This window comes from Melozone crissalis, unplaced genomic scaffold (assembly GCF_028551555.1).
Source record: "Melozone crissalis strain CALT ecotype California unplaced genomic scaffold, PUWL_Pcris_2 ptg000014l_1, whole genome shotgun sequence".
In the NCBI taxonomy this organism is placed as follows: domain Eukaryota; kingdom Metazoa; phylum Chordata; class Aves; order Passeriformes; family Passerellidae; genus Melozone; species Melozone crissalis.
The window spans coordinates 16,890,834-17,163,471 of record NW_026535792.1 but is presented as its reverse complement, the minus strand read 5'-3'; the positions used below and the strand labels follow the sequence as shown (position 1 = coordinate 17,163,471).

At 54.1% G+C, this 272,638-nt stretch overlaps 20 protein-coding genes and 1 long non-coding RNA gene across 31 annotated transcripts in view; 9 read left to right on the top strand and 12 right to left on the bottom strand.

Moving 5' to 3' along the window:
* The window catches only part of CCDC33 (coiled-coil domain containing 33), a 10,822-nt gene extending 10,378 nt beyond the window's left edge, over positions 1-444 (top strand). Inside the window, exon 9 of the mRNA XM_054272484.1 lies at positions 340-444. Within this exon, the coding sequence (XP_054128459.1) occupies positions 340-444 (105 nt within the window). The remainder of the gene's footprint in view (positions 1-339) is intronic.
* Positions 445-1,713: 1,269 nt separating this feature from the next.
* Positions 1,714-13,540, bottom strand: LOC128934994 (cholesterol side-chain cleavage enzyme, mitochondrial). The gene is made up of 10 exons (XM_054272962.1): positions 13,448-13,540; positions 13,248-13,399; positions 10,995-11,150; positions 9,712-9,905; positions 7,171-7,374; positions 6,327-6,487; positions 4,682-4,848; positions 4,506-4,584; positions 3,255-3,446; positions 1,714-1,836 (listed from the first exon to the last, which is right to left on the bottom strand). The coding sequence occupies exons 1-10, from the start codon at positions 13,538-13,540 to the stop codon at positions 1,714-1,716; spliced, it is 1,521 nt and encodes a 506-aa protein (XP_054128937.1).
* Positions 13,541-17,595: 4,055 nt separating this feature from the next.
* On the bottom strand, positions 17,596-45,895 carry SEMA7A (semaphorin 7A (John Milton Hagen blood group)). Its single transcript, XM_054272399.1, has 14 exons — positions 45,470-45,895; positions 29,515-29,648; positions 28,371-28,421; positions 27,444-27,539; positions 27,282-27,366; positions 26,208-26,318; positions 24,236-24,375; positions 23,781-23,959; positions 23,570-23,678; positions 22,223-22,421; positions 20,880-20,995; positions 20,129-20,280; positions 19,266-19,333; positions 17,596-18,428 (listed from the first exon to the last, which is right to left on the bottom strand). The coding sequence occupies exons 1-14, from the start codon at positions 45,582-45,584 to the stop codon at positions 18,082-18,084; spliced, it is 1,902 nt and encodes a 633-aa protein (XP_054128374.1). The 5' UTR covers positions 45,585-45,895; the 3' UTR covers positions 17,596-18,081.
* A 9,311-nt stretch (positions 45,896-55,206) lies between these two features.
* On the bottom strand, positions 55,207-65,403 carry UBL7 (ubiquitin like 7). 5 transcript variants are annotated; one of them, XM_054272407.1, is made up of 12 exons: positions 65,330-65,400; positions 64,460-64,648; positions 63,903-64,022; positions 63,292-63,374; positions 63,103-63,187; positions 61,819-61,876; positions 60,553-60,686; positions 60,408-60,457; positions 59,650-59,817; positions 58,811-58,933; positions 55,904-56,057; positions 55,207-55,816 (listed from the first exon to the last, which is right to left on the bottom strand). In XM_054272407.1, the coding sequence occupies exons 2-11, from the start codon at positions 64,641-64,643 to the stop codon at positions 55,920-55,922; spliced, it is 1,143 nt and encodes a 380-aa protein (XP_054128382.1). In that variant the 5' UTR covers positions 64,644-64,648; positions 65,330-65,400; the 3' UTR covers positions 55,207-55,816; positions 55,904-55,919. The 5 variants fall into 5 exon arrangements, with proteins under 5 accessions (XP_054128382.1, XP_054128385.1, XP_054128381.1 ...); XM_054272410.1 differs by having other exon boundaries at positions 55,207-56,057; positions 65,395-65,403; XM_054272406.1 differs by having other exon boundaries at positions 55,207-56,057.
* Positions 65,404-66,304: 901 nt separating this feature from the next.
* LOC128934667 (actin, cytoplasmic type 5) lies at positions 66,305-70,709 on the bottom strand. Its single transcript, XM_054272411.1, has 3 exons — positions 70,626-70,709; positions 68,539-69,535; positions 66,305-66,554 (listed from the first exon to the last, which is right to left on the bottom strand). Exons 2-3 carry the CDS (start codon positions 69,523-69,525, stop codon positions 66,411-66,413), a joined length of 1,131 nt encoding a protein of 376 aa, XP_054128386.1. The 5' UTR covers positions 69,526-69,535; positions 70,626-70,709; the 3' UTR covers positions 66,305-66,410.
* A 3,601-nt stretch (positions 70,710-74,310) lies between these two features.
* ARID3B (AT-rich interaction domain 3B) lies at positions 74,311-102,443 on the top strand. Its single transcript, XM_054272400.1, has 8 exons — positions 74,311-74,841; positions 83,094-83,165; positions 85,163-85,235; positions 95,418-95,601; positions 97,771-98,024; positions 98,808-99,065; positions 100,791-100,886; positions 102,049-102,443. Exons 1-8 carry the CDS (start codon positions 74,311-74,313, stop codon positions 102,225-102,227), a joined length of 1,647 nt encoding a protein of 548 aa, XP_054128375.1. The 3' UTR covers positions 102,228-102,443.
* Positions 102,444-112,345: 9,902 nt separating this feature from the next.
* Positions 112,346-124,993, top strand: CLK3 (CDC like kinase 3). Its single transcript, XM_054272403.1, has 13 exons — positions 112,346-112,385; positions 112,541-112,689; positions 115,915-116,146; positions 117,935-118,028; positions 118,286-118,352; positions 119,501-119,617; positions 119,955-120,121; positions 120,830-120,924; positions 121,739-121,868; positions 122,475-122,557; positions 122,895-122,974; positions 123,058-123,148; positions 124,389-124,993. The coding sequence occupies exons 2-13, from the start codon at positions 112,541-112,543 to the stop codon at positions 124,572-124,574; spliced, it is 1,491 nt and encodes a 496-aa protein (XP_054128378.1). The 5' UTR covers positions 112,346-112,385; the 3' UTR covers positions 124,575-124,993.
* A 2,524-nt stretch (positions 124,994-127,517) lies between these two features.
* EDC3 (enhancer of mRNA decapping 3) lies at positions 127,518-150,778 on the bottom strand. 2 transcript variants are annotated; one of them, XM_054272401.1, is made up of 7 exons: positions 150,743-150,778; positions 146,746-146,924; positions 143,111-143,424; positions 137,714-138,049; positions 131,295-131,448; positions 129,653-129,870; positions 127,518-128,087 (listed from the first exon to the last, which is right to left on the bottom strand). In XM_054272401.1, exons 2-7 carry the CDS (start codon positions 146,907-146,909, stop codon positions 127,753-127,755), a joined length of 1,521 nt encoding a protein of 506 aa, XP_054128376.1. In that variant the 5' UTR covers positions 146,910-146,924; positions 150,743-150,778; the 3' UTR covers positions 127,518-127,752. The 2 variants fall into 2 exon arrangements, with proteins under 2 accessions (XP_054128376.1, XP_054128377.1); XM_054272402.1 differs by having other exon boundaries at positions 146,746-146,927; positions 150,743-150,755.
* A 2,272-nt stretch (positions 150,779-153,050) lies between these two features.
* Positions 153,051-159,458, bottom strand: LOC128934688 (cytochrome P450 1A4-like). The gene is made up of 8 exons (XM_054272483.1): positions 159,375-159,458; positions 159,093-159,103; positions 156,759-157,635; positions 155,907-156,033; positions 155,594-155,683; positions 155,393-155,516; positions 154,905-154,991; positions 153,051-153,357 (listed from the first exon to the last, which is right to left on the bottom strand). Exons 1-8 carry the CDS (start codon positions 159,456-159,458, stop codon positions 153,051-153,053), a joined length of 1,707 nt encoding a protein of 568 aa, XP_054128458.1.
* A 592-nt stretch (positions 159,459-160,050) lies between these two features.
* On the top strand, positions 160,051-169,101 carry LOC128934687 (cytochrome P450 1A5-like). Its single transcript, XM_054272482.1, has 9 exons — positions 160,051-160,144; positions 160,186-160,280; positions 161,208-161,407; positions 164,161-165,037; positions 165,682-165,808; positions 166,904-166,993; positions 167,071-167,194; positions 167,808-167,894; positions 168,795-169,101. The coding sequence occupies exons 1-9, from the start codon at positions 160,051-160,053 to the stop codon at positions 169,099-169,101; spliced, it is 2,001 nt and encodes a 666-aa protein (XP_054128457.1).
* Positions 169,102-176,590: 7,489 nt separating this feature from the next.
* On the top strand, positions 176,591-186,276 carry CSK (C-terminal Src kinase). Its single transcript, XM_054272405.1, has 13 exons — positions 176,591-176,679; positions 181,047-181,123; positions 181,347-181,460; positions 181,877-181,989; positions 182,641-182,860; positions 183,103-183,196; positions 183,275-183,340; positions 183,457-183,556; positions 183,685-183,775; positions 184,258-184,331; positions 184,429-184,624; positions 185,446-185,532; positions 185,626-186,276. The coding sequence occupies exons 2-13, from the start codon at positions 181,109-181,111 to the stop codon at positions 185,806-185,808; spliced, it is 1,353 nt and encodes a 450-aa protein (XP_054128380.1). The 5' UTR covers positions 176,591-176,679; positions 181,047-181,108; the 3' UTR covers positions 185,809-186,276.
* Positions 186,277-194,951: 8,675 nt separating this feature from the next.
* Positions 194,952-198,465, top strand: CPLX3 (complexin 3). The gene is made up of 4 exons (XM_054272412.1): positions 194,952-195,145; positions 196,002-196,206; positions 196,579-196,666; positions 197,889-198,465. Exons 2-4 carry the CDS (start codon positions 196,046-196,048, stop codon positions 198,111-198,113), a joined length of 474 nt encoding a protein of 157 aa, XP_054128387.1. The 5' UTR covers positions 194,952-195,145; positions 196,002-196,045; the 3' UTR covers positions 198,114-198,465.
* LOC128934669 (uncharacterized) lies at positions 198,363-199,117 on the bottom strand. 2 transcript variants are annotated; one of them, XR_008482877.1, is made up of 3 exons: positions 198,794-199,117; positions 198,483-198,759; positions 198,363-198,448 (listed from the first exon to the last, which is right to left on the bottom strand). It is a non-coding gene; the product is annotated as an uncharacterized LOC128934669 (long non-coding RNA). The 2 variants fall into 2 exon arrangements; XR_008482876.1 differs by having other exon boundaries at positions 198,483-198,946; positions 198,981-199,117.
* A 5,247-nt stretch (positions 199,118-204,364) lies between these two features.
* ULK3 (unc-51 like kinase 3) lies at positions 204,365-208,493 on the bottom strand. Of its 2 annotated transcripts, none has more exons than XM_054272758.1 (16): positions 208,352-208,493; positions 207,802-207,942; positions 207,500-207,620; positions 207,293-207,397; positions 207,063-207,206; positions 206,890-206,972; positions 206,644-206,799; positions 206,465-206,570; positions 206,310-206,350; positions 206,118-206,220; positions 205,949-206,013; positions 205,753-205,831; positions 205,629-205,669; positions 205,500-205,547; positions 205,371-205,425; positions 204,365-205,204 (listed from the first exon to the last, which is right to left on the bottom strand). In XM_054272758.1, the coding sequence occupies exons 1-16, from the start codon at positions 208,451-208,453 to the stop codon at positions 204,636-204,638; spliced, it is 1,959 nt and encodes a 652-aa protein (XP_054128733.1). In that variant the 5' UTR covers positions 208,454-208,493; the 3' UTR covers positions 204,365-204,635. The 2 variants fall into 2 exon arrangements, with proteins under 2 accessions (XP_054128733.1, XP_054128734.1); XM_054272759.1 differs by having other exon boundaries at positions 205,112-205,218.
* A 201-nt stretch (positions 208,494-208,694) lies between these two features.
* Positions 208,695-223,460, bottom strand: SCAMP2 (secretory carrier membrane protein 2). Its single transcript, XM_054273004.1, has 9 exons — positions 223,336-223,460; positions 217,984-218,064; positions 216,995-217,075; positions 215,810-215,927; positions 215,055-215,183; positions 214,481-214,640; positions 213,913-214,014; positions 211,095-211,212; positions 208,695-210,072 (listed from the first exon to the last, which is right to left on the bottom strand). Exons 1-9 carry the CDS (start codon positions 223,390-223,392, stop codon positions 209,926-209,928), a joined length of 993 nt encoding a protein of 330 aa, XP_054128979.1. The 5' UTR covers positions 223,393-223,460; the 3' UTR covers positions 208,695-209,925.
* Positions 223,461-223,582: 122 nt separating this feature from the next.
* Positions 223,583-227,222, top strand: MPI (mannose phosphate isomerase). Its single transcript, XM_054273003.1, has 8 exons — positions 223,583-223,620; positions 223,934-224,061; positions 224,332-224,532; positions 224,612-224,753; positions 225,497-225,679; positions 225,771-225,944; positions 226,170-226,378; positions 226,697-227,222. The coding sequence occupies exons 1-8, from the start codon at positions 223,605-223,607 to the stop codon at positions 226,913-226,915; spliced, it is 1,272 nt and encodes a 423-aa protein (XP_054128978.1). The 5' UTR covers positions 223,583-223,604; the 3' UTR covers positions 226,916-227,222.
* A 76-nt stretch (positions 227,223-227,298) lies between these two features.
* Positions 227,299-229,529, bottom strand: FAM219B (family with sequence similarity 219 member B). Of its 2 annotated transcripts, none has more exons than XM_054273010.1 (5): positions 229,332-229,529; positions 229,035-229,119; positions 228,636-228,713; positions 228,321-228,408; positions 227,299-228,169 (listed from the first exon to the last, which is right to left on the bottom strand). In XM_054273010.1, the coding sequence occupies exons 1-5, from the start codon at positions 229,363-229,365 to the stop codon at positions 228,011-228,013; spliced, it is 444 nt and encodes a 147-aa protein (XP_054128985.1). In that variant the 5' UTR covers positions 229,366-229,529; the 3' UTR covers positions 227,299-228,010. The 2 variants fall into 2 exon arrangements, with proteins under 2 accessions (XP_054128985.1, XP_054128986.1); XM_054273011.1 differs by having other exon boundaries at positions 228,321-228,369.
* Positions 229,530-232,596: 3,067 nt separating this feature from the next.
* On the bottom strand, positions 232,597-237,990 carry LOC128935035 (cytochrome c oxidase subunit 5A, mitochondrial). Its single transcript, XM_054273013.1, has 5 exons — positions 237,733-237,990; positions 234,933-235,052; positions 233,677-233,798; positions 233,220-233,342; positions 232,597-232,752 (listed from the first exon to the last, which is right to left on the bottom strand). The coding sequence occupies exons 1-4, from the start codon at positions 237,815-237,817 to the stop codon at positions 233,229-233,231; spliced, it is 441 nt and encodes a 146-aa protein (XP_054128988.1). The 5' UTR covers positions 237,818-237,990; the 3' UTR covers positions 232,597-232,752; positions 233,220-233,228.
* A 1,758-nt stretch (positions 237,991-239,748) lies between these two features.
* Positions 239,749-241,300, bottom strand: RPP25 (ribonuclease P and MRP subunit p25). The gene has a single exon (XM_054273009.1). It carries the CDS (start codon positions 240,956-240,958, stop codon positions 240,335-240,337), a length of 624 nt encoding a protein of 207 aa, XP_054128984.1. The 5' UTR covers positions 240,959-241,300; the 3' UTR covers positions 239,749-240,334.
* Positions 241,301-246,714: 5,414 nt separating this feature from the next.
* Positions 246,715-253,250, top strand: SCAMP5 (secretory carrier membrane protein 5). Its single transcript, XM_054273005.1, has 7 exons — positions 246,715-246,805; positions 248,338-248,415; positions 248,660-248,788; positions 250,450-250,606; positions 251,279-251,380; positions 251,541-251,658; positions 251,768-253,250. Exons 2-7 carry the CDS (start codon positions 248,409-248,411, stop codon positions 251,960-251,962), a joined length of 708 nt encoding a protein of 235 aa, XP_054128980.1. The 5' UTR covers positions 246,715-246,805; positions 248,338-248,408; the 3' UTR covers positions 251,963-253,250.
* Positions 253,251-255,277: 2,027 nt separating this feature from the next.
* PPCDC (phosphopantothenoylcysteine decarboxylase) lies at positions 255,278-269,016 on the top strand. Of its 3 annotated transcripts, none has more exons than XM_054273006.1 (6): positions 255,278-255,458; positions 257,082-257,246; positions 261,071-261,166; positions 263,389-263,517; positions 265,235-265,403; positions 268,440-269,016. In XM_054273006.1, the coding sequence occupies exons 2-6, from the start codon at positions 257,094-257,096 to the stop codon at positions 268,523-268,525; spliced, it is 633 nt and encodes a 210-aa protein (XP_054128981.1). In that variant the 5' UTR covers positions 255,278-255,458; positions 257,082-257,093; the 3' UTR covers positions 268,526-269,016. The 3 variants fall into 3 exon arrangements, with proteins under 3 accessions (XP_054128981.1, XP_054128982.1, XP_054128983.1); XM_054273007.1 differs by having other exon boundaries at positions 255,278-255,468; XM_054273008.1 differs by lacking the exon at positions 265,235-265,403.
* The last annotated feature ends 3,622 nt before the right edge of the window (positions 269,017-272,638 follow it).

Below are 272,638 nucleotides of genomic sequence, written 5' to 3'. Positions count from 1 at the left end.
GCATTTTAGGTCACCTAGAGCATTTTGGGGTCACTCAGCATGCTTTGGGGTCACCTAGAGTGGTTTGGGGTTACCCAGATTGAATTGGGGTCACGTAGCCTGTTTTGGAGTCACCTATCGTGTTTTGAAGTCACATAGCCCATTTTGGGGTCCCCCATGGTGGTTTGGGGTCCCCTGACCCAGTTTGGGATCCCCCAGCCCATGTGGGGTCTGTCCCAGCCCGTCTGGGGTCTGTACCAGCCCGGTTTGGGTCTGTCCCAGCCCATTTTGGGGTCCCCAGCCCATTTTGGGTCTGTCCCAGCCCATTTGGGTCAGTCCCAGCCGGTTGGGTCTGTCCAGCTGCAGGAGGCCGCCCAGAGCTGGGCCCGGGGCCAGCAGGATTTGGAGACGCGCCTGCGAGAGCACGGCCTGGGCCTGGTGAGCGGGGACAGGGGACACCGGTGACCCTACAGTGACACCAGTGACCCTACAGTGACCTACAGTGACACCGGTGACCTACAGTGACCAACAATGTCCCCAGTGTCCCAGTGTTCCCAATGTCCCCAGTGTGCCTCTGCCCACCCCAGAACCCTCCCCTAGGAGTGACCCCCAGTGTCCCCAATGACCCCAACGACCCCAATGACCCTCAGCGTCCCCAATGTCCCCAGTGTCCCCAGAGCCTCCCAATGTCCCCAGTATACCCAGTGACCCCAATATCTCCAATGTCCCCAGTGTCCCCAGTGTCCCACAGCCCACTGCAGAGCCCTCCCCTGGGAATGACTCCCAGGGTCCCCAGTGTCCCCCAGTGTCCCCAGTATTGCCATTGTCCCCAATGTCCTACAGTGTCCCCAGTGACCCTAGTGTGCCCCTGCCCACCCCAGAGCCCTCCCCTGGGAGTGACCCCCCAATGTCCCCAGTGTCTCCGATGTTCCCAGTGTCCCCAGTGTCCCCAATGCCCCCAATGACCCCCAATGTCCCCACTGACCCCCAGTGTCCCCAATGCCCTCAATGTCCCCAGTGTCACCAATGTTCCCAGTGTTCCCAATGGCCCCAATGTCCCTGGTGTCCCTCAGTGTCCCCAGTGTCCCGATCGTCCCCATTGTCCCCAATGCCCCTAGTGTCCCCAATGTCCCCAGTATCCCCAGTGTCCCCAGCATCCCCCAGTGTTCCCAGTGTCCCCACTGACCCCAATGTCCCTGGTGTCCCCAGTGTCCCCGGTGTCCCCAATGCCCTCAATGTCCCCAGTGTCCCCAATGTTCCCAGTGTTCCCAATGGCCCCAATGTCCCCAATGTCCCTGGTGTCCCTCAGTGTTCCCAGTGTCCCCGGTGTCCCCAGTGTCCCGATTATCCCCAGTGTCCCCAATGTCCCTGGTGTCCCCAGTGTCCCCTGCCCTCCCCAGAGGGGGCTGGTTGCCCCCATGGGTGCCCCCTGTGCCCCCAGACCCTTCAGGCCCTTTCTGATCCCCCCTGGGTGCTGCCCCCCTGTCCTTTCCCATGGAGCGGAGGCCAGGCTGAACATTCCAGAACATTCCAGAGGCTCCAGGACATTCCAGAGGCTCGGGGCACCCCCAGCAGCCAGAGGGGACCCCCAAACCCCCCCAAATTCCCCTCCCTGTGGGGCGGCCCTGCTTTGTCTGCCCCATACAGCGCAGTCTTGAGCCGCGGCCATGGCCCCGGGAGCGTCCCCACTGTCCCCAAATGGGGGACATGGGGGTGTCCCCTGGTGTCCCCTCCTCAGGGCTGGCCCTCGAGGGGCCGCAGGGTCAGCTGGATGGGCCGGTCCGGGATCAGGATCAGGTCGAACTTGGTGCCGATCTCCACGGCCCGCATGGTCTCGATCTTGAAGTTCTCCAGGATCTGGGGTGAAGGGGACATGGCCATGGGGCCGGGGGCTTTGGGGACACCAGTGCAAGGCCCAGGGTGACCTTTGAGGCCACTCTGAGCCGAGACAAACCAGGATTCTATAGGGTGGATACTGTGCCACCGCGCTGTCCCGTCCCATCAGGGACCCCACAGGACAGATCCTGCAGCCACCGCGCTGTCCCCTCATAGCAGGGACCCCGTGTTATGGACCGTGTGGCCACCGAATTGTTGCCTGTGTCAGGGACTCTACAGGATGGACCCCACTGCCACCATGCTGTCCCCTCATGTTGGGGACCCCGTGGGACAGACCCTGCAGCCACCACACTGTCCCCTTGCTTCAGGGACCCCGTGTGATGGACCCCGTGGCCACTGCGCTGTCCTCTGGCATTGGGGACCCTGCAGGATGCACCCCATGGCCACTATGCTGTCCCCTGGCATTGGGGACCCCGTGGGACAAACCCCACAGCCACAACGCTGTCCCCTCATGTCAGGGACTCCACAAGGATGGACTTGGCTTTGGGGACCCCATGGGACGAATCCCAGGACCACTACGCTCTCCCCTCATGTTGGGGACCCTGTGTGATGGACCCCATAGCCACTGCACTATCCCCTCACCCACAGGGACAGAGCCCATGGCCACCTCATTGTCCCCTCCTGTTGGGGACTCTGCAGGATGGACCCCGCAGCCACCACACTGTCCCCTCATGTCAGGGACCCTGTGGGGACAGACCCTGTGGCCACTGCATTGCCCTGTCACATCAGGGACCCTGTGAGACAGACCCCGCTGTCACCACACTATCCTCTGGCATTGGGGACCCCGTGGGACAAACTCCATGGCTACCACGCTGTCCCCTCATATTGGGGATCCCACAGCACAGACCCCAAGCCCCCCCTGCTGTCCCCTTGCCCACGGGGATGGAGCCCATGGCCACCACATTGTCCCCTCGTGTCAGAGACTCCACAGGGATGGACCTGGCATTGGGGACCCCATGGGACAAACCCTGTGGCCACCGTGCTGTGTCCTCACATCGGGGACCCTGTGTCCTCACATCGGGGACCCTGTGTCATGGACCCCACAGCCACTGCACTGTCCCCTTGCCCATGGGGATGGAGCCCACAACCACCACACTGTCCCTTCACATCGGGGACCCTGTGGGACAGACCCTGTGGCCACGGCACTGTCCCCTCATATTGGAGACCCTGTGTGACAGACCCCGTGGCCATGGCACTGTCCCCTCATGTTGGGAACCCCACAGCACAGACCCTGCAGCCACTCTGCTGTCCCCTCGTGTTGGGGACCCCGCAGGATGGACCCCACTGCCACCACACTGTCCCCTCACATCAGGGACCCTGTGTGACAGACCCTGCGGCCACCACGCTGTCCCCCAGCGCTGGGGACAGGGGCCACTCACGTGCATGAGGAAGAGCTGCATCTCGAGCTCGGCGATGCGCCGTCCCAGGCACTGGCGGGGCCCGAAGCCGAAGCCGAGCCCCAGGAAGGGTTTGGGGCCGGCCTGCAGCCAGCGCTGCGGGAGGAAGCGCTCGGGCCGCGGGAACACGGCAGGGTCACGGCCCATGGCGTACAGACCCACCTGCACCAGCGTCTGCGGGGCGACGGGGACAGGGACAGCGTGTCACCATGTCACCGTGTCACTGTATCCTGGTGTCCTCATGTCTCTGTGTCTCCACATTGCTGTTTCCCCATGTCCTCATGTCCCCACGTCCCCACATCCCATGTTCCCATGTTCTGATGTCCCCATGTTCCCATGTCCTCATGTCCTTATATCATTATGTCCTTATGTCCTTATGTCCTCATGTCCTCATGTCCTCATTTCCCCATGTCCTCATGTCCCTGTGTCCCCATGTCCTTGTTTCCCCATGTCCTCATGTCCCCATGTTCCCATGTCCCCATGTCCTCATGTCCTTGTATCACTACATCCTCATGTCCTCGTGTCCTCATGTCCCTGCTTCCCTGCGTCTCTGTGTCCCTCATGTCCCCATGTCCCACAGGGGGCAGGGGCATTGTGTCACCGTGTCACTGTGTCACCACATCCCCATGTCCTCATGCCTCTGTGTCCTCATGTCCTCGTGTCCTTATACCCCTGTGTCCTTGTGTCCTCATGTACACATGTCCCCGTGTCCCCGTGTCCTCGTGTCCTTGTATCATCACGTCCTCCTGTCCTCATGCCCTCATGTTCCCGCATCCCTGTCTCCCCATGTCCTCATTTCCCCATGTCCCCCTGTCCCCTGTCCCCATGGCCCCACGTTCCCCAGTCCCCACATCCCCATGACCCCATGTCCACCTGTCCCCTTTGCCCCCATGTCACCACCATCCCCATTTCCCCATCTCCCCATGTCCTCATCTCCCCGTGTCCTCTGTCCCCATGTTACCACCATCCCTGTGTCCCCACATCCCCTCTGTCCCCATGTTCCCATCTCCCCATCTCCCAGTGTCCCCGTGTCCCCCTGTCCCCATGTCCCTATGTTCCCATGTCCCCACATCCCCGTGTCCCCATGTCACTCCTGTCCCCGTTTCCCCGTGTCCACCTCTCTCTGTGTCCCACTCTTCTCATATCCCCATGTCCCACTCTCCTTCTGTCCCCCTATCCCCATTTCCCTGTGTCCCCCCATCCCCGTGTCCCCATGTCCCGGTGTCCCCTCACCCCGGGCGGGATGCAGTAGTCCTGCAGGATGACCTCGTGCGTGGTGTACCTCTGCAGGGTCACGGCCACCGGGTGCAGCCTGCGCGACAGTGACAGTGACACCGCGGCCTTGGGGACACTCCGGGGAGAGTGGGCGTGTCCTCCTCACCTGAGCCCCTCCTCCTCCTCCTCCTCACCTGAGTGTCTCCTTGATGGCGGCCTTGAGCAGCCGTGTGGATTTCAGCATCTTCTCGCGGTCTCCGCCCGCCTCGCGTTTGGCTGCCAGGACCTCGGCCCGCAGCTGCTCCTGCACGCCCGGGGCCCGCGCCAGCTCCAGCATGGCCCACTGCAGGGTCATGGACGTCTGGGGGACACACACAGGGGACACAGCTGCCAGGACCTGCTACTGCTGGCCCGCAGCTGCCAGGACCTGCTCAGTGCTGCCAGGATGTGCTCAGCCCTGCCAGGACCTGCTCAGAGCTGCCAGGACCTGCTCCTGCTGGCCCAGAGCTGCCAGGACCTGTTCAGTGCTGCCAGGACCTGCTCAGCACTGCCAGGACCTGCTCAGCGCTGCCAGGACCTGTTCAGTGCTGCCAGAACCTTCTCCCTGCCTGGCTTGGTGCTGCCTCACCCATCACCAATCAGGACCTTCTCCAAGCCCAATCCAGGACCTTCTCCCTGCCTCACCCATCACCAACCAGGACCTTCTTCCTGCCCCATGTAACACCAAGCAGGACCTTCCACTTGACCCAACCAGCACCAGGCATGACCTTCTCCCTGCCTGTCCCATCCAGGACCTTCTCCCTGTCCCACCCATCACCAACCAGGACCTTCTCCCTGTCTGTACTAACACCAACCAGGACCTTCTCCCTTCCCCATCCAGGACCTTCTCCCTCTCTGCCCCTCCATCACCACCCAGGACCTTTTCCCTGTCCCAACCAGCACCAGCCAGGACCTTCCCCCTTCTTGTTCCAAGACCAACCAGGACCTTCTCCCTGCCCAATCCAGAATCTTCTCCCTCCCTGCCCCACCCAGGACCTTCTCCCTGCCTGTCCCATCACCAACACCAACCCCAACCAGGACCTTCTCCCTGCTCCATCCAGGACCTTCTCCCCGCCTGTCCCAACACCAACACCAACCCCAACCAGGACCTTTTCCCTGACCATCCAACACCACCCATGACCTTCTCCCTCCCCCACCCAGGACCTTCTCCCTGCCTGCCCAACCGAACACCAACCAGGACCTTCTCCCTGTCCCACCCATCACCAACCAGGACCTTCTCCCTGTCCAGTCCAGGACCTTCTCCCTGACCCATCCAACACCACCCACGGCCTTCTCCCTGCCCAATCCAGAACCTTCTCCCTCCCTGCCCCACCCAGGACCTTCTCCCTGACCACTCATCACCAGCCAGGACCTTTCCCCTGTTTGTCCCAACACCAACCAGGACCTTCTCCCTGCCCCAAACCAAGACCTTCTCCCTGTCCAACCCAGGACATTCTCCCTGCCTGTCCCAGAACCACCCAGGACCTTCTCCCTGTCCCACCCAGCATCAACCAGGACCTTCTCCCTGCCCCAAACCAAGACCTTCTCCCTGTCCAACCCAGGACATTCTCCCTGCCTGTCCCAGAACCACCCAGGACCTTCTCCCTGTCCCACCCAGCATCAACCAGGACCTTCTCCCTGTCCCAACCAGGACCTTCTCCCTGTCCCATCACCACCCAGGACCTTCTCCATGCCTGTCCCATCACCATCCAGAACCTTCTCCCTGTCTCTCCATCACCACCCAGGACCTTCTCCCCACCCCATCCAGGCCCTTGTCCCTGTCCCATCCCCAGGCCGCACCGTGTCCACCCCCCCTGCCATCATCTCAGTGACACTGGCGCGGATGTCATCCAGGGGCAGCTTGTCGCGCAGGATGAGGTTGCCCAGGATGCCCACGTGCTCCTGGCGGCTCTTGCGCGACAGCCGCAGGTCCCGGTACACATTCTGGATGCACTTGTCCGCTGGGGGGACACGGGGACACCGAGGAGGGGACATCAGTGTCACCCCCCGGAGGTGTCAGCGTGGGGGAAATGGATTTGTAGGAGAGTTTAATATTTATGTGTAAATTTTGAGGTAAGAAATGTTGATTTAGGAACGTTGTGGAAGAGGATGATAAAGTTGAGAGAGAAGTTGGGCTGGAAATGAGTTTTGGAGGATGGGTTTGTAGGAAAGGTTGGGTGTTTTGGAAGGTTTGTAAGAAACGTTGATTTAGGAATGTTCTGGAAGAGGATGGATGATGTTGAGAGATAAGCTGGGTGGGGAATGAGTTTTGGAGGGTGGGTTTGTGAGAAAGGTCGGGAATTTTGGAGAAGTGGAATGATGGAAGATGGGCTGCAGCGGGATTTGTCGGGGGTGGTTTCAGATGGTTTGAGGTGTCTGTGGGGTGGGGTGGGGAAAATGGGTGAAAAAATGGTTACGGGGTGACCACAGGGGTGGCAGGGCAAGGTGTCCCCAGAGGTGGCAGGACAAGGTGTTGGGGCAAAGTAGCAAGGCAAGGTGACAGGGTGAGGTGTCCCCAGAGGTATCCCCAGAAGTGGCAGGGCAAGAGGACAGGGTGAGGTGAAAGAGCGAGGTGGCAGGGTGAGGTGTCAGGGCGAGGTGTCCCCAGAGGTGGCAGGGGTGGTGACGGGGTGGTGGCACTGACCCTGGTAGAAGATGGCGTCCCAGGCCTGCACGTGCTGGCGCCAGGTGTGGCTGCGCAGGCGCTGCAGCAGCGCGGGCGGCAGGTACAGCATGGGCGCCGTGGTGTGGAACATGCGCGACACGGCCTCGATGAAGCGCTGGGCCTCGGGCTGCACGAAATCCTGCAGCAGCCCCAGGCGCTCCCCGTACAGCACGTGGCACACCGCTGGGGACAGGGACAGGGACACGGCATTGGCATTGGCATTGTTATTTTCATTGTCATTTTCATTGTCACTGTCCCCAGGGCCACAGGGACCAGCCACAGGCGCTCCCCGTACAGCACGTGGCACACCACTGGGGATGGGACATGTCATTGGCATTGTCCTTGTCCCCATGGCCACATGCGCTTCCCGTACAGCACATGGCACACCGCTGGGGACAGGGATGGGGATATGTCACTGTCATTGGCATTGTCCCCATGGCCACAGGGCACAGACCCACGTACCCCCTGTACAGCACATGGCACACGGCTGGGGATGGGACAGGTCATTGTCGTTGTCCCCATCACCATGGCCACAGGGACCAGCCCCAGGTGCTCCCTGTACAGCACGTGGCACACCACTGGGGACAGCGACACATCATTGTCATTGTCCCCATGGCCATAGGGACCAGCCCTAGGCGCTCCCTATACAGCAGGTGGCACACCACTGGGGACAGGGACATGTCATAGTCATTGTCTCCATGGTCACAGGGACCGTACAGCACATGGCACATGGCTGGGGATGGGACAGGGACAGTGAGGGGCATGTCATTGTCGTTGTCTCCATCCCCATGGCCACAGGGACCTCCATGTACAGCACGTGGCACACCGTTGGGGACAGGGTAGGGACAGGGACAGTCAGGGATGTGTCCCCATGGTCACAGGGACCTCCCCGTACAGCACATGGCACATGGCTGGGAACAGGGACAGAGACAGGGACAGGGACAGGGACAGGGACCATGAGGGACATGTCCCCATGGCCACAAGGACCTCCCCTTACAGCACATGGCACACTGCAGGGAACAGGGACAGTCAGGGACATGTCATTGTCCCTGTCCCAGTCCCCATCCCTGTCCTTGTCCCCATGGTCACAGAGACCTCCCCATGCAGCACATGGCACATGGCTGGGGACAGGGACCATGGGGGACCCATCCTTGTCCCTGTCCCCATCCCCATGGCCACAGGGACCAGGCGCTCCCCGTATAGCATGTGGCACACAGCTGGGGATAGGGACAGTCAGGGACATGTCCTTGTCCCTATCCCCATGGCCACAGGGACCAGCCTCAGGTTCTCCCCATTCAGCATGTGGCACACAGCTGGGGGACAGTGACTGTCAGGGACATGTCCCTGTCCCCAAGGCCATGGAGACCTGGCCCAGGAGCACCCAGTGACCGTCAGGGACACGTCCCTGTCCCCAAGGCCACCTCCAGCCTTGCTGTGGCCATGGAGGCCTGGCCTGGCTCCTGTTTGTCCCTGAGGGGCTGGGATTGTCACCAGCTGGTGGCCAGGGAAGGACAAATGGCTGCTGTGCCACCAGTGTGGGGGCTCTGGGGACATCCCACCAGGAGAGGGGACACCCTTCTTCACTCTCCCTTGGCCAATTGCTGAGGCCAGAGTTGGTGGGTTTGGGGAGTTTGGGGGTTTTGAGGATTTTTGTTTGGTTTTTTTTTCCTTTGGGGGGCTTTTTTGAGTTTTTTGGGGGGCTTTGGGGGTTTTTTATGTGTTCTTCTGGGGTTTTTGAGGTTTTGTGTGTTTTGGGGTTTTTTTGGGGAGATTGGAGGTTTGTTTGGGGTTTTTGGGGGGTTGATTGTTGGGGTTTTTTAGTTTTTGGGTTTTTTTTGGTGGGGAATGTTGGGAGTTTTTTGGTTTTTGGGTTTTTTGGGGTTTCTTTGGGAGGGCTGGGGTTTTTGGGGGGGTTTGGGGGAGGTTTGGGTGGTTTTGGGATTTTTTTAGAGTTTTTTTGAGAGGGTTAAGGTTTTCTGGGGGTTTTTGGGTTTTTTTGGGGGGGGCGTTGGTATGTTCTGGATTTTTTTTGGGGGGAGTTTGGGGCTTTTTTGGGGTTTGGGGTTTTTTAGGGGGCATTGGAATTTGGGTGGTTTTTTTGTTGTTGTTTGGGTTTTTTTAGGTTTTGGGGGTTTTTTGGGGTTTTAGGGTTTTTTGGGGGGGACTGTTGGTTTTCTGGGGTTTTTGGAGATTTGGGGGGTTTTTTGTGTTTTGGGGGGTTTCTAGAGTTTTTTTGAGGGGATCGGGTTTTTTGGGGGGGTTGGGGTTTTTTGGGGGAGGGCGTTGGGATTTCTTTGGGATTTTTTTTTGTTTGGGGTTTTTTTTGGGGTTTTGGGTTGTTGGTGGTTTTTTTTTTGTTTTGGGGCTTTTTTGGGTTTTGGGTTTTTTGGGGGGTTTTTTTTGGTTTTTTGGGGGGCTCTTTTGGGATTCTTTGGAGGTTTTTTGGGGTTTTTTTTGTGGTTTTTGGGCTTCTTTTGGGCTCCTTTTGTGGTATTTTTTGGGGTGCCCCGTGTCACTCACACTCGAGGGCGAAGCGGAAGAGCTCCTGGCTGAAGTCGCCGCTCCAGCAGCCGCTGAGCCGCGCCTGGGCCCGCGCGCGCCGCACGAAATCCTCGCCCACGGCGCTGAGCAGGGGCACGAAGCCGGGCACGGCCGCGGGCGCCAGCGCCTCCTTGTTGAGCAGCAGCCGCTCCGAGCGCCACGCCTCGCCCGTCCTGCGGGGCACGCGGCCACTGTCACCCCCAGAGCGCCAACAATGTCCCCAAGGCCCTCCGGCCACGCCATGCGCCCTGCGCTGGGACTGTCACGGCTGGGTCTGGATTTGGGGTCCCCCAATCGCTTGAGGAGCCCAGATTTGGGGTCTCCACTGGATTTGGGGTCCCTCAATCAGTTGAGGAGCCCACATTTGGGGTCTCCACTGGATTTGGGGTCCCTCAATCACTTGAGGAGCCCACATTTGGGGTCCCCACTGGATTTGGGGTCCCCCAATCACTTGAAGGGATTTGGGGTCCACACACACTTGAAGAGCATCAGGAGCCCAGAATTGGGGTCCCCCAATCACTCGAGGAGTCCAGATTTGGGGCCCCAATCACTTGAGGAGGGACAGGAGCCCAGAATTGGGATCCAGCTCTCAGGAGGGGATTTGGGGTCCCCACTCACTTGAGGAATCCAGATTTGGGGTCCCCACTCATTGCAGGGGATTTGGGGTCCACACTCACTTGAGGAGCAACAGGAGCTGGGATTTGGGGTCCCCACTCACTTGAGGAATCCAGATTTGGGATCCCCACTCACTGGAAGGGATTTGGGGTCCCCCAATCACTTGAGGAGCCCAGATTTGGGTCCCCACTTATTTGAGGGGCCTGGATTTGGGAGCCCCACTGGCTTGACGTGATTTGGGGTCCCCACTCACTTGAGGAGCATCAGGAGCCCAGAACTGGGGTCCACCAATCACCAGAGGGGATTTGGGGTCCCCAGTCCCTTGAGGGGATTTGGGGTCCCCCAATCACTTGAGGAGTGACAGGAGCTGGGATTTGGGATCCCCACTCACTTAAGGAGCATCAGGAGCCCAGGTTTGGGGTCCCCACTCCCTTGAGGGGCTCGGATTTAGGGTTCCACTTGTGTGGATTTGGGATCCCTATTCACTTGAGGAGGCTGGATTTGGGGTCTCCACTCCTGGGGATTTGGGGTCCCCATTCTCTTTTTGGGGTCCCCACCTGGTTTTTGGGATCCTCACTCACTTGAGCAGCATGCCATAGGGTTTGGGGTCCCTGCTCTGTTTTTGGGGTTTTTGGGGTGTCACTCACTTGAGCAGCACGCCGTAGGGTTTGTTGCGGAAGTCCCTGTAGGCCACCCAGGGGGGGACACGGAAGCGCTCGGGCAGGGCCCCCTCGGCCTGGAACAGCGTGGCCGCGTCCCCGGGGGTGACGATGTTCACGCTCTCGTAGGTGCCCAGCTTCTCCCTGGGGACACAGCGTCAGCACCCCGACCTGGGGGGCCTTGAACCAGGGGAATGTCCTGTCCCATCCCCATGGCAGTGTCCTGTCCCTATGGCAATGTCCTGTCCTGTCCCCATGGCAGTGTCCTGTCCTGTCCCTATAGCAATGTCGTGTCCTGTCCTATGGCAATGCCCCGTCCTGTCCCATGGCAATGTCCTGTCTTGCCCCCATAGCAGGGTCCTGTCCCCATGGCAATGTCCTGTCCTGTCCTGTACCCATGGCAGTGTCCTGTTCCTATTTGCAATGTCCTCTCCTGTCCCCATGGGAATGTCCTGCCCTGTCCCCATGGCAATGTCCTTCCCTGTCCCCATGGCAGTGTCCTGTCCTGTCCTGTACTGTCCCCCATGGCAATGTCCTGTCCTGTCACCCATGGCCATGTTCTGTCCCCATAGCAATGTCCTGTCCCCCATGGCAATGGCTTGTCCTGTCCCCATAGTAATGTCCTCTCCTGTCTCTCCTGTCCCCATGGCAGTGTCCTGTCCCCATGGCAATGTCCTGTCCTGTCCCCATGGAAATGTCCTGTTCCCATTATCCCCAAATTCCGCATCCACAGGGTCCTGACCCACAGTCCCTGTCCCCTCTTGACCCTCACGGTCCCTGTCCCCTCCCACCCCACAGGCCCTGTCCCCTCCCAGGGCACAGGACCTGTTCCCTCCTGTCCCTCAGTCCCTGTCCCCTCCCAGGGCACAGCATCTGTCCCACCTTGTCACACAGTCCCTGTCCCCTCCCAAGGCACAGGACCTGCCCCTTCTTGTCCCTCTGTCCCTGTCCCCTCCTCTCTTGTCCCTCACGGTGTCCCCAAGATGGGCCAGGCTCCTCCAGCAGCTCAGCCCCGCACTGGGAACGCGGCCAGGCTGGGGATAGGGCAGGAGACACGGGAGGGGACATGGGGAGGGGACATGGGCAATGGACATGGGCAGGGGACATGGGGATGGGACACAGACAGGGGACATGGGCAGGGGATGGGGGAAGGGAACACGAGCTGGGGACACGGGGAGGGGACATGGGTGGGGGCAGAGGCAGGGGACTGGGCAGGGGCCACAGGGAGGGGACAGGTGTAGGGACACAGGCAATGGACATGAGCAGGGGACACAGGAGGGGACAGGGGCAGGAGAGCGGGCAGGGGACAGGGGGTGGGAAAACGAGCAGGGGACATGGGCAGGGGACATGGGAGGGGACACGGGAGGGGACCTAGCAAGGGATACGGGAGGGGACAAGAGGAGACTACACGGGCAGAAGATTGGGAAGGGGACACAGGGAGGGGACATGGGCATGGGACAGGGGCAGAGGACCGGGCAGGGGACACAGAGGGGTGACAGGGGCAGGGTACACAGGGAGAATACACGGGGAGGGGACCTGGGGAGGGGACACGAGCTGGGGACACAGGAGGGGTGACAGGGATAGGGTACACAGGGAGGAGACATGGGGAGAGACAATAGGAGAGCACACGGAGAGGGGAGAGGGCAGGGGACACGGGAGGGGACAGAGACAGGGGACCGAGCAAGGGATAGGAGAGGGAACAGGAGCAGGGGACACGGGGAGAGAAGACAGGGTGAGGATCGGACAAGGGAAAGGAGCAGAGAACACGGGAGGTGACATGGGCAGGAGACATGGGAACGGGACACAGGGAAGGGATGCAGGGAGGGGACATGGGGAGGGGACACGGGCAGAGGACCGGGCAGGGGACACTGGTAGGGTGACAGGGGCAGGGCACACAGGGAGGGGACACAGGGAGGGGACACGGGGAGGGGACACAGGGAGAGGACCAGGGAGGGGACAGGGGCAGGGCACATAGGGAGGGTACACAGGGAGGGGACACGAGGAAAGTACGCGGGGAGAGGACCGGGCAGGGGACACGGAGAGGGGACACAGGGAGGGTGACAGGGGCAGGGCACAGAGGGAGGGTACACAGGAGGGAACACGGGGAGGGGACACAGGGAGGGGAAACGAGGAGGCAACACGGGGAGAGGACCAGGGAGGGGACATGAGGAGGGGACACAGGGAGAGGACCGAGCAGGGGACACGAGGAGGGGACACGGGGAGGGCACAGGGCCAGCTGACCTGTAGATGGGCCCGAAGCGGCGGAACTTGCCGGCCATGCTGAGGTGCAGGTTGCTGAGGCCGCCCTCCCTCCAGAAGCGGTACAGGTTGAGCCAGCCCGCCCTCCAATCGCCCGGCACCTGGTTAAAGGGCCGGGGGGCCGAGGGGACAGCCTTGGGGACAGCCTTGGGGACAGCCGGGGGCACAGCCGGGGGGACAGCGCCCACAGCCCCGCCGAGCCGGCGACACCCCGCGGCTGCGGCTCGGGGACATCCCCGCAGCGCTCCGGCCGCGGTGACAGCCCGGGCGAGCATGGGGACGGTGGCCCGAGGGACGCGGTGGCCTCGCTCTTATGCCGAGCTCCCGGAGCTGCTCCCGCCCGCGACACCGCCGGGGGTGGCGCAGCCCGCCCCGAAGCGGCCCCGGACAGGTGACACCCGGGGCGGCCTTGGCAGAGGGGCGGGGGTGCCCCGAAAGTGATAACGAGGCGCGGGGCAGGGCACCCCGGCCGGGACAGCCTTGGGGGCCGCCAGCCAGGGTCACCCGGCGGGGGTGGCCTTGGGGACGCGCTGCCACTGCTGGGGGCGCCTCACGTGCCGCGAGACGGGGCGGGACCGGCATTCCTGGGATCCAAATCCCAAACCTCAAATTCCAAACCCCAAACCCCAAATCCCAAATCCCAAATCCCAAACCCCTGACTTCAAACCCTAGACCTCGAACTCCAAACTCCAAACCCCTAATCCCAAACTCCAAATCCCAAACCTCAAATCCCAAACGCCAAATCCCAAATCCCAAACCCCAGATCCCAAACTCCAAACCCCAAACCCCATACCCAAAACCCCAAACCCCAAACCCCAAATGCCAAATCCCAAACTTCAAACCCCAGATCCCAAACTCCAAACCCCAAACCTCAAATCCCAGATCTCAAACTCCAAACCCCAAACCCCAGATCCTAAATCCCAAACCTCAAATCCCAAACCCCAAATCCCAAACCCTAAATCCCCAAATCCCAAACTCCCCTGCGAGCTTTTGGAAATGGCTTTGAGGTGTCCCCAGCCGGGGACGAAGCTTGTCCCTTGTCCCTTGTCCCCAGGCGCTGGCGTGGGGGACAATGGGGAGTGGGACACGGGGGTCCCCTCTTTGGGGTGTCCCCGGGACAGGGATGAGCAGCGGGGACGCCGAGCGGGGCTGGCGGCGGATGCGACATCGGCGACAAACACCGGGGGGCGCGCGGGGCCCGTCAGTGCCACCGCGCGGGGACGGCGCCGGTCCCCTCCCTCCGCGGAGCGCGGAGCTGTCCCCTGCGGGCCACAGGGGCTGTCCCCTCCTGTCCCATTGTCCTTGTCCCCTCCTGTCCCCTGCCAGGCCCAGGCTCTGTCCCCTGCTGTCCCTGTCCCCTCCTGTCCCTGTCCCCATGGCTGTCCCAGCCCCAAACCCCACCGGCTGCAGCCCCACGCCTTGGGGACATGGTGACACAGTGCCAGCCCCTCCTGTCCCTCTGTGCTGGACCCAGGGAACACGGAGGGACACTCAGGGACACCAGGGGACATGGAGGGGCACCAGGGGACATGGAGGGGCACAGAGGGACATGGAGGGACACTGGGGGACACTGAGGAGCATGGAGGGACACCAGGGAACATGGAGGGACACCGAGAGATGCAGAGGGACACCGGGGGCACACTGAGGGACGCAGACGGACACACAGGGACACTGAGGGACACTGAGAGACACTGGGGGACACCAGGGGACATAGAGGGGCACCAGGGGACACTTAGGGAAATGGAAAAACATGGAGGGAAACGGAGGGACACCGGGGGACACTGAGGGACACTGGGGGACATGGAGGGACACAGAAGGATGCCGAGAGACATGGAGGGACACAAAGGGATACTGGAGGACATGGAGGGACATGGAGGGACACTTGGGGACACTGAGGGACACTGGGGGACACAAAGGAACGCTGGGGGACATGGAGGGACACTGGGGGACACCGAGGGACATGGACAGACACCGAGAGACACAGAAGGAGGCCGAGGGACATGGAGGGAAACAGAGGGATACTTAGAGACACTGAGGGACACTGAGGGACATGGGCAGACACCAAGGGACACAGAGGGACACAGAGGGACATGGAGGGTTGCTGGGGGAGACAAAGGGACACTGGGGGACACAGGGAAACATGGAGGGACACCAGGGGACATGGAGGGACACAGAGGGATGCCGAGGGACGTGGAGGGACACTGGGGGACACAAAGGGACACTGGGGGACATGGAGGGACATTGAGGGACACACTGCATAGTGAAAGAAACTCTGGGAAAGCCCCCAAATGCTCCCGATGTGTTTGTTGTTGTTTGGGGTTTTCTGTGGGGCAGGGGGCTCCCTCTGCAGGTCCCTATAGGGTATCCATGGGGCAGGGAGGTTTCGGCTTTGCCTGTGCTGGGAAAAGCCTGGAAAAGCTGCTGGAATATCTGAGCCCGTGTGCTGGAGCTTCCCGGGCGAGCTCAGATCCCAGAATAACCCCGGGGACAGCGCGGGGACAGCGCGGGGACATCGCGGCTCCCTCGGGCCACAACAAATCCCGGTTTTGACTCGCTGGGTTTCAGGAATCAGCGGGCGGGACTGGGAGCGTGTCCCGGGATAAAAACACCCGCAGGGCTCGGCCCGAGCTGCTTTCCTCGGGGAATTGGGCAAAAAAAGCTCCGCGGTTTGTCCTGGCTGCCCCCAGGGACTGGGAGGTGACAGCGAGGGGACACCTGCCTGTGTCACTGTCACCCGGGGACTCCGCTGGTCCCCGGGGTGCTCGGCCCCAGCTCTCAGCCGGGTTTTGGGGGCAAGGAAAGGGATTTTGGGCAGCCAAACTGGCTGTCTGCACCCGCTCCCACGCATTCCAGGGTGGAAATTCTTGAGCGTCACCTTCCTGAGCCGCTCCCAAAATCTTTCCTGGGATTTTTGAGCTTTGGGGTCCCACCGGTGGAGCTGGGAATGAGAACAGCTCGGAGTCCGTGCGCTGCACCCAAAAATTCTCTCTGGGATCTGCGATCCTCGTTCCCACCCCTCGGGGCTGCCAAAATTCCCGTTCCCGGCTCGGGAATGGCCCGCTCCCGGTTCTTGCCTCCTTCCTGCCCGCAGGCTGCCGGCGACAGCGGGAATTCTGTGCCATAGAGGGATGGAGGCAGGGAAAGGTTTCTCTTTTCTGCTTCCAAGTCTCCCCCCGGTGAGGAGCGGGAACCCCTCAGTGCCACCCCCGTGTCCCCAGCGCCACCCGGCTGTGTGTCACTGCAGTCCTGAGCTGCAGCTCGTTCGCCCGTCCCGAAATATTTCCCTGTGGGCAAGAGCACCGGGAATAGCCGGGAATGGACCGGGACGAGTCCCGAGCCAGCTCTGCCTTTGTGCCGGGGCTGATTTGATGGCGGCTTCGGTCACTCCTGCCTTTTTTAGCACCCTCCAAAATCCCGAATTCCCATTCCTCGCCTCCCTCCAGCCCTTTTCCCTTCCAGCACCGACCAGCAGCTCGCTTTTCCCGAAAATCGGGAGCATCCCAGGCAGGAGGAGGGGGGATGGCTCCACACCACAAACCCCACCGCTATTCCCATCCCTCCCTTCCCAGGGCTGCTGCTCACTCCATCCTTTGGGATTTCCAGCGGGAATTTGCTGCTGGATCAAAAGAGGAGCCCCAAAACAGGGGCTGGAGAGAGCAGGACATGGAAAAAGGCCAGGGGAGATTCCCCCCTCATCATTCCCAGTGAGAACCACAGCGCTCTCCTGCTTTTATCCTCTCTTTATTCCAACCATCTGCTTTGGTTACAGGTCTGAAAGGGTTTGGGGGGATTTTTTTGGTAGCTGTTGTGGTGGATTTTTCTTAAATTTTCCTCTCCTGTGATCCGCCCCCGCCTGCTGTAATATTATAAAATCCTACAAGACAGAAACGAGCAGTCGGTATAATAAATATCTGTTAGTCCACAAAGTTAAAGTGCTTTGAGAAGGGCTGTGAGAAGCTCTGTCCTGGGCTGGGGATGGGGAACATCTCGGGCATGTAGTGCAGTAGGAAGCTCTGGCTCCGGACGTGGCCCCTCCTGAGTGAGCAGGAGCCGGGACAGGCATTGGAAGCACGGCCAGGGTGTCCCCTGGGTGTCCCCGCCCAGGGCAGGGCCGCTCCGGGCTGGGCGAGGTTGGGACAAGGAGCGGGACCCCCCTTTGCACAGGGGGAAAATCCCGATTTTCACAGTTTAATCTCGCTCCGAGACCTCCGAGAGCGCGGGGACAGGGACAGGGGCGGGGACAGCTCCCCCGGTGCCCTGAGATCCGCGGCCGCTTTCCCTGAGGACGCCCAGGGCAGGGTGGGAGCTGGCACGGCCCCGTGCGCTCGGCTCAGCTCAGCTGCCTGCAGAGCATTTGTGCGTCTCCAGCATCCTCCCAGCGCCTCCCGCTCCGCTCCGGGCTCTGCTCCCACCTCCCCTCCCCGTCCCCACACCCCAACTCCAGTCACCTTCCGAGGCTTTTCCATGCAAATTCCCAACGCGTGGTGCGCCGATTCCCGACCTCCCTCCCACACCAAACAAAAAAACAACGACCCGAGCCCCCCTCAAGCAGGAGGGGACTCGCCGGGGGCGTCCCAGCCCCATCCTCGGGAGGCAGCGGGCATCCCACAGTCCGGAGGAGGCCGAGGGCCGGCTCCTCCTCCTCCTCCTCCTCATCTTCATCACATGCAAGGAGCGGCCGCGCCCTGAGCATCAGCGCATGCATGGCTGGCCGGCGGGGCCGCCACCGCGTGTCGCGCCCTCCTCCCGCGGCTCCGCCAGCGGGGCCGGCGGCGAGGGGCGCTCAAAGTCCACGGGCAGGGCGAGCGGGACGGCGTCAGTGGAAGAGCTCGGCCAGGGCCACCACGAGCAGCAGCTGGAGCCACGAGGCCAGCACGGCTGGGGCATGGCCGCGCTGCCAGAGGAAGCGCTGGTGGTTCATCAGGTGCTCCTTGACCAGCGCCTGGCGGAAGCCGTCCTCCTCGGACACGCAGACGTAGCGGCCGTAGTGCTCGCGGCTCACGCTGGGGATGAAGTGGAAGCAGTCGTGCTGGGGGTGGGAGGTGTTGCAGCTCTTGATGAGCACGTCCTCGTGGTACCAGTTGTAGGTGGCGTAGTGGGACTCGATGGAGCAGTTGAGGTAGTAGCGGGACTGCAGCATCACCGAGACGTTGTGGAAGTCGTCTGCGGGGACACGGGGTGAGGGTGGGTTAGCTGGGAGCAGTCTGGGTTTTAGTGGGGTGGAGGAGCACTCAGAGATGGCTTCTGAGAGGGAACACCTCGAAAACTTCTGCTCTGCCCTGTTATTGCTGCTCCCATGTCTCTGCCTTAGAACCCCGAATTTCGAAATTATAATAATTCAGAGGGAGGGGGTTTGTATTTTCTATTTCAGGGGAGGCTCCTGCCTTCCTTAGCAGACACCTGTCTGTTCAAACTGAGACAGATGACCTGTCCAAACCCATCCAAACTCTTCCAAACCCATCCAAACCTGCCCAAATTCATCCGAAGCCATCCAAACCCACTCAAACCTGCCCAAAACCATCCAAACTCATTCAAACCCATCCAAACTCATTCAAACCCATCCAAACCCATCCAAATTTACCCAAACCCATCCAAACCCATCCAAACTCATCCAAACCCATCCAGACCCACTCAAACCCATCCAAACCCTTTCAAATCCATCCAAACCCATCCAAACTCATCCAAGTCCATCCAAACCAACCCAAATCCATCCAAACCCATCCAAACTCATCCAATCCATCCAAACCCACCCAAACCCATCCAAACCCATTCAAATTCGTCCAAATGTTTCCAAACCCACCCAAACTCATCCAAACCCACCTAAACCCATCCAAATTCCTCCAAACAAACCCAAACCTGCCCAAACACAGCCAAACCCGCCCAAACCAATCTAAACCAACCCAAACCCGTCCAAACCCAAACCAATCTAAACCAACCCAAACCCATCCAAAGCCTGGAGAATCCAACAATTCCTTCCCTAGCCACAACATCTCCACCTACCTTCCTTGACGTCACCCTTCTGGCAGCTTCCTTGCCATGAGTCTAAGTTCAGGTTCTGGAGCCCGTCCCTGGGGAATGGGAATGGAAATAAGCACCAACAGAACTTCGGGAAGTGGTGGTTCAGAGGTGGGAATCTCCCCCATCCATCCCAATTTCAGAAGGTGGGAGATGATCAACGTGAGACCCAGCGGCAAGGAGAGGAGTTGGGTGGCCAAAACCCTTCAAGGGAGGGAGGGATCCATGCACAGCACCCCAAACTCTTGGGGAGAGGGGTTGGGTGCCCAAAACCCTTCAAGGGAGGGATAGATGCATGCACAAAGCACCCCAAACTTTCAAGGAGAGAGGCTGGGTGCCCAAAACCATTTAAGGGATTGATGGATCCATGCAGAGCTCTTCAAACTCTTGGGGACAGGGGTTGGGTGTCCAAAACCCTTCAGGGGAGGGAGGGATCCATGCAGGGCACCCCAAACTCTTGGGGAGAGGGGTTGGGTGCCCAAAACTCTTTAGGGGAGTGATGGATCCATACAGAGAACCCCAAACTCCTGAGGAGAGGGGTTGGGTGCCCAAAACCCTTCAAGGGAGGGATGGATCCACACAGAGCACCCCAAACCTTTGGGGAGAGGGGTTGGATGCCCAAAACACTTCAAGGGAGGGATGGATCCACACAGAGCACTCCAAAGTTTTGGGAAAAGGCGTCTGGGTGCCCAAAACCCTTCAAGAGAGTGATGGATCCACACAGAGCACCCAAACCTGTGGGCACAACGCATCCACCCCAAACCCACGCACGCGCTCAGCCCAGGAGGGGAATGCTGGGGGTGTGGGTGTTTGCCTGGTGGGATTGGGGTGGGAATGGCCCCACACACCTGCTGAGGGCCAGCGAGAGGCAGGAGCCGTTGGCCCAGCCACAGTAGGGGTCCCTGGCCAGCACGCAGCTGTGGCAGTTGTTGCGGTAGGCCCCGCACATGTCCATGGGCAGCTCCAGGACGCGGCTGCTGGAGCCCACGTAGAGCACGGCCTGCGGGAGGAGAGCACAGCAATGGTCATTCCGTGTCCCCAGGGGAGGTCAGGAGGGAGCTGGAGCTGCTGGAAGGAGGCCAAGGAGATGCTCCGAGGGTGGAGCTCCTCTAGAGCCAGGCTGGGAGAGCTGGGAGTGTTCACCTGGAGAGGAGAAGGCCCCAGGGAGAGCTCAGAGACCCTTGCAAGGCCTGAAGGGGCTCCAGGAGAGCTGGAGAGGGAATTTGGAGTGACAGGACACTGGGAATGGCTTCCATTCCCAGAAGGCAAGGATGGATGGGATATTGAGAAGGAATTGTTCCCTGGGAGGGTGGGGATGGGCTGGGATAGAATTCCCAGAGCAGCTGTGGCTGCCCCTGGATCCCTATAAGTGCCCAAGGCCAGGGTGGGCATTGGGACTTGAAGCACCCTGGGATAGTGGAAGGTGGGACTGGATGATCAATAAAGGTCATAGGGTGATCATTAAGGTGATCATTAAAGGTTGTCATAGGGTGATCACTAAAGGTCCCTTCCAACCCAAATAGTTCCATGATTTCACTCCCAGGCCCCTGGGCTGACCCTGACCCACCCCGTCCTCCCGCCCCCAGAGCAGGGACCCACCCTGGCGTGGTCCAGGATCATGGACTGGATGGGATCCTTGTTGGGGAACACCTGGATCTCCACGATGTTCTGCACCCCGTCTGGCAGCTCCACCACCTTGTGGATGGACCCCTTGTCTGGGGAGAGAGAGGGCACAGCCCTGGTGAGGGGGTGACAGTGACAGGAGGTGTCTCCTGGACCTGACACCCAGCGAGGGCAGCAGCAGCACCCCGAGGGAACAGGGCTGGGAATCCTCGGGGTTCCCCCTTCCCAATGGGATCCCTTCTCCCCTCAGCCAGGGGGAGGGGAAGCCCAGCTCGGGCAGGACCCCCAGGTGACTCTGTGCCCATCCCACAGCCCTTCCTGTTGGATCAAGCTGCCCAGGGGGACCCTGCAGGGCACTGGCTGTGTTTAGACCCAGGATTCTGCAAATTCTCATTGCTCTGTCCCTCTGTTTCTCTCTATTTCAACTCTATTTCTCTGTTTCTCTCTTTCTCTGTTTCACTCTAACTCTGTTTCTCTGTTTCTGTATTTATTTCTGTTTCTCTCTAACTTTATAGCTCCATTTCTCTATTTCTCTCAATTTCTCAGTTTCTCTCTAACTCTGTTTCTCTGTTCCTGTATTTCTGTTTCTCAATTTTTTTCTCTGTTTATTGCTCTATTTTTCTATTTTGCTTTCTCTGTTTCTCTTTAACTCTTTCTCTGTCTCTCTCTCTGTTGCTCTATTTTTCTATTTCTCTTTCTCCGTTTCTCTGTCTCTAACTCCATTGCTCTGCTTTTCTATTTGTCTCTTTTTCTGTTTGTCTCCATTTCTTTGTTTCTACCTCTCTTATTCTGCTTCTCTATTTCTCTCAATTTCTGTTTCTTTCTCTGTTTCTCTCTAACTGTCTCTATTTGTCTGTTTCTACCTCTCTTATTCTGTCTCCCTATTTCGCTCTATTTCTCTGTTTCTCCCTAGCTGTAAAATCCCAAATCCATCACTCGTGGGCCCCAATCCAACGCCAGCCACCCACCGAGAGCCGGCTGCACTGTCTCCATCACAACATCAGCAATTTAAACCCCTGCAGGTCCCTCCACGAGCGCCAGGGAACACATCCCACAGATGGGAGGCACCAGGACAGCTCGGGCAGCACCAAAAACCAACAGAGCTGGTTTTGGGGAACGATTTCTGCCCCCCAGCACGAAGCGTGCCCACCTCCCCCGTGCCTGGGACGCTGCCCGCAGCCCGCCTGTGCCCACACAGCCAGCCTGGCAGCGTTCTGCTGTTCCCGAAATTTGGCAGCTCGCCGCTGCCTGACGAACATATGCCAGGCTGGGCACGCAGCCCTGCCCGCGGGGAATGTCCCTGCGCGGTGTCCCCGCACCTGTGGCCAGGTAGAGGACGTTGTAGCGGCGCCCGTCGGCCGCGGCCACCTCGTGCACGCCGATTTTCTGGTAGCGGTGCTTGTTGTGGAACAGGGGGCTGCGCGACGGGGACAGCGGCTCCACCCGCTCCTCCACCTCCGGGTGGCTGTCCGCGATCTTGAACGTCTCGCTCGGCGTGTGCTGCCCCGAGGGAACGCACTGCGGGACAGGGGACAAAGGGGACACTCAGAGGGTGCTGCCCCGAGGGGACGCACTGAGGGACAGGGGACAGAAAGGGACAGAAGGGACCGGAGTCAGAGGGCGCTGCCCCGAGGGGATAGAAGGGGACAAAAGGGACCATCAGAGGGTGCTGCCCAGCAGGGACACACTGCGGCACAGGGGACAGAAGGGGACAAAAGGGACCATCAGAGGGTGCTGCCTCGAGGGGACTTACTACAGGAGAGGGGACAGAACGAGACAAAAGGGACCAGAGTCATACGGTGCTGCCCCGAGGGGACAAAAGGGGACAAAAGGGACCATCAGAAGGTGAAGCTCCGAGGGGACCCACTGCAGGACAGGGGACAAAAGGGACCGGAGTAAGTGGGTGCTGCCCCGAGGGGACAAAAGGGACCATCAGAGGGTGCTGCCTGGAGGGGACAAAAGTGACCAGAGTCAGAGGGTGCTGCCCCGAGGGGATCCAATGCAGACACAAGGGACAGAAGGGGACAGAAGGGACCATCAGAGGGTGCTGCCCATAGGGGATGCACTGCGGGACAGGAGGGACCAGAGTTCAGAGTGTGCTGTCCCGAGGGGACAAAAAGGGACAAAAGGGACCAGAGTCAGAGTGTGCTGCTCCGAGGGGATGCACTGCAGGCACAGGGGAGAGAAGGGACCAGAGTCAGAGGGTGCTGTTTGGAGGGGACACACAGCGGGCAGAAGGGGCAAAAGGGGACAAAAGGGACCGTTCCGTCAGAGGGCGCTGCCCCGAGGGGATGCACTACTAGCAGAAGGGATAGAAGGGGACAAAAGGGACCATCAGAGGGTGCTGCCCGGGGGGACAGAAGGAGACAAAAGGCACCAGACTCAGAGGTGCTGCCCCGAGGGGACGCGCTGCCGGCAGAGGGGACAAAAGGCAGAGTCAGAGGCAGGCGGGGCGCTGAGGATACCAGTGGAAGGGACAGCTCTGCCCCACGGGTGTTGTCACAGTGCCCGTGCCAGGTGCCCTCTGAGATCCTCTCTCCCCGTGCTTCCCATGAAGGGATCGGACCTTTTCCAGCCTCCCTCCATTCCCAGCTCGTCCCTCCCTCCGTGTCCCCTTCCCGGGGTCCCCCGGGCCTCCCTCGGGGCGGCTCCTGCCCCTCCCTCACCTGGCCGGGTTTCACCTCGGGGGTGGGGCCGTTGTAGCCCTTGAGCCGCGATGTCCTGAACACGGTGTCGATGTCCCCGAAGGAGTAAACGCAGACGGCAGAGCTCCCCCTGAGGGGACAACGACAGGGTCAGGGGGGACATCGGGCTGTGCCCGCCTCCGTGCCCACTCCAGCTGCTTTCCAGCCCCGGATTTGGGCCAGGGCCCCTCACCAGGTGTTGGTGAAGAGCCCGTAGACCTTGGAGTGCCGCCAGTCACTGGCAGGGACGAAGAAGACGTCCTGCAGCCAGTTGAAGTTGCCCTTGGTGACGGGGTCCACGCAGATCAGGGTGGCCTTGAGGAACGTGGTCCACTTGGAGGCTGAGAGGGAGCTGGTTCCTCCCCTGTCCTCCTGGGGGACAGGGACAGCAGGGAGGGAGTCAGGATTTGGGGGGCGAACACCCCAAAATGCCCATCCTGATGGGGAACTGCGGGATGCTGCCACAATCCCATTCCTGCCATCCCGGTGAGATGGAGCAGGGAATTTTCTCCCTTACCAGGCCAAAGGACAAGGCTGTGCCCCTCTCAGAGGGGCCAAACCAAGCCTGGGTCAGCCCAGGGGAGCTGGCACATGCCCTGTCCCCCCCAGGGCTGTCCTGGCTGCCACCCCAGCCTGTCCCCAAGGTACCTTACACAGCTGGGCCACCCGCGAGATGTTGCGGGGCGCCTCGGGGCTCTTGTCCGGGTTGTCCTCGCGGAAGAAGTAATAAATCTTGTCCTGGTGAGGCTCCTCATGCCTCAGCGTGGTGGCCTTGACAAACTGAGGGTCTGGGGGGGCAAGGGACAGAGCTTGGACCTGATTTCATCTGGGGAGCCAGCGGTGGGGACAGGGCAGGGAGTGGGACATGGCTGTGGCCCAGGGAATGACAGCTCTGAGCCCAGGCTGGCCCTGCTGATCCTTAGGAAGGCTGAGCTAGAACTGACACAAGATAGAATTAAATAATAAAAGAGGGATTTATTAAAAGGATCTCCACAATGGATCCACCTAGGGCAGCACAAGAGCCAACCAAGATGAGGCAAAATGGTCACAAAAATGGACACAAAGTTCTCTGACTTTTGTAAGTTCTGCTTCATTTGCATATTGGAATTAATTGTCCAGTTGCAGCGTTAGGTTATGAAATCCCATCTTTCTTGTTTTTCTCTCTTCAGCCTACATTGTTTGTGCCCTTGGGCCTGAGATTTGGATCATTTGGCCTTGGTCCCCAGCTAGAGCAGGAATTGCTTTGCTCTGTGCAGAGAGCTCACCATCCCCTAACTCAGCTCACCAGACCCACACACTAAAGCAGAATCTGAAAATACAAAAGCTAAACCTGAGGCATCAGTGCCTCCTTCCCAGTGCCTCCTGCCTGACTGCACAGACTCATTCCCTGGAGCCTGGGGAAGCCCTGTCAGCCACGGAAACCTGAGTCCCTTCCGCTCTGGGAGCTGTTGTGGGAAGGAAGGAAGGACGGATCCCACAGGAGGAGCAATCCGTGCTGTGCGTTGGGAAAACCCCATAACACCATTCCTATTAATGCACTCCTGGTCCCTCTGAGCATCCTGAGCTGCTGTTTCCATAGCAGGCAACCTCCAGGGATCAGAGCCCTGCAGTTCCCACAGCAGGGATCAGTCTGGCAGCCCTGGGGCTCTCAGGCCTGGCTTGGTTTCCCCCTCCCTGTTTTATCCCGCTGTCATTTTAATTCCATTTCTTATCCCATTAATCCCCCATTCCCCCCATGGGAAGCCACCACAGCAGCCACCACAAGCCCAGGGAAGTGGAGCAGGGTCCTTTCCCTGTGTCCCCTCCCTGTCCCTGCCCTGGGTTTGGCCTGGCTGGGGTTTGCCCAGGGCCCCTGCCTGCAATGGAAGTTACCCAATGCTGTGGGGCAGCTGCCACATTTTGCATTTTACACAACCCAATTTCCTTCCACCCCGCAGGAGGGACTTGCCAGCCTCATTTCCCCATGCCCAAGGACAGGGAAGTCACTTTTGTGCTGGTTTGGAACAGGGCTCAGGGGAAGCAGACAGCTGGCTCCCTCCTGGCTGGCACCGAGGGCACCTGATCTGTCAGATTGAACTTAGGGGGCACTGGGGCAGTACAGCTGCACCACAAACTGGAGCTTCTCTACTGGGAGCTGTGGATCTCCCTCAGCACAAAATTCCACTGCCAAAGAACCAGGAATTTCCAGTTCTTGATGTTCAGAAGGTACTTTAAGAAGATCAGGGACCCAATCAATGATGTTAACTGGTAATGGGATTTATCTCATTGATAGCTTTACACCAATAATTGTCACTTTTGGGTATTGGCCACTCTTTGGCTGGCACTGGCACTCCAAACAGGTCACAAAGGTTTGTTTGGGCTTGAACAGGTCAAACATTTGGTGTCTGAGCCTGCTGACTTGGCTAAAACAACCCAAACATTTGTTTTTGGTGGCTCTACAGCCATACCTGCACTGCAAAAGCCAGCAAAGCAAAACTAACGAGTTTTGCTTAATCTGACACCAATCAGCCCCAGCAAGAGGCTCTGGAGCTTCTCCTGCCCCCTGCCAGCTGTGGGGGGCAGAGTCCAGTGGGGATCCCCCCAGAGGGAATGTCCCCCCAGTGGGAATGTCCCCACTCACTCTGCATCACGGTGTCACTGGTGTAGAGCTCTCCCCCGCCCCTCACGCGGCGGAACCGAGGGATCTTCCCGTTCTGCTGGCTCTTCTTGATGGTGGAGTAGATGTCCTGGCCTGTGGGGAGAGGATGAGGAGGAGTGAAAGCAGCCAGGAGTTCCTGGGCATGGCAGGGGTGGTGGGTGTGGAACAGGAATCCCAGTCCTGACACCCAGTCCTTGAAGGGTGGCAGGGACACATTCTTGGAAGGATCCTCACCTGTCCCCACACCAGGCCTGGAGCAGTGGGATCACTGCAGGCCCTCCTTCCCAGGTCCCTCCCGACCCAAAACGTTCCTGATTCAGGTCCCTCCTCCCAAGGTCCCTCTTGACCCAAAACATTCCTGATTCAGGTCCTTCCTCCCAATTTCCCTCTTGACCCAAAGCATTCTCAATTCAGGTCCCTCCTTCCAAGGTCCCTCCTGATCCAAAACATTCCTAATGCAGGTCCCTCCTTCCCAAGGTCCCGCTTGACCCAAAACATTCCTGATTCAAGTCCTTCCAAGGTCCCTCTTGACCCAGAACATTCCTGATTCAGGTCCCTCCTTCTGAGGTCCCTTTTGACTCAAAACATTCCTGATTCAGGTCCCTCCTTTTCAGGTCCCTCTTGACCCAAAGCATTCCTGACCCAAAGCATTCCTGATTCAAGTCCCTCCTTCCAAAGTCCCTCCTGACCCAAAGCATTCCCAATTCAGGTCCCTCCCAACCCAAAACACTCCCAAAACATTCCTGATTCAGGTCCCTCCTTCTGAGGTCCCTCCCCACCCAAAACATTCCTGATTCAGGTCCTTCCCAGGTCCCTCCTGACCCAAAGCACTCCTGATTCCCAACGTTCCTCCCACACAGAGCCCCCCTCCCACGCCCCAGTGGGAATCTCCAACCTCTGTCCCAACAGGATGTGCATTTCCATGGGGACAAAATGAAGAGACCCAAGGAGACAAAGCCCTCAGAGCAGCCTCAGGGGCTTGCTGTTTGTCCCAGGGAGGCTTTGGGCACAACAAAACCACAGGAAAATGGGAAAATGGGAAAATATCCCTCTTACCATCGACCACGACGAGGGTGTTGGAGTCAGGGGTGAAGGGAGCGATCCCTCTCCCATCCCAGGGCTGGCTCTCCTTCCTCTGCGTCTGGGGAAGGACAGAAGGGGTTCCTGAGTGGGGTCAGGCCGGGTTTTCCCCACCCAGGAAGGGGGAAGGATCCGTACCACATTCCAGCAGGTGGGAGCGCAGGCGCCGGTGCCGCACACCAGGAGCCCGTCCCCGTACTGCTCCACCAGGGTCAGGTAATTCCGGCTGTCCTCCTGCAGGGGAGAGGAGTCTGGCCACGGCACAGAGCCCCCGGCACCTCACGGATTCCCAGACCCTCCCTGGGTTTTCCCAGATCCCCTCATCCAGAGGGAGCTCATGAGGAGCACACACAGGTCCTTCAACCAAATACTCCAGCCCTCCCCATCCCGCTGTTCCCTCTTCAACCCAAATCCTCCCCATCCCATTATTCCTTCAACCCAAATCCTCCCCATCCCGTTATTCCTTCAACCCAAATCCTCCCCATCCTGTTATTCCTTCAACCCAAATCCTCCCTGTCCCATTATTCCCTCTTCAACCCAAATTCTCCATATCCGGCTGTTCCCTCCTTCAACTCAAATCCTCCCCATCACATTATTCCTTCAATCCAAATCCTCCCCATTCCATTACTCCTTGAACCACTCAAATTCTCCCCATCCCGCTGTTCCCTCTTCAACCCAAATTCTCCCCATCACATTATTCCTTCAACCCAAATCCTCCCCATCCCGTTATTCCTTGAACCACCCAAATCCTCCCCATCCCGTTATTCTTTCTTTAACCCAAATCCTCCCCATCCTGTTATTCCTTCAACCCAAATCCTCCCCATCCCGTCATTCCCTCTTCAACCCAAATCCTCCCCATCCCATTATTCCTTCTTTAACCCAAATTCTCCCCATCCTGTTATTCCCTCCTTCAACCCAAATCGTCCCCATCCTGTTATTCCCTCCTTAAATGCAAATCCTTCCCATCGTGTTATTCTTTCTTCAACCCAAATCCTCTCCATCCTGCTGTTCCCTCCTCAACCCAAATCCTCCCCATCCCATTGCTCCCTCACAGATGGGACCTACCAAATTCCCAGAGGACGTGCACTGGCCTTCATTTCTCACCGGGAACTCTTCCTAGGATAAAGGAAAGGGAAACGTTTCCATTCCTGCTCTCCCAAGGCCACCAGGCATGGGCTCAGCGTCCCACAAGGTCACCAAAACCCACGAGGTGTCCTTGTCCCCCACCTCTGGTGCCTGAAATCCAGCATGAAGGCCATGCTGGATGCCAGTGACGAAATCTGAGCATTGCTGCTCCCAAGTCAGAAAGGATCCCTGGCTGGAAATATCCAGGATGGATCCAGAAAGGATCCCTGGCTGGAAAAATCCAGGATGGATCCAGAAAGGATTCCATGATGGAAACATTTGGGATGGATCCAGAAAGGATCCCTGGCTGGAAACATCCCCCCTGCACAGCACAGAGGACCTCAGAGGGATCCCACCAAAGGAAGAACCCACCCATGGCCAATGCAGGAGATTTAACTCTAATCCTAACCCTAACCCTAATCCTGGCTAGAAACATCCAGGATGGATCCAGAAAGGATTCCAGGATGGAAACATTTGGGATGGATCCAGAAAGAATCCCTGGATGGGAGCATCCAGGATGGATCCAGAAAGAATCCCCAGGAAATATCCAGGATGGATCCAGAAAGGATCTAAAGCTGGAAATCTCTATGATGGATCCAGAAAGGATCCCAGGCTAGAAACATCTGCCCTATTGGGCAGTGAGAACCTCAAAGGGATCCCACCCAAGGTAGAACCCGCCCATGGACAACACGGAAAATTTAACACTAATCCAAATCCTAACCCTAACTCTAATCCTAAACCTAACCCCAACCCAGAGGGATCCCACCCTGGGAAGAACCTGCCCATGGCCAGTAGGGGATATTTAAGCCTAAACCTATGCCTAAGCCTAACCTTAAATCTAATTCTAACCAGGGGGGATCCCACCCAAGGTAGAACCCACCCATGGCCAACAGGGGAGATTGAACCCTAACCCCAACCCCAACCTAACCCTAACCATTCTTTCCTGCTGGGATTTGGTTTCCTGGCAGGATGGAGCTGGCTGGGCAGAGACCAGGCCCATCCAGGCCTAGAATGTGGGTTGGGAGATGGATCCCAGACCCTTTTTATGGGGTTTTGCTCCAAGCCCCTTAGCGGCGCCCCTCACCGTGTAGTTCTCACGCGTTGCAAAGTCGTAGTAGTAGAGCCTGCCCTCGCCCCCGACGTAGATGGAGGAGGTGTTTTCCTGGTGGAAGAACACTGGGAACCTCTCCCTCCATGGGAACACATATTCCTTGGCACCTGGGAAGGGCACACACCTCAGGGAGCTGCTCTGGGGGCACCCGCTGAGCCCATCCCTTCCCGTGCCCTTGGAGGATGGACAGGGTTTGGATCTCAGGAGGATGGACAAGGTTTGGATCTCCAGGAGGGATGGACAGGGTTTGGATCTCCAGGAAGGATGGACAGGTTTTGGATCCCAAGAGGATGGACAGGGTATGGATCTCCAGGAGGGATGGACAGGGTTTGGATCCCAGGAAGGATGGACAGGGTATGGATCTCCAGGAGGGATGGACAGGGTTTGGATCCCAGGAAGGATGGACAGGTTTTGGATCTCAGGAGGATGGATCAACAGGGTTTGGATCCCAGGAAAGATGGACAGGGTTTGGATCCCAGGCCAGGAAGGATCAACAGGGTTTGGATCCTAGAAGGGATGGACAGGGTTTGGATCCCAGGCCAGGAAGGATCAACAGGATTTGGATCCTAGAAGGGATGGACAGGGTTTGGATCTCAGGAGGATGGACAGGGTTTGGATCCCAGGTCAGGAGAGACAGACAGGGTTTGGATGCCAGGAGGGATGGACAGGGTTTGGATCCCAGGCCAGAGCCCAGATCTGACAGATGAAAGTTTCACCACCCCCAGACTCCCTGTCGCAGACAGGAACAAAAAGTGCCAGCCAGCCTTCAGACGTCCCAGCTGGCAGCAGATCCGTCTGTCTGCCCCTCTGCCCTTCCTCTTTCACATCCCACTTTCTCCAGCCCCCTTCCCTTCAAACCCTTGCCATTCCCACTGCATAGGCTTGGTGAGGCTGGCCCTGCTCCCCCCTGGGATCCCAAAACCCGAGATGTGCGCGGGGATCGCTCCAGGGCTCAGGGCCACCCTCTGCCCGGCACTCCGAGCTCTCCATCCCCGCTTTTCCCTCTCCAAAACACAGCGGCCTCTGCCCTGGGCAGCGCTCCCAGAGCTCGGCCAAAGGCGGGGAACGCCGCTGGAGCTGGCAGCCGGCACTGTCGGGTAATTAATCAGCGGCGCGTGGCTCTTAATTGCCAGGGCTGGCACTTGGCACTGCCCCGCCCAGCAAGAGGCGCCTCGGAGGCCAGCGGGGAGCTGGATTCCCGCTGGGTTTGGGGGTTATCCCCATCTCCTGCGGGTCTCTCATCCCTTAAAACAAGCAGAGTTTTCCCAGCAGGGCTTGGGGAAGCTGCCAGAATCTCCAGGTTCGATTTGGGGACACAATGAGGGGACAGCTCTCTGTGCCCTGCCCACCCCTGTGCCCTGCCCAGCCTTCCCTGTGCCCAAAGGCTCTGAGAAACCCCTGAGCCCGAGCTGGAGAAGCTGGCACAGAACCTTCCAGGCTGATTCTGCAGCCAGGCTCAGTCCCAGCCTGCCCAGGACAGACACAATCCCCTTCCCAAAAACCCCATTAAAGTGCCGTGACCCCATCACCAACATGCCTCGAGGTGGTCCCTCATCCTTTAAAACAAGCAGAGTTTTCCCAGCAAGGCTTGGAGAAGCTGCCAGAATCTCCAGGTTCGATCTGGGGACACAATGAGGTGACATCTCCCTGTGCCCTGCCTGCCCCTGTGCCCTGCCTGCCCCTGTGCCCTGCCCAGCCTTCCCTGTGCCCAAAGGCTCTGAGAAACCCCTGAGCCCGAGCTGGAGAAGCTGGCACAGAACCTTCCAGGCTGATTCTGCAGCCAGGCTCAGTCCCAGCCCGCCCAGGACAGGCACAATCCCCTTCACACCCTGTCCATTCCCAAAAACCCCAATAAAGTGCCGTGACCCCATCACCAACACACCTCGAGGGGATCTGCCCAGACCTCACCAAACTTTGAAACCCCAGCCCCTAAATCTCTGCAAACCCAGGCAAATCTCCAAGTTTTGAGTTGCAGCTCCAAACTCAGCTCCTCCTCCTCCTCTCCCACACTTCTCTCCCGCTGCCCTGAGGCTCCTTTGGGGGGGCTCTTCATGAGTACCCCGAGCCCCGCCGAGCTGTCAGCCGCAAACAAAGCAGCCCTAAACAATCATTTGGCCGGCGCCGAGGTTGTTGTTTATCCTGCAGCTCCCCGGGGACTGAATCAGAGCCGAGAGTGGAAACAGCTCTGCCAGCCTCCAGCGAGCCTGGGCTGGGCTCGGAGCTGGCAACGGAGCCTCCGAGCGCTTCCAGGAGCGCCTGCTGGGTCCCTGTAGGGCTGGGGTAGCCCTCGAGGGCTGCTCCTAAACCCTGCAGAGCTGGTCCTACCTAAGCCCTGCAAAACTGGTTCCAAGTCTTGCAGAGCTGGTTCCAAGTCCTGCTCTGCCTGCAGCAGCTTGGGTTAGGGAAGGGGTTTGGATCCTGGTGGGATGAGGGAACATCCCTGAACCCCAGCCTGCGGGTCTGCGGTTTGATCATCCCTGCACCCCAAGCTATGAGTCTGGGGTTTGAACAGCATGAGGAGATGAGGATGAGGAGGCAGAGGGCATCATCTCAGTGCCAGAAAAGCATGGAATTGTTGGCAATGGAAGAGACTCTAAAGTTCGTCTCATCCCACTCTGTGCCAAGGGCAGGGACAACTTCTGCTGTGCCAGGGTGCTCCAAGCCCCATCCAGCCTGGCCTTGGACACTTCCAGGGATGGGGCCATGTCCCATTGTGTCCCCAAAGAATGGGACATCTCTCAAAAGCTGCTTTTGACACTGGACAGAAAGGCCCGTGCCCTTGGAGAGCCTGGCCCTGCCATCACCCCCTAAATCCATCCCAGAGCTCCAGGGGACACAGGGCTCATTCCCAGAGCCTGGCTGACCCCTCCGAGCCCCCGTGCCCTGCGTTTGCCACCAGCCCCGCGGCTCGGGTGACAATCAATGGCACCACTGTCCCTGGAAATGTCCCCGCTGCGGGGCCTGAATGGGAGAAAGGGCGGCTTTGTGCTCGGCTGAGCTCCCGCCAGACGGGAGGGAGCGGAGCCATCAAATCGGGGACAGGGACATCAAATCGGGGGCAGGGACATCCTGGAGAGTGCCTGGGGGGAAGGAGGGGAGCAGGTATTGGAACTAGGAGATGCTCCAGATGCGATGGAGATCCTATAAATAGACATTGTAATATTGGTTTTTTGCAAATATTAAAATGGATTTTAGATGTGTGGGTGTTAAAGTGACTTTGTTATAAAGATATGGATTTTATTTCTCTGGTTCATTAAACCTGATATCAGTGTGCTGTGTCCCAGTGCCTGCAGGGATGGGATAACACCCACTGAACACAGGGTGAGCACACCTGGACAGATGTGCCACACAGGGTGAGCACACCTGGACAGATGTGCCACACAGGGTGAGCACACCTGGACAGATGTGCCAGCCAGCAGCACTCACCCTCTTGAGTCAGTGTGGGCCAGGGATAAAAAGGAACTAAAACCACAATCCAGGAATGCACATGCTCTGAAAAGGCAGATCCAAAGCAGAGATGTCCTAAACAATTCTCAGAACATGTAAACCAGTTTGGGGAAAAGTTTACTGAGCACCAGGGTCTATGAATATGCAAAGGGCTGATGTAATTAAAGGTATTTAAGGGGTTAGGGTTAAATTTGCCCTAAACCAGGACAAACCCCAAAGATAACAGGGGGCTCTTGGCTGGTGCCACAATAACCTTTGCTCTGTGCTCCTTGTCTCCTACTGTCCTTTATTAAACTTTTTCAGTGTTCACAGGAGAATGAATGTGTTTCTCACAGAGAGAGGGGAACCTTTGGTGACAGAGCAAGCGGCTCCCTGTGGGACCAAGAGCCCCTTGAGAAGCACCAGGGCATCCCAGAGCATCCTGGAGCATCCCAAAACATCCTAAAGCATCTGGGAGTATCCCAGAGCATCCTGGAGCATCCCAGAACATCCCAAAATATCCCAAAGCATCTGGGAGCACGCTGGAACATCCTGGAGCACCCCAGAGCATCCTGGAGCATTCTGAAGCATCGCAGAGCATTCAGGAGCATCTCAGAGCATCCAGGAGCATCCCAAAGCATGCCAGAACATCCCAGAGCATTCCAGAACATCCCGAAGCATCCCAGAGCATTCTAGAGCATTCTGGAGCATCCCAGAGCATCCTGGAGCATCCCAAAACATCCCAAAGCACCCAGGAGCATCCTGAAGCATTCTGGAGCACCCCAGAGCATTCTGGAGCATCTCAGAGCACCCCAAAGCATCCTGGAGCATCCCAAAGCATCTTAGAGCATCCTGGAGCATTCTGGAGCATCCCAAAGCATCCCGGAGCCGGCTGTCCCCACCCCCGGAGCAGAGGGGCAGCGTGGGCTGCAGCCTCTGCCGGCAAACCCCATCTCCCGGCCCACCTGGGGCTGAGTCAGCGCTGCCTCTCCCTCTCCTCTCTCCTCTCTCCTCTCTCCAGCATTCCCGGCTGGCAGCGCCTCCCGCAGCCCAGACGCTCCTGAGTCACCGGCTCGCACCGCTCCCGGCTCCAGAAAAAAAAGAATTTCTGGGATTAAGCCCTTTTCTGACTTCTTCTGATTGCTATGGCGTGATTTATAAATCTGCGCTGTCTCACCCTTCACACGAGACTGAAAATGGAATAAAAGGTTTTAAAACTCCTCTCAGTTGCCCCATCTCCGGGTTAGGAAAGGGTTAAATCCGACAGGAATTCTGTGGAGATGCGGAGCTGGGGCGGAGCAGGGTGGAGGGGATGGAACTGACGGGATAAAATCAGGATTTAAAGTAAACCATATATCTGAAATATTTATCTGAAATAAATGGAAGTGGAAGTGGGATGGGAGCAGAACCTGCTGGGCTCTGGGAGCTGGGGCGGGCATGAGGCACTTCCTTCATTTCCAGCCCTTAAATCCCTTCCAAGTGGGAATAACCTTGGATTGTGAGGTGGGAGAGCAGGGAAGGGAGCCTGTCTGGCTCTGGAATTGTCCACTCCTGGAATTGCCCCCCCCGCCGGAATTGCTGTCTCCTGAAATTGCCCTCTCCTGGAATTGCCCCCTTCTGGAATTGTCCATTCCTGGTGCTGCACTTTCCCTGGAATTGCCCTTTTCCTGGAATTGCCCTTTTCCTGGAATTGTCCCCTCCTGAAATTGCCCTTTCCCTGGAATTGCCCTCACCTGGAATTGCCCCCTCCTGGAATTGCCCTCTCCTGGAATTCCTCCCACCTGGAGTTGCCCTCTTCTGGAATTGTCCACTCCTGGAATTCCCTGCCTCTGGAATTGTCCCCTCCTGCAATTGCCACTCCTGGAATTGTCCCATCCTGGAATTTCCCTCCCCTGGAATTGTCCCCTCCTGAAATTGCCCTTTCCCTGGAATTGCCACTCCTGGAATTGTCCCCTCCTGGAATTTCCCTCCCCTGGAATTGTCCGGTCCTGGAATTGCCCTTTCCCTGGAATTGCCCCCTCCTGGAATTTCCTTTTCCCTTGAATTCCCTGTCCCTGGAATTGCCCTTTCCCTGGAATTGCCTTCTCCCTGGAATTGCCCTTTCCCTGGAATTGTCCTTTTCTCTGTAATTCCCTCTCCCTTGTATTCCCTGCCCCTGGAATTGCCCTCCCCTGGCACTGCCCTTTCCCACCCGGCCCCTCGGCCGAGCTGTGCCACCCCGAGCTCTCCGGTCGCTGTCACAGGCCGGGGACACGCGGCAAACCGGGATTGGCACGGGGCAAACCGGGATTGGCACGGGGAGCCGGGATTGGCAGGGGGAGCCGGGATTGGCACGGGCGCGGTGCCGAGCGCTGGCAGCCGAGCCCCGCCGCCCAGGCGGCCCCGGGAAGTGTCGCTGTGACGGGCGGCAGCGCTGTCACTCGCGGTGGCCCCGATGGCACTGCCACCTGCTCCGCTGCCCGCGCAGCCGCCACGCGTTCCCCGGCTCGGATTCCTCTCCCCAGCGCCGTGACACGTTCCCACCTCGATGACAGCGCGTCCGGCTGGGATCGGCGCCGGAGGCAGCAGGAAACGCTGACTGGAGGGCTGGGAATGTGGGAGTGTCACTGGATGTCACCTGGGACGCTCTCATCCCGGCTCTGAGTCAGGGCGAGCAATCCCGGAGCTCCACTCGATCCCGCTGCTGGGATAGCACCGGGAGCTGCCTGGATGCGGTGACAGCGATTCCTGTCCCATTGCCAGTCTGGATGTGGTGACACCGATCCCACTCCGGGTCTGGATGCAGTGACACCAATCACTGTCCCAACTCCTTATGCAGTGACACCAATCCCTGTCCCATTGCCAGTCTGGATGTGGTGACACCAGTCCCTGTCCCTCTCCTGGTCTGGATGAAGTGACACTAATCTGTGTCCTGCCCCCACTCCCAATGCAGTGACACTGATCCCTGTCCCTCTCCCGATGCGGTGACACTGATCCCTGTTATGTTCCCGATGCAGTGACACTCATCCCTGCTCCACTCCCAATATGGTGACACCGATCCCTGTCCCACTGGCAGTCTGGATATGGTGACACCACTTCCTGTCCCATTGCCAGTCTGGATGTTGTGACACTGAGATCCCTGTCGCACTCCCTCTTCCCGCAGGATGTGTGACAGCAGCCCAGGTCCCCTTTTCCCGGGACTGTGATTCAGGGCCACTCCCTGAGTCACTCAGGACTCCATCCCAGCTCCCAAACTCTGCACTGCGGCTGGAGTTTCATCATTCCCTCACGCCAGGCCGGGCCAGGAGCACAATCCCTGCATTTCCCACCTTCCCAGGGGGACAGGGACACCCCAGGGTCCCCTCTGTCCCCAGAGCAGGGCTGGATTCACCACACTGCTGCCTCACTCCTCCCCAAGCTCCAGCAAGAAGCCAAGCTGCATTTTCTCTCTCTTTTCTTTTTTTTTTAGACATTCTATAAATTCCCAAATTGAGGCATTTCAGGAAGAGGAAATATGTCTCCAAGGAGCTGCTGTGCTAAGTTCTCCTTCCAGCGTGACTTTGCTCAAAGGGAACAGAGTGACACGAGGGAACAGTGTGACACTGGGGGGGGGGGGGGGGCACAGCGGGGACAGGAGTGTCCTGTTCCCATGAGATGGACGCCTCAGGCAGCCTGGTGGGACAGGAATGTCCCATTCCCATGGGATGGAGCCCTCAGGCAGCCTGGTGGGACAGGAATGTCCCATTCCCATGGGATGGAGCCCTCAGGCAGCCTGGTGGGACAGGAAGATCCCATTCCCATGGGATAGAGCCTCAGACAGCCTTGGCAGGCACTTGGGACAGAGCCTGCAGCAATGGGGTTTTTTATAGGAACAGCCTGACTGTAAATGAGGCATTTCAGGAGTTTTGGGCAGGTTTGCTCTGACCTGCCATGGAAAATTTGCAGGCATGTGACTGTGAGATCCCAGCACCGTCCCACACCTCATGTGAAGTGACACATTTCTCATTCTCTGGACGGGTTTCCGAGAAGGAGGCGAAAGGAGAAACGTAAGTGGCAAGAAACGTGTGGAGGCCACTTCCTCTGCTGTGCCCTCCTGTCCCCAGCCTCTGCCAGGGCTGCACCCCAGGAGCAGGGTCCTGTATCCCCAGAGTGCCCAGGGACACCCCTCTGGAGAAGGAGAGCCTGGAAGGAAAGGTGAGGGATCACCCCAGGCTGAGGGATCACCCCAGGGCAGCCCTGCGGTGTTTCGTGTCGTCCCGTGCCCCAACCTGAGTCATTTCTCAAGGCAAGCAGAAGCAGCAGAGCAGAAGTGACAGTGACACCTCCAGGTTTCTGTCCCATCCCCCAGGAGCTCCCTCCCGGTCCAAATCCAACCCTGGCCCCACTTTTGTTCCCTCCATGTTCCTATCCCAATCCCCAGGAGCTCGCTTGGGGTCCAAACCCCACCCTGGCCAGGCTCTCAGTCCCTCCATGTTCCTGTCCCTCCCTCTGGGGGCTCCCTCAGGGTCCAAATCCCACCTTGGCCTTACTTTTGTTCCCTCCACATTCCTGTCCCTCTCCCCAGGAGCTCCCTCAGGGTCCAAATCCCACCCTGCCCCCATTTTTTCTCCCTCCATGTTCCTATCCCAATACCCAGGAGCTCTCTTGGTGTCCAAATCTCACCCTGGCCCCACTTTTGCTCCCTCCACATTCCTGTTCCAATCCCCAGGAGCTCTCTTGGGGTCCAAACCCCACCCTGGCCAGGCTCTCAGTCCCTCCACGTTCCTGTCCCTCCCTCTGGGGGCTTCCTCAGGGTCCAAATCCCAACCTGGTCCCGCTTTTGCTCCCTCCACGGTCCTGTGCCAACTCCCAGAAGCTCCCTCTGGGTCTAAACCCCACCCTGGCCCTGCTCTCACTCCCTCCACGTTCCTGTCCCATCCCCCAGGAGCTCTCTTGGTGTCCAAATCCCACTCTGGCCCCACTTTTGCTCCTTCCACGTTCCTGTCCCATCCCCCAGGAGCTCCCTCGGGGTCCAAACCCCACCCTGGCCCCACTCTCCCTCCACGTTCCCCTCTCCTGCCCAGCTCAGAGCTGACAGGATCGTGGCCACCTGTCCCTGCTTTCCTGCTCTCCCCTGTCCCTGAAAGGAGCAGGGACCCCCAAAAACTCCTGGAGAAACCAGACAGACAGCTTCTGGCCGAAGTGAGCCATTCCCTGCTTCCCTCACACGCAGCTCCCGCTGTGTGTCCATCCCACCCCGAGGCTGGAACGTGGACCAGCGAGTCCTGGTGGAATTCCCGGGGTTCCAAAGGCAGCCCAGCCTCTCTCGTGCCCCTGGGGCAGGGAAGGGCAGGGGCCAGGCTCGCAGCGGTGCCTGGGCTGGGCCTTCCCGCAGCAGCATCCCAGGAAGGAGCTTTAAAAGGTTTTCCAAAGTGCTTTCCCATCAGCCCGGGCGGGGTAAAAGCCCTGACGGGAATTTTGCCGTTCCCTCCATCCTGCAGGAAAGGCTGCGGTTCCCAAAAGCAGGGATTGAGGCTGTGGGCTGATTTCCTTCCCATTCTCCAGCTGGGGGAAGAAGCTGCAGCTGCTCACTCAGAACCTGCACAGGCAGGGAGAGAAGGAGTGGGGGGGACACACAGCCCTAAAACGCACTGAGGGGCCCAGGAGCTGGCAGGAAACCCCAAAAGAAGAGGTGTGAAAGCAGCCTGAGCCTTCTCACACCTCTATCTCACCCCAAGATCCCGGCAAGGCACGGCCACGGGACTCAAACGGAGTTTCTCATTCCCCCCGAGATGCTTTGGAGATGAGCAGTGATGAAGGCGATTAATCACCGAGCTCTCTCGTTCTTATCTCACCTTATCTCATCTCAGCCTCCCCAGCCCTTCCGAGCTCCTCTCGGTGCGAAGGGCACGGCCTTGTGGGATCACCAATATCATCACCCAGCAGTTTTTCCCGCCCCAGCTGGGAATTCCTCTATCCCACTTTTCCCTGGCTCCTTTCCCCCCTGTCTCTGCTCTTCTGGGGTGCCCTGGGGAGCTCCCTGCCCTGCCCAGCTTTTCCCTGGCTCCTTTTCCCCTCTATCCCTGTGCTCCTGGAGTGCTCGCCGTGCCCTGGGGACCTCCGTGCCATGCCCAGGTTTTCTCCAGCTCCTTTCCCCCCTGTCCCTCCATTCCTGGGGTGCCCTGGAGAGCTCCCGGCCCAGCCCAGCTTTTCCCTTATCCCTTTTTCCCCCTCTATCCCCGCGCTCCCGGGGTGCTCATTGTGCCTCGGGCAGCTCGCTGCCCTTCCCAGCTTTTCCCGAGCCGGGCAGACAATAGAGCCCGCATTAGCAGGGATAATCCATCCTACAAAAGCCGGCGATCCCGGTGCCCGGCAGGGCCACGCTGCAGAGCACTCTCGGAGCACACAAATGCGCTTTTTCAGAGGCACTCTCCGAAAGGAAATATCCTGACACGTCGAGCGTTCCCCAGCTATTTCTGGGAGCGCCTTAGGGGGAAAAAGATCCCTTTTGGTTTGGGAACTGAGCTGCCGGGATTGGGATTGGGATTTGGGATCCCAAAAGCTCTTCTAGGAGCTGTGCTGCCGATATCCCTGCTCCAAGCTGGAGCTGGAATTGATCCCAAACACCCACTCAGCCAGCAACAAAAGAGACCCCCTAACCTGCATCCTGCGGGGAACAAGCCCTGGATTCAAAGCCGAGGCTCTGCTCGCCCCACGCTCCCAGGGAACGCTGGAATTCTCCTTATTAAACATCAAACCCCTGGCTGGCGGGCTCGGCAGCAATTCCATGAATACTAACACGACCCCACTCTCGCTCCCCCCATAATTATGCAGCACTGGAGCTGCAAGGCGAGGCCGGAGCCTTTGATTCCGTGGATTTGTGCCATCCGCCAGGTCCGGCCTTCCCGGCTGCGCCCCACGGCTGCAGGGGCTAAATTTAGAGCCAGGTTTTGCCACTTTCCAAAAGCTCCGCTCTGCAGCGCTGGTCCCAGGCTGTGAGGATGGAATTTTATCCAACAATGGCACAAGCACTGCTGGATGTTGTGTCAGTGCAACAAAGGATGGATTCGGCGGATCCGGGGAGCCCCTCCCAGCCCAGGAAAGTCAAACATTGATTTCCCAGGAAAGGCCTTCCAGGGGGAAAAGCTGCCCCGAGCAGCTCCAGCAGCAGAACAACCCTGCTCCATCCATTGCCCTATCCCAGCTCCCCACAGCTGGAAAACCCTTCCAGGGCAAGGGTGGGCACAGGGCACGGCCACCTTGGTGTCCCCAGGGAGGTTTTGAGTGGGGAGATCCAGAGGCTTTATCCTTGTGGAATGCAGGTGGGGTTCTACCCAGTGGGATCAGGGATGGCCCTGCTGTGCCCTTCCTGGCGGGATTGGGAACGGCCCCACAGTATTCTTCCCAGTGGGATAAGGAAGAATCCCAGTGGGATTTTGAATGGCCCTGCCATGCCCTTCCCATAAGCACTGGGAAGGATCCCAATGGGATTGGGAATGATCCTGCCATGCCTTTCCCAGTGGGATTGGGAATGACCTCACCATGCCCTTCCCAGTGGGATCAGGAAGGATCCCAATGGGATTGGGAATGGCCTTGCCATGCCCTTCCCAGAGGCATGGTGCCCTTCCCAGTGGAATTAGGAAGGATCCCAGTGGGATCAGGAATGACTCTGTGCTGCCCTTCCCAGTGGGATCAAGAAGGATCTCAATGGGATTGGGAGTGGCCCCACTGTGCCCTTCCCATTGGGATTGGGAAGGACTTCAACAGAATTGGGAATGCCCCTGCCATGCCCTTGCCAGTGGGGCAGGGAAAGATCTCAGTGGGGTCAGGAATGGTCCTGCTGTTCCCTTCCCAGTGGGATCAGGAAGGATCCCAGTGAGACTGGGAATGGCACCACCATGCCCTTGCCAGTGGGATCAGGAATGGCCCCACTGTGCACTTTCCATCGGGGTCAGGAAGGATTCCAATGGGATCAGGAATGGTCCCACTGTGCCCTTCCAGCCCCCTCCTGCTGCTGGAGGCTTCCCACAGGTGCCCTCACTCCAGGTGGGTGCCAGCTCCGGGCCATTCCAGGTTTGTGCCCTCTCAGCACCCTGTGTGTGCCCGCTGAGCCGGCACACGGATTTCCCATTCCCCTCACGGATTTCCCATTCCCCTCACGTCCGGCCCGGCTGCAGCTCTGCATTCCCCAGGCCCGGAAAGCCCCGGGGGCAGGAATGTGAAACCAGACTTGCCGAAGCTCTGAGATCCCAGCACAGCCCGGCCGGGGGCAGTGCGAGGGCAGGGCTCTGGCTGGGACCGGCCTCGAATTCCTCAAGGCAACTCCCGAAACTCGCCGTGCCCGTCCCTCCCACCTGCCAGACGGGAATATTTGCCCCCGGTGCATAACGAGACGGGGAATCATCGCAATCATCGCTGCCTGACCCAATGACCCAAGGCGGGGAGGGGACAGGTGACAGAGGCAGAGCTGTCATTAGGGCTGTATCACCCGAACCCTACACCTCAATTACACCTCCACATCCTGCTCCCCTGGCACTGCCACACGGGTGGGGCTGGCAGCAAAAGGGTGCCCAGCAGGAGGAACCAGGCCTATTTCTGGAGCAGCCTGGAATAGCCACGGAGCTGGCTGGAACCCATTTCCCCTCCTCGCTCACCTCCCAGCCCTTTTAGGATGCGAGATTTTCCCGAAAAAGCACCTTGGACTTAGATTTATTCGGTGCTCAAGCTTAGATTTAGTTTGTACTCAAGCACTCGTGTCTAAATTTAGTCTGTCCCATTTAAGGCACCGACTGCATCACCCACAGAACACCTTCCCAGGCCGCTTTTCAGCAGTTCTGTCCCCAAATTGGCTGGTGCAGAGCTGGGAGCTTGGTCAGGAATTGGCATCTGGCTCCTTTTTCCAGCCACAACTTCCATCAGTTGTGCCCTGCCTGTTGTTTTTGTGTCGTGCTCTTGCAACAGGAGGTGCCTGTGATTCACTCCATTTGTTTGGTTTGCTTTTCTTCTTTTTCAATCTGCGCAGAGGAAAACATATTTCTTTTTTCTTTTCCTTTTTTTTTTTTTTCCTTCCCCAACCAACATTTTCAGTTCCCAGCATCCCCCAACCCTGTGAAAAAGGAGAAAATAGCACTGCTGGGAAAGCGAGCAGCTTTCTCCTGGAAATGGTGATGCTCTGAGAGCTTGGTGGGAAAGTGTCCTACAAAGATGTTTCACACCATGGGACCACAAAAAAACCCCAGAGATGCTGTCACTGAGGAGAAAAGCTGCTGCTGGCACCAGAAATCCCTCGTTTGCCGCAACAGGAGATGAGGACCTCAAGGATCATCTCATCCCATGCCCTGCTATGGCCAGGAGCATACAGGGTGCTCCAAGCCTGGCTTTGGGCACTGCCAGGGATCCAGGGGCAGCCACAGCTTCTCTGGGAATTCCATCCCAACATCCCATCCATCCCTGCCCTCTGGCAGTGGGAGCATTCCCTTCGTCCTGCCCTCTATCCGTGATCCCAAGCCCCTCTGCAGCTCTTTCCAGAAGGTTCTGGGGGGCCCCAGCCGTGCCGTGCCAGGGCACGGAGAGCTCCTCACCGGCCCTGCTGACACAGCTCTCGCAGTCAGGGAGGCAGCCAAGCCTAGCAAAGCCCAGGAGCTGTTCCAGGCAGGCAGATTCCCAGAAATGCCAATCCAAGGGCCCGCTGTAGCCCGGGGCGGGCTGGAGCCAGCTCACCCCGCCGAGGGTCAAGCGTATAATCCTGCCCTTCCCTCGGGGACCTGCTTATCTTTGCTGCCTGCGGCTTGCAGCTCACCTGTTAATGAGCTGGGAATAATTAAACAGCCGGAGCCCAGCCCACCCCGCGGTGGGATGAGCTTTCCTCGGCGCTCTCTCTGCACGTGTGGCTGAGCAGGGACGAATTGCTGAGCGTGGCAGCAGCTCCGGCCCAGCCTGCGCTGCAAAGGCCGCGGGCTGCAGCAGCCCGAGCCCGCCCCAGGCTCCGTGCCACGCTCAGCGTTTTGTGATGCTCGGTGACTTTCCGGTCAGGAGACAGCCGGGATGGGCTGGGCTGTCCCCTCGCTGTCACCCTCCCTCGGTCCTGGGACACGCCGAGCAGCAATAGCTCCGTGTGGGATGCGGCTGCACCTTTGGCAAAGCGCATAGGAAAATCCAGGGAGGCAGGGGAGGATGAGGAGGGAAGGGATGATGGGAACACTCCGTGAGCTCTTCGCAGGACACAGGGAAGGGCAGCGGCCGGGGACACTCCCGGGCCAGCCTCCAAAGGGAACGGGGCAGAGGCCCTGCCAGCAGAACCGACTGGAGCAGTGAAGTGGAGCTGACCTTTGCTCTGTGACAGGAGGGAGCCCTGCAGAACCAGCAGTGCCCGGCAGTGACCACTTGCCCACGGCCACCTGTGCGGGCTGCAGGGGCCACAGAGCTGCAGAACACTGAGCTCCAAAGTGCTGGGAATTATCAATGCAGGAGCCCCGAGCAGCAGGACAGGCCCGTGGTGCTCCTTTGTCTGCAGGGGTGAGCCCAGGGTTGTGCCGGCTCAGCCTGGGGATGTTTTGTCCCACATCCCCTCAGTTATTTCTTATTGGGAACTGGAAGCCAGAGCAGCAGGAGCTGCAGGGAGGGCAGGGTTTGGTGGATCCTGGGAAGCTCCAGATGTCACCAAACCGGTGGAATTGAGCCTTCTGGTGTCACAGACTCACTGTGCATGGTGCTGGCGAGGGGAGCGAGGCCGAGGGATGGAGAAGCAGCTGCAGCTTTGCCCGATTTCCTGCGCTGCAGGCAGGCAGGGATCGCTCCTGCAGAGAGCCCGGCTCTGCCCAGCCCCACAAATCCGCACCCTGGCCCTGCTCGGGGCTGGGACACGTGGAGGTGCCTTTGCCGAGCCGCATCACCTGCTGCCTGTGCGGGGCCGTGGCGTGGAAGAAATTTAATTAGGGAAGAGCTGGCAGCTCCCGCAGAGCCCAGGGCCAGCCCTGCACCACTGCAAAGGCAGCAGCGGGCCGCTCCCCACCCCCAGGAACAGGGGGCCGAGCTGGAAATCAGCCCTGCGAGCTAAAAAGCAGCACTGCGAGCTGAAAGTCAGCGCTGCGAGCTGGAAATCAGCCCTGCGGCTCCATCCCCCCCGCTCGGCTGGCGAGGGCCGGGCTCGGAGCGGGCTGCAGCTGCGGCGGCCACGTGCTGAGCCCGGAACGCCGAACATGCTGAGCTTTCAGTGCGCCCGGGCCACCGGGAAGTTCAGCGGGGGTTCGTGGTCACAGCAGTCCCCAGCCCGCTTCCTCAGCCTCCTCCTCCTCGCTCACCCACTGCCCTACTTCGGGAGGGTAGAGGTGACACCAAGGAGATGTGAAATAGGGCACGGCTCGCTCCTATCGCTCCCTGACTGCAGTCCTACTCTAGCCCGGGGCCCTCCCGAGTTCTCAGAAATAATTACAGGCACAGATAAGCACAGAAAGGAGAGCAGGTGAAATGTCCTGATTGGTTTCGGTGACAGGTGCAAGCAGCCTTCAGTGCCACCCAGACACGGGTGACAGCATTGTGCAGGGACACAGGTGGGGATCGGCCACTCCGTCCCTCCCTGTCCCTCGATCTCCAGCCACACCGCTGCAGGAACAGGGGGAATGTCCCCGCTCCCGTCCCCTTCACCCGCAGCCAGCGCCGGTGACGCCATAGCGGAGCAGCCTCCCCTGCCCTGCGCGCCGGTGCCGCTCCCCTTTGTGTGACAAGGTGACAGCAGAGGCCACCCCCGAGCCGCGCACACGGCCAGCACCCCCCTCCCCGCTCTGCCAGCCCGGGGAAGGGCACGCAAATGCCAGCGGAGGAGAACAGATGGCACGGAACGAAGCGGGGGAAATGGGCGTTCTCGGAAGTTGCCAGGGAATGGGGAGCAACAGAGGAGCCCTTGTGCTGCAGAGCCCGCCCGGCAAAGCCAACGGGGTCTTTGTTCCAGCCAGCCCGGAGGGGATTCATCCCAAAACTCGGGATGAAACCAGCGCCGACACACCAGGCTCGGAGCTTTGAAAACATTTCTTTGTTTGGGTTCGCCCAGATCCGATCTGGTTACAAAGTCCTTACGTGCCGTTTGTAATTTTTTTCCCCTGAGAGCAGCGGTCCTCGGCAAATATTTACTCCCCGAACTCGTCTGCAGCGAGTAGGGCGAGTTCAAGCAGATAAATAAGTGCATTAGCTATGTAAATATATACTTCTGCTTTCTGGAGAGCTGCAAGTTAGGAAATCTGTCAGAGCTTTTTGACAGCCTTTAATATACCCAGCAGATACGGGGGGAAAAAAGCGCTTTTCGACAGCCTTTAATGTCCCCAGCTCGTAGGAAAATGCTTTTAAAACATAAAAAAGAAAAAAGAAAGAACGGTCTAAAAACCCAAATAAAAGCCAACAGCCTCAGCCCACAGGCATTTAACGAGAGCCAAAAGCCTCTCCGAGGACACAAAAGAAATAGAAATAACCCGAGTGCTCAAAGGACGAGCGGCAGGTAGGAAGGAGCGGGCGCGGGGAGCGGCCGCACGCCGAGGGCGCAGCCGGGACTCACCTTGGGGAGCCGCGATGATCCTGGGGTTCACCTTGGGGCGCCCCGCTGCCCACGCGCCCAGCTGGCAGAGCCACAGGGCCACCAGGAGGGCAACAGGCGACTTGCTGCTGCCCATTCCTAGTCCGGGAGCGAGCCGGGATCGGCAGCCGGGAGGGCTGACAGCTGCATCTCCCCGCGTACAAAAGGCTGCGAGCACCCCGGCGCAGCCAATGGTGAGGGGAGGGCGGGCCCTGCGCAGGGAAGATGGAGTAAAACCCTCAGCAGCTCGCTTAACGCACCTGAGCTCCGGCACAGCTTCCACCGGGGGTGTTTGGGGTCTTTTTTTGGGTTTTCATCCTTCTCCGCGGTGAGGGGAAGGTGCGGGGGTCGGTGGCTTTGTGCCCCGCGGAAAAGTCGCAGCTGGGCCGGGGTTTGCCAAGAACTTCCCGCGGGGGCTGCGGAGGGAAAATCGAGGTTGGGACGAGTGAGAGGGGAACGGAAATAGGGCCGAGAATAGGGGCAGAGAGCGGGTGGTGTGACACGGGGGTGTACTCTGAGCCAGGTGCGGTGGCATGAGGGGAACAGCTGGATGGGGAGCGGCACAGCTGGATCCAGGAGGAGCGGGATGCAGCAGGGCCAGCACCAAAGGGCCACTCCTAGGGACACCCGAGTGTCACCGCGCTGCCACACCCCCTCTCCCGAGCACACGTGGCGGGGAATGACATCCCCGAGTGGATGTCACCGGCAGGAAGGCGAGCCCTGCCCGAGCATCCCGAACCTCGGCGCCGCGGCTGCTCCCGCAAAGGACACCCCGCGGGTGGCACGGTCACCTTTTTGTCGCAAAGGTCCCTCCGGGGAGGCCCGGGAGCCTTTGTGGCTCTGGTTAATGAGAGGAGCGGGGCATTCCGAGCACAGAGAGCGAGCCGGGACGTGACCGGAATGGGAGAAGCCCACCGGGAAGGAGCCGCAGCTGCGCCCTTTAAAGCGGCGATTGAAGCTCGGCCGCGGCCCCGCTCCGCTCCTGGAGGGACGAGCAGGGCCAGGGCAAGGGGGGCACGCTGAAAGGAGCAAAAATAAATTAATGAGCCGGCTAATGGTGGATTTGAAGGAGCCACAGGGATTTCCCGGCGCTTCTTTTTGTGTGTGGGTTCACCTTTCTTTGGCCACGCAGCTGCCGGGGTAATTACGAGGGGTAATTACAGGAAGAAGACACACACTCACTTCTGGCCGTGGTGATTTCCAGCCCTGAAGCGTTCTGAGCTCAGCCCTGGGGGCAGCTGCAGGTCCCTGTTTGCTCCCCGAGCTGCCAGACCGCGTTATCACTTGGTTTCCAGCAGGAGAAAAGGAGTTTTCTTCCTGGAAAAGTAATTTTCTTCCCCAAAGACACCCCCGAAAAAGGAGTTTTTTCCCCCAAAAACACCCCCGAAAAAGGAATTTTTTTCCCCAAAACCACTCCTGAAAAATGAGTTTTCAGGACTCAAGCTCCCCCAGGATTTTAGGAGTGTTTGGGGTGGAAGGGACCTTGGTGCCCAACACCTCCCACTGTCCCAGGGTGCTGCTCCAAGCCTGTCTTGGAGCGCTTCCAGCTGCTCCAGAGAGCCTCAGAGGGAAGGGTGAGGGCAGCCAGGGGGGAGCCTGGCTCCCAGAACCATGAGATCATTGCCTGGGAAAGCAATTCCAGGAGAGGGGCAGGATGTGGAGAACACAGCCCCCAGGAAAACCCAACCCTCCAGAGCAGCACAGCTCTCCAGAGCCCCCATTTCCAGGCCGGCCCGGTGTGCAGGAGGTGCTGGAATGAAAACCACCCTTCCCAAAGCAGGCAAGGAGCTCCCAGATTGAGTTTGGTAGCTCAAGAGCAGGCAGCATCAGATTCTAGGCAGCAGCTCAGCCCTTTCCTGCAGAAATTTCCATCTGCTCCACTCTGGGATCAGAACTTCCCCAGCACAACTCGTGAGCAGCTCTCTCCCAGATCATGCGCCTCGCTTCCAGCACGGATCAGGAGGCAGCCTCCCCCAGGAATCTTGTCAGAAGCACAGATTTTTTTTCCCCAAGAGGAACAGTTTTATTCATCATGTTTGTGGCCCAGGCAACCCAAAGAGCTCAGATTGCACTTGGCACCCGAGCAGGCTCGTGGTGGTTTTATCCACAAAAACAGATCTGTTACCTTCCCTCGGCCAGGAATGTGACCCTTGGAAGCACCAACAGGGCGGATCTTGCACAGAAAAAAAGAATAACAAGAAAAATCTCAGCCCTGGCTAAGCCAGGCAGGACCTTTGCTGTGCACAAAGCAGGTGTGACACTGCCAGAGGGACCCTGCTGAGCTGAACACAGGATGAGGATGTTCCTCATCCTCCTTTTCCATCAGCACTTCCCAGATTAGACTGGGATCAACTGGACAAAGGATGAGAATGTTCCTCATACCTTTTTCCATTGGGATCAGCTGGACAAAGGATGAGGATGCTCCTCATTGCCCCTTTTCCATCAGCACTTCCCAGACAAATTGGGAGCAGCTGGACACAGGATCAGGATGTTCCTCATCCCCTTTTCCATTGGGATCAGCTGGACAAAGGATGGGGATGTTCCTCATCCCCTTTTCCATCAGCATTTCCCAGATTAGACTGGGATGAGCAGGACAAAGGATGAGGATGTTCCTCATTGCCCCTTTTCCATCAGCACTTCCCAGACAAATTGGGATCAGCTGGACAAAGGATGAGGATATTCCTCACCTCTTTTCCATTGGGATCAGCTGGACAAAGGATGAAGATGTTCCTCATTGCCCCTTTTCCATTCTCCCTTCCCAGACAAGATTGGGACGAGCTGGACAAAGGATGAGGATGTTCCTCTCCCCTTTTCCATCAGCATTTCCCAGACAAGGTTGGGATCAGCTGGACACAGGATGAGGATTTTCCTCCTTCCCTTTTCCATCCTCCCTTCCCAGACAAGGTTGGGATCAGCTGGACAAAGGATGAGAATGTTCCTTATCCCCCTTTTCCATTAGGATGAGCTGGACAAAGGATGAGGATGTTCCTCACCCCCTTTTCCATTAGGATGAGCTGCACAAAGGATGAGCATGTTCCTCACCCCCTTTCCATCACCCTTCCCAGAAAAGACTGGGATGCTGCACCTGGGAAATCCTGTGGGAGGGACAGTCAGCCCAGGAGGTTGGGACAGAACTTTGGAAGATCAGAGCTCCCAGTCCTCATTTTGGGAACAGGCTGGCTGAGAAGGCTTTGGAGCAGCAATCAGTGAAATCCCCTCACAGCTCCTCGTGGTGCTGACAGACCCTTCATTTCCCAGCTGACAGAGTGAGGAGGGAAGTGAGCAGAGCAGATCCTTCATCAGCTGCTGCAGTTTCTGCTCTCCACACCCAAATTCTCCCTCCCAGCTCATGTTCCTGGCAGGCAGCAACCAAAAAACCTCAACCATCCCTCCCCAAGACCACAGCCCTGCAGAGTTTGGGAACTTCCCAGCTCTCCAGGCTCACCTCCTCAAGCTGGATTGAGGCTGGGGGCTCTGAGCAGTTGGCACAAGTTCCCCCATGGCAAAGGACAGCACAAGTGCCACCAAAGGCGCCCAAATGAGCTCAGAGCCACCCCCAGGGCTTTACAAACCACTCAGGAAAGCCATGTGGCCCCAAGATGTGATTTCCCAGAAGATTTCGCCCCCTAGAAAAGATTTCTCAAGAGATTTGGCCAGAAGGGAACTTGTGACCGATCTGATTTGCACTCAGTGATTCTGAGAGCAGCATAAAACCCCAGCTGGGAGTCCCCTTCCTCCTGTGCCTCCAAAGGAAAGCCCAGGGGCTTGCCCAGGACCTTCCAGAGCAGTGTCACAATCTGATTTACTGGTCACAGCCACAGCCCACCCTTGTCATCAAACCCCTCTGGAGCATCACATCTGAAGGTGTCACATCCACAGAGGGCGTGGGAAATGAATTAGTGGAAAATTCTCCAAGTTTGATATTTGTTTACATACAAACAGTAAGTTTACAAAGTGTGTATGTTTACATACTATGTAAACAAAAATAATATGTTTACATAGTATGTATTTGTAAACAAATATCAAACTTGGAGAAATTGCTACAAATTCATTTCCCACAAGAGGGGACTCACTGGTGGGGCAGGAAATGAGGCAGGGGTGCCTAAAAGGCAGAGTTAACAAAATCCAGTGTGGAGTCTCAGCCAGTGAAACAAGGTTAGAACAACAAAAAGAACAGGAATGGGTGGCTCTGCTCACCACACTCCCACCATGAGAGCTCCATGTCCCTGTGAGGTTCCAGCAGGTGCTCTGCAGTTCCTGAGCCTTCCTGCCCTGTCACTGACATCTTTTGTGGAAAATCCTTTCTTAGGATTTTTCCCTCTTCTGAGAAGCTGTGGCTTCAGCAACAAAGTGTAAACAAAGGTTATCTGCTGCTGTGGAATGTAACAGGTGGATCTGTGATTGGTCTCAGGTAAATGTTTAGATTTACTGACTACTCACAGCAGAGCTGGGTCTCACTCTGTGCTGAGACACAATACTTTGTTATTCATTCTTTTTCTATTTTTAGCTTAGCTAGCTTCTGAGAACTTTTTTTCTATTCTTTTTAGTATAGTCGTAATATATATCATAAAATAATAAATCAAGCTTTCTGAACATGAGGTCAGCATTCTTGTCTCTCTTCACCTTGCAACCCTTGCAAGCTCTGTAACACTTCCCTGTGTGCTGCACTCCAGGGCAGCACTGCAATGGGGATGGCCACATCTCAGGCTCCCCAAAACGGGATTCCCACATCTGCCAGCAGCTCTGGAATGCCCAGGGAGGCTCCGGCACCACCATCCCCTAACCAAGATGATAACCCCCCTTATCAGCCCCAGCAGAGACACAAAATCCTCCTACACACAGCTGGTTAAGATGTGACCTCTCTGCAATCTGCCTGGAATTCCAGCCTGCATTTTTCTGCAGGGAGTCCAAACAAACTCACCTGGCTCTGGAGAGGCTGCTGGGCCAAGTGCCAGAGCCCTCTCAGGCCTCATAAAGCCAAGCTCAGGAAAAGCAAACTCCTTGGCTGTGACCTTGGAGCTCTTCCAGCAGCAGTGTCTGTCTCGACAGGAAGGGAGAGACAAGGAAAAAAGGGAAGGGAAAGGGCCCTGTCCTGCTTCTCCTCTCCAGTGTGACCCCTGAGAGCCACCCTGGGGCTGGTGACGCAGAGGGACGGTGGCTGTGGTGACACAGGGACCAGCACACACGTGGGGAGCTCTCCATCTCTTCCAGCAGCATGTCCCCAGACATCCTTTGGCTCGTTTGTGCACTGGGCTGGGCAGGGAGGGGCTTTCCTTTCTTCCCATGTCCCATCTGTCCCTCCTGGTGCTGCCTGTCACCTGCTGTGGGGCCAGCTCGGTCCCACAGGGCCCCTTTGGGACAGGGATCAGCTCAGGGAGGAAAATGGGCATGAGGAATGGGGTGGGGGAAGAACAAAGCTGATGCCTCAGGTTTAGCTTTTCTCTTTTTCAGATTTAGTGTGTGGGTCTGGGTTCATGTTAGGGGATGGTGAGCTCTGTGCACAGAGCAGGGAGAGAAAACAATTCCTGATCTAGCTGGGGACCAAGGACAAATGATCCAAATCTCAGCCCCAAGAGCACAAACACCGTGGGCTGGAGAGAGAAAAACAAGCAGGGTGGGGCTGCATGGGCTAAAGCTGGAATGGGACAATTAACCCCAATATGCAAACGGAGCAGAACTTATAAAAGTGAGAGACCCCATGACCAGCTGTCCATTTTTGTGACCATTTTGGGTTCATTTTGAGTGCAGCCCTGGCTGGGCTCTTGTGCTGCCCAAGGGGGATCCATGGAGGCCTTTTAATAAATCCCTGCTTTATTCTTGAGCTCTGTCTGGCCTCTGCTCTAGGTCAGCCTTCACAAGGCATTAAAACAGCTGGGATCTCATCTGAGCAGACAGCAGCTGGCAGGAGCTGAGGTGATTAAATGATGTGTAACTGAGAATCCTCCAGGCTCAGAGCTTCAGGGCAGCCAGAAAAACCCCACAAAGGGACCCTGAGGGGCCAGCACTGCTTCCCTCCCCAGGAACAGCACACACATCCACAGAACTCACAGAATCACTGAATGGCCAGGCTGGAAGGGACCTTCAAGGTCATGAAGCCCCAACACCTCAGCTAAACCCAGTGCCACATCCAGGCTTTGTTAAACACACCCAGGGATGGGGACTCCACCACCCCACTGGGCAGAACATTCCAGAACTTTAATCCAGCACCATGCAGGGAAATGCTGGGACCTGCTGGGGTGGCTCCTCCTGTGACATCAGGGGACAATGTCCTTGATGGCTGTCCTGTCCTGGTCACCTCCTCCTGCCCAAAGCACCCCAAAAAGAACCCTCAAAGCTTAGCTGGCACCCAGAACGTGCCCCAGCTCCTCCTGTCCTGCTGCTGCACAGCCTTGGCACCTGAGGCACCCCCAGGGGTGACACAGAGGCCACAGATTGGCCAAACCTCATGTGGGGTCTGTTCCCAACACGCAGCTCTGACAGTGCCCCAGCCTCTGACAGCCAGAAGCTGCAGAGGTGTTTCTGCAGAAATAGCAGAAAATCTCTTAGAAATGGGTTTTTCTCTGCTCACCCTGCTCCAAAGTTTTGCTCCAGTCTCTGTTCTTGGCCCCTGCAGGAAAAAAAAAAAAAGGAATTCTGGATCCCCTCTGATGCTTTTATGGCTCCTGGAGTGGAACCCCACAGCTCCAACTCAAGCCCTGAATTAATTCATCCCTGCTGAACCAGCAGACCCTGCTCTTAAATCAGCATTTATTTCAGAGATAGAGGGAGGGGGGAAAACCCTCTCCAAGGGATTTTGGGACACGTTTATGAATATTGGAACACTATAAATATAAAAGGGAACATAAGGAAATAGAAATATTCTCACAGGGTGACATTTTCAGCCCATTTCTGCTTTCACAAATTAAAATAGTTGCCTGGTTTTTATTGTGGATGACGTGGGGCCTCTCAACTCTGTAACCTTAAAAGGGAGCTTTGAGGGCTGAAATCAAAGCTCCCTTTTTGTCACTTTAACAGGAAAGTGGTGATTCATGGAGGGAAGGGAGCAAACCCCACAGGACACAGGTCACTGGGATGTGTCACCTGTCCTGTCTCCGTGCTGTCACCTCATCAGCTGTCCCAAATCAGAACTTTGCTCCTTTCTCCAGAGTTTCCCTGAGAAAGAGTAAGGCTAAAATGTCCTTATTGCCAAGGACACCTCTGTCCCCTCTTCTTTTCTCCCCTCAGTTCACTGAACCAGCACAGAGCTGGGAAAGGAAGAAAAACTCAAATTTTTGGTGTGTTTTGGCCTTTCCTACAAGGACAAAGCTGGGAGCAGCCAGGAAACCTCTGCAAAAAAAGGCAAGTTGATGGGCAAAGGCTGTGCCAGACAAATTCCTGCTGCTGCTCCTGCTGGATGTACCTGCCCAACAAATCCTGGAGAATCAGGGAAAGTCACCTTCACCGATTTTCTAGAATTTATGTGCTCAGGGCAAGGTGTGGAGCTCCAGGAAACTGGGAATACTCAGGCTGGGGGAGCAAGGAGCCAACATTATCCCATGGAAATCTGTCCAACACTGCTTGAGGCACTGCAAAAGCCACCTGGGAGATTCTGCTCTGCCTCCACTCCACCTTTTTGCTGGAAAATGAACCAGCAGAGACAAACCAGCCCAAAATGAGAGAGACAAGGAGGAGAAGGGCTCCAGAAAACACATGGTGCAGGGCCCAGCCAAACCTCCACCCCCTCCAGGTGTCCAGCAGTGGGATGCAAAACAGGATTATGGAAAACAGGGGAGGAAAAGCAGCTGCTGCCATCCACCCCTCCCTGCTGTCACAGGAGGGAAGCAGCCCCAGGGAGGCCAGCAGGGAAGCAGAGCAAGAGCAGCCCTTTGATGTCACAAACAGAAGGTCCCTGCTGACGTTGGGGAACTGAGGCCTGACCTCCTGCTCTGCCAGGGTCAGGCAACACCTACTTCCCAGTCTGCTCCCAGTAAAGCCCAGCCAGGGCTGCTGGGCTGGGGAAGGGAGTGGGAGAGGGGTGGGAGGGATGAACTGAGAGCCAAGCAGAGCAGATCCAACGTGGCAGGGGGAGCTGCCAGGCCACATCCAGGGATGGAGCACAAGGAACAGGCATCAGTTTGCTCTGTCTCTGTCGTGCTCAGCCACTCACAATCGGTGACAAGGATCCCAAAGCCACCCCATGGGCAGGGATCCAGGGGCAGCACAGGCTCTCTGGGCACCCTCAGAGGGAACAATTCCTCCCTGATCCAACCTAACCCAGTCCTTTCAAGCCTTTCCCTGCTGTTCTGCTGCTCCTGCCCTTGCAGAGCCCCTGAGCATCCCTCCCACGGGGCGGCTGCAGAACCACTCCCAGCCCCCTCCGAGCTCCCTGTGTGCTGCAGGAGCTGCTGCAGGAGCTGCTGCAGCAGAGCTCAGTCGCTGCCCAGCCGTGCAGGAGGCAGCAGAGCCTCTCCCCCTCCCCGCAGCTCCCCCTGTGCTCAGGCTCAGCTCTGCGGGGCGAGGGAAGCGATGTCGTGAGTGGCAGCGCTGCCAACTTCTCTGCTGCAGCCAGTGCATGTGCCTGAGCTGCTGCTCCCAGCCAAGCCCTGCCGTTTGGGGAAGGAAATCTGGGAAAAGGCACTTCCAGCCCAAAAAAAACCCAAAAAATCCAGGCAGTTCTCAGCTCGCTGGGGGCGGCGGGAAGCAGAAATAGCAGCGAAAACGGCTTCGTGCCAAACGTGGGTCAACAGAGGGATCAAAAAGCTCAGGACTGACACGAAAAACACAGCAGTGAGCCCTAAATTGAGAATTCGGGTGGTGCAGGAGGCAAACTGGATGTGCTGGTGGCCGGGAGAGCCTGCAATGCTCCCCAGCTTTGGGCAGGAGCATCTGTGATCCGGCTAATCCGTGGTTATCCCGGAGGATTGGGGCTGCCAGCAGGGGAAGGGAGGGTGCTGTGCATGTGCTCGGTGCTGTGCGTGTGCTCTGTGCTGCCCTGCAAAGGCAGCATCCAGGCACGGGAAGGGATTAATCAGTTTTCTTACACATAAAATCCGTGTGCGTGCCGAGGGCAGGGACCCAGGAGGGTGTCAGGAAAGCCATTTATGTCCATCACATCTTATCTGCTGCAGCCTGAGCACAAAACCCAGCCCCTCCTTGCCTCCCTCGGGCATTAATCCTCTCGACAGGATTAAAGCCTATCAGCGCAGGGCTCCCCGCAGAGAACAATCCCGGCTTGCAGGGTGACACCGCGATGCTATCGGCGAGGATCACAGCGCTGTGCGGGGATTAGAGGGCAGCACAGCAGCCCGGAGGTGAGGCAGGAGTGCGCTCCCTGCTCCCACAACCCGCTGCCGTTTTCGCGCCTCGTTAACCCCGGCGCGCAGTACCAGCGATGCCGGGCCCGGCTCCAGGCCGGGCTTTTTGCTGCCCCCACTGATCGCAATTAAAGGTGAACGCCGTTAATTGGCTTTGCACGTGGAGGAACCCACACCGGGCATTTCTCCAGCTCCCACTCAGCCCTTGTCATTTCTTTGTCACTGTCACCTCGTGGTGGCCGTGCCCTCTGCTGACAGCACCACATCCCAGCGAGGCAGAGTTTTTCTGGATTCCCACAATCTGAGGGTTTTGGGAAAGCTGCAAAAGGCAGGGCTCAGAGACAGCAGAACTGCAATTAGAGCTAAGTGAGAGCCATGAGATTTGTCAGCAGAAAAGTTATGTAAGATGTAGAAAATAAGGACAACTAGAACAATGGTCTGTGTATTAACACTTGGCTAGAATAACTCTCTAAACTACAGAAAAATTTATCTAGCAAGACATGAGGAAGTTCTAAGGTTAATAATGGAGCTCTGTGCATTGTGTTTTAAGGCTTACAAGCAGGTATTGCATTTGAGATAAGCAAGCATTGTTTTAACAGAAGGTACATGTGTTTATAGTGGTTGGATAGAACTAATGTCACTGTGCTTTTGCTTTGTGTGATTGGCCAAAAAACTTTTAAAGTGAGTTGTAACATTAAGTTCTTTATCTGCTGCTGGCATCTTCCCATTGTCATAACCATCTAATGTGAGTGATGCTGGAAAATAAACAGCTTGAGATGTGTTCCACAGCAGTCCTGCCCTGTTCGTGATCTGCCCATAACCCCTGGCCAGCAATGCTTCCCCTTCCTGCCCTGCTGGGAGCTGCACCACAGCCAGGACAGAGCACGACCCACACAGCAGGCAGGGAACTGAGCAGGCCCCTTTTAATGCAGGGAATGAAATAACAGGCAGAGAGTGGTGACAGATAAAACATTGCACAGCTGGAGGGGCCACGTCTCCAGCCCCGAGCCACCTCTTCCCTTCTCCATGCAGAGTCCTGAGGAGGTTGGAGAGAGGATTTGGAGCTGCCTTCAGTGCTCCCCACGCACAGGACCAGCCCAGCTGCTGCCTCAGCACAACTCACCAGTCCAGCAGAAGGTTTAGGGGGCCCCCCCAGCAAAGATGAGCTCCAGGGCAGCCTGGATGTCCCCTCCTGTGGCCTGCAGGGCCCGCAGGCTCAGCTCGTCGTCGTGGATGCCCATGTCCCGCAGCTGCTGCAGCTGGGGCTGCCACTGGCTCTGCTCACAGCAAGGAGAAGTTTGGGGTGAGAATCCCAGCAGATTTGGTGTGAGAATCCCAGCAGCAAAACCAGCAGCCCTTCCCACTGCCCAGTGTCCCACCTGTTATAGACGCACATTATAATATTGGCTTTTTGCAGATATTAAAATGGATTTTAGATGTGTGGTGTTAAAGTGACTTTGTTATAAAGATTTGGATTTTATTTCTGTTGTTCATTAAACCTGATATCAGTGTGCTGTGTCCCAGTGCCTGCAGGGATGGGATAACACCCACTGAACACAGGGTGAGCACACCTGGACAGATGTGCCAGCCAGCAGCACTCACCCTCTGAGGGCAGTGTGGGCCAGGGCCCAGAAATGGGGGGGATAAAAAGGGACTAAAACCACAATCCAGGAATGCACAGGCTCTAAAAGAGCAGATCCAAAGCAGAGATGTGCTAAACAATTCCTGGAACATGTAATCTAGTCTAAACAAGTTTCCTGAGCACAAGGGTCTGTGAATATGCAAAGGGCTGATGTAATTAAAGGTATTTAAGGGGTTAGGGTTAAATTTGCCCTAAACCAGGACATACCCCAAAGATAACAGGGGGCTCTTGGCTGATGCCACAATAACTTTTCCTCTATACTCCTTGTCTCCTACTGTCCTTTATTAAACTTTTTACACTTTAACAGGAGAGTGAACGTGTTTTTCACAGTAACAACCTTTGCTCTATGGTCCTCGTCTCCTACTGTCCTTTATTAAACTTTCAAATTGTGGTTTTTAAATGTTGACATTTTCATAGGAGAGTGAATGTGTTACCCATCCACCTCAGCAGCTCCTGTAAGCTCAGTGATGTTGCAAAGTCCCCAAAGCCACCACCCCCCTGTGAAAAAGCTGGTTTGGTTTTTTTGGCAAAATTTAAAAGTTTAATAAAAGACAAAAGGAGATAAAGATAGTAAAGATTATGGCTGGGTGCATCTTGCACATTTATTTTCAGAGATATTTTAAAAATACTTTTTCTATTACATTAACTTGTATATTCATAGACTTTTATGTATATTTATATTTTTCTATAAGCTAGTTTATCTGTTTTAGGTACTATTTTGTATGGCTCTTCTTTGGGTTTTTTTAGAGTATGCATGTTTCGTAGTTGTGGTTTTGGCTTTTTTTCTTTATTACTTTTAGTCTGGGCTTGGTCTATACTTCCTTCAGATGATAAATATTGATAGTATATTAATAGCAAGGCCTTCATTATATGTTTACTGGATGTTATCTTGATTAAACAGTTCATTTATAACTATATTAGCTACTACTATGTCTAAGTTTTTTGTTAAAAGCAGAAATAAAAGTTCTTTTAACATTATACATACAGTATTTATCTTAATATTTGCAAAAAGCCAACAATAAAATATGCATTTATAACACCTCCACCCCAGTTTCACCCAGTACTTCTGCAGTGGCTGTGATGATGCCTTGGGACTTTAGATTTTATATTTTTCATACCTTTCTAATCCTGTAATTCTTTGTATAATTCTAATTCTATATAAAGTGTGAGCTGCTGCTTTCCCATTTTGGGCAGACACAACAATTCCTCTCCAGGCCTGGCAATCAAGGACATCTCACTGCCTCAGGACCCAGAAATGTAAACAAAAGTGAACTGGAGGAGCAAAATGGGGGTAAATAACTTCATTACCCAAAGGTTTAATTAGAAGATTAACCCCCAATATGAAAATGGACCAAATTTATAGAAGCATGAAAACCTGTGAGCCATTGTTCATTTTCGGGGTCTAGCCCCAAACGTACCTGAAGGCCCTTCAACAAATATAACTGCTTTTTCTTCCCTTAATGTTGTCAGGTCTCTGTTTTTAGAGACTTGGGGTAAATGACTTCACTACCTGAAGGTGTAATCAGAAGATTAACCCCCAACATGCAAATGGATCAAATTTACAGAAGTCTGAAAACTGTGATCATTGGTCCATTTTGGGTGTAGCTTCATCTGCCCCAAATGGCCCTTCCAATAAATATAACTGCTTTTTATTCTTTTAATTTTGTCTGGCTTCTGTTTTCAGAAACTTGGGGTAAATTACTTCATTACCTGAAGGTTTAATTGGAAGATTAGCCCCCAGTATGAAAATGGACCAAATTTACAGAAGTATGAAAACCTGTGACCTGTGGTCCATTTTTGGGTGTAGCCCCTGGGGGGGGGGGGCTTCATCTCTCCAAATGACCCTTCAACAAAAATAACTGCTTTTTATTATTTTAATTTTGTCTGGCCTCTGCTTTTAGAAACTTCTTAACCCCCAATATTCAAATGGACCAAATTTACAGAGGTCTGAAAACCTGTGATCATTGGTCCATTTTTGGGTGTAGCCCCTGGTGGGGGGGCTTTATCTCCCCAAAATGTACCTGAAGGCCCTTCAATAAATATTAACTGCTTTTTATTCTTTTAATATTGTCTGGCCTCTGCTTTTAGAGACTTGGGGTAAATGACTTCATTACCTGAAGGTGTAATCAGATTACCCCCAATATGCAAATGGACCAAATTTACAGAAGTCTGAAAACCTGTGACCTGTGGTCCATTTTTGGGTGTAGCTTCATCTGCCCCAAATGGCCCTTCAATAAATAGGACAGCTTTTTATTCCCTTAATGCTGTCTGGCCTCTGTTTTCAGGTAGCCCAAAAAGGCACCAGTGATGCCCCTCCAGGCTGATGTCCCACCACAGGAGGCAGCTGGGAGATGCAGGGGGTGCAGGATTCCAGGGAATGCCACTGACCTGGAGGCTGGGCTGCCCTGAGGCCTGCAGGGCGTGCTGGAGGGCCTGGCTGAACAGGTCGTTGGTGATGGGGGTCCCTGACTGCACACTGGATGACATCGGGGACGTCCCAGAGGAGTGGCCCTAGGAGGAGGTGACAGGTCAGGAGAAGGAACCAGCACACAGCAACACCTGCAGCACCCCTCACCCTCCATCCCATGGGGAGGGGAGCTCCTCCAGGAGGGAAGGGAGGTATCCCAGAGCTGACCAGGCTGTGCTGGCTGTCCCTGGGTGGTGGGATTGTCTGGAAGATAGGGATCACATGAATTTGCATGAGGGAAGGCACAGCCAGGGTGTGCCAGGGTTAGGATCACACAGGGAACTCTTCCCTGAGGGAATGCAGAGCCAGATGTGCCAGTCTTGACCATGACCAGTGCTGGCTGCTCCCTGAGTGCCCAGGGTGGGATGAAAGGGAAGAGAACCCATCCATGAGGGAATGAAGAGCCAGGTGTGCCAGCCTTGATGCGGGCTGGTGCTTGCTGCTCCCTGGGTGCCCAGGGTGGGATCAAAGGGGAGAGAACCCATCCATGAGGGAAAGCAGAGGCAGCAGTGGCAGCCCCAGGGGTTACCTGTGTGCTCAAGGATGGAATCAAAGGGAAGAGAACCCACCCCTGAGGGAATGCAGAGGCAGCAGTGGCAGCCCCAGGGGTTACCAGGGTGGGATCAAAGGGAAGAGAACCCACCCCTGAGGGAATGCAGAGGCAGCAGTGGCAGCCCCAGGGGTTACCAGGGTGGGATCAAAGGGAAGAGAACCCACCCCTGAGGGAATGCAGAGGCAGGTGAGGCAGCCCCAGGGTTACCTGTGTGCCCGGGGTGGGTGTGTGGGAGCTGCTCTCGGGGGTGCTGGCCAGGGCCAGGGCTGTGGCCAGCTCGCTCTGGGTGATGGGTCGCGGCCCCGCCGCCCCCGCGTAGCCCAGCGAGGCCGGGCGCGAGCCGGACGTGCTGCTGGACGGGGTGGACCTGGTGCTCTGTGTGGAGACAGAGAGAGAGAAAAGCCCCAGCTTTGACCTCTGTCAGTGTCTGTGTCCCAGTCAAACCACATAGCCTGTCCTACCATACCCAAATGTCCCAAGGGTGACACTTCTGAAAGACAAACATGCCAGAGTAGGATGTCCCTTTTTTCCACAGAGTCAGCTGTGGAAACTGGCAAGGAAACCTTTCAATCTATCATCCACCAGCCCCAAACCACGGTGATGTTAGCTTGGAACAAAACAATCCCCTGCTACAGGCACATTTGGACCCATATATCCAGTTTTTCATACAGAACCCTTTGTCCTATGGAGAGGAAGAGTGCAGAAAGGCAGGGATCAACATTCCCACGCTCACAAATGCTGTGAGGGCATTTCCTCTGTTCCATTTTCCTGTTGTGTGTTCAGTGCTGAGGAAAACCCTCTTTTGAGCAGCATGGAAGCAGCCAGGATCAATATGTTTGTCTCCACATCCCCCTGGGGAGCCAGAGCAGCTCGTGCTGCTCACCAGACAGGAAAGGAAGAGCTTGGGAGTCTCAGGGCTACAAATTAAACCCAGAAAGAAGTGCTCACCCAACCTGGCTGCTTACCTGGTGGAAGTCATCTTCATCATCAGAGAGCCCCTCAAAGAGAAAGCCACCTGCAGCAGAAAGGGGAATGAAAGGACGTGGGAAACCAGCAGGAACTGGGAGCAGATCCCTGTGGAGTTTTTGGCTGAGCACCAAGGTGACGTACCCGGCATGTCGCGGTAGGAGCCCAGGGCCATGGCGCGCGAGGACGTGTCCGGGGCCGGCAGGGGGGTGCTGCCCGCCACCGAGTGCAGCACCAGCACGATGGCGTTCACCAGGGCAGGGTGAGCCGGGATCAGCCTGGGCACAGACGGGCACGGCTGAGCGAGGGCACGGGGCACGCCAGAAACCAGCCCTGAGGCACCCGGGGCACTGCCACCGCTGCCTCTGCTGCCGGCACAAACTCCTCCAGGCAGCCAGGGATCCTCCTGGATCCACGCTGGACCTGGCCTTGGAACTTTCTGGATCCATGGCGGACCTGGCCTTGGATCTTTCTGGATCCACATTGGACCTGGCCTTGGTTCACCAAGGATCATTCTGGATCCATGCTGGACGTGGCTCTGGATCCTTCTGGATCCATGTTGGACCTGGCCTTGGTTCACCAAGGATCCTTCTGGATCCATGCTGGATCTTGCCTTGGATCCTTCTGGATCTATGCTGGACCTGTCCTTGGTTCATCAAGGACCCTTCTGAATCCATGCTAGACCTGGCTTTGGATCCTTCTGGATCCACACTGGACATTGCCTCAGTTCACCAAGGACCCTTCTAGACCCAACCTTGCCTTGATTCACCAAGGATCATTCTGGACCCAATATTGGACCTTGGCTCACCGAGGATTCTTCTGGACCCGTGGTGGACCCAGCCTTGGATCCTCTTGGATCCATGTTGGACCTTTTCTTGGTTCACCAAGAGTCCTTCTGGATTCACATTAGAGACTTTCTTGGTTCTCCAGGATCCCTCTGAACCCATGTTGGACCTTTATTTGGCTCCCCAAGGATCCTTCTGGACCAATGCTGGACCTTTTCTCACTTCTCCAAGGATCCTTCTGGACCCCGTGTTGGACCTTGTCTCTGTTCACCAAGGAACCTTCTGGACCCAACCTTGCCTTGGTTCTCCAAGGATCCTTCTGGACCCATGCTGGACCTTTCCTTGGTTCTCCAAGGAGCCCTCTGGACCCATGCTGACTTTTCCAAGGTTTTCATGGGAGCAGCTCTCTGCTGTGAGCAGTTCACCTGGGTCTGAACCCTGATCTGGAGGTGATGATGGCCCTGCCTCCCACCAAACACCCTCTGGATTAACCCAAGTGGTGGATGTGTGTTTCCTGAGAGGAGTGACCCAGCCTGGGAGGCAGGAGCAGAGCTCTGTCCCACCCAGGTGACACACAGGGACACAAGGGCACTGCTGAACCACTGCCCCAGCTTGGGGAACTTACGTGTCCAGCATGTTGGGGTCTGCAAACACAGAGAACAGATCCTTGTCCTGCAGAACTCCTGCAAAGGACGAGGAAAAGCAGTGAGACAGGATACAGCAAACAGGAGCCAGTCACACAAAAGCCACAGGGAAAAATAAATAGGAATTGTTTTCCAGGAAATGACTCATGAGTAAACACCACAAACATTCCCCATTGTTCCGCTGAAGCCTTTGTGTTCCCAGAGAGGCTCTTGGTCACAGCCACACACCCAAGGAACAAAAGGGACAAAAGGGAAGGGGCTTTTTCCTGCAAATCCCATGGGTGCTCCACCTCAAGGGCAGGGTGGAGGCTGGGCCCCAGCTCCCTGCAGCCAGGCTGGGGCTGCATCCCAAATTCCACCTGCCTTGGGCTGCCACCATCCCACAACAGGCAAGACTGAGTGAACTGTAGCATCCCAAATTCCACCTGCCTTGGACTGACATCATCCCACAACAGGCAGGATTTAGTGAACTGTAGCATCCCAAATTCCACCTGCCTTGGACTGACATCATCCCACAACAGGCTGGATTTAGTGAACCATTCTATAACATCCCAAATTCCACCTGCCTTGGGCTGCCACCATCCCACAACAGGCAGGATTTAATCAACCACTTTGGAGCACTTCGCAGTGGGGAGAGAGCTCCATCCCTCCTTTCCCTGACCCTTCTGAAGCCAGGATCCATCCCCAAGGACAGAACTCCATTCCTCCTTCCCCTGATCCTTCTGAAGCCAAGGAGAGAGCTCCATCCCTCCTTTCCCTGACTCTTCTGAAGCCAGGATCCATCCCCAATGAGAGCTCCAACCCTCTTTTCCCTGACCCTTCTGAAGCCAAGGAGAGAGCTCCATCCCTGCTTTCCCTGACCCTTCTGAAGCCAGGATCCATTCCCAAGGAGGGAACTCCATTTCTCCCTTCCCTGATCCTTCTGAAGCCAGGATCCATCCCTTCTTTCCCTGATCCTTCTGAAGCCAGGGAGAGAGCTTCATCCCTCCTTTCCCTGATCCTACTAAAGCCAGGATCCACCCCCAATGAGAGCTCCAACCCTCCTTTCCCTGACCCTACTAAAGCCAGGATCCATCCTCAAACATCACCAATGGAGCACGACTGACACCTCAGCAGTCACCAACTCACACTCCAAAAGGACAAAAAGGGGTTTTTTTAAACTCTCTCTTCTCCCTGTCAGGAATTCAACCTAGATTTGTGTCTGTCCCTTCCCCCAACAGGAATCCAACCTCCCCTCAGATCCTCTGGATCACAGCCAGACTCACCCAGAGCCACGGGGTCGCTGCTGAGGCCGGGAGTAGCCACAATGATCTGATCCAGGGATTCCTTGTTTCCCAGCATCTTGAAGACCTGCCAGGGGAAGCAGAGCAGGTTGGCAATGTTACCCACTGTGGGGGTGTCCCCAGAGGGAGGGGACAGCTGAATTCCCCCCAGGAGCAGAGCAGAGCACTCACAGCATCTCTGTAGGCAGGGCTGCTGTGCAGGGCAGTGTGCAGCACACGGAATTCCCGGACAGCTGCCACCTTATCCACGGGCTCTGAGGGGAGAAAACACCACAACAAAACACAGCTGGGCCTCTGTCAGCCCTCAGAGTCATCCACAGCCCACTGGGACCCCCATGCTGCAACAGGGATCCTCCAACATCCTTGGGTTGGGTGCAGTCACTGCAGAGTAATGACTTGCTGCACTCTCAGATCATAAAAATAGTCAGGAATATCCTCCCACGTGTGCCATTAGAGGAATGCCAGCTCAAGCTCCTGTTTTTGTACAGTCAGGCACACAGCAGCCTGCTCATCCCTGGGGCTTTGCTCCAGATACCCTGGCAATGCCCTGGAATGGATCACAGGCAATTAAAGATGGGATGATCCCTCTCTCCATGGTGCACAGCTCATTCCTTAACTCTTGCATCAGCAGGAAAACCAACAGCCAGGTGCTGCTGGGAGTTCCCAAATACAGGGATTCATTCCCCTGGAAACCTCCACAGCAGTGAACCCCTAGAGAAGCTCAGTCCCTAATAAAACACATCCCAAGGAGAATCCAAGGGGCAATCCCCACAGCTCCTCACCTGGTTTCTGGTCAGGCTCAGGCCAGGACTTGCGCAGGACATGGACAGTGGAGCCAGACTGGATTCCATAAAAATCCAGGGTCTGGTCATCCCTCAGCTTCCGGCCACAGTAGATCAGGTCTGGGGGGAGAAACACCTGAAATAAATGCCTGTGGTGCTCTCAGAACCAGCTGGGGGTCTCTAGGTGTGCCTTGGAGCCCAAGGGGTTACTGAGCAGCTGGGTAGGGAAAAACACAGGGAAGCTGTGGAGCTGAGAACCAGGAGGGAAATCACAGAGCTAATCTAGAGGGGATGGCAGAGTCACCACCTGCGTAAGAGCTGACCTCCCTCTCAGCTCCCATGAGAGCTCTCACAAGGACACAGAGCTGGTGGAAAGCCCAAATATTCCCGAACAAGGGCACTGCCGTGGCTGGAGCGCCCTGATTCCAAGGAAACAGGGAACGAACACCGAGCCCTCCCACCACCAGCAGCGGGATGTTACATCCCGGCCGCGGCGAGGACGGGCCGAGGGTGTCCCCAAGCGGCGGGACAGCGCCAGGCTCCGGCGGGGCACGCACCGATGAGCTCGGGGTCCGGCATGGATTCCTGCAGCTTGCCCGTGATCAGCTGTTTGAGGTGCGAGATGCTGCAGCCGCCCAGCGGGCACTCGCCCAGCTCGGTCTCCGGCAGGCGCAGGATGGCTTTAGGGGCCAGCGGCTGCTCGGCCAGCTTCACGGCGATGTGCCACTCCGGCAGGGCCATGGCGCCTGGGGACACGGCCGAGTGACACCCCGCACACAGCGAGCCCTCCGTCATCCATCGGGCACTGCGCACACAGAGCCACGGGCACAGCCAGACACAGCCCCCGTGCTCAGGGGCGTCCCGGCCATGGCTCCTCCATCCCCAGAGTCCCCATCCCCCGTCAGCTCAGGGGTCCCGGCCATGGCTGCCCGTCCCCAGAACCCCAAGCCCCGTCTCAGCTCAGGGAGATCCTGGCTGTGCTCCCCCAGATCCTTCCCCTAAGCTCAGGGGGGTCCCGGCTGTTCTCTCCCAGACCGTCCCTCAGCTCAGGGGGGTCGGGACATGTTCCCCCCAGACCCTCAGCTCGGGGCGATCCCCCGGATGTCCCCACTCCAATCTTCTGCTCAGCTCAGGGGGATCCCGGCCGTTCTCCCCCCAGACCCTCCTATCCCCTCAGGGGGATCCCCCGGCCGTGCTCCCCCAATTCCTTCCCCTCAGCTCAGGGGGATATTGGCTGTTCTCCCCCCAGACTCTTCCTTTAGCTTAGGGGGATCCCAGTCGTGTCGCCCTCCCCTCCCCACCTCACGGGGATCCCGGCCGTGTCTCCCTCCCCTCCCCTCCCCTTCCCATCTCAGGGCGATCCCGGCCGTGTCGCCCTCCCCTCCCCACCTCAGGGGGGCCCGGCCGTGTCTCCCTCCCCTCCCCACCTCAGGGGGGCCCGGCCGTCGCCCCCCAGGCCTTCCCAGATCCGTGCTACCTCACCCCAAAGGACCGGAAGCGGAAGTGCTGTGCGTAACGCGGTGCGCGCTGGGAAATCGAGTCCGGCAGGGTAGGCGATAACGCCCTCCCGAGGCGAAGGCGCTGCTGATTGGCTGGCTCTGCCAGGACCAGCCAATGGGCGGGCGGCCGAGAGTTTAAAGGCCGGAGCGCGGGGAGGGGCGCGCAGTCCCGTGCCGTTCCCCCGCCACAATCACCTCTAATTAACGCTACCTCGGTAATTAAGCGGCTGCCATCCCTCCCCTGCGGGCGAGCAGCTCCCGTAGATACCCCACCAACGCCGGCGGGCCCAGCTGTGCGAAGCTGCCCGCTCTTCAGCCCTATTCGCTGCTCCATCTCCTCATCCTCTCCCAAAAAAGGAGAGGCCACTGCTCCGGTGACCAACTCCTGTGCCAAGGCACCGACTTTTTCTGACAAGAAGAGCTGTTTGTGTTCTAAAAAAAGCCAAGTTACCATGAAAGTCCAGTCAGGCTGCAAGAGCCACATTCCAGGCACGCTTTGCTCCCTAACAGCTCTTAAAATGGTCTGAGCAGCACAGGGGCCGTGATGGGATTTAAAGAGAATTCAGAAAACAAAATTCAAGCTAAGCTTTAACTTCAAACCAGCTCAGAATCCCAAATCCTTTCACCCCAATAAGGGGATAGAGAACCCACCCCTGAAAGAAAGCAAGCAAAATCAGCTTTTTTTTTAGTGTTTAAACTAGGGAAGTTTATTTCTTTTCCTACAAAGGAACCTAGAGGTGACAAGGTGACAAACCTAACTTTAGTGTCGTCCTACGGGTGTTACACAGGGAAAGTGAACAACCCTCCGCCTGAGGAAGAGGAGCCTAAGGAGCCATTAAAACACACACACACACACTAATTGCTAATTAGTACCTGGACACAGGGAATGGGAGCTAAGGAGCAGTGGAATAACAAGGTCTGGGGTGGCAGGGGGTGCTGCTGGCAGGGAGAGGAGGGTCAGGGGGTGCTGCCAGCAGGGTTCAGGGTCTGGGGGGTGCCAGCAGCCCCTCTAGAAGCATTTCCTGTGCACGATGGAGGGCCCGGACTCGTCGTACTCCTGCTTGCTGATCCACATCTGCTGGAAGGTAGAGAGCGAGGCCAGGATGGAGCCCCCGATCCACACCGAGTACTTGCGCTCAGGGGGGGCGATGATCTGCACCAGGAGAGACACAGAGAGAGGGAGGGGGGTCAGAGCTGTTCCAGCCCCTGTGCCCACCCTGCCCTCCCCACCTGTCACTGGGATATCTCCTGAAAAACCCCTTCTGAACCAGGATTTCTTATCCTGGGAAGCTGAGAAGCTTCAGCTTCTCCCCATTTTGCTGCTTTGGAATGTGATTTTGGAGATTGTTTACCCAGCATGTGAATTGTTTTCATTTAATGAGCAATCAAGGCTCTGAGGAGTCACGAGTTTTTATAATTGATTCTTGCTAAGCCTTCTGATGGATCCTTTTTCTTTTTCTTTAGTGTAGTGTGGTGGAGTTTGTGGGTCCCCAGCATGAGGGAAGAGATGAGAATCCTGACTCCATGTTTCAGAAGGCTGATTTATTATTTTATGATACATATTATTGTCATGGACATATTTCATGAAAAATCCTTTTGCTAGGATTTTTCTCCTGAGAAGCTGAGAGGCCTCAGAAATGAAATGTAAACAATGATTATCTGCTGCTGTGCAATGCAACAGGTGCATCTGTGATTGGTCTCATGTGGTTGTTTTTAATTTATGACCAATCACAGATCCAGCTGTTTCAGACTCTCTGGTCAGTCACAGGATTTTATTATCATTCCTTTCCTTGCCAGCCTTCTGCTGTCTCTTTTCTCTTTCTTTAGTATAGCTTTAATATATCCTTTTCTTTTAATATAATATATATCATAAAATAATAAATCATCCTTCTGAAACATGGAGTCAAGATTCCCATCTCTTCCCTCATCCTGGGACCCCTGTGAACACCACCACATATTACATTAAAAGAAAATGATCTATTAAAACTATACTGAAGAAAGAGAAAGGAGACAGCAGCAGGCTAGCAAGGAAAGGAATGATAATAAAATCTTGTGACTGCTCACAGCCAGGCTGTCATTGGTCATCAAGTGAAAACAATTCACATGAGACCAATCCAAGATGCACCTGTTGGTAAACAACCTCCAGAGCACATTCCACAGCCATCAGAGTTATTGTTTACATTTCCTTTCTGAGGCCTCTCAGCTTCTCAGGAGAAAAATCCTAGTGAAAAGATTTCCCAGAAAATATGTCTGTGACAGCAACAGCATAGCATTCTTTTAATATAATATCATTAAATAATAAATCAGCCTTCTGAGAACACAGAGGCAGATTCCTCATCTTTTCCTTTAGTACAGCATTATAATAATATATAAAATACATTACAATATATACTATATTATAATGTATTAGCTTTCTGAGAACATAGAGCCAGATTCCTCTTTTTCTTTAGTGTAGTTTTAGTATAGCATTCTTTTAATATAATAAATCAGCGTTCTGAGAACATAGAGCCAGATTACTCATCTTTTTCTTTAGTATAGCATTATTATAATATATCATTAAATGATATGATAGTATAATAATAGATCAGCCTTCTGAGAACATGGAGGCAGATTCCTCATCTTTTTCTTTAGTATAGTTTTAGTACAGCATTCTTTTAATATAATATCATAAAATGATATTATAATAATATATCAGCCTTCTGAGAACATGGAGGCAGATTCCTCATATTTTCCTTTAGTATAGTATTCTTATAATATTATAATATAATATTTTATGATATTATAATAGATCAGCCTTCTGAGAACATGGAATCAAATTCCTCATTTTTTTCCTTAGTGTAGTTTTAGTATAGCATTGTTTTAATATAATATAATAATAAACCAGCCTTCTGAGAATATAGAGCCAGATTGCTCATCTTTTTCTTTAGTATAGCATTCCTATAATATAATATATTATCACAAAATAATAAATCAGCCTTCTGAGAACATGGAACCAGATTCCTCATCCTTTTCTTTAGGGTAGTTTTAGTATAGTATTGTTTGAATATAATAATAAATCAGGATTCTCAGAAGATGGAGTCAGATTCTCATCTCTCAGCTCATCCTGGGGACCCTCACAACCAGCACCCACTGCCCACCTTGATCTTCATAGTGCTGGGAGCCAGGGCCGTGATCTCCTTCTGCATGCGGTCAGCGATGCCGGGGTACATGGTGGTGCCCCCAGACAGCACGGTGTTGGCGTACAGATCCTTCCTGATGTCCACGTCGCACTTCATGATGGAGTTGAAGGTGGTCTCGTGGATGCCGCAGGACTCCATGCCCAGGAAGGAGGGCTGGAAGATGGACTCGGGGCAGCGGAAGCGCTCGTTGCCGATGGTGATCACCTGCCCGTCAGGCAGCTCGTAGCTCTTCTCCAGCGAGGAGGAGGAGGCGGCCGTGGCCATCTCCTGCTCGAAGTCCAGCGCCACGTAGCACAGCTTCTCCTTGATGTCGCGCACGATCTCACGCTCGGCCGTGGTGGTGAAGCTGTAGCCCCTCTCGGTGAGGATCTTCATGAGGTAGTCGGTGAGGTCGCGGCCGGCCAGGTCCAGGCGCAGGATGGCGTGGGGCAGGGCGTAGCCCTCGTAGATGGGCACCGTGTGGGTGACGCCGTCGCCGGAGTCCATCACGATGCCCGTGGTGCGGCCAGAGGCGTAGAGGGACAGCACGGCCTGGATGGCCACGTACATGGCCGGCGTGTTGAAGGTCTCGAACATGATCTGCGTCATCTTCTCCCTGTTGGCTTTAGGGTTGAGGGGCGCCTCGGTGAGCAGCACAGGGTGCTCCTCGGGGGCCACTCTCAGCTCGTTGTAGAAGGTGTGGTGCCAGATCTTCTCCATGTCGTCCCAGTTGGTGACGATGCCGTGCTCGATGGGGTACTTGAGGGTGAGGATGCCCCTCTTGCTCTGCGCCTCGTCGCCCACGTAGCTGTCCTTCTGGCCCATGCCCACCATGACGCCCTGGTGCCGCGGCCGCCCCACGATGGAGGGGAACACGGCGCGGGGCGCGTCGTCCCCTGCGAACCCCGCCTTGCACATCCCCGAGCCGTTGTCCACCACCAGGGCAGCGATCTCCTCGTCCGCCATCCCGCCCGGCCTGAGGGCAGAGAGACAGCAGGGTGGCACTCCCTGCCCGTGGGGATGGGCAGGGATGCACCAGGGAGGGTGGGAGTTAAGCCCTGAGGGGTCTGCAGGGCAAGGCAGGGAGGTAAAATATTGCTTTATGCCCTCAGAACACACGTAGGAATAAATGCAGTCCCCCAGAGGACACAGCGCTGTGGAAGGTGTCCCTGTCTGTGCTAGGGGGTGGGAGTGAAAACATCCTTGAGGTTCTTCCAACCCAAAATGTTGTGAGATTCCTGTCCTGTCCCAGGGATCTGCAGGGATCCCCCTACACAGCCCCCCACCAGCACAGACCTGAGGAAATTAAGGTCCCCAGCACCCAGCACCATCCCTGCCAGAGCCCACACACCCCAAGGGCACAAACACACGGCTGCAGCAGGGGATCCCAACCTTCCCTGAGGGACCAGACAGACATGGAGAAATCCCAAATCCCACACTCAGAGCCTGAACAAACATTGGGGAACCCCCAACTCTGCCTAAGGCATGAGGGGGAGCCCTAACCCTGTCTTAAGAGGCCAAACAGACATTGGGGGAACCCTAACCCTGCCCTAAGAGGTCAAATATACATCGGGGACCCCCAACCCTCCTTAGAGCCCCAAAGAGACACTGGGGGACCCCTAACCCTGCCCTATGAGGCCGAATATACATCGGGGAACCCCTAACCCTGCCTTAAGAGGCCAAATATATATTGGGGAACCCCTAACCTGCCCAAATAGACACGGAGGGGACCCTAAGCCCCGTCTAAGGGCCTAAGATGACGTGAAGGGACCCTAACCCCTATCCCGAGAGACACAGCCCTAAAATCCCCCCCGAAAGCTCTAACACACACGGAGAAGCCTCTAAATCCCTCTGAGAGACCCTTAACCCCACGCTAAAGGCTCGAAGAGACACAGAGAACCCCTCTAAACCCACCCTCAGCGCTCGAACAGACATAATGAGCCCTTAACCCTCCCTCCGAGGGACCCCCTAAGCCACTCCTCAAAGCCCAAACAGCCACGGGGTGACCCCTAAAAGCCATCCCCGATGTCCCGCGCGGCTCCGGGCGCTCTCAGGGCCCCGCTCACCCTCACGCAGTGCCTCAGCCCCCGGCAGCGCCTCCTCCGCGACTGCCGGGCCCGCGCGCCGCGCGCGCTTTTTATAGCACCCGGAACTGGAATGGCGGCCGGCATCGCGCTCTCTGATTGGCTGCGGCTTTCCCTCTCCCTCCCCTCTCCCCGCGGGCCGTTCCCGGAAGTGGCGCGGGCGCTTCCGGTGCTTCCGGCCGGGCGAGGAAGGGGCGGGAGGGGGGAAGGAGGAAGGGAAAGGAACGGGAAGGGAAAGGAAGGGAAAGGAAAGGAAGGAGGGGAGGACGGACGGAAGGAAGGAGGAGCTGAGGCGGCCGCGCACGGACCGGCGGGACCCGCCACGGGAGGTAACGGGGGAAAGCGCGGTGCTAAAGGGCGGGCGGGGTGGGGGGGTCCCTCGGTATTTCCGCCGGAGGGGAGGGTCGGAGCCCTCGGTGAATCCAGCGGTAAAACCTAACATTAATTAGTTAATTAGTTAATTAATTAATTACCGGGCCTTGGTGCGGGTTTAACTCTCGCAGGCGGTTCCCGAGCGCTGTTTAAAATGGGGATTAAAGGGGCCGGGAGGGCTCGCACGGGGCATTGAAACCCCGGTGTGGGTGGGGGAAACTCGGTCCGCGCCCTCCGGAGTGCGGGAACAGGCTCGGAAACCGGGAGAACGGGAAGGTGAGGGGGGGGGACACGAAGAATGAGGAGGGGACACCAAAAGTGACTCTGAATGTGAGGCAGGGGCACAAAAAGCAGGGGAAAAATCCCAAAAATGACCCTAAAAGTGAAGGAGGGATATAAAAAATAGGGGAGAGATCCTGAAAGTGAGGGAGAGACATAAAAGGTGAGAGAGGGACACCAAAAGTGACCCTGAAAGTGAGGAAGAGAAGCCAAAAATTACCGGAGAGAGACCCTGAAAATGAGGCAGGGACACAAAAAGTGAACCTGAAAGCAAGGGAGGGACACAAAAAGCAGTGGAGAGACGCCAAAAATGACCCTAAAAGTGAAGGAAGGACATAAAAAACGGGGGAGAGACCCTGAAAGTGAGGGAAGGACACAAAAAGTGAGGGAGAGATGCCAAAAATTACAGGGGGAGACCCTGAAAGTGAAGCAGAGACACAAAAAGTGATCCTGAAAGTGAGGGAGAGACACAAAAAATGAGGAGGGGACACCAAAAGTGACTGAATGCGAGGGAGGGACACAAAAAGTGACAGAAGGGAGACCCTGAAAGTGAGGCAGGGACAGAAAAAGTGGGGGAGAGACACAAAAAGTGACCCTGAAAGCGAGGGAGGGGCACAAAAAGCAGGGGAGAGATCCCAAAAATGACCCTAAAAGCGAAGGAGGGACATAAAACATAGGGGAGAGATCCTGAAAGTGAGGAAGAGAGACAAAAGGTGCGAGAGGGACACCAAAAATGACCTTAAAAGTGAGGGAGGGATGCCAAAAGTGACCCTGAAAGTGAAGGAGGGACACAAAAGGTGAGAGAGGGACACCAAAAATGACCCTGAAAGCAAGGGAGGGACACAAAAAGCAGGGGAGAGACATCAAAAAATGACTCTAAAAGTGAAGGAGGGACATAAAAAACGGGGGAGAGACCCTGAAAGTGAGGGAAGGACACAAAAAGTGAGGGAGAGATGCCAAAAATTACAGGGGGAGATCCTGAAAAAAGTGACCCTGAAAGCGAGGGAGGGACACAATAAGTGACAGAAGGGAGATCCTGAAAGTGAGGCAGGGACAGAAAAAGTGGAGGAGAGGCACAAAAAGTGACCCTGAATGTGAGGGAGGGACACAAAAAGTGGAGGAGAGACACAAAAAGAGACCCTGAAAGTAAGGGAGGGGCAAAAAAAGTGATGGGGGAGATCCTGAAAGTAAGGGAAGGACACAAAAAGTGACCCTGAAAGTGAGGGAGGGATGCCAAAAATGACAGGGGGAGACCCTGAAAGTGAGGGAGAGGCACCACAAGTGACCCTAAAAGTGAAGGAGGGACACAAAAAGTGACAGTGAAAGTGAGGCAGGGACACCAAATTTGCTCAAAATTCTTTTAATTCCTTTGGGTTTTTTTTTCCTATGAAGTGGCAAGGATTTAGCCACAAAGTGAGAGCACAGAAGAATTTATGGATAGCCTCGCATGACAAATCCCTGCCTGGCATGGAGATATATATATAAATATATATATAAAAATAAATTTTATATATATATATATAAATTTTACATATATGTATATAAATATATATAAATATTAAATATATGTATATAAATATATATATATGTATATATATATGTGTGTGTGTATATATATATATATATAAAATTTAATTTTTATTATTTATTTCAGTTTTTTCCTATGAAGTGGTAGGGTTTTAACCACAGAGTGAGAGCACGGAAGAATTTAGGAACAGCCTGGCACGGATGTACGCACATATATATATATGGATATGGATATGTATATATATAAAAATTTATTTTTAAGTTTATTTTTTATTATTTATTTCAGTTTTTTCCTATGAAGTGGCAAGGATTTAACCACAGAGTGAGAGCATGGAAGAATTTAGGGATAGCTTGGCACGGGTGTGCATATATATATGCATATATATATATAAAATATACACACATATATGTGTGTATATATATTTATATCCATATATTTATTTATTTATTTATTTTTACTGATATAAATATATGTATAAATATAAAATTTATTTTTAAATTTATTTTTTATTATTTATTTCAGTTTTCTCCTATGAAGTGGCAGAGGTTTAGCCATGGAGTGGGAGCACAGAAGAATTTAGGGATAGCTTGGCATGGGTGTGCATATATATACATATATATATATATAAAATTATTTAAGGATAACCTGGCATGGGTGTATATATATATGGATATAAATATAAATATATGGAGATATATATATATATGTATATATATAATTTGAGCTTATTATTTATTATTTAATTTTATTTTTTCCTACAAAGTGGCAGGGATTTAGCCATGGAGTGAGAGCACAAAAGAATTTAGGGGTAGTCTGGCATAGGTGTCCATATATATACATATATATATATATATATAAAAATAGATTGTATATATATAAAAATATATATTTTATATATATAAAATATATATTTTATATATATATATAAGTATATATTTTTTATATATATATATATTTTTATATATATGTGTATATATATATAATTTATTTTTTATTATTTGTTTCAGTTTTCTCCTATGAAGTGGCAGGGGTTTAGCCATGGAGTGAGAGCCCAGAATTTAGGGATAGCCTGGCACAGGTTTAAATATATATATATATATATTTTTTTTTTTTTTTTTTTTTTTAATTTAAATGTGGTCAGGCTGTTCCAGGCTGTCTCCTTTTAGCGCTGCCCTCGCAGTGGCTCCTTTAGGGAGCCCGTCCCGCACAAACGCCTGGGGCACCTTTGGGGCAGAGCAGCGCCTCACACCCCAGCCCACCGTAACCCAGCCTGTGCCGCCCGGGGCTGTCAGAGCCTCGCTGATTGTTCACGGTGTGCGCACAGGAAAGCGCCCCTCTCTGCTCCGTCCATCCCCTCCCTTCCTGGGGAAGAGATGAACGCAGCAGCAGCCGCCGCCGCCGCTCGGGCCGCTGCGCCTCAGCCGCGCTTGTGTCCCCGGCAGATCCTGCGCGGCTCCCGCCGGGGCCGCCAGCCATGCGCACGGCGGGATGAAGCTGCAGGCGGTGCTGGAGCAGCTGCAGAAACAGCAACAGCAGCAGCAGCAGCAGCAACAACAGCCGGCGGTGTCCATGGAGTGCCGGGAGCGCCGCCGCGAGCCGCAGGTGCCCTTCCCCGCCCCGCCGCCCTTCCCCGGCCGCGCCCCGGCAGTGCCGCCCGCCGTCCCCGCCGCTGTCCCCGCCGCGGGCAGAGCCCCCGCGGCAGCCGGCCGGCACCACGAGCACAGCAGCGGCAACTCCGAGGAGGAGGATGAGGAGGAGGAGGAGGACGATGAAGAGGAGGATGAAGAAGACGGCGCTGAGCTGGAGGATGACCCCGCGGTGCCCGGCCAGGAGAGCCGCTCTGCGCTGCCGTGTTTCCGCGCTCCCAAAGGCGCCCACGGCAAGGGCAGGGCGGGCTGCGGTGCCAGCCCCGCGGCGGGCACCCAGCAGGGCAGGGAGGAGCCGGGCACGGAGCCCGCCCCGCGCTGCGCAGCGCCCTCGGGCCGCCCCGGCTGGCGCCTGGATGAGCCGCTCAAACAGGTCAGTGCTGCGGGAGCTCCCCTGCTTCCCACCAGTTTGTACCAGAATAATCACACTTTTACCCCAAAGTGCCAGGAGCTCGGTGCCAGGAGCTCGGGGCGTGTTTGGGGTTCGTTTTTGACTTGTTCCCCCGAGCTGGGTGTGTGGTGAAGCCCCAAATGGGAGTGGGATAACCCAAATTTGGTCACTTTGTGTCCCCCCAGATTGCCCTTCTTGGGGGAAAAAGTGCAAAATTTGTGCTCAGAATTCTGTTATTTTAGAGCAGAATCTCCCCTGTTTCCAACCATTTTGTACCAAAATAATCCCACTTTTTGCCCCCAAAGTGCCAGGAAGGAGGTGCCAGGAGATCAGGGCATGTTTGGGTTTTTTTGCTTTGTTCCCCCAAGCTGGGTGTGCTTTGAAATCCCCCAAACCCCAAATGGGAGTGGGATGACCCAACTTTGATCACTTTGTGTCCCCCCAGATTGTTCTTCTTGGGGGAAGAAGTGCAAATTTTGTGCTCAGAATTCTGTTATTTTAGAGCAGAATCTCTCCTGTTTCCAACCATTTTGTACCAAAATAATCCCTTTTTTTGCCCCAAAGTGCCAGGAAGGATGTGTTTGGCATTGGTTTTTGCTTTGTTCTCCCAAGCTATGTGTGCTTTGAAACCCCCTAAATGAGAGTGGGATGACCCAAATTTGGTCACTTTTCCCCCAAGAATTACAATCTGGGGGGACACAAAGTGCAAATTTTGTGTTTATTTCCAGGATCTATCCCCATTGCTGCTCTCACCTCCAGCCCCGGCTGAAAGTTGGATTTAGGGCCAGCCCAGCAAATCCTTCCTGCCCTAAATCAAAACTTCAAGGAAATAATATGAATTTCAGTCAGAATTCTTTTAGAGCAGAATCTCCCCAGTTTCCTACCATTTTGTACCAAAATAATCCAATATTTTGCCCCCAAAGTGCCAGGAGATCGGGGTGTGTTTGGGGTTGGTTTTTGCTTTGTTCCCCCAAGCTGGGTGTGTTTTGAAACCCCCTAAATCCCAAATTAGAGTGGGATGACCCAGATTTGGTCACTTTGTGTCCCCCCAGATTGTCCTTTTTGGGGTAAAAACTGCAAATCCTCTGTTTATTTCCAGGATTTATCCCCATTGCTGTTCCCACCTCCAGCCCCTGCTGGAAGTTGGATTTAGGGCCAGCCCAGCAAATCCTTCCTGTCCTAAATCAAAACTTCAAGGAAATAATATGAATTTCACTCAGAATTCTGTTATTTTAGAGCAGAATCTCCCCTGTTTCCAACCATTTTGTATCAAAATAATCCTATTTTTTGCCCCAGATTGCCAGGAGCTCAGGATGTGTTTGGGGTTGGTTTTTCCTTTGCTCCCCTGAGCTGGGTGTGTTTGAAACCCCCCAAACTGGGTGTGGGATGACCAAAACTTCCATTTCCCTTCCTCAGGAGTTCTGTAAGGAAATCCCACCAAAACTTGGCTTTAGGGGTTTCCCTGCTCTGTGAGAGCCTTTGTGGGGTGGGATTTTGGGAGAAATCTGATGGTTTGGTGATTTTAGGTGCAGGCAGCTCCCTGCTGATGCCTCACTGGAGTTAGTTCTTGTCAGAGCTTTGGGATCTTGGAATTGTGGATTTTTGGGTGTAGGGGGATGTGAACTGATCCTGGGAGCCAGAGCACTTTATACTTCATGTGGGGAAGGGGAAAGGAAAAGGGGAAAGGAAAAGAAAATGGAAATTCAGGGGCTTCCCCAAGGAAAGGAAAATGGAAATTCAGAGGATTTCCCAAAGAAATGGAAATGGAAATTCAGAGGATTCCGAAAGGAAATGAAAAGGAGAAGGAAAAGGAGAAGGAAATTTAGAGGTTTCCCCAAGAAAAGGGAAAAGAAAAGGAGAGGAAAATGGAGATTCAGAGGATTCCCAAAGGAAAGGAAAGGGAAAGGAAAAGAAGGGAAATTCAGAAGATTCTCCAAGAAAACGGAAAAGGAAAGGAGAGGAGAATGGAAATTTAGAGGATTCCCCAAGGAAAGGAAAGGGAAAACGAAATTCAGAGGATTTCCCAAGGAAGGGAAAGGAAAATGGAAATTCAGAGGATTCCCAAAGAAAGGAAAATGGAAATTCAGAGGATTCCCCAAGGGAAGGAAAAAGGAAATTCAGAGGATTCTCCAAGGAAAGGAAAGGAAAATGGAAATTCCCAGGATTTCCCAAAGGAAGGAAAGGAAAATGGAAATTCAGAGGATTCCCCAAGGAAAGGAAAGGGAAATGGAAATTCAGAGGATTTCCCAAGGAAGGGAAAGGAAAGGGAAGTTAGAGGATCCCCAAAGAAAGGGAAATGGAAATTCAGAGGATTCCCCAAGGAGAGGGAAATGGAAATTCAGAGGATTCCCCAAGGAGAGGGAAATGGAAATTCAGAGGCTCCCCAGCTCCTCCCCTGCAGCCCCAGAGGTGAGTGAGGATCCTGGGGCAGGGAGGGAGGCAGACCAATCACTGTAGGGTTAATTCAGTGCCACAGTGATTTGTAGGGTTGGTGGCAGCTCCCAGGGGTCCAGGCTGCACACAGGAGCTGGAATCTTGTGTTCCCCTTGTGATTTCCCCACTCTGGGGTGAATCAGTGACTCTGGGCTGGCGCTGAGGATCCCTTTTCCATCAATCCTGGTTCCTCTGAGTGTTTGGGAGCAGGAGGAATTCAGAGAGCCCAGCTTTTCCTCAAGGATGAGGCAGCAGGTTCCTGTTTGCTCACAGGAACACGTGAAAAGAACTTCATCAAAAAAAAAAAAAGCAATTAATGGTGAAACTCAGCCCTTCCCTTCCCCGTCCTCCCTGCCATTCCTGAAATCACTCAGATGCTTTCAGGGGCTGCCTTTGAAGCTGGGGCTGCTGAATTGAGCTCTGTTATTAGCAAGGTTGCATTGCAGAGCTGCTGTGGGCAGTAATTACCCCTTGGCTCTCCCTGCCTGAGAACTTGCAGCTCAGGGCAGCAGCCCTGATCTTATCAGCGTTTGTTCTACAACACTTTTCTTTCTCAGAGCATCTGTTTCACTTCCTAAGGCTTAACTCTGCCCACAAAAGGAATTTCTGTGGATTCCCTGATAATCCTGAAATTGCTGCCCCAGTTCCTTTTTCATTGACTCAACCCACAGGGCAGGGGAGGGCTTGTTCCCAGGTGGGTATTTCAGCAGATTCCTGGCCTAAAAAACCTAAAAACCCCTGCAAAACCTCTCCAAAACCTCTCTAAAACCTCTTTAAAATCTCTGCAAAACTTGTGTGCAAAGTGAGGAGTGCAGCTGAGCCCGGCTTTCCCAGCAGAAGTTTTTATGCCTCTGCTCTGGGAGGTTTTTGTCCTGCAGAGGATGGGAAATGTTGGTCACCTTGGCAGCTCAGGGGTTAACTCTGGGCTGGGCTGGGCACCAGGCAGGGCCTGTGGTGGCACTGGAAGGGCTGTGGTGGCCCCCAAGGTGTCAGTGGCACAGGGAGGGCTCTGGTGGCACAGGGACGGCTCCCTGAGGTGTCAGTGGCACAGGGATGGCTTTGGTGGCACAGAAGGGGGGCTGTGGTGGCACAGAGAGGGCTCTGGTGGCCCTCAAGGTGTTGGTGGCACAGGAAGAGCTCTGGTGGCTTATGAGGTGTCAATGGCACAGGGATGGCTTTGGTGACACAGAGGGGCTGTGGTGGCACATGGAGAGCTCTGGTGGCCCAGGGAAGGCTCCCTGAGGTGTCAGTGACACAGGGATGGCTTTGGTGGCATAGGGAAGGCTCTCATGGCCCATGAGGTGTTGGTGGCACAGGGAAGGCTCCCTGAGGTGTCAGTGGCCCAGGGAGGGGCTCTGGTGGCGCAGGGATGACTCTGGTTGCCCAAGGAAGGCTGTGGTGGCCCTCAGGGTGTCAGTGGCCATGGGAGGGCTCTGATGGCCCAGGGAAGGCTCCCTGAGGTATCAGTGGCACAGGGAGGGCTCTGGTGGCACAGGCAGGGCCGTGGTTGCCCATGAGGTGTTGGTGGCCCAGGGACGGCTTTGGTGTCACACGCCAGAGCTCTGGTGGCCCATGAGGTGTCAGTGACCCAGGGAGGGCTGTGGTGCTCCCTGAGGTGTCAGTGGCACAGGGAGGGCTGTGGTGGCACAGAAGGAGGGCTGTGGTGGCACAGAGAGGGCTCTGGTGGCCCAGGGAGGGCTCTGCTAGCCCCAGAGATGTCAGTGGCACAGGGAGGGACTTTGGTAGCACAGGCAGGGCTCTGGTGGCATAGGGAAGGCTCCCTGAGGTGTCAGTGGCACGGAGAGGGCTATGGTGACCCAGGAAGGGCTATGGTGGCCCCCAAGATGTCAGTGGCCCAGGGAAGGCTCTGGCGGCCCATGAGGTGTTGGTGGCACAGGAAGGGCTCTTGGTGGCCCAGGAAGGTCTCTGGTTGCCCCTGAGGTGTCAGTGGCACAGAGAGGGATATGGTGGCACAGGGAGGGGCTCTGGTGGCTTCCCAAGGAGCTCTTTCCTTGTCCCCTGGCAGTGGGAATTGTCCCCAGAGCAGCAGGAGGAGGTGCAGCAGCTGCCCCAGCTCAGGTGACAGCAGGTGACAGCAGGTGACAGCTTTGGTGGCCATATGGCCAAAGCCTGGTGCCCTCAGCTGCCCTAAGCTCCTTTTGCCTGGAGGTGCCCCCCAGATCCCAGCGTGGAGCTGTGGGAAATGGGATGGGTTTATTCTGCTCATCCTCTGCCATCCTGGTCTAATCACCTTTTATTTTTTATAAATTTCCTAGAAAACAACCCAAATATGTTCTGTTGAACTTTTCCACAGTCTTTAAAAGTTTTATTCCTGGGAATTATCCCAAGTTCAAACCCACTGGTGGGAGGGAATTGCCTCTTTTTATCCCTTTTCTTTCTCATCCCTGCCCTCAAATGGAGTGGAATAAGCTCTCAGCATGAGCAGAATTCCCTGTGGAAGCAGAATTTGCTGGATTTATATCCAGGGAAGGGTCAGAAAGCTGAACCTGCACAAATCCCTGAGCCTTGGAGAGTGTGCAAGGTCCAGGCTGGGAAAAAATCCCTGCCTCCTTTTCCTGCCCCTCTGTCTCATTCTGGCTGCTCCATGGGTTTGATCCCAGTGAACATTTTAGAAGCATATGGATGCTCCATAACTAGCCAAAAATCTGTGGGGTTAATCTCTGCTGAGGGAGAAAGGACAGTGGGATGGATCCTCCTGTGAGCAAAGCCAGCCTGCAGAGGGCTGGCAATTGATCCTGTGCCACAAACAGCTGACACAACAGAAGTGCCAATAATCCCCCATTAAACATCTCTCAGTTGATGGGGCTCACGGGCTAATTGACTTTCCAGCAGCAATTAGTGCCTCAAACCCAATCAGCTGGCATTAGGGAGCTGTGCACGAGCTCTTCATCTTCCTCGTTCAGTGGGAGCCTCACAGCCAGATGGTGCTGGGAGTTTGGGGTGCTGCAGCACCTCCAGAATTCCCAGGGGGTGCTTTTGGGGTGCTGGGACCTTTTCTCCCCATGGGTTTGTCTGTGTGGATTTGGCTCTTCCCTTTTCCAGCATGTGCTAGACCAGGATTTTATGGAGTTGTTGTTTTCAGGGTGCCTGGATTTATTTCAGGGTTATCCTGGCTTTCCATCCAGCTGGAGCTGCTGGTTTATTGCAGAATTTATTTCTCCAGAATTCCCAGGGGGTGCTTTTGGGGTGCTGAGACCTTTTCTCCCCATGTGTTGTCTGTGTGGATTTGGCCCTTCCCTTTTCCAGCACATGCTAGGTCAGGACTTTTTGGAGTTGCTCTTAGGATGCCTGGATTTATTTCAGGGTTATCCTGGCTTTCCATCCAGCTGGAGCTGTTTGTTTATTTGAGGTGCAGGAGCATCTCCAGAATTCCCAGGGGGTGCTTTTGGGGTGCTGAGACCTTTTTTCTCTGTTTGTCCCAGGTGGATTTGGCTCTTCCCTTTTCCACCATGTGCTAGATCAGAACTTTTTGGAGTTGTTCTTAGGATGCCTGGTTCTGTTTCAGGGTTATCCTGGCTTTCCATCCAGCTGGAGCTGCTGGGTTATTTCAGAATTTATTTCTCCAGAATTCCCAAAGGGTGCTTTTGGGGTGCTGAGACCTTTTCTCCCCATGGGTTTGTCTGTGTGGATTTGGCTCTTCCCTTTTCCAGCATGTGCTAGACCAGGATTTTATGGAGTTGTTGTTTTCAGGGTGCCTGGATTTATTTCAGGGTTATCCTGGCTTTCCATCCAGCTGGAGCTGCTGGTTTATTTCAGGTGCTGGAGCACCTCAGAGGCTGCTTTTGAGAGTTTTGCATCTTTTCTCCCCATGTGTTTGTCCCAAGTGGATTTGGCTCTTCCCTTTTCCAGCATGTCCTAGATCAGGACTTTTTGGAATTGGTGTTTTCAGGATGTCTGGATTTATTTCAGGGTTATCCTGGCCAGCTGGAGCTGCTGGTTTCCATCCTTGGGAGACCACTCCAGCACGGTGATTCCCAAGTGGAATAGGGCCTAACCAAATAAATCCTTTTAAGGAGCCTTAATCCAGCAAAGCTGAGCTTTCCATTTCTCTGGAGGAAAATCCACATCCTTCTGGAGTCAGGGCACCAGAGGGATTATTCCCCTCCTTCTGCTCCTGCTTTTCCAGGGAAATACAGGGAGGATGGCCTGGAGATCAGGAAGGAATGGTGACACTTTCACCAGGGGCTCTGTGGAAAACAGAGGGACATGAGGGCAGAAATGTCCTCTGTAGGTGCTGGGTGTCACCCCAGCAGAGGCACTGAGGAGGTGACATCCTGCTCCTCAGGAGGGGAGCTAAAATTCCACTTCCCAGGATGTGAAATTTTAACACAAAACCCCTAAAAAGTTTTGTGTTAAAAATTAAGGAACAAACAGAACTTTTAGGTTTTTTTCAGTCTTCAGGTTGTTTATTTTTACTCTTATCAGCACACCCTCTATATACCAAACTTAGTGTGCAAAAAAACCACCAAAAAAAATCACAAAACACACAAGTTTGAGATTGTTTTAAAATTATTTTGTTTAATTAACTCATAAACCTTTTTTACCAATAACTAATTATTTGTCTGTTTACCCAACATCCACATTCCAGCTCTTTCTAATCAATCAAACACTGCAGAAAGTGGAGTAGATGAAGAATAAAAAGATGAAACAGCACCCAAAATCTTCCATCTTGTCTCCTATCTACCTCCACACAAAAAAAATCAAAATTCTTTAAGTTTTTCACCCTGTTATAAACTGGGTGTATAATAAAATAATATCATTAAATACTTGTAATAATAAGTATTTAATTCTATATATAATTAGAGTTATATATAATTAAATACTTAAAATTATAATTTTATATATATAATTATATCTATTATATAATTATATAATAGTATAATGTATAATAATATAATAATTATATAATAATATAATATATATTATAATGTATATTATATATTCTATACATAATATAAAATATAATAAAGATATGCAACACATTATACTATATATAATATAGTATATATATTATATAAAATTTATATGATAGATATTTTATATGTATTATACTAGATATCATTATATTATATTGTATTCTATTATATTTTATTCCATTATATATATATACATTCTATTATATTCTATATATTCTATTATATTCTATATATAATATATTATGTTCTATATATAATTATATATTAGATATATAATTTATTATAAATGTATTCATTATTAAAGAATAAAATAATATAATTTATTATATTTATTAAACAATAAATATATAATTTATATATTGTAAATTATTTATATATTATTTATATAAATATTTATTTTTGTGTTAATTTTATTGAATAATAGAGCAGTTAAATATCTATTCATTTCACACACTCATAGGTTCCAATTCACCCCAAAGTTTTAGAAGTTTTTTTTTTAGTTTAGTTTAGTTTTTAATTTTAATTTTTTTATTTTAGTTTAGATTCTAATTTTAATTTTTTAAATTCTAGTTTAGCTTTTAGTTTTCAATCTTTTTTTACAAGTGTTTTAATCTCCATAAATGAAGATGAACAGCAGTGTTCTCCTAGGGATGAAACCAGACCAGACAGAGGAACATTCCCTGAACCCTGAATTCCACACCAGCAAACTGGGACAGAGCCACAAACCCCCTCCCCACCTTTCTCACCACCTCAGGCTGAACCAGCAGCTGCTTTTCTGTGTGTTTGTGCCTAAAAACCCCAAAAACCCTAAAAACCCCAAACCCCTGGGCCTGTCCTTCACCCTGTGCTGGTTTTGCTCCCCAGAACGGCGGCGGGAGCTGGAGCGACGAGGGCGACGGCGGCCGGGGAAGGGAGATCTCCCGAGACTTTGCCAAGGTCTGTCTGCGCAATTTGGGGAATTTGGGAAATTTTGGGGGCTTGGAGAATTTGGGGAATCCTCCCCTGATCCGTGGCAGAGCCCTCCCTGCAGGGAGCTTGTGGGGAAATTGCTTCGTTCTGCAGTTTGGGGCTGGTTTGTTGCCTTGTGTTGGGTTAAAATGTTTAATTGTTATTGAAATAAGAATTAACAACCAAACTTTGGGTGTTTAAAAGCTTTAATCCAGTTTTTCTCCAGCTGGGAGAGGAATATTTTCCCTCTGGAATGCTGTGCTCATGGATTTGAGTGTGCAGCAGCTGGAGGGGTTCAGTTTAAGCTAAGGCAGCTCTGCTGTCCCAGAGCTTCCCAGGAATCCAGCCCCAAAAAGCTCCTCTCTTTTGGGATGCACTGCCTAGAGAAATTCATTTTAATGATTTGGCTGTGTCAAGCCCTAATTATAAATAATAAATATTGATAAATAGCTCTATTTTATAAATATTTATATTTTATACAATATTTATATGATTATAATATATAATTTCTATGCTATAAATATATCTATTTTATAAAATATTTATATTTTATAAATATTGATTATAGAAATGTGATATAAAATTTATTTTATAAATATGTATTGCATAAAAATATTTATGAATAATAATATATAAATAGTAAATTAAAAAATTATTCCCACAGCAAATCAATCCTGGGCTGGTTTCTGGCATTTCTGAAGGCTTTTGGTTTATTCCAGTTCTGGGGATCCATTCCATCCTGGGGATCTTTTCCATTTGTGGGCATTTATCCCATTTCTGGCAATCCATTCCATCCCTGGGAATCCCATTCCATTTTTGTCAATCCATTCCAGCTCTGGGCATCTTTTTAATTTTCTTTTTATTTTTCCATCTCTGGGCATCCGTTCCATTTTGGGGGATCCATTCCATTTCTGGGAAACCATTTCCTTTCTGGGGATCTTTTCCATTTTCATTTTTCTTTTCCAGCTCTGGGAATCCATTTGATCTCTAGGAATCTTTTCAATTTCTGGGGGTCCTTTCCATTTCTGGAGATCCATTCCATTCCTGGGGATCTTTTTCATTTTCATTTTCCTTTTCTACCTCTGGGAATCCATTCCATTTTTGTTGATCCACTCCATCTCTGGAGATCCCATTTCTGGAATCCATTCCACCCCTGGGAATCCCTTTCCATTTTTATTGATACATTCCAGCTCTGGGAATCCATTCCAGCTCTGGGCATCTTTTTCATTTTCTTTTTATTTTTCCATCTCTTTTCCATTTCTGGGCATCCATTCCATTTTGGGGGATCTGTTGCATTTCTGGGAAACCATTTCCTTTCTGGGGATCTTTTCCATTTTCATTTTTCTTTTCCAGCTCTGGGAATCCATGCAGTTTCTGGGGATCTTTTTAATTTTCATTATTCTTTTCCAGCTCTGGGAATCCCATCCCATTTCTGGTGATCCATCCCATTCCTGGGAATCCATTCCATCCCTGGGAATCCCATTCCATTTTTGTTGATCCATTCCATCTCTGGGCATCTTTTTCATTTTCTTTTTGTTTTTCCATCTCTGGGAATCTTTTCAATTTCTGGGCACCCATTCCATTTTGGGGGATCCGTTGCATTTCTGGGAAACCATTTCCTTTCTGGGGATCTTTTCCATTTTCATTTTTCTTTTCCATCTCTGGGCACCCATTGTGTTTTGGGGGATCCATTCAGTACTGTTTCCTTTGTGGGCATCTATTTCATTTTCATTTTTCTTTTCCATCTCTGGGCATCCATTCCATTTTGAGGGATCCATTCAATTTCTGGGAAACCATTTCCTTTCTGGGGATCTATTTCATTTTCTTTTTATTTTTCCATCCCTGGGGATCCTTTCCAGCCATGACCACCGAGCCCCCAGGAGCCTCCCTGTGTCTCCTGTGCTGTCCTTTCCCCAGAAGCAGCCAGAATTCTGGAATGTTCTGTCTGGTGGGAGGTGTGCCCTCACTGTGCTTTGTCCCCCCAGCTGTACGAGCTGGACAGCGACCCTGAGAGGAAGGAGTTCCTGGATGATCTCTTCATCTTCATGCAGAAGAGGGGTGAGTGAGCTTTCCTGGCATTCCAGGGCTGACACGGGGCAGGAGAGGGAATTCTTCCCTCCTCAGGCTGGAAAAAACAAATCCTGGAGTTTGGGGCATTGCCCTTGGCATTGGAGGGCAGCAGCAGGGAAGATCTGCCCTGTTAATTGAATTAATTTAATTTGGTTAAATTAATTGTGCCCTGAGGTGTCAGTGGCACAGAGCAAAGTGTTTCTGACATCCCAATCCCAGACTCAAGAGCTGCCTGGTTCCCAAAAAAAAACCCCAATCCAGCTCTCCTGGGAGCAAAGTGTTCCTAAAATCCCAGTCCTAGGCTGAAGAGCTGCTTTGTTCCTAAAAAAACCCAAATCCTGCTCTTTTCCTGAGGGCATAGTGTTTCTAACATCCCAATCCTGGGTTGAAGAACTGGTTTGTTCCCAAAAAACGCCAAATCTGTCGCTGCTGAGTGCAAAGTGTTTTTAAAATCTTAATTACAGACTCAACAGTTGCCTGGTTCCCAAAAAACCCCAAATCTGCCACTCCTGAGGGCAAAGTGTTTTTAAAATCCCAATCCCAGACTCAAGAGCTGCTTTATTTCCCAAAAAAACCCCAAATCCAGCTCTCCTGAGGGCAAAGTGTTTCTAACATCTGAATCACAGACTCAAGAGCTGCCTTCTTCCCAAAAAAAACCCAAATCCAGCTTCTCTCCTGAGAACAAAGTGTTTTTAAAATCCCAGTCCCAGACTCAAGAGCTGCCTTGTTCCCAAAAAAATCCAAATCCAGCTCTCCTGAGAGCAGAGTGTTTTTAAAATCCCGGTCCCAGACTCAAGAGCTGCCTGGTTCCCCAAAACTCCAAATCCAGCTCTCCTGAGAGTAAAGTGTTTCTAAAATCCCAGTCCCATTCTGAAGAGCTGCCTGGTTCCCCAAAACCCTAAATCCAACTCTTCCTGAGAGCAAAGTGTTTCTAACATCCCAATCCCAGACTCAAGAGCTGCCTGGTTCCCAAAAAACCCCAAATCCAGCTCCTCCCCTGAGAACAAAGGGTTTTAAAATCCCAGTCTGGTTTAAAAAAAAAACCAAATCCAGCCCTTCCTCTTTGAGCAAAGTGTTTCTCACATCCTAATCCCAGTCTGAAGAGCTGCCTTGTTCCCAAAAAAAACCCCAAATCCAGCTCCTCTCCTTGGAGCAAAGTGTTTCTGACATCCCAATCCCAGGCTGAAGAGCTGCCTGGTTCCTAAAAAAACCCAAATTCAGCTCTCGTGAGAGCAGAGTGTTTCTGACATCCCAGTCCTGGGTTGAAGAGCTGCTTTGTTCCCAAAAAAACCCTAAATCCATCTGTCCTGAGAGCAAAGTGTTTCTGACATCCCAATCCCAGACTCATGAGCTGCCTGGTTCCTAAAAAGCCGCGAATCCAGCTCCTCTCCTTGGAACAAATTTTCTGACATCCCAATCTCAGTCTGAAGAGCTGCTTTGTTCCTAAAAAAACCCAAATCCAGCTCTCATGAGAGCAGAGTGTTTCTAATATCCCAGTCCAGACTCAAGAGCTGCCTGGTTCCCAAAAACCCCAAATCCAGCTCTCCTGAGAGCAGAGTGTTTCTAATATCCCAGTCCAGACTCAAGAGCTGCCTGGTTCCCAAAAACCCCAAATCCAGCTCCTCTCCTGCGAGCAAAGTGTTTCTAACAACCCAATCCCAGACTCAAGAACTGCCTGGTTCCCAAAAAAACCCCAAATCCAGTTCTTCCCCTTTGAGCAAAGTGTTTCTAAAATCCCAATCTCATTCTGAAGGGCTGCCTGGTTCCCAAAAACCCCAAATCCAGCTCCTCTCCTTGGAGCAGAGTGTGAAGAGCTGCTCAATTTGCCCCTGGTGTCTGTGGGGCCGGGAATCAGCTCTGCCAATAAAAATCCCCCTGTAAAAACCCTAAACCCAGGGATTTGCTGCTGGCCAGGAGGAGCTGAGGGAGCAGAGACTGCAGAGATTAATGGGATTTCACAGGAGCTGCAGGGATGAAAAGGTTGGGATGGTTTTGGGATGCCCCTGGGAAGGAGCAGCTCTAACACAGATCAGGTGTGTAGGGCTGTTCCCAAAAGCCATAAAATGGCCCTGGAGCTGCAGAAACCATGGAAGGGGGACATCAGAGGGAGGCTGGAACTGGCCTTTGTGGGGTTTTGTTCCTGGGAGGCTGGCAGTGGTTTTTGTGGGGTTTGGGTGTTTTCTTTCTGTGAGGAGACACCAGAAAGAAGCTGGAAATGGCTTTTGTGGGGTTTTCTTCCTAGAAAGGGACACCAGAGACAAGCTGGAACTGGCCTTTGTGGGGTTTTCTTTCTAGGAGGTTGGAACTGGCCTTTGTGGGGTTTTGTTCCTAGAAGGGGACACCAGAAAGAGGCTGGCACTGGTCTTTGTGGGGTTTTGATCCTGGGAATCTGGAACTGGCCTCTGTGGGGTTTTGTTCTTGGGAGGATGGCACTGGCCTTTGTGGGGTTTTCTTTCTAGGAGGCTAGAACTGGCCTTTGTGGGGTTTTCTTTCTGGAAGGGGACAGCAAAAGGAGGCTGGAACTGGTCTTTGTGGGGTTTTGTTCCTGCAAAGCTGGAACTGCCTTTTGTGGGGTTTTGTTCCTGGAAGGGGACACCAGAGACAAGCTGGATCTGCCTTTTGTGGGGTTTTCTTTCTAGGAGGTTGGAACTGGCCTCTGTGGGTTTTTGTTCCTGGAAGGGGACACCAGAAGGAGACTGGAACTGGCCTTTGTGGGGTTTTGTTCCTGGGAGGACGGAACTGCCTTTTGTGGGGTTTTGTTCCTAGAAGGGGACACCAGAGACAAACTGGCACTGGTCTTTTTGGGGTTTTGTTCTTGGGAGGCTGGAACTGGCCTCTATGGGGTTTTGTTCCTAGAAGGGGACACCAGAGACAAGCTGGAACTGGCCTCTGTGGGGTTTTGTTCCTGGGATGGGCAGGTGGGCACAGGGAGGGTGGGACAGCAGGGCTGGGGGGGATGCCTTGGGAAGGCTGAGCTAGAACAGGGACTGGACTGAGCTCAAGAATAAAGCAGGGATTTATTAAGAGGCCTCAATGGATCCGCCTTGGGCAGCACAAGAGCCCAGCCAGGGCTGCACCCAAAATGGTCACAAAAATGGACAGCTGGTCATGGGGTCTCTCCCTTTTGTAAGTTCCGGTCCATTTGCATATTGGGGTTAATTGTCAATTACAGCTCCAGCCTGTGAATCCCATCCTGCTGGTTTTCTGTCTTCAGTCAAAGGTTGCAGCTCTGTGGGGTCCTGGTCCAGGGCAGGGTCAGGGGTTGCAGCTCCCCATGGGATCAGGGATTGCATCTCTCCATGGGGTCCCTGTTCCTTTTTCTGCCAGCTCTGGAGGACCAAACCCCATCAATCTCAGGCTGAACCCCTGAACCAGCCAGGATTTCTCTCCTTGGAGAGGGATTTGAGCACACCAGGAGCTGAGACAGCTCAGGGATGTGGAGTTGATTTGCTGCTGTAAAATGAATTTTCCCTCTGTTCAGCTGGGAATTCCCACACCCCACGGAATTACTGTGCCTCCCTTCAAAGATGAAACATGAAATTCTGTTTTTCTTGAGATTTGGCTCAGTATTATTTTAAATCACTGTGGGCTTTCCCAATTTCCTGGGGGGAAAACCTGTTCCTTCTGGCTGCCTGCTACAGAATCTCCCCTGAACATATTTGGAGTGGGAAGAGCAGCTTTTTATTTACCTGCTGCAGGTTGTGCCTTAAAAATGTCTTTTCCCTGCCTGGTTTTCACTGCAGTGGGAGTGAAAAAATCTCATTTTAGTGAGATTTCAACATCTCTGTGCTGAACAAACCCTGGGGATTCTCACCTCCTTTGTTCCTTGCTGTAAAATGGACACTTGTGTGAGGAAATTGGATAAGGGTAGGTGGGAGGTGATTAAAAAGCAGAGCTGGGTGTGATTAAATGCTCTTTGTGCAGGACAAGTCGTGGCTTAGGCTGCTGGAAATCCCTGTGTGGAAGGGAATCTCTGGCATGGAGGCCAAGGAAAGCCATAAAATTTACCTCAAACCCATTTTTGGGGCAGTTCTTCTCAGTCTGCATCTCCAGCTTGAGGTCTGACAGGCCTGTTCGTGAGGCTCTCTGGAACAGAGGCGACTGTATTGACTTATTTGATTCATCAACAATTGTGCTTTTTTAATACTTTTGTTCAGCTCCTTTTTCTTCAAGATTAATTCCCCAGTTGCTGTTTAACCCCTCTGATGGTTGATTCTTTTTTAAAGAAGCTTTGGAGCAAGTGCCCATTGCATGGAGGTGATCTGGGCACCTGTGGCTGCACCCACACTTTGTCCCACGTTCCTCTCTTAAGCAGGTGCTAATCAATAAGGCCTAATTAACAAACTGTCATCACTTTCCAGATGGGATTTTTAGGATAATGCAAAACTATTTTGCTGAAGACATCCTGAATTTCTGCTGGTTGTAGGGGCCAAATCAGATACATCTACTGCAGTTCAAGGGGTTAGGAAGGGGGAAAAGCTTTTCAAGGGAAATACAGGTTGGATATCAGGAAAAAGTTTTTTACAGAAAGGGTGATGAAGTTCTGGAATGGCTGCCCGGGGAGGTGGTGCAGTCCCCATCCCTGGGTGTGTTTAACAAAGCCTGGATGTGGCACTGGGTGCCAGGGTTTAGTTGAGCTGTTGAGGCTGGGTTAGATTGATGGTCTTGAAGGTCTCTTCCAACCTGGTCATTCTGTGGGAGACATTCCCTGAAAGGCCACAGATGTTTATGGCTCTGGTCAGCCTTCCTCTGGGAAACGCTTTATCCCAGAAACCTGGGTTGTAGCTGCCTTTCTGCCCAGGAAACCAGGAGCCCTTGGGATAACTCTGCAGCTTCCCTTTCCCTGTGGGAACAGATTCCTTGTGCCCCTCCTTTGGCTGGGATGGGGCTGGGATGAACCAAGGGATGGAGCTGAGAGGAAACAAGTGATGGAGCTGGTGTGAGCCAAGTTATGCGGCTGGGATGAGCCAGGTGATGGGGATGGGATGAGCCAAATTATGAGGCTGGGGTGAGCCAGGTTATGGGGCTGAGATGGGCCCAGTGATGGAGCTGGGATGAGGCAAATTAGGGGGTTGAGATGAGCCAGGTTATGGGGCTGGGATGAGCCAAATAACAGAGCAGGCATGAGCCAGGGGATGGAGCTGGGATGAGCCAAGTGATGGGGCTGGGATGAACCAAGCTATGGAGCTGAGATGAGCCAAATTATGGAGCCTAATGTGAGCCAAGATACGGGGCTGGGATGGGCCAGGTTATGGAGTTGGAAGGCCAAATTACAGAGCTGGGACAAACCAAGTGATGGAGCTGGGAAGAGCCAAGTTATGGAGTTGGGAAGCCAAATTATGAAGCTGGGATGAGCCAAGGGATGGAGCTAGGGTGAGCCAAGTTATGGGGTTGGGAAGCCAAGTGATGGAGCTGGGATGAGCCAAGTGATGGAGCTGAGATGAGCCAGGCTATGGGGCTGGGGTGAGCCAAGGGATGGGGCTGGGATGAGCCAAACTATGGGGTTGGGATGGGCTAAGTGATGAAGCTGGGACGGGCCAAGCTGTGGAGCTGGGATGAACCAAATTATGGGGCTGGGATGAGCCAGGAGATGGGGCTGAGATGAACCAAGTGATGGGGCTGGGATGAGATTGGTTACAGAGCTGGGATGATCCAAGTGATGGAGCTGAGGTGAACCAGGTTATGGAGTTGGGAAGCCAAGTGATGGGGCTGGGATGAGCCAGGTTATGGAGTTGGGAAGCCAAGTTTTGGGGCTGGGATGAGCCAAGTTACGGGGCTGGGGTTCTGCTGAGAGGCAGGAGAAGTTATTTTCTGAGGAAACAGAGAGCAGGATCTTCCCCTGGCTCGGGGCAGGAGCCTTGCCAGTACAGTAAAATGAGTTTACCATCAAAAGGCAGCAAGGCTTGTGCCGTGGCCCCGGCTCTGACCTTTCCCTCTGGAATTCTGCCCCCTGGCCCCGGGCTCATTAATCCTGGCGCTGCCAGATGACAGTAATCCATCACAGCCCTGACAGCCCTGCCCAGCCAGGCTCTGCCCTTCAGCCTTTCCTGTGGCTGCGCTGGGGCTGTCCAATAAACCCTGCCTTGATCACCTTCCCCGGGGCACCAAATCCCTCTGGAAAACACCGGGAATTCACCGGGACTGCGGGACCTGCGGGGCACTGCTGGGGGAACACGTGGGAAATGGAGTTATTGCAGTGGAAAATGTGATTATTGCAGTGGAAAGTGGAATTATTGCAGTGGAAAGTGGAATTATTGCAGTGGAAAATGAAATTATTGCAGCTCCTCGGAGCAGTTCTGTCCGTGCTGCAAAGTTTCTCAGCTGCACAAAGAAATTTTATTTTGGGAGGGGAAACCAAACTCGAGGTCTTGTCTTGTGTAATAGAGTTTCTAAATGAGTGTTTCTGTATAAATCCCTGTGTAGCTGGGTTTATAAATGAAACTTTGGGGCACTTTGGTCCTGTTTAAAGCGCAGCTGAGGGAGGGAAGGTGTTCAGGGGGTGCTGAAATTATTCAAGCTCCTGGGAGCTCTTCTGTCCCTGCTGCAAAGTTTCTCAGCTGCACAAGGGAATTTTATTTTGGGGGAGGAAACGAAACTTGAGGTTTTTTCACAGTGAATTAATTTATATTCTGTGTGAACGCCTTTAACTGAGTGTTTATGTATCAGTACCTATTTAGCTGAGTTTATAAATGAGATTTTGGGGCATTTTGGTCCTGTTTAAAGCAAAGCTGTCCTGGGGATGCTGAGGTGATGGAATTATTGCAGCTCCTGGGACAGTTCTGTCCCTGCTGTAAAATTTCTCAGCTGCACAAAGAAATTTTATCATTTAACCAAACTCGAGGTTTTATCACAGTGGATAAATTTATATTCTGTGTGTAAACACACACAGCTGAGTGTTTCTGTATAAAGCCCTGTTTAGCTGAATTTATAAATGTGTGTTTCCATCTAAATCTCGATTTAGCTGGGTTTGTAAATGAAATTTCAGGGCACTTTGGTCCTGTTTATAGCATAGCTGAAGGAGAGAAGCTGTCCTAGGAGTGCTGAAATTATTGCAGCTCCTGGGAGCAGTTCTGTCTTTACAGCAGTTCTGCTGTAAAGTTTCTCAGCTGCACAAAGAAATTTTATTTTGGGGGGAAAACCAAACTTGAGGTTTTATCTCAGTGGATTAATTTGTATTGTGTGTAAACACATTTAACTGAGTGTTTCTGTATCAGTCCCTATTTAGCTGAGTTTATAAATGAGATTTTGGGGCACTTTGGTCCTGTTTAAAGCAGAGCTTTCAATTCAGCTAAACAGGGCTTTATACAGAAACACTCAGCTGCGTGTGTTTACACACAGAATATAAATTTATCCACTGTGATAAAACCTCGAGTTTGGTTAAATGATAAAATTTCTTTGTGCAGCTGAGAAACTTTGCAGCAGGAGCAGAACTGTCCCAGGAGCTGCAATAATTCCATCACCTCAGCACCCCCAGGACAGCTTTGCTTTAAACAGGACCAAAGTGCCCCAAAATTTCATTTATAAACCCAGGTAAATTGAGATTTAGATCAAAACACATATTTATAAATTCAGCTAAACAGGGCTTTATACAGAAACACTCAGCTACATGTGTTTACACAGAATATAAACTAATCCACTTGAGATAAAACCTCGAGTTTGGTTTCCTCCCCCAAAATAAATTTTCTTTGTGCAGCTGAGAAACTTTGCAGCAGGAGCAGAACTGTCCCAGGAGCTGCAATAATTCCATCAGCTCAGCACCCCCAGGACAGCTTTGCTTTAAACAGCAAAGTGCCCCAAAATCTCATTTATAAACTCAGCTAAATCAAGATTTAGATAAAAACACACATTTATAAACTCAGCTAAACAGGGACCCTCTCACTCTCCATCTGGATGAAAGTCCCTGCTGGACAAATTAATGCCATTCCTTTAATTGGATTGGGAAAACTGGGGTGAGAGGGGCTTCATCCTCCCCCAGCCCAGCAAAGGCTTTGCTGCTGTGGCTAATTAATGAAAAGAGGGGAATTTTGGGGTGTCCTGGGGGCTTTGGAAGGAAATATTCCCCTGTTTTCCCTGCGGGTGTGACTCAGGTGATGAGTGACAGCTGGAGGTAACTTGATCATGCCCTGACTCCCAGTGCTGCTGTCACCCCCAGACAAAATGGATGCTCAGGAAAAAACAGAGGAAATTGAGGATTTTTGGGAGGCAGGGATGGAGCCACAGAGAGTTTGGAGGGTTTGGGTTTCCTTCTGTGCTCCCTGAGGGGTCTGTGCCCCTGAAATGTGGGAAGGGGATGTGGGATCTGCTCCTTGGGCTGCTTGGACAAGGCTGGGATTGATATAAATTGAAACACTTTGAATCTGTGAGGTTTTTAGCCCTTTAGAGCTGCAAAACTGGGCTGTTTTATCCAGCATCTCGTTAACCTGTGGGAATTGGCACCACAAGCTACTAATGCCTAATGGGATTCCCAAAGAAAAGACAGGGGGGGGAAAAAAAATCATCCCCCTTGGATGTGTGACAAGGACATCTGCAGGGCTCCTTTCATGGCACGGAATAAACTCATTTATAGGGCCATAAATGGGGAGATCAGGGGCTGCCAGCAGTGGCACCAGCCTCCCCTGGGGACTGGGGATTCCACAATTGTCCCCTGCCCCCCTCCCAGCCTTCCTGCCAGGCTGGGGCTGCCCATTGTGGGGACAGGATGGGCTGGGCGGCCCTTTGATCCAGGACAGAGTTTCCCAGGCCAAATAAAAGCTCTGCCACTTCAGCTTTTTATTATTCCTTCTTCCTCTCCGTGCCTCAATCCCCCAAGTTTGGGCGTTGGCGCTTCCAGGAGCTGCCAAAAAGGGGGAGGTTAAAAATCAGATTTTCTTCCACATTAACCCAAAATACACAGAACCAAGCAGGAAGGATGGAGGAGGAGCTGGTTTGGGGATGCTCAGAGCTGCTGTGGCCTTGTCAGGGAATTGTTTTGGAGGGAAAAGGAGTGGGAGGCTGGAATCTCTGTGGAAGGAGCAGCTTTGGTTTACCTCTCCATGTGGGATTTGCAGGGTCCCCAGGATGAGGTGAAGAGATGAGTCTGACTCCATGTTCTCAGAAGGCTGATTTATTATTTTATTATATCATATTATGCTATACTAAAACTATATTAAAGAAAGAGAAAGGATACAGAGAGAAGGTTACAAAGAATGATGATAAAAACTCACAGAAGGTTACAAAGAATGATGACAAAAACTGGTGACTGACTCCTCAGAGTCTGATACAGCTGGCTGTGATTGGTCATTAAGTCAAAACAATTCACATGAAACCAAATCAAGCAACCACTTGTTGGATAAACAATCTCCAGACCACATTCCAAAGCAGCAAAACAGGGAGAAGCAATCAGATAATTATTGTTTTCATTCTTCTCTGAGGCTTCTCAGCTCCCCAGGAGAAGAAATCCTGGCAAAGGGATTTTTCAAAAATATGACAGTGACATCTCCAGGTTATTCCAAATGTTGAAAGTGTGAGGGAGGATGGAATTCTGTGGGGGAGAGATGTTCTCCAGTGCTGATTCCCTTGCTCCTGCTGTTCCCAGGCAAATAGCACATCCTGAGGGGTGAGGGAGCATTTTTATCCAAGGATTTTAACCCTGAGCTCATAAAACCCATTCAATAGTCCCAACTTCCCTTCTTTCTATTCCAGGAGCTGCAGGTTTTTATTGCTCTGCTAATTCCCTTTACCCACAGGAAAGGGTTTTCCATGGAAAGGCCTCGAGCCAGGCTGCAAATTCCCTGAATTTCCTGTTAGGGCAGAGAGAGCTGGATCTCCCTGAGGTGGTGCCCTCATCGTGTCCATGTTCCTTTTTTAGTAACTCCCATCATAGCCAAGCAGATCCTGGATCTGATCCTGTGAGGGCAGACAGGGCTGGATCCCCCTGAGCTGGTGCCCTCATCCTCTCCATGTTCCTTTTTTAGGAATTCCCATCATGGCCAAGCAGATCCTGGATCTGCTCCTGTTAGGGCAGAGAGAACTGGATCCCCCCAGGCTGCCCCTGGCCTCATCCTGTCCATGTTCCTTCTTTCCAGGAACTCCCATCACGGCCAAGCAGATCCTGGATCTGCTCCTCTTAGGGCAGACAGAGCTGGATCCCCCGAGGTGGTGCCCTCATTGTGTCCATGTTCCTTTTTCCAGGAACTCCCATCAACAGGATCCCCATCATGGCCAAGCAGATCCTGGATCTCTACATGCTCTACAAGCTGGTGACAGAGAAGGGTGGGCTGGTGGAGATCATCAACAAGAAGATCTGGAGGGAAATCACCAAAGGCCTTAACCTGCCCACCTCCATCACCAGCGCCGCCTTCACCCTGCGCACACAGTGAGTTTGGAAAGAGAAACAGAAAATATTAATATTTATATAAATATAAATATGTGTATATTTAAATATAAAATATTTGCTATTTATGAATGTAATATTTTTATAAAATATATAACCATTTTATAAATATAAAATTAAATATTTTATTATATAAATATATAATAATATATGCTATGTATTTATATAAATATGTGCATTTAAATATAAAAAATTATCTATAAATATACTTGTATATAATATAGACACATTTTATAAATATAAAATTAGATATTTACATTTATTATGTAAATATATAATGAATATATACTATTTCTATAAGTATGTCTATATTTAAATAGATAAATTATATTTTTTATAATTACATTTATATTTTATATAAGATATATAAACATTTTAATAAACATAAATTTAAATATTATATTTCTTAAATAAATATATAAGAAATACATAATATATTCATATTGATATAAATACATATATGTTTAAACTTATAAATGTTTATATATTTATGAATATAATTATATTTATTATATAAAATATATAAATCTTTTATAAATTCAAATGCTTATATTTATATAAATATATAATTAATGTATATTTTATATGTGTAATATATAAATCATATATTATTGATATATCAATGCATTTATAATTTTTTATATATAGTCACTATACTTTTTAATGTATATATTGATATATGATATCAATAATTGGCTATTATTGGAATAATCCAATTGGAATAATCCAATTATCCCAGTGGACATTAGAGGAATAATCCAATTAAGATTATTGGATATTTATCTGGTATTGGACATTTGCTGTTGGATATTTGCTATTATTGGGTATTTAGCTGTTGTTAGATGATTATTATTACGTGTTTGTGTTGATAGTTTTTTATTATTGTTAGATATATCTTTTACTAAATACCTATTATTAGTAATTCTTAATAGGAAATTATTAGTAGTAAATATTATTGTTACTAATAATATAATATATAACATCTTTTATATATTATATATCATATTCATTATAGTATAATGATTAGTAGTAGTATTATTAGTAAATATTTAGAATAGACTGGCCAATGTAAAGCCTGTAAAAGGCAGAAAGGGTGCCTCAGCCTAATGAGCTCCTGAAGGGAATTCTCACCTCACTTCCCTCCAGCACTGGCCTTTTTGCCTCTTTTTTTCAGTTGTGAGGGAATTCTGGATGATTTATATTCAATATTTCTGTCGTGAGGGAATTCTGGGTGATTTACAAATAACATTTCAATTGTGAGGCAATTCTGGATCATTTATAGGTGATATTTCAGTTGTGAGGCAATTCTGGGTGATTTATAAATATTTCAGTTGTGGGGGAATTCTGGATCATTTATAGAGGATATTTCAGTTGTGAGGGAATTCTGGGTGATTTATGAATAATAATTCAGTTGTGAGGGAATTCTGGATCATTTATAGATGATATTTCAGTTGTGAGGCAATTCTGGGTGATTTATGAATAATAATTCAGTTGTGAGGGAATTCTGGATGAACTGCAGAAGATATTTCAGTTGTGAGGGAATTCTGGATGATTTATATTCCATATTTTTGTTATGAGGGAATTCTGGGTGATTTATAAATAATAATTCAGTTGTGAGGGAATTCTGGATGGTTTATAGATGGTATTTCAGCTGTGAGGGAATCCTGGGTAATTTATAGAGGATATTTCAGTTGTGAGGGGATAATGGATGATTTATAGACAATATTGCAATTGTGAAGGAATTCTGGATGATTTATAGTTAATATTTCAGTTGTGAGGGAGTTCTGGGTGATTCTTTGAGGATAATTCATTTGTGAGGGAGTCCTGCGTGATTTATCGCTGATATTTCAATTGTGAGGGAGTTCTGGGTGATTATTTGAGAATAATTCATTTGTGAGGGAATTCTGCATGATTTATCGCTGATATTTCAATTGTGAGGAAATTCTGGATGATCCTTTGAGGATATTCCAGTTGTGAACAAATTCCCCCACCCTAATGGGATCAGGAATATCCCATGGCACATTTCCCTCCAAACACTGACCACATCCATACCAAGCCATGCTTCCAAATACCCCAAACCCTCTGAGCACCTCGGGATGCATCTCCTGTCCCCGTGCCACCTGAATTCCCCCTCTGTGTGTCCCTCTCCAGGTACATGAAGTACCTCTATGCCTACGAGTGTGAGAAGAAGTCCCTGAGCTCCCCGGCCGAGCTCCAGGCCGCCATCGACGGCAACCGGCGCGAGGGCCGGCGGCCCAGCTACAGCTCCTCACTGTTCAGCTACTCCCCATCCCCGCCGGGGCCTCCTTCCCTGCTGTCCCCCCCCAAAATCCGCTTCCCCATCATCGGCGTGGCGCCGGGCAGCGCCACCGGCAACCCCCGCGTCTCACCGGCCCTCAGGAAAGGTCAGCAGGGCCATGGCGGCGCTGGGAGTGTGGGACTGTGGGAATGTGGTGCGGGTAGTGTCCCCTGGCTGAGTGACACCTCCTGGCAGTGTCCCCTGGCTGAGTGACCCCTCCTGACCATGTGGCCTGGGAATGTGGGAGCAGGGTGTGGGCAGTGTCCCCTGGCTGAGTGACCCCTCCTGACCATGTCCATGCCAAACTGTGTGGCCTGGGAATGTGGGACTATGGTCCTGCCAATATCCCCTGGCTGAGTGACCCCTCCTGGCAGTGTCCCCTGGCTGAGTGACCCCCTCCTGACTGTGTGGCCTGGCAGTGTGGGAGCAGAGTGCTGGCAATGTCCCCTGACTGAGTGTCCCCTCCTGACCATGTGGCCTGGGAATGTGGGACTGTGGCACTGGCAGTGTCCCCTGATTGAGTTGACCTCTCCTGACCGTGTCCATGCCACATTGCATGGCCTGGGAATGTGGAACTGTGGTCCTGCCAATGTCCCCTGGCTGAGTGACCCCTCCTGACCGTGTGGCCTGGCAGTGTGGGACTGTGGCGCTGGCAGTGTCCCTTGGCTGAGTGACCCCTCCTGACAGTGTGGGAGCAGGGTGCTGTCAGTGTCCCCTGGTTGAGTGTCCCATCCTGACTTTGTGGCCTGGCAATGTGGGAGCAAGGTGCTGTCAGTGTCCCCTGGCTGAGTGACCCTTCCTGACTGTGTCCATGCCAAACTACATGGCCTGGGAATGTGGGCTGTGGTGCTGGCAGTGTCCCCTGGCTGAGTGTCCCCTCGTGGCCCAGGTGACGGCGTGCCGCTGACGGTGTCCATGCCGAGCCGCGTGGCCGTGCCGGTGACACTGGGTGGCCAGCAGGCCTCGGTGGCAGCCAGGACGGCCACGCTGGAGCAGCTGAGGGAAAGGCTGGAGGCGGGAGAGCCCCCGGAGAAGAAGGTGCCGCGCATGACGGAGGAGGAGCAGCGGCTGGTGCAGCAGGCCCTGCAGCGCAACCTGTTCAGCATGGCCCGGCAGCTCCCCATGAAGATCAAAATCAACGGAAAAGGTGAGGCTGAGCTCCTCGGGAAGCTGCAGGGAGGGAAAGCTCCCAGCCTGGAATGTCACACACACACGGCTGGGTCAGCTCTGAGTGACCTCTGGGTCACTTCCATTCCGGCATTGTTGGCATGGAGGTGTTCAGGTGCGAGGTTTTGTTGGGTTTTCCTGCTGGGTTTATTCTGCTCATCCAAATCCAGCCTGGATTCAGGAGAAAAGGAGGCTCAGGGCTGCCCTCATCACTCTCTAAACTCCCTGAAAGGTGCCTGTGCTTAAGTGGGGCTGGTCTCTCTCTCCAGGCAGCACTGACAGAACCAGAGCACACAGCCTCAGGCAGCACCAAGGGAAATTTAGGTTGGATATCAGGAAAAAGTTTTTTACAGAAAGGGTGATGAAGTTCTGGAATGGTTTCCCAGGGAGGTGGTGGAGTCACCATCCCTGAGTGTAACAAAGCCTGGATGTGGCACTGGGTGCCAGGGTTTAGGTGAGGTGTTGGGGCTGGGTTGGATTGATGACCTTGAAGGTCTCTTCCAACCTGGTGATTCTGTCAATTCTGTGACCTTCCCAGAACTCCAAGCTGGTCAAGTTTGGCCCAGCTTGGAAGCAAGGGAAGAGCTGTTCTTGCTCCAGCAGTGCTGGTTTGAGGTGCCTGGCCACAAATATGGGTGGGAAAGGTCAAAGCAGGTTCCTCCCAAGCAGCAGTCCTTTTTTTAGAACTTGTTTCTTTTTTCAGATTGTATTACTTTTTAAAAATGTTTTTGTTTCTGGGCTTCTTCCCCAGCCTGAATTTAAACAGTTCATCCTGAATCTTAGCAATGATTTCTGTGATGTCAGTGCTCCCAGTTCCTGGCCACCTTGCATCCAACTAAATCCCACATCAAAACCACAAGAGCCAGTGATAGGGAATGCAGATTTTATCCTGGAGTGTTCATTCCCTCATCTCACTTCTGCTGTCACCCTGAACTAAATCCAAACACTGGGAACCATTGCAGTCCCTACAAACAGGAACAGGCTGAGGATTCAGGGATGGAATTCCCACCTTTGTAGGGGCTCTCTTATCTTCCTTTCCCTCCTTTTCCCCACTGCACCATAAAAACCAGGTGGAGATGCTCTGAGAGCTGGGTTTGATAAGCTCAGCATGGCTTGGTAACATTTAGGTTCAATGTGGAGTTTTTAGAGGGTTTTTTTTTTTTTTGCCTTGCTGCTCTCTGTGGAGGGGCAGTCCCAAAATCCAAGCTCACCCTTGTGGAGCTGGAAGAGTTCCATGTTCAGCTGCCCATCCCTGCCCAGGCTGGGGAAAATCCTGATTTTCATGGAGTTTCCCTGGCTTTTCCCTCCCCCCAGTGGCCGCTGGAGCCGCTGCAGTCCGAGCACAGCAAAATCCAGCTGGGATTTAAATCCGGGTTTATCTCTGTGCTCCCAGCCATTCCTTGTGACAGGAATGGCCCTCCGGGAGACATTTCCCTATGCCAGCGGGCTCCCAGCCTCACCAAAGCCTTCCAGCACCTCTGCAGCCTTGTCCTGGAATGCTTTGAGTTAGAAGGGACCTCAAAGCCGAGGACAGGGACACTGCCACATCCCAGGGTGCTCCAGGCCCCACTCCCGGGAATGGGGGCATTCTGTGGGCCCAAAGAGGGGTCAAAGGGGGGCTGTGCCCACCTCGGGGGTGCAGAGAGTGGGATCGGTGCCCTCTAACTGTGCCCCCCTCCCTCCCTGCCTCCCTCCATGGGACAAGACAAGGCAGACTCGGCGGCGGCGGCGCTGAATCTGTCCCCGAACGGCATCGGCAGCATCAACATGTCCGTGGAGATCAACGGCACCACCTACGCTGGTGAGAGCCCTGCTGGGAAAGGGACAGCCCAGGGACAGCCCTCCTGAGGGGCTGGAATAGGTGGGATGAGGGTGGTCCCTGCCAAATGGCGGCGGGATGCGATTCTTGTTCCCTAGACTGGGCAGGAGCAGCTCCCTTCCCTTGGTGTTAGTGCTTGAAAATCTGAGGGAAGGGGTTTGAAATCCCCGTGGAAGCGTTCATAGGAAGGAGAATTGTCCCTGTTCTCCTGAGGAGGGGCTTTGCTCGGCTTTCCCAGCAGGAATTGTGCCCTGGAGCAGTTCCCTTCTGCAGGCCATGCCTCTGCATCCGTGGGCAAATCCCAGGTGGGAATCCTGGCTCTGCCTTACCCTAACCCAAATGGGAGCTGCTTATCCCCAAAGGCAGAACCCATTTGGGATCTGTTTCCTTTAGGGTCAGCATCCCTGTGCAGGCTCCAGCTGAGCACAGGAGCCAGACCAGCCACCCTGAGCTGGGATGGGATCCTGGGGCTGGGAAAGCCTCCCCTTTGCCAGCCTGACCCTCTCTGTGCTGGGATGGGATCCTGGGGCTGGGAAAGCCTCCCCTTTGCCAGCCTGACCCTCTCTGTGCTGGGATGGGATCCTGGGGCTGGGAAAGCCTCCCCTTTGCCAGCCTGACCCTCTCGGTGCTGGGATGGGATCCTGGGGCTGGGAAAGCCTCCCCTTTGCCAGCCTGACCCTCTCGGTGCTGGGATGGGATCCTGGGGCTGGGAAAGCCTCCCCTTTGCCAGCCTGACCCTCTCTGTGCTGGGATGGGATCCTGGGGCTGGGAAAGCCTCCCCTTTGCCAGCCTGACCCTCTCTGTGCTGGGATGGGATCTGATCAGGGGCTGGGAAAGCCTGACCTGGAATGGAATGGAATGGAATGGAATGGAATGGAATGGAATGGAATGGAATGGGATAGGATGGAATGGAATGGAATGGGATAGGATGGAATGGAATGGAATGGAATGGAATGGAATGGAATGGAATGGAATGGAATGGAATGGGATCCTGGCACTGGAAAAGCCTCCCCTTTGCCAGCCTAACCCCTGTCTTTGCTGGGATGGGATCCTGGGGCTGGGAAAGCCTGACCCTCTCTGGGATGGCATCCTGGGGCAGGGAAAGCCTCCCCTTTGCCCACTCTAACCCTGTGTGTGCCCACAGGGGTGCTGTTTGCCCAGAAGCCCGTGGTGCAGCTCCTGGCCGGCTCGGGCACGCAGAGCTCGTGCAGCAGCAGCTCCAGCAGCTCCAGCAGCAGCTCCAGCAGCTCCCACTGCTCCCCCAGCCCTACCTCATCGCGGGGCACGCCCGGCGCAGAGCCCTCCACCAGCTGGTCCCTGTGACGGGCACTGCCCAGGAGTGCACACATACCTCACCTCAAGGAACCTGCTCTCGTGGCTGCACAGCACCTGGAGGATGATGATGATGGTGGTGGTCGTGGTGAAACCTTTCCATGCCAGCGAGTTTTACTTCATCGTCTCTTTGTCCGGCCTTGTTTTGACTTTTTTCCCTCCTCCCCCCTTTCCTTCCTCCCTTTTGCTCTTTGGTTCCTCCTCCTCCTCCTCCTCCTCCTCCTCCTCCTCCTCGCAGGGTGTGTGGTGTTCCCAAGGAGGGGGGCACACCTGGCGTTTCTCAATCAGGGATGGCTCTGGGGCCACAGCTCCTGGCCAGGACATCACCAGGGCAGGGAAAGGGCCCGGGCTTGGGAGGGGAGCCCTGGTTCTGCTGGAACCCAGGTTCTGCTGGGAATCCTGGTTCTGGAGGCCTGGTTCTGCTGGGAACCCTGGTTCTGCTGGAACCCAGGTTCTGCTGGGAATCCTGGTTCTGGAGGCCTGGTTCTGCTGGGAATCCTGGTTCTCCTGGAACCCTGGTTCTGCTGGAACCCAGGTTCTGCTGGGAATCCTGGTTCTGGAGGCCTGGTTCTGCTGGGAATCCTGGTTCTCCTGGAACCCAGGTTCTGCTGGGAATCCTGGTTCTGGAACCCTGGTTCCGGAATCCTGGCTCTGCTGGGAATCCTGGTTCTGCTGGAGCCCTGGTTCTGGAGCCCTGATTCTCCTGGAGACCTGGTTTGGAGCCCTGGTCCTGCTGGTTCCTAGTTCTCCTGGAGCCCTGGTTCTCCTGGAGCCCTGGTTCTCCTGGAGCCCTGGTTCTGGAGCCCTGGTTCTGGAGTCCTGGTTCTCCTGGAATCCTGGTTCTGGTGGGAACCCTGGTCCTTCTGGAACCCTGGTCCTGCTGGAGCCCTGGTTCTGCTGGGAATCCTGGTTCTGCTTGGAGCCCTGGTTCTGCTTGGAGACCTGGTTCTGGAGCCCTGATTCTCCTGGAGCCCTGGTTCTGGAACCCTGGTTCTGCTGGAACCAGGGGCCACCAGGGTTCTTCCCACCCACAACTCCGTGTTTTGACAATCCTGAGAGCCAGGGGGTGCCTGGCCCTGTGCTCCCATGGCAATCTTCTCATGTCCCTTCCTGCTGTGTCCCCATGTCCTCAGGGGAGGCTCCTGCTCCTCTCCACGGTTCTGGCACCATCAGCTGCTCATTTCTGGCTGCTGCCACCTCACCCCTCAAGCCCTGAGTGTCCCTGAGGAGTGACACAGGGCCAGGGCGTGCTGGGGCTCCATGTCCCCCCTCTGTCCCCATAGCAGGGTCCCTCAGGTTGGTGCAGGCTCCCTGGAGCAGCTCTGGGAGCTCTGCAGGAGCACAGGCTGCAGGTGGGGTGGTTGATGTGGGGATCTGTGGCTCTGAACAAACCCCTGCCATGGTACAGGGAGGGGCAGGGCCCAGGGAATCCGGCCCTGCCTGGCCCTGGGAGCTGGAAGCAGAGCTCCCTGTGAATGAGCTGCTCAGGTGGCCTGGTGCTGTCCCCCTGTCCCCATGCCCTGGTGCCATCCCTGCCATCCCCCCTGCCCTGGTGACGTCCTCCCCGTGCTGCAGGCCCGAGTCAGGTTTTTTGAGCAGATGAAATACCTCAGCTATGTACTTTGTTGGGTTGCTTTTGTTTGTGTTGGGTTGGGTTGTTTTTAACCTCTTCAGGAAGTGTTGGCATATCCTATCGCTTTGGGGGGGTTTTCATAGGTGGGTTTGCTGAATTTGTGTTTGCTTTTATTTCTGTTGGCTTTTAATGGATCACCAAAGACAGGGAGTTCAGACGAGGCTGAGCAGAGCAGCAGTGGCTTCCCCAGCCTCCAGGAGCCCATCCCAGGACAGGGGACAGGACAGCAGGACAGGGTGACGCTGCCCCTTGGATCTGTGCTTGTCCCAGCCCCTCCTGCTGCTTCCTGCGCTGTGCCGGGGCTGTCCTGCCCCCAGGGCTCTCTGGGATCGGGAGGTGGGGATGCGATGCCCTGGAGGGATGGAAGGATGCTGCTCCAGGTGTCCCCAGCTGCTCTCAGAGGGAGCAGGGGAAGCCGGCCTGACCCGCAGGCTCCTTTCATCCTCACAGACTCCCAGAGGATTTTCCAGCCTCTGGGACTCAGATGATTTTTTTTTTCCCCCCCTTTTTTTGGGTTTTCTTTTGGTGGTTTTATTTTATTCTTGGGTGGGGTTGGGCTGTTTCCTCTGAGTGGGACTGGGGCACTTTCTGCTTTTCCCTCTGCTCTGCTCCCTGGCCCCAGGGGAGCAGAGGCTGCTCCGGGGTGGGGCTGCTTTGTCTCACTTGCTAACGTTGTGTTTTCTTGCACAGAAAGGCACTCGAATCACTGAACTTGCTTGGACACTACTAGAGTATTAATGTTTATAAGCTTTACTCAACCTAGACTGGAACTAGCCAGGGACTAACAGATTGTTTTGTATCCAATTCAGGGAAAGAATCAGGTCGGGAAGCGTAACAGATACCTCAGTTAAATAAGCTGCAACAATAAACGGGTCCTTTTCCCAGCCCGGGGGTGACAAGGACCATCCAGACTGTGAAGAGTTAACCCTTTCCCTCAGCCTGGCTTTGGCCCTGGCAGCCTGAGCTGCGGGTCTCCTGCTGAGTTGCCAGGCTTTGGGTGCAGGGAGTGCTGGAACCAGCAGCAGCGGAGCGGGGGGAGGCCGAGCGGGGGGCCCGTGTCGTACTCAGGGTTTGATGCTGCCGGCAGGACGTTCCCGATGGATGGGCGGTGCTCCATCCTCCCCCAGCTCCTCACACCAGCCCCGGGCAGCCCCCAGCTCGTCCCTCGGCGGGGCAGAGCCAGCCGAGCCCGCCCCGGGGCTGCGGGGAAGGCAGCAGGGTGGGCGGGCTGAGGGGAGGCTGCTGTGCCTGCTCCCTGCCACACGTTCTCTCCAAACAGCTGCAGCAGCCTTGCTATAACTAGTTTTCTTACCTATTTAAAAGAGAAGAAAAAAAAATAATAAAATAAGTAAATAAAAACAAAATGTGATAGCCTAGGCGGTGGATAAATACCTCAACGTCTCCTTCCAAAAAGTGTCTGTATATGTTGTTGTTGGGTTTTTTCTATCTTACAGGTTATCTGAATGTTTATATTCCAATAAACTTCTACCTCTTCACACCGTGACCCCCACGCCTGCTTTGTGCCCCTGGCTGCTCCCTGAGGGTAAAGAATTCACAAATATTCCCAAAGTCTGGGCTGTGTCCTGAGGGTAAAGAATTCCCAGTTATTCCCAGAGAACTGGGCTGTGTCCTGAGGGCCCTGAAGGTAAAAAATTCCCAAATATTACCAGAGAACTGGGTGTGTCCTTGTAGAGCCCCTGAGGGTAAAGAATTCCCAGCTATTCTCAGAAGTTGGGCTGTGTCCTGAGGGTAAAGAATTCCCAGTTATTCCCAGAGGCTTGGCTATGTCCTGAGGGCACTAAGGATAAAGAATTTCCAGCTATTCCCAGAGAACTGGGCTGTGTCCTGAGGGTAAAGAATTCCCAGTTATTCCAAGAGGCTGGGCTGTGTCCTGAGGGCTCTGAGGGTAAAGAATTCCCAGATATTCCCAGAGAACTGGGCTGTGTCCTAAGGGTAAAGAATTCCCAACTATTCCTAGAGAACTGGGCTGTGTCCTGAGGGCACTGAGGGTAAAGAATTCCCAGCTATTCCCAGAGAACTGGGCTGTGAGGGTAAAGAATTCCCAATTATTCCCAGAGAACTGTGTCCTTGCAGGGCCCCTGGGCTCCCGGTTTGGAACTGGCCCGGGCTGGAACGCCGGCGCTTCCAGGCTGGATTCTGACGGGAGCCGCACGGGATCTCCTGTCCCCGGTGTCGCCAGAGCTGTCCCCGCCCTGTCCTGTCACTCTTGGCCGAGAATGACACAGGAACGGGCGGGAGGCAGTGCTGTAGAAGGAGCAAAATAAGGTTTTATTCAAGAGAACCGCGTGGTTTTTATAGAGTGAAATGATAGATTCTGTTCGATTGGCTCGTTAACAAAAACACCTTCCTCACACGCCGTCCTTGAGAAGAACAGAAAGACGAAGCAGAAAACACCACCTGCAGATTGTTTGTACTTCACAAGTTCTCACATCCTTGAAAGGTCTCACAAGGCGCTGTGGGAAGCGTTTGCCGTTTCTCTGTCCCGTGGCATCCCCACCTGTCCCTTGCCCATCTCCCAAATCCCTTCTCTGTCACCGCCTGCTCCCCACGCAAAGCTCCTCAAACACCTCCCCGCTGTTTGCACACCACCGCCGCTGCTTTTCCGCTCATGGAGCCCTTCCAATCCCTCCCGTGCCAGCCTTGCCCGTGCCCCGTGCCTCATTTACCTTGGCCGGCTGCCGGGCAGGGCACGGAGCCCTCGACCTTCCTCATCCTCACCCGTGGAACCAGAACCGCTGCCCTTCCCTCATCCCCCAGCTGCAGGTGAGCTCCCCGGGCTGGGCTCCCAGCCCATCCCAGCCCCCGCCCCCCAATCCCCTCCCATCCCCTCCTGCCTCCGGCTCTCCCAGCCCCGGCTTCTCCCCTCGGCAGCGAGGCTCCAGGACTCCCCCGATGACCGGAGCAGGTAAGGCGGAATCCCCCGGGGTTTGGATCTCCCCTGGCGTGCTCAGCTTAGCTCAGCTAAGCCGGGCTCAGCCGAAAAGCGACCCCGTGGTGCTCACCCCAAGCCCCGCAGCCCCTGCCGGGGATCCTGGAGCCCCGCATGTGACCGTGTTCACAGGGGTCTCAGGATGAGGGAAGAGATGAGGATCTGACTCCATGTTTCAGAAGGCTTGATTTATTCTTTTATGATATATATTATATTAAAACTATACTAAAAGAATAGAAGAAAAGGTTTCATCAGAAGGCTTAGCTAAGAATAGAAAGGAATTAATGAAAACAAAGGTTTGTGGCTCGGGCTCTATGTCCGAGCCAGCCGTGCTGTGATTGGCCGTTAATTAAAAACAAGCAATCACAGATGCACCTGTTGCATTCCACAGCAGCAGATAACCATTGTTTACATTTTGTTCCTGAGGCCTCTCAACTTCTCAGGAGGAAAAATCCTAAGGAAAGGATTTTTCACGAAAAGATGTCTGCGACACCCGGCATCCCGAAGGTGCGGTGCACATCGGCACCAAGCCCTGCCGGTGTCCGTGTGTCCGTGCTGGACACGCTCCGGCCCTCCCAACCCTCTGTCCTGGGGCTGCACGGCCGCGGTCTCGGCAGGTGGTTTTTGGGATGGAATATAATCCCTGGAGGGAAATTCCAGGCAGCTCCTTCCCCTCCATCCCTCCCTAAATGCCGCCATTCAGCTCATCCCGGCCAGCGCCCGGCTCCGAACAAACAACAAAAGCTGCGGGGAGCCCAGCGCGGATTAACGCACCTGGGCAGGGCGGGGTGAGACAATGCCCGCTTTTCTCTTTCCAACATCCCCATCCCCTCATAGACCCGCTCAGGCTCTGGCACAGCTTCACCCCGGCCCTGTTCTCCTTAATCCCTCGCTCCAGTGCTGGAAGCGAAGCCAGCTCTGGGCACAGGGAGGTTTTCTGCCAGCACAGCCGCACAGATGCCACCTCCGAAACTCAGGAGCTAAATTCCAACGGAGTTTCAGCCCTCGTGTGCAGGAGTTGCTTCCCTGCTCCCTAAATGCCCACGTGTGCAGGGATGCCCTCCTTCCAGGGAGCCCAAAACCCCGCGAGCATCCCTGCCCGGAGGGACAAAATCCAGCTCATCACCTCTCAGGGGGGATGTTCCCCTCTTTGGGACCGAGCTTGGCTTGTCTCAGCCCTCAGGGGCTGCTGCCGCTTTGAATCCAGCCCTGACACCCCAAATCCCCCTGGCAGGTGCCCCCTGTGAGCCCCCAGCAGGGCCCGAGCTGGCTCAGCCTGGCACGGCGCTGATAGCCGCCCACTTCCAGGGCCCTTATCACGGCCGGGCTGGGGCCGCCTTTTTTCCACCCCGGCCCGTGTCAGGCTGCCCGAGCGCGGCTCCTGTCCCACCTGCTGCCTTTGGGATGTTCCTGGCTAACAGAGAGCGGGGAGGAAGGCCCGAGGAGGGGGCACCAGGCAGGGGGCACCGGGCTGGCCTCAGCTGCCACAGCGCCCGGGGAAAGCCGCGCTGGCTCGGCCCTGCTCACCGAGCCCATCTCTCTCTCACTCTCTCTCCAGCGCACCTGCAGCTCTCCCTCTGCTCGGGGCTGTCCCTCCTGTGCCTCGGCGCCCTCCTGGGCTGTGCCATGTGCTGGTGGCACCGCCGGCGCCCGGGCCGCGCCCTGGGCCGGCAACGAGTGGAGCTGGGGGCGGCTCTGCCCGCGGCCACGGTGCCGGTGCCCATCCAGCAGCGGGGCTCGGAGCGGGGCGCCCGGGCCATGAAGATTTCCCCGGCACCGCCGGCACCCCGAGGGGGCTCTCCCCACGGCACAGCGTCCCTGCCCAGCCTCCCGCTCCTCCCGCAGCTGGCGGGGCTGTGGCAGCGCCGCTGCACCGTGGCCGGCACCAAACCCCTCGGCGGCGAGCGGAGCCCGCTGGTCCCCGCCGCGCCACCGCGCCCCGGGCAGCGCCCCCGGCTCCACTGCGAGCTGCGCTACTCCGTGCCCGAGGCCACCCTCACCGTCACCGTCCTCGGCGTGTCGCAGCTGCCCCGGGGCCAGCGGGGCTCCCGCGTTCAGGTGTCCCTGGTGTCACCGTCCCGCCGCGGGTCCGAGCGCCGCAGGAGCCTCCGCCGGGAGCCGCGGCGGTGCCGCTTCGGCCCGTACGGCCCGCAGGAGCTGCGCGGCTGCACCCTGCGCTTTGCTGTCTACGCCAGGGCACGGAGCCTCCAGGAGTCCTTCGTGGGCGAGGTCCTGTTCCCCTGCGCCGAGGCCGCCTGGGACCCCCGCGCCCCCTCCAGCTACTCCTGGGAGCTGGAGAGCGCCAAAACCAAGCTCAGCAAGGTCAGCACGGCAGCGGTTTTGGTGCTAGGGATGAGTTTTATAAGTTTTGCCTGATCTCAGAGCCGTGGAACTGCAGGGGCAGAGGCAAAGCCTCCTCCAAGCAGCACCGGGAGCCTCGGGGAGTATCCATGGCAGTGCCAGCTCCGGGCAGTGCCTTCCTCACCGGGGGCTTTGTGCCTCATCCTCAGGGGTGCTGGGGTGGAGGGCCAAACAGAGCTGGCAGCATCCCTGCAGTGCTGGTGGGTACAAAACCCACCTGGCTGCCCCATTCCTGCTGGGGAGGAGAATCGCCGGGATGGAAGGGCTGGAACTGGAGGGGAATGGAGGTGGAAGGATTTAGACGTGAAAGGACACGACAAGGTCGGAGCTGGAAGGACTGGGTGAGGTTGGAACTGGAAGGATACAATGAGGTTGAAGCTGGAAGGACGGGATGAGGTCGGAGGTGAAAGGACATGATGAAGTAGGAACTGGAAGGGTATGGTGAGGTCGGAGCTGGAAGGGCTGGGTGAGGGCAGAGTTGGAAGGACATGACAAGGTCGGAGCTGGAAAGGCTGGATGGGGTTGGAGGTAGAAGGACATGATGAGGTCAGAGGTGGAAGGACTGTGTGAGGTCGGAGCTGGAGGGGCTGGATGAGGTTGGAGCTGGAAGGGCTGTGTGAGGTTGGAGGCTGAAGGGCTGGGTGAGTTCAGAGGAGGTCTCACAGCATCCCCTGCTCTCTGTTGCATTCCAGCACCGCCGTGCCCCTGCTCTGAGCCGCAGCGTGCTCTCCTCACCCCCCAGGCCCCTGGGGCAGCTCCTGCTGCTGCTGCAGCTGCAGCCCGCGGCCGGGCGCATCAAGGTGCTGCTGCGCAGGGCCCAGGCCCTGGGCCAGCTCTCCCGCCTGCCGGGCACCCCAGGTAGGGCACGGGCACAGGGGGACACCAGGAATGGCTTCCCCTCCTTTTGCTTGGCAGATTCTCTCATTTCCTTTCATATTTCTCTCTCCCAAGCACAGGGAGGGTTGGGATGAGATGATCTTTGGGGTTCCTTCCACCCCAAACCACTCTGGGATTCCATCACTGGCTGAAAATGAGAACAGGGAGTGTAATACAAATCTAGGTATCTCCAATATGGCCCCAAAGTGCTTGAAATATATTTATTTATGGTCCAAAATGAGCATGTGGCTTTCTGTGCTGTTGGCTGTTGTCACCTCTGGCTCTCCCTGCTCTCTGGGATGTGAGCTGAGGACTGTGGAGGTCCCTGCTCTCCAGAAGGGAGAGACAGGTGAAACCTCAGGAGCTCTGTGGTTTCCCCACAGCTCCACAGAGTTCCACAAGGGTCCTGCAGCCCCCAAGCATCACCTGGCAGCTGCCAGCCTCCCTCCCTGGCGTGTGCCCCTCTCTCCAGGGCTCTGTCCCCATTTCCAGGCCACTATGTCACCGTCCACCTGCGCCATGAGGGCCACATCATCGACACCAAGGAGACCAAGTCTGTCAGCAGCTACAGCCCCGTGTGGAACGCGCCCTTCCTCTTCACCCTCCCCGCCGGGGACATCCAGCAGCAGCAGCTGGCCCTGGAGTTTGTTGTCATGCAGGTGAGGTGACCGGGCTCAGGAGGTGACCAGGCTCAGGAGGTGACCTGGCTCACACCTGCAGGAGCCGATTCTGGGCTGGGACGGCTCCTGTGGGCAGAGGGGAAGGCCACCAGCCGTGTCCCCTGCCCTGTGCCACCCCAGGCTCGGCTCCACGGCCGTGGCTCCGTGCTGGGCCGTGTCCAGCTGGGCCCAGGGGTGCCACACTGGAGGGACATGTGCAGCTGGGCACCGCTGGAGTCAGAGCGCTGGCACCGCATCCAGCCCGGACCCTGAGCCTGGCCCGGGACCCACAGTGAGACAAGGGGTCCCTGAGCTGGGCACAGGGCAGGTGGCACCCTCATGCCATTGGAGGGACGTCCAGGTGCCATCTGCAGGGCTGGAGATCACTGGAGGTTGGCACAAGCCCGTCCCAAAGGGCTCTGGAGAGGACTGAGCCCATCTGACGTGGCCCCAGCCTCGGGGGAGAGGAGGAGCTTTGTCTGCTCCATCCACTGTCTGCACCTGGAACCTGGGCTGTGGAGGAGCCAGGAGGAACCAGCACCCATCTGGGACCCCTGTGGCCACCACGGTGGTGGCATCTCCTGTCCCTTCCACGCTGGCTCCATCCCATCTCCTGCCCTTTCCACCCCACCTGAGCAGAGCCACAAGGAAACACCAATGCCACCCAGTGATAAAGGTGTCCATTGGCATTTTTAATTGATTGCTGGCCCTAATTAGTGCTTGATAAATAAATTAATAAAGGGGTTGGGAATGATCATGTGTGTGGAGCTCTCTCTCCTGCCCATGGGCCACCACAGTGAAGACCATGGGGAAGGAAGGCTGTGGCCAGGGTTGTCACTGTGGGGGTCATCATGGTGAAGGTCATCATGGTGACAATGACCACAGTGAGGAAGGCCCTGTGGTGATGAAGGCCTGCACTGAGATAAGGTGTGATGAGGAAGACCACGGTGAGGCAGATGAAGAAGGGAAGAAGACCATGCCGAGGGAGAGGCTGGCCATGGTGAAGGGAGACTGTGGTGAGGAAAGTCATGGTGAGGTAGACTGTGAGGAGGGAGACCCTGGTGAGGAAGGCTATGGGGAGGAAGACCACGGCAAGGATGGCCCTGACCACCACAGTGGGTCAGAGCATGGAGGAGGAAGGCATGCTGATGGTGAGGATGGTCGTGGTGATGGATGGCCATGGTGAGGAGTCCCACCATGGGGAGGAAGCCGTGCTGAGGGTGAAGATGGCCATGGTGAGGAGGCAGTGCTGAGGTGAGGATGGCCATGGGGAAGATGACCATGGTTAGGATGACCACGGTGAGGAAGCAGTGCTGAGGGTGAAGATGGCCATGGTGAGGAAGCTGTGCTGAGGGTGAGGATGACCATGGTGAGGACGACCATCATGGTGAGCAGTCCCACCACAGGGAGGAAGCCATGCAGAGGGTGAGGATGGCGGCGGTGATGAAGCACAGGCTGAGGCGGACCCACACCGCTACCCCCTCTCCCAGCCCCGGTTCAGCCCGCGCCGCTCCCCTCAGCGCAGCGCCGCCCCCGCCGCAGCTCCGAGGCGGGCCGGGCCCGGCGGGGCGGGTTTAACCCGCCCGGGAAGCGGAAGCGGCGGCGCTGCGGGGCCGCCGGGGCCGGGCCGGGCCGGGCCGCACCCGCCGAGCGCGGCCGCAGCGGCGGCGGTGAGGCCGGGGACACACACCGGGACACACCGGGCACACACACGGAGGGCGGGGACGCGAGGGCGGCGGGCGCGGAGCGGGTAACAACGGCCCCACATCCGCCGGGCCGGGGCTCCGGGGCCAGCGGCCTGAGCCCGCCGTGTCCCGTCCCGCAGATGCATCACTGCAGGAGGCTGCGGTCCCCGGAGCAGGACGGCGAGCCGGGGCACCGCTGGAAGCGGCGGCGGTCGCGGAGCCGGGAGTGTGAGGGCAGGCTGCGCTACCCGCCCCGCAGGGAGCTCGCCCGCAGATCGCGCTCCAGGAGGTGAGAGCGCTGCCCCAAAAAAACCTGCTGCTGATTGAAACCCCTAAACTCCTAGGGTGGAAGGAAAGGGTTTACTTGTGTGTCTGTCCGTGTGTGTGTGTGGTTTCCCTGCTGTTCACCCTTGCCGAAGTTCTCCCGAAGCCGTGGCTGTGGTGTTGAGGAGCAGCCGCCTGCCCTGGAATCACGTTTCCATGCTGCGCAGGCATTAGAGGCTTTCCTGACAGCCCGTTTCTCTCTGACAGGATTAAACGCAGATTTAAAGCGGCCGCGCTCCTCCCTCGCCTCAGAAAGGATCCCAGCTGAAGGATCCGGCTGCTATAACCCATCCCTCCTGCTTTGCTTCGGGATTTTACCTTTGGTCCTCTCTTTGTCCGGCCTTTCCACAGGGACAGTTCGGGGCTGGGAGCGGGACGGATGAGGGGAGGGTTCTGGAAGAGCGGCCGGAGCCGCTGGGGCTGCTGTGGCTGCACTGGTTGGACTGGGCAGGTGCAGCCAGGCAGGAGCTGAGCTCATCCTTGAATTCCTGAAATGCTCTCCAGATTAATTTCTCTCCCCAGCCTGGCTTTTGTTTACTTGGAGGAGGTGGATTGTGAAATAGAGCTGGCGCGCTTTTTCCCTTTTTCGTTTCCATCCGATGGGTAATTTGGAGCAGATTTGCATGAAAGCTGGCTTTTGTTGGGTGAAAACAGCCTTGTCCCTTCAGTGTCAGACTCTTTGAGGTGACCTGAGTCCTTCAGGTTTATTATTATTATTTCTGCTTCCTGTGTGCCCCCAAAGCACACGAGGAGTGTCTGGGCAGGTGCTGGACAGAGCTGTGGGTTGTGTTTGGGTATTTCAGCAATAACCAAGAGCCACGGCTGCCCCAGCGCAGTCTGGAATTTGTCCCACTCTGGGATGCCCCCGCAGTGCCCCACGAAGCTGCCAACAGCAGCAGAGCTGGTTGTTGGCAGGGCAGGGAGGTGCAGAAATTCCCCTTTCCAAGCTGAAGGTCTTGGCTGAAGCTGTTGCTGGGTGACAGCACCGATCTGGGGTTATCCCCGGGGTTATTACCAGGGAGCCAAAGCTCTGCTTTCATTTCAAATTGCAACATCTTCCACCTAGAACACAGCTCCCTTCCCGGGGGGGTATGAAGCAAGCCTCCAGTGAGATCTGCTGGGGAAGGCACTCGTGTTTTGGGGGCAGAAGCAGGGATGTGTACCCAGTGATCCCAAAACCTCCTGTGGGTCAGTGCCTGCACAGCTGAGCTGGGTCTGAGCTCTCCTGGTGCAGAGTTTGCCCACTGTGTCCTGGGAGGTTGTTGCTCGAGGAGCAGGAGCTCGGGGACAGATTTTCCTTCTGGCTCCTGCTGATGATCCATGGAGCTGCTGTCTCTGTGTGTGCACACCGAGGGCTTGGAGCCCTGGGACCTGCTGTCCCCCTGGGGTGACAGCCAGAGCAGAGCCCTGCTGCTGCTGCTCCTCGCTGGGTTAAGAGCTAATGAGACACGTCCCCCAGGGAGGAGGAGCAGTGACAAACACCTGAGTGTGGTGGCACAGGTGACATGGAATTGTGGAGTGTTGGGGGGTTGGAAAGGACCTTAAAGCCCATCCAGTGCCACGGGCAGGGACACCTTCCACTGTCCCAGGGTGCTCCAAGCCCTGTCCAGCCTGGCCTTGGGATGGGGGTGCACAGCAAGGCAGCCCAGCTGGAGCTCTATCTCTCTCAGAGTGTGGTTTTCCCCCAGCTCCTTAAAATGTGGCCCTGCCTCAGTGTTTTCTCTCCAGAACTCCTCCCCAGTGGTCAGGAGGTGAGGTGCAGAAAGATGTGAAGCTCCTGGCACAGGGAATGGGAGCAGGAGGATTTCTCTGTCGTGACAGGACCCAGGGGACAGCAGGGAGCTGTGTCAGGGGTGGACGTTAGGAAAAGCTGATTTTCTCCAGAGAATGGACTGAACAGGCTGCCCAGGAGATGGGGTGGGATTCTTGGGGTGTCCCTTGGGGTTCCAGAGTCCTGACACTGCCATTCCATGACTCAACCTCAGTGGGGCTGTGGGAATAGGATTATCCCCGTGGCAGGGAGAAATGATGAGGAGGATTTTATTTTATCAGAAAGCTAATTAATTACCTTATGACACTATGTTACTTTACTTTATTATATTTTTATTTATTATTATTACTTTATACTATATTATTATAATATATTACACTATGTTACATTACATGTAAACTGAATCTGCTGGGTACTGAACTGCTCCTCACTTGCACAGCAGCTCGTGGCTGTTAGCTGACAGTCTCCACACACACACACACAGACACAGACTTGGCCCTGACAGGCCAAGGAAATTGTCCTTGTTTGGAAAGACAGGAGTCTGCTAAGGAAGGCAGGAGCCTCCCCTGAAATGGAGAATCTCCACCCCTCCAAATTGCTATAAATTTTAATTTAAGGGGCTCTCAAGCAAAAAATATGGGAGCTGGAAATAACAGCTTTTTAATAGGGACAGAAAAAAATAAAAGGATAAAATAAACAATGCAGTACACTAGAACAACACTGACAGAGTCAGAACCCAACCTGACACCCTGTGGGTCAGGCTGTTGGTGGCAGTCCCATTGGAATTGTGGCTCAGCCCTCCTGCAGTGTCAGGGGTGGTTCTGTTGGAGCAAGGGGGTCCTGTAGAGAAGGATGTGTTCTTCCTCTGAAGATCCAGTGGAAGGAGAGGCAGCTGCTGTTCCTCTGGGGAATCCAGTGGAGAAAGCCATGCTGGTGTCTCAGAACCTCTGGATTATATCTGGGTAGCAATGCTTGGTTCCTCCCTCTGGGCTCACATCTCCCAATGGGATGTTAGAGTTCTTATCAGCCATGCAGGGACATTCAATAGTCTGTTATCAGCAATGTCCCTTCCCAGGGAGGTGTGATTGTGGTCACTCAAAGAGAGAGATAAGGCAAACTGCCCCCTTGACAAAGGTAATCTGCCATACGGATGGGAATGCAAAACACCTTGCATTGCAACCTGGAACAGAAATAAAACACCATCACTTTGGGTAAACAACCTTTATATTGTATTCTGCTTTTTGCACAAACACAGGAGCAGCGAATGAGATACGAATTGTTTTTTCCTTTCTCTGAGGTTCAGAGAATATGAATCCCAGCATACCCTTGGGGAAGCTGTGCCTTGCTTTTCCCTGTGGCTGCCCGGGACTGTTCCAGCGTTCCCAGCCAGGCTTTAAGGGCGCTGTTTCTGTGCCACAGCCATGAGAGGATGCCGTACCAGCGGCGCTGCCGGCGGGACAGCGATGCGTGCCGGCTGGAGGAGCGCAGCCCGTCCGTGGGGCAGGATTTCTGCCCGGCCCGGCGGCCCTGGCGGCGCTCCCGGGGCCGGGGGCAGCACCAGCAGCGGCCCCGGCGCTACCCGCAGCAGCAGCAGCAGCAGCAGCATCACTGCCGCCGCCGCAGGAGCAGGTCTTGTAGCAGCGCCTCCTCGGTGAGTAGCACCCGCTGCGAGCTCGGCTCTAACTGTTCTTGCCTCCTTCCAGCCCCGTTCGAGCGCTCGGGTGAGTACCTCGATCCTCGTTGCTGTGTTTGTTGTGGAGTTCTTCACCCCCACTCCCCCATCTGTGTTGTGCTCGTGGCTGTGGGGTTTTGCCTTAAATTAATCCGTGAGGGAGCTAAGCCGTGTTCTGTAGGGCCGGGGAGGGGATCAGGGAGAGCTTCCAGTGGCACTCACGTGGTGCCTCGGCCCGGGGCCAGCCCTGCTCCCTGTGGCCAGGGATTCGCTTCTGCCTGCGGCTGCTGCTGCTTCTGGGGAGGTTTGGGACAGCATTCCTCGGTTTGGCTTCCTTCCTGGATGCCCTTGCAGGTGGGATTGGTCAGCCCGGCTCTCCAGAGCTGATTTTACGCCCTGTCAGTTCTCAGAGAGAGTCCCACCTTCTGAGGGTACACGTGTGTCTTCTTTCCCCATTCCCACTTGGATTTCAGCTTCCTGCACACTTCACCCTGAAACGCAGCATTCCTTCCTGGGATTAACTGGGAATGTCTGCAGCTGGGTGGGGGCTGGTCCCAGGCCTGCCCTGGAAGTGGTGAGAGGTGTCAGAGCCCTTCAGCTCTTCCCTCCTTCAGCTCTTCCCTCCCGTGAGGAGGAGCGCTCCCCTCCCACCTGAAATGTGACCACAGCTGAGGGATGGGCTCTGATCCCACAGCTGGATAATCTGGGAATTTCTGAGCTCCTCCTTTTGGTTCCTCTCCAGCTGACTGTGGGATTGGGGTGTTGGGGGAGCCAGGGCAGTGCTGGGGTGTGTGGTGGTGATGCTGTGCAGGTCTGGGCTGGCAGGAGCTCAGCCCTCCGACACCTCACAGCTGGCCCAGCTCTCCTCCCACCTTCTCTGATTCTTTGGGGAGTTTTGATCTTAGCTCATTATTTTGGACCTGCTGGGGTGTGGGGGCAAGGGGCACAGAAGAGAAGCCTGCTAGAAGCTCAGGCATGGAAATGCCGAGGTTTCCCTAATTCCTTTGGCTGCAGGGATTGTAACTATTTTGGAAGCAGACTAGAACAAGGTGAGGAATTAGGACAGCTCGCTTTGTGGACCTTGCAGGAACCTTGGGCTGGTTTTCCAGTAGAAGCTTGCCAGTAGCAGGGTGTGAACATCACCTCAGAGCGTGCCTGAAGTGTTCCCTGGGGATTGATTTCCCTGTCCTGTTCCTAAAGCTCTCCCAGTTCCAAAAAGGCCGATGTGCCCCAGCGGGTCTGCGAGCAGCCACGCGGATTTAGGCTCAGTGTGGCACAAAGTCAGAGGGGCAGGGCTGGTTCCCAGCCAGGACAGGACACAGCTCTGGGCACCTGGAGCTGCATTGCCCGAGGCACAAAGAGGGGAAAAAACCTGCTACTGTGGCTTCTGCTGGGCAGCCTGTCCAAACTGAGCGCTTGCCAGCCCAGAGGTGACGTTGTGCTGGCCAAGGCCTCCTCCTGCCGTGCATCCTCCGTGGGGAACAGAGGATTCCTCCTGCAGCTCCCCACCCTGGAAGAGGAGGCCATTTCCCTGCCCTAGAGGCCGAGCTAGCTAATGAGAGCCGAGTTTTCTTGCCGTACCTGTAGCTGTTGATGACTTTTCTGTTTTGAAGTCAGTTCTGTGTCTTGACGTGTCCCTTGCAATATCCCTATCGTTTATATACATGCCGTGTGCCTTATGAAATGCTGGCATCTGGAAAATCCACCCACCGGCGGCCCCGTCGTCCCTGCAACCTTTGACTGCCCGCCCCGGGGGGGTGAGTGCAGAGGAGCCAGCAGAGCAGTAAGCGCAGCAGGAGCGTGGAAGATGACAAGGAAGGTCACCTGGTGTGCAGGATCGGCGATTGGCTTCAAGAGCGATGTACAGCCACCTTTCGTAAAACTTTACCTCTACTTTTACCCCGGGTTAGCCCAGAGCTCTCTGGCCTCTACTGGAGGGGTCTCTAGTGGTTCGTTTACTGAGCATAACTTGCCCGAGGCAGAGGCTTGAGTTGTAAAGAGTGTAGCGGTGACAGACGGTTGTTTTGGTTGCTCTGAGGTTTTGTTGGTGTGAAGTTGCTGGAGCCCAGCTCTGCCCCGGCCCCCCGGGCTCACACCTGCTCCTGTTTTCTCTCCTAGATGAAATCGTGGGCAGCCTCGGTGAAGGCACTTTTGGGAAGGTGGTGGAGTGTGTGGACCACGCCAGGTGGGCTCCTTTCCCTGCAGCTGGCCCTGGAACATCACAGGATGTGGCAGTGCCACCTGGGCTCATGGGACTGAGTTTTGCACCTTTCATGTGTCACTGCCTTCCTCAGAGAGAGGGGAAAGGGTCTGGCTCAAACCTCAGCCCCCTCCAGAATTTACAGGCTGGTGTGTTAAGGGAAGCATTCTCTTCTCTTCTCTTCTCTTCTCTTCTCTTCTCTTCTCTTCTCTTCTCTTCTCTTCTACTCTATTCTACTCTATTCTACTCTATTCTATTCTATTCTATTCTATTCCATTCCATTCCATTCCATTCCATTCCATTCCATTCCATTCCCTTCCATTCCATTCCATTCCCTTCCATTCATAGAATAGCATACTAGAATATTACTCATATTCTAGAATATGAGAATATTCTAATATTCTAGAATAGAATATTCTAATATTCCAATATTCTAAGAATATTCTAATATTCTATTCTAAGAACAGAACAGAACAGAATAGAATAGAATAGAATAGAATAGAATAGAATAGAGGAATATCCTGAGCTGGAAGGGACCCACACCAATGATCCAAGTGCAGCTCCTGGCCCTGCATGACACCCCAGCAGTCCCACCCTGTGTACTCCTGAGGGCCTTGTCCTGGAGCCTCAGGGCTGTGCCCATTCCCTGGAGCACCTGCTCAGTGCCCAGCACCCTCTGGGGAAAAGCTTCTCCCTGATCTGACACCCAGCCTGACCCTCTGAGCCCCAGCCCCACCATGGAAAGCTGCTCTGCAGGCAGTTCCTGCTGAGGGGTGGCCCCTGTGACCTCCTAATCCGCCAGGGCACCTCTCCATTGTCCCCTTTCACCTCCCCCATGGTTACATCTGACCCCTGTGCCCTTCTGACCCCTGCTCTGGCCCCGAGCCCTGGGCTCAGTTTGCTGCAGGGCTCTGCTGCCTCTGGGTCACACAGAGCTGTGTCAGGAGTGTCCCTTGGGAGTGATGGCCAGCAGTGACCTTCCACTAATTGGCAGTGCCAATTAGCCACTGCCCAAGCTGTAAGGAGGGCTGGCAGAGCTTTGTTAGGACAAGTGATGCCTGGATGTGCCTCTCCCCGTGGGCTGAGCACACAGTTCTGTCTCTGACTCCATCCCTGTGTCTCCTCCCTTGCAGAGGCAAGTCCCAGGTGGCACTGAAGATCATAAAGAACGTTGGGAAGTACAGAGAGGCTGCCAGGCTGGAAATCAACGTCCTGAAGAAAATCAAAGAGAAGGACAAGGAGAACAAGTTGTGAGTTCCCAGTGCCACGTCCTGCCACACAGGGCAGCACGGGGCTGAGGATGGGCTGAGGGAAACTGGCCCCATTCCTCACTGCCCTGTCCCACAGGAGCTGGGGTGTCCTGGCACACAGAGCAGCATGGGGCTGAGGGTGGGGTGAGGGAAACTGGCCCCATTCCTCTGCTGCCCTGTCCCACAGGAGCTGGGGAGCTTGCAGCATCTCCCTGGGTTGCTGTGCTGCAGAGGCAGCTCTGCTCCCCAGCCACTCCTGAGGTGGCCAGAACACCAGAAGAGCTGTCCTGAGCATCCCCTAAAGGTGCTCAAGCCCTGCCTCTCTCTCCCTGCGCAGCCTGTGCGTCCTCATGTCGGACTGGTTCAACTTCCACGGCCACATGTGCATCGCCTTCGAGCTGCTGGGCAAGAACACCTTCGAGTTCCTGAAGGAGAACAACTTCCAGCCCTACCCCCTGCCACAGATCCGGCACATGGCCTACCAGCTGTGCCATGCCCTGAGATGTGAGTGGTGGTGCTGGGGCTCACAGGGGGGCCAGCATGAGGGAAGAGATGGCAATCTTGAGTCCGTGCTTCAGAAAGCTGATTTATTATTTTATGATATATAATATATTACATTACATTACATTACATTGCATTACGGTATAATATAATATAATATAATATAATATAATATAATATAATATAATATAATATAATATAATATAATATAATATAATATAATATAATATAATATAATATAATACATTATATATTATAGTATAGTATATTATATTAATAATATATATAAAAATATATATATATTATATGTTTTCATATAAATATTAAAAGAAAATTATATACTAAAACCATACTAAAAGAATAGAAGAAAGGATTTCATCAGAAGGCTAGAAATGAAAAGGAATGATAATAAAATCTTGTGACTGAGCAGAGGCCCAACACAGCTGGACCTGTGCTTGGTCATCAAGTAGAAACAACTCACATAGACCAATCAAAGGTGCACCTGTTGCATTCCACAGCAGCAGATAATTATTGGTTTTATTTTCCTCTGAGGCCTCTCAGCTTCTCAGGAGAAAAATCCCTTCAAAAGGATTTTTCATAAAATATGTCTGTGACAAGTGACCCCCACAGGCTGGGGGCACTGGCACTGGGCTGGGCAGAGCAGTGCCCTGCTGGTGCTTAGAGAGGTGTTTTCCTCCTCCCTCTGTGCAGTTCTACACGACAACCAGCTGACTCACACTGACCTCAAGCCAGAAAACATCCTGTTTGTCAACTCGGATTTTGACACTCTGTACAACGAGAACAAGGTGGGTTCTGTCCCAGGGAGCACTGGCTGCACAGGAACAGGCTGCCTTTATCCCTCCCTGCAGAAATTGGATCTTCCCTGCTCTGTCCCAGCCCTCAGAGCCTGGGAAGTGGCAACAAGGTGGAAGGCAGAGCTCTTCTTCCTGCTGTGCCTTCCAAAAGCCTTAAGGCTGCCCAGTGTTCAGGGATTTTCCATAACACTGCTCTGGGGCTCCTCAGAGCTTGGAGCTCCACAGCTCCATCCCTGTGAGGAGGCACAGACCAGCACTTTGGGGCTCCTCAGACTTCCACAATCCATCCCTGTGAGGAGGCACGGACCACCACTCCTGGAGCTCCACAGCTCCATCCCTGTGAGGAGGTGCAGTCCAGAGCTCTTGGGGCTCCTCAGACCTCCACAATCCATCCCTGTGAGGAGGTGCAGAGCAGCACTCCTGGAGCTCCACAGTTCCATCCCTGTTAGGAGTTGCAGACAGAGCTCCTGGGGTTCCTCAGAGCTCCACAGCTCCATCCCTCTGAGGAGGTGCAGAGTAGCTCTTCTGGACTCCTCAGAGCTCCACAGTTCCACCCCCTTGAGGAGATGCAGAGCAGCGCTCCTGGGGCTCCTCAGAGCTCCATCCCTGTGAGGAGGGAGCTCTGGAGGAAATGCAGACCAGCATTTCGGGGCTTCCCAGAGCTCAGAGCTCCATCCCTGTGAGGAGATGCAGACCAGAACTCCTCGTGCTCCTCAGAGCTCCTCTCCCAGCTCTATCCCTGTGAGGAGGCACAGCCCAGCCCCTGGATCTCCCCTCCCAGCCCAGCCCTGTGCTTTTCCTGCAGAGCTGTGAGCAGAAGTCCATCCGGAACACGAGCATCCGCGTGGCCGACTTCGGCAGCGCCACCTTCGACCACGAGCACCACACCACCATCGTGGCCACGCGGCACTACCGGCCCCCAGAAGTGATCCTGGGTGAGAACTGCACCTTCTGGCCATGGGGAACCAGCTCCAGCTCTTGGGCAGATCATTTCTAGTGTGGAATTTCTAGTGGAATTTCTAGTGTCTAGCTCTTGTGGATAATTTGTGAGCGGAATCCCTGTGGTTTCACCAAGGAGGAACGTGGTGGGGGTTGCTGGGTGTGGAGGTGTTCACAGGGGTCCCAGGATGAGGGAAGAGATGGGAATCTTGACTCCATGTTTCAGAAGGCTTGATTTATTATTTTATGGTATATATTATATTAAAAGAAAATTATATATTAAAGCTATACTGGAAGAATAGAAGAAAGGATTTCATCAGAAGGCTTGAAAGTAATAGAAAAAGAATGGAATGATAATAAAATCTTGTTACTGACCAGAGAGTCTGAGACAGCCGGACTGTGAGTGGCCATTAATTACAAACAACCACATGAGACCAATCACAGATCCACCTGTTGCATTCCACAGCAGCAGATAATCAATGTTTACATTTTGTTCCTGAGGCCTCTCAGCTTCTCAGGAGGAAAAATCCTAACAAAAGGATTTTTCATAGGATATGTCCATGACAGCTGGGAGCAGAGAGTTAATTTGGTTTTCTTTGCAGAGCTGGGCTGGGCACAGCCCTGTGATGTCTGGAGCACTGGCTGCATTCTGTTTGAGTATTACCGTGGCTTCACGCTCTTCCAGGTAGGATTCTTGTTCCCTGAGAGCCCTTTGTGTCCAGAAGGGCTCAGAATTAGGTGAAGGGGAGGGAAACACAGATCAAGCACTGAAAATGAGAAGCTGAGTGGGAAAATGAGGCCTGGAAAGGTCTGGTTTGAGGAGTGCCTTGCTGGAAGGACAGAGTTGGGATCATTTCTGTGTTTAGGTTATGTCTGTTCTCTGAAGAAAGGGAAAAGCAAAACGTGAAAAGTTGGATAGGACCTGGTGGAATCCTTTCTCCCTGTCCCCGCAGAGGTGACAAACCTTTTGTCACCAGCTCCCCAAGCTCTGACTGACCCACCACTGCTGTGCTCCTTTGCAGACCCATGAGAACCGAGAGCACCTTGTGATGATGGAGAAGATCCTGGGGCCGCTCCCATCCCACATGGTCCACAAAACTCGGTAAGAGCCTGGTCCTGAGCTCAGCCAGGCACCACCACCTGCAGGGAGGGAGAGTTCCTGCCTGACCCCCCTTCCCCATGCAGGAAGCAGAAATACTTCCACAATGGCAGCCTGGTGTGGGATGAGAACACGTCCGACGGCAGATACGTCCAGGAGAACTGCAAACCCCTGCGGGTGGGTGCTGCTCCCCTCCCTCCCTGGGGCAGGGCTGGAGCTCAGGGCTGCAATTCCCTTTGGGACTGCTTGGTAGGGAGCCCCAGCTCCCATCTGCAGGGAGCCTGCTCTGGATAGGGCAGGATGGGGATTAGGGAAAGGGGAATGATGTGGTTGGGGTGGGAGGCTGCCCTGGCCCAGGGCTCCTGAGTCCCTGTGGGCATCAGGGCAGTGTTTGCTGTATTTGGGATGGGATGCTGTATTTGGGATGGGGATGCTGTATTTGGGATGGGAAGCTGCCTTGGGGGATGCTGTATTTGGGATGGGAAGCTGCCCTGGGGGATGCTGGATTTGGGGTGGGAGGCAGCCCTAGTCCAGGGTTCCTGAGTCCCTGTGGGTATCAGGGCAGTGGGGGATGCTGTATTTGGGATGGGAGGCAGTCCTGGGAAATGCTGTATTTGAGGTGGGAGGCAGCCCTGGGGGATGCTATATTTGGGATGGGATGCTGTATTTAGGATGGGATGCTGCCCTGGGGGAGGCTGTATTTGGGATGGGAGGCAGTCCTGGGGAATGCTGTATTTGGGATGGGGTGCTGTATTTAGGATGGGGTGCTGTATTTAGGGTGGGGTGCTGTATTTGGGATGGGGTGCTGTATTTGGGGTGGGAGGCTGTATTTGGGGTGGGAGGCTGTATTTGGGATGGGAGGCAGTCCTGGGGAATGCTGTATTTGGGATGGGGTGCTGTATTTGGGATGGGGTGCTATATTTGGGATGAGGTGCTATATTTGGGATGGGGTGCTGTATTTGGGATGGGGTGCTATATTTAGGATGAGGTGCTGTATTTAGGATGAGGTGCTGTATTTGGGATGGGGTGCTGTATTTGGGATGGGGTGCTATATTTAGAATGAGGTGCTATATTTGGGATGGGGTGCTGTATTTGGGATGGGGTGCTGTATTTGGGATGGGGTGCTATATTTAGGATGAGGTGCTATATTTGGGATGGGGTGCTGTATTTGGGATGGGGTGCTGTATTTGGGATGGGGTGCTATATTTAGAATGAGGTGCTATATTTGGGATGGGGTGCTGTATTTGGGATGGGGTGCTGTATTTGGGATGGGGTGCTATATTTAGGATGAGGTGCTATATTTGGGATGGGGTGCTGTATTTGGGATGGGGTGCTGTATTTGGGATGGGGTGCTATATTTGGGATGGGAAGTTGCCCTGCCCAGGCAGGGGCTGAGCTGTGTCCCTGTCCCTTTCAGACCTACATGCTGCACGACTCCCTGGAGCACGCTCAGCTCTTTGACCTGATGAGGAGGATGCTGGAATTCGACCCCTCGCAGAGGATCACGTTCTCCGAGGCCCTCCTGCACCCTTTCTTTGCCGGGCTCTCGGCAGAGGAGCGGATGCTGTGCGGGCGCGGCGCCAGCCGGGACCTGAGCAGATGACGGCCGGGATCCTTCAGGGTGGATCCCTTGGGGTGGATCCTACAAGATGGAGCCCATGGGATGGACCCCACAAGATGGAGCCCACCGGCCTCTGCAGTTCAGCCCCACTCCCCTCCCCGAGTCCGCAGGGGCTGGGGCACTGCCAGAAGGACGGACTCTGGGAGGAGAGGGGGAAGGAAAGCTCTGTTGGAAAGCACAGATTTGTCTATTTATATGTTGTAAAGTTAAAATAAAGTGTTTCTTATTGTTTGATACTTCCCTTGTAGGTGGGTGTGGGGTTGTGTTGCCTCTTGTGCAAAGGAAGAGGGAGATGATGAAAAAGCACCTGGGATCAGTGAGGGGGAGTGGCCTGGTGTCTGCCCTGGCAGCAGAAGGTTCTAGAAGGAGAGCAGACAAATAAACAGCTGCACACAATAGCACACATGAAGAGTTGCACTTTATTTCAGGGCATGATCCCCCGCAGTGGCAGGAATTGGTCGTTACAAACATCAGGTCACAAATGGGGTCACCAAGCAGTGCCACGGCGCAGTGATCGTCACCTGTCACCAGAGCGGGCCCAGAGCAGCACCAGGGGCAGCTGCTGGGGCTGGGAACCATCCCAAACACAGCTACAACACTGCTCCCTCTTGGAATTAACCCTGGCACCGTGGGGGATGGTGATGGGGACACCCAGAGCTGTGCTGGGACTCTGAGTGCTCCAGAAGAGCTGGTACCTCACATTCCAGATGTGTGAAGCCAAGAAACAGCTGCAGTGAGGGGAAGTACAGCCAAATACCCAAATCTGGCAGGCAGGGAGCACACCCCACATTCCCTACAGCAGGGGCTGAACCCCCCGGTTGTGCAACACTGTTCACTTCATTTTTATATTCAACAAGGGGAAGCATTTCAAGGCTGGCAAGAACCAGGGCCTTGGTGCTTCCCGGAGCTCCATCCCTGCAAAACCACCAGCACCTGCCCCAGTGCCTTCCAGCAGGGCAGCTGCACCCTGGACTAGCCCTGCCCTGCCCCTGCTCCGTGTGTACAAGCTACAGTTCAACAGCCAAACCCAGAAAGGGCAGGAAAAACCTGCAGAAAGCAGAAATTGAAACAGCAAGTCTCCTACTGAGTGTCTTGAGCAAAGAGAGTGAAAGGAAGGGGACTAAAGCTAACACTGACTACAGCAACAACCTTTATTTAACCTGCTGCTGCTCCTGGCTGAAGATCCAAGGAAACAGCCAGAAAAACCAAAAAAGGCAGAGGGAAACCTTGTGTCTGTGCTGTGAGTACCCAGCACACTGCTGTCCTGGCCCAGTCAGAAGCACAGCCTGGTGGGTGCTGAGGCGTGGGGCACCCCTGTGCCCAGGATGGAGGGCAGAGCCCCCCAGGCCAGCAGTGCCCCAGAGCAGCTGAGGGGAACCAGGGCTGCCCAGCCAGGGCACAGCCCCTGGTCCTGCTGAGGTAGATATGGCAACGTGCAGGGGCCAGACCTCGGGGGGAGCCAAGGCTCAGCAGCCTCCTGGGCCCTCCACACTCCCAGGCCAGACCCTGTAATCGCTTCTTTCCAAGCAGGGAAAGCTCTTCCCTCCTGCTCTGGCAGCCCTGGCTGGGTTCTAACAGAGGAAAGGACAGAGGAGTGCCTGACTAAAGCCCCAGCTTGGGGCTGGTCAGTGGGACTGGACCACACTGGGCTGGTCCCACTCTGGGCTGGTCCCACTCTGGGCTGGGCCCTGTGCTTCAGCCTCCCAAGGGATCCAGCTCCCCTGGACAGAGGCAGCACCCAGAGCTCTCCCTGGTGCCAGAGCAGGGCTGGGTGAGCTGGAGGAGCCCTGGGGATGGGTGAAGTGTGAGAGGAGCAGCAGAGCTCCAGCACTGCCCGCGTTCCCAGCTCCCTGGTTTGGCTCTGGGGGCACACAGCTGATTGCCAAAGCCAGTGAGCTGGTGACTCCTCAGTTCCTCCCTGCTCCCGGCACTGCACCCAGGACAATACAAGGAACAAGGAACACAGGAAAGGATAACTCAACGTTTCTGGCTAGGCATGGGACAGACAGCAGAGCAGATTTCTGATGGGAATCCCACCCAGGAGCACAGCAGCTCCCAGCACACCCTCTCCTGCCAGCAGACAGGAGCCAAACCCCTCCTCAGGCCAAGCCCACCCCACACACAGGCTTTGATTCCAAGGGGAATGAACAGATCCATGAGCTACCTCCCAAACCATCCCAAAGGTAGCAGGGATGCTGAAAGGACAGGGGAGCTTACCCTGAACCTCACCTGCAGCACCCAACAACCCCAGAACAGCCCTGCCCTGCCCTGCTCCACTCCCCCAGCCCTGGAGCAGCCACTTGCTGGGCCAGCAAGGAGAAAGAACCAAAGAAAACAACCCCAAACCCCACGAGGATGCTGGAAAAGTTCTTTTCCATACCAGGCCTCCACCCCACAGAGCTGGGCTTCGGCCATGAAGCAAACAAAGAGAAGCCAACAGTACAGAAGCAGTAAGGCCGAGCTGAGGAAGGACATCAGTGCTCCCACAGCATGTGGGAGCCTCTGGCTCTCCAAAGCTCTCCAAACAGGGAAAAGCCCTCTCTGTGAGGGGCTGGACAGGCTGGGAAGGAGAGGGAGCTACAACTGCCTTCCAGGACACCAAACAGTGATGGGGCAGTCAGAACCAACATGGGAACCAAACGAGATTTTCCCTCGACACAAGGGATTTGTACACAATCAAGGGGCGCTGTTCCCACCAGGATGTCCTTGCTGGCAATAGTCAACCAGAAGGACCTGAAACACATCTCCAAGCTCCAAACCAGCCTTATTTGTACCATGTGCCAGCCAGGGCTGGGCAGCAGCAGGGGACAGCCACCATGGTCCTGCACACTCCTTCATCCCACAGCAGGAAACAATGAAAACAGCTTTGCAGGAACAATTCACTTCCTTCTCCTCCTCCTTTTTTTTTTTTTTTTTTGTTTGTTGGGGTTTTTTTTTCATTTCATTTTATGATTATTCCATTTTCTTCTTTTTAAACACACAGCATTTCTTCCAGAAGGCAAACCCCTCCAGAACTTCACATCCTTTTTTTTTTTTTTTTTTTGTGTCTGTTTTCTTTAAGGCGTCACCAGAGTCGACCAGCCGGGATCCAGCTCAGCACAGCTTGGCTTTCACAGAGCTCCTCCTCTCTCCCTTCACAGCCAGGGGGGCTGCATGAGCTCTAAGTGGAGTGCAGGGGGATGACAAATTTGCAGCCAAAGGGGGAGTGGTAGTTGATGCCCACCTCCTGGAAGACCTTCTGGGGAATGCCAATGTCACAGAGGTAGACGCGGCCGGCGCGCTCGCCCAGCGGCAGCGGCAGCCCCAGCGCCAGCGACCACTTGGCATCGATGCCCAGCTCCATCTCGCTGATGGGGGGGTCTATGCTCAGCACGGGGGCACGGTTCTGGTTGGCCCAGTCCACCACTGCTTTGTACCAAGGCTGGTCTCTCAGAAAGGCATTCTCGTGACAATCCAGGCAGTTGATCACTAAGTCAACCGGGGTGTCTGGGAGGTCTGCAAGAAACACGGACACGGCTGAGAATCGGCGGCACCGGCTGCAGGTTTGGGGTTTGGCTTCCACTCTTGCTGCACAGCCTGGCCTCACCTGCTGGTACTGCCATCCTTCCCCCACAGACCCATCCTGAACAGCTCTCCAGCGCTCTGGGGACACCCCCAGCCTGGCAGGTACAATACCCAATGACCAGCTCGTGAGCAGCCTCAGTGTCACTGACCCACAGGGCAGGCAGCCCAGGGGAGCAGTGGGGCTCTCTGCCCATCAGGAAGGATCTTTTTCTATTCCACAAGGTGAAAATAAGGCTGATTTTTGGAACACACCAGCTGTGCTGCAGTGCTGCCTGTCCCACTGAGCTCTGTCACACTCCCTTGCTCCATTTCCCTCAGCTCCTGCATTCTCCACATCTGCTGCATTCCCTCACTTGTGCTGCACCACTCCTGCTGCATTCCCTTCATCTGCTTTGCATCCCCCTCCCCTGATGGATCACAAAGTCCTTCGTGCAAAACCATGGAATGGTTTGGGTTGGAATAAACCTCAGAGTTCATCTCACCCCACCCCCTGCCATGGGCAGGGACCTTCCACTATCCCAGGGTGCTTCAAGCCCCATCCAGCCTGGCTTTGGACACTTCCAGGGATCCAGGAGCAGCCACAGCTGCTCTGAAAAATCTGTTCCAATCTTTTACAATATTTTCACACAGGCAAGTAGCTCTGTCAGCACAGCACAGCCTAACTCCCAGCTTTGTTTCTCCCCAGAAGCTCAAATGAAGCAGCTTGGAAAAGGACTGGTGAAGTGCCAGGCAGCAGCCAGCAGTCTCCCAGGAGCTGTTTGTTCTAGGGAATACCCAGATGGGAATCCTGACAGCAGAGCTGGCTCCTGCTTTGCAGCAGCAGCTGGACACTCATTCCCTCCCAGCTCCAACATGCTGAACAAGGCAGCCCCTCATGCTGCCAGCACAGCTCCATCCAGCAGCTCTTCCTCATCTCTTCCCACCGGAAACATCTGTGGCAGCACAAGCGCTGCTCTGTCGAGGCTCTGAGTGCTGCTGTCCCTGCAGCCTCTGGGCAGCCACCCAGGCCTGGCAGTGCCACTAGGTGGTGCCAGGGCAGCGGGCAGGAGCCAGCTCTGCTCCCTGGAGAAGCTAGCCCTGCTCCCCCTGAAGGAGCTGGCCCCAGAGAAGCCGGCCCTGCTCCCTCAGAAGGCAGTCCTAGAGAAGCCTGCCCTGCTCCCTCTCTGGAGAAACCAGCCCTAGAGAAGCCAGCCTTGCTCTCCCCCTGCAGGAGCCAGCCCTGGGGATGCTGGCTCTGCTTCCCCACGAGGAGCCAGCCCTGGAGAAGCCGGCCCTGCTCTCCCTAGAGAAGGAAGCCCTGGAGAAGCCAGCCTTGCTCTCCCCCTGGAGAAGCCAGCCCTGCTCCCCCACGAGAAGCCAGCCCTGAAAAAGCTGGCCCTGCTCTCCCTGGAGAATCCAGCCCTGGAGAAGCCAGGTTTGCTCTCCCTGGAGAATCCAGCCCTGCAGAAGCCAGGTTTGCTCTCCCAGGAGAAGCCAGCCCTGGAGTGCCCACTGACCTTTGACACTGGAGACCTGCTGTCCCTGTGTCTTGCTGAAGAGGTTGAGCTCGTTGGTGATGGACTCGAGCATCTTGACGAAGTTGGGGAGGAAGAGGATGACGTGGACGTCGTGGTTGGAGAGGTGCCGCCCGCAGCTGATGCCCTGCGCGCCCTTCACGTGGGGGCCGCAGAGCAGCGCCACCGTGGGCCGCTGGTGCACGTTCTTGGGGTTCAGTCTGAAACACAGGCAAGAAAAAGGGACTGTCAGCAAACCCCAGGGCCTCTTACCTCCTTCCTGCATGAGAAAAAAAAATATTTAAAAAAAAACCACCCAGCAAGATGCAAATTGCCAGGTGTTCTGCAAATCCAGAACAGCCCACATCCTTTTGTGGTGCTGACGCTGCTCTGCCTGCAGGTTCAGAGAAGCTCACACTTGTTTGGGTGGGAGGGACCCTAAAGGTCATCCTTGAGGGCAGGGACACCTTCCACTAGCCCAGGCTGCTCCAAGTTCTGTCCAACCTGGCTTTGGACACTCCCAGGGATGGGGCAGCCACAGCTGTGCCAGGAGCTCAGCACCCTCACACGGAAGAATTTATTCCACATATTGAACCTAAATTTCCCCTCTTAAAGTTCCTGATAAACCCTCTTTGGCTTTCTTATACACCCCTTCAGATACTTCGAGATTGTTCCAGCCTTCTCCTCCCCTTCCTGCGCCCACACAAGGTCCCAAGGATTGTAGAAGAAAGCTAAAAATTTAAGGTGAATTTCCCCATCAGAGGAGTCACATTAAAACAGAAAAATGATCTCTACTCTCTAAGCTTCATTAATTGCACAATAAAGTTAATTTGGCCTGGAAGGCATCAGGGCTTGCAGCAGGAATTTCAGCTGCCTGTGTGCCATCACTCAGTGCTCTCCATCAAGTGAGCAGGTGCTGGTAAAGAGCTCCTGAGTAAGTGAGCAGGTGCTAATAAAGAGTTCCTGAAAAAGTGAGTAGGTGCTGCTAAAGCACTCCTGAATAAGTGAGCAGATCCTGCTAAAGAGTTTCTGAAAAAGTGAGCAGATCCTGCTAAAGCACTCCTGAATAAGTGATCAGGTGATAATAAAGAGCTCCTGAATAAGTGAGCAGGTCCTGCTAAAGCACTCCTGAATAAGCACATGGAGACTGAAGGGTTACTTTTCTTTTTGAGAGCAAATAATCTGGAGCAGCTATCAACAGCACAGAAACACAGGTGCAGTTCCTGCCCACAGCAACAGCCACGGAAGCAGAGCTCTTCAGGAGTCAGCAAAAGGCACTGAGTGCACTCCAAAGCTGCTGCAAAGGGCAGGATGTGCTCAGGTGAGCTGCAGATGCCTGAAAAGCTGAGCTAGCCTCACAAAAATCCACGCAGCGCTGTTTTCACGGGCTGCCTTCTGCTTTTATTGACACTGTGAAATTGCAGTGTGCCACATCAGCAAAGGGAAGGTTCCTTTCTGTGCAGAAAGGAGCTCCTCACACATTCTGCACGGCTCCATCCACCTCAGGCAGCACCTGTGCAAAGCTCAGCTCCCCAGACGACTCCCAGCGAGGGGGAAGGAAAACCTCAGCTGAGCTTTGTGTGTGATTTAAGAGCTGAGAGGGCCCTGCCAGCCCCTTCCCTCCCCCCAGAGGCCCCAGCTGTACCTGTTGGGCCCCCCCAGGAGGCTCAGGGCCATCTGGCTGGCACACACCCCTGTCATCTCCAGCCTCCTCTCCAGGGTCAGCCCGTGCTTCTCGGCCACCGCCAGCAGCTTCTTGTGCAGCTCGTAGGACACGCTGGGCACCACCAGCCCCGAGTCTGGGGGCCACAAACAGGGGAGGGAGGGACAAATGGGGACAGTCAGACACTCAAAATAGTGAAAAGGTTCATCCTTAACTGTTAACTGTTCACCCACGTTCCTTCCCAAGCCACCAAATTAATCCAAATTATTCTCAGTGAAGCAGAAACAGCTAAACATAAGTGCTGGCTTAAAATAACACTTCCACAAAAGTTCTGTGGGAAATTTTAGTAACACGAGGGCTGAGAAGGCCTCTGGGACTCACAGATGGAATATTAAGGCTTTTCTTCATGATGAGCTAAAACCCACCATAAAGTGCTCCTGAGCACTGTGAAAGTCAGAAGAGCAGCTGTGAAGTGCCAAAAAAAGCCTGGATGTTTTATGCTTCCTGACACTGGTCCCCAAAATCCCAAGATCCCAGCAAAACAACCATCCCACATTTGGTAGGTGTTCCCATGCCAGAAGGGTGCTCCAGACCCATCACAGCACACAGAGCCAGCAGGGAAATGCTCAAGGGATAAACTGTGCAGAAAAACACCTCCAGGTGTTCAGGGGAGCCTGGGCTAGCGAGCTGGGAAATGCTCCAGCATTTGGATCAAGAGAAAAGAAACAAGAGAGGTTTTGTGAAGTGCTGAGAACTGTCCAGCCTGGCCTTGGAGACTTCCAGGGGCAGTCACAGCTCCTCTGGACAACCTGTGCCATCTCCTCATGGGATGTTCACAGAGCAGCTCTCAGCTGCTCCTCCTCCCAGGAATGCCAGCTGAGTGCAGCTCCCACTGTGAGACAGGCACAGGAGCTGCACCATGGAGCAAAAAGGCTGAGGACTGAATCAGTGCCTGCTAGAGGAAACATGAGGTCAAAAAGTGTGAGCTGAGCCCCACCATCAGCATCTCTCCTCTCAGCTTTCCCAGGGTCACCCTCAGGCTCCCCCTGGCCCCTCTGCTCTGGGGGTGACAGTGGCCCCCTGGGTGCTCCTGGTAGCCCAGCAGGGCTGGGGCTGCCTGTGCTGCTGGGAGGAGCTGTGGGAATGTGACAGAGCTGCTGGAAACACCCTGAGGGGCACAGGGACCCTGCTGAGCCCTCCTGGAGCTCATCCCTGGCCTCAGCAGCCAGGCCTCGCACACAGAGAGGGCTCCACGTGTGCCAGCACTGCCCCAGAGGTCACCTGGCTGCCAGGCCAGGCCAGCAGGCTGTTATCAGCCATGCCTGAGTGCTGATAAGAGCCTGAGCCCTGCAGGAACAGCCCCAGGGCTGTGCCAGCAGCCACGACCTGCCCTGTGCCCGTAGCGGTCATGGTCACCCACTTGTCCTGTGCCACTCACCTGCCCCGTGGGTCACTCACCTGCCCTGTGCCCACAGTGGTCACCACCTGTCCCATGGGTCACCCACCTGCCCCATGCCCACAGAGGGGGGAGCTTTTAGGTATTTTTAGGTCACCCTAGGGCTTTTAGGTCACCCACCTGCCCCATGTGCACAGAGGTCACCCACTTGCCCTGCGCCATGCCCTGTCCTGTGCCCACAGCAGTCACCACCTGCCCCATGCCACATCCTGCCCCATGCTCACAGCAGTCATGGTCACCCACCTGTCCAGTGCCTGCAGCAATCACCACTTGCCCTGTGGCTCACCCATTTGCCCTGTGCCCACAGCGGTCACCACCTGTCCCGTGGGTCACCCACCTGCCCCATGCCACACAAGCCCTGCTCTGCCACGCTGCCAGTCACATCTCTGCCCCTCCTGCTGGTTTCCAAGCTCCAGGGATGGTTTGCAATGAGTGACCCGAGGTTGGGGTCTCTCCCAGCATCACTGCTGACCCCAAAAATGGGAGAATCCCAAACTCTGTTTTGAAGCACCCACGAATCCCCTGCTGAAATGCTGTACCAAGCCCCTGAAGCAGAAGGACAAAGCAGACAATGTCCACTCTGTGTGCACCCAACTCAGCACGGATCTTGTGTCCCCTGCACATCCTCCCCTCAGCCAGCAGCTTCAGGAAACTGCCTTCACCACGGGCTGGCTGCCAGCAGGGGTTAATGTGAGGCACTGCTGGAGTGGCATTTAGCACGCCAGCCTGTCCTAATTGCTGCCTCTCAGGAGCAGCTGAGACGCCAGGAGAACTTCCAGGAGAACTTCCCCTCTGTGCCCTCACGCAAGGTCCAACCAGTCAGACTGGCTCATCAAAAGCAGGCCCAGGGAGTTAAATAAACTCTGGCAGAGTAAACCCACTAACAATAACATCACTGCCACAAAACTGAAGCCCTGCCAACTTTAATTATGTTTGGGTTGGACAGGGCATCTTTATTGTTTGCTAATGAAGGCAATAAAATAAATTAGCCCAGGCCTTTTAATATTAAATAAATGTATTTTACAGCTGCCTGGGAAAAAAAAAAACAAAACCAAAACCAAACAACCCACAAGGCAGATATAGACTGAATGGTTTTGCAGAGTGACACTGGGTGGATAAAAACATCCCAAGGCAGCAGAAGAGGGAGTGAACTTTCCAGAAGTTAAAGAATTAGGAGTTTTTCCCCAAACAAGCCCTGTAATGCTGCTGGGATGCCCAAATGCTTCCCAAGCTTGCAGTGGCAGGGAAAAAGGAGAGGGTTGGATCCCACCTTTTCCCTCAGCCATTTCAGCAGCTCTCTAGTTCCAGTTCTCTGCTAAAATAAATCCAGGCACTGGCTCAGGCAGAATTGGACTCAGCACCTCCTTCAAGCTGTCCTGACATCATCAGCTCTTCCCTTTGGCAATGAATAATCCCAGGTCCCAGTTCCAGCTCCAGAGCCTCACAGTGTGACAGTCTGGAGCTCCTGTCCACACCAGGCACAGGAGACATTCCCTGCTGCCTTCTGCTGGTGGTAAAGCTGGAAGCACCTGCCTGCACGCTCAGCCAAACACATTTACTGCCCCTCAAACAACACAACCTTAAGGGCTGCTTCTGTTAATCACCATTGTTTTTAATTACAGCAAATCCCACCAGAGTTCTGGCTGACCTTCCAGTGTGAGCTCTCCCAGCATTAGTGCACAATTCCCTCCAGCTGAGAAAAAAAATAAAACTGCCAGAGGGACAAAGGGACTCTGCCCCAGGCCCACTGTTTGTTCCTGAAGCAAAATTGAGGAGAGCGAAAGTTTTCTCTCTGCTCAAAGCAGCCCAGAACACTTCACACATTCAATATTCACATCCAGCCATGGAGGAGCTAAAAGAGGAGAAAAATCAGTCAAGGACAGGGCAAGGAAAAGCCTTTCCAAAGGAAAAGCCACACTGTGGGCATCACCCTCAGGGCACAGCCAGCCTCTGATCCTGGCACAAAGCTCTGCCTGCTCCTGCACCTCCTCACTGTGAAGGAAAGCCTGTTTGAAGAACAGACCCTCCTGCACACTCCTCTGAGCCCCAGCACTCCTGCACAATGCTGGCTCTGCTCAAGGACCTGCTCCCAAAACACAGAGATGCTCAAACACAGGAGTTTGAGTGCCAACAGCAGAAACACAGACAGGCCTGAGCCAACCCACATTTAAATTCTCTGGAAGCAGAAAAAGGCAGCTCACACCTTAGGCAAGGATCAGCCTTTCCAGGGAGGCAGTGTTTGCTAAACAGTTGCATTTCCCAGTAAATAAAGAGACAGATCAACAGCAGCCAGCCCAAACCAGTGAAGACTGATAATGTTCAGGAGTGTGGAGTCCCAGGGATGGATTTAGCTCAGCCACAATCACCTGCTAAATTCTATTAGCTCCAACTTTTCACTTTTGCTTGGAACAGATTCCCACCTTCTTCCTTCCCTGCTCACTTCTAAAACCCAGAGTTGTTTTACAAGTGTTTTACTTGACACTTTTAGACGTGTTTTACTTGCCTAGCTCCACAAAACCTGCCCTCAGAAAAGCATCCCAGTGGACTGAAGTGTTTATCCCACACACACCAAGTTCTTTCAGTCAGCAATAAAACCCCAGGCTGGAAGTCCTGCAGGTGAATCTGTTGGGGAACTCAAAAGGCTGACTCCAAACTGACATCAGCAGTTTGGTTTTTTTGGTTTTATCATCCTCCATGGCATCAAAAAGCAGGCAGGGATCCACAGAACAGGGATCCCACAGTGCCAAGAGCTGGATATGAACTCCCTGCCAATCTCCAGCATCAGTTTTTGTGCTGTTGCAGCAGACAGAGAATCACTGTCTCAGTCAGAATCACTGTCTCTATTAACACAATCATCTCTCAGACTGGCCCAGGGTGAAAAAAAAGAAAAAAACCAAAAACAAAACAAGAGAAAGAAGTGCTTTGTCACAACTAGGAAGTGCTTTTTGCAAGGAGAGCTTCCCTTAGGAAACCAGAAAAACTCTGCAGGGAGAACCCTGCCACAGACACATCCAAAAGCAAAAAGGCTTTTGGAGCTCTTGGCATTGATTTAATCACACCAGCTGCTCTTTGAGGCACTGAGAGGCAGCTCAGCATCCCCCTTCCAGCTGCTGAACAAAGGGATTGGGAGTGCAGCAAACAGGATTGGGTTTCCATCCCTGAATTTACTCACTGCTGCTCAGTGCATGGTGCTTTTCCTCCCAGGAATTCTGCTGCTGGAATCCCCTATCAGCCATCCTGCTCAGATTGGCTGCCAACAGTGGCTTAGCTTTTGTTTCAGACTAGACATCCACAGAGGCCCTGTCCCCTCTCAAACAAGCCAGCTGGAAGATGGATTGACAAGTATGAAATTTGAAAAAATCCCACAAGATAGACAGGAAATCACACAGAAAATGAAGAGGTGCTTGCTCACACAGCACAGTGCGGTTTCTTCCACAGAGAGATGCTGAAAGCTTGGGGAGATTTAAAAAGCAAGAGGTTAAATTAAGCAGGGGAAAAAAGCCATTGACCCTGAACTCTCACTGCTGCCTCAGGAAGCCTTAAAATCATGAAAAATCAAAGACAAAGCAGTGGGGGAAAGCCTCACTGCATGTTTGTTTCAATTTTCCTGGAGGATCCCTGCAAACACAACACTGAGCTGCTACAACCCACTGTGTTCTCCTCTCACCCCAGAGCAGAATGGGACACTAGGAAGAGGAATGACAGAAATGGAGAACTAGGACATTGTTACACACCAGAACCATCAAAAAAAGAGTCTTTTCAAAAGTGAAAAGCAGCAAATCATTACAAATCCATCAGCTTCCTCCCCTGAAGCGTTTCACACCCCAGATGGAATTTCCAGGCTGAGGAAGAATGACAGCCCAAGGAGCTGCGCACACTTCTGCTCAGGCTACCAGAATATCAGTTGGTTTGAGTCCCTGCAAGAAGAGCTGACATCTGATTTCATTCTGATGTGGGAAAGAAACACTCCTGAAATCCCAAATTTCCTTCACTCCCACATTTTACTTAAAATCAAAGGCAAGATATCCCAAGGAGACTAAAGTTACCTGAAATTTGGACTAAATGTTCCATAAATCCTTTTTACATGAACTATATTTAAACCCACATAGAAATGCAGAACTACAACCCAAAGAGTGCCAGAAGCAGAGGAAATCTCCTGAAACCATGAAATTACAAACCCTGAGCCCATCCCTCTGCCTCTCTCAGAGTCCATGTGGGTTCCCCAGGCCCCTGAAATCAAAGCAAGGATTCAAACACCTCTTATTCAGTTCCTAACCACCAGCTTTGCTCCCTGCTGGAGCAACACTTACTTTGCTGCCTGTCACAGGCATCTTTTATGAAAAATCCTTTCCTTAGGATTTTTCCTCTTGAGAAGCTGAGAAGTTTCAAGAACAAAACGTAAACAATGATTATCTGCTGCTGTGGAATGCAACAGGTGCATCTGTGATTGGTCTCATGTGCTTGTTTCTAATTAATGGCCAATCACAGTGAGCTGGCTTGGACAGAAAGAATGATAACAAAGGCTTGTGGCTCAGACTTCCTTTTTCTATTCTTAGCTTATTTCTGGTGAAATCCTTTCTTCTATTCTTTTAGTATAGTTTTAATATAATATATATTAAAACTGCACAATGTTGGCTCTGCTGAAGGACCTGCTCCTAGAACACAGAGATGTTCATACACATAAAATAACAAATCAATAAAAATCAGAAATCATAAAATCAGAAATCAAGCCTGCTGAAACATGGAGTCAGATCCTCATCTCTTCCCTGTGAACACAGTCACAGCTGCCCTCTCTGAGTATTTCTCTCAGAAGCACTGCAAAGAAAGGCTGTGTGTGAACACACAAACCCAACTCTGCTTGCACCACATCAAGCTGACTCCTTAGCAAAACTCCACCTGTGTGTGGCCCCAAAAGCAGCACTTTGGGTCCGTATCAGGCACATACCCGTGCAGAACTCCTTGTGGGGGTTCTGGGGCACCACAATCCTCCTGTAGACGATGGGCTCTGACTCCAGGATGTTCTCGTCGTGCCGGTAGCGGGCGGGTTTCTCGCTGGGGGTCCCTCGCGAGCGGGTGCCGCTCCTCCTCTCGTAGGTCTCGATCTCCTCAAACACAGCTGCCTTGTCAAAAAGGGCCAGGTTGCCCTCAAAATCGAAATCAGTGTCTGGGATTTCATCAATGTCATCCCCAAAGCATTCGTCGTCCTTGCTCTTCATCTGCCCGTTCTTCAGGCCGCTCTTCTTTGGGGTCACCTGGTTGGGGTGGCGGCTGCTGGATGACCCTAAGGCAAAAGAAAAGCAAGGTGGGAGTGGGTCCTGAAAGGGAAAAAGGCATTTTGGGGCACAGGGGAGCTCCTGCTCACAGTCCCCTCACTCAAGGGGTGCTCACCATGGAGCTCAGCCCTGGAGCTGGCATTACTCAGGCTCAGCTAAGGCAGCAGGAAATAGAACATCAAATAGGAAACAGAACACCAATAGAAAATAGAGCATCGGCAAAGAGACTTTTAGGGACTTCCCTTCAGCAGCCAGGTTAGAATAACAGCCTTGCCCACAGTTTCTCCAGGTTTTATTTAATCCCAGTGGTCAGGTAAATCAGCTAGGAGTTTTCCCATGTTCAGGCAGGTGTGTGACCCATGCCCTTCGCTGGAATTCTCCAAAATTTCAGAAACTACTGTAAAGTGTTTCCTTCCCTATTAGTGATCTTTAACGGAGAACTTCAAACCCTGAATAGAAAGGATCTCTTTTTGCTCAACCTTGATGTAATCAATTTCTGTGATATAACACACAGTCCATTGCCTCATTCCTGTTTCACTCTCCTCTTTACCCATTACCTTGTGTTTTGGAATACACTTCTTTCCAACCACAAGTCATTGGGAAAGCCCAAATTCTCTGGAGTGAGACTGATGAAAGTCATCAGTTCTTCATCTGATGCAAATATACAATTATGAGCTCAACATATCCTTTACTTGCTCATTTCTTCCTTTGTCCTCCAGGTCCAGACAATATTATTCTGTTTGTCCTTGGCAGTGTCACATTTGCAATTACTAAAAAATATTTCAGGCCAATTCCTGCAGTTCCAGGAGTCACCTACAGTGTCCAACAGATGGAGTAAGTCATCAAGCCAGAGCTCTTGCTCTACTAAACCATTTCCTGTTGTTTAAGATAATCCCATTAGTGAGGGATTTATACAAATGACTCGGAGAGAATCAATTTGATACCACAGAAACAAAGAATTCTGAGCCATCCAAGGAGATTTCCAAACATCCCAAAAGATTTGCAGGCACAAACTCCAGCAGCACAAGTCCAGTTTGAGCATGTCTAAGTCCAGTCATGCTGAAATGGGATTTGCTGAGGATGTGGACCTGGTTTATTTCCACTCAGAGATGCACTGCCTCAGCAAGGATTTATTTCAGATAGTGTGGGGCTTGGTTTTTCTCAAGAACTGGTTAATAACTAACCTGAAAGCTTTCCCAGTCACCACAGCAAGATCCTAAATCTGCCAGGCCTTGCAGAATAACCACTCCCCATTAAGGGAAAAAAACCAAACAACCTTCTCAAATGATAATGCACTTCTGTCTGGGAAGGACAGACAGCAGAATTCCAGCACTGTGGTGACAAAACAGGATTTAGGAGAGAGGAAAGGAGAATTGCAGTAAGCACACTGCAACCACTCATTTATGTGCATGGTTTTGAAAGTTTTTGGTACCAAACTCCACTCTGTCCCAGATAAAGAGCTCCCAAACCAAAGGTGACACAAAGCTGGACAGGATTTGGTGTGGAACTGAAGTTCCACTGCTGGAATGACAGCCACAGCTGCTGCTCTGAAGGAGGAAGATGAGGAATGCAAACACAACAGGCCCGAGCTCTCCCAACACTCAGGAACTGCAGTTCAAGCAGGAGCCAAGGGACTCTCAGGGTTCAGGGGGACAAGCTGGAGCCTGCACTGCCACAAAGGCAAAGCCAGCCTGTTCCTTGTGTCAGGGCAAGAGTTTGGCCAGCTCAGGCTGCTCCTGTCACACTCCACACTCCCCCCAGCTGCCCCAAAACTCAGAGGGGGACAGGAGCAGCTGATGTGAGCATGGAATGCTGATGGAATAAAGCTGCAAAGCTCCCTGCAGCCACAAAGAAAGGGAGCCAGGAGCCCACCTCATCAAAAGGTGGTGGGCAGCTCCCTGAGCCATCCTGAGCTCTGCCCTGGCTGCCCCACAGCCCCCTAACAAGGCACACAGGACGTGCCACAGGCCTGCAAGGAGCTGGGAGCGAAGTTAGGAGCTGTTCCTCTTCAGGTGTTGCTTTCTAGGCAGCAAAAAATGACAGCTGGTTCTGCTCAGGGAAAAGAACAGAGGCAAAAAAAGGGCAAGGGGGGAAAGGAAAGCCAGGCTCAACAAGGCAGATCTCCTGTTCCAGCTGCCTCTGGATCACAGCTCCCAGTGCTCTGCCCTGCATGAGGAGAGCTCCACTCCAAGCTGGCACACACAAAAGCACCTCCCTCACAAGATAAACAACCCTTCCCAGGCTTTTTTTTGTTTCTGAGGAATAACAACCCTTTCATGTACAGCACACAAGCAAACAAAGTCTGCAGCAAGCTGGCTGCCTTCCTGAGAGATCCCTGTGGGAGGCTTTGCTGCCAGCCCTGGCACCACGAGCCCGGTGCCAGCACGGCAGCAGAGCCATTGTTGGGAAACCTGAGCTGGGGTTTGGTGTTTATTGATTCCTGTCACACCAGGGCTCCAAAGGGCAATTGTGGCCCTCACTTGGCACGCTAGAGGCCAACAGGAGGGCAACTTTCAGCTGCAGGACACAAGTTCTGGATGACATCTCAGCCTATTCTTCCCTACAAAGCCAGGCTCAATTCCATTCTCCTCCCAAAACTCACATCACTCACCCTACTCTCCAAATGCACATTTTACAGGGTAAAATATCCCTTCTGTACCTCCTGTGCTCCAAAATGAACCAAAGGCAACACCTAGGACCTCACTCAACCTGCCTCAAAGTCTGTTGTGCTCATGTAAACCCAACATGAGTTGTTTGTGGGGTGAAGCTGACAACTCTTAACTCTGCTCACCCCAAATCTACCAGACATCCTGGAAGGGGTAAAAATATTCCAGTTGGTGCTGGAGGGAGAAATCCTCCAAAGGGCAATTGTGGCCCTCACTTGGCACACTAGAGGCCAACAAGAGGGCAACTTTCAGCTGTAGGACCCAAGCTCTGGATGACATCTCAGCCCATTCTTCCCTACAAAGCCAGGCCCAATTCCATCCCCCTCCCCAAACTCACATCACTCACCCTGCTGTCCAAATGCACATTTTACAGGGTAAAACATCCCTTATTCCTCCTTTGGAATCCCTTATACCTCCTTTGGAATCCCCCCTAAATTTCAAAATGAACCCAAGCCAACACCTAGGACCTGACTCAACCTGCCTCAAAGTCTCTAGAAGTCACCTGTTGTACATGAGTTGTTTGTGGGTTCAAGCTCTGCTCACCCCAAATCTACCAGACATCCTGGAAGGTGTAAAAATATCCCAGTTGGTGGTGAGGGAGAAAGACTTCCAGAGGTCTAGGAATTTCTCCCCAAAACCACAGCCTTACACCTGTTTCACTGGTCTGGCCCACCTTGGTTTGTTTATTTTGCAAGAAAATGAAATAATGGAATTACTCTGGATGCATAACAATTAAGTCATGGAAATATGCTGGATGTACACTGAAATTAGAAGAATTGGATTATGAGGATCTGGAAAGGAAGACAGCTCAGGAGGGTTTGAGGAAAAAAAATCAACAAAGCCAGTTTTGGCCCAATTTTGAAGATTTTATCAAGAGAAATAAAAATAAGGGATGTGTGGCTTTGGGATGCTCTGATTTTACATCACCCTCATTAATTTATATTTTAACAACACAGCCAAAACCCATTTGTAATTATGTATGGAGTGATGCTGTAATAGGTTATGGGTATAGAAGCCTTAAATAGAAAAGCTTGGGGAGATTTAAAAAAGCACGAGGTTAAATTAAGCAGAAAAAAAAAAGCCATTAATCCTGAACTCTCACTGCTGCCTCAGGAAGTCTTAAAATCATGAAAGACAAAACAGTGGGGGAAGTCTCACTGCATGAGTCTTTCACTTTTGCTGGAGGATCCCTGCAAACACAACACTGAGCTGCTACAACCCACTGTGTTTTCCTCCCACTCGAGGATCACACTGCAGTTTGTAGCAGCTCCTTTTAGTAGAGGAGAAGGCTGGAGGCTGGGAATCTTCCAACAGGAAAGATAGCAAACTGAGGAAATCCTTGGAACTGGCATTAGACATTTTCTACACAGACAGAATCACTGAGGTGGAAGAGACCTTTAAGATAATTGAGTCCAAGCCATGCCCTAACACCACTTCAACTGGATCACAGCACTGAATGCCACATCCAGGGATGGTGACTCCACCACCTCCCCAGGCAGACAAATCCAATACTTCATCCCTCTTTCTTTTCTTTTTAAAAAACCTTTTCCTTACATCCAACCTAAATTTAAGACTGTGTCCTCTCATTCTGTCAAGAACAAGAGACCAACCCTGTCCTGGACTGCCAAGCAAGATGTATTCTATTGGCCATCTGGATGGCAGTTGTCTTCTGTTAAATGGGCAGTTTTCCTTATCTCTTCCACACCCATTCCTCCCTCAGGATGGGACATCTGCTGATAACAGCTATTGAATGTCACTGCATGACTGATAAGAACTATAACATCCCACTGGGAGATGTGAGCCCAGAGGGAGGAGCCAAGCATTGCTATCCAGATATAATCTGGAGATTCTGGAGCACCAGCACAGCTTCTCCTCTGGATTTTCCCAGAGGAACAGCAGCTGCCTCTCCTTCCATGGGATCTTCAGAGGAAGAGACTGCACCTTCCTACAGGATCCCTGCTCCAACAGAACCAGCCCTGGCACTGCAGGAGGGCTGAGCCACAATTCCAATGGGACTGCTGCCAACACCCTGACCCACAGGGTGTCAGGCTGGGTTCTGACTCTGTCAGTGTTGGTTTAGTTTACTGCATTGTTCATTTTATCCTTTCATTTTCTTCCCTATTAAAGAACTGTTATTGCTGCTCCCATATATTTTGCCTGAGAGCCCCTCAATTTAAAATTTATACCAATTTGGAGGGAAGGGGTTTACATTTTCCATTTCAGGGGAGGCTCCTGCCTTCCTTAGCAGACTCCTGTTTTTCAAACCAAGACAACCCTCACCTGACTACACCTTTCAGATGGGGTCAGAAATATTTCAAACTAACCCACAGGTGGGCCAGGGGAAGTTGCCAGCAAAGCCTGGTGGCAAAGGGAAGATGCTGGCCAGGAGAGCCCCACACTCACAGGAGTTGTGTCTCCTCCTGAAGCCTTTGGACTGGCTCAGCGTTTCCATGTGCCGATCCATGTAGCTCTTGGAGCACTGCTGCTGTGGGGAGATGACAATGTCCTGGCTCTTCATGTCTGTCCTCCTGGGGATGTTCTGGGGGGCACTGCTGGACATGGGCTTCTTCAGCACCTTGCCAGTGCCATTCTGGCTGGGCCCCACCTGGCAGCCCACCCCTGGCATGGCTGTGTCCATGTGCTGCGAGTCCCCACATTGCCTGCTGTCCCCTGGTCCTGGGATCTCCAGGATCTTCAGCTCAGTGATGTCACCTGCCCTAAAAACAGCAGCAGAAAAGCAGGAATTTAGCACACGCCCTGGCAGGAAAAAAATCTCCTGAGGAAAAACATCCTTTTCCAATGGGATTGTTCTGATGTCATCATCAATGGAAACAAGAGAATAAAAGGATTTTAATGCTCAAACAGACAGATATCAAAATGTTCAACTGAAATGGCAAATCTTCAAAATAACCACTTCAGTATGCCTGCCCTGCACCTGGATTTTGTTTGAAAGGCTCTGCAGCTGAAACAGGAATCAGTCAAGCAAAAAAATGGAAGCAAGTGGCCCAGAGCTTTGCAGAAATCTGCATTAATTTAACAGTTCCCAGCTAATTAATTGCTCTCAGCCTTGAGGCTACTATTACTTTTAATCCATTTCTGCAGAATGCTACCCTCAGATCAGAGCAGTTCATGCTCAGACAAGGAGGATACTTCCCATTTCCAAAGAAAAAAAAGCTAAAGACAACTAATCTAGCACTGGGCAGAAGCCAAAATTAAACAAAGGAGTGATTATAAAGCCCTCCATTTGCACTGACTACAAGAAATAAGTCAGCAATGAGGCTCTTCCAGCTTTAACTCAGCATTTATCCAAGTGGGATGTGAAAGCAGGGTGACTCCACACATCTCCTGCTGCCTTCCCCCAGTGCCTCTCTGCAAAATCCAAGGGGAAAAAAATAAATTCAGAGTATTGACTTTGAGGAGTCAGTGTTATTCAATAAGGAGTGACTCAGAGCCTTAAGCACAACACTGCAGGGAACAGGAAAATGGGCACTGAGCAGTGACTCCTATTTATATTTTTAAGCACAGTGTTAGCAGGAACTGGTGGGAAAACTGCTGAGGGAAAAGCTTTGAAAAAGCATCTCAGACCCCCCTGCTACAACAGAATAGAATAGAAATAAAAATAATAAAAATACAAACATATAAAATATACATTAAAAATTAGATTAAAAATTCATATATATTTATATATAATAAAAATATATATTTATATGTTCTAGATTTAGATATATATAATTTAAAATTATATATATTATATATTGATAATTTTAAGTTATATTATATAGAATATAGAAATAAAATTATAAATAAAATTATATGTAAAATAGTATAAAAATATAGTAAAATATAGTATAAAACATATTACATTATAAATTTATAAATGTATTTATATATAATAAAAACACGATATTATAGTAAAATATATTATAAAAAACATATTATAGTAAAACTTAGAAAGAGTAATTTTAAATTATGAGCTTTAAAACATCTAGAACATAGCTGAACAAAAAATTAATAAACCAAAACCCACTTCTGGTGTTTTACAGCTGTAGAGGCTTTGGTTCAGTTTGAGATGTCACCAATTTGGGATGTCCCAGCTAATGCCCTAAGGAGTGTGCTGGGTTCAGGGCTGGCCAATCCCCAGTGCTGTTCTCACTCCCTGCTGGAAGACAGCACTAGGAGGAAGCTAAAGCAGCCTCAAAACTTTCCAAGGTATAAAGAAAAGGGTTAATTTTTTGTGCTGGTGAATGCTTGCATCTCTTTCCTAAATGTCTCTCATGCAAAACTATGACAATTAAGAAGTAGTTCAAATTCTAATTGTAACAGCATAAATCATAACATTTATATTGTCTCACTCTTCTCATAAAACTTAAAAGTTTTAAAACAGCTCTCAGTTACCCTATCTCTAAATCAAAATAAAAATTATAATCCAACAGCCAGGCTGTCTTAGGTTGGAAATGGGGGTGTGTATTCTATTTCTATCTGTGGTGCTGTTTTCTTCTGTTAATGAGCCATTAATTATTAATTATCTCCTGTTCATGGCCAGTGAGTGTCCCTGCATGGCTGATCCAATTCCACCATCCCATGGGGAGATGCTCTACCCAGGGGAGGAGCCAAGCATTCCTACCTGGATCCAATCTGAGCTTTGGGACACCCCAGCAGCCTTTGCCCCCTGCATTCCCAGAGGAGCAGTGGGAAATGTGCACCACAGGGACCCTCTTATGGCTAAACAGGCACCCAGCTCCATCACCATGTCTTAGTTTGGAAACGGGGCTGTGTACTCTGTTTGCCATCTGTTACAGGTGGGGCAGTTCTCCTCTGTTCATTGGGCAGTTTTCTTTATCTCTTCCACAGCCAACCCTCCCTCCAAGAGATCTCTTCTGTTAATTAATTCTGTTAATCTCTTCTGATGCTCTGCCCAGGGGAGGAGCCAAGCATTCCTGCCTGGATCCAATCTGAGGTTTGGGACACCCCAGCAGCCTTTGCCCCCTGCATTCCCAGAGGAGCAGCCTTCTGCTGCCCTGCATTGCCAGAGGGAGCCCAGGCCCATCTCCAGCAGCCCTGGAGCTGCAGAGGAAAACTCCCCCCTTGTGCAGGATCCCTGCTGCAGCAGAGCCACAGCTGGCACTGCAGGAGGGCTGAGCCCCCACGGGATGGGGCTGGGACACCGCCCTGACACACAGGGGGTGTCAGCTCCTGCTCTCACTCTGGCAGTTTGTTTCAGAACCCAGGACATTGCTCTGGCTGCCCTGGGTGATTCCAGACCCTGGCAGGGAGCTCAGAGACCTTGGCACAGAGTCAAAGACACACATGCCTTTGATTTTAGCCCATGGAAACAATGACCAACTTTGTGTGAAGATTTACAAGCCACAAGAGTTTGAGTAGAATGATAACGAATTTATCACCAGGTGAAAATGTAGAATATTGGGGTTTTACAAAGAGGGTCATAAAAGCAAGATGGAGGAATCTGGGCGTGTCCTTTTCCTTTTCTTGTTGTCCTTAATCTTCTGCTGTCATGGTGGCTCTTTTGGATTGGTTTAGGATAGAGACAGACTGTCTAACACAGGTGATAGGTATTGGAAAATTATTGTAAATAAAGTACAGGCAGTTCTTAGTATAAAAAGATAACACCGCCCTGAGGGCAGTCAGTGTGCTACAACCCAACCTGTTGGACAGATCTCAGCAGGTCAGACAGACCATGTATTGGATAAGAGCAAATAAATAACCTTGAGATGGAGAGCCAAGGAATTCTGTCGTCTTCTTCAGTCACAGAGCTGGGAAAAAGATTTTCTAACACCTCAGGGTCATCTCGATACCAGAGACCTTGTCAGGTTTGTATCACTGCATTTTTATTTTTTTTCTTCCCTAATAAAGAACTGTTATTCCTACCCCCATATCTTTGCCTGAGAGCACTTTAATTTCAAAATGGTAGCAATTCAGAGGGAGAGGGTTTACATTTCCCATTCCAGGGGAGGCTCCTGCCTTCCTTAGCAGAGTTTTCACACCAAGACCGTGGCACAGGGGGCAAGGCAGGCACTCACCTGAAGGTGACCTCTGGCACGAGGCATTTGACGCCGTTGTGGAAGGGCCGTGTGAGGGAGATGGTCTGGCTGACCTGATCCACAGCAGACACCCTGCCCTGGTACACCCCCAGGCTCTCCCCACAGTTAATGGACACGATGCTGCCCAGCCAGTCCGTGGCCATGGCTGTGGCACAGAGCTGCTGCAACGAGATGCACAAAGCCACAACCTGAGTCAGATCCACAGCCCCAGAGCCCTCCCAGCTCTGCTCCTCCTCCCTCCTTGGTGGGGAGAAAATGACAGCCCAACCATCCCAGGCAGAGTCTAAATCCCTGGATAATAAAAATAATTTACAATGAAATATAAACATATCTCTTGGGGCTTTGCCTTTCCCACTGTATGGCAGATCTTTGCTTGATCGGCTGAATTCAAGATCCAAAAGAAATATTCAGTGTTTTGTCCTGCCTGTGGATATTCTCCTCTTGCCTTTTTCCAAGCTAGAAATGAAACTCCAGATAATTTTAGTAAGGAGGTGATATAAGATAGATAACCACAAAAGCCCCTGAAAATCTGCTCTATAGAAAGTTGTCCACAAAAGCCCCTGAAGGCCTTCAAATAAAGATCCGCAGATCTTTGTTTAACCAGCTGAATTCAAGATCCAAAAGGAGTATTTAATGTTTTGTCCTGCCTGTGGATATTCTCCTGTTGCCTTTTTCCAAGCTAGAAATGAAACTCAAGATAATTTTAGTAAGGTGGTGATATAAGAAAGATGTTCACAAAAGTCCCTGAAGGCCTTCAAATAAAGATCCACAGATCTTTGAGTGAATTTAAAATCCAAAAGAAAGAATCAGTTTTGTCCTGCCCGTGGATATTCTCCTGTTGTCTCTTCCCCAGCCTGGAAATGAAATTTGAGATAATTTTAGTAAGGAGACGATATAAGATGTTCACAAAAGTCCCTGAAGGCCTTCAAAAAAGGATCTGCAGATCTTTGTCTGACCAGCTGAACTCAAGGCTGATGCTTCCAAAAGAAATATTCAGTGTTTTGTCCTGCCTGTGGATATTCTCCTCTTGCCTTTTTCCAAGCTAGAAATGAAACTCCAGATAATTTTAGTAAGGAGGTGATATAAGATGTTCACAAAAGCCCCTGAAGGCCTTCAAATAAAGATCTGCAGATCTTTGTTTAACCAGCTGAATTCAAGATTCAAAAGGAGTATTTAATGTTTTGTCCTGCCTGTGGATATTCTCCTGTTGTCTCTTCCCCATCCTGGAAATGAAACTCAAGATATTTCTTATATCCCCTCCTTACAAAAATTATATTCACAAAAGTCCCTGAAGGCCTTCAAATAAAGATCTGCAGATCTTTGTCTGACCAGCTGAACTCAAGGCTGATGCTTCCAAAATATTCAGTGTTCTGTCCTGTCTGTAGATATTCTCCTGTTGTCTCTTTCCCAGCCTGGAAATGAAATTTGAGATAATTTTAGTAAGGAGTGATATAAGATGTTCACAAAAGTCCCTGAAGGCCTTCAAATAAAGATCTGCAGATCTCTGACTGGCTGAATTCAAAATCCAAAAGAAAATTTAGTGTTTCATCCTGCCTGTGGATATTCTCTTTCCAAGCTGGAAATGAAACTCAAGATAATTTTAGTAAGAAGGTGATATAAGAAATATGTTCACAGAAGTCCCTGAAGGTCTACAAATAAAGATCTGCTCTTATATCACCTCCTAACTAAAATTATTTCAAGTTTCATTTCCAGGCTGGGAAAAGGCAACACTCCCTGTGATTTCAGACTGGGAATTTCTCTTCATTTCCCCCATTTCATTTCCAGGCTGGGAGAAAGGCAACACTCCCTGTGATTTCAAACTGGGAATTCTCTTCACTTCCCTGGTTTTGGCAGATGGACATTGGCCAGAACAGCTCCTGTGAATGTTCAGGATTGATCTCTGCATGTGCAAATGAAAGCCAAAATCTTTCAGGGAACTGAGATACAGAGCAGGAGGGGAACCCCAACCAACAGAGAAACACAAAAGGGGAGGAAAATCCCCAAAAACTGGAATGCAGGACAAAAGCAGCAAAGGCAGCCTCACATCACTGCCACAATTAGATAAAAGAATTAAAAAATGGTTGCTCTCCTTCCCAGCACTCGAGTTCTGTCAGAAGCAGGGAGGAAAAACTCCAATTTGTTTAGACAGATGTTTCCAACACTGCTGGAAGCAGCTAAAAAGCTCCTTTGATCCCAGATTTCCCAGTGACAGGCTCACAAGCATCATGGAGAACAAGAGACATGACAAGCTGCTAAATGTATAGATTTGCCTTTCATGCTGCAATCAAAGAGGGAGAATGTTTGATATTTACTGTGAGCAGCACAAAGAAACACGGGAGACAGCCCAGGGAGATCAATTTCCATGTAAAAATCACATTGCTGGAAGTGGCAGCTGCATGGAAAAAGATGCAAGGAAAAAAAAACCAAACTGGATGAGGGAAAAAAAAATAAAAATCTCACTTCCCCCAAGTTTCACAGGCTGAAAACTAAATTAAATTTGGTCATAAAGCCATAAATTCCTCAGGAGCAGGCTCCTCTCCTTCCTGTGGCTGTGTGTTGATATGAAGCCATGATGAGAATGTCTGCATTCCAAGGAGATGGCTGATAAAAAGCACCCTCAAAACAGAGATAACACATCCCTGGGTAAGCTAAAGCTTCATTTCCATTTCCTGTTTCGTTTTTAATCTCCCTTAGGAAATATGGGAAGGAGCTCAGCACACATCATCACCTCACAGGGATCCTTTGGAAAAACAAGAGGCTGCTTTTAGCAAAAAACACCCAATAATAAATCTGTGATTGAGTGCAAATATAAATTAAACTATTCTGGGGTTGGATTTGGGGGGTGGCTGTGTGCCTGTAGGAAAATAGAAGGGGCCCCATAGGTAAACACAGGGATCCCAAATATTGTAAATATTGTAAATAAATATTGTAAATAAATATTGTAAATATTGTAAACAAGTGGACCAAGCACAGGTAAATTCAACCAGACCCACAGGTAAATATAGGGGCCCCCTCAAGGTAAAAAGGGGAACCCCCAAGGTGAAAAGGGGGATCCCCCCATGGATAAACACAGGGAACACTCCATGGATAAATACAGGGAACCCCTAAAGATAAACACAGGGATATCCCATGGATAAACACAAGGACCCCCTAAAAATAAATACAGGGATATCCCAGGGATAAACACAGCAACCCTCATGGATAAACAAAGGGAACCCCCAAAAATAAATACAGGGATATCCAGGGATAAGGACAGAGAACCCCCCAAAATAAACACAGGGATATCCCAGGGATAAACACAGGGAACCCCCAAAAATAAACACAGACTCCGCCCATGGATAAACACAGGGACCCTCATGGACAAACAGGGAACCCCCCATGGATAAACACAGGGAACCCCCAAAATAAATACAGGGAATCCCTCATGGATAAACACAGACCCATCCCATGGATAAATACGAGGACACGAGGAACCCCCCCATAGATAAACATAGGGAACCCCCAAAAATAAACACAGGGATACCCCATGGATAAACACAGGGACACTCCCCCCAAAAAAGTAAACCCAGGGCCCCCCAAAACACAATACCCCCCCCCATAAGCAAACACAGCCCCCCACACAGATAAACACAGGGCCCCCATAGGTAAACACAGGGAGCCTCATACATAAACATGGTCCCCCCATAGGCAAACATGCCCCCCCCATAAGCAAACACAGCAACCCCCGGGCAAGCACGGGACTCAAACACAGTTTAACCCCTTGTTAACCACAGCCGCCCCTCAGGCCTCTGGCCCCGTGCCTCCCCCGGCCCCACCTCCCCACCACGGCCCGCTCAGGCCGGGCAGGGCCTGGCGCCGCCGCCGCGCCTCACGGCAGTCCCGCAGAGCCCCAGCCCGCCGGGAAGGCAGCACGGCAGCGCAGCCCGCTCGCTCCGATCGGCCAGGCCGTGCCCGCCGTGCCCCCGGTGCCCCTCACCCGCCGCCGCCGCCGCCGCTGCTCCCGCCTCACCGCGGCCCCTCCGCCTCACAGACGCTCGGCGTGACGCCACTTCCGGCCACGCCCCCCGCGCGGCGCTCCGGCCGCCGGCGGGGCCATAGAGACGGGCTGGGAGTCGCGCTGTGCGCATGCGCAGTGCTCGTGTCAGGAGCACTCCTGCAGCTGGCACACCTGTGTCACACACCTGTGTCACACACCTGTGTCACACACCTCTGTCACACACCTCTGTCGCACCAGTGTCACATACCTGTCACATCTGTCCCTCCGTCCCTGCATCCCCTCCGTCATCTCCATCACACTATCCCTTCCACCTCTCCATCACATCATCCCTCTCCATCACCTCCATCCCTTCCATCACCTCCATCATCTTCATCACACTATCCCTTCCATCATCTCCATCCCTTCCATCACCTCCATCATCTTCATCACACCATCCCTTCCATCATCTCCATCCCTCTGTCATCTCCACCCTTCTATTATCTCTATTCCATCATCTCCATCTCACCATCCCTTCCACCTCTCCATCACACCATCCCTTCCATTAATTCCATCATCTCCATCACAGCATCCCTCCATCACACCCTCCCTTCCACTTCTCTCACATCATCCCCCTCCATCACACCATCCCTTCCATCAACTCCATCATCTCCATCTGTTCATTATCTCCATCCCCTCCATCGCACCATGCTCTCCATCTCCATCCATCCCATCTCCATCACACCTCTGTCACTTTTTCATTCCTTCCATTCCCTCCACCCTCTTCATCCCCTCCATTCCCTACCAAGGCTGTTCTCCTTCCCACATCCCCACACCCAAATCACCAATAACTCCATGCTCTGGTGGGGCTGGGAACTCTGGAGGGCTGATCCCTGCCGGGACCGCCCTTGGAGAAAAACAGACCCCAACTTTCCATAGAGTCCCTTCGTATTTCCATTGGAAATTTGTGTTTATTGCCTTTCTTTGTTTGTTTTTTAAGGGAAAGTGTACAAAGCTATGGATTTAATGATGCTCTGAGATGGAGATGAAACATCTCCCCACAGATGCCTCCCTGAAAGGCTAGGTTTGACCCATTGATTCCAGTTTTTCAGGGATAGAAAACCACTCCTGATTTTTAGTAAAGCCCTGAACTGATCCAAAGCTTGGCACCACCTTTCTGCCTTTATACAGGAGAAAGAACAGGATCAGCTCCCTTTGGGATTAAAAACTTCCCCCAATGCCACTGGAGTCACAGCCCTCTTATTTCCCACAGGAAAAAGCCCAATCCAACACACCAACTCACATTTTTAGGGATGATAGAGGGACATAGGGAGCTTCCCCCCCCACTGCCAAAAAAAAAAATTCCCAGTGGAATAAGATCAGAAAGAGACTTAAAAGATGCTCATGTAATTATTTATTGGGTTAGAAATATGGTGTGGTTTCCATCACAAACAGGCAGGAATTGCTGCTCCATTTGCTTCACCTTCCCACTGGTAAAGCTGAATGCAGCAAAAGGCACCTCCTGCAAACCTGAAAACTCCTTAACCTGGATATAAAAATCTATTGCTTGATAAAGAAAAAGACCCTGATATTTAAAAAAGGCAGCAAATGCATAGTTAGTCTGAAAGCTGGCGTGTCCTGAAGTTCCCTGTCCATTCTCCCCAGTCCCTTGAGATTTTCATGGTAGGGATTGGTTTAAAATCTCAATTTGTGAGTGGCTCTGCTGGTGGATTTTTTTTTAATCAGTAGGAACACTCAAGAATTCACTCCATGAGTTTACATTCAAGGAATTTGGGTGTGTGGGTGCACCCAGGATAGGGTATATTTTTTTTTTTAATCTGGATGGTGGATTTTTTATTTTTAATCAATAGGAACACTCAGGAATTCACTCCATGAGTTTACATTCAAGGAATTTGGGTGTGTGGGTGCACCCAGGATAGGTCCCCTCGAGGTGGGTGCTGCTGAAGGCTCCAGAACCTTTCTGAAGCAGCAGGAAGGATCCATTCCCAGTGGGGCAACGAGCTGGAAAAGAGGATTTCACCCCATGGGATAAGGCTGGGCAGGATTCCCTGAGAAGAACCTGCAGGTTTAGATCTGTTTGGATGGAGGGAGCTGCCTAGGGCAGGTGAAGCACATCCCACCCTCTCCACCACAGGGTGCATCTCTCCATGACACCTCTGGGGATCATCCATGTGGGAAGGGCGGATGGAGCTGGGAAGAGCCCCACAAAGCCCAGCTGCCCTTCCAGGAGAGGAATCATCCTCCAGAGGATGCACAGCGAGGGGCAGAGCCTCCAACCCCCTGCAGCAGCTCACAGAGAGCTCTTCTCGGGGAACCGCTGCCGGATCTGGAAGGCTTCACACTTTTTGTACTTCATGGTCAGTCCATACTGTGGGGTGACGTCCACCGGCTCCCCGGGCCGCAGGCTGAAGTGCAGCTGCTGCAGCAGTGTGGTGAGGAAGAGGAAGATCTCCCAGCGGCCGATGGTCTCGCCGAGGCAGCGGCGCCGGCCCAGCCCGAAGGCCAGAACCTTCTCGCCCTCGGCGCGGTTCAGCTCCGTCCCTGATGCGCTCAGGAACCGCTCGGGCCTGAAGGCTGAGGGCTCCTTCCACAGCGCCCTGCGACACACAGGGAACACACCGTCACAGGGGTGGAATAATCATTACAGTATATTACGGTGGTATATTACAGTGGTATATTACGGTGGTATATTACGGTGGTATATTACATATAATATAATATATATAATATTATAATGTATAATAGAATATAATAGTATATATAAAATTATAATATATTATTTATTTTAAAATAAAATAAAAATAAAATTTAAAAATTAAAAATAAAACTTAAAAATAAAATTAAAGTACAATAAATTTTAAAAATAAAACAAAATGCTAAAAATATATAATATTGATTCCAGTTTTTCAGGGATAGAAAGCTAATCCTGATTTTTGGTAAAGCCCTGAACTGATCCAAAACTTGGCACCACCTTTCTGCCTTTACACAGGAGAAAGACCAGAAACAGCTCCCTTTGGGATTAAAAACTTAAAAAAGAAAAAATAATTTAAAAAATAAACTCAAATAAAATGTAATATAATATAATAAAATTTAACATAATGTAATAAAATATACTATATAGAATATGAGACATTATATATAATATATTTTCCCAGATTGCTAAGCAAGATGTATTCTATTTGCCATCTGTATGGCAGCTGTCTTCTGTTCAGTGGGCAGTTTTCTTATCTTTTCCACAATCACTCCTCCCTCAGAGGAGACATCTGCTGATAACAGCTATGGAATGCCCCTGCATGGCTGACAAGAACTACAGCATCCCATTGTGAGATGCTCCACCCAGAGGGAGGAGCCAAGCATTGCTACCCAGATATAATCCAGACACTTTTGAGACACCAGCACGGCTTTCTCCACTGGATTCCCCAGAGGAGCAGCAGCTGCCTCTCCTTCCACTGGATCTTCAGAGGAAGAATGCATCCTTCTCTACAGATCCCCCTTGCTCCAACAGAACCACCCCTGACACTGCAGGAGGGCTGAGCCACAATTCCAATGGGACTGCCACCAACACCCTGACCCACAGGGTGTCAGGTTGGGTCCTGACCCTGTCCGTGGCGTTTTAGTTTACTGCATTGTTGATTTTATTCTTTTTTTTTCTTCCCTATTAAAGAACTGTTATTTCCTGCTCCCATATTTTTTGCTTGAGAGCCCCTTAATTTGAAATTTATAACAATATAGAGGAATGCAACCACAACACGAGCCCGTGGACTTTAGCAGGGTCACATCACCACATTTTTCTCCCTTAAAAAGAGGAGTGAGCAATTCCCATTGAGCACATCCAGAGCTCGGATCACGGGATCTGCTTGGCAGCAGGATTTTCTGATTCCTGACTACCCAGCAGACTGAGCAGCACATCAGTTATGTAATCCCTGGTGCTGGGGAGCTGCTGAACTGGGGGCCAAGTCAAGCTGGACAGGCTCCATGCCCAGCAGAGCCAAGGATGGGCTCAGCATCAAACCCACACCATTTTTGGTCCAATCTGCCCTTTTGTACATAATCCAGTTCTTTTTTGGCATGAGGATAGGCATGATCTGAATGCCAAGAGCAGCCACAGCAGCCTGGAGGAGCAGGGAGGATTTGGGATACTCACTCATCGTGGTTCACTTGCCACTGGTTGATGAACACACAGGTGTCCTTGGGGATGTAGTAGCCATTCAATGCTGTTGCTTTTGTTGTGCTGAAGGGAAGAGAGGAGTTAGATGAGACCCATAGCTCCTGGCAAGCCAAAGCCCAGCGAGTCCTGAAGGGGTTTCATCTTCAAAGCCCTATTTGTGCCCTTTGGACTGGCTAGGAAATACCCCAGATTGTATTTGGGAGGTTTAAGAGTCTTGGCTTCACTTTCAACCACCAGAAAAATTCCAGTTTCACTTCACAGCTCATTCCAGATCAGTTGTGATGTGGTTCCTCCCAAGGCAGGAAAGAAAATACAAACCCAGGGGTGCCCTGCCAGCAAAGGTTTATGGGGTGAAACCACCCTCAAAACAAAGCATCCAACCCCAGAAGGGCAACAAGCTGGAATATTTCCCCCTCACAGCCATCAAAAACCCCAAAGAAGGTGTTGGCCGCCCCAGCCCGTACCTGTGAGGGATGGTGAAGGGCACAAAGGAGGAGTGCCTGAACATCTCCAGGATGAAGGCCTCCGTGTAGGGCAGCGTGCCCCGGTCCGAGAGGCGCGGCCGCCGCTCGCGCCCGATGGTGCGGTCTGGGGAGGGGGACAGGACAGGGTCAGCAGCAGGGCTGAGCACAGAGAGCCCAGAGGGATGTGGGGCAGGGACTCACCCAGCTCCTCATGGATCTTCTTCTGGACATCGGGGTACAAGGCAACGTACATGAGGCTCCAGGACAGGGCAGTTGTCACAGTGTCAAAGCCTGGGTGGGTGTGGAGTTGGCATTTAGAGACCACAAGAGGACAGGTGAGTGGGTGTTTCAGATTCCACTGCTCCAAATGTTTGCTCCTCCAAAAAGTGCTCAGGAGGGCACCCAGTAGCACCTCTACACACCCAAAGGTGCCCACGTGTCCACCCAGCAGCTCCATGTCCCCACCTAGCCTCATGTCCCAAAGACCCAGTGGTGGCCTCAGAAATGTTCCCACCTGCCCCAAAGAGGTCGTTGACGATGTGGATGATCTTCTCGTCGGAGAGCTGCACACGGGTGTCCTCCCCAGTGTTGTTCTCCTGGCAGTGCCCAATGAGCGAGTCCGTGATGTCCCGGATGTGCTCCTGGGGAAGAATCCACAGAATGTCCAGGTTGGAAGAGACCTTCGAGACCATCAATCCAACCAAGCCTCAACACCTCACCTAAATCCTGGCACCCAGTGCCACCTCCAGGCTTTGTTAAACACACCCAGGGATGGTGTGACTCCACCTCCTCCCTGGGCAGCCATTCCAGAACTTTATCACCCTTTCTGTAAAAAACTTTTTCCTGATATCCAACCTAAATTTCCCTTGGTGCAGCTTGAGACTGTGTGCTCTGGTTCTAAATGTGTAGTCGATTAGAAGTGTGTAATGTCACAGCGTGGAAAACTTAGAGTTTGGGGTTTTAGAATATAGCAATAAATATAGGGCAAGATGGACATTTTAGGATGGGGGCTGCTTGTTCTTCTTTACCTTCTTCTTCCTTCTTCTTCATGGGTTTGGGTGGTATTTTGTAATTGGTAACTTTGTAATTAGGTGTCATTTCTTAATTGGATAGTTTAGCCTTAAAAGACCTTGTAACAAGAGATAGTTAATAATTTTGTGCCTTGTTAATGAAAGACTGCAAAACTCACTGCTGTGAGACTGTAACACAGATAATAAATAATAAACATCTGAGCCTGAAGGTGAGCCATCATCTCAAGGGCCTTCAATCCCAACCTTGACAGAGGCAGAAAAAAGAAGCCAAAAACCAGCAGAAGGGGACACTTGCAGGCATCTGTACCCACATCCAAGAGCATGTGAGCCCTTACCTTGTCAAAGGTGCTGTAATGCTCCTGCACAATTTTCTGCACGAAGGTGTTGAAGCGCCGGTTGATGTCCTTGAAGGCCTCCAGGGTGCGGCTGGGCAGGTAGCGGAGCAGGGGGATGAAGTCGGCGGGGTGGCTGCCCCCAGCCACCTCCCCAAACTCATTGCCCAGGTTCACCACCCTGAGCAGCTCCTGGTCCTCGTGCTCGTAGCGCTTGCCGAAGCACATGGCGCAGATGACGTTGGCCACCGACACCACCAGGTACTGGTTGAGGTCAAAGCTCTTGTGCTCCTCCATGACCTGCAGGAACTTGGTGACCAGGTACTCGGCCTCCTGGGAGACGTGCTCCTCCAGCAGGCAGCTGCAGGACGAGGTGGGGCTGGACGCGATGGAGAAGCTCTTCAGGGCGCTCTGGGCCAGCCTCCTGCACGCTTTCCACACCTCCCCGGAGTCGGGGCTGAACGTCAGGCTCTGCCCGTTGGAGATGTAGTGAAAGCTAGGCAGGTCAGGTCTCCCCATGAAGTCCTCTCCTTGCTTGACCAGCGCTTGGCGGATGGTGTCCAGCCCGCTGAGCACCAGCACGGGCCGTGTCCCGATGCGCACCTCCATCACGTCCCCGTAGCGCCGGCTCAACCGCGTCAGCGCCAGGTGCGCGTCCGTGCGCAGCTCCAGCACGTTGCCCAGCACGGGAAAGCCCCGCGGGCCCGGCGGCCGCCGCAGCCCCGCGGGCACGGCCGCCCGCAGCCGCTGCACCAGCAGCAGCACCGCGCAAAACGCGGCGGCCGCCAGCAGCGCCTCGCTGGCCGACACCGCCACGGGGCTCCCCAGCGGCCACATGGCAGCAGAGCTCGGGGTCACCGCCGGCTCCGCACGGACAGCCCTAAGGGAGGGAGCGCAGTGAGGGAGAGCCGGAGCAGCGCGGGGCTGAGCGCTGGAGGGGGGGACAGGGACAGGGAGTGACAGCCCCATAGCACCCCAGGGGATGGAACTGCCCCTGCAGCACACGCTGGAGATCTGTGAATGGTCCAAACACACCCACCCCTCCCTTAACGGGGATCTCAACCCATCAGAGACTTTGCAGGACTCTTTTCCTGCACCAGACCCTTAGACTGGCACGCAGAACCCTCAGGAATAAACCAAAGGTGGGTGAGGAGCTGGGGCTGGTCTCTGGGCTGAGACACCTGCAGGTGTTCCTGACAGGGACAGGGAGCGACAGCCCCATAGCAGCTCAGGGGATGGAGCTGCTCCTGCAGCACTGCGGGTTTCCAGCAGCACACGCTGCAGATCTGTGAAGGCTCCAAACACACTCACCCATCCCTTAAGGAGGTCCTCAACCCATCAGAGACTTTGTGGCACCCCTTTCCTCACAGAAAACCCCAACCCCCACGGGCACAGCCATGGCTCCTGCCCAGGGAAGCCAGTCCTATAGAACAAGGCATGGAGAACTGCAGCTCAGCAAATCTCAGGGAAGCAGAGGAACAGCAGCTCCTCCGTGAATGTGGTTCCAGGACTACCAAACCCATCAGGAGTCACAGCCAGGAGGATGGACCTGCTGGTCACAGTATTGGGGACTTGGGGATGTTACAGAGCTGCTCTGCGAGAACACACAGCTCACTGGGTGAGCAGGGGCACCTAAATGTCACCTTCCTGGTCCTATATCCATGTTCGACCCTCCCAAAACACACAGCTGACCCCAACCCATCAGAGACTTTGTGACATCCCTTTCCCCGCAGCAGACCTTCAGGAAAGCAAAGATGGGTTAGGAGCTGGGGCTGGTCTCTGGGCTGAGACACTTGGAGCAGTGACAGCACAGGACAGGAGCAGAGCTGGGCTTCCCTTGTGATCCACAGTTGCCACACTTTAGGAAACTCCTCACAGTAAAAAGCAGGGGTTTTGCTAGCCAGGAGTGGGAGGAATAGGTCCCCCAACTTTTTATCTACGTGCCAGGGAAGCAAAGGTGCTCTCTTAACCACAGGATCTTTGTTCCATCCTCAAAGTTTTTTTCCAGAGCACTCGGCTAGAGGAGAGCTGATCCTGATCTGAGTCACCGAACCAGCACTCCCGAGCAGTGCCAGGGATCATCCCTGATCGATCCATGTGTGACAAATAACTCTGCCTGCAGCGGGGGCCAGCGGGGTGGGTGCATCCCGCTCCCGGCTCTGTCACAAACCATGGAATCACAGAGTCGCTGAAGTTCGAAGGGACTCCTAAGGATCACCGAGCCCAGCTCTCTGCTCCTCACGGGAAGAAATCCATCTGAAAGCCCGGAGCAGGGCTGGGAGGAGGTTGGCTGTTACATCCCCCCTTCCCTCGGGTTTGGCAGGGTTCCACAGGCACCCACGGGACACCTGCGGGGGGGAGCCCAGGGGGGCTCTGGGGACCGTGAACGGCAGCAGGTGCAGCCCAGCCGGGACCCCTTCCCAGCCCTCGGCAGCGCCACGACCCGCGAGGGGAGGTTACCCGCAGGACCCCCCAAAATCACCTTCCAGCAGGTGGGGGGAGGATGCTGCTGGGGTCGGAAAGGCAGGACGGCCCACGGCGGGGCTGTCCATCACTCAGGGGTGCTGGAAGAGCCCTCCCAGCCCCAGTCCATGGCGGTGCGGGCTCTCCGGTACTCACCTCGGTAGGAACGGTGCGGAGCGGAGGGAGGGACCCGGTCCCGCGGCAGGTGCCCGCTGCCCGCCGCTCCTGCTTTATATGCATCGCCCCGCGCGCTGATTGGCCAGGCCGCCTCCCGTCACGTGACCCCCAACTCCCCAAGAACTCCCCGGACCCCCCCATCCCCCCAATCCCCGGTTCCCCCCATCCCCCGGGGCTCCCCCCACGCGTGGGATGCAGGACCCCCGCTCCCTGCGCATCCCTTAGGGGGAGGCTGCGAGGCGGGCATGGGAGGGTCAGGGAAGGGAGGGGGGGTCCCGATAAGTCGTGGCGTGGGGTGCGGGGGTGCGGGGGTGTCGGTGCCGCCCGTGGGTTCCAGCCCGGGGCGGGCATCGCGTGCGAAGAGGGCGGGATGTTTGGGCAAACCCGCACCGCCCCGGTCACTCCAGTCACGCTACCGGCAGGATCTTAAAGGCGCCGGTCCCGCGCCCCACTGCTCCCCAGGAACCCCCCGGGGGCAGGCCCGGCTGCCCCGCTCGCCCCCAGACCCAGAGGGTTCCGTCCAGCCCCGGTGCCCGCAGCCGCGGCACATTCCCGGAGCCGCGGGCACAGCGGCGGCGTGGGAAACCCGCCCCGGGCGGCGCCGTGCGGGCCGGGAGGGGGGGACTGGCGGGTTCGGCTCCGCGAACACGCGGGGATGAGCGCGGACCGCTCGCTGCGGGGTTCAGCTATCGCGCACCCCCGTCCCGCCGCCGCTGTGCCCGGTGCAGCAGAGCGGGGCCACCGGCTCCGTGCGTGTCCCCGCACCTCGGGCTGCGGGACCGCCACACAGCTCCGCAGGGACCCCGCGGGGACGTGGGCGGCGGGGCAGCCCCGGGGGTCACGGCCCTGGCTGCCCCGGCCCGGTTAAAGATTGTCCAGGTTCGCGTGAGAAGCGGCCGTGCCCTGTGTCACCTCTGTCCCCTGGGACAGGGCCACCCGAGGGGCGAGGTGGGGCTGGCATGGGGCACAGGGTGCAGCCGGAGCGAGGCCGGCACGGATGGTGCAGCCGGGGTGGATGCTGGGGGTCCAAAGGGGGGCTAGGGCAGAGTTTGGAGCCCCCAGCCCCTCTCCCCGCGGGGTGACAGGCCAGGTCCTGCCCTGCAGCGAGGACAAGGGGCACCAGCCCGCTCCCAAAATCTGTCCCCTCCGCCCTCATCCTTGTTCCCAGCCCAGCCGCCACGAGGTGGGAGATAGGCCGGATAGGGGGGATAGGGGGTCCCGCACCGCCGGGGGGTCCCAGGGGTGGCATTAGGGACATCGCGTGCGAAGGGGCTCCGGCCAGACCCGGGAGGGCCGTCCTGGTCACTCGCAGTCACGCTACGGGTGGGTGGGGGGGGAAATGGTTTTTAAAGGACCAGGGCGGTGGCCTCCCGTCCAGGAGCCCGGCCCGGGGTCAGGGCGGCGCCGGAGCGGCTCAGCATCAGCTCCCCCCACGGCTGGCTGCGGGCTGGGGAGCTTGGGGAGAGTCCCCAACACTGGGGACAATCGTCGGTGTCAACAGCGGTGCCCTCTGCCGCAGGAGGCTGCATCACCTGCGAGGGGACGGCACTGCCCCTGTCACTTGTGTCCCCTCGAGAGGACATGGCCGTCCCAGCCCTTTCCAGCCACGAGGAGAAGGAGACAGGGGAGTGCCACCTGAAATGTCCCCTCTTAGAGACAGGCGACACGGAGTGGTGCGGGGCTGCTCGCCACAAATGTCACAAAGGTGCCCCACGGCGGGGGACACTCGCCAGGGCGTCCATAAAGCCCGGCCGGGGATGGCCCTGGCACCTCGTACGACACCGGGCACAACGCTCTGTGTGTCTGTCCCAGTGTCCCCGCGTCCCCTCCCGCCGTGTCCCCGCACGGAGCCGCATCCGTGTGCTGGACAGGCTCGGGGCTGCCAACCCCTCCGTGTCCCTCGGGCGTGGGCACGGGCTGGTGCCACGCACGCCGTGCCACGCGTGCCTGCGGGCACCGTCACCGTGCCGCTGCCGCCTGTCCCCGCACGCACAGCCCGGCGCCGCGGGGTGGTGACACACGGAGGGGACAGCGACACCCAGCAGGGACAGGGGGCTGGCAGCGTCCCCGGGGATCCGCGGGCTCAGCGAGGCGCGGCGGCCGCGGCTGAGGGTGTTTCTGGGGTGTTTTTGGGGTGTTTTCGGGGTGTGAGGCTGCCTGGCAGCAACTCTTATCGCTGCTCTCATCAGGCGGCACCCTGCCCTCGCACGGCTTGGCAGCCACGGGGAGGGCTGGGACAGGCTGGCAGAGGGTCCTGGGGAACCTCTCCGGGACTCTCCCCAGCTTTTCCAGAGCTTTGGGATGCGATGGGTGAGGAGTGAGCGGGTTCAGCATCAGCACAAGGTCTGAAATGCTGCTGGGGAGGGCAGGGGGTCACTCAGCCCCCCCAACCCCACCCCATGCAATGGGTCCGGGTGGATCCATAGGGATGGAGGATCCAGCCTGCGGGACGAGCCCTGCTCCTGCAGCCTCCCTCCCCAACAGCTCTCCCAAGAGCCCTGCCGGGGCCAGGAGGGCTACGGCATTCCCGGGAATTATCAGCAGGAATATTAGCAGCCGGGGTTTTGTAATTGTTCTTGCCAAACATTAATGAACGGCCTCATTGCTATTAACGAGCCTGATTAGACCAGATGTTGAAAGCCTTTATTAAATATTAGCTCAGCTTTTACCTGGGCCAAATTCCCCTTGGAATTTTCGAAGATTGAAGGAAACTTCGTGCCAAACTCCCGAGCTCTGGCTCATTCCTGCTCATCCCAGCTGCATTTCCCAAACTCCCCTGAATTTTGCCCCGCCTGGAGCAGCAGCCCCGCTGGCACGAGCATTTCCCTGCTGGGTGTCACCCAATGTTTATGGGATGAGCTGCCCCAGCCTTGCCCCGTTCTGCCCCTTCACCTCTCCTATCTGCCGGGCTCACCTCCTCCCCTCTGCCCCGCCACTCCTCCTCCTCCTCCTCCTCCTCGCTGCCTGTTTGCCCCGAGGAGCCGGGGGAAGCGAGCCAGCCGCCTTCTCACGCAAACCTGGCCAATCGTTAACCTGAGCCTGGCTCTGCCCCTGGCTCGGAGGATCCTGCTGCCACCACCGCTGCCGGGGCAGGGGACCTGCTGGATCGTTCCCCAGGGATGGATGGGGAATGTCACAAACGTGTCCCCTCACTCACAGCCTGCAGCTCCCAGAGTGGCCATGGAGGTGACAGCCCTCTCTGGCTGCTGGGGGCAGCCTGGCCAGCCCGGAAAAGCTTTTTTGGGGAAATGCTGGCACCCACATTCCACAGGCAAGCAATGCTGACAACATGTTCTACATCCTCCTCAAGGCAGGGCTTAGGGACCCCCTTGTGCCTCCCCACAGCAGGCTCCAGGGCCCAGCCCAGGAGGAGAAGTCACCCCTCACGCCCTAGAGCTTGCTGGAGGGGAGAAAGGCTTTTCCCTGGCTTCTTGGGCAGGCTCCAGGCAGGGTCAGGCCCGTTTGTTAATGGGTAGCTACTGCCAAGGGCTTTAGCCACGGGAGGAGGGAGATAAATACCCAGTGGTGCAGTGAGTGCAGAGATCAGACAGCTGTGGACTCCCTGGTGGCACGAGGAGAAGGACCAGGCAGAGGAGAACGAGGGGACAGGAGAAGAAGGTTGAGGAGACAGAGGAGGATTCTCCCCTGCTCCTGGTGCCAATCCCTGCTGGGAGCCTTGGGCAGTAAAACCAACCAGGTAGGAGACAGCTTCTGTGTTTTGGGAGGGGTTGAACGTGGATATAGGACCAGGAAGGTGACATTTAGGTGCCCCTGCTCACCCAGTGAGCTGTGTGTTCTCGCAGAGCAGCTCTGTAACATCCCCAAGTCCCCAATACTGTGGCCAGCAGGTCCATCCTCCTGACTGTGACTCCTGATGGGTTTGGTAGTCCTGGAACCACATTCACAGAGGAGCTGCTGTTCCTCTGCTCCTGCTTCCCTGAGATTTGCTGAGCTGCAGTTCTCCATGCCTTGTTCTACAGGACTGGCTTCCCTGGGCAGGAGCCATGGCTGTGCCCGTGGGGGTTGGGGTTTTCTGTGAGGAAAGGGGTGCCACAAAGTCTCTGATGGGTTGAGGACCTCCTTAAGGGATGGGTGAGTGTGTTTGGAGCCTTCACAGATCTGCAGCGTGTGCTGCTGGAAACCCGCAGTGCTGCAGGAGCAGCTCCATCCCCTGAGCTGCTATGGGGCTGTCGCTCCCTGTCCCTGTCAGGAACACCTGCAGGTGTCTCAGCCCAGAGACCAGCCCCAGCTCCTCACCCACCTTTGGTTTATTCCTGAGAGTTCTGCGTGCCAGTCTGCAGGGAAAGGGGTGCTGCAAAGTCTCTGACGGGTTGAGGAGCTGCTTAAGGGATGAGTGGGTGCCTTTCACAGGTCTCCAGTGTGTGCCGCTGGTGCTGCAGGGGCAGCTCCATCCCCTGAGCTGCTATGGGGCTGTAGCTCCCTGTCCCTGTCAGGAACACCTGCAGCGCTCAGCCCAGAGACCAGCCCCAGCTCCTAACCCACCTTTGGTTTATTCCTGAGGGTTCTGCGTGCCAGTCTAAGGGTCTGGTGCAGGAAAAGAGTCCTGCAAAGTCTCTGATGGGTTGAGGTCCCCGTTAAGGGATGGTTGGGGGCGTTTGGACCATTCACAGATCTCCAGCGTGTGCTGCAGGGGCAGTTCCATCCCCTGGGGTGCTATGGGGCTGTCACTCCCTGTCCCTGTCCCCCCCTCCAGCGCTCAGCCCCGCGCTGCTCCGGCTCTCCCTCACTGCGCTCCCTCCCTTAGGGCTGTCCGTGCGGAGCCGGCGGTGACCCCGAGCTCTGCTGCCATGTGGCCGCTGGGGAGCCCCGTGGCGGTGTCGGCCAGCGAGGCGCTGCTGGCGGCCGCCGCGTTTTGCGCGGTGCTGCTGCTGGTGCAGCGGCTGCGGGCGGCCGTGCCCGCGGGGCTGCGGCGGCCGCCGGGCCCGCGGGGCTTTCCCGTGCTGGGCAACGTGCTGGAGCTGCGCACGGACGCGCACCTGGCGCTGACGCGGCTGAGCCGGCGCTACGGGGACGTGATGGAGGTGCACATCGGGACACGGCCCGTGCTGGTGCTCAGCGGGCTGGACACCATCCGCCAAGCGCTGGTCAAGCAAGGAGAGGACTTCATGGGGAGACCTGACCTCTACAGTTTTCGCTTCGTGGCGGACGGGCAGAGCCTGACGTTCAGCCCCGACTCCGGGGAGGTGTGGAAAGCGCGCAGGAGGCTGGCCCAGAGCGCCCTGAAGAGCTTCTCCATCGCGCCCAGCCCCACCTCGTCCTGCAGCTGCCTGCTGGAGGAGCACGTCTCCCAGGAGGCCGAGTACCTGGTCACCAAGTTCCTGCAGGTCATGGAGGAGCACAAGAGGTTTGAACCCTACCGGTACCTGGCGGTGTCGGTGGCCAACGTCATCTGCGCCATGTGCTTCGGCAAGCGCTACGAGCACGAGGACCAGGAGCTGCTCAGGGTGGTGAATTCCACGGAGGAGTTCACTGCTGTCACTGCTGCTGGCAACCCCGCCGACTTCATCCCCCTGCTCCGCTACCTGCCCAGCCGCAGCATGAAGCTCTTCATCGACTTCAACAGGTACTTCCTCAGCTTCCTGCAGAAGAGGGTCAAGGAGCACTACGAGAGCTACAATGAGGTGAGAGCTGGCAGAACCTGCCCCTGTTCTCCTCCCCTCTCAATCAATGAGGTGTTTGTGTTTTGGCAGCCACTGTCTCTCCCCAGTCCTCCTCCTCCTCACAGAATCATAGAGAATTGTAGAATCATGGAATATCGTGAGTTGGCTCACACATGGATCATCCAATCCAGCTCCTGGCCCTGCACACACACCCCAACATCCCTGAGAGTGTTGTCCAAACTCTCCTGGAGCTCTGGCGGCCTTGGGGCTCTGCCCATTCCCTGGGGAGCCTGGTGGGTTGGTGGGATAAATAGAAACTGTTGGGACTTCTGTTTTATCCGCTTTATTTTGTAGCAATCATTGCCTGTTTTGCTTCCTGGTATCCTTGTACCTTTTCCTGATGTCCCACCCAAACCTTCCCAGACTCAGCTTCACGAACCTCTCAGTGTCTCCTCCATTCCCTGTGTGATGTGGCCAGTCTGGTGGTTAAACCTCGGGTTCCTCGGAGAACCCTCTCCTTGTTTCCACAGGGACCACAGGAGCTGAGGGATGGTGCTCCCCAGAGCTCGTGTGGCCCCAGGCTCCCCCAGCTCTCTGTGGGGCCGCCCAGGAGCACCCAGCCCTCTGCAGCCCTGCTCCATGACCTTGCCTCCTCTTCCTCTCAGAACAACATCCGGGACATCACGGACTCCCTCATTGAGCAGTGCCTGGACAAAAAACTGGGAACCAACACGGCCACGCAGATCCCCAAGGAGAAGATCGTCAACCTCGTGAACGACCTCTTTGGAGCAGGTATCCTCCCACCTTTCCTCAGCTCTAGCAGATGCTCTCAGGTCTTCTCCAGCTCCTCCTGCCTGACCATTCCTTGTCCAACAGCAGGCAGCTGGTCTGGGTCTAAGCACTCGCCCTTCTGCTCTGGAAAAGTGAAGTGCATGGGTTATATAGTTCGACTGAACCTCACCATCTAGAGTGGTTTTTCCTGGCTAAGGGACATGTCTGTGGGCTGATTCACCTTTCTGTGGAAATTCCCCCAGTTCTGGAGAAGCTGTACAAACCTGACACAACCCAGGAGCGGGACAGGCTGAGAGAACAGGATATTTTAGCAAAGGTTGTTATGGCAGAATAAAGCCCCAAGCCCTGCTGCGTGTCCAGGATGTCCCCTGCCTCCTCAGCCAGCCCAGACTGCCCTGTGTGGTGGTCAGCCCTCATGCCAGGGTGGGTGCTTCTTGGGTTATGTGTTGCTGGAATGGCTCCTGAAGTATTAAAAGTCTTTTTACCCAGCCCCAAGCTATCGGAGAAGTCAGGATTCCTCAGCTCTGCTTTTCAAGGTTGTTTATTTTCTCTTATCTAATACATTCTTTTTTGGACCTGCTGAGATCTGTCCAGCAGGTTGTGTTGTGGCATAGTGACAGCCCTTGGGGTGGTGTCACCTTTTTATACTAGGAACTACCTGTACTTTATTTACAATAATTTTCCAATACCTATCACCTATGTTAGACAGTTTGTCTCTGTCCTAAACCAATCCAAAAGTGTCACCATCATAGCAGAGGATGGAGGACAAGAAGAAGAAGAAGAAGAAGGACAGGACATGCCCATATTGCTCCATCTTGCTTCTTGACCCCCCATTCTAAAACCCCAAAATTCTACTTTTTGACCTGGTGACAAATTCACTATCATTCTACTCAAACTCTTGTGGCTTGCAAATCTTCCCACAAAGTTGGTGATTGTTTCCATGGGCTAAAATCCAAGGCACAGGTGGTTTTGACTCTGTGCCAAGGTCTCTGAGCCCCTGCCAGGGTCTCGAGCCATTCAGGGCAGCCAGAGGAATGTCCTGGGTTCTGACAGGAGCTGTGCTGAGCTCACCCACACCCCGTCTTCTCTGGCCAGGCTTCGACACCGTAACCACAGCCCTGTCCTGGAGCCTCATGTACCTTGTGACGAACCCCAACATCCAGAAGAAGATCCATGAGGAGCTGGGTGAGTCCCTGCCCCACATCCCTCTGGGCTCTCTGTGCTCAGCCCTGCTGCTGACCCTGTCCTGTCCCCCTCCCCAGACCGCACCATCGGGCGTGAGCGGCGGCCGCGCCTCTCGGACCGGGGCACGCTGCCCTACACGGAGGCCTTCATCCTGGAGATGTTCAGGCATTCCTCCTTCCTGCCCTTCACCATCCCTCACAGGTACGGGCTGGGGCGGCCAACACCTTCTTTGAGGTTTTTGATGGCTGTGAGGGGGAAATATTCCAGCTTGTTGCCCTTCTGGGGTTGGATGCTTTGTTTTGCGGGTGGTTTCACCCCATAAACCTTTGCTGGCAGGGCACCCCTGAGTTTGTATTTTCTTTCCTGCCTTGGGAGGAACCACATCACAACTGATCTGGAATGAGCTGTGAAGTAAAGCTGGAATTTTTCTGGTGGAGGAAAGTGAAGCCAAGACTCTTAAACCTCCCGAATACAATCTGGGGTGTTTCCTAGCCAGTCCAAAGGGCACAAATAGGGCTTTGAAGATGAAACCCCTTCAGGACTCGCTGGGCTTTGGCTTGTCAGGAGCTGTGGGTCTCCTCTAACTTCTCTTTCCCCTCACGTTCCCTTCAGCACAACAAAAGTGACGGTGCTGAATGGTGGTGGGCTGGCACAGCTGCTCCAGGGACAAGGTGGCCTTGAGGCACCATGTTACATCTCGTGGAGGACACAGCTGTCCTCACAAAACCACCCCTTTGGGTCACACCCTTCAGGAGCAGCCTGCCAGTCCCCTGAGGACGCAGAAGAACCTGCTCTCCATCTTTTCTCTCCCCAGCACCACCAAGGACACGGTGTTGAACGGCTACTTCATCCCGAAGGATCGCTGCGTGTTCGTCAACCAGTGGCAGGTGAACCACGACGAGTGAGTACCGTGAGGCACAAACCCTCCTGTGCTGGCAAACAGGTCCTTTCCTGTGCTGGAAAACAGATCCCCTCCTGCAGTGACAAACAGGACCCCTCCCGTGGTGGCAAACCATCAGGGATTTTCTTCCCAACAGTTCCCACCTCTCTTGGTTTGGAAAGACAGGAGTCGGCTAAGGAAGGCAGGAGCCTCCCCTGAAATGGAGAATGTAAACCCTCCCCACCCCTCCCAATTGCTATAAATTTTGAATTAAGGGGCTCTCAGGCAAAAATATGGGAGCTGGAAATAACAGTCCTTTAATAGGGAAAGAAAAACAAATAAAAGGATAAAATAAACAATCAGTGCACTAGAACAACACTGACAGAGTCAGAACCCAACCTGACACCCTGTGGGTCAGGCTGTTGGTGGCAGTCCCATTGGAATTGTGGCTCAGCCCTCCTGCAGTGTCAGGGGTGGTTCTGTTGGAGCAAGGGGGTCCTGTAGAGAAGGATGTATTCTTCCTCTGAAGATCCAGTGGAAGGAGAGGCAGCTGCTGTTCCTCTGGGGAATCCAGTGGAGAAAGCCATGCGGGTGTCTCAGAACCTCTGGATTATATCTGGGCAGCAATGCTTGGCTCCTCCCTCTGGGTGGAGCATCTCACAATGGGATGCTATAGTTCTTATCAGCCATGCAGTGACATTCAATAGTCTGTTATCAGTAGATATCCCCTCCCGAGGGGGATGTAATTGTGGTCACTCAAAGAGAAAGACACGGCAAACTGTCCACTTGACAAAGATAATCTGCCATGCAGATGGTAATGGAAAACACCTTGCATTGCAATCTGGAGCACCACCTTCCAGTGTCCCCTCAACACCCACGCCCAGGAGAAACCATCTCAATACCCGATATTCTCCCTTCCAGGAACCTTTGGAAGGATCCAGAAACCTTCAACCCCGAGCGTTTCCTCAGCGCTGACGGGACCAAGGTGAACAAAGAGGACGGGGAGAAGGTGCTGGTGTTTGGCCTGGGGAAGAGGAGGTGCATCGGGGAGAACATTGCCCGCTGGCAGGTGTTCCTCTTCCTGGCCACGCTGCTGCAGCAGCTGGAGTTCAGCGTCTGCGAGGGCGGCAGCGTGGACATGACCCCGCTCTACGGACTGTCCCTGAAGCACAAGAGGTGTGAGCACTTCCAGGTCAGGCAGCGCTTCCCCACCAAGGGCAGGAGCTGAGCAGCGGGAGCAGACATCTCCAGGGTGTCCTGTCAGCAGAGCTGAGTCTGGAACAACTTTGTGGGGTTATGGGATAAACTGAAACCATCAGGACTTCTGCTTTATCTGCTTTGTTTTGTAGCAATTGTTGCCTGTTTTATTTCCTGGTGTTTCTAGTGTTGGATATTCCATTAAATGTTGGCTATTCCACCAAACCCAGTCTTGGAACTTTTCCTCTGGCAGTCGCTCTCTGATGGATGCAGGACAGCCAGCCCATGCCATAACCCCACAGCCCCCATCAGAATTACAGAATTATGGAATTGTTTAGGTTGGAAAAGGCTTTATCACCATCAAGCCCAGCAGTGCCAAGGCCACCACTAACCCATGTCCCCACGTGCCACATGTTTTGACACCCCCAGGGATGGTGAGTCCACCACTGACCACCGTCATGGTCAAGAAATTTTCCCAATATCTAAACCTCCCCTGGGGCAACTTGAGCCTTCATCCACCTCCTCCACCATGGTCGGTTGTGGCCCTGGAGGACACAAGGAAGGGCACAAGGGAGGACACAAAGAAGGATACAAGGGAGGACGCAAGGATGGACACAAAGAAGGACACGAGGGAATAGACAAGGGAAGACACAGTGAAGGACATAAGAAAGGGCACAAGGAAGGACACAAGGTAGGACACAAAGAAGAACACAAGGGAGGACACAAGGAAGGGCACAAGGGAGGACACAAAGAAGGATACAAGGGAGGACACAAGGAAGGACACCTTCAGCCCTGGCTGCTGGGAAAGCCAAACTGCTGCCTTTCCAGGCTGGAACAAAGGTGTTTTCACGGCAGGAAAATAATGACACCCAGGAATTGCTCCAGCTCAAACCCAAGAGTTTACATTGGCTGCCAGTCAGCCCATGCCAGCAGAGCCAGATGCCTCCTTTTCCCCAGCTTTGCACGCAAAGCCGCCACAGCCAGCCCCGGCACCTGGCAGCGGGGATGACACGGGGACAGGCACCACCGCGGGGCAGCACGCTCTGTCCTGCACCCATGCCAGGGGAGGGTTCTGCCCCCACGGCCCCAGACCCCGAGCAGTGGGGCTGCAGCCAGAGCTCCTGCCATGTCCAAATGCCAATCACTCATCAGGCATTGCACAAAAGCTTCCCAGAAGAGGCAGAGATGAAAGCGCGGTGGGGAAGAGAATGGGGAAGCTGATTGCCCAAGACTTCGGGGAGATCCTGGCTTGTCCAGACCTGCCAAAGCAGCCTGGGGGAAAAGCAGTGACTCTGTGTGTCCAGGCCCTGCTTGGTCACCAGTTTGTGGTGGAACACTGAGGTGACACAGCCTCAGAGCCACCCGAATTCTTTGAGCCAGCACAAGCAGCTGTTGGCATCACACCAGCTTTGTCTTCCCCACTTGATGTCATGATCCCAATGTTGTAGGAAAAACACTGGAGAGGAAGGTCCAAACCTGCTGTGGGCTACCAAAGGAATTGGAAAAAACATGGAAGGACAACCCATGAGGTTCACCAGCCAAATAACAGCTCCACCAACTATGACAAGGACCAAACCCACTTCCCACAGGGGACATCCCACAGATCAATGCACCAGAGTCCCAAACCCACTTCCCACAGGGGACATCCCACAGGTCAATGCACCAAAATCCCAAACCCACTTCCCATGAGGAGCATCCCAAAGCCAACATTCCCCTGCTACAGGAGAAGGTGTTATCAGCCACTGGAGGTGCACCTCAGTGCCTAACCTGGTGACTCAGAAGAGCAGTGAGATTGCTGGGGACTCATCAGTGCCATGCTGTCCCCACGGGGTGGACTTGGCCCCGGGTGGACACGCAATGCTGGCCCTGCTGTGGGACCACAGGTCTTGTTTGCTGCAGCCCTTGCGTGACTCCTGTGCCCCAAAGGCTGGCTGGGTGTGCTGATAAGGCTGCAATAAGCAGGAGCAGATAGAAAGAACAGAGGGAGATTTTTTTCCCCCTTTGCAGATGAGAGTTTTATGGCCCCAGGGCAGATAAGCAGCTTAATATTAACAACAGTGGTGTGGAACAGCCTCTTGATGGTGGGAGGGCTCCCCAAGATCCATTCCTGGAGGGCTGATCTGTGTCAGGATGGAGCAGGGGGAGGGAAGAGGCTTGAGGGGAGAGGAATGGGCAGGCAAATTATCCTTCCCTTCCCTTCATGGGGCATGAGGCAAAGCAGCCACCTTATAACTCCCTACCTACATTTAGCACCTCTCCCTCTCTTGCTGCTGATGGAACCATCCCACAGAGCTGTGGAAGACCTTTCCAGGCATTGTGCAAAGGCAGGAGGGACCCCTGAGACCTTGGTCTGAACCCCGTGCATGTTCACCACTCCTTGGCCATCCCTTCCAACAGGCCAGACCCCAGCAGAGGCCACAGCTTTCCTGCTGGGCTCCATAAAATCGAAGCATGGAATCTCCTCAGCTGGAAGGGACCCCAAGGATCATCAGTCCAGACACCCCAACAATCCCACCCTGTGCCTCAGAGCACTGTCCAAACGCTCCTGGAGCTCCTGGGGCTGTGCCCATTCAGTGCCCCACCACCCCGTGGGTGAGGAGCCTTTCCTGGTATCCAGCCTGAACCTCCCCTTTTCACCATGGCTGCTGTGGAAGCCTCAGCAGCTCACAGGAGGTGAGAGGCTCCAGTTGCCCTATCTTTGCCTGCCCCTAATGACCTTCCTCAATTAAGCCTTCCAATTACTGCCCGGGCAGTCTGTGAGCGCCACGGTTTCGTTACTGGAATCGGGGTGGTGATAAGCCAGGGAAGCTTTGATCACTCCATGCAAAATTGCTTTTATGGTTGGTTTTTAAGTGAGTCATGAGTCCAGCCACAGCAGCAGGGCTCCAGCTCCACTTCCAAATGCTACCAGCACCCTCATTCCTGCAGGAAAAGCTCTGGGCAGACACAGGCTTCTCCCTCTGCCTGATGCCAGCACTCGGGCTGGTGGCACCTCCTCTCTGGGGAAATCAGTCCCCAGCCCCAAAATGGGCCAGAACAACCACTTGTGACTCTCCTGGGTGGAAGACAGGAGTTGCTCTAACACCCAACAGCCCTCCCAATTAAAAGTGAACCCTGCATCTCTAATTTCTTTCCTTTGGCTGTTTGAGATCTGTTATCAGGAGCCATGTCCCCATAGGGATTAGTAATTCTGTGTCTCGCTTTTGCTGTTTGTCCCCTGCACTAGTGACAGAGGAAAACCCCCCAACACCATGCACAGAACTTCACACTGGTTTCTGCCTTTTGGGAGGAATGAAAATCTCTGCTCAGCCTCCCTGAGCAGCTTCTGGGGTGCAGGAGCTGGTGGGTGAGGGAGCTGCTGGTTCTCCAATCCGTCCAGGCTGGACCTGTGGGTGCAGCAGAGCTGGATCCAAAGGAGCCGGGCACTTTAAACCCAGCACGTGGCTCTGCTGCAGCAGTGCTTCCAAATCAGCCTGAACCCTTTTCCCTGCTGCCCTCCCTCCTCCCGGGGGAAGGAGGCAGAGTTTGGGCTGATCGATTGCCCTGTGCCACTCTCAAGGGTGATTCACAAGGCACCTGTGAATCAGAGGGCAAGCATGGAGTTTGTCCCCAGGCTAGAAGGGAACAGCAGAGATGCAGAGATAGCTCCTCCCTGCACGCAAAGCCCTGCTCAGGAAAAGCTCTGGGATCCCAGGAATTCCCTCAAACCTCTACACCCCCCCCGGCAGGATTTTCCATGGGCTGAGAGATGGGAGCGCCAGGGGCCACCAGGTCCCACAAGCAGTGTGAGCCAAAAGCCGCTGGGATGGTGGATGCTCCCCAAACTCTGCAGAATGTGGAGAGCTGGGATGCACTCGGGGCTGGCTGTCCCCTGGGTGTCCCTAAAGCTGGCCCTGGTGGCAGCGTAGCAGTGGGAGGTGGGGTCACATAGAGGGACAGATGTCCCAGATAGCTTTTATGAAAAATGCTTTCCTTAGGATTTTTCCTCCTGAGAAGCTGAGAGGCCTCAGGAACAAAATGTAAACATTGATTATCTGCTGCTGTGGAGTGCAACAGGTGCATCTGTGATTGGTCTCACAGAGTTGTTTGTAATTAATGGTCAATCAGAGACAGCTGGCTTGGACAGAAAGTCCGAGACAGAAGCTTTTGTTATCATTCTTTCCTATTCTATTCTTAGCTAGCCTTCTGATGAAACCTTTTCTTCTATTCTTTTAGTACGGTTTTAATATAATATATATCATAATATAATAAATCAAGCCTTCTGAAACATGGAGTCAGATCCTCCTCTCTTCCCTCATCCAAGAACCCCTGTGAACACGGTCACAGGACAGGCCCTCATGTCCCCCCCAGAACGAGAGGTCCCAGTTGTCTGCCCCACTCTCACCCCTAAAATCATCTCCCGAACCCCAGCAGGGTGGGTAGAGCAGCGCTGGTGCTGTCAGGGTGGGGGACACAGGCAGAGGGGGACACACAGATGGTGGGATCCCCTGTTGAGAGCCAGCATCCCCACCTTGCTCTCCAATTTAAAACATCCCGGAACGAGAGGAACGAGGGAGAGCCCTGAAATGAGGCTGTCCCCCACACCCAGGGGGGTTGGGGGTTGGCATGGGGGAAGAGGCACCCCGAGAGGCAGGGCTGGGATGGAGAGAGCAGGATCCCAACTCACTGAAGCTGTCCCCGGACGCCCTCCGGTGGCGCCTGTGACACAGCTCCGCCAGCGGCACCGAGGAGCGCCGGGCTGTACCGCTCACGGGGCACTTTTTGCCTGGAGGAACATTTGGGGAGGGACATCTGTCGGAAATGGACCCTCCCTGCAGAGCATCCCGGAGCGCTGGGAGCCGCAGAACCGGCCAAACCAAACCCGGCTCCCTCCGGGGCTTTTGGGGCTGGAAGGTGAATTCTGCAGGCTGGAAGGTGAATTCTGCAGGCTGCAATGAGCCGGGAGCTGTCGCGCTGGCTTTACTCGGCTGCTCGCAGGCACCGCCTGCGCTGTCTCGTACATCCCGGCAGGATCGCTTCCCTTTCCCTGCCCGCCCTCACATCCCGCCCTCGGACGCTCCGAGCTCCGCAAGGAGCCCATCCAACCAGCCAGGGATGCGGAGCGGCGGGGCAGGCGATTTTCCATCCTTCACTCCGCCGGGATTTCACTCTCAGTTCCTCCTTTGCTGTATTTTTTCCCCCCCTTTCCTTTATTTTCTGTTTCCCTGCCGATCGCAGCCGGCTGAAGTGCCCCCTCTCCTGGAGATGGAGATGATGGAGATGATGGAGATAAATGGAGATGGAGATGAAGATAGATGGAGATGGAGATGATGGAGATGGAGATGTCCATCCCAACCTCACTGCCCGTGAATCAATCCTTCCCTTCCAGCCAGGGCATCACTCACTCTCAAACCAAGACCCCTCCAGGGAAAAATTCCAGCCAGGACTGGAATCCCAAAGGGCTCTAGAGGGGACTGAGCCCATCCGACGTGGCCCCAGCCTCGGGGGAGACGAGGAGCTTTGTCTGCTCCATCCACTGTCTGCACCTGGAACCTGGGCTGTGGAGGAGCCAGGAGGGACCAGCACCCAGCTGGGACCCCTGTGGCCACCACGGTGGTGGCATCTCCTGTGTGGAGGAGCCAGGAGGGACCAGCAGCACCCTCCGTGTCTCCCTGCACGGAGCAGCCTCAGCCCGATCCCCGCACCAGCCCTGGGGGTGCTGAGGCTCTTGGGGCTTGCGAGGCAAGATGAGGATGTTTTGTGGAATTCCCGTTCCCAGCCACCCCAAAGAGGCCGAGACCGTGCAAGCAGAGCTGGGTGCGTGCAGGGCAGGGCAGAACCGGGTGGGTGCGGGGCAGAACCGGGTGGGTGCGGGGCAGGCACCGGGTGGGTGCGGGGCAGAGCCGGGGCGGGGTGCGTGGCTCGGAGACCGCGGGTGCATTTCTGGTGCACTTTCAGCTGCTTTCAGTTCCTCCCAGAAGGAGCCTGGGAGAGGATGGAGCCCCTTCCACACCTCCCCGAGGCCAGAGGAACATTCCAGACGCCGGGGGGAACTCGGGGCTCACCCCAGTAATGCATCCCTGGATCTTTCCTGCGCGCTGTTGGAGCAAGGATGTGCTTCCCAAAGATGGGCTGGGCTTGGCACCCCGCTCCCGTGGCTGCTGCGACCTCCCTGGTGCTGCACCCCGACTTTCCCTGTCCCCTGCGGTCCCTTTGTCCCCGTGGAATCAGGGAATGTGTTGGGTTGGAAGGTGCCTTAAAGATCACCTATTCATTCTATTAATTTATTCTATATTATGATGTCATATCATGTCGTTATATGACATTACATTGTGCTATGCTCTCTGGTATGTTTATGTGATGTCATGCTATTTATTATTAGTTATTTAAGCAATTTTATTGCATTATTGTTAATATTAATGACAATAATTCTACATATAATATCTCCTAGGACTACAGAATCAGGGAATGGGCTAGGTTGGAAGGGACCTTAAAGATATTTTTATATATTATATTATATTATATTATATTATATTATATTATTTTCATTGTAATTTGGCCATTTTAACGTTCTTTATTATAGACTTTGTAACGCTTTTTATTCTTTTACTGCCATTTTAGCATCATTTCAGTACTATTTGCACCCATGTGAGCACACACCGGGCAGGAACCGCGGGGTCGGTCCCGGTCCCCGTGCTTCTCCTGGTGTGGGTCTCCAGTGCGGATCCCGGTGCCGGTGTCGTTCCGGTGCGGGTCCCTTTACCGGTCCCCATGCAGGCGCCGGTGGCAGTCCCGCTCCCGGTGCAGTTCCCGCTCCCATAGCCGGTGCGGCTCCCGTTGCCCCTGCCTGTTCCATTCCCGGTCGCGGTGCGGCTCCCGCTCCCGTTTTTGTTCCCGGTCCCGCTCCCGTTCCCATTGCCTGTGCAGGTCCCACTACCCTATGCCGGTCCCGGTGCCTGTGGGGATGCGTTACCGGTGCGTGTCCCGGTGCTGCTGCCGCTGCCTTTCCCAGTGCGTGTCCCGTTCCCGGTGCGTGTCCCATCCGCGGTGCGGGTCCCGCTGTCCCCGCTGTCCCCGCCGTTTCCGCCGTTCCCGCTCTCATTCTCGCTGTCGGTCCTGCTGTCCCGCTGTCGGTCCCTCTCCCCCCGCTATCCCCGCCGTTGCCACTGTCGGTCCCGTTGCCGGTCCTGCTGCCCCCGCCGTTCCCGCTGTCCGTCCCTCTGTCCCCGCTGTCCCCGCTTTGTGGCGCTACCGGCGGTGACCGCCAGGTGGCGCCGCGCTCCTCCCGCTGCCCCCGCCCCGCCGCCGGCGCGGTGCTCGCGGCGCATGCGCGCTGCGCTCGGGGCGCTCCGGTTCCGGGCGCCGCTCCCTCCGTCCCTCCTTCCTTCCCTCCCTCCCTCGGTCCGTCCCTCCGGCCCCGCCGCCCCGGGACCCCCCGCGCCCCGCCCGCCCCGCGCCCCCCGCGCGCCCGCCGCGCTGGGCCCCGCCGCGCTCCGCCGGCGGCGGCGGCTCCGGCTTCCCCCGCCCCTTCCGCCCCCCCGCGCCCCCCCGCCGGCCCAGCCGAGCCCGGAGGCCCCGGCGGCGCCGCATGGAGCAGCCGGCGGCGGGCTGAGCCCCTGCCCGCACGGAGGTGAGTGACCGACGGCCGCGGGAACCGGCGGGGCGCGGACAATGGGCCGGGGGGGGGCGCGGGTCCGGCCCCGCCTGACCCCCGGTGACCCCGCACGGCCGCTCCCGCCCCGCCGCAGTCCCCGGGGACCCCGCGCCCCGTTCCCGTCCCGCACGGGGACGGAGAGGCGCCCCCGGCACGGCGAGGGATGCTGCGGGGCTCCGAGCCCGCCGGGGGTACCACCTCCCCCTGCCGCTGCATCCCCATCCCGTACAAAGGCCCGCGGGCTCAGCCCGGCTGCTCGGAGCGCTTGGCAGCTCCTTGTTGGGTTGAACGTTTTAAAATTTGGGGCTTTTTTTTTATTGTTTTTTTTGTTGGGTTTTGGAGGGGTTTTTTTGTTGTTGTTGTCTTTTATTTTTTTTTAATTTTTTTCGGGCAATAAGGCGGCGGCGGGTTATTTATAGCCGCGGCTGTTGCTCTTGGTTTAGCGAGAGCGAAAGGGGTTGTGCCATCGGGCGGAAAAAAAAAAAAAAAGTCCCCCCCGAAAAATCAAAAAGTCCCAAAAAAAAAAAATTTATAAAAGAAAGGCGAATGGGAGGAGGAAGAGGATGATGGCAGCCTTCCTCCCGGGACAGGGGTTTGTTCCCGCAGGACCCAAGCAGGAGCACGGCCCCATCCTGGCGAGGAGAGGTCCCCGGAGGGATGCGGGAGGTTTTGGGAGCATCCCCATCCTCCCTCGTGGAGCCGTGGGGTTACCCCTGCCAAGGCAGGGAGTTTTGGGGCGTTTTGGGGAGTTTTGGGGTGCCTCTTTGCCCTTTGACAGCTGCCTGCCCCCAGCTTTTCGGTTTTGAGCAGGCATTTGCCAAAAAAACCCTTCTATGCCCCGCTCCATGTCCTGTCCCTGTCCCCAAGTGACAGCACCTGAGAAAGGGGACACTGGGGTGATTTCTGGTGGAAAGTCACCCTGGTGAGGTTTTTGCAGGGTAAAGGAGGACCAGGAAATCCTCTTTGCAATGTGGGGCTGGGAGCAGCTTCTCTGCAGGCCTCCGCCTGTCCCACGGGTACCTCCAGCTCTCTGGCCAGCAGCATCCTCTCTTTCTCTTCCAAAAGAATTTAAAAACCCATGAAAAAGAAGCTGCTTCCCCCCTTTTTTGCAGCAGGGCACCCGGCGGGGCTGGTTTGGGGGAGCAGCTCCGAAACGCTGCGAGCTGGCGGGCGAGATGAAGGAGGAACATTTTTCTTTCGATTAGAGTAATCGTAGGTGTTCGTTGTAATAACAGCAGATAACATCTCTCAGAGGCAGGGAGGATGTTGTCTGGTTTGGGGTGGCTTTGGGATTTTTTTTTTTTTTGCTTGTTTTTTGAAGTTTAAAGGACTTCATTGGGAGGTGGGTGCGCGGGAAGGGGTGGGTGTGGGTGATGCCCACACATCTGTTCCCGCTGAGAATGAGGCTTCTATGCCATCAAACTTCATTTCAACAGAGCCATCCTGGTGCTGGGCAGGTGCTGCCCCTTTCCCTGCTTGGGTTTGAAGCTGAGATGCAGCATCCTTCACCTGCCCACCCCGTGGTGATGGTGGAGCTCCCAAACTCCTCTCCCAACCTGCCCGTGGGTCTGGCACGACTGGGTTTTATTTTGATTAATGAGAGGAACGCTGTCTCCAGCTCGTTTCCCAGTGCCCTTTGGATTCTCAGAGGTGTTGGCTGTACCTGCCCTGCCCGGCTCCTGGCTGCCAGGCCGGCCTTCCCATTGGGAAATGAGGGATGGACCTGGGGCGTGAGATCCATCCCTGGGAGATGAAATCCATCCCTGGGGCTCCTGCACCCAGGATGCTCTGCTGGGCAAACAAGGGAGCTGGGTTTTGGTTCACCTGAGCACATCCTGAGCTTGCAAAGGAACAAACCCTGGCCTGGCAGGGCTGGGAAGAGCCAAACCCAGCACTGGGCTCTGCCCAATCGGCCCGGCTGCTCCCTGGCTAATTTTTTTTAATGATTATTAATTTCTTTCATGTGCTGCTGCACATCCTGCTGGAGCAGAGCGAGCAGGGGCGATGCCCATGGTTTCCCGGCAGGCACAGGATGCTGCTTTGAAGCTCTGCATCCCCTCGGGCAGCATCTCCAGGTCCTTCTCCCAGCCCAGCATCCCGAGGGATGCGCAGGGCGGGCTCGGGGCCGGGGCTGGCCCGGGTGACACCGCTGGCTGTCACACGGGGCCTTCGGGGGCTGCTTTGGCGGCTGCCCCGTGTGGTTTCCTCCTCCTCTTCCTCGGAAAGTCTCGGCTTCGAGGCAGAAATGAGGTGACGATTAAAAAGAGGCTCAGAGGAGGAAGGCCTGTGTCGGGCTGAGGGGCAGCCCCTGGTGTTGGAACCACCTCCCTCTTTAAAAGTGAAAGGCGGATTTATTGTGTGTGATTATAACAATGCCACAGTCCTGTGCCATGAATATCCACGATCTGGGAAGATAAAAAAGCCTGGGCTGGCTGCAGCGTGTTCTTGGTGGGGTTTGCTCAGGCAGTTTCCTCTTTAGCGGGGAAAAAAAAATTCTCTTTATGAAGGCAGGCTATGAATTTTGTATCCTTGCTGCATTTATCAAATATAAATGCTGGTGACATCCGTGAGCTGAAAGCCCAAACAAGCGGCCTTTGGGACTGGCAGGATTCAGCTCCTGCACGGAGTGGAAAACCTTTGTGGGGTGAACCTTTGGGCATCCCTTGCACTGGCTCCAGGGTTTTCCAGCTGGTGGAAAGCTCCATCCTGCTGCTTTTGGGCTGTTTGGAAGCAAGGCCTGGCCGGTGGGAAGCGCTGACTCAGGGCTTTGGGCTGGAGCTCTCCTTGAGCAACAGCCTGTGCTCGCTGTCCCACGGGAGCCTGCACGGGGAACAGGGCTGAGAGCCCCAGCCATGGGAAATCCCCTCCTCAAACCTCCCTCCAGGCTTCAGCTACATCCCTCCACAGCCTGGAGAGCGGGGTTTATTCCCTGCATTTCTGCTGCTGCCTTTCAGACCGGTGGGATCCAGACCCTTGGGTGAAATCTTTGTTCCGTGCCAGGTGTAAATCCAAAATTTAAGCAGAAATCAGCTTGGAGCAGCAGGGGGTTGGAGCTGGGAACGTTCTGGGTTTGCAGTTGTGGATCCCATCTGGTGATCCCCATCTGCCGTGCTCTGCCCTGCCCTGGATGCTGGCACTCCTGGCAGTGTCCCCAAGGTGCCACCAGGCTGGGTTTGGGTGCCATCTCCAGCTTTCCCCGGGCTGGCTGGCAGAGAAACCCCCCCCAGCACTGTGGTGATGGAAACCCCTCAGGTGCCCAGGCTCTGTTTTTGGGGTGAACACCCCAGCATTGATTTCTGCCAAAAGCAGAGAGCCGTTTGCCGTGTCCCCACGCTGGGGAAGGTGACAGAGGTGCAGGGGGGAGCGTGACGCCTTTTCCGGAAGGCTGCGGGCACGTGGTGGAAACAGGGCCACGTTCTCACCGAGCTCTTCCTCCCGCAGCTCTGCCCCTTATCTCCTTCCTCCTCCTTGCCCCTCGTTTCACTTCCTCCTTCCCAAAATACTCCCAGCCCTGGCTGACGCCACGGCAGCGCTGCCGGCGGTGACCCCAGGGGAGGGGATGGATTCCGCGATATTTGGGTGGGGTTTTGGGGTTGCTCTGTGTGTGTCCCCCCCTTGTGCCCCCCAGCCTGGCACGACCCCGGTGCCCCAGCCCAAGAAAGCCTGGTTTGATTGTGGGGCCGGTGACTTCATCCCGTGCCGGGGGCTGGAGCGGCGGGAATAAAGCCGGGTTTGTTCCCCTCCCTCCCACACAGCCGTCCCAGAGCACAGCACCCCCGGGCAGCACATCCCCCTGGGCTCCAGGAGCTGCACGTTCCACTGTCCCAGTGGTTTTCATGCTGCAGGGAGCAGTTTTTGGTTTATTTCTTTTGGATCCCAGGCCTGGGAAGCTCTCAGGGCTGGATGTTTCCATGTGTGGGTCACCAGGGAGAGCAGGGCTCTGGCTGTGTAGCCTGGGAGAGGAGTGGGACGGACCTCTGGAGGTCATCTCTGTTCCCTTCCCTTCTCTGGGCATCTCCACGCTACGCTGGACTTATCATTGGTGCAGATGCTGCTCTCAAAAACTCAGTTCTTAAGAAGCTGGATCCGTGCAAATGCCTCCTAATCCGGGTGAGCAGCTGCTCCCATCCCAACTGCAGGGACTGAGCAGGCCTGGAGCTCCCACTTCCACCTCAGTTTGGGGATATTTTGATGCAGGACCTGTTCTTGGAGGGAGCAGAGATGCTCACCTGGCCCGAGGGCATCCTTTGGGGGGTGCTGCATCCTCCTCTCACCTCATTCCTGCCGTGCTGTGCCTCGTTCCTGCCGTGCCCCGTTCTCAGCCATCCTTTCCCCCCGTGCAGGTCTCATGGTACCAAGTGAGGTGTCCCCCCTGTGAGAGTCGCTCCCCCAACCTCCTGAGAAGATGTCAGGGATGCAGGTAAGCTCTGGGTGAGGAGAGGGGGGCATGGAGCCATCCATGAGGCTGGCATGTCCATCCATGGAGCCATCCAGAGGTGGCCCCAGTGCTCGGGAGGGACGTGGGGACACTTGGTTTAGACAGACCCCCTTTGGGTTCCCATCTGTGAGGGGGGTCCCTGAGGGTGCCAGGGGTGGGTGGCACGCTCGGGCAGGGCTCTGATGGCACCCCCTGCTCCTGCCAGGCTGTGTGGCCATCTGGTACAGAATGTATCGCCAAGTACAACTTCCACGGTACTGCCGAGCAGGACCTGCCCTTCAGCAAAGGAGACGTCCTCACCATCGTGGCTGTCACCAAGGTGAGCTGTCCCCTGTCCCTGCACCCCCTGACACGTGCTAGTGGCAGCCCCTGGTCCTGCCAGTCCCGCTGGCTGGGTGTGAATCTGGCCAGGAGCTTGGTTAATTAATCCATGGCCTCGTTAGTTAAGGTTTCTCCAAAAGGCGAGTGCCTCCTGGGAGGTGGAGGAGGGATGGGAGAGGCAGCGGTGCTGGGCTCCTCTCCGGGGAAGGAAAAGAGGGGCTCTGGGTTTGGGGGGCTCTGGGATCACAGTGAGCCCTGTGGGGCCACCAGCACTGGGGCTTGGTGGTCCCAGCACCGACCCCAATGCCCTGCTCATCCCATCCTGCCTGCAGCCAGCAAGGGGAACCCCCAGAGGGCTCCTCGGGTGGGATGCAGGGACCACGGGCTCGTTGTGACACCCTGCTGTCCCCACAGGATCCCAACTGGTACAAGGCGAAGAACAAGGTGGGCAGGGAGGGCATCATCCCTGCCAACTACGTGCAGAAGCGGGAAGGGGTCAAAGCTGGCATCAAGCTCAGCCTCATGCCGTGAGTACCCAGCCAGGGCTCTGGGGCTGCAGCATCCCTGTGGCAGAAGGGACATTCCTCACGGGGCACAGCGTGGATTTGGGATTGGGATTTGCTGCTGGGGAGAGCTCTGGGTGTTTTGAGAGCTGCCTGCATGGCTGAGAAGGTGATTCAATGTTGAATTCTGTTTTAATTTTTTTTTTTCCCTCAAGGCTGGGGTTAGGGTTAGACTAACCCAGGGTTAGGTTTATCTAGGTTTACCTAACCTAGGGTTTGGTAAAGGCTGCTAGGAGGAAGAGGGAAGGTTGGAATGGGGTCTGTAGAGGAGGGATGGGAGGGAGACAGGCGGGTTTGATGTTCCTGCTGCATCCCAGAGCTGCCAGTGACTCCCAGGCTGGAGGAGGAACCTCCTGGGAGCGTGCAGAGGGACAGAGGGACAGAATCCCAGCTGGGGCCAGGAAGAGGAGAGAATCCCAGAATCCCAGCAGGATGAGGGGAGCAGGACACCATGGAGGGAGCTGTGTCACGGGGTGGGTGGGGACAGCCAGGAGCAGCACGGGTGACAGCGAGGAGCACCGTCCCCACGCAGGCAGGGCCAAAAGCTGCTGCACAGCCAAGCACAGCCCCACAGGGGTGCAGGCAGCCCTCAGCCCGCCCTGCGTGGCCCTGCAGGTGGTTCCACGGGAAGATCACGCGGGAGCAGGCGGAGAGGCTGCTGTACCCCCCCGAGACGGGGCTGTTCCTGGTGCGGGAGAGCACCAACTACCCCGGGGACTACACGCTGTGCGTCAGCTGCGAGGGCAAGGTGGAGCACTACCGCATCATCTACTCCTCCAGCAAGCTCAGCATCGACGAGGAGGTCTACTTTGAGAACCTCATGCAGCTGGTGGAGGTGAGGCCGCCGCTGGAATGCCCTGCGGGGACATCAGAGCTTGCAGGGTTGCAGGGCTGGAGGGCGGTGGGTGCTCTTCCTTTCTGCTGGGGACAGAGGGAGGAGGAGGAGGAGGAGGGACGAGGCTCTCGGCCGCCACCAGGCGTGTCCGCGGCCTCGTGCTGCCACCTGGTGGGACCTCGGAGCCCGGCACCACCAACCCCGTGCCGAGGTGTCACCCAGGCCCCGCTGTGTCCCCCCAGCATTACACCACGGACGCAGACGGGCTCTGCACCCGCCTCATCAAACCCAAGCTGATGGAGGGCACGGTGGCAGCACAGGACGAGTTCTCCCGCAGTGAGTGGCCGTGGTGCCCCCTCCCCTGCCCCTGGGCACCCCCCAGCACCCTCTCACTCCCCTTTTCCCCCCGTGCAGGCGGCTGGGCCCTCAACATGAAGGACCTCAAGTTGCTACAGATCATTGGCAAAGGGGAATTCGGAGGTGAGCCCGCTGTCCCCAGCCCGTGGTGGCCCTGAGTGGTGGGGGGGCTCCTGTGGGGCCCCAGGAGGCTGGGATGCTTCCCAGTGCCTCCTGTGCCCGTCTCTCCTGGCCTGCAGACGTGATGCTGGGGGATTACCGGGGGAACAAAGTCGCCGTGAAGTGCATTAAAAACGACGCCACAGCGCAGGCCTTCCTGGCAGAGGCGTCCGTCATGACGTGAGTGCCACCCTCACTGGGGGACAGCGTGAGGGAGGGGGCGCCTCTGGGCCTGCCAGCACGGTGGGTGGCCCCTGACACCCCTGTTGTCCCCAAACCCCCGCCCTGAGCCCTCCTGTGCCACGCAGGCAGCTCCGACACAGCAACCTGGTGCAGCTGCTGGGGGTGATTGTGGAGGAGAAGAGTGGCCTTTACATCGTCACCGAGTACATGGCCAAGGTGAGACCCCCCCACATGGCCACCTGCGCTCCCCCTCTGTCCCCTTGTGTCCCCCACATCCCTGGGGCTTCACCCTGGCACGGCTGGGTCATGCCAGGGGGCACAGTGGGGCCTGCAGGTGGTGTGTCCTTTGTCCCATGTTGGCTCCCAGCAGGGGTGGCATCCCGAGATCTGCCCCTTGAGGGAGGGACATCATCCTTGTGTCCTGCCCCTCGTTTAAAGGACATCTCCCCTGGGTTCTGTCCCATAAAGGAGGGACATCTGTCCTGATCCTGCTCCATGAGGGAGGGACATCTTCCCTGGTCCTGCCCTATCTTAAAGGGATGTCATCCCTGGGTCCTGTCCCATCCTAAAGGGACATCTCCCCTGGTCCTGTCCCACAAGGGAGGGGTGTCATCCCCTTGTCCTGCCCCCCAAGGGAGGGGACAGCAGGTGTGCTGCTGGCCCTGCTGACCCCTCTCTCTCTGTCCATCCTGCCTCAGGGCAGCCTAGTAGATTACCTGCGGTCGCGCGGGCGGTCGGTGCTCGGGGCAGACTGTCTGCTCAAGTTCTCCCTGTAAGTACCAGACAAAGCCTTGCCCACCCCCCTGACCCGCCCCACCCGCGCTTCGGGGCCGCCCTGCCAACCCCCTTGTGCCCCCCGCCCCTGGCAGAGATGTCTGTGAAGCCATGGAGTACCTGGAAGCCAACAACTTCGTGCACCGGGACCTGGCGGCCAGGAACGTGCTGGTCTCGGAGGACAACATCGCCAAGGTCAGCGACTTCGGGCTCACCAAGGAAGCCTCCTCCACACAGGACACAGGCAAGCTGCCTGTCAAGTGGACAGCACCAGAAGCACTTAGAGAAAAGGTGGGTGAGCAGAGCAGAGGGGTGGCTTGGGTGTGTGCTGGAAGGGGGAACGTTCCAGGCTGTCCCAGAGATGGTGCTTGGGTGCCACTTGGCGCTTTGTGACCCCCAAAGCAGCTGCCCTGAGGGTGGGGAAGGTCCCTTGCCACCCTTGGTCCTGTGATGTGTGCTGGGATAGCAGGCCAAAATCTGTCTCCACAAATGAAAAACATTCCAGCAGGTAATTGGAAGGAAATAGTAAATGCAGATTGAATTAAAGAAGTATAGTTGCACCATGAAGTCTGATTTTTAAAGGGAGTAACATCTTTAGCTAAAGATCCATCTTTTTTTGTATAATTAAATTTGACCCAATAGGTCAGGTACATAGAGCCAAGGATCTCTAATTCTTGAGGCTCAGAAGATGCCTTGGGAAGGTGAGGAGCCCACTCTTCCCACGCATCCAAAGATTATTTGGGGATGATCCCGTAAATGTGCCTGGTAGAGCTTTTTGAGTATCTTTTGGGATTTGCCAAACATCTACTGGCACACCAACCAAACAGGTGGAAGATGGTTTCTTGGGGGCCACCTTGGACAAATATGTGGTATCTAAACCTGAAGCATTAGCTAAAAAGTCACCCAAACATTTGTTTTAGGTTGGCAAATCTGCATGGCTAAAAGCAAGCAAAGCAGAAAAGCATAACTTTAGATTGAGCTCCATATTTTTATTAAACTATTGTCCAACACAAGAATTCTCCAGCACCACTGATTCCCACACCCAAAGTCCACAGTCTTCTGTGGAGCTGTAGATCCCACACCCCTGCCTGAGCCTGCTTCTCTCCCTGCAGAAATTCTCCACCAAGTCGGACGTGTGGAGCTTCGGGATCCTCCTCTGGGAAATCTACTCCTTCGGGCGAGTGCCTTATCCGAGAATTGTGAGTGATGAACACCCCCAGGGTGCTCGGGGGGGGGAGCTGAGCCCAGATTTTTGGGCAGAGCCCCTCCCTGACCCCCCGAATTCCCCACAGCCCCTGAAGGACGTGGTGCCCCGCGTGGAGAAGGGCTACAAGATGGATGCTCCGGACGGGTGTCCGGCCGTCGTCTACGAGGTGATGAAGAAGTGCTGGACGCTGGACCCCGGCCACCGGCCGTCCTTCCACCAGCTCCGTGAACAGCTAGTGCATATCAAAGAGAAGGAGCTCTACCTGTGAGGGGGGGCTCTGCCGCCCCACAGCCGCAGGGGACCCACGCTGGGGGGGCACCGGGGTGTGCTCAGCCCCGCTGCCCCACCACGGCACCAGGAGGGAGCCCCGGGGGTGCTCAGCCCCCCTCCAATTCCCCCCGGTTGCTTCCAAACTTCCAAATCTGTCAGTTTTTTATTTTTGTTTTCCAGGTTTGGGTTTTTTGTTTTCATTTTTGTCTCCCACGCTGTTTGTTTTTTATTTTAATTTTTGTGGGGTATTTTTTGTTATTTTCTCGGTTTTGGGGGGAGCGTTTATTGTTTTGGGTTTCTTTTGGTTTGTTTTTTTTTTTTTTTTTGTCGTTGTTTTTTTATTATTTCGAGCAAGGGCCCAGCTGAGCGTTGGGCGTTTTACTAAAGTACGAATCTTATTTTTTAATGTAATTAAAAGAAGAAAAAAAAAAAAAAGGAAAAAAAAAAAAAAAGAAAGAGAGAAGAAGGTTGTTCAAAGGAGAATAATAATAAATAAACCAATGAAACGGACACATGAAAAGGAAACCCCCAGCGACAGAAGTGATGGTTGAGGGGGAGACGCTGGACTCGCCGCCCAGTCGGGAGAGTGCGGCCGCGTCCCCGCCTGACGCTTTTTCTTTTTTTGGGTTGTTTTGCTTTAAACTCGTTGCAATGTTTGCATGCTGTCTCCAGAGGCCTTTTTTTCCAGTCCTGTCCAGTGCTTTATTCTCATGTAATGCTACCGACTGTGAGATTAAAAACTGTAATAAAAAAAACCATTCCATACGGACGCGGCACACCCTGCCTCGGCCCCCCTCTGTTGCCAGCGGCTCTGGGGGAAAAAATGGGGGTGGACCCCCCCATCTCCTCCCCAAATCAGTGAGGATGAGCAGGAATTGTCTGCATCCTGCCTGTGGGAGCTGGCTGTGACAGGGATGAAGTGATGCCAAAGCTCCCCTTTAGTCCACACTTTACTTTTTGCTTTCTGATGCTTTGGGGGAACAGTTTGGAGCTGATTGCTGAACCTCACTGTCTTCCCAGCGGCTCCGGGGGTCCCCTGGCAGGGGAAAAAATGGGAGTGGACCCCCCATCTCCTCCCTAAATCAGTGAGGATGAGCAGCACTTTGCTCCATCCTACCTGTGAGAGCTGGCTGTGATGGGGATGAAGTGATGCCAAAGCTCCCCTTTAGTCCACGCTTTACTTTCCACTTTACTTTTTACTTTCTGATGCTTTGGGGGAGCAGTTTGGAGCCGATTGCTGAACCTCGCTGCCTTCCCTGATTATCCCACCTGTGCAGGTGAGACCCCGATGTCCCCAGAGCTGGAATGCCCGCAGGGAGCCGGGTGGAGGTGGCGTCTGGCGGGTTTGGAATAGTTCCGCTCCTCCGCAGGGAATTATTCAGCGTTAAACGCCGGCTGCCGGCTTGGCAGGAGCTCTCCGCCTGCTCCGGGCCGGATCGAGACCGCGATTCCTCCTGGAGCGGGGTTAAAAGGGAAAAATGGGAGTGGTGGGACACGGGCACAGCTCAGGGATGTGGGATGGAGAGTGCAGAGGGGAGATTTGGTGCTCACCCCTTCCCTGGGACCTCGGGGTGTCAGGTGGGGATGAGGATGTGATGGATCTCCTCTGAGTGGGGTTTCCTCTCCCCTGGACTGACCCCCCTTCTCTTGTCCACATCACCCCCCCGTTCCTGCCAGTGCTCCAGCAGGGCCCAGCCCGATAAGCAGCTTTACTTTTTGGGCTTATGAAGATTAAAGTCATTTACAGGCAAAGCTTGCAAGAAACGGCTTTGGGAACAGAGAGAAGTACCCAGAAGCTTCACGTGATGGGAGACAGCAGGGAGGGTTCTGCTCCTGTCCCCTCCTGTCAAAAAAAGGGGAGGAAACTCAACCCAAAATTATGGAGATCTTCGATTATTGGGATTTTTGAATTTTCCTCCAAATGGCACCACACTTCCCATGTGGTCTCAGGAGTGGTGTTTGGTGCCTCAGCTCATCCTCTGGGATGTAGCTGAAGGATGCTGAGAGATCTGCTAGAAGAAATTGTGTTCTTCACTACAAATGAGGGAATTTCACCCTGATTTGCCAAAGTCCTGCCCCTCTTGTCACCACCGTGCCTCAGTTTCCCCACACAGAGTCTCTGGGTCTCTCTCACTCTGTGCCTGCAGCTGCTCATCCTGGATCCCCCCAGGGATTTATCCCAGGGGATTTTGGGGCTCCGTCCATCAGCAGCAGCGTGGGGACAGGCTGGGTGACACCCCGAGTGCTGGCTCACGTCACGTCCCCTTCCTCCCGCTCCTCCTCCTCCTCCCTCGGGCACCGAGTCGGGCACAGGGCCCGGCTGTGTCAGCTCCATCCTGCCTCAAATTCCCGTGTGAATCATCATCCTGCAGGGCGTTATTCCCATGGCACACGGGCACCTCTCCCTGCTGTGCCAGGAGGGAACGCGGCACAGGGAACAGGAACACGGGCTTTAAAAAAATCCCTGGAAAATCCAGCTGGAAAATCTCTCCACTCAGTGGGATCCCAGCTTAGGATCCCAGCTGGACAGGGCTGGGGAGAGCTGGGCTTTGTTTGAAAGGGTCACCTCCAAACTCACACATCCTTTGCTTTTCCATCCCTACCCATCACCTGCACCCCACATGGACCCCAGAGCCAAATCATCCTTTCCTGGCTCCCCCCTCTCCCTGCAGATCCTCTCTCTTCACCATTAGGGGATTTATAATTTTTATATATACATTAGGGCTCCTTCCACGAGCTTTGGCCCTAAACACCCAAAAATCCCCCCAAAGGACCCAATTCCAGCTGCAGAGAGCCTTCCTCACCCTAAACACCCCAAAATCCTTCAAATTCCAGCTGCAGAGAGCCTTCTTCAGCCTAAATACCCAAAATCCCCTCAAAGGACCCCAATTCCAGCTGCAGAGAGCCTTCCTTGCACTAAACACCCAAAATCCCTCCACAGGACCCCAATTCCAGCTGCAGAGAGCCTTCCTCACCCTAAACACCCCAAATCCCTTCAAAGGACCCCAATTCCAGCTGCAGAGAGCCTTCCTCACCCTAAACACCCAAAAATCCCCTCAAAGGACCCAAATTCCAGCTGCAGAGAGCCTTCCTTGAAATAAACACCCCAAATCCTTCCAAAGGACCCCAAGTGCAGCTGCAGAGAGCCTTCCTCACCCTAAACACCCAAAATCCCTCCACAGCACCCCAATTCCAGCTGGCTCCTCATTCCCTGGGTGGCAAATCCTCCATCCCGAGCAGAGGGGGTGCAGTGAGCCCCCCACAACCGCTCTCTCATTGCTGCTTGGGGCTAATTAGCAGCTCTAATTAGGGCCCTTCCTCGCCGTCCCCGGAGCACGGGCTTCCCAAGCCCTGGCATCCCTCCTCCCCCTCCACGATCGACTTTATCACCAGGACTATTTTTAGCGCCATGTACAAAGCCATTCCCATCACCGTTCCGTGCCGTTCACCTCTCCCCCTTTCTCTCTCTCTTTCTCGCTCTATTTTTTTGTGGTTTTTTATTATTATTATTTTTTTTCTTCTGGGCACTCCAGGAATGGAGGCAAGGCTGGAAGATCCCCCGCGGGAATGGTGCGTGTGCGTGTGCGAGCGCCTTTGCTCGGGGCTCGCTCTCCACCAGCGGCGCGGAGCAGCACATGCTCTCCCCATGTGCCTGTTTACGTGCTCTGTATGTCTGTCCGGCCGCATTTGTGTCACGGCTCGGCTGCAGACACCGCCCTGGGAGCCCCCCCAGCGCCTCCCTCCTCTTCCTCACCTCGCACAGCCCTCCTCCTCCTCCTCCTCCTCCCGGCGGGAATCGCAGCCGCTGCTCTGCTGCTGGGAGATGCTTCCTCTCCTCCTCTGGCAAAGCACTCGGGGCACCCCAAAACTCCTCTGTGCCCTTCTGTGTGCCCCGTGGGACAGTTCCCACCCCAAACCCCCATCCCTTGGGGTGTATGTTCTGGATGACGGGAACATTCCCATCCTAAATTCCCCATCCCTTGGGACCAGGGCTCTGTCCCGTGTGACCATTCCCACCCCAAATCCCCATCCCTTGGGATCAGGGCTCTTTGTCCTGTGTGACAATTCCCACCTCAAATCCTTGTCAGTCAGGATGAATGTTCTGGATGACAGGGCCATTCCCACCCCAAATCCCCCATCCCTGGGGACCAGGGCTCTTTGTCTACCATGAGCATTCCCACCCCAATCCCCATCTCTTGGGACCAGGGCTCTGTCCTGTGTGACCATTCCCACCTCCAAACCCCCATCCCTGGGGACAGGGGCTCTGTGTCCTGTGTGACCAATCCCCATCCCTTGGGACCAGAGCTCTTTGTCCTCTATGACCATTCCCCCCCCAAGTCCCCCTCCCTTGGGACCAGGGCTCTGTCCTGTGTGACCATTCCCATGCCAATACCCCAGCCCTGGGGATGGATGTTCAGGATGACAGGAGCATTCCCACCTCAATCCCCATCCCTTGGGACCAGGGTTTTTTGTCCTGTGTGACCATTTCCACCCCAATTCCAATCTTTCAGGAGCAATGTTCTGGACGACAGGACCAATCCCACCCCAATTCCAATCCTTCAGGATGGATGTCTTGGATGACAGGACCATTCCCACTCCACATCCCCATCCCTTTGGTACCAGGGCTCTTTGTCCTCTATGACAGTTCCCACCCCAAATCTCCATCCCTTGGGATCAGGGCTCTGTCCTGTGTGACCAATCCCACCCCAATTCCAATCCTTCAGGAGGGATGTTCTGGATGACAGGACACCATTCCCACCCCAAATCCCCATCCCTTAGAACCAAGGCTCTTTGTCCTGTGTGACCATTCCCACCCCCAAACACCCATCCCTTGGGACCAGGGCTCTTTGTCCTGTGTGACCATTCCCACCTCAAATCCCCATCCCTTGGGATGGATGTTCTGGATGACAAGAACATTTCCATCCCAATCCAAATCCTTCAGGATGGATGCCCTGGATGACAGAACCATTCCCACCCCAATCCCAATCCTTCACGAGGGATGTTCTGGATGACACCCCAAATCCCCATCCCTTGGGACCAGGGCTCTTTGTCTTGTGTGACCATTCCCACCCCAAATCCCCATCCCTGAGGACAGGGGCTGTGTGTCCTGTGTGACCAATCCCCATCCCTTGGGACCAGAGCTCTTTGTCCTCTATGGCCATTCTCACCCCAAAATCTCCATCCCTGGGGATGGATGTTCTGGATGACAGGACCATTCCTACCCATAATCCCCATTTCTTGGGATGGTGGCTCTTTGTCTATGACCATTCCCACCCCAAAACCCCCATCCTTCGGAGTGGATATTCTGGATGACAGGACCATTCCCACCCCAATCCCCATTGCTTGAGACCAGAGCTCTTTGTCCTCTATGGCCATTCCCACCCCACATCCCCGTCCCTCAGGATGGATGTTCTGGATGAGATGACAGGGCCATTCCCACCCCAAACCCCACGATGGTGACTCTGGGCAGCCCTGTGCTCTGTGACACGAAGATGAGAACAGGGAATTCTGAGGGAATTGGGGGGACACCCCAGCAGCATACCCACTCCTGGCTGCCCTTCCCAGCAGCACTCAGGGGCTCCCAGGGGCTCTCCCAGGGCACCTCAAGATGAGGAGGGGTGCACTAGGATTTTTTCATCCTGTGGAGATGATGTCAGGCTTTGGGAACTCAGAAGCTTGGTTCTTTAGCAGTGGGGAGGCCTTCCATGGGAATGCCTCCCTAGGACAGGGAAATCTTTGGTTTCACTTCCATGACAAGCTGAGCTGCAGTCCCTCTTTCTCAGCCAAGGCAAATTCCAGCTTTATGGAGTTGAGTAAATGCCAGAAATGATTCCATCTGGTGATTTACCACACTTTTATCCTAAAGTTTCTTTCTTCCCTCTGTCAGTGACATGGCAGCACTTCGATCCCCCTAAAGGATCTCCAGTGGGGATCCCACTGAAGGGATGTTGTTCTCAAGACCTTCAGGATATTTTCCCCCAAACTCCTGCGAGCTGGTGGTCCCTAACACCAGCAGGACTCTGGATTGATGTCCCTGGTTGTCCCTGTCCCAGGTGGCAAAGGTGACCCTGCCCTGCGCCCAGGGTCAGAGCCAAGCGCGGCGGCTCCTGAGGTGGCGGTGCCTGTCCCCATCAGCAGAAGTGACATTCAGCTGCCAAGTGCCGGCGTGACATCCCCGGCAGCAGCAGCAGAGCAGCAGCAGCAGCAGCAGCAGCAGCAGCATTGGGCTGCCTGCTTGCTTTGGAAACGCCTTCTCATCTCCCTCCCGTGGCCGCTCCGGCGCGCACACACGCGGCTTTCCAGGATTCCCTCACCTACTCCTGTGGGGTCTCCAAAGGTTAAAAACGCTCGTGTTTCCTGCATTTCAGGCCGACAAGGATCAGGCCTTCTGCTTCTTTATTGCCATGGCCCTGCAGGTCGAGGTCACCAAGTCTTCCCCTCTACAACCCACTGAACCAGCCACTCCTGGGCCATTTGGAGCATCCTCTGGAGCTCGGGTTGTGGTAACTGTGCCTTTGGAGCCAGTTACCTGGAAAGAAGAGCTGGAATGATCCCTCTCGGCATGGCAGAGGGAGCTGCTTGCTTCCAATTTAAATCAGGTGTCAACGCTGAGAGAGGATCCTCTTAACTTCCACCGTCTTGTCTGCGGCTGCGGCGAGGGGACGTCTCATCTCGCTGCCGTCTAATCCGCGGAGATGTGTGATATAGCATAAGCTAATATAATGGGTCATGCAAGGATTTACATCTCATTACGGCAGGTTAGAGTCCTGGCAGGAAGGATGACTCATCCTCACTTGAATATATTTCAGGGATGAGGAACGGTTCAGCCGCCCGAGGAAAGGCGAATGGGGAAATCAACCACCTCGGAGCATCATTTCCCAGCTCGCTGCACCCTCTGATTGTCCCCCCGGCTCTGCCTGCAGGTGGGCCACCGGCCTCTCCAGGAAAAGCTGAGGGGATGGGAGAGCTGCAGAACCTCTCTGGAGGTCTTTTCCTTTTGCTCCATCCCTGTAAAACCCTGGCTGAGCGAGCATCCCCGCCACGAGGGTTGGGATCCGAGGCGCTGCCCGGCTTGTTTTCACCTCCTCGCCTTGGCCCGGCGGTTCTGCTCGTCAGGAGCTGTTTGCTCTTAGCTCCTCAGACAGGGAGGCTCCGTGGGAGCTGACCCATCTAACCCAGCTGGAAAAAATCGGTCCTGACTTCCAGTCTCTTATTGTTAATGGATGCTCGCAGCGAAATCCGTCGTGAGCGGAGCTCGCAGGACCAGCCACAGCTGAAATCTGCTCTGAGCCCACACGAGGCTCGGGCCAGCACCCAGGGACACAACCAGGGGTGCTGGTCCTTCTCTTTCCAGCCAGACTGACGGCCAGAACGTGACCACGCTGCTGGCAATGGGACATCTGGGGGCTCCCAGCCTGTTTCTCACCAAGGCTATGCCAGCTCTTTGTGAGTTAAAATTAATTTTCCATGGGTTCTCCATGGGAAGGTGCTTAAGGAGAGCCTGCGGATCGGTGTGAAAAGCAAAAATCATCACTTCAAAAAGCTGTTGAGGCTCCTGAGGTGCCAGCTCGGAGTGAGCAGCAGGAGCAGGGGCACCTGCGTGCTGGGGGATGCTGAGGGTGACACTGGGGTTGTGCCAAACAGAGGGACCTCCCTCGTCCCAGCATCGGTTTGCACGTTTGGGTGGACTCCAGGGAACTGCTGGCATCAATCAGGGGGCTCTGCTCTGCCAGGAGAGCCCTCACCAGGACAAATCCCCCTTTGTCACCTCCACGAGCATGTCCCAGTCCCTAAGAGCAGCACACTGCCAAGCTGCCGGCCAGATTATTACCCTAGAAAAATGCATTATTTTTCAGTCTGTTTTCCTCTTAAGACATAATTTTACCTTGGGTGGGGGGATGGGAGGAGATGGGCCCATTCCCCCTCCCTCTGTCACTTTGTTCTGTCGCTTCCCAGCTGTTCCATCATTTTAATCTGCAGAGATTGTCTTTATATTTCGGGAATGAAATGATTTCCCACAAGCCGGGATTGGGGTTTGGATCCGCGCTCATTTTTCAGGAGCGGAGAAGAAAAAAGGGAGAAATGTCTGTTAAAGCCAGGCTGGCCATCTGGAAGGGAGGTGCGTGGCTGATGCCATTAATTGCTCACTCCCCAAGGCCTGGAATGAGGCTGCAGTCAAAGGGAAGAGCAGGAGTGGGAGTGGGGCTGGAGGGAGCCAGGGAATGATGCAACACAATCAATGCCTGCTCCGTCCTCCTCCTCGTTTAGGTGATCAATGAACGCCCTCGTGCCTGTGTTCTGGGGGCTGAGAGCAGCTTCAGTATTAATTAATATCATAAAATCACAGGATCACAGAATCCCAGAATGGCTGGAGCCAGAAGGGACCATAAAGCCCCTCCAAGCTCCAAGCTCTGCCATGGGCACGGACACCTTCCACTGCCCCAGGCTGCTCCAAGCCCTGTCCAGCCTGGCCTCAGACACTTCCAGAGATGGGAATATTTCCAGGGACATCATTAATAGGATAAAGAGGAGGGAACTTCTGGGCACCAGCCCTTGGATGGATGAGCAAACAGCAGTTGTGACTGGTGCTGGTCCATATGGCTTGTTCCCAGTGTCAAGCCCGGCTTTCCCTCCTGCCAGCCCCCACGGATGGGGAACAGAGCGGGAGAAAGGGCGCAGGGGTGGGTTTGCTCCTCGCTGGGATGGAGCAGCCGGCAGTCACGGAGGGAAGGGCGTTCTGGGGGCTCTCCGCAGCCCCCACCGTGCCTCCATCCACCGCGGTGTCCCCGGGGAGCTCCGGGGCTCTGTTCCCTCCCGCGGGGGTGGCGGCACTCGCGGCGCCCGGGGCGGCTCGGGACGGCGGCGGCTCCGCCCGGCGGAGGGCGGCGGGGCCGGGGGAGGCGGCGGGGCCGGGCGGGAGGCGGTGCCGCCGCCGCCGTGCGGGGACACGCACACCGGAGCTGTGCGAGCCCCGGTGCTGCAGCGCCCGCTCCGCTCCGCTCCCGGCCGGGACCGCTCCGCCATGGGCGGCCGGGCAGCGCGGCCCCGCTGACCCCGCACGCTCCGACATCCCGGTATCCTGGTATTCCCGGTACTCCCGGCATCCTGCCATCCCGCCATCCCGCCATCCCGCCATCCCGGCATCCCGGTACTCCCGGCATCCCTGCACTTCGGCACTCAGCATCTCGGCAACTCCGCTCTGCCGACCCCGGAGCTCCGGACTCCGCCGTCCCGGGAACTCTACTCCGTTGAGCCCGGTTCCTCCATCTCCCGGCACTCCGGCATCCCGGGAACTCCGCTGCGCTGACCGCTGGTCCCGGCTCCTCGGGAATCCGGTACTCTGTCATCTCGAGAATTCATCTCCGCTGACCCCATCTCCTCCATAACCCCGTGCCCCGGGAACCCATCTCCCCGTGCCTGGCTCCTCCGCCTCCCGGTACCCGCCACCCCGGGCACTCCCCTCTCCGCATCCCGGGAATCCATCCCCGCCGAGCCCCTCTCCCCCGTGACCCCGGGAATTCGGCTCTGCTGACCCCGGCTCCTCAGGAATTCGGTACTGTGTGAGCTTGGCTCGGCTGATCCCTCATCCTCCATAACCCCGCATCCCCGCTCCCCGCTCTCCGCTGACCACTGCTCCTCCCCGGGATCTCATCTCCCCTGTTCCCACCTCCTCCTAACCCGGTGCCCCGCTCCCCCGGAGCCCAGCTCCGCTCATCCCGGCCCTTCCACCGCCCGGTGTCCCAGCTCCCCGTGCTCCAGCTGCCCCGGAGCTCATCCCGGTGCTCCAGCTCCCCGGGCTCTCGGTGCTCCAGCTGCTCATCCCGGTGTCCTAGCTCCCCGGGCTTCAGCTCCAGCTGCCCTGGAGCTCATCCCGGTGTCCCCAGCTGCCCCCTAACCCGGCGCTCCTGCTCTCCGGGAGATCCCATCCACAGCACCCCGCTGAAATTCCCTATCCCGGCTCTCCCGGAGCTCCCACCCACAGCATCCCGCTGAAATTCCCTGTCCCGGCTCTCCCGGAGCTCCCATCCTCAGCATCCCGCTGAAATTCCCTATCCCGCCCCCCCGTCACCGACCATTTCTGGGCTCCCTGGCGCTCCAGCTCACCCTTAGCCCCGTTCCCCCCACATCCCCCCGCCCCCCCTGCCCGGAGCCCCCCGGTGACCGCGGCTGTCCCGGCTGTCCCGGCTGCAGATCCGCGCTGCCCCCCGGCCCCCGGGCCCCCCGGAGGAGCGGCCATGGCGTTCATGGTGAAGAGCATGGTGGGGGGACAGCTGAAGAACCTCACGGGCGGCCTGGGCGGCGAGGAGAAGAGCGAGGGCGAGAAGTCTCCGGCCGAGGCGCAGGGCATGACCCGCGAGGAGTATGAGGAGTACCAGCGGCAGCTGGTGGAGGAGAAGTGAGTGCGGGCGGCACCGGCACCGGCACCGGCACCGGCACCGGCACAGGCAGCGGCAGGGGCTGAGCCCCGGGGTCCCTGCGGGAACGGGATGCTCCCTCTGCGCTCCCACATCCCGTGCATGGGAGATGGGGGGAGCCGGCGCTGGGGACAGCAGGACCGTGAGGGGGTTTGATGAGCCCCCTAATCCCTTAATCCTCTTCCTCGCCCGGGAGATGGGATTGTTTTCTCCTTCCAGGCTGCGCTGGGGGGGAGGAAATTGTGGGAAAACGGGACTTTTCAGAGAAAATGGGGGGTGCTGAGGTTGGGGGGGAGCGCGAACCCCGGGATGGGGGGCATGGGCTGTTGGTGAGTGCCCCGTGTGCTCCGCAGGATGGAGAGAGATGCCCAGTTTGCCCAGCGAAAGGCGGAGAGAGCCACGGTCCGGTCCCACTTCCGAGACAAGTACAGGCTGCCCAAGGTACGGCTGTGCTGGAGCGGGGCCACGAGGGGAGCCCAGCTCCAGATGGAGCTCTGGAGGCAGGGGAAGGCACAAGGACTCCCTTGGCTGGCTGGGGTTTGAGCCTCAAAACCCAAACAGAAATAATTTCCCATCAAAACCATCCTTCTTCCCAAACTCTGGCCACTTCCCTTCCCCCTGAGCACCACAGCCCACCAGCCCGAGACATTGGGACTCCCAGCCTTGCTTGACCCCCCTCTCCCTGGCTTTTGAGCCCTAAATCCAGCTGGGTGAGGGAAAACCACCTTCACCCCGGACTCCATGGGGCCGGGAGTGCAGCCAGGGTTGCACCTTCCTGGCTGGATTAGCCAGCTCAACTCCTCTCCCCGGATTATTTGGCGAACGCCTCCCACCTAAACTCCGCTTTTGGAATTTCCGCACGATGACCCATTCACTGAAAACAATTTAATCAAGGGATAATTCAGCCTTTCTTGGAATTGTCACAAGCTTCTCTCCCTCCAAACCCACCCCGTATTCAGGAAGAGTCGCTCAGTGGTGAATATCCCAAATTGGAGCTGGGCTAATATTAGTTCCGGAGGGTCAGCTAAGCCAAGTGAGATTGCTCTGATTGTTTGGTGTTGTTCAGGCAGCCTGGATTCACCCCCCTGCTTCCCACCCCCTTTTACAGCCAGGAAATAAACAGCTGGAGAATTTCTTTTACCCCCTGCCAAAAGCCAGAAAAAGAAGAGATGGAGATTTATTTTATTCCCCAGGGGAAACTGGGATTTGTTTGAATCTGGCCCCACCATCCTTTCACTGCCTTCTCGTGCTTGAGATGTCCCTTCTCATCTCTTGACAAGTTTCTTCTGCTCATTACTGATCCCGCTTGGCAGCGGGGCTGCCTCATCCCGCGTCTCCCCGTGGCTCCGGGCTGGGAGCTGATCCCGACCGCCGCTGGGAGCAGGCGTTAAGCATAAGCCCAGCTTAATTAGGAGCCTAACTCCCTGCGGTGAGAGATAGAAACCAGTCTGCGCTGGTGCTGTGCGTGGGTTTCCATCTCGCCCCTCGCTGTGGGTGCCCAGGCTCTCCTCAGGCTCCATCAGCATCCCACCCTCACCCCCAGGGACCTCCCCACATGGTCCTGGAGGTGGGAACACAGCCCTAAAACCCTTCTGTGGTGCTTCCAGGAGCCCCCTTCCCGCTGTGCCATCCCCTCTCCTGACTCTCTCCCGGCCCCTTCCAGAATGAGACGGATGACAACCAGATCCAGCTGGTGGGAGGCGACGTGGAGCTGCCCAAGGAGCTGGCCAAGATGATCGAGCAGGACAACGAGGAGGAGGAGGAGAAGAACTCGGTGATTGGGCAGCTCAGTAACATCCAGAACCTGGACCTTGATTCCTTGAAGGACAAAGCCTCGGCCACGCTAGAGGACCTGAAGCAGTCGGCGGAGAAGTGCTCCGTGATGTGACGGGGCTGAGCAGGGAGGGGACGCAGCGCAGGCTCTGGCGGGGGCTGCTGCCTCAGCGGGGACCCCAGCCACGTTGTCACCCTTGCCGTGTGTCACCCGGCTGCCCCTGAGCCGCGTGGCCCCTCGAGCCCCCGCCCCAGATGTCCCTGATGTGTGGCTTTCGTTCCGTTCTCTGGCTGAGGTTAGAGCCAGGAGCCAGCATGTGTCCCCCCCGTACCCCACGGCCTCCCCCGTGCCCGGGCAGGGGTGTCTGCAGCCAGAGCCGGGGAGGTGGCAGCAAGGACAGTGACCTTGGGGTGTGAGTGACCTGGGAGTGTGATTGGGGAGTGACTGACCTTGGACAGTGACAGATCTTGGAGAGTGACTGACCTTGGAGAGTGACTGACCCTGCAGTGTGAATGACCTTGCAGTGTGACTGGCCTTGCAGTGTGACATTGGGACTCCCGGCCTTGCTTGATCCCCCTCTCCCTCGTTTTTTCCCCCTAAATCCAGCTGGGTGAAGGAAAACTACCTTCACCCCGGACTAACCCGAACCCACACTGACCTTGCAGTGTGACAGACCTTGGGATGTGACTGACCCTGGGGCGTGATTGACCTTGCAGTGTGATTGACCTTTCAGTGTGACAGACCTTGGGATGGGACTGACCTTGGGGCATGATTGACCTTGCAGTGTGATTGACCTTTCAGTGTGACAGACCTTGGGGTGTGATTGACCTTTCAGTGTGACAAACCTTGCAGTGTTACTGATCTTGCAGTGTGATTGACCTTTCAGTGTGACAGACCTTGGGGTGTGACTGACCCTGCAGTGTGACTGACCCTGCAGTGTGATTGACCTCGATCTGTGACTGACCCTGCAGTGTGACTGACCTTGGGGTGTGACAGACCTCGGGGTGTGACTGACCTTGCAGTGGTGGCCCCACTGAGCTGCGGCTCTGCCTCCACTCAGCCTCCCAGGAGCGAGCGGGAGGCTGGGATTTGCCTCGCAAGGACGAGGCAGGGTGTGGAGCCCCTGTCCCATCCCCATCCCCCAAGAAGCAGCCTCCCATCCCTGCCAGGAACACCAGCCCCGTGCCCTTGAGGGCCCCTCTGGAGGAGCCAGCCGGGAAGGAGCTGCCATCCGATCTCTGAGGGAAGGGGGGTGCTGAAGCTGAATTGACACCAGAGAGGAGCAAGAGCCCTCGCTGGTGCTGAGCTGAGCCCGCAGCAGCCCTTGCCCGGAGCAGCGCCGTCCCTCTCCTGGGGTGGGATCCTGTCCTTGTTCCTGCCAGGAGAAGAACAAAGCCATGAGGGAAAATGTCCCCGTCCTCCCGCTCGTCGTGCTGTAGTCGTGCCGTGCTCGGTTGAGTGTCCCTCCCCTCCTGTGCTGTCCCCGTGCCATGGTACTGTTATAACCGGTGGAATAAATACCAGGAGATGTCTATGCATTCACTTCTCTCCCCCAGCTCTGTTTTCCTGGGCAAAGTTTTCGATTTTCCTGGTTTTGGGGGAAAAAACGTTCCTATTTTCCTGGCAGCGGAATCCCAAAGAAAGCTCCTCTCCTGGCTGCGCTCACATTTGGGACCAAGGGGATGCTACAAGCAGCTCATTGGCAGCAGTCTGGTTTAAAGCAAACAAAATTCCTGTTTTTCTGCAGGTTTTTTTTTTTGCTATTTTAATACAAAACCCTCAGAACTCTGAGTCTCAGGGGCACTGCAGGATGCCCAGTGGAGGCACTGCTCCAAGCAAGGACACTCTGCAGGGATGAGCCCGAGCTCGTGCAGGTGTGACCCAGCTCTGGTGGCATCCCGGCAGGCAGGGGGCTCCTGTGGTGAGGCTTCCTGGAAGAACTTGGCATGGGCTGGGAATTCATCGCTCCAAATCCCGTGGGAGCTGATGAGCTGCAGTTTGGTTTTGTGAGGAAGGATGGGTCACCCAGGAAAACACAGGAGAGGGTGCTGAGAAACTGATTCTTCACCATCATAATTTATTTTATTATTCTATTTTATTTTATTTTATTTTATTTTATTTTATTTTATTTTATTTTATTATTTTATTTATTATTATTACTATTGGTGCTGGATCAAGCCATGCTGCACCAAGAGATTCCTTTCTGCCTCCAGACCCTTGATAACCCTGTGCCAGGGCCAGGTCGTTCTGGGAAACTCCTGATGTCCATTCCCAAGAGGACAGACAGACAGACAGACAGACAGACAGAGGCAGCTCAGGTGTGGACACACATCCTCCCAGCCCTCCAGCCCCCGGGAGCAGGAGACTCCAGCAGCTCCAGGGATGTGTGCTCCCATCAGATCCCCAACCCAGCGCTGGGAGCAGCCAGAGGGGAGATGGGCAGGAGCAGCTTCAGCCCTGCGAGGGGATCATACCTGATGAGGATCAGCCCGAGCTGCTCTAATTCCCGCCAGGAAAGGGAGAGCAGGGAGCGGGCACGGCCCCAGCCCAGCCCTCGCTGCTCAAATCCCAGCGCCGAGGCTCAGCCCGAGGGAGAGAGCGGGATCCGAACCAGGGCGGGGACCACGGGGCTGGGATGGAGCGGGAGAGGATGGGATGGAGTGAGAGGCTGGGATAGAAGCAGGAGATGTTGGGATGGAGGGAGGACAGGCTGGGATGGGGGCAGCAGGGGCAGGCTCCCCCTCCTGCCTTTTCCCTGCCCTCCAAGGATGCATCAATGCCCATCCCACGGCACAGCAGGATCCCAGCCGGAGCCGGGGATGCAGCCCCGCGGTTCATCCGCCCAGAACCAGCCCGGATGCTCTCCCGCACCTTTCCCTGCCCCCTCCCCTGCCCTGCCCCCCGTGCCCGACCCCTGGGCTGCGCTCGGCGCCCTCCCGGCCCACGTGAGCCGCGCAAAGGCCGCGTGAAGCTCAGCGCGTTTATTTTAGGAGGCTCCGTGACCCCCAGGCATGTGAACAGCCAGGCAGCCCCCGCTGCCCCCGCCCCGCTCCCGAGACGTGTTAAGCCGCAGCAGAGCGTTCCCGGCAGAGCCGAGCGGCGGCGGCGGCGGGGATGCTGCTGCCATCGCTGCCCCTTCTGTCCCTGCTGTCCCTGCTGCCATTGCTGCCCCTGCTGTGCCCGCTGTCCCTGCTGTCCTTGCTGCCATCGTTGTCCCTGCTGCCACGGCTGGGTCACTGCCTGCACTGGGGAGGAGAGGCTGGGATGGAGAGAGGAGAGGATGGGATGGAGAGATGAGAGGTTGGGATGGGGATGAGAGGCTGGGATGGAGGGATGAGTCTGGAATTGGGGGATGAGAGGCTGGGATGGAGGGATGAGAAGTCAGGATGGAGGGAAGAGAGGCTGGGAAGTAGGGATGAGGCTGGGATGGAGAGAGGAGAGGTCGGGATGGAGGGAGGAGAGGCTGGGATGGAGGGAGGAGAATTTGGGATGGGGATGAGAGGTTGGGACGGAGGGACAAGAGGTTGGGATGGAGGAGAGGTCGGGATGGAGGAATGGGGCTGGGATGGAGGGATGAGTCTGGGATTGGGGGATGAGAAGCTGGGATGGAGGGAGGAAAGGCTGGAATGGAGGGATTAGAGGTTGGGATGGGGGTGAGAGGTTGGGATGGAGGGATGAGGCTGGGATGGAGGGATTAGACGTTGGGATGGAGGGTGAAGTGGCTGGGATGGGGGGATGAGTCTAGGATGCAAGGAGGAAAGACTGGAATGGAGGAAAGAGAGGTTGGGATGAGGGTGAGAGGCTGGGACGGAGGGATGGGGTCAGAATGGGGCAGCAGGGGCAGGCAGCCCCTCCTGCCTTTTCCCTGCCCACCAAGGAATCCATCCCAGTTTCCAGCAGTTCATGCTGCTGTATCCCGAGCATCCCTGCAGCCTCCATGCCATACGACTGCTCCGGGCATCAACACACAGACTGAAAATCTTAAAGCAAAGAATAAGTGTGGATTAAAGCAGAAAATGTTGTTTTTCTCTCTCTCTTTTATAGGTTTTATATCATTCCCTCACCTATGGGGCTGGGATTGGGATAGGTTTGTCCAAGCAAGCCCTTGCTGGTTGCTGGAAGATGCTGGCAGTGACAAATTTTGTTAATAAAATAAAATAACCTTTATTGATCTAATAACATAAATTTTATTGACAAAACTGCCCTCCTGCACCAGCCCATTGCTCAGCTGGCTGCAGGATCTTCCTCCTTCCCAGTGGTGAGTGTGGGACGAGTGAGTGGTTTCCCCAACGGATAAAGCATTAAATGAGCAATTGTTAAAGTGCTGAAACAAATGAGCTGCCACGGAAGGCTGGGGAATCTCCCTTCTCCTTTCTGCAGGCAATTAAACTTCCCCGAGAGTGGCTGTGGGAAGGGATGGCCCATCCATGCACCCACTGCTGGTCCAACAGCCAGGATTAATCCAGATTACAGAGCCCTGGGGAAGCCCGAGGCTGGCTCCACACTGACCCAGTTGTCCCCAGCCCATCGTGTGCCTGACCTCGCGTCACCCCACGCGCTGGCACCGCCAGGGTGACAACACAGCTGCCACTCCCCACCTCTCTGGGTGACAATCCGGCCCCAAGAGCCACCCTGTGAGGGCTGGGTGGTGGCATGGATGGGACTGGAGGGGAGCAGCTCCTCCCTGAGCAGCAGAGTGACAAAGGCCATGCTGCCAGGCTGGACACTGCTCCCTTCGTGCCATCTTCCTGTGGGAAATCCAGGGCTCTTGGGCAACTAATCCATATATAATTACATATATATATATATTTATATGTAGAATCCATTTATTGTTTATATTATGTATTTATTTATACATTTTAACTCTACTGCACACCCTGATCACACATTTCTCATTGGTGTCTTTGCTTGTCCACATGCTCTGCATGCACTTCTCAGAATACGTGATTGGTTACAGTCCAGGTGGCTCACAGCTCTCTGTTACCTCTTTCTTGTGGTCTTGGAATTCGGTTTCTTTTCTTCCTGCTTATTTTAGCACAGTTTATGTCTTAGTAACATTGATGAATTCTAGAGAGCCCTGAGAAAATCCTGGTAAGAGCAGCTACAAGCGAAACAACCGGCGCACCCTGTTGTCGCAGACATCTTTTCATGAAAAACCCTTTCCTTTGGATTTTTTCTCCTGAGAAACTGAGAGGCCTCAGGAACAAAATGTAAACATTGATTATCTGCTGCTGTGAAATGCAACAGGTGCATCTGTGATTGGTTCATGTTAGTTTGTAATTAATGGCCAATCACAGCCCAGCTGGCTCGGACTCTCTGTCCGAGACAGAAGCTTTGTTATCATTCTTTCCTTGCTATTCTCAGCTAGCCTTCTGATGAAACCTTTTCTTCTATTCTTTGAGTATAGTTTTAATGTAATATATATCATAAAATAACAAATCAGCCTTCTGAAACACGGAGTCAGATCCTGATCTCTTCCCTCATCCGAGAACCCCCGTGAACACGGTCACACCCTGCTCAGACGCATCGCTCACCTTCCCTCGGTGACATCTGGGCAGCCAAAAACCTTGGTGCAGGCGACACTGACACCCACCCCAGCTCCCTCAGCCCCAGGGGAGCACCCAGAGGCTCACGCTGTCCCCAAGGGCTGGCGCTGGGCTGGGGCTGGGCCGCGCTGGCGGCCGAGCGTGAAGGCAGATGCGATTATCCGCGCCGGCTGCCGCAGCCGCCACGGGCCGGGGGAGGACACGGGCTGGGAAAGCACTTCAAAGCCTCAGGGTATAATCTCTGCTCTGAATAATGACGATAATAAGAGTAAAAAGAGATAAAAAAGAGTAAAAAAAGATACAGAAGCGCCTCGTCGCATCTGCCCGGGAAGCTCCGCGCTGGTTTGAGCACGGAGCAGCCGGCGCTGGGGTGGGATGTGGGGGGAGGCTGTCTTGGGAAGAGGTCACGGCTCAGAACAGCTGTGGGACACCCCAAAAATTCCCCTGTTGCTCGCCTCAGCCCTTCTGCTTTCCCTCATGGCCCTTCCTCACCCGCCACAAAAATCTATTGGAGAAAACAGGATTTTACGTAATGGGTCGTGTCGTTCTGCTCTGTGTTTTCCACACACACACAAAAAAAAAATAAAAAGATGGGAAGTGAAAACAAGGTCAAACCTTGCTTTGGCTGGCTCGTGTCCCTGGGGAGCACAGGAAGGGAGAGCACTGCTGGAGCAGAGGAGGGGACACGCCAGCTCTGCTCCTGGCGGAACAGGGACCAGGGTCCCCTGCCCACCCCGATGGCTCCAGGACCCCCGGGGGTCCTGGGGACCCCTCTTAGGCTTAAATCACAAACCTGAGCGCAGAGGAGGTGGAGAAATCAAAATTAAAATTTATTAAAGACAATAAATTACATTCCCTTGAGATACAGTAGATTTTTGAGACAAGTACCTTGCTTTGCAGGACAGGCAACATCAGCACCCCGTAACAACGACTCCTGGGAGCATGATTTGGATGCTGGGGGTGCCAGGGCCCTGAGGAGTGGAGCAGGGCAGACAGGATGCTGAGGGTGCCTCCCTGAAGGTGCCTGACTCAATGGGTGCCCGCTGAGCACTGCTCGCGGTCGTGACACTGATGGTGCAGCCAGCACCTGTCAGGCTCCAGGTTTAGGAAGGAAAAGCCTCATTCCCAGCGCTCCAGCAGTGAGAGGCAGGCAGGTATGGCCGGGCTGGGCCAGTGCAGTGGCTGCTGGATGGAGGCAGGACGAGCAGCAGCGGATGCAGAGGTAGATGCTGGGCGAGGAAGGCACAGCGGAGCATCCCTGCCCACCCTCAGCTCCCGGCCGGATTTGTGGGCTCCCCCAGGATTTGGGAGGTGGAAGAAACACCCAGCTGAAAAAGCAGGGGGGATGCCCTGCCAGAGCCCAGTGCCAGGATAAAAATACCCTTCCCGTGGAGCCAGCGGAGGGAATTAGAGTGGAATAACCCGCCCGCTGTGCCAGGGGAGGCTGCGGCAGCAGACGGCCGAGGCAGGGCTGGCAGGGGAATGAGCCAGCGCCTGCGAGAGGGGCAGATGGCCCTGCTGGCCCCCCTGGGGCTGGCAGCCCGAGGGTGACCCCCCAGGTGCCACCCCTGGGGGTGGGGGGGACGGATACCAAAGCCTTCCCTTGGTGTCTCCTGGCAGGGCAGCGAGCAGCGTCCGGCAGGGCAGCTCCGGGGGTCACTGCAAGGTACAGGCTGTGCCAGGGCACAGGGGGCACTCACCGGGCTGTCCCCACCGCTGCCACCCCTGGGAGGGCTCCCGGGGGCACAGGGCCCGTGCTGGGTGGGGTTGGGATCAGCCTCGGGCTGGGGAATATTCCCCAAACCCCGTGGCAAAGGGCACTCACCGCTCCGGACGGACTCTGCCAGCGCCTCCTTGCCCATGGATTGTGCCTCCCGCATCTGCCAAGGGAGAGGGGGCTTTTCCAGCCTCCATCCTCCCCCAGCACCCTCCAGAGCCCCCCCAGCCATCCTACCTTGATCTGATCCTTCAGGTACTCGGCTCGGGCCATCAGGGTCTGGATCTGGTGGGGAGAGAGAGGGGACACAGTCCCAGAGGGCCAGGCCAGCGGGGACAGCAGTGTCCCAGGGCTGGCACTACTCACCTCTGCATGGAGCAGCTCCCGCCGCCGCCCCGCCGGCTCCACTGCAGGGGAAACGTGCCAGGGCATGAGGGATGGGAGCAGGACCCATCCCTGCCCTACAAGCCCGGCCTCAGCCCCAACTCACCGGCCAGGAGCAGCAGCAGCTCCCCCAGGCTCTGCTGGTACAGCTCCAGGGCATCACTGTCATCCCTGCCCTCCTCCTCCTGCAAGAGGCACCACGGGCTGGCTGGGGTTGGTGGGGTCCAGCAGCCCCCTCCCCACCAGGTCTGCACCCTCCCCTTGCCTCGAGGGGTGAGGGGACCCCCAGGGCCACCCCTCACCTTGGCAATGGCAGCTGAGGCCACTTCCAGCGCCGCGCAGAGCCGAGGTTTGTCCTTGGCCATCTCTGCAAGGGGACACAGGGATTGCCCAAAACCTTCACCCTTCAGCCCAAAACCCCACCACGGCCCCTCTGCCAGCCCTGACACCCGGGCAAAAATCCCTCACTACCTTTAAGGAGCTCCCTGGCCGGGTTTCCTTTCTCCAGGAGGTTCTTGTTGCTGGAGGTGACCAACACCTTCAGCTCCTCTGCTCGGGAGATGTACTGCCTCACCTGCGCACATTTTGGGGGTGAGGAGACCCCCGATATGGGGTGCAGAGGATGGGGGTGATGCCCTCGCCCCCTCAGGGGTTTTGGCTCACCTTGGCCCGGATGGCTTCTTTGCGCCTCACGTCGCTCTCATCTAAGGGGGAGAACAACCAAACACAGGGGTGAGTGGGCTAAAAATTGGCATCCCTCGGGGTCTGCCCCCCCAGAAATACACCCAGACCCCACAAAACCCCCAGGGGGAACTCACAGTGCAGTGCTGGCACGAAATACTCCAGGGCTTTGCGGTAGAGGGAGAAGGCGGCAGCGGCGTCTCCCTCCTGATCCTTCCTCACCGCCTCCACCACCAGGTCAGTCTGGGGGACACAGGGGGGGTCTCAGGGCTTGGAACGCCCCCACTGGCAGGCAGCAGCCCCTAGCCCCGCTCACCGCCTTGCCCAGGCTCTCGGGGCCGGGCACGTGCTCCATGTCCACGAAGGGGTGGGCAAAGAAGTTCTCGAAGGAGATGCGCTTGCGAGGGTCCCTCTCCAGCAGCTGCCCCAAGAGATCCCGGCATTCCAGAGAGAGCTGGGGCCGGCTGGGAAGCTGGGGAGGGAAGGGGCTGAGCCCACTGAGGGCTGTGAGACCCCCCTTCCCCAGCCCCATCCCATCCCACCCCACCCCACCCCACGTTACCTCCACAGCCCGGTCACTGCGGATTTTCTCCTCCAGCTCAGCAAAGGAGCGGGAAGCAAAGGGTGGTTTCCCAAAAAGTGCTTCTGTGGGGGAGAAAGGAGAGGTGGGGGAAGATGGAGAGGGGATAACCAGCCCTGAGTAGAGCCCATTGGAGCAATAAAAGCCAAACCCACCATAAAGGATGACTCCCACGGACCAGAGGTCCACGCGGGCGTCGTAGTGCTGCCGGCACACCATCTCGGGGGCCATGTAGAGCGGGGAGCCGCGCAGCACGTGCTTCTCGTCCCACGGGGACATGTACTGGGCAAAGCCGAAATCTGCCGGGTACAGAGCTCATGAGGGCACAGGGGGAAGGAAAGAAGGGATTTTCCCCCTCCCAGTCCCTGCCAGGGGATGCCCTGACCTGCCAGCTTCAGCTGGGGGTTCTCCGGGGCGCTCAGCAGGATGTTCTGCGGCTTCAGGTCCAGGTGGGAGATGTTGTGGTCGTGGAGGAACTTCAGGGCGCAGGCTGGGTGGGTGGATGGCACGTGAGAGCACAGCCCCGCACCCCAAAACCCTGGGGGAGGGTCCCCAGCAGAGGCAGGGTGGGAGGCAGGCGGGGTGTCCTCACCGAGCTGCTGCAGGAAGACACGAGCCACCTTCTCGGGGAGCATCCGGCGCGTGCGGATGAAGCGGGACAGGTCCCCCCCGGCACAGAACTCCATGATCAGGTAGATGTGGTCACTGTCCCACTGCAAGGCAATGAGACCCTGCTGTGCCACCCCAGCTGTGCCACCCCACCCACACAGCTTCACCTGGACCAGTTTGCCCAGTTGCTGGCACCAAACCCCACGGACACACCCATGGAAAGTAGGGATGGATCCAAGACAGAGCAGCTCCAGCTCAGAGCCCCCCGGGAAGCCCCCAGCCCACCTGGAAGTCCTTGAGCTCCACAATGTTGGGATGGCGGATGGTCTTAAGGATCTCGATCTCTGTCAGGAGGTTCTCCACCGATGCCCGGTTCAGGCTCCTCTTGTTGACGCACTTGATGGCCACCACCTCACGCGTGTCCCTCTGTCAGGAGGGGACAACGCTGGACCCCCACCCAAACAGCGACTGTGGGGAGGGAAGGGAAGGTTCCGGGAAGGGAAGGGAAGGTTCCGGGAAGGGAAGGGAAGGGAAGGTTCCGGGAAGGGAAGGGAAGGGAAGGGAAGGGAAGGGAAGGGAAGGGAAGGGAAGGGACCCCTGCAAGGGGGCGGCAGGTGCCAGGCAAGGGCTATGGGGGTGGTACCCCATGTAAAGGGCTGGAAATCGGGGGTGGTACCCCATGTAAAGGGCTGGAAATCGGGGGTGGTACTCCATGTGGAAGTCTGGAAAATGGAGGTGGTACCCCATGTGGAGGGCTGGAAAATGGGGCTCCCACGCGAGTGGGGGGGCAGATTCCGGAGCAAAAAGGCGACCGCCGCGGCGGGCTCGGCCCTACCTTCCTGTAGGCCTTGTAGACGGTGGCGTAGGTGCCGGAGCCGAGGGGCTCGGTGAGAATGAACTCGTCGAGGCGCGGCGGGGCCCAGGCGGGCCCGGCCATGGCCCCTCCGGAGCCCCGGTCCCGGCACTCGGGGCCCGGGAGCCGCTTCCGCCTTCCCGGCGCGCCACGGCGCAGGCCACGCCCCCAGCGGCACAAACCACGCCCCCAGCAGCCATGACCACGCCCATACATTTACATCCCCGCGTGAAGCCACGCCCCTTGCTCCACCCCGTCCGTATTGGCCACGCCCCCGACCCGTCAATCACACCAAGCCACGCCCCGCCGCCGCACGGGCACCGTGTCTGGACCACATGAACAAATTTTTATTAATAATTTTTTAAACATTAAAAGATCAGACGCAGGGGAAAAAAAAATCCAGTAATACAGAAGGAAAGGGGTGTAAAAATACCGATTTCTGTATCCCAGCGCCCCCGCCGCCCCTCACCGGCACAGGATGGGGGTCTGATATAACCCCCGCCTGGTAAAGGGGCACCGCAAAGCCAAATCTGCATTAAATTCCCTCCCCACGACACCCAAACCAAGGGGCTGAGGGAGGGAGAGGTGGGAACCTGCCCCCATCCGCCCCTCTGCGTCCCAAGGGACAGCCCATCTTGGGATGCAGCTGAACACACATGGAAACAGTTCCTTCCCAGCTAAAAAAAAAATTAAACTCGTCAGGAGGAAGGCAGGGAGGAGCCTTCCCTGGAGAAAGACTCATTCAGGGTTAGCTGGAGAAGGGTGTCACAGGCACTGTGTGACCTGGCATCCTCAGCTGCCCCCAAACTGGAGCTGGCAGCCAAACCAAAATCCCTTTTCCCCTCCCTCTCCTGCTCTCAAGTCACTGAGAAGACTCAGCCTCCACTGATCCCTTCTCCCCCTCTCTGGCACCTGCAGGATCCTCCTGGAAGCAAGGGATGTGCCCTGGGGACATCACGGGAAATACATCCCCCCCAAACTCCCCCCCTGCTCCCAGATTTTCCTTCGTGGCTCTCAGGAAGCCCAGCAGTTATGAGGTCAAAATACAGCATTGTGTGAGTGTAATAAACCGAAATTACAGTTTCTGTTCTTAAAATTAACGACATCAACTACATGCACGTTACAAAACCCTCCCCAAAACAGCAGATAATCAAATTCTTCATAGCAAAGGCCAAGAGAAGAGAGAGTAAAATCAAAAACCTGCTTCCCCTCATCTTCCTGCTACAGACAGAGTGAGGGGGAGGAAGAGACAAACACCTGGAAGGTCCTGGAGAGAGGAATATTTGCCTCAGAGAATGTGTTCCCCCATCTCCCCACACCCTAAAACAAGACAGGGAAAAGGAATCATCATCCAAACCGTAGCTCAGCTGAAGCCCAAAAAAAAAAACCTCTTCTCATCAGGAGTGTCGGCATCACAGAGCTCACATGGTACCCCCCAAAAAAAGTGCATTTTCAGAAAAAAAAAAAAAAAAAAAAAATAGAAGGTTGGGGAGATGAGGGCAGAGGAAGCGAGAGGGAGGCAGCCCAGGAAGAAGGGCTGGATTTGCTGGGCAGGGTTAGTTTCCTCTGAAAGCACTCTGTGCAGCTGAGGAGGCTGCCCCAGCTGCTGCGTTCTGGAAGCTCCTGTTGGTGAGGATGCCTTGGGAAAACTCCTCCTGGGCCCTCTGGAAGCTGGCTCCTGTGCGCCGATACAGGGAATGCACCTGGGGAAGAGAGGAGAGGGAAAGAGGGATTGAAACCAGCCTGTGGGATTGCTGCACACACCCAGCCTGTCCCAGGCTAAACAGCTCCCTGGACAGCTGCAGAGCATGGGCTGCAGCCACTGGCTCCATGGCAGATTTCAGAAGAGCTTCATTTGCTGGAAAATGTGGAGCTCCCAGCAAAATTAGTGGTTTCAGACCCAAAACTCCCCACACTGTGGTGGTTCATGCTTAACCCAGTATTTACTGCAGGGCAGGACCTGAAGGTGCCAACAGCATCAGGTATTTCCTTCAAGATAAAGGCAGGAGAGCAGAAGGAAGTACCCACAGAAAGAGGATCAGTCCAGCCTGTCCTTGGCTTCCCCCAAGCTCCATTTCTGCTGTTCCTGCAGAAATCCAGCCCTGCTGTGGGCAGACAGGAGGAGAGAGGAGGGCTGGGTTTAGGATCAGTGGGAAGGCACTCACAGGGACCCCACCAGGCTCTGAAAAGCCCCACAAGGCTGTGGGAGCAGTGACTGACAATCCCTGGGTGCTGAACACAGCCACGGGCACCTCTGCTCTGCCAGCTCCAGGCAAGACAAGGGGAAATGGTTTTAAACTGCCAGAGGGCAGGGTTATATGGGATATCAGGAAAAAAATCCTTCTCTGTCAGGGTGGGTTGCCCAGAGAAGCTGTGGCTGCCCCTGGATCCCTGGAAATGTTCCAGGCCAGGTTGGACAGGGCTTGGAGCACCCTGGGATAGTGGAAATCATCCCAGCCCTTGGCAGGAGGTAAGATGAGCTCTAAGATCCCTTCCCAAATCATTTCATGATTCTACGACTCCAAAGGGAGGCTACTCCCCACTTCAAGACTGTCCAAAAAATCTGGCACCGCTGCAGGAAGCACAAGCAAAACCACTTTAATTAAAACCTCCTGAGCCACCAGTGCCCCCATCCCACCATCAATCCCAGGTGGGTGAAGGGAGGCATCAAAGCCAGGAGCCCTGGGGGGGCAGCCTGAGCTCTGCTGGCCCCCGAGGCACTCACCTGTTTGAGGAGGAAGAGGGAGAGCACGGCGCAGAGCGTGAAGAAGGCTGCCACCACCATCATGATCACTACCACGGCCACGTTGCCGTGCACCTCCGAGAGCGCCGCGATCCAGCCGCTGCCAGGGACAGGGGAGAGAGGGGCTGGGCATGGACAGCGTTCCAGCACAGCTGGAGCACAGCTGGCAGCACACCCCTGCTGCCGGGCAAGGTTACAGGGCAGCACAAAATGGAAACGGGGAGCCTGGAGCTCGTCCAGGCCTTTGTTTTGGGGATAGAGTTTCCATTAGCATTTTTAGAGGAGGATTGTGCTCATCCCACCCACATTCCAGCCCTGTGCCCTCCCCTCAGGCAGCAAAATCAATACCCTTGGCACCAACAGTGACTTCCATGGGCACCTTCTCAAAATTCAGCCCAGTGGGGTAAAGATAGGCTGGAAGAGCTGAACTGGGAGAGATCAGCTGGCAGGTCTGGAGCCTGGAGCTGAGTGTCACCCTGACAGGGATGTAAGGGTGAGGAGCAGGAGGGAGAGGCAGGATGGAGGGATGAAGGTGGTGAAACCCTGGCACAGGCTGCCCAGAGCAGCTGTGGCTGTGGAAGTGCCCCAGGCCAGGCTGGATGGGGATTGGAGCTACCTGGGATAGCGGAAGGTGTCCCTGCCCATGGTCCCTTCCAACCCAAAGCATGCTGTGATTCCACCATTCTAATTCACAGACACTGGGAGGTGTTGAAGGAAAAGGGGCAGAGAGAATTCACAGAGTTACCAGCACTTGGCTGTGGCTGAAAATACCAAGACACCTCACTCAGAACACCTTCCTGGGAGCTGGAGAAAGGAACCTTTCCAAGTGCTCCACCAGCACGCCGTGTGCCAGCAGCAGCAGGAGGAAGGATGGGTGCCATGCCATGTGTGGCACTGCTCCTGGCAGCACAGGGAAGCAGAAAAGCACACCATGCACTGCAGCCAAAAATACCCACGCTGGCTGGTTGGCAGCAGGGAACGGAGCAGAGAGCTGCAGGCAGCCTCTCCAGGGCAGACAAACCCCCTCCCCTTCCCCCGTGACTCAGGCAGGGGGGAGGCAGGGACAGCGCTGCCCACGGGCCCTTCTGCAGGCACAGGGCACAAACAGACAGCAGCTCCTGCCTGGAGCCTGCCCTGGGACAGGCACCACGGGCTGCTGACCTTCCCTGAGCTCAGAACAGGCTGCTGACCTCACCCTGAGCTCCAGAACAGGCTGCTGACCTCACCCTGAGCTCCAGAACAGGCTGCTGACCTCACCCTGAGCTCCAGAACAGGCTGCTGACCTTCCCTGAGCTCAGAACAGGCTGCTGACCTCACCCTGAGCTCCAGAACAGGCTGCTGACCTTCCCTGAGCTCCCTAACTCCAGAATGGGAGCTGCTAACCTCACCGTGACATCCAGAACAGGCTGCTAACCTCCCCCTGAGCTCTAGGATAGGCTGCTGATCTTCCCTGAGCTCCAGAAAAGGCTGCTAACCTTCCCCTGAGCTCCCTGACTCCACAAGGGACTGTTAACCTTCCCTGAGCTCCCTAACTCCAGAATGGGAGCTGCCAACATTCCCTGAGCTCCCTGACTCCAGGACAGGCTGCAGACCTCACCCTGAGCTCTGTGACTGCAGGACAGGCTGCTGACCTTCCCTGAGCTCCAGAACAGGCTGCCAACCTTCCTCTGAGCTCCAGAATGGACTGCTAACCTTCCCTGAGCTCCAGGACAGGCTGCTAACCTTCCCTGAGTTCCAGAACAGGCTGCCAACCTTCCTCTGAGCTCCTTAAATCCAGAACAGGCTGCTGACCTTCCCCTGAGCTCCCTGACTCCAGAATGGGAGCTGCTAACCTTCCCTAAGCTTCCTAAATCCAGAATGGGAGCTGCTAACTTTACCCTGAGCTCCAGAACAGGCTGCTGACCTTCCCCTGAGCTCTAGGATAGGCTGCTGACCTTCCCTAAGCTTCAGAACAGGCTCCTAACCTTTCCTGATCTCCAGAACAGGCTGCTGACCTTCCCTGAGCTCCCTGACTCCAGAACAGGAGCTGCAGCAGGGGCAGCAAGGTGAAAGGAAAGGCTGTGCTCTCCCTGCAGGGCACAGCTGCTGACATGAGGCTGCTGGAGCTGCTCCAAAAGCCCAGGCTCGCCCTTCTGGACAATGTCACTGAGAAAGGGAGAGGCTAAAAGCCTCTCTGCTTATCTCAGCCCACCAAGCACACGCTCCAGAGGGATTCAGGGAGAGTTTGGGGACAGAGTCAGGGCTGAGTAGCACCCAGATTTCAGGTGGGAGACCCCTCAGCCCCACACTGCTGTCAGGGAAGGCTCCAGTTTGAACAAGGCAGATCTGGTTCACACCAGAGGAGCAAATATGATCTGTGCTGAGTGAGGGAGAAGAGGCACAGAGGAGTTCTCACAGAATCACAGAACAGTTTGGGTCAGAAGGGGCCTCAAAACTCATCACACTCCACCCCTCTGCCATGGGCAGGGACAATTCCCACTGTCCCAGGGTGCTCCAAGTCCCATCCAACGTGGCCTTGGACACTGCCAGGGATGCAGGGGCAGCCACAGCTGCTCTGGGCACCCTGTGAGGGAAAAATTCCTGCCCAATATCCAGTAATTCACATACTCCCCTTCTCATACTGGGATTAGGATGGGAAGAGCAGAGCAGGGAGGCAGCTGGGACCTGCCATGAGCTGAGAGAGGAAAACCACAGCAGAAAGAACAGGCAGCTGTCAGAAGCAGGTCCCAAAGCTCCTGCCAGTCACAGCCCTGGTGAGAAAAGGGATGTGTGACATGGCAGGCAGCAAAGCCAAGCTTACCTGTCTCCCCAGCCAGGAATTCCAACAGCCTGGATGATGTAGATTGCTATTTGGCAGAAGAAGATGAAAAAGAAGACGAAGAAGCTGAAGGAGCTGTCAGACCTGCAGGAGAGAGGAGTGAAACCTGTGATCCCTGCACTGAGAGGAGAGGAACAGCTTCAGTGAACTTCTTTCTGAAGGGAAGAGCTGCTGAGGGGAGGAATTTGGGCACCTAAATGTGTCCATCTGCCCAGAGCAAGATGGGGTGAAGGCAGCTCCCTCAACAAACACAATGTGCTCCACATCAGTGTACCAAACAGTGTCTTAGAAATTATTAAAGTGAATAAAACATGAATTTAAACTGTCCTCTGTCTGCCTAGGCTTGGATTTCAGGATGAAAAAGGATCACCATAATTAAGTTCTATCAGACAGATCTAATATGTTTAGCAACACAGTGCTTTGGGTTTATCTAATGATGCAAAGAGCTGGAAAAATCCTGAGGGCAAAACACGATGGGAACAGATAAACCCAAAGCTCCTCCCACTAAGAGATACATCTCTGTTACAGATAAAACCAACCCAGCACTTGCCTGAAAGCCTTGTAAATTGGTCGGTACCAACAGAGAAAGGCACAAGGGGTGAATAAAATTAACCACAGGATGGAGAGCCCAAAGTCCACTCCTCTGCTGTTGTCCACTGTGAACCACGCCAGGCAAGCCAGCAGGTTTAGGAGCAGGGTGATGGAATGCACTGTTTGGGGTGGGAGAGGGAGAAAAACAACATCAGCAAGCTCTAGGAAACTCCAAAGCACCCCCAATGTCTCACTGAACACAGGGAGAGCTGCAGAAATTAAGGTGACTTTGGGCCATCTAATTTCCCTGCCTCCCTTGGAAGGGAAGCAGAGCTTGACCTAAGAAGCTCATCTGATCCTGCTGCTCACAGCCAAATCTTAAATAGGTGCTCAAGCCTCCATTAAACAATTAAAATTCTGTCATGAATGAGCTATTCCCAAAACATAAACTCGAGGTTCTTCACAAGAAAGGAGGGAAACCTGATTTGAGCCTCGCAGACAACACCAACGGCATTTACTGCGTGACAGAGCTCAGCTTTTCACACAGAACCTCTTCCAGAAGAATTCTGACTGCAGGTGAGGCCATTACTTACACATCCACAAGTAATAGAGCATCTTGCATATCCTCTGGTAGTCAGCTGGGATGTCTGCAGAGAAGTCCTGGTAGAAGCAGGGCTTGATGGGACACCTCTTGGGGAGAGGAGGCCAGTTGTTCTGCCTCGCTGTGGGAGGGAGGGAGGGAGGAAGGAGCAGCTCTTCACTTGCTCTTCTCTCATTCAAAGGCTAATTCCCACCCCAGAATTTCCAAGCTGCTGTTCAGCCATTGTTTAATTCATGCATTAAAACCTTGGCAGAGCCCAGGGGCTGGGCAGCACAGCAGGAACGGGATAAACTGCTGGCACAGCAGCTGTGTGCAGGGGTTTTTCCTGGAGGAAAGTAGAATTCCCTGCACTGGCCAAAGGGCCATCACAGCCACCATCACTCAGCCCTTCAAGCCCAGATTCAGCCACTTCAGACCAAAATTAGGGGGAAAATATTGGGTTCCTGTGGTTAAAAGAGTGCTGAGGCTGAGGAGAAGAGCTTTGCTGCCCTCAGTGAGAAGCCTCAGCGTGGCAGAGTCACTCACCAGCTCTGACACAGGCACAGATCAGTGCTTGGGTGCTTTTGGTGGTGAAATGCAGCTGCTTGAGGGCAGGGACCCACCAGAGCTGCCCTCCAGCATCCCACCTTCCCATCTTGGAAGCTGTGGGATGCCAGGCATGTGCCAGAAGGGCTGCCACGGGGAGTTTTCCTGAAATCCTGGCAAACCAAGGGAGCCAGGCTGCCCTGGGCAGGAGTCAGTACTCACGGTCGATGCTGGCTGCGTGGCTCTGCAGCTCCCTCTCCTTCTTCTCCAGCTCTGCTGCCTTCCTCTCTAGCTCTGCCTGCTGCTGGAGCAGCCCTGCCTGTGCTGCTGCAGCCACGGCCTGGGGAGGGCACAAACAGCACAGAGGTCAGCCCTGCCCTGCCCTGGGCTGTGGGGGCACCTGGGTGCCAGGCTGGGAAGGAAACAGGGCACAGGGTGACATGAAAGCTCAGCCTCTGACATCTTGGGCACAGGGTGACATGAAAGCTCAGCCCCTGACATCTTGGGCACAGGGTGACATGAAAGCTCAGCCCCTGACATCTTGGGCACAGGGTGACATGAAAGCTCAGCCCCTGACATCTTGGGCACAGGGTGACACAAACACTCAGCCTCTGACATCTTGGGCACAGGGTGACATGAAAGCTCAGCCCCTGACATCTTGGGCACAGGGTGACACAAACACTCAGCCTCTGACATCTTGGGCACAGGGTGACACAAACACTCAGCCTCTGACATCTTGGGCACAGGGTGACATGAAAGCTCAGCCCCTGACATCTTGGGCACAGGGTGACATGAAAGCTCAGCCTCTGATATCTTGATTCTGCCACTGGAGGACAAAACCAAGTTATCCTACAGGAAGATAGGGCTGGCAGGAGGAGCTTATCCACAGCTTCTTCTACCTCACACTTCATCCGACTGCTCTGAGTTCATCACTCCAGAGTGGTGAGCAGGGCTCCTGGGCTTACCAGGACAATTCCCTTCCCAGCTGCCTACCACACCTCTTAAGGATCTCTTCTACCTGTTTTGTATTCTGAGAAATGATTCTTTCTCCCAGTTATTTGGATGAGGTGGGGCTGGCAGCTGGGTACTTGCATTTATTCTCCTGGCACTGAGCGTGTCTGACCAGACACCAGAACTAAGCTAAAAGCATTAGCAGGATTCATTCCAGGATTTCCAGAGGGAAGCCAGAGCCAACAGGACACAAGGCAAAGCAAGCTCTGCCACCAGAGGGACAGGGAAGGAGATGTAAGAAGAACTCTACGTGTGTATTCCCTACAAAGATCTGCCTCGGAAATACTCGTTGAAAATCCCACCTGCAGCTTCCCAGTGCCCAGCCCAGGGAATGCTGTGCTCCCAGAGGCCCTGGGAGCTGGAGGAGGCTGGGAGGGCAGCAGGGAAGGGCTGTACCTGTGGTGTGGGCTCCACAGATGTCTGCAGCACAGCTGGCTGCGAGGGCTGCGCCGCCGGCGTCGTCCGCGCTGCATTTGTCTGGGAGAGATCAGGAAAAACAGGGCAGGAGAAACACAAAGGGCTCTTGGTGAATTGTTTAAAGAACAAAAAATCTAACTAATCTACCCTTTCTGCCCTCCTTCTCCCACCTGGCTCGTGGCAGCAGCCAGGGAATAAGGGTGAGGCTCCCCCAGCCATCCCTCAGTGGCCAGCACAGCTCAGCTCCCAGCCCAGGGAGCAAATAAATGCTGCAGCGCCCTGCCACAAACCATCTTCCCCTTCACACTTCATGGGGCTTCCCTGGGAGCCAGCAGGCAGCTGGAGAGGAGCTGTTCCATGCCAGTGAGCTGGGAGCTCATTACTGCTCCAGTGCAGGAGCAATTTCCCTCTCCTGCACACCATGAGCCACATCCACGGGGAAATCCAGAGTTGTGCTGTGATGGCCTCAACGAGGGGAGGGAATGATGCATCTGACTCCATTGATATTAGAAGGTTAATTAATTGCTTTATTATACTACATTATTCTATACATCTAAAACTGAATCTGCCCAGCACTCACTCTGCACACACTGCTCACCTTGCCCTGAATCTCATGACTATCACTCAACACACACACACACACACACACACTCTTGGCCCTGACAGGCCAAGGAAACAAAACACCTTCACTGTGGGTAAAAATTCTCTATGTTGTATTCTATTTTTGCACAAACACAGGCAGAGCAAATGGTAAGAATTGTGGTTTCTTTCTCTGAGGTTCAGAGAATGTGAACCCCAGAAATATTCTTGGGAAGAATTCTGCCTTGCTTTTCTCTGCGAAGAGAAATGCAGGGCTACAGAAATCAGCTGTGAATTCCTCTATTTTTTAAGCTGCACCTATCAAGGGACCTTCTACAGCACTAAAAGCACCACCAGGCACACAGAGCACAAGGACACGTGGCACTTACCCGCTGGGAGCTCTCAGAAAAGGGGTTGAACTCATCCAAGCCACTTTGGCTGGTGTTTGTGAGCTGTGTCACCGAGGGGTCCTGCAGGGAGAGAGCACAAGGAGAAATCAGCACTGGATATGGGCTATCACCACTGACAGCACTGAATTGCTCAGTTTGGAAAAGGCCTTTAAGAACAGCAAGTCCATCTTATCCATGCTGCCTGCTTTTCTTCTGCTTGTTAGCTGGGAATTTGAGGGGGTGAAACACATCCCTGCCACAGGGAGATGGCCCTGGCTGGCGTGGAATTTAAATATCCAAGGAGATGACTACCAGCAAGGCAAGAATTGTCAGCAGAAATAATCTCCTGTTCAGCCAAGAGGGATGTCTGAACAACCACAACACAGGAATACTTTGTGCAGGCTACTTCTGCTCGCCTACAGTGAGTTATTCCTAATTTCCAGGGATTTGGATTCATCCACTCATGGTCAGGATGCTGCTGGGACTCACTAAGCAAGCATGGAGCCACATAAAATGAGATTTTAGACACAGCTGATCCTGGCTGAGAGATGCTGGCAAGCTAAAATGCCAATGATTGCTCTGAATAAGTGAAATACTCAGGAAAAATTGAGCTGGAGGTGTGACACCAATTATTTTAGGAGGTTTTAATGCTGCTGGCATAACAGCTCTCACTTCCACTCACAGCACCTCCCACTCGTCTCTTAAACATCCTCTGATGTTTAAAAACAGGCTCTGTGCACCTCACACACCTCCCTCCCCTCACCTGCAGGGTTTTTACGCAGCTGTTTTTATCTCCTCTTTTCCACCTACTCCTCTGCATGCGGAGTTCCTCTTGGGCAGCCAGGTGCTGCCCTCTGGAGCACTCCTCTCCCCCTTATCCCAGCAACGAGGCCCTTTTGGAACTCGGAAATCCTCCTGGCCTGGCAACCCGAGAGCTGGGAGTGGCTCAGAAAATTAAAAAGTGGCTTCTGCTCCCTCCCTCAGCACCTCGTGTGTCCAGACCAGCCCTTCTAATTTGGTGCTCCATGGGGGGAGAAGGAACCGAGGCTGCCCCGGGGCGTGTGGGGCTGATGGAGCCGGGGCACGGAGGAAAATCCCTCTGGAGCCATTCCCAGGTGTGAAAAATGTACATTTTATGATTGGCTTTTTGCAAATATTAAAATGAATATGGTATGTGTTGTGTTAGAAAGTTATGTTGTATTAATTTTCTTAAGTAGTGTGTTAAATGTAGTTTTAGGTTATAACAAAATGTTAAAATAGAAACTATGCTATGTAAGATACTTTTTCTAAAGAAAGGACTCCCAGCGAGACAGCAACCACAGGACACCTGAATCTTTCAGAGAAAGAGAATTTATTGCCCTCTTATCAGAAGAAACAAATTTTTTCCTGCCTTACTCAGCCCTGAGACGCTGTCAGGATTCAGAGGAAGAAGCTGACACTGACCAGACAGAATCCTGTGTTTGAATGGAATTTATGCATCATGGATAAGGTGTATGAATATGCAACAGGTTATTGTTTTTAAGGGTTAATCCTCTGTTAATGGGTGTCCTTTTTCAGGCTTGTGCTGCCCAGAAAAAGGTACCTGGACATCCATAACTCTTTGTTTCTATTGTCTCATATTGTCCTAATTCAAATTGTCTAAATTATTATTACTCTTATTATATTGCTATCTTTATAACCATTTTATTACTATGAAACTTTTAACATTTTAAAAAGAAGTGACTGGCGTTTTTCACACGGGGTTCTAGCGCAGCCTGGTGCTGGGCAGGAGCACAGGGAGCAGTTAATGAGTAACAGCAGAGCTCCTGCAGGGCAGGCACTCCCACCACCAACAGGTCACACTCGTTTGTGAATCACCTCTCATTCTCCAACGCTGCTGCTCAGGGAAGTTCAGCTCCCCAGCGAGGAAAGGCTGCAACAAGTGGGAAGAAGCAACAGCAGGGCTGCCAGGCTGGAGATAAAAAGTGCTTTTATTTCATTCCTGACTCCTGTGGAAGCTTCAGCTGTGCAGAGATAAGGGCTGTCAGCACAAGTTTATACTTCCCCTCATGCACGGCAGCGCTGCCCATCAGCACAAACCCTTCAGTCCAGACTAAAGTCCAGCAGAAAACAACTGCACAAGGAAGAGAAACTCCCTTCAAGGTGTGGGAAGTGGAATGTGAGAGCTGCATAACCCTCCAGAGAGCCTGGGTGGGCAGGCTGGCAAAAGGAAAAATGCTATGGTACCACTGTAAAATACACATTTTACTTGTCTTGGCTTATCTGCACCCAAAAAAAAGCTGGAGGCTCCTCAAGGGCAGGGAGAGCACCACCACAGTTTGATTCTCAAGGTAGCCAAGCTCTCATCTTACTGCACAGCTTTCAAAAAAAAATCACTTAATTAGGCTGCGAGGCCAAGGCCCAGCAGCTGGGCTGAACTTGCCTGCTATTGTGCAAGCGTGTCTAAAATAGGAACCCAAAGAGAAGGGAATCTGCAACAAAGCTGAAGTGTTTGGACACGTGCCTGGGGAGGGCAGGAAGGAAAGCAGAGGGTGAAGCACAGGCAGCAGCTCCTGTGAGCCTGGAGCAGGCAGTGAGGGATGAGAGAGCACCAGGAATGCAGAGATCAGCCAGGAGCTGCCCACAAACTTCGTGTTTTACAGCTATTTTCTGCCAGCTAGCAGCAAAAGGCAGCTGAGCCTCTCAGAACAAGCCTTGGAAAGGACCAGGGGACAGGGATTTAATTCAGAACCTCTTGGAGCCACAATAAAGGTGTCCAGCCACAAAGTTGATGCTCACAGATCAACAATTGGCTCAACCTGCAGGGTGCCATGGGCAGATCCCATGTGCTGCCCTTCCAACCATCACTTCTTGAGTGCCAGGGATGTGTGATGCCGTTTTTCACGGCTTCAGATGCCCCCAGCACAGAATAACTCCACATCTGGATCAAACTGCACTGCCAGGAATATTAAAACAATTTTCAAATGCAGCTTTAATGCAAATACAAAGTTGCTGTTGTGCTGCTGAAAGGTTTGGGTACAACAGGTTTGTGCAAGGAATTCTATTTTTTCTTTTCTTTCTCTTCCCACAGATTAAAGAAACAAAATGAGAGGCCTCTCTAGATGAGATCAAGGAAAAAGAGCTCAACCTAGAATCACCTGGAACTTAACACAGTTGTCAAAATATCACAGCATTGCCCCAAATACAACCAGTCCTGCAGACTGAGGGTGCTGCCACTGCCTGGGAGATGCACTGAGAGAAATCTTGAGATTTTGTTTTTTATATCTCTGGAAAGGATGGAACTTTCCAGCTCTGTCTGAAGCTGGAATCAAAGTTTTGGAGGCAGCTGCCACTTGCAGCAGCAGGTTACTAGATAAAGGAAGGAAGTTAATCATCTCTCATTAACCGGTTACAATAAGTAACAGAGCAGCCAGAGATATTTTTAACAGGACCAAAGCAGCTTATTTTACACAAAGCTTGAAGAACATCATGAACAGAGCCTCCTGAAAAGGCAGAAACCTTAGGATTGGAGGAGGATGAAGCACTGAACTGGGAGTTGCAGCAAGGAGGGACAATCCTGGTGCTGTGGCAGGAGAGATCCACGGGCTGGGACACTGTCAGTGGGACACTGTCACCCCAGCACAGAGCCAGCACCTGGAGCCAGCCCCTGGCAGGGAACAGGCTGGGATTCCATTTCAAACCTGACCAACGAGGCTCCAGGAAGCAGCAGTCAAAAATTCCTCTCAACCAGCAGCTGGAGACTGGGGAAATTTTCTCGGAAAAATAAAAAAAAAAAAAAGGTAAGACAAAAACTTGCAGTCCCAAGAGGAGGGTACAGAAGCTTTCACAAGGATCAGAGGAGCTGCAAAGAGCTCTCACAGAGGAATCCACAGTGGGACATGTGTCAATCCTTGTTAAGTGAGCCTGACGTGGGAGTTACTGCCTGGAAATCACCTTCAACCTTTTCTTGTTTGATCAGTGAATAAAGAGTGAGCACAGCCCTGTTCTGCCAGATACCAGCACAGCTTTAATGTGCACAAAGCAGCTGAAGGGAGATGACAAGAAAGATGGAGACAGACTTTTTACAAGGGCCCAAAGTGACAGGAGAACAGAGAATGGCTTCAAACTGACAGAGATTAGGTTGGATATTAGGAAATTCTTCCCTGTGAAGGTAGGGAGGCCCTGGTACAAGGTGCCCAGAGAAGCTTTGGCTGTCCCTGGATCCCTGGAAATGTTCCAGATCAGGTTGGACAGGGCTTGGAGCAGCCTGGGACAGTGGAATTGTCCCTGCCCATGCAGAGGGTGGGACTGGATGAGTTTAATTTCCCTTCTAACCCAAAGCACTCTGTGATTCTAGGAATATTTACTTCCTCAAAGCCAAGGCAACAAATCCCACGTCCATGAACAGCAATATATTTCATCCCCCAGAATGAACACCAGAGGAACACGATCATACCAACTCTTCCCATTCCTGAGAGTCACGGGACCGTGTCAAAATGAAAGTGAGGAAGAAAAATAATTTTTTCACTCTGATTCCTCAAAAGACTCAGCTCTATCAACAAACAACTCCTGTTTGGCTCAGCCCTGAGATCCAAGGTCAGGAAAACACTTTTTGCTGTGCTCACATCCCAGACAAGCAGCGGAGGTGTGGCTGGGCTCCAGACCCTGAGTGTCACACAGAGGCCGTGCCAGGCCAGCTCCCGGCATCAGTGACCCCAACTTCCAGAGGTTAATCCCAGAGAGGAGAAACCCAGCGAGCACACACCGAGTCCTCAGCGACCTTAACAGCAATCCTCTGCTTTGAGCCACGAAATCCACAGCTTTGCCACGGGAACTCACTTTAAAGCTGAACCGCCTTAAACCCAGAGAGACTCAGAGAACAACGAGCCCAGCACGCAGCACGGCCGAGAGAGCTCCAGCGATGGATTATTTTGAATAAACCCTCAGAGCAGGCATTCCCAGCTGGGTGGGAGAGCCCTCCTCGAGGTGAGAGCAGCCGGGTGCGGGGACACAGCGGGAGGGACCGGGGGGGTCACAGCACTGCGGAAGGGGTTCGGGATCCCAGGCGGAGGCGGCGCAGGGGAAGGGGCTGCAGAGAGGGGAGGAGATGGCACGGTGATCCGCGGCAGACGGGGGTGCAGGGACCGGGAGCGGGACCCAGGGCTCGGCTCCAGGCCGCCCTCAGGGCCGGGGGTCGCGGCCGCCTCACGCCCCCCCTGGTCCCGCCCCCTCGCTCTGATTGGTCGAGGTGCGGAGGAGCGGCTCCGCCATTGGCCGGCGGCGCTTCACTCAGTGCCACGTCCCGGCGTGCGGGGCACGGGGCCCCGACCGGGCCGCGCCGCGCCGGGAGAGGCACCCGTAACCCGCGCCCACCTGGAAGGGGTTGATGTCCACCGGGTCGGCGAACGGGTTGGTGTCGAAGCCCGACATGGGCGCGGTCCAGCTCCTGCTCCGCTCCCGCCCGCCGCCGCTCCTGGCGCTTCCGGGGCACCCGCGTGACCGGGAGCCGCGTGACGTCACGGCGGCGCGCACAGCTCGCGCGGGGTTAACCCTGTGGGCGTGGCCGCGTGACGTCAGGCGCGGCGGTGGCGGCGGCGGGGGGGCGGTGAGGGGAGGGGGGGCAGGTCCTGCCCGGCAGAGCCATGGCGGAGATCCGCGGTGAGCGGGGCACGGGCACCGGGCACCACCGCCCGCCCGCCCGGGGATGGGCTCCGCGATGCGACACCGGCACCCCCTCCGGGACCCCCCAGGGCCACGGGGAGCAGGGCCCGTGAGCCGCGCCCCTAGCCCGGGCACCCCCAGATGGCCGTGTGATGGTTGCAGATCGTCCCCACAGAGTGTCCCCTGCCAAGGCCGTGGTGCTCTCCCTCCCTGCCATCCTGTCACCCTGCCCCGCGGGCTCCGTGCGTGTCCGGGAGGATTTCTGGGGGTTCTTTCGGTGCCCCGCTAACACCTGCCTTCCCTCCCGCAGTGTTCCCCCTGTCCTGCGCGGTGCAGAACTATTCCTGGGGGAAGGTGGGCCTGGAGAGCGAGGTGGCCAAGCTGGTGGCCAGCGGTGACCCCCTGGTCCAGATCCAGCCTGACCTGCCCTACGCTGAGGTGAGTGTGTCTGTGTGTCCATTCTGTCCGTGTGTCCGTCCCATCCGTGTGTCCATCCCACCCCGCGGCCGTGCTGGCTCTCTCCATCCTGTGTCCTAGCGGGACACGGTGCTGCCCCTCAGCTGTCCGGTGTCCCCCTGGCTTGGAGGGAAGCCCGGCATGACTCAGCCCCCGAGGGAGCTGCCAGGGATCACCTCCCTGGAAAAGCCCAAGTCATCCGTGCTGGCTGCCCGGCTCGGGGTGCCAGCTGTGTGTGTTGGTGTCTGGCAGCTGTGGATGGGCACACACCCGCGGGGCGATGCCCTCATCCGGGATAACCGCATCCCCCAAAAGACCCTGGGCCAGTGGATCGCCGACAACCCCGCCTGCCTGGGCGCCAAGGTGAAGGACGCCTTCCAGGGACACCTGCCCTTCCTGTTCAAGGTGCTGTCGGTCAACACCGCCCTGTCTGTCCAGGCACACCCCAACAAGGTAGGGAGAGCGCGGTGTGGGCAGCCCAGCTGGGCCCCATGTCCTGGGGACTCAGGCAGCTCCTGTCCCCTCTCTGTAGGAGCTGGCAGCGAAGCTCCACGCCCAGTTCCCTGAGCACTATCCTGATGCCAACCACAAGCCCGAAATGGCCATCGCCCTCACCCCCTTCGAGGGCATGTGTGGCTTCCGGCCCGTGGAGGAGATTGTCTCCTTCCTCCAGAGTAAGGCTGGAGGAGGGGGCATGGTCAGACCCCAGAGTGGGGATGGTGATCCTGCTCCCTTGGGCTGGGCTTCGGGTTGGGGATGGTGGTCATACTCCCTTTAGGATGGGCTTCGGGATGGGGATGGTGGCCGTGCTCCCTTGGGTTAGGGTTTAGCATGGGGATGGTGGCCATGCTCCCTTGGGTCAGGATTTGGGGTGTGGATGGGGGCTGTGCTCCCTTGGGATGGGCTTTGGGGTGGGGATGGTGGCCATGCTCGTTTGGGATGGGGATGATTGCCCTGTTCCCTTGGGATGGGATTTGGAATGGGGATGGTGGCCATGCTCCCTTGGGATGGGCTATGGGGTGGGAATGGTGGCCCTGCTCCCTTGGGATGGGGTTTGGAATGGGGATGGGGGCTGTGCTCCCTTGGGATGGGGTTTGGGGTGTGGATGGGGGCTGTGCTCCCTTGGGATGGGGTTTAGGATGGGGATGAAGGTCCTGCTCCTTTGGGATGGGGTTTGAGATGGTGATGGTGGCCCTGCTCCCTTGGGATGGGCTTTGGGTGGGGATGAGGACCGTTGCTCCTTTGGGATGGGGTTTGGTGTGGGGATGGCGGCCATGCTCCCTTGGGATTGGGTTCAGGGTGCGGGCAGCGCTCCCAGGGATGGGATTCGCTGTGGGGACAGTGACAGTGCTCTCCTGGGATGGGGGTGCTGCTCTCCCCTGGCCTGGGGCGGCTCTGAGCGGCGCTGGCCCCGCAGATGTCCCCGAGCTGCGGGCCCTGATCGGGGAGGTGGCCGCGGAGCAGCTGGAGCGCAGCGGCAGCGATGACCCGCGCGGGGTCTCGGCCGCGCTGCGCGTGTGCTTCACCCGCCTCATGAAGAGCGAGAAGAAGTTCTTTGTGGACCAGCTGAACATGCTGGTGAAGAGGATCTCCCAGGAAGGTGGGTGCTGGCTGGGACACCCCAAACCACTTCGGGGGGCTGTGTTTGGGGAGAGGCTCTCCCCACACTGGGCCCGGTCTGTCCTGTGCAGCGGCAGAAGGGAAGGACACGTCGGGCAGCAACGGGGAGCTGCTGCTGCGGCTGCACTCCCAGTACCCGGGGGACATCGGCTGCTTCACCATCTATTTCCTGAACCTGGTGAGGCTGGAGCCAGGCGAGGCCATGTTCCTGGGAGCCAACGAGCCCCACGCCTACCTGCACGGAGGTGAGCATCGGGGGGCTCTCCCAGCCCGGCATCCTGCAAGGCCTGGCCGTGGGGACAGGAGGAGGGGCTGGGCTGAGGGCTGGGCTGGGTTGGGCTGGGCTGAGGGCTGGGCTGGGCTAAGGGCTGGGCTGGGCTGAGGGCTGGGCTGGGCTGGGTTGGGCTGGGCTGAGGGCTGGGCTGGGCTGAGGGCTGGGCTGGGCTGACAGCGCTGCCCCGTCCCCGCAGACTGCGTGGAGGTGATGGCGTGCTCGGACAACACGGTGCGCGCCGGGCTCACGCCCAAATTCATCGATGTGCTCACCTTGTGTGAGATGCTCAACTACACACCAGCACCCAGCAGCTCCAAGATCCTCCCGGCAGCGCAGAGCCAGCTCGATCCCCACGTCTACCTCTACGACCCACCCGTGCCAGACTTCACCATCATGAGGATAGAGGTGAGAGGTGACAGCTCCGTGCTGGGGACACCGGGTGGGACACACCAGCGCTGGCTGGGGCTCGCTCACCTGTGTAATCAGTGTCCTGGCAGGGTGGGAGTGATTTTGGGCGTAATGGGGTGCTGGTCTCTTTATCCCTCCCTAGAGCTTGTTCACCTTCTCCAGCGGCTCTGGGCAGAGGGAGAACAGGAGGAGGTCCCTGGGCTTGGGCTGCTGCAGGCCCAGCAAAGGGGTGGGAGTGGGGACAAGCCCCTTCCATCTCTGCAGAGATGTGCAAAGCTGAGGGACACCCCAGCACAGTGACATTTCCCTTGGCAGATCCCTGCCTCCATCAAGCTCTACCTCATCTCTGCCATGGACTCTGCCAGCATCCTGCTGGTGATCCAAGGGACAGCCGTGGGCACCTCCACAGCAGCAGCCTCAGAGATGTCCCTGCGCCGTGGCTCCGTGCTCTTCGTGTCGGCCAACGAGAGCATCTCCCTGCACCTCTCCTCACCCGAGGGGATGCTGCTCTTCCGAGCCTGCTGCCTCCTCTGAGCAGCACCTGGGACACTTCCACCACGACACTCCATGTTTGGGTAGATAGAAACTGCTGTGGGCAAAGTCTTCTCGCTTGAAAGGTCTCCCTCCACCTGTTAAACCCCCAGAGCAGCCCTGAGGCGTAGAAAGAGCAGCTCTGTGGATTGACCTCTTGGAGGTGGTGCAGACCACAGGCTTTCTGCTGCTGCTGGTGGGCTCTTCCCAAGCCTGGCCAGTGTCCCCCTTCCCTGGCTGTAAAAGGAGGCTGCCTGGGGGATGATGGAGCAGGAGAGCCTCTGCTGCTGTGAATAAAGAAGTGACTTTGTCCCTGGCGAAGGGCAGCGTGGTGGAGGGAGCAGGAGGATGGAGGGGGACAGAGAGGCTGGGAGCAGCTCCAGCATCCCCCCAACGCTGGCTGTGATTCCCCCCCTTGCTCTTCAGGCACAGGAAAAGAGTAAAATGTGATGAGAGAACACAGGAGTCCCCCTCACAGCACCCCTTCTGAGTAATGAGATCCAGTTTATTAAGTGCTCCCTTTTACAAGTAAGATACAAAAACAAACAAACAAACATGCCCCCCACCCAACCAGTTCATGTCTCTTGACATGAAATATTTAAATAAGGTTTCTGTATAAGAAGCTGATTGTCCTCTATGTCATAGAGCAGGACCATGGTTTAAGGCAGCGTTTATGGTTTGCAGCAGGGAGGATCTCCAGCCCCCCAAATCCAAGCCCTGTGCAGAGCTGGGATGGGGGGCCTGGGCTGTGCCTCACCTGCATCAAAGCAGCGTTGAGGAGAATGGGAATAAGCCATTAGCTCCAACCCCAGAAACTCCCAAATCCTTCCCTTTAAACCCCGGGGAGGTGCCAGGCCCTGCCTGTCCTCCCTTCCCACCCCAGCCAAGTGCCAGGTAACATGCAGGTCACCAGAATGTCACTGTGCCACCTCCCCCTGGTATTGCTGAGTGTAAGGAGAAGTCTTTTGGAGTCAGCTGGTCTCTGCCACGAGCAGCATCGTTCAGTCCTTGTGCCACCGTCCTGGCGTGGGACCCGGACACCCACCAGCCATCCCACGGGACAAAGAAAGTGCTGGATTTTGACCTGTTCTTGTGCAGCTACTGGATCACACAGGAGAAATTTTCTCCAAAACAGCAGGGGCAAGAAGAGGAGGCAGCAGGTTTTGGGGGGATGAGATCCAGGTCTTCATCATCGGGGACCTCGTCGAGGTGGTACCCGTCCTGCAGCAGCTGCCGGCTCATGTCCTGGGTCACCTGCTGCAGGGGACAAAGCAGAGCTCTGCAGGATGCACACACATCCACGCCCTGGGGGTGATGCTTCCAGCCCCAGCCAGAGCCTCGAGTGGTCAGGGGGGACGAGGGAGCCCCTGGGGACCCCACAGTGTCACAGTCAGAGCCCCGCACTTGCCTCAGCGGAGGAGTATCCCGAGGAACACCTGGATCCTGGCTCCCCGTCACTGAGGGGAAAAGAAACAGAGCTGGGCAGGAAATGGGGGCTGTAGGGTGCAGATAAGGGGAATTTGGGGGAAAAAGGAGCTGGCAGTGCCACCCCAATGAGTATTTGAAATCTGGAACAGCAGGAGCGTTTCGCTGCCATGAGGTGCCCAGTGCCATCAGGGATGCTCTACAAGTGACAAGGAAAATCAACCCCCCAAAAAGCCACCTGGGAGCACCCCCACCCTCAAAATCGTGGGATATTTACCCAAAATCCTGGGCTATTCACCTGTCTGAGTCGAGGGAGACCAGGTTTTCATCAGCTGTCTGGCTGAGTGCTGTGTAGCCCTTGTTGAACTTCACAGACCTGCCAGGAAACACAGGAGTGAGACAAGCACAGATGTTTTATGTGCAAACACATCCATGGAGCTGACAGGCTGAGGAGCCAGGGCAGGAATCCCACTCCTTCCCACCACCAGCTAAACCCCAGGACACCCAAATAAATCCATACCACCAAATCATCCCCAAAACAGAGAAGAGAAAAGCAGTATATTTTATTATACTGGCTGTTCCTGGCCAAACAGAGCCAGCAGAACAAGGTCCCAAACTCTTCTTTAAAATCCTCTGAGTTTCCCAGTGTCCCCAAGAAAAGTGAAGAAGGCATTTTGAAAAGAGGAGGGGATCAGACCTTTTAGGAGTTGGTTTCAGGGCAGTGGGTGCCCCCAGCAGCCCCTGCCTTCGCAGCGCTGCCTTTGCCAGCTCCCGCTGCCTCTCTGCAAGCCAAGCACAGGGACAGAGACAAAAATCCCCAAGTGCTCCCAAAGGGGTTCTTCTTGTGGGGAATGGGTGAGGAGGGTGGTGCAGGTGAGCTTTTATAAAGGTTTTATCCCACCAAGGAATTAAAGGGCTTTTGGTAACCCCAGCTCTGGGAGAGAGGTGGGAATGACACCCAAAATCCCAGCAGAGTGCACCAAGCATCACTTACTCAGCTTGGCCTGGATGGAGGGAGGTTTGCTCATGATGTATGGACCTCTTTTCTCCACCACATCTGTCCCTTTGTTCAGCCTCTTCTTTTCAGCCCAAACCAGTTAAAAAAAGAGTGGAAGAATCATTTAGCACCTCTCCACGGGGGTGAAATAAAGCAGAGGCCTCTCAGAGCATCTGATCCTTCCTGGGAGCTCAAGGTCAGCAGGGAGATCTGTCCCCAGGGAAATCTGTCCCCAGGGACAGCTCCTCCTCCCCAGCCCAGGAGGAGGGAGAGGAAAAGGAATAAGCAGATCTGATAGCAGATGAGAGGATTATTTGGGAATGGTGATGCTAATAAAAAAGAACAGGTAGTCACCATCAGTTCCTATGCAAGCCTGGCTGCAGTAATACCTGGGAAAAGGTGGTGGAGGAGATTTACTGAGAGGTTAATCAAACACAAATGTAAGGATTGTGTATTTTTAAGTTGGGGGTTGAGCCTTCCAAGCTTCTCCTTTTTTCCAGTTATTGTCAAGGAGAACCAACGCTCCTAAGGGCAAGGGGGAGGATAAAACCTCCACAAACACAAGAAGTAATGAATAAAATTGAGGGAAAATCAGAGAGAGCTGGCACAGGAGGGACATGGAATTAAAGGAACAGGGCAGAGGACTGGGGATGGTGATTGGAGAGCATGGCCAGGATTAGCCTCAGTGTCTTAAGCTGGAATTAGCAGGACAGAGCTTTATGGTGGGAATGACCAGACAGGCAGTGCCCCCCCAGATCCCTCTGGATGTGCCATACCCCTTCCTGGCCAGCTGATGCTGTGCTGATACACCTCTGTGTGTGCACATATATATATATTTATTTGTATATTTATATTTATACACTCTACAGTACTGTGCCTCCCTGTCTGCAACTCTGAAAGATGAACTGTCCCACAGTGTTGTTCCTATACTGCCCCACACACCTACCCCACAGTGCCCCATGGACACCCCCAGCCCCACAACCCCTGTGCACACACCCCACAGTGCCCTACAGACACCCCCAGCCCCATAACCCCTGTGCACACACCCCACACTGCCCTACAGACACCCCCAGCCCCATAACCCCTGTGCACACACCCTATAGTGCCCTACAATAGCTGCCATACACATAACCCACACAGCTCCATAGCCCTGTGCAGATATCCCACACAGCCCCATAGCCCCATACAGATACCCCCACGCAGCCCCATAGCCCCATACATGTATCCCACACAGCCCCATAGCCCCATACACATACCCCACACAGCCCCATAGCCCCATACACATACCCCACACAGCCCCATACAGATACCCCCACACAGCCCCATAGCCCCATACAGATATCCCACACAGCCCTATAGCCCCATACACGTATCCCACACAGCCCCATAGCCCCATACACATACCCCACACAGCCCCATAGCCCCATACGCATACCCCACACAGCCCCATAGCCCCATACACGTATCCCACACAGCCCCATACCCATGATGCAGATATCCCACCCCTGCCCCATACCCCCTATGCACATATCCCACACAGCCCCATAGCCCCATACAGATACCCCCACACAGCCCCATAGCCCCATACAGATACCCCACACAGCCCCATAGCCCCATACAAAAATCCTACACAGCCCCATACAGACATCCCACCCCTGCCTGATAGCCCCATAGATACCCCACACAACCCAATAGCGCCATGCAGATACCCCAAACAGCCCCATGCAATATCCCACACAGCCCCACAGCCCCATACAGATATCCCACACAGCCCCATAACCCCGTGCAGATATCCCACACAGCCCCATAGCCCCACGCAGATATCCCACACAGCCCCATACAGATATCCTACACAGCCCCATATCCACGATACAGACACCCCACACAGCCCCATACCCACGATGCACATACCCCTCCCAGCCCCGCACTCCCATCGTACACCCGTGCCCGTACACCGCACGTACCCCCGGGCCCCGCCGGCCGCCGGCTCCGCTGGTAGCGGCACCGGGACCGGCGCCGGGACCCGGCCCGGCTCCGCCGCCGCCCGTCGCCATGGCCGCCCCTGGCCCCGCCCCATAGCCCGCCCGCCAATGGCAGCGCGGGGCCGGCGGGGCTCAGCCAATGGGAGGCGGGGAAAGGGCGCGCCCCTCTGCCGCGCATGCGGGAAAGGACCGCGGGATGGGACTGGAGAGCGGGACGGGGTAGGACAGAACGGCGGGATAGGACCATGGATTGAAATAGAAGTCTTTTCGAGCCATAAGCTCTTGGTGGTCTATTTCACACCCAAGATAGCTCAGCTACTTTTGGAGGCCTAAAATCAGCTGGATAGCTTGTGTTGCAGTGTTGGAAACAAAAATGTTTAATAAAAGGCAAAATAATAAACTCTTTACAGAGAAAAACCAAGCCAGGTGCGAGAGGTTCTTGCTCCTGGTAAAACACTCAACAAAAAACATTAGTTTGTTTGTTCTCTTATTTTTCTAGTAAATTGCTCAGGTGGGACTTTTTGGCTCCTATCCCAGTGGCTGTCCTTAAGTTTGAGGTGAAGTCCCCCAGGATTATGAAATGCCTCTTTCACATAATCGAGTGAAACTTCTGAGCTTCTTTCCTTTTTAAGGGGACAGAGGATAGTTTTGTCACTCCATCAACAGGGGGCACATTCCTGTATGTCACCCTTTCTATACATCTAAAAAGAAAGAGAAAGGAACAGGAACTGAAAAAGGCTTACAATGGATGAAACAGTGGGATGGGATGGGACTGTGGGACACAACACGGCTCTTGCCCTGAGCCCACTGTGCAGAAACAAATTCCTGTTTTCCAAAAAAATTCCCCTCTTCTAGGAGGAAAGTAACAGAATTAAGGTATTTCCCTTCTCCTCCCACTTGCTTCTGTTGGTTTATTTTCTTTCCCAAACCCGTGCCTGGGCCAGAGCTGAGTGGAAAACAGGGACAGTATCTACCCCAGAACAGATCCCCTTCCTGGTGAGGACACCACCCTTGCAAACAGGAGCCCCCATCCCACACCTGAAGCTTTGGACATGATTTCAGGGAAATGCCTCCTCCCCAAAGCTGTGCATACAGGAACCATGCTCTCCACACAGCTCCTGCTCTTCCCCTCCCAGAGCCACTTGCTTGGGAAGGCTCTGGACATGAGTTTTGCAGACTAAATAACAATTTAGAAGCTCCTACGAGCACATTTGTGGTTTGTTCCTTGTTTTTCCCTACAAAAGCAACAGGAAATGACCACACAAGGCACTGGTACCACATGAGTCAAACCAGTTTCTCCTTTATTAGGCCCAACTCCATAGCACTTCCACTGTGACTCAATAAAGGAAGAAGTTATGTCAAGTAAGATTTAAAGTTTGTGTCTCCAAGTGACAGTGTACAATCTGTGCCATCAGCAGAACGCTTGAGTGATCCACCTGGCATAGAAAATAACAGGGGAAAAATTAAAAAAAAACATTAAAGAAGCAGCCTAGAAGCTCCACAAAGTTTCCATGAGGTCCCAAATGAGTTATTTCCATCCCTTTTACCTTCAAAGCCTTGTTTAAGCATGTTAATGTGGTAATGCACTCCCAGCACAGCTGATTCAGGACCCCAGGGCAAGGAGGAGGAAAAGGACTTAAAATATCCAGAATCAAGCACTATTTGCAGCACTCTGACACACAGCATCTCTATTCTTGGCATAATATTCAAAAAAAGAATATGACACTGGTCCTCTCCTGAGGAAACTGAGTTAAGAGGCTTCACTTCCATGAGGATTTTTATTTAGGGCTTTATTTTAGTCTGGGATTAGGGCACATTAGGTCTTGCCTATGCTGTCTTTGCCACGGGGTTTGGTGTACAGGACTCCCATGCCAAGAGCCTGGGAAGCAACACCAAATCTTACCAACAAGGTTTATGCTTTGTCCAGGCCCAGCTCCTCTGGAGTGGAGATTCCAAGTTCACTCAAAGTTGGTCTAAGCTCCTGGATAACGTAAGGATAGATTTCCTTGTGGGGTCCTGCCTTGTCCTGAAAAAAAAACCCCAAAAAACAAAGAATGGAGTTACTTCAAAACACACATTTCCAAAGCCTCCCACTTCTGCCTGTGGCAGAGCAGAGCTCCTCTAGGGCTGAAATAAAAGTCCTGGCTTCTCTGAACTCCCTGGCCAGGCTGGACTCAGGTTTCAAGGAGCTGGTTTCAGGTGATCCCCAAGAGAGCTTTCTGAGCTACTTCTCTCAGTCCTCCAAGAAACCAGCAAGCTTTGTGCTCACCATGGAGCCACTGATGGCAGTTTCCCTTTGCAGCAGGGAGAACTGCCCTGTTGGCAGGCTCTGGCCATAGGAACAGGGCAGTCCCACCCACCTTTACAACCTCCAGGATGCGCACAGCGCTGGCAAAGTCATTTAACCGTCTGCAGGCCCGCAGAGCCGCGTCGATGATCTTGGGCTCCGGGACCAGGTCGTAGCCCACCAGTGTGTTGATGCCTGTGGGGACAAGGGAACACCAAGGGGAACTTGGAACCAGCTTGTCACCATCTCAAAAGGAGCCCCTTGCTGTCTGCTCCCTTCCTCTCTGACAGAAAAACTCAGCACCTCGTCAGGCAGGTGCTGCTGGAAGGATCCCTCTGGCTGCAATTATCTGCCATGAAATCACATTTTTAAGGCATAATGGGCCTTAAAAGATTAATTCTCCCACTGTATTGGTCCTATACTGCCCCACACACCTACCCCATACTGCCCCACACACCTACCTGGTCCTATTCCCCCTGTGCACACACCCCACACTGCCCTACAGATACCCTCAGCCCTATACCATCCCATAAATGGGGTAAGTTTAATAAAACTCGGCAACTCCACAGCAAAAAACTCCACACAAAAAGTCTGCAGGGAGTTATGGCTGAGCCATTAGCCAAAGTGCAAAGAAAAGTGAACATAGCAGAGCTCAAACACACTGTCCTTGGAGCAAATACTACTGTCCCTCCCATCCAGATGTTAAAATCATGGAATCATGGAATGGTTTGGGTTGAAAGAACCTCAGAGATCATCACGTCCACCATTCTATCATGGGCAGGTGTCACAGGCATGTTTTATGAAAAATCCTTTTGTTAAGATTTTTTCTCCTGAGAAGCTGAGAGGCCTCAGGAATAAAATGTAAACAATAATTATCTGCTGCTGTGGAATGCAACAGGTGCATCTGTGATTGGTCTCATGTGCTTGTTCTTAATTAATGGCCAATCACAGTCCAGCTGTCTCAGACTCTCTGGTCAGTCATAAGATTTTATTATCGTTGCATTCCTTTCTATTCCTTGCTAGCCTTCTGATGAAATCCTTTCTTCTATTCTTTTAGTATAGTTTTAGTATATCACTTTCTTTTAATATAATATATATCATAAAATAACAAATCAACCTTCTGAAACATAAAGTCAAGATTCTCATCTCTTCCCTCATTTTAAGACTCCTACAAACCTCACCACAGGCAGGGACACCTTCCACTAGACCAGGTCACTCCAAGCCCTGGCCTTGGACACTTCCAGGGATGGGGAATCCACAAAACACCAATTAAAGTTGTTATTTCTGGTTAGAAAACTTCAGGTTATGCTTCCCTGGTGTCCAGCTTACCTTTCCTGAGCTCCCAGGCATCGATATCTGGCTTGTTGAAATACGTCACCCAGCGAGCATCGAATTCTTCATCTGACTCTTGTGACCCCCCGTGAGAGTAGCAGCGGGCAGGAAGCACAGCTGGATGCAGGAAAAAAGGAACAAACTTGGAGCAAAAGGAACAGAACACTGCTTCAGTCCTGACCAAGAGGCCAGCAGCCATCAAATATGGATTGCCCTTGTTACAGTGAGTTGTGGATGAACCCTGGGTGGATGTAACTTATTAAATATCTTATTTAATATCGTGGTTGATGTTGTAGCAAAGTGTCTGCTTTTTTCCATATCAAAGTGTTCCCAGAGCATTGGTCAGAGCAGGGCAAAGACACACAAAAACCTACTCTGAAGAGGTTTTCTGGCATTCCTTTTTCTGTAAAATACAGGAATTCTCCCTCTTCCCACAGCCAAGTGAGACTGAGAAGCTGTAACACGCACATTCCTCACCGACAAAATTCCATGCAATTCCTAGAGAGGCTCTCAAAAGCAAAGGGAGGAGAGATATTCCTTCCAACAGAAGGGCTAGAGGAGGAAAAAAACTATCACAAGATATCTATCCAAGAGAAAAACTTGGAAAAAATATTGCATTAATATTTGATAACTAATCACAAAAGCAGATTGTATGCCAATGCACAAATTAGTCAGACAGGATCATTTTTTCTTCACTCAGCACTATCACAAATTTTGGTTTTTTTGGATGAACCTGTGGTTTTTTACCCCACAAAGGTTGGAAGAGTTTTCTAAGGGAACTACAAGCCTGGTGCTTCCTTTCCCCACAGCTAATCTCACTCCACTAATATTTGCAGAGAGGTCACTCACCAGATACGACCTTGGAGCTCAAAGCTCTGCTCCACACAAGACAAATTTAGCTCCTGACTTTTTCTTTCTTAACCCAGCATGAACCACTCACAGCGATCAGCTACAGGGTTTTATTTAAAAACAAAACAAAAAAACCCAACACCACAACAGGGCTGTATTTTTGCTGATGTATTTCTCTTTGGTTTCATTAATGGCAGCTTAATTAGCAGGCAATTTGTTTTTTTAACAGAATTTAACCTGGTCCAACATTTCAGCTGCAATGCTGGTTTATGCAATGGAAGCATGAAAATAGCTTTATTTATTTTAGCTATTAAAAGTAAACAACAGGCCAAGACAGAACTAAAATGCTCTTTTGGTTCCTTGTAGGGAAATTCCCCGTCCTTTCCCCAAGCTCCAAAGGAGACCTTTGACCCTGCTCTTTGCAATAAATCACCTGCACAGCTGAGCTCAGAGCAAGAGCAGGGCTCTGGAAATGCTCCTGCTCCCAGGACACTGCTGGAAACCCTCCAGGTTTCTGCTGGTTGAAGGAGAATCCTTATTTTTCTCACACAGAAAAAAAAAAAAATTCCTGCAGAAAACCGGCAAATCTCAGCTGGAGAAAAGCCTAAATTGAAGCACTCAAATACCATTTTTAAGTCAAAATCTGAAGTCTTTCCTCAACAAAAACATTCCCTGGATCCAGGAGGCAAATACAGACTATAAGAATTAAAGCTCTGCCTTTCCAGGGTGTGTTTCTCAATTGCTGCTATGTTTCTTTTCCACATTAATGTTTATTTCTGTACCTGCAGAGTCCCTGTGGCCTGAGTTTCAGCAGGGTCCATCAAGGTCACTGTCACACACATGACGTTTGTGTGATAGCCAACCTATCCAGGCAGAGATCCCCAGCTAAAAGAAAATCCAAAAGGCAAGCACCATTGCTTTAAAGTGAACTTAACAGGAATTAAGCCTAAAATTACCTAATATGACACAAAAACACGTTAAAGCTTCTCTGTGAGGGCCAGAATTGGGCAGTTTTCTCCAGCAATGAGCACATGTGCAGAAAAACATTAATTTACTGAAAATCTGAGAACGAGGAGCCCAGGGGAGGTTTTGCAGCCACAGAACCCCTCTGCAAAAGGGTGGCAGCAGTGTTAAGTGGGGTGTTTGAAACACAAGAGCTTGGAAAAGAAGAACGCAGAGCCTCCTGGAAACAAGGCCCAGGAGCAGCCGGGGTTCGGCAGCTCAAAGGAACAGCGAGCAAAGATTTTAGTGGATTTAAAATAACAAAAGATCAAAGGTGATGAGCAGCACCTAAGAAATCCTGTGCTTATTATTTAAAAAGACGCAGTGACAAGTTCCCTACGGCAGTCGTTGAACTCACACGTGCCGCAGCAGAGGCACACACAAGTCTCCGAGCATTACTAGTGTCTGCTAATTAGGTATTAATTGCGATGAAGAGGTTAATTAGTTATTAATTGCGAGACACAAGCAGTGCATTCTCTGCAGCCTCCGTCCTCCAGCCCTGCCACCCTGGCCACCATCACAGAACGCTGCCTGGGGCTGGGCCTCCTACTCTCCCTATTAGCTGGGGCGTTAATATAATAAATATAATTAAATGGGGTGTTAATTAGGAGGGTGAGGGCTGGCGCGGAGCTGCCGCGGAGCCAGGGCTGGCCGGCGCCCCGGTGTTGCGGAGGTCACCGCCGCCCTCCATCAATGTCACCTTGGCGGGGGGCGCAGGGAAAGCGCCGCCGCCCCTCGCCGCAGCCCCCGGGCGGTGCTCGGTGCCCGCTGAGGCGGTGGCGGCGGGGGAGTCCCGGTGGCGGCGGCCGGAGCGGCGGGGGCGGCCCGCGCTAGGCCGCGGGGTCACCGCAAGGACGCGCCGGGCCGCGCGGCCTCGCTCCCCGCCGCACCGGGAACCCGGGCGCCAACCGCGGCGGCAGGGACGGAGACGAGTGCGGCCGCTCACCTGCTGGGCCGGCGGGCCGGCGGACGGCGGCGCGGAGGCCGGAGACGGCGCAGCGGCGGAGGAGAGAGGCGCTGGCGGCCAGCATGGCGGCGGGCTGTGAAGGGGGGAGACAGCACCGGCAACCGGGGGCGCGCGCCGCTGGCTCCCGCACCGCACCGGGAAGGAGGGACGGAGGTGAGGCCCGGGGGGGGCCGCTGAGGCGGGTACGGCGGCGCGGCGGGGACGGAGCGGGCGCGTGGAAGGGCGGGAGGCCGCGGGGACGGGCTGGGGGCGCGGCGGGGACGGACAGGAGGCGCGGCGGGGTGGGACCGCCGCCATCTTGGGGCGGGGCTGTCCGCCATTTTGTGCGTGAGGGGGGCGGTCGTCGGGGTCCCTCTGGTCGCCGAGGCGGTTTTCAGGAATGTTTGAGCTCGTTTATCAGGGGTTTGCGCTGCTGCTGTCCCCATTTAGCTGAGTCCGCGCAGTCTCCCCGGCCCTGTCAATGGACAGCCGCCGCACTCGGTCCCTGTGAGGGGAGTGGGCTCAGACCGGCTCAGCTGCCAGCTCCGGTTCTCTGAGGGTGTTCCTGTCCCCTCACCGGGGACTGCTCCCCTCAGCCGCCATCGCATCGGCCCGGGCACGAAATCGCTCCAAAACTCGTCCCTGGGGCTGTGCCTTAGCAGTGCTGCACAAAACCACAAAACTATCGTGATTATTCCACTCACTATGTCCCCCGGTGTCGTCACCCTGTTTTAATTTTTTTTTTCAGTAATTTTTTATTATTTTCTCATGTAGGAAGCCATCAGGCAGCAAAGCAATGAGGGTAAGATCCCCAGTGCTGCCTCTGTGATTGGAAACTACCTGACTATGAAATCCATTAAAAACATCTTGTGAATTAACAAAATAAGGAGAAATAAGTGGTTTTTATTCTTTTTTTTCCCTTGCTCAGAGAAATGTGAGGTGGCAGCAGTGGAGGTGAAGGGCTGTTAGTGTTTAACTGTGCGGCTCTCAGTCTTCAGGCTCTGATCAGGGTGTTTACAGAGGGATTTATTAATTACAGGGTTTGAAATTAATTTTATTAGTGATTTTTGATGCATTTGGGGTAGGTGCCTGTACCCAGTGTTACTGTGTGGGGTGGAGGGTTGATCCTGAATGAGGTCGGCACTGGAGAAAGGAACTGGGAAGAACTGGGTGGGACAGAGCCCAAAGCTTTACCATCCCCAAACCCAACAAAAAATGATCATTAACATAAAAAACCAGTTGGAAATTAACGTTCGAGTGAAAGGAATCAATCTGCAGTAGGACAGATAAGCATGAGCCTCTGGCCCGAGGAGCAGCTGCCTGCTGAGGGAGATAACAAGGTCACCGCCTCACAAAACAGACCCTGCTTCCTCCTCTTCCTCCTCCTCTCCTTTCATTCCTGCTCCCAGCCAAGCAAGCCCTTGACAAAGAGAGAACGCTGACTGTCCCTGTAGAGCGGGAGTGAGGCAGGGAGATAAGGCAGCTGCAGCCAGAGAATCCCTCACATGAGGATTTTGGGAAGGGTTTGCTCCTAATACCGATTAATTCATCCTGCAGTGCTGCTGGGCAGAGGGAACCAGGTGGATCAGGGCTTGGCATCCCATAACTTGTCCCCCAAATCTCCCCTGTCCCCACTGGAACTGGGGCTTTGCCAGGTGCTGCTGTGCCGGCACAGGAGACCCCAGTCCCATTCTTTCAAGGGACAGAGTTTGGCTGGGATCCCCTTGTTGTGAGCTGGCAGCAGCCTTCACTGTGCTGATCCATGTCACAGCCAGCAGCCAAGATGATCCCCCCATTTTCCCATAGACATATCTCAACTATTTCTAAAGAGCTTTTATTTTCCATTCATTTCTCTTTACCCCAAGGAAGTAGCAGGGATTTTGCTCCGAAGCACTTGGCAGCCAAGGCACGACCCCAAAACCTCCTCATCCTGTGCTGGGCACTGCATCCAGTCACAATAACCCCCTACCCAACATCCCACTGCCCCCAGCTCCCCACAGCATGGTTTCCCCCCACTCCAGACCAGAATATCCAATGTGGGTTGTTTTATTTCCTTGTGCTGTCCCACAGGCAGGCAGCACAGTGCAGTGCTCGGCTCTGAGGGTGCAGGAGGGAGCACCCCCTGTGCTTGTTTTTTTGGGATGAATCACAGTCTCACAGGATGCTGAGCCTGGCATTAATAACTCCAACAGCTCCGCAGCAGCGGGTTTGATAATGAAGGTTTTATTCCAACAAGCTTGGGGCAAACCCATCTCTCCTGATGGATGAGGCGTTGCAGTGGGGAGCGGTGGTGGTGGTCCAGGCACCCCTCGGCTGCTCTGGCTCCCTGGGAGTCACTGCAGGATGTGGCTGGTGGTCACAGTGTCCCTGGGTGGCTGAATCAGAGGTCACCAGCTCTCCCCCCCACATGCTCACCTGCTTCAATCCATAACCAAGACATGATGGGTTTAACCCTCACGCCAAATCTGGGGACCCCCATCCACAGGGGTCAAGGAGCAGCAAGTGGGGACAGGTCAGGGGGAGCCTGCAGCCCACCAGTGACCCCAGAATGAGTGGATATTCCTGCCTCCATACCTGGCAGGTGGGGTGGGAGGCACTGGGGTCAGGGGTCCTGCTGGCCAGCGGTGGTCCCCGTGCCCCTGGGGCTGTCAGACTCCTGTACCTGCAGCTTCTTGGGCAGCAGCTCCTCGCAGGGAGGCGGCAGCGGCCGCTTCAGCCCCTTGCTGGAGGATCCCAATGTGTCTTCTCCTGCCTCGTGCCGGGGCTCGGGGGGCTGGTATCCGCTCTGGTTGGGATCCAGGGGGTCCCGGGAGAGCAGGATGCAGATGGAGGGGACATTCTTGTGGACAGTCAGGTTCTGTGCAGGTCCATCAAGCGGCGGGTCCTGGCTCTCCCAGACCTCCAGCACGGTCTTGTAGCGTACCTTGGTGACCTGGTGGAGCCCTCCCAGCTTGCGCTTCATGATCTCCACGCAGGTGATGGTCTTGGTGACCGCCCTGCCGCAGCCGCTGAACACGATCTGCCGCCTGCCCTTCAGCTCCATCTGGGCCATGGCGAAGTTCATCAGGTTCCTGATCTTGCTGCCCTCCTTCACTTTCATCTCCACCACGTCTGGGGGCAGATCTGGGAAGGGTAATGGCATCTCCTCCTCCGAGGTCCTCACCTTTCGGAAGTTCTCCATCCTGGACTGGGCAAGGGGCTTGGCTCTCTCTCCTTCAGCAGCCATCCTTCACCTCTTCCCGGTGGATGCACGCAGGCTCCTAGCCCCCCACGGCCATAGCAGGGCTGACCTCGCTGCCCTCCAGCCCAGCCCTGCGTGCTGCAGCCACCAGCCCCTTCTCCTCGGCTCTCCAGGGGCTGGCAGCGGGCTCGGTGGCAGTGCCAGAGGCTGTCTCCTGTGGGAGACAGGGCTGCAGGATCCTCTGGGTGCTCCCAGTTGTTCCCAGCAGAGATAACAGCCGGCTCCAGCTCTCGGTGATGCTTGGGCTCCTCCGCTCCCACTGCAGCACTCGCTTCTGCTGCTCTTTGCTTCATTCTGGACTTCAGCAGCCCCCAGAGCTGTTCTGTGTAATTAGCAGATCCTCCCCCTCTCCCTCCCCTTCCTCCCCTCCTCCTCCTCCTCCTCCCCTGCTCAGCCGCCCATCCCAGCACCCAGTTCCTGCCTTCATCCCTGCCAGGCAGAGGATCTCGGGTCTCTGTCCCAGAACAGAGAAGGGAAGGAGGGGAGGGTGGAAGGCAGAGGGAGAAGCTCACTCTTGCCTTCATAATGTTCCCAAAGTCCTGCCCCCTTAAAGAGAACCTGGTCCCTTCTCTCGGCGCTCGCTCCTCTCAAGGACACCCTGTGCTAACTGCAAATGTCACCCTGCCTGCCCTGCAGCATTCCCAGAGGGATGCGGAATCCCAGCCACGCTGTGGCCAGGGATGGCACAAAGATGCAGCAGGTACTTCGGGAAGTACTTTGGAGTCTGAGCTCGACCCTTAGAAGCCATGAGAGAAGCCACTGGAACCCGCAGCCAGGAGAAAGCCTGGCAGATGGCATCGAGTGGGAATCGAGTGTGCCAGGGCTCTGCTCCCCCCAGCACCCTGCAGCCTCAGCCCCGGCTCTGCCGGCAGGGAAACCTCTCAATTCCCAAAGCTCCGGGGAGCAGATGCCGTGGCAGAGCTGGTTTTCACGGGCAATTTCTCTCCCTCTCCCCTGCTCCTCCTCCTTCCCCATCCCTGTCCCTCATTCACCTCCCAACGTGGAGCTGCCCACTCTGGGCTCACCATTACATGTACTGGCAACAAACCCCAGAAAATCCCTGTTACAGGCCAGGAGATGTCCCCTTCCTGCCCCCAATCCCTTCCCGGAGCAGAGGCGACGTCCCTGCCCCAGGCTGGCCCTGTGCCCGCCCCTGTCACCTGCCTGTCCCCTCCCGCCCCGCTGGCCGGGAGGATCATTGCACAGTGGAAAGACATGTGAGTATTGACTTGCAGTCAAATCTTATCGGCCTCTGGAGGCCCCTGGATTGGTTTCATTCTTAGCAGGGCTTGAAAAAAATAAATAAATATATAAATAAATCGATCCCATGTCCGTGGAGGTGAAGGCAGGATGTGGCTGTCACCTCCTATCCGGGGAGATGAGGATGCCACATCCCTGTGGTCCCCAAAGAAGCTTTCTGTGGATCCCACTGCCTGAATGGGGGTGGATTTAGGACACCCCCCCCCCGATCCAAACACTGGATTGGGGTCTGGGTGGGTCTGTGGGTGGGATGAGATGGGATCCTCCATCCACAAGAAGTGTGCAGGAAAACCCCTGTAGCATTGTTTCCCAATCCGTCTAACCCTCCCTGAGGCTCCTTGGGCACACAGAGGGAAACTGAGGCAGGGCAGGCAACACTCCCAGGCTCACCCCCAGCACCAGATCCAGGCTTTGAGCATTCCCAACTCCCTTCTGGTGCTCTGCAGTAGTGAGCAAACCTATTCCCTGTGCTCCCACCGTGAATTCCTCACCGCTATGAGACAAAACAATGACATTTCTCCATCTTTCCATTTGACAACAATTCATGGAATCTGCAGAAGGCACTTGGTTCCTTCCTTGGGCAGGCAGGGATGAATTAAACCCATCAGGGAAAGCCCTGCCTTCAAAATGTGCTAAACCCCTGAGGAAATAATGGGGAAGGATTTTAGGGACTGAGAAATCCCTCAGGGTCACTATCCAGGTAGCCTGGGAGGGTTGCATGGACACGGAGGGCTGACAGCTCCAGGGCTCTGGGCAAGCCACGTGAGTCCCTGGTGCTGGCTGAAGCATCCAGCCCTTCTTTCCTGGCCCAGAACCAGCTCCTGCCTCCCGTGGCCCATTTTCCATGGCACTGTGGCGCTTCCCCACCATCAAATGATGGAAGCAGCAGCAGCTTCTCCCCCCCTCCATCACTAATTGCTGCTTAATGAACTCTGCCTATCACAGCCTCCGAAATGGAGGAGGGAGAGGTGCAATCACAGCAAGGCTTCCAGAGGGTGCATTCCCCCCAAGGCCAAGGCTGTGCTGGGAGCAGGGAGGGCATTAATGACAGGGGTTTATTTTCCCTCTGCAGCGCTTAAAATGTAAATGAAATTCATTATTAGCAACTCCGTTGCTAATTACCATCTGAAGCTATTCATTAGCCTGTCAGCTTATTTGTTGGAGGACAACAGAGTGGATGGGTTACTCCAAGCCAAGGAATAGCTGAAATGAGCTCAGTGGGGTGGGAGAGGAAAAGCAGGGATGGGGGACAAAGGCACAGACAGCTCCAGCCATGGGGGGTCAGGGAAACAAAAGCTGGGAATGAGAATGAGGAGTCCTTTTTAAAATGGAGAAGAAGAAAATGGGAAAGGCAGGAGTGATGAAAAAAAATAAGAGTAAAGGAATTACACACTGAGTATTGTCCATCTGTCCTTCTTGAGCAGCCACTGTGGTTACAGTAGGACCCACCCCCAGGGAGTGGTTTCTGCTTCCCCTTTCCCATTACAGTTTCTCTCTGAGCATTCCAGTGCCATCCCAACCCCATGCCAGAGGATTTCCAAATTCCTGTGAGACCCTCTTGCCTGGTCCCAACCCCACAGGAGGTGTGAGCTTGGAAGAGCCAAGAGGAGAGCTGGTGGCGTCAAGAATGGAGAGGACTGCTGGACACAGCACAGAGCCCAGACAAACCTGGGAAAATGGGGAAAAAACCCCCAGAAACATATTCCTAACAGAGATCAGGGCATCTGGAGAGGAGCAGTAACCTGAGCCCCTGTCCTCCACCTGCCCTCTCCATATTTTCTTTCATGCAAGGTGGCCGTGCTTGGGAAGAGGACGGAAAGTGGGAGCATCCGATACAAGGAAAGTCTGGGTGCCATCGCCCATCTCTGCGTCACATCGGCACGGCTCAGGTCTCAGCCTCTCATCACGTTGCACTCAGCAGCAGGCTGATGCCAGCGTGGATTGTCACCCTGGCAAAAGGGGTGCAGAGGGACCTCCAGGATGGCACAGCTGCAGGGATGCCCTGTCCCCATCCCAATCAGGGTCCTGGAGCTGCTGCTTCCCAGGAGCAGCACCCTGAGGATGCACCCCAGGGTGCAGGGCTGTGCCAAGATGCCAGAGGAACCCTTGGAGCATCCTGGGGTGGCACCAGCTCTGTGCTGAGGTCTTATCCCTACCGTAAGCAGAAAATTACAGAGCTCAAGATAATCCTCATTTTGAATAGCCCGACAGTAAAAGAAAAGGGAAAAATCCCTTTCATAAGACAAATCCCTTTGCAGAGCTCCAGCATGATAAGCAGAGGGATGTTTTAAGGACCCTGAGGGCATTAATAAACCTGAATGTTCCTCACCAACCCCACCTGGCCCCCCAATTCCGCCCCACCCATGGCCCAGGAGCTCTTTTTACGCCCAACCCAGGGGTCTCAGTCCTAGTGTCAGCTATGTCAGGACTGGTCTCTGGGTCAGCTGCAGCTGCTCTGGACTCCAACAGACTGACCCTAAACTGGACCTGTGGATTGATTTCCTTGGTTTTGAACCTGTTTTCTTGCTGGGAATTTGCTGCTTGATCCAGCCTTTTCTTTGGCCCTGCCCTTCCTCCCCAGCCTGCCCTGCTTAGGGAGTGTGGGATGGGCAGGGAGGCTTTTCCCCCTGTTATCCTTTGGCTCTCCAGGCATTCATTCCCTGGGAAGGAGGGGAGCACACATCCATTTGATTCCTGAATATCCCTGACTGGAAAATCTGCTGGCAAACAGGAATGTGGTAGTGCCAAGGGCAAGGATCAGCTCTGTAGGTGACCATTCCCAAAGCCTCAGTGGCATGGGAAGGTGCTGAGGCAGCAGAGATGCAGGTGGGGAGGAAATTTAGGTGTCAGAAAGCTTGGAGAGAAAGCAATAAAGGACAAGAATCCAGCCCCAAATCTCCAGTGTGCTCAGTGCCCAGAGGCAGAGCCAGAGCAGCTCTCCAAGGCACTGAGCATCCCCAGTGCTTGGCAGGAGTGGGAATCCATGATCCCATCACTGCCCCCTTTCCTTCCCTGCTGCTGGGGTCCCTGCTCTCTGAGGGGATCAGCTCAGGCTCCAAGACCCAGAGAGGGCTCAGAGCGGACAGCTGGGCCCCCTGCTATGGGGTCATCTGTGGCACGCTGGTTTTCCTGCTTCCCTCTATTTTACCATCTGTGAAGAAGGCATTCTCCCTGATTCTGCCAGGTTTCCTTCCTTGCATCCCCACAGCAACGCTGTTCCCCTGCTGAAGGGGTTTGGCCACCAGGGCTCACTGGTGGAAAGAGATTTTGCTGCTTCCTTGCCCAGCTGTTCTCATCTCCCCCTGGTGGGATGTTGTCCTTGCTGCCCCTCTGTGACCCTAGAGGCTGGACCCCGGGAAGGGAGGATGATTTAGCTGTCAAATAAAGCCATTTTCACATTTCACTGATATTCTCACAAGCTCTAAGGCAGGAGGGCCAAGTGGTGTGCGCTGAGAACAAGGGACACAGCCTGTGGTATAAATCCCAAATCTCAGACTGATTTGGGATTTATATCCCTGTCCTGTCTATAAATCAGTCCAGTACCTTCCCCTGCCCTCCACATTCCCAACCTTGGCATCACTGGCAAAAGCAATTAACATGTCCTCTGCCCTTCATGCAAGCCATTCATTAATTACTGCTCCCAGAATGAAGCACATCAGGGTATGGATATGGAGTACCCCAAAACTGGCCCTGCTGGGGGGAGCTGCTGGTTTCCCATTGCCTCCTGGATAGAGGGAGCCTGTGTGCCCTGCCAGGGGCTGTCCCCAAGAGCCCCTGCCCTTCTGAGGGTGGTCTTCTACCCACACAGTGCTTGCCATACCCTGGGTAGGGGTCACCGCACCCCTGCCCCACAGAGCCCACATCCCTATAAAGCCTCCCTAGCCCCATAGACTACTCTCAGCCCTATAGAGCTCCCATTCCTGTAAAGCTTACCAGGCTCCATAGAACACTCCCAGCCCCATGGAGCCCCCAGCCCCATGGAGCTCCCAGCCCTATAAAATCCCCTAAGCTCCACAGAGCACTCCTGGCCTCATGGAGCCCCTCAAATCCCATAGAGTATTCCCAGCCTCATGGAGCCCCTAGCCCTATAGAGCCCCCAAATCCCCATAGAGCACTCCCAGCCCTATAGAACCCCCAGTCCTATGGAGCCCTCCAAGCACCACAGAGCACTCACAGCCCCATGGAGCCCCCCCAAACCCCATAGAGCACTCTCAGCCCCATGGAGCCCCCCAAGCCCCACAGAGCATTCCCAGCCCCATGGAGCCCCCCAAACCCAACACAGCACTCCCAGCCCCATGGAACCGCCAGCCCTATAGACCCCCCCATAAAGGCCCCGCCCCCTTCCCTCGGCCCCGCCCTTTCCCCATGGCCCCGCCCCTCCATCCGGCGGCATCAGGACCCTGGACAGCGGCGGGCGCTCTCGCGAGATCCCGGCGCTGCCCATAGGCCGGGTGGCGGCGGCGCCGCAGTCTCGCGAGAGCGCGGTCGCTGCGGCAGGAGCAGCACCGGGCGGGCGGGCGGCCGCCGCCACCCGCCGGGGACCGGAGGGGACGGGACGGGTCACGCCACGTGGTGAGTCCCGGGAGTGTGGAGAGGGGAAACGCCTCGGTGTGAGGGCGCTGGATGCTCCCCCGCGAGGGGGCTGACCGCCCTTTGCACCGACCTCCCGCTCTGCATCCGCTTGCGGGGGGAGATGCGCGGCGTGGGGACAGCCGCGGTGACCCTGCACACGCGTGGGTGCACCGGGGGCCGAGCGGGGCTTGGGCCGCCCTTCTCCCCGATGCAGGCCGCCGCTGGGAGGCTGCGCCGGCTGTGAGGTGGGGATGCGTGGGGCACGCAGCCCTTCACGCGTGGAAACGCAGGGGCAGCGATGCCGAGCCCTGCCTGCCCTCCCCAAACGCGCCCCGCGCATCAGAGCGGTTTCTCCTCGGTGCCATCCCCTGTGCGATCCCCCGTCCTTTTTCCATCCGCTCCACCATATTCCTCATTTTCCATAAAACCCCACCCGATGTATCGCTGTGGCGGTGCTTTCCCCCGCGGTGGCGGGGCCGGGGGGTGCCGGGCCGTGTGTCCCCGCTCCCGCCACACGTGGGTAGGGGCGGCCGGGCGGGCGGACGTCACCGCGCCCGAGGAGCTCGTATTTATAGCACCGGCGGGATGGATGGATGGAAGCATCCATCCGGGGGCTGCCGGCGGATGTCGGGCACGGCGAGCCCTGGGGGGTGTCAATAGACCCTAGAGAGAGCCCCCCAAATCCCCCCGGGAGCCCCAGGTACGAACAGCCGCGACCCCGTGTCCTGGGAAATGTGTTGGTCGCTGCCTGGATAGCTGGGAAAGGGCAAAACCTGCAGGCAGGTGGGGATACGCCATCTTCACCCTTCTCTTTAAAACCTTAGGTATTATTTTTTCGCTTTAATTCGCCGTAATTTTCACATCTGGCACAGAGCTAAGCGTGGAATGGTCTGGGATGGTCCTGGGATGTTGAGCTCCCCCCCTTTCTCACCTGCATGCTTTGGAATGAGGTGCCAAATGACATGAGTAATTGTTAAGCCAGGCACTCAAGTGACTCATTAGTGACAATCGCCACTGATTTATTTTTTTTTTCCAGCTGGTTTCTCTGCTCTGATTTTCTGCTCCCTTTTTGGCCTTGTTTTTGGCTTGGGCTTGCAGAGATGGCAGCTATGAGGCAGCCAGGTAGCACCCTGTGCTGGAATTCAGCAAAAAACAACAATACTACATTTTTTTAAAGAATTATTTTGGGAGCAGGTCATGAACTTTAAGGTTTCAAACTGCCCACAACCACCTCCTTTCCCTGCTGCCCTACCTGGCCCTCTCCTGGATGTAGGTCAGTTGGGAGTGGGAGGCCCCACATCACTGGATCCTCTCGTAATCTTCTGCCTTAACTGGCACATAAGCCTGAGCCAGAGGAGCCAGGATTTATCACGCTGCCAGCCAGGTGCCAGCCTGCATGTGTGATAGTCCAGAGTGTCACACAAGTGAAGCCAACTGCTGTCCTTGAGTTGTTTGGGAATGGGGGGGAAGGTGAAGGCTTTTGCAGACGTCCCTGACCACTTCAATCAAGCTTTTTTTCTCTCATTCTCCAGCTTTGCTAAAGCTCCCACGTTTTTCCCAAGTATTTTTCCCTGAGGAGCAGAGAGGCTGAGCGTGTGCCAGCATGGCAGGTACGGGGGGTTCTGGAGATCATTGTGGCCTCTACTGGCCATAATGTCACCTTGTTGGTCACCAGTGGGGTGGTGGGTGTCCATGGCTGCAGGATCTGTGTGCCCAGTGAGGGCTGAATTTGATCCTTTAGGGTGGGTTGGTGTAAAATCTTAACTCCTGTGTAAAATCTGACTGTTCTTGGGGTTATTTAGGAAGCCTCTTGTTTTTTGTTCAGCCTGACACCAGTGAAACTTTTCCTTGCAGAAAAAGTGAACAACTTCCCTCCCCTGCCCAAGTTCATCCCCCTGAAGCCATGTTTCTACCAGGACTTCGATGCGGAGATCCCGCCGCAGCACCGGACCATGGCCAAGCGGCTTTACTACCTCTGGATGCGTGAGTGGCCCCGTGGGAATGGCTCCAGTGGGATCTGTTTGCCTCTCCAAAGGCTGCTCCTCTGGGAGCTGCCAGCTGAAAGGGCAGGGCAAGGTCAGGAGAAGCCCTTCTCCCTCTCCAGGCCTTGGTGTCTCCTGTTAAAAGTCAGGAATGAGAGGTGGGCTGCAGCATCCCATGGATCCCAGCTCTTCCAGCTTCCAGGATGGAGCTGTGCAGCTGGCTCGGTGTCCCAGGGTCACTGGTGGTGCTGTTGATGTCCTGCTGTAAGGAGGAGACAGCTCAGACTGGAGGGCTGGTGTGCCTGCTCCCCAAAACGTGGAGCTGGAGGCTTCCCGGAGCTTGCCCGTTCCTCTTGCATGCCTCTGTGTGCCGTGCTGTGCTAACAGAGCTGTCACCAGCTTCCAGCTCTTCCAGCTATCCTGGATCTCTCTTCTTCTCCAAACATGGCCAGGGAACAGAGCCAGAGGGACAGGTCACACCCCAGCATAGGTGGAAACGTGCACAGCTCAGGGCAAGTTGGCACCAGCATTTAATTTCTTTCTAGAACTCAGTTCCTTATCAGGCATTTCCCCTGAACTTTGGAAGCACCATTGCCCAGGGAGTGCCGTGTGCTTTAGGGGCAGGTTAGGAAGAGCTGAGCTAACACCACAGAGGTTGTGGTGTGTACCTGCTTCTGCCATGGCACCAGGCTGGCAGCCATGGGGCGGTGTCCCATCAGGAGGGTGACCCTGGGGTGGCTTCATCATGTCAGGAGGGTTTGCTTGTTTAAGGCATAGGAGGAAAAAAGCTGTGCTTCCCTTGGGGGTGTTCAGTTCCCTCCCCATCCCAAACAGGATGTTCTTCCTCTTAATGTAGCAGAGATTGGTCCTTGCTCCTGAGCATTAGAGCCAGTCACTGTCCCTTGGGTTTTGCCTCTGGAGCTCCTCTCTGGGTCATTTTCTCCCCAGCAGCCCCTCAGACACTCAGCACAGCGTGGCTGGAAGGTCCCTCATGTCCTTTGGGGCAGCTGAGCTCCTTGCCTTGCCAGCTGCAGCTCTCAGGCAGGCGGTGGTGGGAGGGCTCTCGTTCTCGTCGAAATAATGAATCATTCTCCCAACTCGGAGGCGTCAGAATGCAGCTGAGCCCTCTCTGCTTTGTCCTGTGTCTGCTGAGCTGGGACTCATAGTCAGAGCCCTTGTGTGGCCTGATCCCAAGCAGGGGTGGGCGAGGGAAATGTGTCACCCCCTGAACTGGAGAGGCAGGGTCAGGAGTTCAGGATTTTGGCTCTCAGCGGTGCTCGGGGAGCTCCTGCACAAGCTCCTTCAGCAAAGATGTATCTGGAGCAAGCAAAAAACTTCACCACAATTTTCCTCCTTCTGTTAGTGGAAATGTGTCCTGGCTCAATAGGAGTGGGAGGATGCGACTCCTGCCGATCTTCAGAGCCCAGGAACTGCTTAGGGAATGAACTCTGAGTGATACATTGATTTTCCTCCTGTTACACTCAGCTGAGGCCTGACCCCCCTCCGCCCAGCCAGCCTGGGAATGTGCTCCCAGCTTAATTTAAGGGAAGTTCAGCTAGGACACAACTCTGAGGCCACATCCCTGGGGTCGGGGTCCTTGGTGTCTCAGTGCCACCCTTGCATCCGTGCTACTCTGCTCTGTGTGTGTGTGTGTGTTTGCAGTGAACAGCATCACCCTGGCGGTGAATCTCGTGGGCTGCCTCGCGTGGCTCATTGGAGGCGGCGGAGCTGTAAATTTTGGACTGGCAATTCTCTGGCTCATTCTCTTTACGCCCTGCTCCTATGTCTGCTGGTTTAGACCTATTTACAAAGCTTTCAAGTAAGTGGTTGCACCTGAGCCTGGCTTCTTTCTGCATTGTTTTCCTTCATAAACGGTCAGTGTTTAGCTTGGGGCGTTGCCTGACTAACTGGGGGAATTCCTTTCTGTGCAGCCCTTTAGCTTTACTTTCTAACCTTCAAAACCAGAGTGTTTGGGATTTCCTGGGGGCCAAATCCCCCATCAGGTGATGTAAGGACACTTTCCTTGTGCCTCTGTGCAGTGGTGGGGGACAGTGGTGAGGATGCAGCTGGGGTGCCACTTTCCCTCTCATCCCTGAGACATCTCTTATATTTTTCCACAAATCCTCGAGGTGTTTGTACAGATTACCCATGGTGCTGAGGTCAGTCCCCAGATCTGGAGAACTAGGGGTGTATTTATTCCCCATGTGGGGTGGTGTGAGCTGAGAGTCGTGTCCCAGCAGAGATGTCCTCAAGCCATGTCCCAACACAGATGTCCTCAAGCCCAGCTGACTGAGCCATAGGGAAGGTCTGGTGGCTTTCCCAGGTGCCCCTTGGCCACCTCCAGCCTCTTGCAGTTTCTCCTTTGCCTTTAATTTTTCTTTCCATCACCTTCCTGCTAAACCACAGCCAGGTCTGATATGTTGAAGCATCTCCCTTCCCTTGGAGTGCAATGGGGATGGAGGTGCAGGAGTGACTGAACCTTCTCTTGCAGGACAGACAGTTCCTTCAGCTTCATGGCCTTCTTCTTCACCTTCATGGCCCAGCTGGTGATCAGCATTATCCAGGCAGTGGGGATCCCTGGATGGGGGGTCTGGTAAGGAAAATGCTGCTCTGTTGGGTACAAGGGTGGTCACTGTGGTGTTTTAGCTTCCTTACTGGTTCTCTCCTTAGTGAAGATGGTTTGAGGAGCTGGGAGGGCTGCTGACAGTCTGGGAGAGCTGGTGAATGAACCAATTGTTTCCATCTCCTTGCAGTGGCTGGATTGCAGCGATTTCCTTCTTTGGGACCAATGTGGGCTCGGCTGTGGTGATGCTGATCCCCACCATGCTCTTCACAGCCATGGCAGTCTTCTCCTTCATCGCTCTCACCATGGTATGGCAGGAAGAACAGCGGTTCCACGTGCCTTTGGGTGGCCCTCCCGCCATCTTGGGAGCTCCGTGCCGGCCGCAGGCGCTCGGATTTTTCTGGATTTTCCTTGCAGGTGCACAAATTTTACCGGGGCAGCGGCGGGAGCTTCAGCAAAGCGCAGGAGGAGTGGACCACGGGGGCCTGGAAGAACCCCCACGTGCAGCAGGCGGCGCAGAACGCGGCCATGGGGGCGGCGCAGGGCGCCATGATGCAGCACGAGACGCAGTACTCGGCCACCCCCAACTACACCTACTCCAACGAGATGTGAGCAGCAGCGGGACTCTGTCCTCGGGAGGAAGAGCTGGGGGGGGAAAAAAAGGGAGGAGGAAGCCTGAGCCTGAGTTTCTGCAGCTGTCTCAGCAAGTCAGAGTGTACCATAATGGTGGTTCTTTTCCCGTCTTTGTAACAAGATCCTTTGGGATTTTTTTTTCTTTCTTTTTTTTTTTTTTTTTTCCCTGTTTTTCTTGTCTTGAGCTCTTCTTTTCTCCTTTCTTTTTCGTTCTGAAGAGGCCGTGAGTTGACCTGCAGGGCTCTTGTTGTGCGTGGTAGTCAGTGTCCGTTCACGTGTCTTCTTTTTCCCTGTGGAATAGTGTATGGTGATGGTTTTTTAATTACTGTGGTGATAGGTGTATGTTAGAACCTCATCAGCCAAAAGCCCCCCCATGTCCCCAAAAAGGGAAAAAGAGCAACCAGCACCCATCTTCCCTCTTGGAATAAGCCCCAGACCTTGGGTTTTTGACGTGTGTGAGTTTTCTCTTTCAGTTGGTAGTGTCCAGCCACTTGCCACTGTCTCAGCAAGGGCAAGCAATCCTGGGAATTCTCCTTTTTTTCTTTTGCTTTTTAACTAGCAGGTGGCTGGCTGATTTAGGATTTAAAAAAAAAAAAAGGAAAAAAAAAAGGGAAAAAAATATAAGAAACCCTCAATCCTGCTGTTGATATGCTGGAAGCCAAGAGATTCCTAATCTACACCCTGGCTCAGGATCTACAACTTCTCTCAGTGTGTGGTGTTGTGAGTAGTTTACACTTCAACGTGGAGGACCAGTGTGTGTGCGTGCACGTGTGTGTGTGTTGGGAAGCAAGGACAGGTTTTCCCTGTGGGCTACAACCATCCCATTCCAGATTCTGCATCCTGAGTCTGTTCTTTTGAAAGGCTTCTGTTCTGAAAAGCAGCTGTAAAAGCCACAGAGCGTTCCTCAGAGGACTGACACTTGGGCAAGGCTGCGGGTCAAATCTTGCCACCCCGAATCCCAGCACATCCAAGCAGTCTCCCTGCTCATGGAAATAGCCAGGCCAAGGTTTGTCCCCGTTAGCTTTAGAGGTTTGTGCTAATTTAAGTCTCTTAAGGAAACCTCCAGGCTGGAGGGAAGGACTCCTGCTCACTTGCACTCCTGAAAAGCATGGTGAGTGAGATGTGGCCCTGTGTTTTCCTGGTGCAGAAATCCCTGTCAGGCCTGAATCCCCGCCCAATTTGGGGATGTTTGACATTAAATAATGATCCTGCACCCTAGCAGGAGGCAGCTGAGCTCAGACCAACACTTCTTGGGGAAGGTGACTGGCACACCCTGGAAAAGATTATGAGTGGGAACATAAATGGGATGGATGCTGCAGGGCAGGAGTAGGAAAAGCTACTTCTCTGAGATGCTTTTCAACTCTAAATGCACTTTAAATAAGCCAAATTTTTCTCCAAGTCCTCGAAAAGCAGCCCAAACAGAATCCAATCCAGCACTGTGGCTCCAGTATTTCCTGCCTGGCACAGGGAAGGACCTCAGTGTGCCACCAGCCAGGACTGTGCGAGTCCCCAGCCCCATATCTGTCCCCTCCAGTGATGCTTGGATGTGACCCCTACCCCTGAGAATCACCCCAAAAAGGACCTTCTCTTCTCCAGCAAAGCACACCAAGACTAGTTTCCTTTTTAAGGGTGTCACTCCAGTCATTCTGCAATAGGCAGTCGTCTCTTGACCAGACTAAAATGCAGCTACTGATAAAATGCCTGTCTCTGTGTGTGTGTGTGTGTGTGTGTGTGTATATATTTATGTATAAAATGTCAGGAGAAAAGTAATCCTTTGCTAAGCCTATTATGTACTTAATCAGGTTTAAATATTGTGCAATCCATTTCTAGCTCGCCTAAAACTTACTCTGCCAAACCACGTGCTCTGTCATCCGTGTCTGAGAAATGATGGATTAAGTGACTTCACCTCTTGCATTGACAATAAGATGCATCAATAATAACTGTAACGAGCTGTAACTAACAGACATTGCTTCAGCACCTAACCCTCCTCTCCGATGTGTCTCCTGAGTGTGTGAGTGCTGAAACGTGGCCCCCGTGGCTCCAGCTTGGTGGGAAACTTGACCCCTCGTTCTCACCTCGGTTATTTGTAAGCTGTCCCTGCTCCAGATGGGGCTGATGTGGGTGTGATCAAAGTGTGGTGCTCCTGAAGCCCACAGGGTGGGAGAGATGGGCTGTTCGTGCTGCTGAGCAAGAGGCTTCTCATAGAACACACCTGGGCTTATCCTGAGGTGTCCCTGTCACCTTCCACGTCCTGCAGAGCACAGCTCTCTCTGCCTCTTGCTGGCCTTGCTGCTTGTTCATAGCCAATATCAGAGGGATGTCCAAATAAGTGCTGCTTTTGAGCTGGATCTGCACAGGGCTGGGCACCACGGGCTGCCCCAGATCTGTCGTGCCCACAGAATCATGGATGTTTTGGGTGGGAAGGGACCTTACAGCTCCTCCAGCAGCGACACCTTCCACTGTCCCAGGCTGCTCCAAGCCCCGTCCAGCCTGGCCCTGGACACTTCAGGGATCCATGGGCAGCCACAGGGCACCCTCTGCCAGGGCACAATTCCTTCCCAGTATCCCACCCAACCCTGCCCTCTGGCATGGGAAGCCATTCCCCTCATCCTGTCTGTGCATCAGACAATGAACACTCGGTCCTTTAATCCACTTTCCCCTGCCAGCTCTGTGTGGCTGCCCTGAATCCCATAGGAAAGGTTTCACTCCTGATCTCTAGCACTTGCCAAGCTCAGATATCACCTCTTTCACTTGAGGGGCCCTCAGACCCTGTCCTCTACCCCGTTCCCCACACGCCTTCTACACCGAGTTTCTTTGGCTTTTGTTCCATTCCAAAACCGAGCCACAGTCCCAGTTAAGACTGCTTCCTGAGCAGCCTGAAGCCACCCGCTTGCCCTTGGCGAGATCCGCCGCGTGGGCACCACTGGGACACAGAGTGGCACAGAACCCTCCCGGGTGGCAGCACAGCCGCCATAAATCGGGACGGGGCCGTGAGGGGCCGCCATGACACCCCTTCCTCCCGCTGGCCGCGCGCGCTGTCCGCACCAATCAGCGGCGAGGGCAGGAGCAGCGCGCACCAATCAGCGCTGAGGGCGGGAGCAGCGCGCACCAATCAGCGCTGAGGGAGGGAGCAGCGCGCACCAATCAGCGCTGAGGGCGGAGTAGCGCGCACCAGTCAGCGCCGAGGGCGGGAGCAGCGCGCACCAATCAGCGCCGTGTGTGCCCCGGTTCCCGGCACCCCGCAGTTCCGGTCCTCCCGCTGCCCTCACGGCCCCGCTCCCCTCACGGCCCTCCCGGCCCTGCCCGGAGCGGTGTCGGGGCGCTGTTTGTCCCCTTCTGGGGGCCCCCGCGGGTTCTCGGTGCCGGTGTGCGGCCTTTTGGAGCCTTTTTCAGCACCGCTACCGCATTAAAAGTCGATTTAATGAACCCTTAAGGCCTGTAAATAGCTTGTTTTCTGGTGGCTGCTTCTCCACAGGTGTGTTTGGGTAAGAGGAAACCGCGCCCCAGCACTTTTTTTTAGCGTTATGTTACGTATATTATTATACATACAGCTTTTACTATAATATTTTGCCGTTATTTTATATTTTTACCACTATTTTGCTATTTTTGCCGCTATTTTTACATTTGTACCATTTAAAATTTTCACTTTTTACCGTTGTTTTACCGTATTTATCATTATTTTACCATTTTAATAATTGTTCTATAATTTTATCATTTTTATTCTTTTTATCATTACTTTGTAAGCATTTTGAAAGTTTCCTACTTAAAAATTTACTTTTTAATACCCAGGCCTTAATTTGTAGATGCTTCAGTGGAATTAATTGGAAACATCCTAAGGGTGCTTTAAATAGATAATAATTTTAATTATTTGTAAATAATCACAATAATAATCTGATTTTAATTAGATATAGATAAATATGCAAAGCATGATGGTAGCATTAAAATCTCTCAGCCAATGTCCTGCTACATTTCCTCACCTCTTAAGTTGTGGATGCTTTGGTGGAATTAATTGTGGATGTTTTGAGAACATCCTAGGGATGCTTTAAATAATAATTTAAATTATTTATAAATAATAATAATCTGATTTTAGTTAGATGTCGATAAATATGTGAAGCGTGGTGGTGGCATTAAAATCTCTCAGCCAATGTCCTGCCACCTCTTAATTACCCCTGCTAATCAGCAAAGATAAATTGGGGTTTTAGGTGTCCCTACCCATGGCAGGGGATGGGGTTTGGTCACTTTAATTTCCCTTCCAACCCAAACCAGGCTGTGAAATTCCTCTCTCCAACCTCCAAATTGCTCCCAAAAATCAGGACAGCCTGTGTCCATCTTCTTCTTTCCACCCAAAGTGATTCCAAACAGTTTGAACAACAAGGACATCACTAAAATGGAACAAACTTTACTGGATGCAGTGATTTTTCAAGAACTGAATTTGCTCTTTGCTGCTTAATCATTAATTGATTATATTTGAGATACTTGTGTCATTTTCCTCACCAAAACATTAATTTCTGGTTTTTATCAGTGTGGCAGCAGCATGGGGAGGCCAGGAGGAAGCAGCAGAGCTGAATTACAGCTGCTAGAGAATTATTTCTAGTGCTGCTGTTAATATTTAGGGACACAGTGGGAAACAAAAGATGGTTTTGCATGCAGTGAGGCCCCACATTTTTAATTATTAAGACATCTCTGTGCATTTATTAATCACCAGAGAGTGCAGAGGGAAAGCATCTCAGCAGGGGTTTGTTTGCCTTTAGAGAACCTGGTGTAAAATTTTATCCCAAATTGATTTATTTATCTGCCCTAAATTCAGCATGTGGGAGTTTTAATTTTGGAGGGCATGAACTTTATCAATGCGCTTTTGTGGCCTCTCTGCTTAAGTTTTAGGAGTCTGTTTCCCAGTATCTGAGAGAAAAATGTAATTAAACATTGAGCTGCCCTTAAAGTTCTGTAATCCCTGTGGGATGGGTGACATTTGGGGGTGACCCAGAGCCATCCCATCTTTGTGGGTCCTGCAGAGTCCAGGTGAGATCCCCCTTTTTGGGAATGTGTTGGGGTTGGAGCTGTGTTAGCCCAGTGTCTTTGTTTCCCTGTGCCTGCACAGCTGGATTGGAGCATGGAGCCCATCTCCCTGCCAGAGCCAGGCATTCCTGCAGGAAACAGCTCATCTGTGGCACAGGAAAAGTTCCACGTGCTGCTGGGAGTGACTGGAAGTGTGGCTGCCCTCAAGCTGCCCCTGCTGGTGGCAGAATTGCTGAAAATCCCTGGGGTGAGTGAAGCTCTTGGTGAAGTTGGAGTTGCCCTGGTTTTGGGGAGTGCTCACTCTACCTTCTGCTGAAATAACAAGTTCTTCCTTGGGGGCCTCTTAGTTCAAACATCTCTGTGAGGAGGATTCCACCTGTTTCTAAAAATTCTGTTCTTTCTTTCTTTCTTACAATTTCATCCTTGAAACAATCTTTGCTTTGGGTGTTTTGTTTGTTTTCTGGAGTTTGTCCTTGTCAGTCAAGTTCTCAAACATGATTGCAGACAGAAGTGAAGCTTCTGAAACTTGAAATCTCCAGGGTATTGCAGTTTCCCATGGGTGGGATATGGCTTTTCCAAATGTTATCCAGAAAGGGAAAACCTTGTAAAAGCAGAAATGGAGAACACAAGTTTCTCTATGTATTTGTGTAGTATTTATTTACTGTTTGTTGTCTGGAATAACAGAGGTGCCCAGCAGGGGCCACTGGTGCCTGATCAGGGAGGGAAATATGCTGTTTTTGCTGTAGGATAAAGTTAAACATAAAAAACTTTTAGATTTTTAGAAAAGTAAGAAATATTTTGGAGCAGTGAAAGAAAAGAGTGTCATGGGCAAGAGGGTGCACTGAAAGAAATCTGTAATGTGCAGATTTATTGATGAGATTGCTGCCTGAATTTCCTTTGGGAGGCTGTACCTCTGTGGGAACAGTTAGTAGAGGCAGAGGAGGTGCTGCTTTATCTGCTTGGCGTTGTCACCCAAGTTGGGAAGGGAGCTGGAGGTGAGGCAAAGGGAGGCCTCAGTTAATTTATGACTTGGCCTGATGTGATTAGTGAGGTCAAAGGTCCCAGCCTGAAATAAAGACAAAGAAAAATGACATTAAGGGATGGGGTGACCAGCCCAGAGGCAGATAGAGATCTTCTAATCCTCTCCCTCTTGGATTAGCTTGGCTATTGTCCATTTTCCTTTGCTCCTGCAGCTTGGGACATCCTTCTGTGCAAATGATCCATGGTAGGAACCTGGCTCAAACCCTTTGCTTCTCTCTGAGTGTTTGTTTCATAATTAAAAGCTGCAGACAGCTGCACTCAACCTCTCTGTGCAGCCCAGAGGTCTGTGACATGCAGTGCAGACTTTGTGGTCACTGGTTTTAGGGCAGAAAAAGCAAAAGTGAGACATGCAGGAGTTTATAAAAGCTTATTAATCAAAGTTATTTATTCATTTCTGCTGTGATTTCAAGCCTGCTGAGTCAGTGTAACTTTGCCATGGCATTTATTGATGCTGTACCAGGCTGTTGCATCAATTCCTTTACTGCTGAAGCAGAGCTTTCCAAAGCAGGCAGGGCAGGAGCAGAACATGGCTTTGATAGCAGAGGAGATGTGGTCACAGGCTTGCAACCAGGGTGGTCAGTTTAAATGGATGTTTTGCCTGAAATGCTCTGTGGTGAACGACTTGGCAGAGTGATTTTGCTGCTCATTAAACTTTAACACCTCCTCAAGGGTGTCAGGGGATGTGACAGCTCACTGCCACTTGCTTGGATTGTCCTTGACTTGTCCTGGCAGTGTCCCAGGCCAGGTTGGATGGGGCTTGGAGCTCCCTGGGATAGGGGAAGGTGTCCCTGCCATGGCAGGGGGTGGCACTGGAATATCTTTAATTTCGTTTCCAATCCCAACCAGTCTGTGATCCTAGCTTAAAGAAGGGCAAGGACAGACTTTTTGTTGGGCAAAATGTTTTGCTCTTGAAGCTCCAGGATGTCACCTGGACTTCAGGTTTAAATCCCACCCTGTCGCTTCATTGTGACAGCCTCTGCCTCAGCCTGTGGGTGCCATTTAACAGAGGAGCTCGTGGCTCAGGCTGTCTGGAAAGATTTTGCTGTCAGATCTGAGAAAGCCATTAAAAAATAAAATAACCACGTGCACCTCCTTCCCCTGAGTACAAAGGGCTGTGCCAGGAGAATCCTCTATCAGAGACCAGCAGTGTTGCCTGAACATGGGCTTTGTGGTAAAGTTTGTTTTGGAGATTTGGCTTAAGCCAAAGCCCTTTAACTAATCTAAACTGTCTCCAGTGAGGGAGTTTGAGTGTGGCCAAACTGCCTTTGCTGCTGAAGATATCCACAGGCAAACAGAGGGTGTGCCAGGTAAATAGAATAAACTGTGCAGGCTGAGGTAATCCTGAGAACACTGGGCTCTTCCCAGACTACCTGGAGGGACTTGAGGGAACCAGGAGCCCACCCCAGCAGAAAACCTTCATTAGGGGGAATATTTAACTCACAGAACAACTTTTTTTGGGTGCTGGTGGGATTTCAGCACTCGGACTCCTTCAGCTTCCCTCTGCAACATTCTGGCCTGGAATAGTTGAATGCAGTGCTCGACAGCCAGAACTCTTCCCTAGTTGTGGGCTTGTGCTTGGAAGAAATAAATATTTTTTTTCAATGGCAGCATTTCAGAGAGCAGCCATCTCCTTCAGACTGCACAGTGGCCTTCAAACCCCCCAGATAAAGAAATAATGAAATTAATTTTTTGCAGACTGAGGTTAACACCTCGCCCGGAGCCTGCGGCGCAGCGATAGCACCTTTGTGGGTGTCGCTGCTTGGCTCGAGCAGCTTCCTGTGAGGTGAGGTTAGCATGGAAATAATGCAGTTAGCTAATGCCTGGGAGTGTGATCTTCATGCTCAAAAACACTATGAACACCTGGCATTCCCAGTCAGGGGTGTTTCAAGAAAAACAGACATTTAGAAGAGGCAGAAAAGCAAATGTACCAGTACCAAAAATGTGTTGTGCAGCTGTATTATCCTTCAGAAATTGGGGGAAATTACCAGTGGCCACAATATGCTAAGGCTGGGATTTTCCACTGCTCCCAGCTGTTATTCTAGTCTCATAGGATGCAAGGAGCCAACACTGCCTGGTTCCCAGTGGAATAAATGGTGCTGGGAGCTGGATTCACTTGCTCTGACACATCACTGCTGCTGTTGCAGAGAACTTCTTGGAGTTTGGAGGTTTCCAGCAGTTGATTGTAGCAAGGAGTGCACACACCAAGTGCCTCCTCAAGGCACTGCTTTCTGATAGGAAGGAGCTGCTGGTGGGGCTGATTTCTCCCCATTTCACTGTCAGATCAATAGAACCATGCAGTGGGTTCTGGGAGTTGCTGGAAGGAGCAGGCAGTGGCCAATACCATGGAAAAGTGGTATTTTTCACTGTAATCAGCAGCCTGAAATTCATCTTCCTCATTACCACTCTTCAGAGTGCTCCATCCATGTGTTTTGATGTTGATGGGTTTAAGGAACACCCTTGGGAGGAATTGCAGCTGGAAATTCAGCTCCATGTCCCACATGGGCTGTCAGGGCATGCAGAGCTGACACTGGCTGACCCTGACATGTGGAGGACACCTCTGGTTCACTGCCTGTGGCAGGGGCTGTTGGCAACATTATCAGAGCTGCAGGACACATAGAAAACAGAAAATTTTCCACTTGGGAAGATTTCTGCAGGAGAAAACAAGAGATTCACCTTAGCACCTTTTGTAAGTGCATGTCAGATAAACACCTGAAGGATGGGATAGGCTTTCCTCAATAAATGAAGGTTCCAGTGGCTTTGCAGGTTTATCTGAGATTTCAGAGAGAACCCTCATGTGTTCACCCAGTCTGCACAGAAACCCTGTGCTATGGACACAGCTGCACAGAGGTTTTCCCTTGTGCTTGGCAGGTGAGGATTTGTCTTTTTTAGGTAGACAATAAATGAATTTCTGACTCCTTCAGATGCCTGTGGTGGCCTGGCATTTCAGCTATGAATAGGGGAAGTTCTCTGGGAAGCCACAAAACCTTCAAAATTCTCAAGTGTAACCAGTGGTCTTTTCTTTCTGCTTAGCTCGAGGTGAAGGTGGTCACTACTGAGAGAGCAAAACATTTCTACAATGCCCAGGAGATTCCTGTGGCCCTCTATGGTGATGAAGAGGAGTGGCAGGTGAGTTGTCCTTGCAAATAGAAGCATTCCTCTTAAGTTTTCTTGCAAGAAACCACACTTAGTTCTTTTCTTAAACCTGAGCCAAGGCTCACTCCTTGGTCTAGTTTGGAATGTGGCTTTTGGAGAACGTGCTGTAAAGGAGGAGGAAGAGAGAGGCTGCCCTGATGCAGTGCAGGATTTTGTCCTGCAGCAGGCAGGGAGGGCAGAGTGGACTCTCTCCACCTTGGGCTCAGCTGCTGTGAGTGTCAGGAAATGTCAAGGCAGCCACTGCAGAGCCATGGTGAGTGAGTTTGGTGCTTGTCATGAGTCATACTTGTCACGCAGGCAGCAGCTTCGTTCTCCTTAGCTCAGCTGTCAGGGCTGTGAACATCTCTGCTCCCTGTGAAACGGCTTTTTCTCCTGACTGCAGTTTTACTGACACACTTTGAGAGTCCTTGACTATGAAGAGGTTTGTTGTACAAGCATCAAGATTTGTTTTTCCATATATTTCATCCCTGCTTTGCAGTGCTATCTGAGCATAAGGTGCTCTCTCCTTACCCCTATTCCTGCTCACACGTGAGCATCACTTTTAAGTGGATAGAAACATGCCAGTGACAACAGCCAGGAAACTTTCTGGCTGGTCTCAGGGATTGGTGGATACCTACTGGATCCCAAGGTGCTACAGCCTCAGGCAGTTGTTTCTGAGGAAGTGGGGTGATGGAAGGGGCTGCAGGTCAGGGTTTGAGGTCTGCTGGCACACTGGAGAGCAGGCACGGAGCCCTTATGGTGGGAAATAGTCACAGAATGGTTTGGGTTGGAAGGGACCTCAAGCTCATCCAGTTCCACCCTCTGCCATGGGCAGGGACACCTTCCTATCCCAGGTTGCTCCAAGCCCCATCCAACCTGGCCTGGAACATTTCCAGGGATGGGGCAGCCACAGATTCTCTGGGCAACCTGTGCCAGGTCCTCAGCACCCTCACAGGGAACATTTTCTTCCAATATCCCAATATCTAACCCTGCCCTCTGGCAGCTGAAGCCCATTTCCCCTTGCTCTGTTGCTCCAGGTCCTTGTAAATAGCCTCCCTCCATCTTGCTGGCTCCTTCAGGCACTGGCAGGACACAATGAGGTCATCCCAAAGCCTTCCTTCTCTTCTCCAGGCTGAACACTGCCAGCTCTCTCAGCCTTTCCTCATGGGAGAGCTGCTCCATCCCTCTGACCAGCTTGATGGCCTCCTCTGGGCTCAGTGTGACAGCCTGCTCAGCATCTCTTTGGGGGATCCTTCACTCTGACAATAACAGGACCAGAAAGGACAGAAGTGAGTGGAGGAGGTGGAAGGATGTTCAGGAAGCCCCAGATTTTCAGGTGCTGCCTTTTTGTTGTGGCTTCTGTGACTCAGAGGAGGAGCAGTTTGTGGCCCTGACACAGCCCATACTGGCCTGTGGTTGGGTCTCCTCTGGGGAATAAGCACCTGATGCTCTTTGCTGCTTCTCAGGGCTATTTGCCAGTTAACTGAGCTCTTAAAACCAGGATTCTCTTGAGCAATTCAGGGCTTTAGAGATAATAGAAATATTCGTTAAAGAGTGTGTCAAGGAAAAGCTGTGGCTGCCCCATCCCTGGAAGTGTTCAGGGGTGGGATGGGCCTTGGAGCAACCTGGTCAAGTGGAAGGTGTCCCTGCCCATGGGACAAGGTAAGTTCTAAGGTCCCTCCCAGCCCAAACCATTCTGTGATTCAAAGAGTTGAGAGAGTAGAGAAGTGCAAAAAACCTGGATAAACCTCATCCATCGTGGAGAAAGGCAACAGGACACTGTCCCTGCAGGACTTAGGAGGGTTCCCTTTGCTGCTTTGAGTGTGAGTAGGGTTGTGCATCCTAATTAAAAGTCACATGTTCATTTAGGGGTCTGTACCTTGTGAGAAACCAGTGGGCAGCTTCACTTCTATGTGAAAATTATAAATTACATGGGTTCTTCAGGAAATGTACCCCTGGTTTGGGCCTGCCTGGCTCAGCTGGCTGAGGGATGGAGCTCTTAGGAATAATTACAAAGCTAAGGGATGCCATGGATGGGGACAGCTCTTTGCTGTGGTTGTCAGTGTGTGAATTGTCTTGTGGGGAAAGGATCCCCCTATCCATTGATCCACTGCCATCCCTTAAATTCCATAAGCACAATCCCACAGGAATTCCGTAGGAATTGTGGTTCCTGGGTGGGATGGATGAGGAGTGTGAGGGTTTGGTGTCCCCCACAGCTCTGGAAGGGCCGCTCGGACCCCGTCCTGCACATCGAGCTCCGGCGCTGGGCTGACCTCATGGTGGTGGCACCCCTGGATGCCAACACGCTGGCAAAGGTCGCCAATGGCATCTGTGACAACCTGCTGGTGAGTACCCAGGCTCTGCCTGCACTGCTGCCACCCCTCAGCACTGCCTGACCTCGCCTCCATGGAGCCTTGGTGCTTCTGCAGCATCGCCAACAGTGAGATTTGCACGTTCTGCTCCCCTTTCATCTGCTTGTCTCTCTTCCCCAGCATGGTTCCTCTGCTCCTTCTTCCTTCCCTGAAATCTGTTCCCACTCCTCGATTCTCTCAGTCTCTCATCTCATTTCCCAGCCCTGCTTTGTGTTCCCTGCTTTTTCTGGAGGGTGGTATTTCTTTGTGCTTCCATTCTCTCTCTGTCACTCGTACACACAAACACACACTCACACTCCCTTTTGAGTTCCTCTACATTTTTTTCAATGCAATCTGGAAAGACACCTGTGAGATCAGATAAAACTGTTTACTTCCTGCTACTTCACCACCTCCCTCACCTAGCATAGCACAGACTTTCAAACATGCTCATGCCCATTTACCTCCCAGCCCCAGCTACAGAGGATTTTGCTTGTTCAGGCTTGTTTTTTGGTATTTAAAGGGCTCTTGAGCTCTTCAGCCTAATCAGAAAGTGTATTTAAAGGGAGTGTGCTTCTTTGTTGGGTGCTGGGGACCTTCAGTGGGGCTGAATGTTTTGTGGCCAGGCATTAACCACACAAAAGATCTCAGGAAGCTGCAGATCTGCATGACCTACAGCCTTTTGGGTAGGAAGTGCATATAAATGAACAAAATCCACCCAGAGCAGATCACTGGGGGTCTGAGAGAAGTCAGAAGGAGCTGTGGGAGGGACAAGCAATGTCTTGTCCTTCTGGGTCCCTTGTGGGTGTGCTGAGGGAAGAGCTCAGGATGGATGTCAGGGATGTGTGGCTTCACAGGCTCCTGCCAATCTTTGAGAGCCTTGTGAAGGGAAGAGGCAGCTCCAGGAGAGGGAAGCTGGAGATGCTGGTTGGCAGTTCAGAAGTTCAGAACAGATTCCATCAGATTTCCTTGTGCTGGGAAGGGTTCAAATCACAGGGTACAAAAGAGGATGGGCAGGGTTCCTGTAAGGACTCTGTGATCAGAGCTGCTCCCTTGGAAGCTCCTTTGTTTGAAATGCTACAAGGCCTGGGAAATCCAATGGACATTGCACTAAGAACAACCAGCATTATCTTTCCAAGGGAATGAGGTGATCCTGGGATATCTGGAAGTGCTGAGGAGTCAGATTTGATTGTCTGTAGCACACAGGAGCTGCCAGGTGCCTTGTAACCTGCCAGCATCTCCTGCAGCAGCCCATATGTGCTCGTGCTCTCCTCTGTTGTATCCTGGAAGCAACACTGCTTCCCTTACAGGGAGTTATGCATCCAGCTGGCATTTCATGTCAGAAAGACTCATTGCCAACTTTCAGTGTTCAGCTTTGTTATCTAAAGTGTTGCCCTGGGGGTGTCTTTGTAGTCAGTAAGATCTGTGGCCACCTCTCAGTTCCTCTGTATCCCACACAGTCTGTTCACATCCTCTTCCAGCTTGCTTTGCTCCAGCCTGGGCTGCTGCCTGGAGCAGGGTGGGATTTATCCTCTGCCTAGCCTCCCTCATCATTCCTGCCTGTCAGAGATGAGCTTGGCTGGAATGTGCTACAAATTCATCCCAGCCCATGGGTTAGCCCAGCTGTGCTGACAAAACAGCCAGGCTGGAAAGGTGCAGCAGAGGGATGGGAAGGAGTGAGGGGATCCCAGCCCTGCCATGGCTTCTCCTGCAGACGTGTGTGATCCGCGCGTGGGACCTGAGCAAGCCCCTGCTCTTCTGCCCAGCCATGAACACGGCCATGTGGGAGCACCCCATCACTGCTCGCCACGTGGAGCAGCTCAAGGCCTTTGGCTACACGGAGATCCCCTGTGTGGTGAAGAAACTGGTGTGTGGAGATGAAGGTCAGTCCTTTTCCTGGCTCCTGCCCCTTTCCCTCCCCTCAACATCTCTGCCTTTTGCTGTGTGGCCGCAGAGATGTTGAACTGCCGCGGTTTGTACAAACAAGCTGAAGCTTTGCCCTGTGTTATCCCTCATCATTAATTTTTAAATAGCCTTAAGAGCTTCCAGCTGAGCCTGATACTGAAGAGAGATGCTCGTTCAGGAGGAAAGGACATCAAAGAGAAGGAAGGTTCTGTGGCAAGATTTACCAGCCTGGGATTTGGGTGTCCTGACTTTGCCCTCTGCTGGGACTGGGGCTGTTTTCACTGTGCCTCAGTTCCTCAGTGTGGCTGTGTTTGCAGGGGTCCCAGGATGAGGGAAGAGATGGGAATCTTGACTCCCTGTTTCAGAAGGCTGATTTATTATTTTATGATATATATTATATTAAAAGAAAATTATATATTAAAACTATACTAAAAGAATAGAAGATAGGATTTCATCATAAGGCTAGCAAGGAATAGAAAGGAATGATAGTAAAATCTTGTGACTGACCAGAGAGTCCAAGACAGCTGGACTGTGATTGGCCATTAATTAAAAACAACCACATGAGACCAATCAAAGATGCACCTGTTGCATTGCACAGCAGCAGATAATTATTGTTTACATTTTGTTTCTGAGGTCTCTCAGCTTCTCAGAAGAAAAAGATCCTAGCAAAAGGATTTTTCATAAAATATGTCTGTGACACCTCAGCTCCATCATTGGGATTAAATCTTGTCCCTGAGTGCAGACAGTGAGAAAAGCCCTTTGCAGATGTGGCTGGGGGTGCAGCTGGACACACATTTAACATTTATTGCTGTTGCCTTGGTTACTTTTCAGCCTCCCAAACAAGCTGTGATTTGGGGTTTTGACACCAGAGTTCTATGAAGTGAAAGAGGGGTGTGGAGGAAGTGCAGACTGAGTACATTTAGCTTGCAGTGCTAAGAAATAATGCTCTCATTTGAGTTTTAGTAGCTTGCTTGGAGGTATCTTGACTTTTGGGAAGGGTTTTGATACAAACCACTTGGATGAATGGATTTGCTTTTTTATTAAAATTTCACTGGGCAAATCTCTGTAAAATGTGCCTTAGTTCCAGCCACAGCCTGCACCTACTTCTGTGTAACAGCCCTGGCTCCAGTAGGATTTTAACCACCCTGTGGTTTAAATTAGTCAGTCCAATAAACAGTCTGTGACAAAGACAGGCTGTTAAAATGTCCCTCATGCTTAAATTCTAGGCCTGGCTTGGTTTTGGAACCCTTAGGTAGGTGCAGTGCCTCCATGGATTTGTACTTTTGCAACTGAAAACTAAAAAATATTTACAGTTAGGTAAGTGTAGTCAAGTAACTGAGACATCAGTTGAAATATCCTAGATGATTAGCCTTCCACTGGGATTCTAGACATGATGACATCAAATTTCTTCATGTCCAGCTCAGCTGTCTCAGCTGTGAGAGCAAACTCCTGAAGGAGCTTGGAGGAGAGGGATGCAGGGATGGCAGGAGCAGCCTCATCTGACTGGACTCCACTTGTGCTTGTGAGTCAATTCCCAACAAGATCTCCCTGATGGCAAACACCAGCACTTCTCCTGGCAGCCTGTAGGGACATTATGGCAGGGCACTAATGGATTCCATCTCTCTGAACACCAAACTTGTCTCCACAACTGAATTTTTTTCACCCCTTCCCCTTTTCTCAGGCCTTTTTTCAGGCCTTTCACCCCACAGCCTCTTCCACACTCACTGTGGTTTTGTGGCTTCCATCCACACAGGGGTTTCCCTGGTTTCCACACAAGCAGCATGTAGCAAAGCTCACACATGTGGTGCAGGAGAGACTCAGTTTGCACCAGTTTTGTCTGTTGATGTTGTGGTTTGTTTTGCTCTAGGAGGTTTCTCTTCCTCACCCTGTGTGGTTGGGTCTCACCTGAAATGCACCAGGTCCTTACTGCCCTCAAGTTTTATCTGATTATTTTTTCTCCTTTACTAAAGTGTGGGTTTAGACAGAAAGTCCAGCTAAAAGAGTTAGAATGGCAAACTGAGTTTCTTGACTGGATAGTTTCCACACTGCCATTGTCTTCATCATCCTTGGCTGCATTTCTAGAGCCTGGCACACCCAGATTTCCACCTGTAGGCCTGAGCTGTGCTGTAAGAGTTTGCTTTGCTAAACCTCAAAATCCAGCACTGAATTGCCAGAGGTGTTGGAGTAGTGGATGGTGGAGGAAGAAGGCAGGCCTTGGAAGTGTTCTGGAAGGGTGTAGCTCTACCAAACCATGCAGAGGGAGTGTCTCTAGTCAGGTTCAGCTCTTCTCCCTGGGCTTAGGAGAGCAGAAGGGTCCAAATCTGCCTGCAGCTTGTCCACAGGATGCTGCAGACATCCTGGGATTTACAGGTCTGAAAAAGATGAAAACATTTCCTAGAACTAATTTCTGCTGAGCGGTAATTCATGAGATCAATTAGCCAGCAGGATAAAACACCATGAAAGAGACTCCTTTTCAGTCTTCCAAGAGACAAATACCTGTGGGAGAAGCATCTTTCCTCAGCTCCAGGCAAATTAGAAGAGTGAATGGCCTCAGTTCCCAGTGCTGAGCTGAGCACACAAGGTTAGACAAGGTGATTTAATCATCTCAGGCTTTAAAATTCTGAACCTGAGTTTAAAATTGCTTCAAAGGAAAGCAGCAGCACAACATAGATTAGATGTTCATCTGGCAGATAACCAGGCCCAAAGGAAAAGCCTTTCCATTTTGTTCTGTCCAGCACTCAGCCTTCTCCAAGTCCCAGGAGAAGTCTGGTGGGAATCCACAACAGCTTTCTCTAATGGAGGTCCTTTCTCTCAGCAGTGTCATGGGAATGGTATGGATTTGTCAAGTCCTTTGTGTAGGCAAAGACTATTTCAGAAAGATTCTGAAACCCCACAATTCTGGATTGAAATATACCCTGGAGAAAGGAGGTGAGATAGGGAATTTTGCTTGGCACACTTTCTTTAGGTTGCCCCCACTCTGGATTTCACCGTGTGCTTTTGCTCTTGCCCTGCAGGCTGGGGTGCCATGGCAGAAGTGTGGACCATCGTGGAAAGAGTTAAAAAGATCCTTGAAGAACGGGATGTGCCAAGGCAGAGCTGATGTTTTGGCATGTAAATGGTGGTTTTGTGCCTTCCTGGTGGTTTGGAGATAAAGCCAGCAGGAAGCTGGGCTCAGCTGCCCTGGTACCATGGCGTGCATACCTTGAGCTGCTCTCCAACAGAAGGAGCCAACGGTTGTCTTCCAGCTGGTGCCAAACTGAACTGTGGTACCTCACCACAGACTTTCAAAAACCAGAGCCAAGAATGTGCTGCTTTAGTGTGGAAAACCCTGTGGTATTTTGGGAGTAACTGCTCCTGAGGCTGCTCAGCTCCCAGTGCTTCACACCTGCTCTGTTCTGGGCAAGCTGCAGAAGGTGTTTGAGCTCCTGTGGTTCTAAAGAGGAAAAAGCCCTGCAAATTCTGGTGCAGGGGAATTGCAGCCCCTTCTAGCAAGTGTCTCCTGGACCATTCCTGCTCTCCAAAGCTTGGTCCATAGCTGTGCTGGCTGCATGTTCCTCCCAGCAGGAGTCACTGTCCAAACAGATTTTTCCCTCTGGGAACTTAATAAAAAAGAGTTTTTAATCCTTCCCCTGATGAGTTGTCTCTTGTAACTGCTTTGGCCAATATCTTTACTAAGTTGTGTCTGCTTAGGGTTTTTATCAGAGAAAAAATTGACTGAAAGGAGCTCTGCAGTCCTTTTGCCCTTTTGTAGCTGTTGTCTGGAGAGGGATGCAGGTATCACCCTCATTGCAAAGTGCCTGCTGCCCATCTGGGTGCCCTAGTCAGGAAGCAAGCAAGCCAGGCCCTCATGGAAAGCCAAGGCTGTGTGTTTCCCATGGGAATGAAGTGAAACTTCACCTTTGATGACCTTTTCAGCTTGAAAATTTATTGCCTGGCATGAATAAACTGGGAAATCCTGTGCCCTTGTGGGCCAGACCAGGCAGGGCTCCCCCAGTGCAGCCTTTCCTTGGGAACATGATCTTGCTCCTGAGGGGACTGGGAGCTGTGGAACATAATGCTCCAGCAGAGCACTGCTGACCTACAGAGTTCATTTTTGGCTAAACCCAAACAAATCTGAGGCCTTGGGTACAGCATGTGCATCCTGCCAGTGAGGGAAACCTCCAGCCTGCTGTGCATGAGGGAAGAGGTCACTAGGTTAGGTTTGCTTAACTTACCCATCCCACACAAATAAAACCTCTGAACCTTCCCTGTTTTGGCTCTTGCACTGACAGAAATCCACGTAGTCACAATTTCTGAGAAGGATCTTGGTGTGAGCAGAGCTCGTGGCTCACACAGAGGGCTGGAGTGGGGTTGTGGCTGTGATTTCTGCATTTTGCCAGTATTTATGGAGTGACCTGCATCGTTTGCTCATGTTCTCAGCCTCTCAGAGGACATTCCCTTAAGCTCACTGACAGTAGCAGAGATGTTTCTGGCTTCCATGACTCCTGATGTGAATGGTGTTTCTTCTGCTCACAGGACAATGTGTGTTTTGGCTGCTCCAACTGGCACTTGTCCTTGGGATCTGTCACTGCTATCTCCTGTGCCTGGAGTTGTTTATCCCTCCTCCTGCTCCCTGACTTGGCAGCACAGAAAATCCAACAGAGATTCCTCTATCCCAGGACAAAACACCACATTCCTGATAAGAGCCTTCCTCTTCCAAGCCTGCTTTGCTGCCTTCAGCTGCTCCAGAAATGTTGACAAGTGATCTTCTGCACAATTGCTGTGATTTTTCATTGGCAGCAGGTTGTGATGGCTTCCCAGGCTGGGATAAACCTGTGCCCAAACCACCTTTCCCTCAGGGCAAATAGAAGAAACAGTCAAGCTCCTTCTGGGAGGCAGGAGCAGCTTCCAGCCTGGCACAGGTACAGGTCCCCACACGTGGCCAGGGAGATGCAGGAGCTGCTCCCTGTGGAAAAGGAGCATGAATAGAGCTGGGGAAAGCCCTGTCTGCTTGAGGAGGTGACTTTGGGACAGTGTTTTTGTAGGATGAGGCTTGGGTGGTGATGAAGGACCTGATTCCAAACCAGGGCTCTGTGCCAGCTTGGGCACTGCCAGGCTCTCCTTAGTCAGTGAGGTCACCAAGAGGTGTTGAGGGATGGATCCCTCAGGGCATTCAGGCTTGCACCTCCATCCCTCACAGCTCTGTGTGTGACCCAGGTTCACAGAGCAGGCCCGAGACACTTCCCATGAAAGCTTTTTCTTTTCCTTCAGCTCTTCTTTTTGAGCCTCATGCTGATTTTTTGTTTCACTTTCCCATGAAACTGTCGGGTGACCGAGGCAACACTCCCATGAATCCTGCTGTGTTGCAATTTCATTCATCCTGCTTAAAACTGTTTCTCTCAGCATGGCTTGGGAGTGGTAAAGAGCCAGGACAAAAGCTGAGCAAAGGCAGCAGCCCACCTCCTTTTCTGGGCTTGCACATGCCTCTCAGCATCCCTGGCTCTGGCTGCTTCCCCCCACCCCAAACTCCGTGGGATCCCTTTGCTGCTTGGATTTGGGGAGCACCAGAGGTGGATGGAGATGCCGTGGTGGTTTTGGTCTGGCTTTGATCAGGAGTTGGGATGGGAATTGCATCATCTCATGTGCCTGTCCCATCCCACTGCTCCATCTTGGGAGCCTACAGCAGGAAAAGAACATCTGAAAAAAGTGACAAAACCTCCCAGTATTTAGATTTTGAGCAGCGGTGTCTCTGTGGTGCACCTGGTGCGGTGGCTTTGCACCCCAGGGCTCCGGATTTGACACCTCTTCCCCCCTGGGCACAGGGATGCCACCCACTCCTGATGCCCAAAGCACGTGAGGTGGCAGGAAGTGGCTTTGTCCCCAACCACAGCCCAGCCAGGCACTGAGGGAGGCCAGGGCTTGCCACAGGGTGACAGATCAGCGGTGGCAAGTGAGAACAGGGGGTGTTGGGAGGTTTTTTCCTTTCCTTGCTCTGGCAGGGTTCAAAACAACACCATGAGACACAAATCTTCCTCCTGTAAGAGGAGTGACAGTGGAAAAGGGAGATGATCCAAAGGGATAGTGGTGGTTCCAACCTCTGCCCTCATGTTTTGCTTTCCATGTGCTTAATTTTTTTGTCTGGCCAGCCCTCCTGACTTGGGAGATGCTGGGAAGCAGCTGCATGACCCTGACTGGTGATAAGGTGGTTGCCAAAAGAGCAGCAGGGCTGGGCACAGACTCCTTGGCACCAGCAACACAGATAGCTTAACTTTGGTGGGGCAAGCTCCCAATTAAAGCTTGCAGGTGCAGGGTTCTTCCCCTGGCCACCTGCCTCTGTGGGTGCTTGAAAAATTGTGTTCAGGAGTAATTGAGCTTAATTAGAGCTTGAATTCCCTGGAGCTGGGATGCTCAGAGATGCACAGGGGACTGAAATAATCTGATGGGGCAGTTCCCTGCTAGGTCTCACCCTGTCTGGGGTTTTATTCATGGTATCTCATGTTGTCCTTTAGATGGAGATGGAGTTTTTTCTCTGGGAATGCTGGCTTTGGTGTTGTACCTCACTTTTCTGACTCTCTTGGAAAACAGGATAAAGGGGGTGGAATGACCAAAAAGCCTTTGTGCTGTCCAGGGAGATGAGGAATAAAGGTCACTTTAGTCATCGCAGTGAAGATAAAATGAATGTACTCTTGACCACAGGCTCCTGGGATCCTGAAGGGAAATGGAGACTCCTAAAATGAGGCTTAAAATCAGACCCCAGCAAGTGTGATCAGAAAAACCCCTCAGTCTGAAATCAGAGTGCCTGGGTGCTCCCAGTCCCTGTCCCATTGCATTCAACCCCTGGCAGGTCATCATTAGCCACTGCCAACTGTGGGGGAGAGCACCCCAGTGACCCTTTGTTCCTCTGGTCCCACAGGAATATTCAGAATTTTCCCCCCGTCCTTCTTCCAGCACTGGGTGAGCGTGCCAGGAGAGGCAGCGCCAAAACAAGCTGGGGGAGGGCCAGCACAGCGATAAAAGCTTTATGAAAGGGATTTATTCCTCCATGGCTCCTTGGATGGCTGCAAGAGCCTTTCCCCAGGAGAGCTGTACCCCCAAGAGCAGCCTGAGCCCCCAGGCCTGCCTCTGCTCTGTCTTGCTTGATTTCCACGGGGTGCTTGGGTGGTTTAGGAGAAATATGATTCATGAACTCCAGTGTGATAAGGATGAGGGAGGAAAGAAAAGCCACGTCAACCTG

Excerpts from the sequence above, each read along its gene's own strand:
- SCAMP5 (XM_054273005.1), top strand. Across the intron at positions 250,607-251,278 it reads CCTATTTACAAAGCTTTCAA|GACAGACAGTTCCTTCAGCT; the intron begins GTAAGTGGTTGC and ends CTTCTCTTGCAG. Across the intron at positions 251,381-251,540 it reads ATCCCTGGATGGGGGGTCTG|TGGCTGGATTGCAGCGATTT; the intron begins GTAAGGAAAATG and ends ATCTCCTTGCAG.
- FAM219B (XM_054273010.1), bottom strand. The coding sequence starts at position 229,365 with ATGAGCAAACCTCCCTCCATCCAGGCCAAGCTGA. Across the intron at positions 229,120-229,331 it reads CTCCATCCAGGCCAAGCTGA|AGAGGCAGCGGGAGCTGGCA; the intron begins GTAAGTGATGCT and ends CTTGGCTTGCAG. Across the intron at positions 228,170-228,320 it reads CGGGATACTCCTCCGCTGAG|CAGGTGACCCAGGACATGAG; the intron begins GCAAGTGCGGGG and ends TGTCCCCTGCAG.
- ULK3 (XM_054272758.1), bottom strand. The coding sequence starts at position 208,453 with ATGGCCGGGCCCGCCTGGGCCCCGCCGCGCCTCGACGAGTTCATTCTC. Across the intron at positions 206,800-206,889 it reads GCAGTGACCGGGCTGTGGAG|CTTCCCAGCCGGCCCCAGCT; the intron begins GTAACGTGGGGT and ends TTCCCTCCCCAG. Across the intron at positions 205,548-205,628 it reads GGGAGCTGCTCCATGCAGAG|ATCCAGACCCTGATGGCCCG; the intron begins GTGAGTAGTGCC and ends TCTCCCCACCAG.
- PPCDC (XM_054273006.1), top strand. The coding sequence starts at position 257,094 with ATGGAGCCCATCTCCCTGCCAGAGCCAGGCATTCCTGCAGGAAACAGC. Across the intron at positions 263,518-265,234 it reads GCATCTGTGACAACCTGCTG|ACGTGTGTGATCCGCGCGTG; the intron begins GTGAGTACCCAG and ends CTTCTCCTGCAG. Across the intron at positions 265,404-268,439 it reads ACTGGTGTGTGGAGATGAAG|GCTGGGGTGCCATGGCAGAA; the intron begins GTCAGTCCTTTT and ends CTTGCCCTGCAG.
- LOC128934667 (XM_054272411.1), bottom strand. The coding sequence starts at position 69,525 with ATGGCGGACGAGGAGATCGCTGCCCTGGTGGTGGACAACGGCTCGGGG. Across the intron at positions 66,555-68,538 it reads CCAGCACTATGAAGATCAAG|ATCATCGCCCCCCCTGAGCG; the intron begins GTGGGCAGTGGG and ends CTCCTGGTGCAG.
- MPI (XM_054273003.1), top strand. Across the intron at positions 224,533-224,611 it reads TCCAGGCACACCCCAACAAG|GAGCTGGCAGCGAAGCTCCA; the intron begins GTAGGGAGAGCG and ends CCCTCTCTGTAG. Across the intron at positions 225,945-226,169 it reads CCACGCCTACCTGCACGGAG|ACTGCGTGGAGGTGATGGCG; the intron begins GTGAGCATCGGG and ends CCGTCCCCGCAG.
- RPP25 (XM_054273009.1), bottom strand. The coding sequence starts at position 240,958 with ATGGCTGCTGAAGGAGAGAGAGCCAAGCCCCTTGCCCAGTCCAGGATG.
- CPLX3 (XM_054272412.1), top strand. The coding sequence starts at position 196,046 with ATGGCGTTCATGGTGAAGAGCATGGTGGGGGGACAGCTGAAGAACCTC. Across the intron at positions 196,207-196,578 it reads CGGCAGCTGGTGGAGGAGAA|GATGGAGAGAGATGCCCAGT; the intron begins GTGAGTGCGGGC and ends TGTGCTCCGCAG. Across the intron at positions 196,667-197,888 it reads ACAAGTACAGGCTGCCCAAG|AATGAGACGGATGACAACCA; the intron begins GTACGGCTGTGC and ends GGCCCCTTCCAG.
- EDC3 (XM_054272401.1), bottom strand. The coding sequence starts at position 146,909 with ATGGCCACGGACTGGCTGGGCAGCATCGTGTCCATTAACTGTGGGGAG. Across the intron at positions 143,425-146,745 it reads GTGCCAGAGGTCACCTTCAG|GGCAGGTGACATCACTGAGC; the intron begins GTGAGTGCCTGC and ends TGCTGTTTTTAG. Across the intron at positions 138,050-143,110 it reads CAGGAGGAGACACAACTCCT|GGTCATCCAGCAGCCGCCAC; the intron begins GTGAGTGTGGGG and ends CTTTTGCCTTAG.
- SEMA7A (XM_054272399.1), bottom strand. The coding sequence starts at position 45,584 with ATGGGCAGCAGCAAGTCGCCTGTTGCCCTCCTGGTGGCCCTGTGGCTC. Across the intron at positions 28,422-29,514 it reads CAACGCGTGAGAACTACACG|GAAGAGTTCCCGGTGAGAAA; the intron begins GTGAGGGGCGCC and ends CCTTTATCCTAG. Across the intron at positions 27,540-28,370 it reads GCACGTCCTCTGGGAATTTG|GAGGACAGCCGGAATTACCT; the intron begins GTAGGTCCCATC and ends TCTCCCCTGCAG.
- CSK (XM_054272405.1), top strand. Across the intron at positions 183,197-183,274 it reads ACAGGACGAGTTCTCCCGCA|GCGGCTGGGCCCTCAACATG; the intron begins GTGAGTGGCCGT and ends CCCCCCGTGCAG. Across the intron at positions 183,557-183,684 it reads GCAGAGGCGTCCGTCATGAC|GCAGCTCCGACACAGCAACC; the intron begins GTGAGTGCCACC and ends TGTGCCACGCAG.
- SCAMP2 (XM_054273004.1), bottom strand. The coding sequence starts at position 223,392 with ATGTCGGGCTTCGACACCAACCCGTTCGCCGACCCGGTGGACATCAAC. Across the intron at positions 215,928-216,994 it reads CTGTGGAGCCCACACCACAG|GCCGTGGCTGCAGCAGCACA; the intron begins GTACAGCCCTTC and ends TGCCCTCCCCAG. Across the intron at positions 210,073-211,094 it reads CCCTCTTCCTCCTCAAACAG|GTGCATTCCCTGTATCGGCG; the intron begins GTGAGTGCCTCG and ends TCTCTTCCCCAG.
- LOC128934688 (XM_054272483.1), bottom strand. The coding sequence starts at position 159,458 with ATGCATATAAAGCAGGAGCGGCGGGCAGCGGGCACCTGCCGCGGGACC. Across the intron at positions 156,034-156,758 it reads ATTACAGCACCTTTGACAAG|GAGCACATCCGGGACATCAC; the intron begins GTAAGGGCTCAC and ends ATTCTTCCCCAG. Across the intron at positions 153,358-154,904 it reads TGGCAAGTGAACCACGATGA|GGCGCTGTGGAAGGAGCCCT; the intron begins GTGAGTATCCCA and ends TGTGTGTCGCAG.
- LOC128934994 (XM_054272962.1), bottom strand. The coding sequence starts at position 13,540 with ATGCTCGCCCGGGCTGTCACCGCGGCCGGAGCGCTGCGGGGATGTCCC. Across the intron at positions 13,400-13,447 it reads GGCTCGGCGGGGCTGTGGGC|GCTGTCCCCTCGGCCCCCCG; the intron begins GCTGTCCCCCCG and ends GCTGTCCCCAAG. Across the intron at positions 7,375-9,711 it reads CTTCCGCTTCGCCCTCGAGT|CGGTGTGCCACGTGCTGTAC; the intron begins GTGAGTGACACG and ends CCCTGTCCCCAG.
- LOC128934687 (XM_054272482.1), top strand. The coding sequence starts at position 160,051 with ATGAGCGCGGACCGCTCGCTGCGGGGTTCAGCTATCGCGCACCCCCGT. Across the intron at positions 160,281-161,207 it reads TAAAGATTGTCCAGGTTCGC|TGTCCCCGCGTCCCCTCCCG; the intron begins GTGAGAAGCGGC and ends TGTCTGTCCCAG. Across the intron at positions 166,994-167,070 it reads GAAGATCCATGAGGAGCTGG|ACCGCACCATCGGGCGTGAG; the intron begins GTGAGTCCCTGC and ends CCCCCTCCCCAG.
- UBL7 (XM_054272410.1), bottom strand. The coding sequence starts at position 64,643 with ATGGCCCTGCCGGAGTGGCACATCGCCGTGAAGCTGGCCGAGCAGCCG. Across the intron at positions 64,023-64,459 it reads GCCGGACCCCGAGCTCATCG|ACCTGATCTACTGTGGCCGG; the intron begins GTGCGTGCCCCG and ends TTCTCCCCCCAG. Across the intron at positions 60,687-61,818 it reads GACCCCAACATGCTGGACAC|GCTGATCCCGGCTCACCCTG; the intron begins GTAAGTTCCCCA and ends GTCTGTGCCCAG.
- LOC128935035 (XM_054273013.1), bottom strand. The coding sequence starts at position 237,817 with ATGCTGGCCGCCAGCGCCTCTCTCCTCCGCCGCTGCGCCGTCTCCGGC. Across the intron at positions 233,799-234,932 it reads TGCCTGGGAGCTCAGGAAAG|GCATCAACACACTGGTGGGC; the intron begins GTAAGCTGGACA and ends TTGTCCCCACAG. Across the intron at positions 233,343-233,676 it reads GCATCCTGGAGGTTGTAAAG|GACAAGGCAGGACCCCACAA; the intron begins GTGGGTGGGACT and ends TTTTTTTTTCAG.
- ARID3B (XM_054272400.1), top strand. The coding sequence starts at position 74,311 with ATGAAGCTGCAGGCGGTGCTGGAGCAGCTGCAGAAACAGCAACAGCAG. Across the intron at positions 85,236-95,417 it reads CATCTTCATGCAGAAGAGGG|GAACTCCCATCAACAGGATC; the intron begins GTGAGTGAGCTT and ends TCCTTTTTCCAG. Across the intron at positions 95,602-97,770 it reads GCCTTCACCCTGCGCACACA|GTACATGAAGTACCTCTATG; the intron begins GTGAGTTTGGAA and ends GTCCCTCTCCAG.
- CLK3 (XM_054272403.1), top strand. The coding sequence starts at position 112,541 with ATGCATCACTGCAGGAGGCTGCGGTCCCCGGAGCAGGACGGCGAGCCG. Across the intron at positions 118,029-118,285 it reads CGATTGGCTTCAAGAGCGAT|ATGAAATCGTGGGCAGCCTC; the intron begins GTACAGCCACCT and ends TTTCTCTCCTAG. Across the intron at positions 123,149-124,388 it reads AGAACTGCAAACCCCTGCGG|ACCTACATGCTGCACGACTC; the intron begins GTGGGTGCTGCT and ends TGTCCCTTTCAG.